The sequence below is a fragment of the Podarcis raffonei genome, chromosome 16 (genome assembly GCF_027172205.1).
Source record: "Podarcis raffonei isolate rPodRaf1 chromosome 16, rPodRaf1.pri, whole genome shotgun sequence".
Lineage (NCBI taxonomy): Eukaryota > Metazoa > Chordata > Lepidosauria > Squamata > Lacertidae > Podarcis > Podarcis raffonei.
In genome coordinates, this window is record NC_070617.1 from 37,726,725 (window position 1) to 38,013,702 (window position 286,978).

Consider the following 286,978-nt stretch of genomic DNA (forward strand, 5'->3'; position numbering starts at 1 on the left):
GCAAAATGTCTTGGACCAGGCTTATTATTCATTTATTTATTTCATAAAATTTATATACTGCTTGACTTCAAAAAAATAACAAAAAACCACACCCTTCTAAACAGTTTACAAAAAGAATAAAACAATCAGGAAAAAAAGTTTAAAGGAGCTATTTAAAAGAATTGGAAACTAATTAAAATCAACAATAAGCTCAAAACATACCAGTATGTCAACATGTCTGGTTAGGCTTATCTAAGCAAAAAGGTGAGGGTGAAGGTTTTTGCCCGGTGTCAATAAACAGGGAGTTCCAATGTTTCTGCCACACTAAAAATTGTCCTGGCTGAAGGAGAGTGCTGGGCAACTACAGATGAGCAAATCTGCCCCTTTTGGCTTCTCTCTGTTTCTCATCTTTCAAGTTCAGTTCATAATTCCACATCCGTTTTGAATTTGATGCACACAAAAAAGGTCCTCATGAAAATCCACCACCAGGAACCTATGCTTGTCTCAGTTTCTCCTTATATATGCATTCCTGCAAAGCCATTTCCCCCTAGCGTAATGCATTTGTGTGTGTTTTCACTCACACATGCATTTTATGCACATGTTGTCCCAGTAAATGCAATTTAATAAATGTAATAATGTGCTGTATTAATAAAAACAACAGCAATAATTTTTGCACACAAGCATTGCAAAATTCACAGAAGGGCTGGATTTCAGTTTGCATATTGTTTTGTTGAGAGCAAATTGGGTAGATCTACCTTCCTGTGCGGGACGCGGGTGGTGCTGTGGGTTAAACCACAGAGCCTAGGACTTGCCAATCAGAAGGTCGGCGGTTCGAATCCCCGTGACGGGGTGAGCTCCTGTTGTTCGGTCCCTGCTCCTGCCAACCTAGCAGTTCAAAAGCATGTCAAAGTGCAAGTAGATAAATAGGTACCGCTCTGGTGGGAAGGTAAACGGCGTTTCCGTGCGCTGCTCTGGTTCACCAGAAGTGGATTAGTCATGCTGGCCACATGACCGGGAAGCTGTACGCCGGCACCCTTGGCCAATAAAGCAAGATGAGCGCCACAACCCCAGAGTTGTCCACGACTGGACCTAATGGTCAGGGGTCCCTTTACCTTTACTTTACCTTCCTGTGCACGCCACTTTGATGACTTTATGATGTGAAACATTTGTAAAACAAACAACTAGGGTGATAATATTAATACTAGCATACATACTCCCCTCTTGAGTCCATTGATGAACTTCTGCTCCATCCTCAGGGTCCCCATCCCAGAGCCCAGTCTGGAAATCACTGATGTCGAACACACAGGGAAGGGCAAACCCTATGCTGCCTAACTCTGCTCTTTGTTTATTTCCTCCTTTGCCCCCCTGAACAGGAATCCATGCCTTGGCCTTTGTCCTCTGCTGGGCCCTGGCACTCGCAGCTCCCCATGGAAAGCAGAAACGGTGGGACAAAGATTGTTGTGGGGGGTTGGGACACCAGGCAAAAGAACTTTTCGATGCCTATGTAAGTATGCCGAATGGATTTTTATTATTAATTAAATGTCTATACTGCCCTTCATCCGAGGATCACAGGGCAGTTTGCAATATCAAATGCTAGGAGCGTTTAGCTCAGGAGAAAGGAGCCTCAGGCCCTCCAGGGATCTCCATCAGGCCCTTGGGACTCTCCCTAGGCCACGTGGCCTTCCCAGGCCCCACTCTGACTCCCCAACAAGCTCTCCCTCCAGCCCCCAGTGTGGCCACGCATTTCTACTCCTACAACACGTGCAGCAGCAACGCCATACCCCCCCATGTTTCTCTGATGAAAATAGGGACATCCTAAGGAAAAGCGAGTGGCGCTGTGGTCTAAACCACTGAGCCTCTTGGGCTTGCTGATCAGAAGCTTTGCGGTTCGAATCCCCGCAACGGGCAAGTAGATAAATAGGTACCCCTCCGTGCTTTCGAACTGCTAGGTGGGCAGGGGCAGGGACTGAACAACGGGAGTTCACCCTGTTGCAGGGATTCGAACCGCCAACCTTCTGATTGGCAAGCCCTAGGCTCTGTGGTTTAGACCACTACACCACCCGCGTCCCACTTTGGCCCAAAAAGGTTTCCCAGCCCTGGCAGGAGACGTCATTGTTAACAAGGCGCTGTCTTTGTTTCAACTTCCACAGAAGAATGATTCCAGGCCAATTGCGCTTCACCCCAACATCCGTCTCAACTTCACAGGATTGCCCAACTGCACTTTCTCAGAACCGCCAAAGACCGAGGAAGGCTGTGCCGCCATAACGGCGTTCCTTGGACTGCTGGAGCAGTTTAACAGAAGCCACGATCCCATCCTGAAGATCGCTGGCTGGGGGATTCCGACAATGATCACACAGCTAGCTGAATGCCGCCATTGTTTTGAGCTGCAAAACGGCAGATGCCCCAATGAAAATATTTCTTACACCAAAAATGCCTCTTTTACTAATCGGAAAATGATATATTACTATGCTTTCCAAGAGTACCAGAGTTGCATGCTAAATTTCACTAGTAAAATACAGTTTGTTTGAGAGAAAGATTTTGTAGAGGGGCGGCTGCACAATGATGAGATCAGCTGGTCACATTTTTGTATACAGAAGACATTTCCCCTGGAGAAACTAAGCCTCCTATGAGTTAAGTGTCCCTGAGCTCAGTGGGGCTGACCTCTGAGTAAGGATTTAATTGCAAGGGAATCAAAACGTCATTTCAAAACACGAATAAAATGGGAAGGAGACAATTCCTTACTGTGGAAAGTCGATTCCTGCCAATAAATGTGGCTTTTTAATTTGATTTATCAACCCAAGAAATTCAACTGCAGTATGTCTAAATGTTTTTAATGCATATATTTATTCTATTTTTTAAAAAAATCTATTTATTTTTATATTGACATTTGTGTGTGTGTAATTTATAAAGAGTAATTATACTAAAGAGAGGTTTATACAATAATATATATTTTATTGATCTCAGGACAAAACTGAGGGGGGTGCTTTTAAATATTTAAATATATATTTAAAGTATTTGGAAGATCATCTGTTATATGTATTTCTGTATTTATTTATGTATTTGTAAGCCACCTTTTAAGATTCACAACAAAATAAAATCATGCTATTTAAAGTTAAATTGTATGTTTAACATTTTATAGGTTAGCATTCAGAGGTTTCTGCACTGCCTGTTATGCACATGCACACTTTCCAAATGCACCGGGAACTCACCTGGGACCTTAAAGCACCTGTTCAGCACCTAAGAGTTCCTACCCTCCAACATTTCTCCAATGAAAGTAGGGACATTCCCATTCTATAATGATAATTTTACTATTTATACCCCACATATCTTACCGGGTGTCCCCAGCCACTCTAGGCATTTCCCAACATATATAAAAACATAATACTGTGGTACCTCGGGTTAAGTACTTAATTCGTTCCGGAGGTCTGTTCTTAACCTGAAACTGTTCTTAACCTGAAACACCACTTTAGCTAGTGGGGCCTTCTGCTGCCGTTGCACCACCTGAGCACGATTTCTGTTCTCATCCTGAAGCAAAGTTCTTAACCCGAGGTACTATTTCTGGGTTAGCGGAGTCTGTAACCTGAAGCATCTGTAACCCGAGGTACCACTGTAAAACATTTAACATTTGTGGGGGCCCTTTCCTATACAGGGCTGCCTTCAGACAGCTTGGGGGTGGGCTAATTCCATACCCTCCAACATTTCTCTAATGAAAATAGGGACATCCCAAGGGACATGGGTGGCGCTGTGAGTTAAACCACAGAGCCTAGGGCTTGCTGATTAGAAAGTCAGCAGTTCCAATCCCTGTGACGGGGTGAGCTCCCGTTGTTCGGTCCCAGCTCCTGCCCACCTAGAAGTTCGAAAGCAAAAAGTACAAGTAGATAAATAGGTACCGCTCCAGCAGGAAGGTAAACGGCATTTCCGTGCGCTGCTCTGGTTCGCCAGAAGCGGCTTAGCCATGCTGGCCACATGACCCGGAAGCTGTACGCCGGCTCCCTCGGCCAATAAAGAGAGATGAGCGCTGCAACCCCAGAGTCGGCCACGACTGGACCTAATGGTCAGGGATCCCTTTAAGGAAAAGTGGGAGATTCTGGGATCAACTCAGAATCTGGGACAGCTTCTCTAAATCAGGGACTTCCCTGGAAAATAGGGACACTTGGAGGGTGTCTGAGAGTTTGGAGGGTTCTCATTGCACAGAGAAGCTGGGGAGTCCCTGGCCTCTTTCTGTCTGGGCCTCGGGGTCCCCCCAGCCACCCTCCTCCCAGGCCCTGCTCTACAACCCCCTGTGAGTGTTTCTGCCTGTCTGAAAGGTGTCCCCGAAACTTGATGATGCCTCTTGCTTCCCTGGATGGAGAACAGCATCTCTGGGGCTGTGCAGTACAAAGGCAAATATGCATTACTTGCTGCACCTCTGGGCTTGTCCACCCTTCACATGTGGCCCCTGGAAGGGACTGTGGAACTCAGGCTGCAGTCCACACTTCCCTGGGAATAAGTCCCATGGAATTCACAGGGACTTTTCTCAGAGTAAACATTGTGCTGTGGATCTCATTTGCTGCACAGACTTTCTCAGTAACTTCTTCCAAGCATGGAAATGTGCTGGCGCCACTGCATACACCCAGAAAAGAGATGAGGATTATTGAAGTGACACCAGCAATGCAGGATACATGCAGGTGGACCCTGCAGCATGTTTACTTGGAAGTAAGCTCCAGCATGTTCAATCAGTGCACCCATGAGGTTGCCATTTTGCAGCATCTGAATGAAATGGATGTAGCTATGGATTCTAACAGTAACATTCTTTTAACACCATCAGGAATGTTACATCGTTTTAATATTAAAATGGCAGGTGGGAGACCTTGCCTAAGGAGTTGGGATATGTTTAGCCTGGAAAAGAGGAGACTGAGAGGAGATACGATGGCCATCTTCAAAGGGCTGTCACATGGAAGAGGGAACAAGCTTGTTTTCTCCTCCTCTGGAGGGTAGGACTCGAAACAATGGCTGCAAGTTGCAAAATAGAAGATTCCAATAGGAAGAACTTTCAAATGGTAGGAGCTGTTTGACAGTGAATCAAATGTTTATTTTCTTTAGACCCTGCAAACCTGGCTTTGGATAGTCTCACCATCTGAACTTTTTGTTTCTGATGCATTAAGGTGTTTTTTTATTGGTATTAATATTTTATTGAAAGAATTTCAATTATAAAGAAATAAAAGTGTTATAGGAAAAAATAAGAAAACAAAATGTAGAAAGAAACAAGACAAAAATAGAACGTAACATGCACATTGAGTTTGAGGGGAGTTAACAGGACCCAGAATGACTGCAAAGGTTCCTTAATAGTCACTGGTAAAGTTGCCAGGAACATCTTCTGTTCGGAAAATTACTGGTACATTTACATATAGGTTTCACTAAATCTCTTGCAAAGGTCAAGTTTCATTCTTATTTTACAACTTCTTGAATCTCAGCATAAATCTTGACTTAGGTATCTCCAGAATGGCACTATTTTGTGGGAGTCAAGTGCATAATGGAACTTGTTTTCTGCTTTTGAATCCTGCTTTTTCTGTGTATTGAAGTGTTCTGTTGCCCTAATAGTGTAACAAATCCTCTACCACACACACACACACACACACACACACACAGAACTCCGTGTGGTTTGGATATTGATGGGGGAAATGCAATGAAAAGCGTGGGATGATCTAATAGATTAACAGGAAGTTGTGTAAACACCCTGGAAGCAAATCATTTTTTATTTTTTTTAAAATATTTATTAAATTTTCCAATTTTTTAAACAAACAAACAAAAACAGAACAAACAAAAACATTAAAAAAAGGCATATAGTTCATAAAATGTACTTTTCCATAACAAATTTCTCAGACCTCCCCATACTTCTCCTCTTTGTATTCCAATTAAAATTATTTGTTCAGCAAATCCTTCATTTAAAGCATTACAGCTTATATTATTACCTTATTTTTCAAACCCTTTTTTCCCATCTATATTCATTTATAACCTTACAGCTAGAAACCACTCAGTTTCAATCCAACACCATCAGCATTCCTTAATTTTACAATATTTCTGTAAATAGTCCTTAAATTTTTTCCAATCTTCTTCTGCCGACTCTTCTCCCTGGTCACGGATTCTGCTCGTCATTTCTGCCAGTCCCATACAGTCGATCAGTTTCATCTGCCATTCTTCCAGAGTGGGTAGATCTTGCGTCTTCCAATACTTTGCGATGAGTATTCTTGCTGCTGTTGTAGCGTACATAAAGAAAATTCTATCCTTCTTTGGCACCAATTGGCCGACCATGCCCAAAAGAAAGGCCTCTGGTTTCTTCACGAAGGTATATTTAAATACCTTTTTCAATTCATTATATATCATTTCCCAGAAAGCCTTAATCTTAGGGCACGTCCACCAAAGGTGAAAGAATGTACCTTCATTTTCCTTACATTTCCAACATTTATTATCGGGCAAATGATAGATTTTTGCAAGCTTGACTGGGGTCATGTACCACCTATATATCATTTTCATAATATTTTCTCTTAAGGCATTACATGCCGTAAATTTAATCCCGGTGGTCCATAACTGTTCCCAGTCGACAAACATAATATTATGACCAACGTCTTGTGCCCACTTAATCATTACAGATTTGACAGTCTCATCCTGAGTGTTCCATTTCAGCAGCAAGTTATACATTTTTGACAAAGTTTTAGTTTTGGATTCTAGCAGTTCTGTTTCCAATTTAGATTTTTCCACCTGGAAACCAACTTTCTTGTCCAAATTGTAAACCTCCATTATCTGGTAATAATGAAGCCAATCTCGCACTTTATCTTTCAGTTTCTCAAAACTCTGCATGGAAGCAAATCAAACCAAATGCTCAATCAATAAAGACTGGACTGATGAAAGCCAAATAAAGAAATCATCTAGAAGAGTCTCTAATATTTGATGGTTATAAGAAAAACACTGCTCCTTTTCCCTTATGGGGTACCCAAGAGCTCATATGGAGTCATTTTGTAGGTTCTCTGTCGGGAGGAGAAAATAACAGAGGCCAACCAGAGCAGGCGTAGGCAACCTAAGGCCAGATGTGGCCCAATCACCTTCTCAGTCCGGCCCACGGACGGTCCAAGAATCAGTGTGTTTTTACATGAGTAGAAAGTGTGCTTTTATTTAAAATGCATCTCTGGGTTATTTGTGGGGCATAGGAATTCGTTCATTCTTTATTAAAGCTGTTGCAACAGGGTGTTCCCCAGCACACACAGGAGAGGGAGGGACCCAGAACAAAGGTGTGCAAGCCCTTATATAGACTTTGAAACTGCCCACCCTATGTAGCACAAGACCACTCCCCAGAAACATCATGCATACATCACAGAAGGGGTGTAGCCCAAGACCATCCCCTTTCAATATTTTAATGCTGTATTTTAATGTTGTATTTAAGTTGTAATCATTCAACTTGTTTTTATTATTGCTTGTAAGCCGCCTGAGCCCGACCTTGGCTGGGGAGGGCGGGGTATAAATTAAAAATTATTATTATTATTATTATTACATCAGAGAAGGGGCGGACTACAACAGAAATCTGAGCGCATTGTTTTTTCTCCTGTCTGCTAGGTTACTTGATTGGATTACCTGGGCATCCTGGCCACTCTTTTTTTTCCTGGCTCACCCTATTCATAGCTTTAATGTGTCCTTAAGACATGATCTGTGAAAGAGACAATGGGGAGATCTCACATTTCCTTCGACCTTGCAGAGAAATATTTGAGGTCATTTTGAGAGAGAGAAAATGGTTTCAGGACTTTTCTGTGGGTTTCAGACATTTGGTTTACATATTTGTATGTGTTTGCTTGGTACATTTATGAACATCTATTTTATATATAAATAAGACCTTAAAATTCTTATAACAATGGTAAATTTCAAAGTTACACGCAGAAACCTGCTGGTCCTTAAAGTCCCTCAAAACTCTTGGTATTTTACTTCAGTTAGCACTAGCGTATTTGTAAAGTAAGCCTTTACAACATATCATCACATAATGCGCTGCACAGCATGGCTTTTTTCACTCCCCATTTATCTGGCTAGCAGATCTGCAGTCATTTGCAAGCATCCTACTCACGCACACTCAAAATAAGTGTGACCTGCAGACCTGCAACTCTGAGAAAGCTTGATAGTGTTGATTTGATTATTCCAATTCTTTGTTGCTTACAAAGAAGTTGATGCAGCAAGTTTGTCTTACGGAGGAAAGTGTGGTTGCCCGCAGATTCTTCAAGCATAAACGTGATTTATCACAAAGAGGCACAAAACTACCTTGCAGAAACTTTTTTTAAAAAACAAAACTCCAAGGCAGCAGAAGGGGGGAAATGCATGCAGTACTATAGGACTGCTGGAACTGTTCAGCTTCAAAATGCGGGTGACATCGGCATGGTTAGCTTGGCTTGCTTAAAGCACTCGTCAGGGGGAAAACTGGTACAGTGGTACCTCGGGTTAAGTACTTAATTCATTCCGGAGGTCCATTCTTAACCTGAAACTGTTCTTAACCTGAAGCACCACTTTAGCTAATGGGGCCTCCTGCTGCCGCTGCACCGCCAGAGCACAATTTCTGTTCTCATCCTGAAGCAAAGTTCTTAACCCGAGGTAATATTTCTGGGTTAGCGGAGTCTGTAACGTGAAGCGTATGTAACCCAAGGTACCACTGTATTAGAACTCCTGAACATCCAGTGTAGCTGAATCTTGGGAGGATTCAAGAAACATAAGAGAGTCTTTCACAGAGCAAATAGTTAAACTATGGTACTTGCTCCCACAGAAGGCAGTAATCACTGCCAGCTTGGATGACTTTAAAGTGAGATTAGACAAATTCACAGATGAGGCTATCAATGACTGCTGGCAACGATGGCTTTGTAGTAGGGGTTATATATCTGGAAGCCAGCTGCTAGGAAACACAAGTGAGGAGAGGACTGCTCCACTTAGGTCCTGCTTGCCACCTTCCCAGTGACTTCTGGTTGTCCACTTTGAGAAGAGGAGGCTGGACTAGATGGGCCTAATCCAACAGAATTCTTCTGATATCCTTACGCAGATGAACAACAATTCTTCCAGTTCTTTTGGAAGGCTTAATTGAAAAGGGTGGGGAAAACCCATAAAGTACAACTCTCTTCTTTTAAGAATTTATGTCATGAATAAGTACAGTGGTACCTCTGGTTACATACGCTCCAGGTTACAGACTCCGCTAACTCAGAAATAATACCTTGGGTTAAGAACTTTGCTTCAGGGTGAGAACAGAAATTGTGCTCTGGCAGCACGGCGGCAGCTGGAGGCCCCATTAGCTAAAGTGGTGGTTCAGGTTAAGAACAGTTTCAGGTTAAGAATGGACCTCCGGAATGAATTAAGTACTTAACCCGAGGTACCACTGTACGTAAATGAAGAAAGTGGATCAAATGGTTGCAGCAGATGCATAGTTAGGGTGCATGCCCCAATCCCTAAAATTTGATGGGGGAGCAGTATCTGTTGGGATGTGAATGCTGTGATTGCACCTACAAATATTTGGATCTACAAACAGTTAAGAAACCATTGATCACAAAATGCTTTACCTCCCAATGCTACATCTCTGAAGCCTCACAGCTTGGAGAACTGGGCTGTGGAAGCAACAAGATATTGTGTTTTCATGGTGCTTGAGGTTGAAGAAGATGGATAGTGCATTACCTCCAGAAGTCAAGCGCTCTGCCCCGAGTCCTGGGGTTTTTTAAGACCCCAGAAAAAGATTAGTTTTACACACAAAAAAGCATGAGATGGGTGTTGGGGCTCATCTTATGCAGTGCAGTCCTGTCTTCTCTTTGCAAAAATCTAATCATCAAGCATTTTGTGGAACTTCTGCAAGACTTCTTTGAAGGCTTATCTCAGACTCAGCATCATAAGACGCAACAGCCACAATTTAATATTGCATTTTAATGGCTTGGAGCTCTCATCACATTCTGCAGTTCCCTAATCCTCTGGATGGGGAAGAGCAGAAGTCTAAACCAGATGCATCACCACAGAGACTCTATGCCTCCACTGAAAACTGACACAATACAAGACACGCCATGGAATCCTAAAAAAGAGAGAATATTTATTTTGGTTGTAAAAAAGTGCAATTGCATTGTTGAAAGAGACCAACCCAAGAGGTTGCCACGGAGCACCATTTTCATGCAACAAAAAATCTTTCACAAGGCTGAAAGGAGGGGCAGGTCTGAGATCCTCCCACAGCTCATTAAAAAGGAAAAGAAAGACAACCAATTAATTATAAAAGCTTTTATCGTTTGTAGTTGCAAAACAAGCAATTTTGCCCAGAACAATAATTGAGGAAATATACAATTATCTGTACTACTTGCAACCCCATTTATTAAGCAAAATGCAACTTTATGAGCATCATTCAGATTAAAGCAAGTCCCAAAATATCCACAACCTTCCAAAGTACAATCATATGGAAACTACCTCTCTGCAACGCTGGTACCTTTTCAAAGCCATACAGAATCTTGATTGCTCACCACCTGTCTGGCTGAGGAAAATGATGGTAGAGTTCAGAAGAAAAAGGTTCACCTGAGCAAAGGTAGGCAGTGTTAAGCATCTCTGGAGTGATACCCTTAGGAGACTAGATGCCAAGGAGAAAGGGTTCTTCAGCTCTTAACAGTCAGTCCAAGACACGGGTGGAGAACTTGTGCCCTGCCAAATGATGTCACTGGTCAGGCTGTCAGGGGCTGATGGGAGCTGGAGCTCACAAGTTCTCATCCCTGGTCCAAAAGGAAGTTTTTTCTCTGGTTCAGCTCATGAGGTGTGAAGACAGCTGTGATGAAACTACTAAACCAGCCTTCATGCAGCCTGGTGGCATTTATGCATTTTGGACCAACTACTCCCATCACCTCCAGCCACCATGACCAAAATTCAGTGGCAATGGGAGCTGTAATTCCAACATCTGGAGGGCACCATGTTGGGGAAGATGGTCTTAAAAGGAAAAGGATCCTTGCCATGTTCACATCTGGGTCAACCAAGCCAGCACTATTCATGCCACTGTATGCTAAGAGAAACAGCCAAACCTTGGGACACCCAAGGAGGCTCAGGCAGAACAAAACTGTGTGCATGTGTCTACTGCAGAGCTCTTTTCCACGCAAAGAACTCTCACAAACCCAACTCCATCTTTGCGCTGAAGGCAAGTACCTGAGAGCAGCTTCTGAAAAGTAAAGAGGCTGACCTCTTTATGGTTTGCAGAGTAAAGATGGTCAGTGCTCCTGGAAAAGGTGGATGTTCCGTTCCCAAGCTAAATGCTCTTGCGCAACTCAAGAGCAGAAGGTAAACTGAAAGCATTTCAGCAAATGGAGAGTTTAAAAACCTCTCTTGTTTGCAGAGTGCCACAACCTGAGGAGAGCAAGGGAATGACAATGGATAGCTCCTGAAACAGAGGAACACCTGCTGCTTTCAGAGCTGTTCAGGTGTTGGACAGGCATGAAGTCCCCTGTCCAGGTACCCACAAGAGTTCGTTCTCCTGCATCAGCCTCTTTCTCAGAGTCAGGAAGTGGCAACACTTGCAAATTCTGCTTGCTCAATGTGGTCAACGGAATTTGCAGAGGCCCAGAGACAATAGGACGATTGGCGGGGGGAGGTGGTGTTCCCCTGCATCAACCTTTGTTCACTAGGCCAGTTTCTGGAGTTGGTTGCAGATCTTAGAAGGAGACAGCAGTGGATTTTCAAAGTATGTTTGAAAAAATAGGAGAGTAGGAGAATAGAGGGCCACAAACAGAGACAGTTCAGAGCAACTGCCCACCCCCCACTACAGCTTGAGGTTTAGTGTCTTGGTTTTTTTGGCAAGAATCCTCTTCAAATACTGCTGTGGCTGCCAACATCTGAGAAAAACATTGAAATAACAGAACTGGGTGAAAGGGAGCTCGTAGCTCTTTTCACACAACAACAGGTCAACTAGTGGCCCAGAGTCTAATTCTGGCCCATGCCAGGAAGGTCCTGTCTATTTTATTAACTGCCAGGCCTGTATGAAATAATATGAGATGGTTCAGGAGCCTTCCTCACAATTCGGGGGAGAGAAAAAGGTGCTTGCTAGCTCTGCAACCCCCTCCCTCCAATGCCACCAGAAACCACCCTGCCAAAAAGAAATCACCTTGTCCGCTGCTCTGCAGATGCTGGCAACTGATGCTCTACCCCAACATTAGCTGGAATTCTTGGAAGGTCACAGGACAAAACTGTTGCTACGTTTTTAGGTAGCCTGCAGTCATTCTGATGCAGAGAAAACCCAAATTCATTGAGCAGGTCGGTTTTAAAATACTCCTCAACAGATATTGCATTGTTATGTGCATGGCTGTGGCTTCAGGGACAAGGTCCACTAAACAGGATGCTGAGGGTAACCAGAGAAAGCTGACTCTCCAGAGGCAGCCCACACTGTGGAGAAAGCATGTATGGTACCAGTCCCTGTTACACCCAAGTAGGAGCTGGAGGGCTGAGAGAAGAAACCAGGAGTTGGGAAAGGAGCTGGGATAGCTCAGTCAGTAGAGTATGAAACTCGGGGTCAAGCCCAATGCTGGGCAAAAGATTCCTGAATTGCTGAGGGTTGGACTAGATGACCCTCGTGGTCTCTTCCAATTCTATGATTCTAATCTGGTCCCTCCTCCTGCAAATGTAGCTTACTGAGAGACAGCTATGGAGGACCAGTTCCAGGGAGGAGGAAGGTCCAAGGAGGCCCCTGGTGGACTTTTAGATTTTAAAAATACAGACTTTTAAAAAGCACTTCAGATATTATTATTATTATTATTATTATTATTATTATTATTATTATTATTATTTAAAAGTAGGGTGGAGCAAAATGCAAAGTGCAGAGACAACTGGGACAAAAAGAGTTGGGGAAGAAGAATGATTCACAGTATCAGGCCAGCCTCCTGCATGGAGTTCTTCTGGAACAGATGACCAGACAGACAGAAACCACTATTCTAAATTAAATGCAACAAGCTGAAAAGGGCCTGAAAACAGGAAGCAGAATGGGATCTGTGCCAAATCTGCATTGTACATTCAGCAGCTATAAAATTCACAAATACTTATTAGTAGGGCTGCAATGTTTAATCAATTAATGGGTAATATTAATTGATTAAAAAAAAACATGCTTTTTGACAAGTGAAAAAATTGCAGCAGATTGAAATGCATCTATAGCTTGTTATAAATTATAAAAACTGTAGATGTCAAGCAGAATCTTAAGAGGCATTTCCTTTATATCCCACACCCCAAGCATACGTTCTTTCTAGATGTTGTCTGCATATGTCATCATCTTAGTAGAGGTAGAGGCAGGCTGTGGGACACGTGTCCCCCCGTCCCCCCCCCCCAAAGCACAGCCTGCCTCTCAGGTGTAAATTCCCTCTGCTGGCCTTAAACCTTGGTTAATGTTAACCAGAGCCTGAAGTGACCTCCTGGTTAAGGAATATTACAGCTGAGCAGGGTGGTAGGAACAGAAGTGGCTTTTAAATGGCTAGAACATATCATGTTTCTAGGGACATATTTCCTAGTTAAAAAGACAGTTCACATCTCTCTGGTGGCACTAAGTCATTTGTCTTGGGTTTTCAGGTTGGCCTGGGGCAACCAAGAAGCCACTGAAGGTGACCAGACAGGCAAGTTTTGTTTTGGAAGTCATTAGCTATTAAGATGTGTGGGCAGGCAGGCTACTGAACTTTTTGCTGGTGGGCTAGTAACTTTTGTGAACCCCTTTGCAAGGCTAACACACAGCCTAGAGCTTAAACTAGCTGCACAGGAGTTAAAAGGTTTCTGTTTAAGAACAGAATGAGCAAAGCTTAAAGAAACACTCTCCTGTGAAAAGGGGACGGGCGTGTCAGCATATCTTGGCTTCCCAAAGGCTACAAAGCTAGAGCGGATTTCACATTAACAAAATACATCCTGCATTCTGGGTACAGTTGTGAAAATTTTTAAATTTTCACCTTTGGTTATGAATGTATTTCCCACCCCAGTCACCAGTAAGGATCCAAAGGACTGCTTCTGATGCACCTGAACGTCTGCCAGGGTCCAGTGGGAGACAAGAAACACTATGCCCCTTTCCCCTTCCCAAAGCTATTTCAAAATCTGCAGGGGAAGAAGGGGAGAAGAGCTGGTCTAGTCCAGCATCCTGTTCCCACCGTAGCCAACCAACATACCTTAGCTCTGGTTCAAAGGCAGTTTGCCTTTTGCTACGGCAGCAGGAAGGAACTTTATGCTCTGTTACCTGCCAATACGGGTCATGTGGGTGCATAAGTCTTAGCCAGTGAAGGCTGAAGCCAGAATCCCAAGTAGAAGGGAGACCAAAAGTCCAGTAACAAAATATAAAAGCAAGTTATATTTCACAAAGATGGAAATGCATTTCCCTTTTAACACATGGCCCCCTCCGTCCTCCTCTCTGAGCCATGATGCCTGAGGTCAAGTTGCAGAAAAACATCAGCACTGCATATATTTTCAGTATGTTGCATTGAAGGAGTGCTTCTATTGCTGGGTGCAGAGATCTCACTCTGCATAGTTACCTGAGTTGGCTTTCCCGTTTGACCAAACCCAAGCACAGCATTTAACAATTGTCCCCCTTGGCTCCCCACACCGCCACACATCTTTCTCGGCCAAGTGCCAAGGCCCCCCCATGTGCTGGAAGTTGAATCAACCACAAGGAGGTCTCTCTGGGCCTCGGTAAGGCTTGGGCGTCTGTCGCGGCTTGAGGTCATGCTGTTGCCTTTGGTTAGGTTTCTGTTTTGTTGAGCTTGCGCATTGCCTCGGTAGCTTGTTCTGGCAAGCGAGATGGGTCAGAGAGAATGGAGGTGGTTATGCTCAAGTGGCGAAGAGTGTTCAAAACCACTAAGGATGGGAAGAGAAGCAAAAGAAAGAAACCAAGATTATTTGCCAAAAGAAGTGATGTAAGCTCAAGGGTGCTTTGCAGTAAAATTCCAACAAAGTGCACATACTAAGTGTGATCACAGCTGCAAAGGTGAGATTCTTGCAACGGAACAAGTCTATCATAAAAGTACTGTATTTTTCGCTCTATAAGACACACTTTTTCCCTCCTAAAAAGTAAGGGGAAATGTTGTGTGCGTCTTAGGGAGCGAATGCAGGCTGTGCAGCTATCCCAGAAGCCAGAACAGCAAGAGGGATTGTTGCTTTTGCTGCGCACCGATCCCTCTTGCCGTTCTGGCTTCTGGGATAGCCGCGCAAAGCCTCCTCAGGGCAGCGGGAGGAACGTTCCCCCTACTCTGAAGAGGCTTTGCGTTGCTTTCGCAGAAGCCAGAACAGCAAGAGGGATCGCTGCGCAGCGAAAGCAGCAATCCCTCTTGCTGTTCTGGCTTCTGGGATTCAGAATCTTTTTTTTCTTGTTTTCCTCCTCCAAAACCTAGGTGCGTCCTATGGTCCGGTGCGTCTTATAGGGCGAAAAATACGGTGCCCAGCTTGGGCTGTAATGGACCCTGGTCTATTTTATGCAACACAGAGGGTGTTGTACCTCACTGAACTGTGTATCACTCAAAACTATTATGGACTGGTGGTTCCCCAGTCTGGAAGGTGGGCACACTACCTCTTCTACCGGGGGTTGAGCTCCGCGCAAAGGAGCAGCTGTACAGTCTGGGGTTGTTGCTTGATACCAACTTATCCCTAGAAGAGCAAGTGGCTCAGTCCTCTCTAAGCTGTGCCATCTTCTACCTCACCCCACATCCATTTTCTTTCCAAATACTTTTTTGTACTTCTGCCAACATTGGAGTTCCTCCAAGCCTGATGATACCCTCCCTCTTCCTTAGTCTACATAAGGACCCACAGTCAAAGAATGAGCTTGCTTTTAGCACACGGGATCCTGCTGTTCCATGGGGCTTCCAGTTTGGTTAGTTTCAGTAATGTAGTAGGATCCATTGTTCCCCACCATTCAATGGGTCTCGGAATGTATACATTTTTGAAAGAAATCATGTCCATCTGCTAATCCTTCAAACTCATGTTTTTGCTCTCAAAAGCAATTTCCTTTTGACAACTAATTTGAGAGAAAACTTTGAATTCATAGATATTCAGAATCATTTGACCACTATCTTGCTTTTAATCGCCTCAGATTTTGACCCAAAAAAGCAAAAAAAAAAACCTGGGAAAACATGCGCTCCATTTGTCTGATCTCTTCTATCTCTCCCAACCACCACAGGGCAAAGAAGGAAGTAAAAAATTATCTCTGTTAGGATATCTGAATCTGCAGTGCGTATAAAGAGGTTTGGGTACTGATTCATTGTGTTCGGATTAGTGAACTTTCACATACCAAATGTTCATAAAGCAGGACCTGAGTGCATTCAAGTTGGCTTATTTTTTTAAAAGTGCAAACACAAAAATCTCCCCCTAGTCCGGATGCTGCTAGACTAGGAACTTCCAGCTTCCGTGACCATCGGACGTGCTAATTTGGGCTGATGAAAGCCGTACTCCAAATCAGACTACACCAGACTGGCTGAGTTAACAGCCTTGACTGAGACTCTCCACTGATGTTTCAGCTGCCACTATGATGCTCCAGGAGGGAATCTGTGATAAACACCCCCTTAGAAACTCCCAACTCCTTACTTACTTGGCCTCAGGACAGGCAGGGAGCAGTGCTGGTCTACCCACGCCAGTGCTGTCTGGTTCAACTCTTCTAAGCTGGTTGTAGAGACCATTCCGTTGAATGTTTCAAACAGTGGGTTAATTATGATGCTGAACTGCACAGCAATGTGAGTTAAGGGGAAAGTAAATACACACTCACATTTTTGCAACAGAAAAGCACAACAGGGACTGTTCTAGAATTCATCATGCATCTGGCAGAGGGCAGTTATGGCAGCTAAGTCTTGACAAAGGAAACACATTGCTTAAAATGGGGCACTGTGTGATCTGCTTTAGAAATCCCTAATGCTCATGTGCTTTCAGTACTCTGTCCAGAACCATGAGGACTAGGATAATGCTCTTTTAACAAAAATTAAAATTCTGGGATTCTTTGGAAGCCCCTAAATTTTCCATTAGAGGCCTGCTCCACTTCCTCACTTGCTCTCAAAAGGCCTTCATGCCATGCAGAATTGACTCATCTGAACGCCTTTTTATCTTTCTTATGAATGGTGGCTAATCAAATAAAACTGCTACACTACACATGGAATTCATGGCTATCAGATGTGCTGTCAGCTACTGGTGGCTTTTTAATGGGGTTGAGCAAGGTGATGGGCAGATCAGACAACAGTGAATAAAAGCCACGGGGCAGCTGAATGGAACCTGGATGCTCAGAGGCCTGATAATTCAGAGCACCAGGCACAGGGGACAAGCCAGGGGGTAAGGCTGGCAGGGTCAGTGCCTGAATGAAGTGAAGAGTTCGCTGCCTCCTGCCAAAATGGGATGCTGGGCTGATGGTTCAACCCTGTATGGCACTTCTTGCACAGTCCACTACTTTGTAGTGGGGCACCCCCAATATGGGAAACGCAACACAATGAGGCTTGGCTGATGCTTACAGCAAGAGCTTTTGGATACGATGCAAACACCCTTTTATTCTCCCAGGCCTTTTAGAACCATGCTATTTGTTCACAGAATGGATTGTTTCTACTGGACTTTAAACCCTGTAATTGATACCTTGTGCTGGTTTGGGGGCAGGAAATTGAACTGCTCATTTCAATTTATGTTTTAACGTTTGTACTTTTAGCATTTTTGAACTTGGTACAAACCACCCATAGGACTCTGTTGACTGGGCAATCAACAAATGCTCTAAGCTAGGCATGGCCAAACTTGGCCCTCCAGATGTTTTGGAACTACAACTCCCATCATCCCTGACCACTGGTCCTGTTAGCTAGAGATGATGGGAGTTGTAGTCCCAAAACATCTGGAGGGCCAAGTTTGGCCATGCCTGCTCTAAGCAAATAAATAAGAGATTAAAGGTAAAGGTAAAGGTACCCCTGCCCGTACGGGCCAGTCTTGACAGACTCTAGGGTTGTGCACTCGTCTCACTCTAGAGGTCGGGAGCCGGCGCCGTCCACAGACACCTCCGGGTCACGTGGCCAGTGTGACATCGCTGCTCTGGCGAGCCGGCACCAGCGCAGCACACGGAAACGCCGTTTACCTTCCCGCTATAAAGCGGTACCTATTTATCTACTTGCACTTAAAGTGTGCTTTCGAACTGCTAGGTGGGCAGGCGCTGGGACCGAAAGACGGGAGCTCACCCCGCCGCGGGGATTCGAACCGCCGACCATACGATCGGCAAGTCCTAGGCACTGTGGTTTTACCCACAGTGACACCCGCGTCCCAAATAAGAGATTACCCATCAGTTAACTTTCTAGCCATGTTTGATGCTGATGTCTCTGCAGCTGTGGCTGGACCAATCTAACTGGTAGAAGCAGGAGCTGCTTGGGAAGCCGTAAGTCAAGAAGCAGCAACTGGGGACAGCAATATTAGTTTCAGGTCAGTCCTGTACATAGTTATGTTCAAGGCTCAGACACAAACAAGGTCTTGAAATAGAAAGAAAAGAAAAGAAAAGGTCTTGAAATAGAAAGAAAAGAAAAATGCTCCCTTCCTGCCAGAGCCTTCCTGTCTGATATACATCACAGGAAATGAGAAGTTATAATCTTAAACTGAAGCCTGGAGAACCCCCTCCCATCTCTCCACTATGTCAAAGCATCAAGGCTTCCGATGAGTTGTCTCTCCCACTGACTCAACAAAATCCTCTTGGGCTTTTAAGGGAGTTCAAAACCTAGAGAGCGCAACACATCCTGCTTGCCAAAGTGGTTTCTGGATGACATGTTGCTTTCATTTTCAGGATGGGTGACCCCTTGCCACGAAAGATACCGGCCTACTGCCGTTTCCATTAAAAAGAACCCCAGCAACCTATAAGTCACTTTTGAAAGTAGGAAATGCTGGCAAGGCAGAAGGCAGATTCACATGACCCTTAGGCTTGGGTGGATTTAAGGGACAATCTAGTGGCATGCCTTGCCTGCTAAAGTTAAGCTATAAATCTGCATCCTGAAGCAAGTGGCCTTCATCGCTAACTATGCACAAGACGTTGGTGCCAACAGCTGGCTGCCCTGGAAGCTCAATGGCCCTTGGCTTGATGCAACAAAGCAGTTCTAAGGGCTCTTATGTCATGCTAAGATTCTGCTCTTAATTCTGTAGCAGATCACATGCTTTGCATGCAGAAGGGCCCAGGTCCCAGTGGCTGCAGTTGAAGCCTTTAAAAGACACCCTCAAGGAGCTGCCTGTCTGAGAGTGCTGAGATCAGTGAACTGAGATCAGGGTCTGACCAACAAGGGCAGGCGCTCATTTGCATGCATGGGAAAAGGATACGATCCAGAACTTCCAATTCTGCAGGGTCCTGCTCCTGACGTATTCCTCAAACATGCTCCTCATCTGATCAAACCTGTGCCGTGTGATGGGAACACCCGTAGCAGGGAGCTGCTGCTGACAAGAACTGAAGAATAAAAAGAGAAAACTATGAAACGCTTCCCTCCACTGTTAGGTCTGGGGGCTTCCAGGCTGGTGTTTATTGCGGGGTCTGTGCTGCTCATGCACACAATTGTTTCTGCAGTGCTCACACAACACTGCCAGCCCATATTCCCCCATTCCCTTAATTTAAACTTATTCTTTCCATAAAAAAATCAATAGGCTTAAAAAGTCTGCAGCCAATGACCCATTTGTGGTGGTTAAGTCCCCGCCTGGAAGTACCAATTGAAAGTAAAATATAAAACCAATGATCAGATAGGACTAAATAGCAAGAGATTGCTTTGTTCTGTTTTTCACCTGATCCAAACGAGGCCTTTTCAGGGGTGGCTCCTTCCTTACAGAAAATTTTCCCTTTTCAGCCATCAGAAGACCCTGCTTTTCTTCTCTGGGCTCAGAATGATTCTAACATTTTTACTGCTGTTGAGTATTATATACAGTCATACCTTGGGTTGAGGCAACCCAGAAATAACGGAGCGTGTTGCTTCTGGGTTTCACCGCTCGCGCATGCGCAGATGCTCAAAATGACGTCACGCGCATGCGCAGAAGCGGCGAAAAGCAACGCATGCGAGTGCAGACGTGCCATCGCTACTTACGTTTGCTTCTGGATGCGAACAGGGCTCCAGAACGGATCCTGTTCGCATCCCAAGGTACCACTGTAATCAGATCAGTTTTAACAGTGATTGTGCCTATGCTGGTGGGTTTGAGGTGGCTCTGAGTATTGTGACTGGGACAACCCAGCCAGAAGGGAGGGGTATAAATAAAAATTAGTAGTAGTAGTAGTAGTGTGGTGATCTCTTTCAACAGCTTTATTCATTTGTTTGAAAACACTTTCAGGATCCTTTCTGGGCAAATGCCCATCCAAAGTGGCTTGCAGACAAAAGAAAAGATAAAAATCGGACAAAATTTAGAACCCTTGACATACAATTACAGAACTGGAGAGAACATTAGTTGAGCCAGACAGTTACCCAGCTAACAAACACCACCCCTGCAAGGTCTGTTGAAAAAGATCAGTCTTCAGAGTATTCCGAATGCCTGCAATGTAGGAATTTGGCAGAGTCCCAATGGGAGGGAGCTCCATAGCCATGAGGCCCCCGGAGAAAGACCCCTCCCTCGTGGACACCCCCCTCGCCAACCTGGAGGTGGGCGGAAGAAGAAGAGTTTGGATTTGATATCCCGCCTTTATATCCCTTTAAGGAGTCTCAAAGCGGCTGACATTCTCCTTTCCCTTCCTCCCCCACAACAAACACTCTGTGAGGTGAGTGGGGCTGAGAGACTTCAGAGAAGTGTGACTGGCCCAAGGGCACCCAGCAGCTGCAGGTGGAGGAGCGGAGACGCGAACCCGGTTCCCCAGATTACGAGACTACCGCTCTTAACCACTACACCACCCTGGCTCCCGAGCAGGCACCAGGCTGGGGAAGGCCAATGCAGCTGGAAACAGTTGCTGCGACAGAGAAAAGGCTTTTGGGTTGACCCAGCAGGTGGTATTACTTGAAGACAGAAGAAAGTGCTGCTACCCCTAAGACCCAGCCCATGCTTGTGTACCAGGCAGCATTTACTGGGGTGTGCACTGGGACCAGTTAAGTTTCTGCAGAAACACAGCTGTGGGAATTCACTTCCTGAATCCCTCGTTTAGTATTATTCTGACATCCTTTTGTGCCTATACTGGCGCTGATGGGAATGGTCCCCTGTCTCTGGTAGAAAGGGAAAGAGAGAGCCCCATAGGCTTTCAACCCTCACATGATGGCAGCATTCAGATCCTCAATCTCTTCCCGGAGGCGCTTGGCTTCTTCTTGCATCTGGGATCTCTCCTGTTGAAGCTTTGCGATATATTCCACCGTCTTCTGGAGTGTGAGGGCATGGCTGATCTGCAGCAGATACAAAAAGGCGCCCATTGTGAGTGAGCTCAGCAAACTTGAGAGTCAATGCAGTGAGGAGGGCAGAGTGTCAGTTCAAACCTGCACTCAACCAGGCAGCTGCCTAACCTTGAGTCATTCCGTCAGTTGCCCTCTCGGCCTGGCTTAAACCTCACAGGGTTGTTTTGTGGATAAAGGTGTGGGGAGAGAACTATGTTTACTGTGCCCTAAGGCTGTGTGCCTACAAAAGCTCAAGGAAAAGGAAGGAGGACGAGAAACCACTGGTGTGTGTCCATTTGTGTGTGCGCACACACACACACACACAGCCATTTCTATGCCATGATTCTGTGGGAGTGCAGGAAACTTGAAGCATGTAGAAATGGGAGCAGATTTCAGCATCCTGAGAAGCATGTAAGAAAAGCCTGCTGGATCAGGCCAATAGCCCATCTAGTCTAGCAACCTGTTCGCAGTCGCCAACCAGGTGCCTGAGGGAGACCCTTGAGGTAAAGGTAACCCTGACCGTTAAGTCCAGTCGCAGACGACTCTGGGGTTGTGGCGCTCATCTCGCTTTATTGGCCGAGGGAGCCGGCGTACAGCTTCTGGGTCACGTGGCCAGCATGACTAAGCCACTTTTGGCGAACCAGAGCAGCGCACAGAAATGCCGTTTACCTTCCCGCCGGAGCAGTACCTATTTATCTACTTGCATTTTGACGTGCTTTCGAACTGCAAGGTGGGCAGGAGCAGGGACCAAACAACGGGAGCTCACCCCGTCATGGGGATTCGAACCGCCGACCTTCTGATCAGCAAGCCCTAGGCTCTGTGGTTTAGACCACAGCGCCACCTGCATCCCGGTCTAATCTAGCAACCTGTTCTCAGTCGCCAACCAGATGACTGAGGGAGACCCTCTAGCAGAACAAAAACTCTCCCCCCCACACCCCAGTTTCCAGCAACTGGTACGCCAACTGTGAAGGCAGAGCACAGCCATAATGGCCAGAAGCCATTGAAAGCATTCTCCTCCAAGAATCTGTTGAATCCTCTTTTAAAGCTATCCTTGTTTCAGCAACCATGGTCTCCAGTGGGAGAGAGTTCCACAATTTAACTCTATGCTGCGTGAAGAAGTACTTTTATCAACAGCTTTCATTGGCAATACAAAACAAGCTTCTAGCCCTCACAGATGTAAATATATGATTCAAAGTGTGTAGGCCATGGCTGTTCAAATCACAGAAGATAAAGGAGTGAGCCAGAATAAGACAATCAAGCGGTTAGGGCAGGGCTCCAGTTGCCTGAACAGCTCCTGCTCTTGTGACTAGCCAAATCAAAATAAATTACACTAATTAACTGGAAGAACATATGAAGACAAAAATCACTCCCATCCCAAATGATGCACATTTGCTGAATTTATACAGGTTGCCAGACTGTATAAGTTTATACATAACTTCACGATTTGGTGGAGGCTGCCAGCAGTAGTAGGTGAGAGAGATGGAGGATCCCAGCACACAGCTTACCGATTTAGAGTTTGCTGACACCAAGCTGTTCAGGGTGCTAAAGCCGATCTTGATATTGAACCTTCGCTTCTGTTCTGCTGAAATATGCTTCATCCTGCGACTCTGTACCAAGTAGAAATGTGGCTCTTTTAGTTGCTTCCATAGATGCTGCCTTACTTTCACCATCAACCTCTCCAGTGGAGCTTTGCCACAATACCAGGAAGGGCCCTTTCCCAGTGCCAACGCCAACTTCTTGGCACAACAAGGTTAATAAAAGACCAGAGACCAGCAGCTGTGAACAAGCCAAGGAGCAGCCAGGCCACAGAAAAAGGTTGGTTAGGAAGGTTCAGAGTTCGCTGGACTCAATGACAACCAGGGCGAAGACTCCAAAGTAACCCTGTCACCCTTTTGGCTTAAGGCAGCCTTTGCCAACCTGGTGCCCTCCAGATCTTTTGCACTACAGCACCCCTTAGACTGTGCTGGAAGGCGCTGATGGGAGCTGCAGTTCAAATCAACTAGAGGGCACCAGGTTGGCAAAGGCTGCCTTAAGGTAACTAAGACCAGGGATGTGTAAGAAAAATAAACCTTTCCCTCCACTTCCTCTGCAATCTTCATTGTACAGTGGTACCTCGGGTCACATACACTTCAGGCTACATACGCTTCAGGTTACAGACTCCACTAACCCAGAAACAGTACCTCGGGTTAAGAACTTTGCTTCAGGATGAGAACAGAAATTGTGCTCTGGCGGCGCAGCAGCAGCAGGAGGCCCCATTAGCTAAAGTGGTGCTTCAGGTTAAGAACAGTTTCAGGTTAAGAACAGACCTCCGGAACGAATTAAGTACTTAACCAGAGGTACCACTGTACTTTTATTTCTATACTGTAAGCTCCTTGAGGCAATGACCTGCCCTCATTCTTTGTAAAATAATCCTATTACTATATAAGCAACCAACCTTCAACCTATCCCAGGCTATCACATGCAGAACAGTGGGTTCCATTAATGCTGTGATGGGCGAATAAAGGAACCACAAAAGGCCAAACCACCAACCTTAAAAGCAGTCATCTGAGGATCAGTTGCAGTTTTCCCTGAGCAGCTGTTCTGTGGGGACTGTGGGCTGGCACTGAGGTCCGAAGGGCATGGTGAGGCCTGACATTCTCGGCCTTTGAAAGAGAGGGGGGGAGACAACCCACAATCAGGCCAAGGGAATTCCTGACAAGAGATTAAATGATCAAGCAGCAACCTCTCTAGGGATTTGATTGCTACTCTGAAGAGCATTTTTTTATAAAAAAATAATAATCTATTTTGTTTAAAATATTTTTATACCACCTTTCAAAGCAAAAGCCCTCTCAAGGTGGACAAGGAATAAAACCGTAACACAAAATATACAGATGCAAGTGCAATCAACTAAAGGAGTAGCAGCACTAAAATACCATTTCAATGCAATGGTCTGGTTCAGACATAATGCTGAAGTTAAGTTAATATTAACCATAGTTACAGATGAGGTACCTGGTAGACAAACACTTAAACCCTTGGTTTATTACATCGCAGCCAGCTCTTGAGAGTGGTTTGAATTTGTTGCTGCTCTTTACTCTGTAGCTTTTGTGTTGGTGAAGACTTTTTAACCAGAGTTAAGAAGAAGGACCACATTCTCAAATACGACATTAATTAAGGTTTATAAACCAACTACAAACCTTGGTTAATGAGCAACCTTTAACCTGGGCTGGGTTCACACATTGTGCTAAGCCAGTCTGATAAACCATTGCTCTTGCATTATGTGTGAACCAGGCCAATCTGGGGCTCCTTGGAATGTGGTCATTATTTTTTCCTCAGTGTCAGTAATAATGAACAAGTTTCCAATAACTGTTCTTTCCTCTGCCAGTGCACAGCTCTCCCTCCCCACCTCTCTTCTCCCCAAACCTTAAACTGTCCACAACATCAATGTCTCACATTGAATATAAATGATCTGTAGAAAGGACTTTGTGATCTGAAAACACAGACGATGTACTTTTGAAACTCAAGAAAATCTTTAATAAAAGCAATAAAAAGGCAATGAGTGACTAGGCACATTCTTAGCTGACTCAGAGCAGGGGGAGAGTTCACTAAGCTTACACAGAATGAACATGAGCCTGAGAACATGTCCAAGAATCCTCTGTCATTTTTCAGGAGCCCAAAGTGGATGCACAGGGGATAAACAATGCGGCAGAGTTTCCCTAAGACATAAAGCTTGAATGCCACTTGTTCTACAGCAGCCATGTCACTTTATTTTTATTCACCAGCAGGCAGCCTGTGAGCTACAGCAGTTCCTTTCCTCTACTCCCCATTCTCTGTTGTCCTGAGACCCCAGTCCTGGCAAGTATGCTCCTTTAGAATACTGGGCATGTACACATGCTTGCACGCGCATAGTATCCTACTAGAACTCAAGAGAGAAACCAAAGTTCAACAAAGTACATGCTGTTCACACAGAAAAGTTCCACGTTCTGTCCCTGCAGTCTCCAAGCAAAGGAATGTCTGGGAAAGATTGCTCTCTGTCCCAGATCCTGTGTAAGGCTGCTACCAATCAGAACAGCAGACAATGCCTGGCAAGTTTCATACAGTAATGACTGCTGTGTCTGGGATGGTCCTAGCAGTCAGAATGAACACGTGTGAGAGGGAGATCTGGCCTGCCTAACGATTTATACACTTATCCAGACATTGATATCGCCAAGAGCAGCTTCACAGCACTTCCCCCAGTTTGGTTAGCTGGGCCCTGACACTACCATTCAGGCTCCAGTCAAAACATTTGAGCTTATCTAGATATTTTAAAAGATTTTGCCAATTTAGCCAAAGTTAAGTCTACTTAAAAGTGTTTTCGTGTTATGCTTATTTGTTTTCTTTATCTATTTATCTATTACAGTCATACCTTGGGATAAATACGTTTCAGGATAAGTATTTTCAGGTTGCGCTCCACTGCAGCCCGGAAGTAACGGAGCGCGTTACTTCTGGGTTTCACCGCTCATGCATGTGCAGACGGTCAAAATGACGTCACGCACATGCGCGAAAGTGGCAAAACGCGACCCGCGCACACGCGCAGTGGTGTCTTACATTCTGTTCAGGATGAGAACGGGGCTCTGGAATGGATCCTGTTCGCATCCTGAGGTACCACTGCATTTTAAGGACCTTTTAAATCCATCCTTCATCAGTTGTTCCTGGGGTGGATTACATGTTTTAAAACAATTTAGAAAAAACAGTCAAACCAAAATAAGACTAGACCATAATCTAAATTAAATATAGAATAAAAATTCCATCACACCAATTCCAGCAGCAGATTTAATACATCGCTATGCACTCTACTATGTAATGTAATGGGCAGTATTTATTTCCGAATGTTTTAAATAAATACACAAATCTATATCTCTTTCCACCCATCATTCGTAAGTTGATTTCTGCAATTGCCTTGTGGGATATCAATCACTTCATACTTTTCAGATCAGTGCCTACAGAAGAACCATTTCAACAGATGGACACACCTTGAGGAGCAAAGCTCCCCACCACACACTGCGCTTGGGCCTCTCTCTGTCTGACATGGGGAACTCCTGAGTGAAAGAGAGCATTGCGGCAGGAAGAGTCCAGTGCTGAAAACAGAGGCTGCAGAGCAGGCCCTCAAGTTTCCCTGGAGCTGATCAAGCGCCCTCTGAATCTTTGCAGATGCCCATGCCCAAATCCTCTTGATGCACATTTGAATGCAGCAAGGGATGCTTCCGTTCCAGGATTTGCATTTCTTCAACTTACTGGGTGAAGGCGAGGGGACCTGTGAGCAGGTCTTGTGGGAAGGGGCCTGCTCGCCTTTCACCAGCACTTCCTGGATTGCACTGGAAGAAAAAAGATGTGGAACAGCAGCTTGGACTGGCTGGGGGCTTGGAGACTGCTGGCCTGGGCTGCTGAGCAGAATACCGCTGTGGAATTCTGTTGCTCTGGGTGCCTGGGAACAAAATGCAGAGAGAAAAACGCAAGGCATGTCTTGTAGGTTGGCAGCACCAGATGCCCTGCCTTCCCCCATTCCCTGCCCCAAGACAGACATTGTGCTTCTTACTCTGGCCATTCCAGAAGGTGCAATTACAACACTGGGCTGAGACATCCTTGGGGCCCAAACCCCTTCTCTTTTCAATGGCGCTGGAGTTACAATCACAGCTCTGGACTGTCCCTGAAAGGCAGCTGAAAAACACAGCAGAAGGAGGAACCAGGAGAGGAAGAACAAGAGAACCACAACCTAGGGAAGGAGCATCCTTTGATGGAGCCACATTGGGGGTTTCCATCCAGAACTTAAAATGCACCATTTTAAGTATGACATTATTCTTATGTTTTCAACATGTCCACACATAAGCTTATCCCTGGCTAATAGTGAAAAATTGTGGTTGTGGAATTAGAACAGACCTGTTGAAATCAATGAGACTATATTCCACCTACTCTAATAGTCCACCTCCTCCACGAGGAAGTATTGATCTAACCCAATGATTTTCGCCTCCTGTGCTCTGCACTGCCCTTCAGAACATGGAGAGATGGAAGTGCAAATAACTGGATTACAGTCCATGGCATGGCATGGTACACTTGATATATGGGCCAGTTCGTGACACATGTGGTCCAATCCAGTTCAAGTGTATATAGACATAGTGTGAGTAGTAACCCTGATGTGGGTCAGCACTCATCATTTTTTTGGTCACATGTACAACCTTAAGAACTGAGCTCAGGAGCAAATGGTTATTTCCATTTCTAGCAGACTTTGGCTGCGCACGTCGGCCCTTGGCCAGGATTCAGCCCTGGCTCCTAGTGCAGGGCACTGATTGGCTAGATTCTGTGACAATCACAAACTACCACCTCCGTGGTATTTTTTAAAAGAATGACAGATTTTTAAAAAGTTCCAGCTATTTAATGAGGAGAAATGGAACAAGTCTAGAGCATGAGGAAAGAGATATAAAGAAACAGGAAATGAAATGCTGGAGCCAGATAATTATGACACAGTTGATTAAATTAATGTCACACGAATAGGGTGGGTCTTAAAAACACACTCAGTTGTCAAAGGCCAAGGTAAAGACTATCTCATCCCTTATATACCCAATCAATCACTGCATTCTGCAGGTGAAGGCCTCCTGCAGATGTCAGGAATTCCTTCGCCTGGAATATTAGACCAACACCGTCTCGGTTGTCTTTTGGGCGCCTAGTGAAGACTTTCATCTTCCAACAAGCCTATTAAGTTGAAATTTCCCCCAGTCTGCATCTGTACTGGAATTGTTTTAGTATGTTTGTCACTTGCTACCCTGGGCTCCTTTGGGAGAAAGGGTGGGAAATTAATTAACAAACGAATCAATAACAAAGAGGAGCATCTTCAGCACACATCAGAATCCATACAGTATAACCAAGGAGCAGCCACAGGGAGTGCCCTCTTATGGGCTGCTTGCATGAACTTCTGAGGGTGGTAGAACTACCAAGAGGATTTCCCTCTGCTGATCTTAACACCTGAGAAGGTTTTAAAGGAGAGAGTTGGTCTTTCAGGTATTGGGGGCCTATGTGTGTAATTTAGACAAGGAAAGGGGGGTGTATGAAAGGAGAGCTCACCCCACAGCAGGGCGGGAGGGAAGCTCTGGTTCCTGAATCTACCTATTCCTGACTGCAAGATCTGAACACAGGCTTAAGTATTTATTTATGTGAGGCACGGGGACTACAGACTAAGAACATGGGGTAGGTTTGCCATTTTGCCACAATGGTGCTCTATGGAAATCCCAACACAATGCATCTATCCCCGAATGCACCCTTTTGGAAACTAAAGCCATTACTGAAGTATCAAAACCATCACACTTCTCTAGGATATTAGCAGTGACACTCTACATGAAAAACAAAATAGCAAATGAGTGTTTGAACCGATACGTCAGTCTTACTTATCTACTACTTTAAAGTATGCACTTTAACATTGTGAAATCTCTGTTATTCTCAATTATTCAAAACAGTCTTTTAAAATAATACAAATAATGTCAAAATTACAAAAAGAGAAGAACAGCTCCAGCTGATTAGCTGGCACCATCCTGTGGAGAAAGCTGAGATCTTAAAAATTATCTCTTTCTGTTCAGCTCAGGCTTCCAGGCCCATTAAATAATTAAGCTTTGGAATGTATCAGAAGCAGGTCAGTAGCCTCATGTTACAAGAGGGGGAAACGAGTCACAGACTGGGAGAGTTGCTTGCCCAGAGCTCTTGAATAACAAGAAGGCCCAGCGGTGGCACCCAGGAGACCCCCGGAGAGGCTCAGCGGTAAAGCCCCGTCCCATTTTCAATGCCTGCCAGCTGCAGTTATGGACAATGGTAGAAAGGCCTCTGTGGAGCCAGCTGGAGGACACTGCCCTGAGCAAGTTCGACTGATGTGGCCCCTTAGCATACGGCAGCCTGGTGGCACCAGGCACCCGCGCCTATATGGCAAAAGAAGGTTTCATAAAGGCAGCTTCTAAAGTTAGCCATGCCTCATGTTATCAGAGTTACAGCCCCACACTTCTCGCAGACAGCAAGAAATTGACGAAACTTGGGCATTTAAATAAAAATAACAAAATTGGACTAGGAAGTATTTATTTTTAAAAATGACTTGCTTTACTCTTCCTGCATGATTGTGTTTACTCTTTGTTCCTTCTTCATGAACAATTTTACATAGAAGCCAGCAAATTGCATTTTTGTGGGGAGGGGGGTTATGTCCCATCCCAAGTGGCTGGGCTCAGCTACTCAAGGCCTCAAGCAGAGTCTGGTGGCAGCAACGCCAATAGCACTCCTGCCTGCAGCTCAGCAGAAAAGTGGCCTCCCTGCCTCTCAAGGGCCCTCACTACTCTGTCTCTTGGCATTACAGTGGTACCTTGGGTTACAGACGCTTCAGGTTACAGACTCCGCTAACCCAGAAATAATACCTCGGGTTAAGAACTAGTACCTTCAGGATAAGAACAGAAATCGTGTGGTGGCAGCGGGAGGCCCAATTAGCTAAAGTGCTACCACAGGTTAAGAACAGTTTCAGGTTAAGAACGGACCTCCAGAACGAATTAAGTTCTTAACCCAAGGTACCACTGTAGTTGTCCTAGTGTTATTTTTCCCACGCCTGATGCCACACTGTGGATTACCACCCCGTAACGTTGTGGGGAGTTTCATAAACAGTTTGCGATATGGAAGGGAGGGAGATGCCTCTGAAGAGTGGGTTCTTCCTTTCATGGCCTGTTTGTGGGATTCCTGGAGGCAACGGACTGACCTATCTATAGGTGACTTTTTCATCTTTATCAAGATCTGCTATTTAAAAGTCAAACATCCCACTGTCTCCACACAGGCCCTTTTGCACTCACCTAAAGAGTATGCTGAGTATCTGAGGAATATTTTTCAGGATGAAGGTTTGTCCCCAGACTTACAGGGTGTCTGACACACACACACACACACACACACAGACAGGCAAGCACCCAAACACCGTAACCCTTGTTTGCAGACAGATTGGCAGCACTTGTGATGCCTGACTGTACCTGGCCCCAACCCAAGGGGGCATTCCAGAACCACTCACCTGGGGCAATGAAGGCATCTTTCAAGACCAAGGAGACTGTTTCTGGCTTTCGAGCAGGCACTATCTTTTGCAGCTTCTTGGACCTCGTCCCGCCACTGGCCACTGGGAGCGCAAAGGTGGGACGTGGCTGCAGCAGAGGCTGTCTTTGTGCCACGGCAGTCTGGAGGGTCAGGCTGCAAGGCACTCCTCCCCCTGGCTGCTGGGTTGCCAGGAGGCCAGCCTGGCTCTGGCTGAAGGTGGTGGCTGGGACATTGTGCGTCGGAGTGGCTGAGGCTGTGTGAGTGATCACCGAAGATTTGAGCCCAAACTTTGGGACCTCAGAAGCAGCAAACATGGACCCCTGGGAAGCCATGCCGGCATTCAGAGGCAGCGCAGTCTGCTGGGGCAGCACGCCTGGCTGAAGGAGCGGCACCAGAGCCGGGAATGGAGACAGGAACTGTGGCTGGCTGCTCAGAGGGGGTTCAGAATTGAAGTTGGAGGGCTGCAGGAAGGAGTCCGTCCCACTCCTCAGGCCAAGGCACTGGTCGGCACCAACGTCCGTTGCAGAGGGAATGATAGGGGCAGGAATTGGGGTGGTGACGAGCCCTTCGCTGAGGTTCACGGGGGGAAGCGTGTTGGGCAAAGAACCCGAAGAGAGGTCGGATGTCTGAAAAAGAGAGGGAAGAGGCATGTTAAATGTGGCCAGATACCAGATGGGACGTTCTATATTTCTAAACTGGTAAGTATTGGGGGGGAGAAATAGGACCCAGATCGGACTCCGCTGTTGGCATTACCCACCATCACAAGTAATTCTTACTAAAGTTACATGCTCTTCCCTGCTCCATTATTAGCTATTAAGATAAAATCATGTTAGTTATTACAGCCTGCCTGCTGGAGTGAATAGAGCAGAGATAGCCAAACAGTTGCCCATCAGATGTTGTTGGACTACAATTCCCAGCAGCCTTAATCAGAATTACAAAAGGTAAAGGATGATGGGACTTGTAGTCCAGCAACACCTGAAGGGCACCCATTTGCATTACGTCAGTTACCCAGCCTTCGACTGGGGAGATCTGGGTTCAAGTCCCTGCTTTATATGGAAACTTGTTTGGTGACCCTGGGACACTTGATCTCTTGGCCCAGCCTACCTCACAAGATTGCTGTGTAGATAGAATGGGAGGAATGGAAGAAGGGCAGAACAAAACTGTAAGTAACAAGTAACTTGTGGCCTGAAAGAAAAACGCACACACCCCTAACTTGAGTTACAAAAATGTCCCTGCTTCATCATCTGCGCCTACTTTTCATACTCAGAGGTGATCACAGTTAGGACCAAACAGCTAGAGTCACACACACACCAGCTCATGTAGTAAGATCTATAGTTATATGAGTCCAAAATGGGCACCAACTCATTATGAATTAAGAGAAGCCATGCTGCTCAGAGTTACCCTAAGGATATTTTTAAAATTCAGATAAATAAATAAAAGTCATCTGGGAATATTTGTTCAGATAAATATGCCCAGCTGTGGTGCTGACCAGCTGACAGCCCAAAGGCATGGAGAACACACATGAAAATCAAAGACCAGACTACCTTGTCTCTAGGAAGATTTCTTAAGAAACTGCTTCTACTGTGTCAGGCAACTGAGATCTACCTCACACAGTATTATTTACTCACTAGCTGTCGGCAACTATCCAGGGTTTCAGCTGGGGGACATTTCCTGGCCTTGCAGGGAGACTAAACCTTCCTCATGCAAAGCACACACTCTAACTGCCACTGAGCAACAATTCTTCCTCATCCTTACCTGGGAAGAATGGCTGCAGGTGTCTTCCAGGGCAGAGCTGGCAGTAGGAGTGATGGGGGTTGCATTGAAGTAACTAGGACGACTGGAAGAGAAAAGATCTGGGCAAAGATGGTGGGGGGGGGGAGAGGCAAATATTACAATCACTTCTGGATACTCCTATTCATTTTACAGCTGCACTTTGCCAAGCTGGATTTAAATAAACAGAAAACCTTTGTTACGCACCAGGAAATAAAAAAGAAAAAAGCACCTTCCACACTAAAAACCTATTTTTATTTCATTTCTATTTATTTCAATACATAGTTGTCCTACTTTTAATGCAAGCTATCCCAAGTAGCTTAACCACTGTTACATATTTTTATTAAGACTTTCACTCTGCCTTTCCAAAGGCTTAGAATGCAACAATAAAACCCAAGTAAAGGTGGTGATGACGACGACGACCACAATAACAACAACAGGGCCATTCTACCCCTTCAACATTCTTCCACATGTGAGACCAATCTAGAGAGAGGTCCATTGCCCAGTGAGGGTACTGCTGCTTTGCCTACAGAAGGGTCAATGTTCATAGCCCCTAAACTCTGAATAGAGGCACTGATGCGAAATGGAATGCACCTCTATTCTCAATACGGTGGTGTTGCTGGTGATGTTAATCACGCCCAAATGTTGACTGTCAGTCTAAAACCAGTGGAACAGTGCATACCTCCTCTTGGAGGAACCACGCCTTATAGGAACGAACTCTGGATACTCCAAAATCCAGATAGCAGAGGGCAATGCAGCAAAACATTAGCATAGCCTAATACTTTCAATATACAGCTTCATAAACGATACCAGGGGAAATCTGTGCTGGCAAACAAGAGTGTGTAACCCCTGCAAAATTCTTACCTTGAAAAAACTCGAAAGTATCCATACAGTTTGGTTGGAGAGGGCTGAGTCCTGGCTGAATCATGTCAGCATTTCCTAAGTGTGCTGGAAAATTTCAAAGAGAAAAAGAGTGAGAAGGTGTACCGGAGAGCTTCTAGACCAGGGTGCTGGCCAGCCACAATCAGCATGGCCAATGGTCAGGGATGATGGGAGTTGTAGTCCTGCAGCATCAGGAAAGCACCCGTTTAGCTAACCCTGTTCTTGATTCTCTGTGGTGGCCTCTAATGCTTTGGAATACAGTTCCCATAAGCACAAGGCAGCATGACCAATAGCCAGGGATAATAGGAATTGTAGTCCACAACATCTGGGCACTGTGCTGAATACACTTAGTATGGATGACTCTGGGAAACTGAGGTTGAGGGTGGTACAGGCATCACCAATACTGCACCAGTGTGCCCAACTGCCCAAAAGCAAGGTGTGCGGGGGTGGGGGGTTGGGGAGCAGGAGATCTGGAGCCCAACAACCAATACCTGGAGTTTGGGCCCCCTGGGATACAGCACCAGAGCCAGGCCAACTTCTCTGTGTTTTCTGTGTGTTTTCTGTCTCCTATTGCTACCCTCCCCATTTAAGTAACAAGAGCAACATTGTGATCTGAAAAGATGGCAGCATGGTACAAAACATGGTTGCTTCCCCTGCGAGGCAGTGATGATCAAACCTCCTATTTTCAGGAAACAATTTCTACACTAATGTCAGATGCTGGTAGTGGTTGCTCGTGAGTAACCAGGCAGGGCTCCGACCTGTCTTTAACAGGTTTTATTTGGTGCAAATTATTTACAGTGCAGAAACACAAAGTTCATGTCCGTCTTAGTCACTTGCAGATTCCAGGAGTGGCCCCTTCCAGTTTCTCCCCCAACTTAAGAACTTGGGACACCCCAAATCTCCGCCTCCCCTCCTTATATTTCTCTCCTCTGCGTAAGCTGGGCGACAGAAATGGCGTCTCTGCCTCCTGCCCAGCCAGGCTAGGTGAGGCGCTTGGGCTCTCAGCAGGACCTTTGAGCCCTCCCCTCGCTTGGCTCCCTCCTTCCCACTGTGCTCCACTGGAGGTGTGGCTTTCCCCACCGCTGGACGAGGAGCTGCTCCTCAGAAGCCTCGGGGGCTCTCTGTACCCCCCCGGCTCCCTCCCCTGTTCCAACGGCAGTCCCCTGACAACTACCTAATATGTCCCCCAAACCCAAGGGGTTTCTGAAGATTCGGCAGGGTGTGTGGAAGACCGCATAAAGTAGAGCAGCTCACACAGGGCATGGGAGGGTTTCCGGACACTTTCTACCACCTCACATCAACTGAGAGCATGTTCAAGAATACCGCCAAGGCTCCCCCTGTGCCTGAGTGTTTTCATAGAATCATAGAATCATAGAGTTGGAAGAGACCACAAGGGCCATCGAGTCCAACCCCCTGCCAAGCAGGAACACCATCAGAGCACTCCTGACATATGGTTGTCAAGCCTCTGCTTAAAGACCTCCAAAGAAGGAGACTCCACCACACTCCTTGGCAGCAAATTCCACTGTCAAACAGCTCTTACTGTCAGGAAGTTCTTCCTAATGTGGGCGGGTTGGAAGTAATGGGTGCGGTTTGCTACGCACAAATAAAACTGCCTTTCTTTCCATGGAACCAGACCACCATCTGGGTGCCTGGAACCACAGTGCCTCCCCCCAGAGACTCTTTCACTGAACCCCTCACCAAGAACTATTCTCTGGATTAGAAACTATTCCTCTAAAGAAAATCTACCTTGACCTCTAGATTCAAGACAAGGTTCTACCAATTTCTCACCTTTTCCCCCTCCCCCCCCCCAACTTAAGGAATGGAAAGAAATGAGTGTTTAATGTCTAAAGTGAGTGGGATTTGACTGGAAGTTCTTCCCCTAACCTCTGACGCCTACATGGGTGGGCCTGTGATCAAGGAAGATAATCTTTAAAAAAAATAATTAAAAGCTTACTGACATAAACTCATAAAGAATGCAATAAAAATGATGGATATGGCAAATAAAAAGAAATGTGAAACTAGAAAAAATAAAAGAGATACAGAAGAGGTGTAATTCTATGTATAGTCAAGAGATACCCCTTTAAATGTTCCAAGGCAAGATGCTGTGGTCGTTTTTAAACTACCCCAATACTGGTGGCTGCCAGGAAGCACATTGGGAAGTAAGACAGCAAGGGACTTCCTTGCCCCCCCCCCCAAAACAGGAAAGAACTTGGAAGCCTATCTTGTGGAATTCCTTCTCCACGGATGATACAGGATAGGGGAAGCTTCTCTTACCTATCTCTCTGGGATTTGGCCAAGAGAGCGGCTGGTGAGATGACAGTGTGGAGAAGAGGGTGTCTGGCAGCTCTGACATAAGCATGTCTGTGCTGAAGAGGCAGTCCAGTTCCATAGGGACTGGTGTTTCCCTGCCGTATGTCTCTTTGTGCCAGAGGAACGTGTCATCATCCTGGTCAGAGGAGGGAGGGAAAAGTTAAAACAGGGCCCAGTTTGGATGTCAGTATGTGCAATTTTAGTGGGGACTGTCATGTTTTGTATTACTGTCTTCGTGGTTTGGATTGTACAACACCTTGAGTTTCTTTGAAAATAAATTTTAAAACAAAAATAATACATTAAAAGAACCAGGAGTGTCTGGAGCTGCACCCAGCTAGCAAGGAGTCCACAAGGCATAAAACTCAGCAATTTCCTTTCTCTCTCAATTGAGAGGGGAGTTACAGAGCACATTCTGCAATGAGCAAATCTTTGGGGATATGGTTTCTTTCAATAAGACCTTGACGCACATCTCTCAGTTAAGTCATGGGCATCCTGGCTGGCTTAGCTGCAGCTGCGAACAAGAAAAACCCAACTCATAGTGGATTTTCAACAGAATAATCAATAGGACCATTAAAGAACTTTGGAATGCAAAATGGTGCTCAACTGTAGCTGTTCAGGGAATTTTACTGGTTACAGCACCCCTCCCCTCCCCTCTGACCTGCAGACTGCCCTGGTTTCACACCTAATTTTTAAGCAAAAATAAGAAAAGGAATACCTTCTTCTTAACAGTGCTGGGATTTCACTTTTTAAATACTTTCAGGCCTAACCAACAACAAACAAAACAAGAGCTAACTCAACACCTACCCGAACCAAGCTGGAGAGGTCTTCATCTTTATGTTTCTGCAACTGAAGAAGAGAAAATATATTTTTCCCCAACAGAATTACAACACACTTCTAGAGTTACCATGAACTGGAGCTCCTATTTGTGTGAGGAATTCTTACTGCCTTGAAGCAAAGTATTTTATTTATCATTCAGAGCTGGTCTGCCCATGAGGTGGGGTGAGGCAGCCACCAAGAGAGGCATAAGCCCAAGAGAAGCTGTGCCACCACAGGCTCTCTGCCCACCCGGCTGCCAGGCAGTGGCACCAATTTCCAGTGAGATCTGGGCCATGAAGAAGAAACCCTATCTAATCCTGAAAGTGACCCTCTAGGATGTTATTCCAAGTCTATTGTGAGTTAGGAGTGTAAAAACAGCTATCCTTGAAGTTTCCTGGGAGAAAGGAGAAGCAAGGGAAGCGAGATAAACAAAGCAATGTCAACAATTCGACAAAGGCCTGGTTGCCGGGGGAACAATGATAGAAATGTGACATTAGAGGCTCAAAAGGCCTGGGCACCTGGGGCACCCCAAGGTACCGTATTTTTCCATCTGTAAGAAGCTCCCATGTATAAGACACTCCTACTATCCGTGTATAAGACGCCCCCTAATTTTTAACTTTATTTTTCAGAGAAAAAACCCAGACTTACACACGGAAAAATACGGTAATTGCGGGGGAGCAGATCATAGTATGGAGCCATACATGTTTACCATCCTATGACCTGCAATCTTTCCTGATGTATGTAGAAGGATGTTTATGTTTTAAGAATATTTAGATGTTTTAGGACTCTTTTTGTGTGCTTTACCTATAATACCCTTGTTCTAATTCTTATTAACTGGCCGTTCGGATAGAACAACCGCACTGAGTTGAGCTCTGCCCTATTGCAATAGCTACAATAAATTCTGGGTTCTTCCTGGTTACTGGACTTGAATTCATTTCCTTGGTTGCATGTTTTATTTAAAAGGCCCCTCATCTGGGTAACGAACAGCATGGTATAGAAGCAAATTCTTACCACAGGTTGGATGACCACCTGTCATGTATGATGCAGTTGGGATTCCTGCATTGCAGGCTAGATGACCCTTGGGGTCCCTTCCAACTCTACAGTTCGATGATACTTGGACTATTCAGGTGAACCAGGACAATATGAGTGACAACAGAATGCACAAATCAGTACAAAATTAACATTTTATTGTTTGGGGCGAGCATATTTCTACTAATACAGTTGAATTACCATCCCTTTTCATTCTTAAGCCTTCATTGGTAAGCTGAAACTTTTCCTTCCTTTCTGGAGGCAATTGAGAACATATTGATGTACTTCCAAATTGAAAACTGGGTGTGAAAAAACATACCCTTTTTTTGAAGTAGGTTCTCCACTTGTGGTACTCTCGGATTACTACTTCTATCCGCCGTTTCCAATACTTCCCTTCTGTTGCAATAGCCTGAGGAAGAAAAATGTTTAAAAAATAAAGTGGTGGCGACGAAGTACAGTGGGCCCATCACTTGTGCTCACTTTACACATGCGATTGCAACCTTACGTGGGCACAGGGGGCAGGGAGGAATCAATAAACAAAGAGTGGGAGAAACCCATTCCCCACTCTTCATTTATTTCTCTCCCACCCACCAGATTTTCCTTGCTTATTGGGCTCTGGGAAGGTTGCAATTCCCAAAGAGGTTTAAGAACCAATCCATTTCCCCAGGGAACAGTGGGAATTGTAGCTCTGAGGGGAATAGGGATCTCAAAATAACTCTTAGCACCCTTAACAAACTACACCACCTGGCCTCTAGCATCTGACACACCATCTGCCTGATGGCGGGACCCACCTGCCCACCCAGAACTGAAAGGAAGCCTACTTTCAAATATGTGCATTTGCTTATGTACTCATTTGTTGTGCTCCTTACCCCACTCTCTACCCCAGTGTCAAAACACAACAGAGAACTATGGAAAGACAGGAAGGGGCAGAAAAGCAAAGGCAATTAAGGTGAAAGGCGCATAAAATCAGATTAGCCCACAGAATGAAGAGATATCCCCTGTACCACAGTCACATTTTTCTCTGCCTGATGTACCTCAGGGCGCCGGTGCTCATCTACCTCCACAGAACCATCCAGGGGAGTCACAAAGTGGCACACAGGGTTCTTCCGCTTCTCCAGATCTGCAACAAGAACCAGAGCATTAGCAGTGCACATCTCCAGGGGGAGCAAGCCAGGTCAGATTTAACTGCCATGCTAAGTAAGCCATAGAGCAGGACTTCCACTGTTAAAGAACCAGGGATGTGCACATGCCAGATTCTGCGCAAGCGTTAAGAAAAAAACAAAAAGCAAAGTGTGGCATGAAGTGTGGCATGAGGAGCAGAATTCAGCTACTGTACATGACAGAAATTCAGTAGGGAACCTTCCAATCTTCTCCATAAAGGGCTGGTTTTTGTATGCACACAGAGGGAGCTCATAAGGAAGGCTGGAGGAGAAACTCGCTTACCTAATTCACATTTCCTCAATCAATGTGTAAACCAAAACACAGCTATCCTTTGAAATCTGCAATTCTCTGAATTTTGCTTTACAGTTTACAATGAAGAAATGCTCACAAAAAAGCATATAATATATAATTTAAATGCTATGTAGATGACGTAAGAGGTTTTTTTTCGCAATTAAGCAGTATATAAATTCTGTTAAATAAATAAAAAAGTATTAGGAAAAAGTATGCATGAAAATTTGTGTATAAATGAAAATAACGTGCAGAAATCAGCATATTGGGCAAATGTGCATAAAAATATTCACACATACCTGGATATGTGCACATAATTATGCACTTGAAGGTTTGTGGGAATTTTTTAAAAAAGTGCAAACTGATTTAGAAATGGCGAAAACTGAACTTAAGATGGAAAAATGAGAACGTGAAATTGACAAGAGTGGGGAAGGGCCATAGCTCTGCGGTAGAACCCCTGCTTTGAATGCAGAAGATTCCAGATTCAATCCCCAAAATGTCCAGGTAGACAATACAGAACTAGATGGACCAAGGGTCTGACTTGGTGTAAGGCAGCTTCCCTAGAAGCAGGCCTCAGGCTTATATGCTTCCTCCCCGAAGCCTCCCCTCGCCACAGGCAGAAGTGAAGGACATCACCAGAGACCCCACATCACTGGGAGAAGTAGTGAACAACTGAATCAGGGAGACATCACGTCTGGGGGTTTTTCAGTTTCAACCATTCCCTTTTATTTTAAAATGAAACCTCACCATTCAATTAAAAATGTTCAAGGTTACTTTCAATAATATTAAAATAAAAAGAACAGAGAGGCTATCCACAGAGAGGAGAGGAACCAAAGGAGGGGCAGCGGGCCTTGTTCTCATCCCGGGCAAATTCCTAGGGAGCAAAGAAGGGGTGAGCAGGCCTTGGCCCCGCATCCCCCTGCCCTCTAAGGCATGGAGGGGGTTAGAGGAGACAGAACCTTTCCGGTGGGGAGCCTAAACCATGGAGCTTTCTCCAAAGGGAGACTTGCCTGCCTCTGGCATTACTGGGGTTCCTAGGAAAGGCTGAGATTCTGCTTTCAACTGGTATCTGACACAACGGAGAAGTTGCTCCCTCTGCCTGATTTGGCTATGGGATGTTTCTTCCTGGTTTTGTGTGACAAGATTGCTTTGTTGAGGCTTTTATATTGCTGCTTAAATTGCCTGCATACGCTGAAAGAGGACAAGGCATGTGATATGTAATAAACAATCAGAAGTCTCAGGCTGGCCACGTACTAATGTGTGGATTTTCCCAAAGCACCCAAACGCATTGAGGATGGGCACAACTTACACTGAATATACCAAGCCCTCCAGATGGCGTTGTTGAGCCGGATTTTATCCCTACACTGAAGCTTCAGGCCTTTGAAATTCTTCCACTTGGGTGAAACCAACTTGCCGCTGCAACAAAGCAGAGAAGGTTCAGATTTAAACAACAATAATATACAATGTATTCTGAAGCAAAACAAAGCAAAGATACAGCACACCAGGCTGACAGCTTTGAAGGCTACCTAGTGTCCTCTGCCTGGGCCTGAGTTTTAATTCTGACCAGGCCTGAAAGCAGAGCTAAAGGGGACAAGTTGTGACTCATGGGGACATTGAAACACCTTACTATAGTCTGTCTTGATGCCAGGGCAAACCCATGTTTCTACTCCAGTCAGCCCTGCTCACATACAACTTTTTTTAATTAGGCAGCAGATATTTAGATATCCTGTTCTGTTGAAGCAAATATGTGCCTTAAAAGAGCCACATCCCTTTTGATCACTGTGCTAGTTTCTGGATTTGGGGTATAGTCAGTGCTATTTTTCTAGAAAAAGAGGTGCCGGAACTCACAATGAACACCTCCCTTGTTCCCCTATAGGTAAGGGTAAAGGTAAAGGACCCCTGGATGGTTAAGTCCAATCAAAGGAGACTATGGGGTTGTGGCGCTCATCTTGCTTTAGACCAAGGGAGCCAGCATTTGTCCACAGACAGCTTTCCGGGTCATGTGGCCAGCAAGACTAAACTGCTTCTGGCGCAACGGAACACCATGACAGAAGCCAGAGCACACGGAAATGCTGTTTCCCTTCCCGCCACAGTGGTACCTATTTATCTACTTGCACTTTTTTGCGTGCTTTCGAACTGCTAGGCTGGCAAGAGCTGGGACAGAGCAACGGGCGTTCACCCCGTCATGGGGATTCAAACAGCCAACCTTATGATCAGCTAGGACAAGAGGCTCAGTGGATTAGACCACAGTGCCACCCACACCAATAATGGCAATGGTGTCCACCTGAGAGGTGTGAGAATTGAGTTCCAGCTAAAAAAAGAAAAGCCCTGGATATAGTACTCTGGAGCAGTGGCTTTAAAAACTGCCTTGTATAAGCTTCCTATGAAGCCTTACAAGGTCAGACTACTGCATTTGTCATTTTAACCTAATAGATGACAGCTCTCCAGGGTCTCAAGCAGGGAGGGATTTCTCCCATCCCATCATTTTTCTTAGCTGGAGATGCCATGAGTTGAACCTGGGACCTTTGCCCACAAAGCATGTGGTTTTCTGCTGAGCTATGGCCCCTCCCTAAGGAATGCTGGAGGGTCCCATGAGAGCCCATCAGGTCTTTCTTTGTAAGGTAATTGCTAGTGAGGACAAGCTTCTCTACGAAAGGAAAGATAGCTCACCCACTACTGTGGAGTACCATATTTTTCGCTCCATAAGGCGCACCGGACCATAAGGCGCATCTAGTTTTTAGGGGGCGGGAATCAAGGGGGAAAATCTTATCATTCCCCCGGCCCAAAGAGCAAAGAAGCCAAGACAGCGAGCGGGATCTTGGCTTCCTCTTTAGCCGCGCGCAACCTCTCCAGCCGGGAGAGGTTGCGCGCGGCTTTGGTAGAAGCCAAGACAGCGAGCGGGATGGATCCCGCTCACCGTCTTGGCTTCGTTTTTAGCCACGGGACTGGGGCGGGGGAAGCCTGAGCTTCCCCCGACCCCAGCACGCAAAACAGGTCCGGGAGCGGCGGCAAGGTTGTAAAGCCTTTGGAGTGCAGCGTGAGTTCCGGCTGCACTCCAAAGCCTTCATGGATAGCCGCCTGAAGCCTTTGGAGTGCTTTCGCTGAAGCCTGGAGAGCGGGGGGTCGGTGAGCACTGACCCCTCTTGCTCTCCAGGCTTCAGGGATAGCCGCCTGAAGTCTTTGGAGCGCAGCGGGACCTCACGCTGCGCTCCAAAGGCTTCAGGCGGCTATCCCTGAAGCCAGGTCTCCAGGCTCTTGTAAAAGGAACCCAAAGCCTTTGCAGCGCAGTGCGAGGTCCCGCTGCGCTCCAAAGACTTCAGGCGGCTATCCCTGAAGCCTGGAGAGCGAGAGGGGTCAGTGCTCACCGACCCCTCGCTCTCCAGGCTTCAGCGAAAGCAACGCGTAGCCTCCGGAATGCGGAGGGAGCGCTCCCTCTGCACTTTGGAGGCTTCACATTGATATCGCTGAAGCCAAGGAGCCTGCATTTGCTCCATAGGATGCACACACATTTCCCCTTAATTTTTGGAGGGGGAAAAGTGTGTCCTATAGAGTGAAAAATATGGTATCTCCTGTAACTGCAAGCCATGGGGTGAGCGTTGGGATGTTCTACGACACACCCAGTTCATAAAGGGTAATGGTAAGACCCAAGAGCCTTAGAAGTTAGAACATGCCCAAGAACCCTTTGCAACATGAAGGGATTCAATGGTTGATGTGCAGAGGTTCCTTCTCAGCTATAATGCTGAAAGCATTTCCTGAGAGACTGCCTAAAAAAGGAAGCCAATGCCCTGAGAAATCAAGCCCATCCAGAATCCTCTACAACTTTAAAAACATCTTTTGCGTTTCAGGATTGGTTGTGTTCGGGAATTTTTCCTGTGTTGAAAGCTGGTGAAGATCAAGACTGAGAAAGTTTTTAAGTGCATTCCTGCAGGATGGCCTCATTACATGAGCCCTGAAGAGGCTATAAGGGAACTATTAACTCTGGCCCAGCACAGATGGGGCATGCTTCAATTTCTCTCTCAATGCTGCCTTTCACAAGCAAATTCTGTGCAAAAAGGTTTTAAAGGTCACTGGCGCTTGCAACAGACAGCAAGCCAAGAAACAAGGAAGAAAAAAAAATAATCACGTGGAAAACAACTTGTACGACAGAGGATAGACTTAAATATTAACCTCTTGACCATCTCGCCACACTTACCAAACACTACTGCAGATAGAGGTGAAAAAACATACTTAGAAAACGAACAGAGGAGCGTCTGTTCCAATCTGAATTTAAAATGAGGAATGTGGTCGCTAGAGCATGGAAGAGACAGAATTAAGTGACGCCAAATGACCTCAAATGATCAGTTCATTCAAAGACAGCAGAGGAAGTCCATGTTTTGCTGAACCGCAGAACAGTTGATGGGGTTCATTGAAGAACAGCTATTTTCAAACTGTTTGTCATCATGAGAGGGACCGAAATGTGCCTAGAAACATCCAGCCATGATTCTTGATGCACCCACCACTCCATGCCCCTTAGAGCAAGGAAACCACATATAGTAGCCATTACATGCACACATATATATGGGCAGTGACATCATTCTGAAGGAGGAAGCGAGGACATGCGGGGATTCACTGATGCTGGCTACAGTGCTGCTAGCACAAGTTACCACCACTAGCCAGAAAGCACAGAAAACTGTCTGGACAAATGAGAGGGCAGGGTGCCAAGAGGCAACACAAACTGTGCCGGGATATCCTGGGTTTCGGAAGCTGATCTAAGCCAGGGGTAGGCAACCAAAGGCCCATGGGCCACAAGCGGCCCATGGGGGTCGTTTAACTAGCTCACGAGCCGCCCCCAAACCAAGCCGCCTGCTCGGCGAGTCCCCACACGCTGTGCTAAACCGGTGCAGTGCAACATGGGGACTCGCTTCCATGGTGCCGGAAATCACATCTGAGCAGATGCAGACGCTGGAAATCGTTTCTGCACAGACGCAGACGCCATAAATCACGGCTGCGCATGCTCATGTGCGTGCACAATCCGGCCCACAGAGGGATCTCCGCTGGAGTGAACCAGCCCAGGCAAGGCAAACCTTGCCAACACCTGATCTAAGCTGATTTAAAGGATGTGTGTGTGTGTGTGTGTTTGTATACTGAAGACAGTGTTCAAAATCAATCTGGAAGAAAATCAATGCAACCCTAATGAGCACTACAATTGATGGTTTCCAAGAGCAGGAGATGGATGGGCTTTTGAACTGAGTTTACAAAAGCTGCATGGGATGTGGGACCAAAATGGGCCCTGCAGCTCTTGCTCCTTTGCCACCCCCCTGGCTGCATGCAACGTGATTTAGAGAAAGCAAAGCAACTGCAGGCATGAGAAGGCCCGCAGAGGCTTGGAAAAGCGACAGCTTTCCTTGCATCTAGTGCAGGGACAAAAGCCCTGATCTCTCACACCTGCTGGCCCAGTGACAGCTGCTTGCTTTTCCCTGGGATTGCCAGAGCTGGCATTATTCCCCAAATAATCCTGTAATGGCACATGGCGACAACTGCGTCTGTGACGGGCTTAAGTCTAGACAGGGTGGACACGGCCACCTGGCTTCCTTTCTGGTCCACTGCTTGGGAGGGGGTGTTTGGCTTTATCTGTTTTTAAGCACTCTGAGCAGAATGGCTGATGACACATAGGACCTTTTTAATCCTTGCCATGCTTTAAAAGAAAATGCCTCGCCCCATCGGGAACACAAAATCACTAAACACGAGGCTCTCCCTCTGGGTTCATTCTCTGATGTTACATTCCATTTGAAAAACCACACACAAGGGAGCAACTACAATTTCTGGGGCAAAACAATGACATAGGAAATCCATAATCAGACTTCTTGCTGCTTTAATGTAAAAACTGTCTTTAACTTAAAAGTTGTGCTCTGTCATTCTGACTAAACGGGTTGGTTAACTGCATTCCTAGAAAATATCCAAAGTGAAGTTCATGCCCCTTAAACTCAAAATCAGGGTGGATAAAAATCAATGATTTTTTTAAAATAAAAGAATATCAAAAAATTGATTTTTTTTATTTAAATCAGATTTTTTTATATGTAAATCGGATTTTTAAAATAAAATGCTTTTGGAGGAAAAATCTTTCTAAAGATAGCTTTCTATTTAAGTTACATTATAGTCCAAAGGCTATTCATCAGGAAATAAGGATTTGTTTTAAGTTTTTCATGTGCGCTAAAACTCAGTCTAAGGTGTTTTTTTAAAAAAACCGTTCAACCACATCAGTTAACAAACATGGATACATATGCTATAATGTTATTGTTTTAGTTAAACAAATCGTTTAAATTGTTATTAAGGAAATGATTGTTTTTCTCCTTCCAATAAAGTAAAGAGGGAAAGCTGTCCAAATATAAACAGTTAACTTATTTAACCTCACAATAGTTTCCTAATTATCTGTCTATGTATTTCTAATAGTATAACCAAATTAGTAATTTTTGATATAACTGTAAAAACTACTCTGAAAATTTATTATTCCAAAACTGAAATCTTCATTATTAAGATTATACCAGCAAGAATGAATCTTTCTGTAAAAAAAAAGGTTTAAATCAAGTCTTACTGACTAGTGATTTAAATCCATTTGACTTAAATCAAATCCACCCTGCTCAAAATAGGTTCCTAGATAAGATTTTAGTGACTTGCTGCTGTACATTTTACAGCCAACCCACTGACAATTGCTTTGTCAAAAGTGGGTAGTAAAAACCTGCGGAAGGAGTTTGACTGCATCGAGATGAATGTATACTGGCTTCCCCTCACAATGATAATGTCAGGTAACTGTTTAGCTTCTTCTGTATTGTGCTATTACCACAGCACCTGACCTATGCAGCTCCTGTACTTGCTTCCCTACTCCTTATTCCAGCCGTTGCCAACCTGATGACCTCCAGCTGGTTTCAACGAAAACACCTGAAAGGCACCAGATTGGCAAAGGCTGCTCCATTCCATTATATAGCAATATATATATATTATATAGCAATATATAGTACAATTTAAAACAAAACACCACGACCACCAAACACACACCATCCTGCTGGACACTGAAAAGCATAGACTTTAATCATCTGCTAAAGCAACTCTTTGTCTCCTGAGATTTCCAGGGCTTTCCAAAAGAGTGAATGCCCAAGGTAGACATAATTCTTCAGCTTCTTTTATTGCCTTAACCCCGATTGCCTAACATACAATGAAACTGTGGCTACAGGGGTTCAGATATTCCTGGTGTCCAACGCTCAGGTTCCTATCAAGCAATGCTGGTGATGACAACTTCTGCATCTTGTGCATCCGAAACAGGCAGGAAAAGGTTTGTGCAACAAGAGTATCTGAGTCTCCCACTCTCACAAGGTAAGACTTCATGGCCTTAGCCAGCAATCCTAAGACACCAATCAACAGATACGGAGGGCCCAAATATAGGATATTTCAAATGCATAGTGTGCAGCTTTGGCCACAGGTTTTTCTCTTGAATACAAAGCATGTGGGTGGGGGGTCCCTAGGAATGCAGAGTGTGGGGAACCCCTCCCTCTCCAGCTGCAATCTTGGTGACACCCCCAGCCCTCCATTAGCCTTGGACACAGAGGTTGAGCTATTTATTTATATTGTGGCTTTTTTCCTTTCAGGCCACAGACATGGTATAAATGACAAGCAAATGTATTTCATCAGATTTACACCCCACACCATCTTCAAAGGAGCCCAAAGTGGCAAACATACCAATACTAATAACAATTAAAACGTCTAGTAAACAACTGAAGACAACCTTGCAAAAATCAGTTTAAAACTCCCAAAAAAAGGCTCCGGTATGTAGTTAGGGTGGGCTAGTTAGATTTTTGTATGTAAATGTTCTTAGGAGTTATTAGCAAGGCTGGATTTAACAAATAATAGTAATCAAATATTGACAAACTTGTTTAAAAACAAAAGTAGCTCTACAGTCTGGATGTGTATAATGCACTCTGCTCTCTCTTGGCTGAAATCCTGGAGGGAGAGATTCAAGTTCTCAGTCCAAGTTAATGGCAGGTCAGATAATAATTAATCCCCAACCCAAGAGGCAGGCAATACTTTAATTAACCTGCATCGCATGAGGTGACTTTTTAAAGCTGCTAATTCCCAAAAGGTCATACTGCCTCCCTTTAATCCTGTATTTCCTAAGAGCAATGTGTTCTTAAAAAAAACCCACAAACCTCTTGTGCCATTTATTTACAACCCCCCAGGGAAGATAAAACAGCACGGGAAAGATATGAAGAACATTTGATTTGAGAAAGCAAGCAAGCAAAGCTGAGTTCATAGTAAGTTCTGAAAGCAGGGAACCATCCATGGGCAAACTGGAGCAAATGCATCCTGGAAGATCAAGGAAGAATCAACCTATGCAGCAGTGGAGGGAAATGTAGCTCTGCCCCCCCCAACCTCAGTCTGTCCTCAGCTATCCCCCCCACCCCACCTGCCCACCTTACTACTTAGCTACCAATCCAGGGGGTGGCACTGTCAGATTCCTCTTCTTCAGTCTCAAAATTGCCCTTGTAGAACTCAGAAGGGAGGAAGATGGAAACAAATCTAGAATTTATTTACGTTACCTCTGGCTCCACCTGCTGTTGGCTTCCTGCTTTACACCTCACCAGCCCCAATGAGCACCAGCCACCACTGCTGCATAGGACAGTTTTCCACTAGTGAGGCTTCCTTGTGCTACTTTGTCTTGCAAGCTGAACTGCTGCTTGGTGGTCACATGTTATGGTATAATTTGACTTTTTGTACTGATGTGTTACCTGCCCTTCACCACAATGTCCCAGGGTGGGTTAACCCTTCCCCCCCACCCCAGCTGAAACTTTACATCAGAGGACTGGAGTGGCTCCTATTAACTAAATCTAGGTGTCAAAGGCCAGGGTAAAGAGCTGTGCCTTCAGCATACAGCAAAAGCTATACAATGAAGGTGTTAGATGCACCTCTGTTGGGGGTGGGGGGGAGCGAATTCCACAGCTTAGGGGCTGCCACAGAGAATGCCCTCTCCCAGGCTGCCACCCTGAGGATGATGGTATAATTCCCCTAAAATTAATCTGGAATCCCTTGCCACATGCAAGAGATTACAACAGGAGTTGTTTATTACTGGGTGCCATTTGTGTCTCATGTGACTTTCTATTTAATTTTATCAGGTAAGCACCTGTGCAGCATCGCAGCTGTACATTAGGAGCAATGGGGGGGGGGAATGCTCTGTGATGCTCCACAAGGTGCAGCAACACAGCTGAGTTCATGAAACAAAAGCAATTCCTGACAGCTACACTGCGGCAAAGGGTCATCTTCACTACTTACCCAACGGCCATGAAACAGAGGGTCAGAAATGAAAATGGCAGGTTACTATTTCCCGCCCAGAAAGCCAGCCCCAGCATTGTTAAAAACAACAACAACACAGGTTTTCAGGTTTAAGAAACCTCCCACCAGTGATAATAGCACAAAGCTAAAGCACACAAGCACTAATACAGAGACAGTGAAATAGCAGAACAACAGTAACAGAACAACTCTGAAAAGGCACAGGACAAAGAGGCCACAGATCGCTGGCTCTTAAAGTGCTACCTGCAGAACCGCAGCAGGGGGAAACTCTTGTGTAGACTGTCTCGATGACAGAATGGAAATTGATGTTTACTGCTAAACCAAACTTCAAGCAGTAAAAGAGCACATGAGCCTTGCAGATGGCTTCCCCTCTTTGCCTTGAAACAGGTGGGGAGAGTGCTGCTACTGCACTTAGGTTCTGGACATCTGAGTGGCCTTTCTGGGAACAGGATGCTGGAATAGAGGGACTACTGGGTTGGCTGCCTCATATAGCAGGCTATTCTTACGTTCTTCATGTTAACTAATGCTTTCCTTCCCTGATCTGGTGCTCTCCAGTTGTGTGCTGGGCCACAACTGCCATGATACCTGAACTGTGGTCAAGCTGGCTGGGACTAATGGAAGTTGGAGTCAAAAAACAACTGGAGGGCGCCAGATTGGGAAGTGCTGCTTAGTGCGTTGCACATGCTGCTTCAGTGGACCACAGACCCTGTGATTTGGCTGCTATCTGCTCATTGCTCCTTCACCCTTGAAAGCAACTATGCTCTGAATGACCGTGTGCATTTCATGTATGAGAATTTTCATACACCATTCCACCTTGAAGCAGACACAGACCAAGTAGCAAAGCAGTGATAATCATAGTGAAAGATTATTTCAGAATGGGGTAGCCTGAATAAGGGAAAGGCAAAGTACCGTTGACAATACTATGCTGAATCAAAAGGCGGGGTTGTACAGTGGAGAAACCTGACTGCCCCAGTTCAGACTGCAGCATGGGGTGGGGGCTAACATTTTGAAATGCTCCTCTTTGCTTATACCATTTCCAAACCTCCCAATTAATAAAAATATATCAGAAAACTAAAGCAAGAACAACAAATGTTACAAAAATACACAGAAGAATTAGTAACACAACTTATTAAAGAATGCTTCCTGGTATCAATTCCTTCTCCTTCTGACACAAAACCTCTCAAGCTTCCTGGCTCTTACCTAGGACACCACCCATTGACCTTGGCTCTCACCCAGAGCCTAAATGAGTTCAAAGGTCACCCACAAGATCTCACAACTGAGGCGTCATGGAACGTGGTGACCTCACGCTAGGTCGCCCACAGCTTTGACCTACTCAGCACTGTCATTTCCAAGCTACAGAAGATTTGGATTGGTGAGTTTCCCAGAGGGTCCAAAGGATGGTAAATAGGGCACCCATCCACTCATAGTCCTCTGCACATCTCTCCTCTTCCAGTTGTCTATTAAAAAACCCATAATAAACAAATGGCCCTTTATGCCTGACCCTACTCCCTGTTCAACAGTACATTATTTTCACATGTTAACACCCTTAACTGCACTATAATTATAGCTGATGGTTTATTTTATAATACCTGCATTATGTGAATAATTTTTATGTTATATATTAAACATTATATATATAGAAAGTGCAGTATATTGGTTTTAAAAAGAAAACTAACAACTCATTTCTTCTTAGTATGCTAGTTTTTATGTGCAGACATGGGGAAGTGTGAAAAAGTGATTATCTCCCACCTGTAAATCTGAAGTGGTACAGTGCATTCAACCATGTTGGCATCTACATTCTGTATGTAGAAAATGCAGCCAACAACCAATTTTATTCTGGCACTGAGTCACTGGTAAATCCTTGCAGGAGATGAGTGGTGTCTTTTTGTTGCGACTTATTCAATTCCTAGTTGGAACTCGGTCATAAAACCGTTAAGTGATGATACCCATATTCTGCTACACTAACCAGACTTTTAAAATAATTAATCTGAATGCACAATAATAAAACTGAGCAACTTAGCACTCCTAAACCTAATTCTCAATACACATTCAGTTACCTAGCCTTTTCAGTTCAACTGAACTAAACAAACCAGTTTTGACAACGGCTCACACTTTCTCCACATTTCTTTTTTGTTAAAGAAAATTAATCTAATCTCTTTTGTGGGAAACTGGACGCGTGAATTCAGCTCTCTTCAAGCCAAAACTAACAATATTTTCTCAAACAAAGGTTCATTCAGAGCATCAGATAAGAACGCTCACTTATTGTGCTTCGGAGCAAAAAGGCAGACATGCAGGACAAAAACATTCCTGTATTGAGCCAATAAGAATTGTTATTTCCCTCCTGTCTGGGCGGCTTCAATGAAGTCCAAACTCACCCACTGACTTGTTTGTATACAGTTTTCAAAATGGCTAGAAAGCAAATCCCCAACTGCCCTTGAAAGCTTCAGGCACAGCCATCGGCTCACATCAAGGAAGGACACATTTAACTCTGGCCTAGTGCCCTATTGCCATGAGGAGGAAAGAGCTAAATTGGAGATCATATTTAAGGGTGTTTCTGCAATCTTATTCCCTTTACCAATAGGAGTGGTTGAGGTCTTGTGAGACTTGCTGAAGCCAATCAGGAGTGTGTACAGGGCCTTTCATCAGTCTGTGGTGATACTCTAGCTGTGACCCTACCTGCACAGAGACAGGCTGGCTTTGGTAATCCAGTCTCTAGTAATGTGCACATCATTGTGGCACCATAAAGACTTACATCCCCCTCCCCCCGCATGTTTTTTGTTATTAGTGAGCTGCCGAGCTTCCTGTGTCAGTTATGGATATTGTCTGCTCTGCTTTTATGATATTATGTATTTATATTGATGTTTTAATGCGTTATAAGTTGCTTGGAGACCTTTGGATAATAAGCATCTAACAAGTAAAATAAGCAGCAGCAGTAGTAATAGGTATTACAGTGGTACCTCTGGATGCGAACGGGATCCGTTCCAGAGCCCTGTTCGCATCCTGAAGTGAATGCAATCCGTGTCCGCATGTCGCCGCTTCCGCGCATGCGCATCACGTCATTTTGAGCGTCTGCGCATACGCGAACGGTGAAACCCGGAAGTAACATGCTCCATTGCTTCCAGGTCGCTGCGGAGCGCAACCCAAAGCTAATTCAACCCGAGGTATGACTGTATTATAATAAGAAGTGACTGAAGAACCTGCAATGGGAGACTGCAACATATACAGTGGTGCCTCGCAAGACGAAAAACTCACAAGACGAAAGAGTTTTTCGTTTTTTGAGTTGCTTCGCAAGACGAATTTCCCTATGGGCTTGCTTCGCAAAACGAAAACGTCTTGCAAGTTTGTTTCCTTTTTCTTAAAATCGTTAATACCCAGGGTGCATTGCTTGAAGAGGTGCAGTTGCGACTTGACTTCGAGGAGCAACTCATAGCACGCGGTGTGGTAGCCTTTTTTGAGGTTTTTGAAGACTTTGGTGATTTTTGAAGCTTTTCCAAAACTTCTTTTGAAACCATGCTTCGCAAGACGAAAAATTCGCAAGACGAAAAAACTCGCAGAACGAATTAATTTCGGCTTGCGAGGTACCACTGTAACTGCAATCATCAATGCTACGACTAACTCAGCACAAGAACAACTATCACTTTGGAGATCAAATTGTTATTTTTTTATTCCTATGGCAGAGGGAGAGGAAGGGGAGCTCTGCCATATGGACACTTTATTTGGCACTGCCATAATTTCTTCCACATATTTGACAAGCTGGTGGGGTGTAAGGATAGGGAACAGAGAGGATGCCCTGGAAGAATTTTATATTTATCTCACTTCCTGCCTCTAAAAATAACCTTTGTAATGCTTGCACCCAGTGCTTTTTTCCCACCATGAAGTTGTTATAGTAAGTGCCACACTTTTTAACAACAACAAAACAGAGGTGCTGGTACTGCGTACCCTTGAATACCCCCAGGAAAAAAGCAATGGCTGTTCTCTTTCCTTTTCTGCACTACCTTGCTAGAGCTTCATGAGTTTGGAAGAGGATGAAGGTTTAAGTGAGGTGAAATAGAAGTCTGTGTGGAGCTGGTTTAACACATAGCACTGGAATGTTACAAGAGATCAGATACAACCGGGAGCAAACTCTTGACCTCCTTTAAGTTATCAAGGGTTCCTTTATTCCTTTTATTACGGCTGGGATGGACACGAACAGAGGGGACAGCGTAGCTCTGCCACTGTTACCATAACAAGTTGCAGTTAACATGCTCAGCTGCACTTGTGCTTGCCCCACCTAAAAGGTTCAGCCAGGGGCAAGAAGACCCCAGCTGGCCACAACAAATGAGCATGGAAGACGGGACAGAGAACTGGATTGGAGTCCAAAATCCCAGTTCAACATGGGCTAAACTGAGATGCACTTATTTGTCAGTTTGTAAAATTGTGACTAAAATACGACCCAAGTCACAGGGGTGGTTGCAAGAGACATTTGACTTTAAAATGCAAAGCCAATCTGGTTTAGCAAGTACAGTGGTACCTCGGAAGTCAAACGGAATCTGTTCTGGAAGTCCGTTCGACTTCTAAAACATTCGGAAACCAAGGCACGGCTTCCGACTGGCTGCAGGAAGCCGTGTTGGACGTTCGGGTTCCAAAGAATATTCACAAACCAGAACACTCACTTCCGGGTTTGCGGAGTTCGGGAACCAAAACATTCGACTCGCGAGGTACGACTGTACAAAGAAATGGAAGATTTCAGAAAATTCAGCTTCTCTCCTGCCGATGGTATTGCAAAGGCTGGGAAGAGTCACCTGCCAAAATTAACTCAGCTATTCAGCTATTGCATTTCCAGGAGCCCTGCTATCCTAAGATGCCAGAACCGTTTAACAATGTGATGCGAGTCATAATTCCGGCTGAAGTTGAAGCATTTCCAAAAATAACTGCCAAGCTGGAAGTGCCACCTTATGGTTCCTTCCAAGTATTAAAAATGACCACCCAAACCAAGTAACAGGTGCTGGCAAATAATCAAATGCTTTGGGATTCTGGGGGATTCCAAATTCTGCAACGCCTTCAAGTCTAAGCAGCAACTCCAGGTTGAGATGATGTTTTGTTTATCAGCAGAGCTGACCAAGATGGTTCTTGTGAAGTACCTCAAAACAACCTTATTCCAATTATTTATTAGCCTGTCTCTTACCCTAGATGAACAGGAGCCTGGGGAAGGTTTACTGACTTCATAGAACAGTGAGCTGTTTACCACATACAACAGGTGGAGAAACCTGAAGCTAGGCTCTTCTGTCACCAAGGATAATGTAGCATTCCCCACACAACATGACAAGCCTATAAATACCCTGAAGACTACAAGGATCTTATTCTAAACAGTCTCCTCAGTGTTCCAGAAAAGAGCATTTTGGAGAACCAGCTCACCTCTCCCACGCTGAACCTGCCCAGAATGCAAACTCTCTCACACAATGCAAAAACAGTCCTTCAGTTACAGCTCAAAAGCTCATCAACAGCACCTGTTTACTGTTGAAAGCATTAAACTGAGCAGAAACCAGGCAAAGCATTAATCACAGAAAAAGTTAGTCTAGAATAATAATAAGTTATAATAAGTTAGTCAGGAAACCCTGTGAAAGCCAAAAGACCTCTTTCATAGTTTAAACAGGATTTGCAACAAGTTAAAATGAGATAAATTTTCAAAATGACCTGTATCGCAGCAGCCAGATTTTAAAAGCATGTCCTTGGAATGTGTTATGTGAATTCTAGAAGGTGCTTAGAAAGCAAAAGCAAACATCTCTCTTTTTAAAATTTATATCACTGGCTGTAGAAAAATCAGAGCACTTGCTTACAGGGTAGCCCTTTTATGGAGGGTAAGGAATGTCTTTTAAAATGCTTTGCATGTTTGGCTTGCCTCATCATATTTGCCACTCCTGTGTTGGCCAACAAGGCCTGAAAAAGCCACGTCAGTTCCTGGTTATTTAAGGGCACGTAGCAGAGGGAGGGGCCATCCTTTTGGCACCTCTTGCTGTCCTGCAGTTTGAAGTTTCCCAATTTATCCTCAGCAGTGGATCTGGGGTGCCATTAAGGGGAGTGAAGTTTCACACTGATGGATCTGGCCTACATGGGACAATCCATCTGTGCGTTCCCAATAAGACTGGATTAAGACCAGGAAATGGCAGCAAAAAGGATTTTAAAATCATCCTAGCATGGAGGTCTTTCAGTCCCCCAAACTTTTCCACGGGAAAGCTTTCGCATCACCATCTTTCTAAGCAGCACAGGAAATTTACTGCACCAGACTCGGCTGATAAGAAAAATTATTCTTTCAGATACATAGATGTCTTCATCTAAGGCAGATTTGCAAAGGTTTTTTTCATGTTGTTTTTTAAATGCTTTCTAGTTCATAGCTCATGAGTTTAGCCACTACACACTTCACCAAATAGCCAGGCATTTGGAAAAATTGAGTCTACCTAGAAACAGATACAGGCTATTTTCTCCCATACCCCTGATTTATGTCAGGAGTGGAAATAAATGTAGGAATGGATTATGTTGAAAATGAACAGCTGCTGCAGGTTTATAAAAGACAATTAGGTCAGCTTGATGGCTTCTCTAGGAATCTAATGGTATGCATATACATACATACACACACACACACATCATAGGTCAAGAACAGCTGCTCCTGATCCTGTCCTTGCAAACTCTGATCATTAAAACAAAATGTATGGTGCAAATGCAATTGAAATACTCACAGTTCTGGTCACCTTACTTCAAAAAGGATACTGTAAAGGTTTAGGAAAGTACAACCAAAATTTTCAAGGGGATGGGGCAAATCTCCTATGCAGAAAGGGCTTATTCAAGGCTTTTTTAGTTCAGAGAAAAGACAAGAGAGAGAAAACTTGACAGAAGTATATACAATTATCCATGATGTGGAGAAAGGGGACAGCAGAAAGTTGTTATTCCTCTCTTGTAACATTATGGAATTTGCTCCCACAAGAGGCAATGATGGCAACCAACTTGGAGGGCCAAATTTATGGTAGACAAGGCTGTCAAGGACTACTAACCATGTTGACTATGTACTACCTCCACTGTCAAAGGCAGTATGCTTCTGAATAACACCTGCTGCAAAATGCAGGGGAGCAGAGTGCTGCTGTGCTCAAGTCAGGTCAGGTCAGTGAGCTTCTCAGAGAATCTGGCTATCCACTGCGAGAACAGGATGCTGGACTAAACTGGCCATTGGCCTGACCCAGCAGGCTTTTCTCATGTTCTTAAAATGAATATTTAACAGTAGAAAGTATAATACATGTTACTGCAGTAATAATCTACCTACAGCATCTTAAGAGTTAACACAAAGCTGGCTGCCGTCTTCTTTTTCCACTCTGAGCAGCTGTACACAGCCAAAGTCAAAGGCATCTCATCTAAACATTTATCCATATTCCGTAGACTGGTGCCAAAGGAGATGAAACGAAGAAAACAATGAAAAAGAGGGGCCAACACACTGGCGAAAACATGAACCATCTCATCCAAAGACACAAACCAGCAAAAAAACAAAACAACAACCCTTCATATAATTATTCTCTTACTGAAGACTATATTCTCTTGCTCATATACAGTGGTACCCCGCTAGACGAATGCCCCGCTAAATGAAAAACGCGCAAGACGAAAGGGCTTTCCGATTTTTTTTCCGCTTCGCAAGACGAATTTTTCTATGGGGTTGTCTCGCAGAACGAAATTTTTTTTGGGGTCTTGCGGGTTTTTTTGCCTTTTCTGAAAGCCACTAAGCTATTTATTATTTTAACTAGAATAATTTTTATTTACATTTAAATTGCTTGGGAGAAAATGTAAGTAAAGTACTAATTGCTGCTCATTTGAAAGAAAGTTTTTGTAAATGTGTGAATGATATTTTAACCATATTAAAAAAAACACAGATTAACAAGTTGTCTCAGGATAATTGTTGATGTTGAAAAATTTACACAGATTATTTTTGAAATGTGATTCCTAGTTTTCGGTGGTTTGTGTTGCATTATATTAAACAGATGACTGGCTATATCCCAAATGAACCAAATGGAATACCAACTGGAATGCTATTGAATTATTTGGAATGATGTCTGGATAGTACAAATGTTGAGACGGTAACTAACTTATTAGTAGTGGCAAAAATGTTAATTCCCAAGTACTGAAAGAAGAAAAGTAGAACCTCTGTTATCAGAATGGTTTATGGAACACAGCTATAGTGTATAAACATATCATATAAATATATGATATTTGGGTTCAGGATTTTCTACAGATAACGATCAATTTGTAAAGAAATTGTCACTATCAATTTTTTAAAAAATGATATCATTTGGTGATGAAGTGCAACCTTGTTTTCATTGATTTAATGAACTTTTTGGTTGATGGGTTAAGCAAACCAATTTTTTAAATAATGTGATGAATTATTTAGAGTTTTTTATTTCTCTTTTTCATTGTGTTCTCTTTTAATAAATGTTATATTGTTTTATGTACTGTATTTCATTACCATTTTATTATTGCAAACCACTGTGGAGCCATACGATGAGTGGTCTCTACATTTCTTAAATACATAAATAAGTGCTACGAAGGTGTTTGGAAACTTGCATAACAGGCAGGTAGATTTGTCAAAGACACGGCTTGGGAAAAGGCTCCCCCATTCATGCCTCTGCTGAGTGGTGAAAACCACATTTGTGGCTGGCATTCATCTAAAGAAGACATACAAATGCTCAGCAGAGACGCCTTGAAATAGCTGCTCTAAATGGAACATCAGGGCTCAGCATGAAAAGTCTCCAACCTGGAGCCATTCTTCAGCCTCTGGGACAGAACGGAGTGATGAGAAGTCAAGTGCTACCTCACTTAGCACATCAGAGCAGTTCGCCTTATCAAGTGGCACTTAATTATCCTACAATGTGGCGAGTGCTGGTGAAAGGAGTGCAGTCAGTTCGCTTGTGCCCACGACTGGCTCCCAGGCAGCCAGCAGAGAGGCGATGGAATCAAGCTGCAAACATTGACACCTCTGACAGGCTTCATAAAAGGAGCTGCCATTCACTTATCTGCTTAACAAAGGCCATGTAAAAGGATTATAAATACAAACTTTCCCTTTGCAGAGACACTTTGGATTTTATAAGCCTTCCAGCTAAGCAGCCAGCTTTTGATGTGGAAGCAGGGGTGCTTTTGAAAATATTTTTGGTCTAGTACAGAGCAAAATTAAAAAATTAACAGATGCAGCTTTCGTTTGTTAGCATAGGCTTGCTGGAATACCAAAGGCAAATCTTGAGCAATATTATGGCTGACAGGCAAACTACATATTACATCAGGGGTGGGGAGCATGTGCCTCTCCAGAAGACCTCCCTGAAATGACCCCTTCCATCTCTACAGTTCTATGACCATGGTGGCAGAGACTGAGGGGAGCTAGAGTCCCAACAGCATCTGGAAGGCCACAGATTCCCCACAACTGCATATAACAGACCCCAACTATTCTATTTCAAATGAAGAGAAATCTTGGAAGGCTGCAATTTTGAGCTAAGGAACAGCAGGTGGGCTGAAAGAACTAGGGGTTTTCCTCCCTGGCCATTTCTCCCCATTCATATATTTCAGGGGTCGGCAAAGTTTTTGTGGCCTGGGGAGGTTCACAGTCCCGCAGACATCACAGCGGGCTGGAGTGTACACGTGCACACGAATGCGCAAATGCTATTTCCGGTGCTCCTTCTGGCACAGAGGAGGCGTGCACAGCTTCCCATTGGCTGCAGGAGCTTCCTGCAACCAATGGGAAGCCGGTCAGCTTCACGGAAGGTGGTCCCTGCTCTGCTCTGCACCAGTTTAGCAAGGCACACGAGAGCTGACCAAGCGGCTGGCGGGGGTCCATGGGCCAGTTAAATAACCCCCATGAGCCGTTTGTGGCTCATGGGCCTTAGGTTGCCAACCACTGATATATATATGAAGACAGCCCTGCTTAGCGAAGTTTTTAATGTTTGATGTTTTATCAGATTTCTACTATTCTGCTCAGAACTGTCCAGAGTGGATGGGGAAACCCAGCCAGACGGGCAGGATTTAAGTATTATTATTGTTGTTGTTGTTGTTATTATTATTATTATTAATAATAATAATAATATTTCCTGCCAAAGAATTTTAGATGAACGTCAACAAGTGTAATTGTGCATCTGAAACCCCCATGTTTTCTCTCAACTGTGGCTTTTTACAGAATGATAAGCTTTGCAAGAAAGAAACTGTAGGAAAAAACTCAAGGAGAGCTTCAGCAACGTGAATTTTGCAAGGGAACAGCAGCAAGTGGGTGGAGGGCAGGTGGAGAAAAGAGAAGACATTTAATATCTATTTACAGGCAACTGTTTGTTTTGGGTTGGTTAAGTCTGAGATGGTAAAGTTTGAGAAGTCCTTGCTTAAAGAATGCAACGCAGACCTCTCAGCCTTTGTTGACCTGCTGCTGGGGACACAGCCCATTTAGTATTGTGAACTTCTTGCCTTAGTTTGTTTTAGCATAGCAGCACAATCCACAAGCACCCTACCAAGAGCAACACTTTTCTGCCATTGGGAGAGAGAGCAGGCAGTTCTGTCAGCACGCAAGCAGGTACTTTCACAAAGGATTCCAACTAAGAACATATGCAGATTTTACATGAAAATGTTAGCTCTCTGATCCTATACCCCACAGGTGTCAAACACAAGGCCCGCGGGCCAAATCCGGCCCGCCAGACCTCCTCATGTGGCCCGTGTAGCCGCCGCCGGCCTTCACCTTTTATTCTCGCTTTTTTTTTTTTTTTTGACACAAGAAAGTTTACATGGTGCGGCTCCCTACTCGCCTCCCCCCCCCCCCCCGTTGCTCTTAAGGACGTGGCTGCTGCTTCAAATGTCCCCGCGTCTCTCAACTTGTGCCTTCGTCGTCGGGGGCCGAAGCGAGGCGGGCAGCTGGCTTCTCTCTCCCGCTCACTGCTCAAAAAGAGCAAGCGGAAGGTCAGGTCTCTCCGCGCCGCGGAGGGGGAGTCTTTCTCCTCGGAGAAACTTTTTTATTCCAGCCTTGGATCTTCTCCGGGGATGCCGGATTCCGGCGTGCAAACTCGCCCTGCGGGAGGCGTCCTCTTCTCCTCCGCACTGGATTTCACCAGCCCAGGGCTTCCCTTCCTCTTCATTTCGCCTCCCTCTCCATCTTTGCACAGCCAGCCTTTCCAGGACCAACGATGCCCGTGATCAAGTTGTTCTTTGGGAATATGGGGTGGCTGGTGTGGGGGGGTGAGTGGGAGAGAGAGAGAGGCACGCACGCACACTCCAAACACCCTTAAAATAAATGTAAAGTGGGGGCGGCGATGATGATGGCCGTGATGGGAGGGGGCTGTGTTCCCTGGCACCCCCTCCGCTCCCCGCCCCCCACCTCCTCCTCCTCCTCTTGCAATTTCGCGGCAAGCCAAGCGAGGAAGGCGATCTGGCGCCCGGCTCTCTATCTCAGCTCCACAAGTTGGACTCCGCGCCCGCGCAGCGGCGCTGGGCGGTTCTCCCTGCCTTCCGGCACATGTCAGTTCCGCTGGCACATTCCTGGGAGGAGATCGGACGCGGCTCCTTGCAGCCCTTCCATCACTCGAAGGCTCGCTCTCCGCCCTGCCAGCAGCTCCGCCTCGATCTCTCCCTCCCGCCTCGGGGAAGGAAAGGAAGAAGCCGGAGATCCAGTTGCAGGCAGCGTGCTCACGCTCTTTCGCCTTTTGCGCTATGCAATGGCACCCCGAGATGGGGAGGCAGGGGAATTAGCCAAGGAAAATGAGAGTGCACAAGGCATGTTGATGCTTTCCTGTCAGAGCTCTCTCTCTTTCTCTCTCTCACACACACACATTTTATTTACAGCCCCATGCCGTGTATGTTTACTCAGAAGCCAGCCTCACTTTCTTCGACAGGAGTTTCAAGTAAATGCACATAGGATTGCAGCAATCGTCTCATTAGGGCTCATTCTTTGTAACAACTTTGTTTCCTAGTTCTGCTGGATCTCTCAGCGGCCTTTGATACAATCGACCATAACATCCTTCTGGACCGTCTACATTATTACAAAAAACAGTAATAATTGAATGCAGTGACAATAATTTATGATAATAAAGAGTGGACACATAGTCCTACAGATACAACCGGCCCTTTGAGGCTGACCAAACTGCTGATGCGGCCCCCGATGAATTTGAGTTTGACACCCCTGCTATACCCACTGAAGTGTCTCTTTAACTACCCATTTTGGCTTTATTTCTGTTAAATAAATCAAGGCATGGTGTAATGTGTTGTTATTCATCTGAGGTTGTATTTACCTAATTTTAAGACCTGCTAAGGAAGAGATGATTGTCATTATGCCCTGATACGTAAAACCACAGAATTCAAGGAGGGTGTACATGTAGCAATAACAGTCAGATTGTGCTTATTCCAATTCTAATAGTAATCGTCTGTGTAGCTACAGAAACAGAAGTGCCTATATTTTCACAATATGCTAGTATTGACTGAGCCCTCCTCCCAGAAGGAAATGCAAAAAAATTGCCTAATAGTTCTGGGAAATAAGTATTGCACAAGCAGGAAAGAAAACACTTGGAGCAGCTCCAGCAATGCAAAATGGAATTCAGCAACAGCAAACCCAGTGGTACCAGACTTTGGGGGCAGAAGTCCAAGACCCTACTTAGGAGAATGAGCAGGTGGGACCCCAAACACAGCAACGCTACCATTTTGGAGTAGGTGAAGTCAGCATTCAAAATTCCCCAGGTGCACTTTGCAACCAAATGAAGATGTCCGGGCCTGACATCTCCACCATCTGGGGGTGCATGCCTGGGGATACTTGGATCTTGACTGTTCTCACACACTAGCAACACATCCTGTAGAACTTTATCCATTTTATTTTATCTGCACAATCAGAATGAATTTCAGGAACCAAAAAGTTGTATTGAAAAATATAACTTTTGAGTCGTCTGGCCAAAAAATGTGAATGAGGCATTCCATTTTGGTGACTGAAACCCTGGTTTAAGGAGCCAATTGCTGGCTAGCTTATATATCTGAGTTTCCAACAGTGGTGAAGTAATACCCACCTACTATCTGAAGAGGGGCATTCCAATAAGGCAATCAAGCCCAGAGTCTAAAATTACCTAACTGCACCATTTTCATTTACTACTGTTTTCATTTCATACTGTAGTCTGAAAACAGATGGGCTCTGGAATGATAGGGAATGACAAGCTCCACTAGAAGCAAACATGTCCATTACAGCGGATATAACAGCTTCAATAAACAATGTTGTGATTCCTGTGTTACGCAACTTTTTCCTTTTCAAGCAGCCACTTCATCCACAGGGAGGATACTGCTCAGAATTTTGATGCTGTGTTCTCATGCCAAGGATTCAATCCCATCAAGCTCAGGAGGACTTGGTTCCATGTAAAAGGTAAGGTAAAGGTAAAGGACCCCTGGACGGTTAAGTCCAGTCAAAGGCGACTATGGGGTTGTGGCGCTCATCTCGCTTTCAGGCCGAGGGAGCCGACATTTGTCTGCATGCGGGGTCATGTGGCCAGCAGGACTAAACCACTTGTGCCGCAACGGGACACCGTGATGAAAGCCAGAGCACACAGAAACACTGTTTACCTTCCCGCCGCAGTGGTACCTACTTATCTACTTGCACTGGCATGCTTTCAAACTGCTAGGTTGGCAGGAGCTGGGACAGAGCAACAGGAGCTCACCACCGTTGTGTGGATTCAAACCGCCAACCTTCCCAAGAGGCTCAGTGGTTTAGACCACAATGCCACCTGCGTCCCCTTGGTTCCATGTAAAGAAGCATAGAAACAGGATGTGTATGAGGTACCTAGAGTCTGCAGGCTGAAATCCTACTTTAGGATTCTCTGGATGATCGGGCTGCAAGGAATTCAGGCATGGAACTGTCAACAGCACTTCATCCTAGGCAGGATGCAAACTGATCATCCAGTGCATGTCTCTGTCCTATACAGGACCTTCTGTACATAAAGCATTTTCAACGAACAGGTGTCCAACCTGTCCATGAAGATCGCTGAATGAGATTATGCATTGTCTCTAGGAGGCTTAGCCCATTGATGAACTGCTCTTACAGAAGAACACAATTTCTGTTTAATAGAAAACAATCTTTCTGAAGCATGCAATCATTTTCTTGTTCACTGTTGCCCCTTCTTGGACCCTAAACCACAGAAACGCAGGTCTTTTCATTTCACATGCACTATAAACAAGTCCATAGTTCCAGCTCTGTAGGAACAGAGATACAAGCCTGACCCACAGCTGGATGAGACAACTAAAGAATCCCAATATAATGCTCTAAGCTCTTTGGTGAGAGATTGGTAGGTACAAATGTACCCAAAGTAAATAAATGCAACAATAAGCCTAATGCTTGCTTGGAACAGACTCCAGCCACTGCAAGGTAGAATGATAAATTTATCATACCCGAAAAATGTAATATGAACAGTGCAGTCAACTTTCTTTCCTTTTAGTCAGATCTGCTGCTTTCTATTATCTTTTTAAAAATATTTACTACAAATAAAATGCTCTGCTAGTCTTTTAGGCTGCTTCCCAAACTACTTCCTGTGAAAAACTGCTCACTTCAGGGGTTAATGCTTTGTCTGTTAATGACAGATTAATCTCCCAGAGGTAAGCTGGCTAATCAGGCAGGAAAAGTGTCAGTCAATTTTTCCAGCATTACCTTCACCTTCACCAGAAGGAGATAACAAACCACATGATGCAATGGTTGGTTTCGCAGAGACCATTGTCTTGCTTTTCTACTGCTGAATCCCCCTTCTGTACATTTTACAGGGCTAAGGTTAGTAAGCTGCTCATTTTACAGGGTAAAAGATGCAGCATACCAAAGCCAGCCTTGTTCCTAAACTGCACACAGGGAAAGGAACAAGAAGAGACTCTTCTTTTAGATCTTACCTACTAGCCTCAAGCTGTAGCAGCTTTACAAATAAGTTCACAAAAATCACCACACACAAAAAAGTCACTAGTTCCATTATTCCACATAGTTCTAAATGCTAGTTATTTATTAACTAGAAGGAAAGGGAAAAGAGACACAATCAGCCTTTGTGATACTTCCCTACCAAACCACTTGAAAGCAATTCTTCTTTGCTCCAAGTGGCCAGCTGCATGCAAGCAAAACTATCCTACACAGCTTTCATACTGAAAACCTCCATAAAGTTGAAGACTTCAGACCAGGACTTCTAAGGCCTGGAAGACCAGATATGTTTGTACCTGATGGGGGGGTAAATGTGTTATTTTCATTCTGTTTATATATTTTATTTAAGTACAGGATTCAGCTTTGAAATCTACTTCCTTGGAAATTATGTAAAAATAAATTTTAAAAGCATAAGCATAACCTTGACACTTCTGTGGGCAGCAACAATTTGGCATGACAAGTTATCAACATTAGTTTCGGAGTCATCGGCCTTTTAGCTCTGAAGCATTTGTTTCCAAATAAAAATGCAAAGGTAGCGGGGGGAGGAGTAAGAGTAAAGTAAATGTGCCTTTTTCTGCACATGTTCAACAAATAAAAAACTGACATGGTAATATTATATTACAACAATGTCAATGGTTAGTATGCAAACCTGTGAAGAGTCTACATATCCTTACCCAGTGAATGTTGATCTAATTAAAGTATTTTACCCATTTTCCAATTCCCTGGAATACGACGATAAAGCTGCAACAGCAAAGGGTCTGTACTAAGAAACTATTGTGGCATATGCTTCCGTGGACAACAGGCCACTTCCATAAGTTGCATGAAGTGTTATCCTGAGTGATGTGATATATATATCTATATATAGATATATAGATATATAGATATAGATAGATATATAGATATAGATAGATATATGTATATATATACACACACACACATATATGCACACAGAGAGAGAGAGAGAGAGAGAGAGAGAGAGAGAGAGAGATGGGGGACAGGGAGGAACTGTAAACAGTATGGTTTGAATTTCATTTTCCTATGACCATGGCTATAAGCAATTAGTCTTTAAGGTGCCTGAATGTTTGTTCCCTCCCTGTCATCCCCCCCCCCAATATTGAGAATTTTCTGGGAAGTTATGCATTTCATTTTTTTACCCACCCTCACAGCACTGAAATCAACAACAATAATCATAAATAATAATGTCACACATCATTTTAACCCAAAATTTATAGGAGCTAGGTTTTGTTGATATCCTGGTCTGGGCAACCTCAACAAACAAGATTCAGAGGGCTTACACTGATTAATCCCAGTGTTAACATCATTCCTAAAATATAACCATCAGCCACACATCTATCTTAAGCAAAGTCTCCTTAACAGATAAGATCGCCTCCAAAGCACGCAAATAGATCAACAAAGTAATTTCTGCTCGCTATATGAACCTGGTACATTACTCTACCTCAGTATAGGCTTCTGTTTGCTGCATATTCTAAAAAGAGCTTACACAAATCACAAGCAATATTTACACACCTGTGCTAGGAACAAGAAGGGAAAACATTCTAACAATATTTTGTGTCACTTGAACATTACTTTGCCTCTAGCACTCTCTTTCCATAACAGGAGGAAAAGAAGTAGTAACACAATTTCTATGCATGCATACTTTGGGTAAAACTGAAGTTAACAGAATCCTTCACAAAATATCTTGCAAGTTTTCATTAACTGAGGGAGAATCACTGTTGCAAAGCATTGTGAGACAGTGCCCGCCTACAGACACCTATCTAATCCGGATCAGTCACAATCCTTGATCCTGTTGTGATACTTTGATCTTTAGGCAGTGAAGGCAAGGAGAACAAAATGTTCCTGCAATACTTTGTGGAGGTAGATAAAATACTTTCTAGGTCTCATTACTGTAGCAGATTGAATTTAGCACACAATGAACAATTTGTGTACTACAGTACTAGCTTAGAACAATGAAACATGTCCCTCCATAACAACAGGACGGTTTCTCTTCTGAAATACTAGCCCACTTAGAAACAAAATTCAGCTGTAGCCCTAATAGTCCACCTGACACACTGTGTTTTGGTATTCTTGAAAGCAAGTTTGCTTTGTAACTCACTGCCTGGAAAGCAGCCCCACAAACTGGTCTTGAACATCAGAGCAGCACTGCTGGATCAGGCCAAAGGTCTACCTAGTCCAGCATCCCTCTCCCCATAGTGGTCAGTAAGATGGCAATGGGAAGCCCCCAAACAAACCATGTGTGCAACAGCACTCTCTTGCTCATGGTCCTCAGCAACTGGTATTCAGAGGCACGCTGCCTCTAATGCAATTATGACTAGTAGCCATTGTAGCCTTATCCTTCCTGAATTTGTCTCGTCTCTTTTTAAAACCATCTCCATATCTTGTGGTTGCAATGTGTGAAGTATTGTTTCTTGTCTGCTCCGAATCTCTTGCAGGAAAAGCAACTTTTATCCACTTCCTTCACACCATGCATACAGACCTTTATAGTGGCTGCACACATTCCTTAGTTCTCTTTCTCCAGAGCCCCAAACATAAACTTTCCTTGCAAGGAAGTTCACCAGTCCCTTCGTAGCCCTTTTCCACACCCTGTTTTGCTAGCTAGATTACTGGTTTATGCGCCCGCTCCAACTTCTGAAACAGACAGTCTAATGGCAGACTTTTAAAAAAGCAAGCAGACACTGTGTTGTAAAGTTATAAAAAGTTTGCTCATAGTAGTATGACAACAGATCTTCTGTGCAGGGAACAGAATGCTGAACAAGACAGGCCTTGGTCTACTCCAACAGGGCAGCTCTAGCATTTGTTACCACATCCAATTAGCTTAGCACAAATTTACATTGCACTGTTGAGCAAATCATGTTCCTGAGGCAAGACGAGGAGAATTACCCAAGAAAAAACAGACTGTAATATAAATTCCCAAAAGTTGTTTCCATTCTCTCATGGAATTCTAGACCTCTATCAACGTAGCTTTTGACACTACAATCTCTCAATTAAAAGAATTAATGCATACAAAGGAAAAAGCATGGCAAAGAGAAAGCACACTCTTTTCTTGCAATGGGCAAAAGAGGAGTGGAAACCAAAACAACATGCTGACTTGGAGGAGCTTGAGATTTTCCACCATAAACTTACTTTTATAGCTCTTTCTGCAAAGAAGATTTGCCGTTAACTACTTTGGCTAATTTGGGGTCACACCCAAGACAATTGTTGATATGTACTTGAAAACTGCTACCATGCAAAAGAAGACAGAATTTCACATTCTTTGCAGCACAAATTCAGTACATTTTTTAAACATCTCCTCCTACACTAAATCAGCCCCCACTTGCCCCTCTCACAAGCCTCCAGAGCAGGCTTCCTCAAACTCGGCCCTCCAGATGTTTCTGGCCTACAACTCCCATGATTCCTAGCTAGCAGGACCAGTGGTCAGGGATGATGGGAATTGTAGCCTCAAAACATCTGGAGGGCCGAGTTTGAGGAAGCCTGCTCCAGAGAAAACAGGCTTCCTCTCCAGTGCAACACATCTTCCCCTCACAGTTCCTGGGTAGTTAGAGCAGGCACAGGTGAACTCAGCCCTCCAGATGTTTTGGGACTACAACTCCCATCATCCCTAGCTAACAGGACCAGCGGTCAGGGATGATGGGAGTTGTAGTCCCAAAACATCTGGAGGGCCGAGTTTGCCTATGCCTGAGTTAGAGCCTTAGACTTGAATCTGAATGTCCCTACTCAAGCACAATTTGAATATGATGTTAGGACAGGCACCATCTCTATAGGTCTCCATCCCTTACTTTTTATGACATGCATTGTTTTTACGTGTCTATATAGGGAGGATTGTTCAGCTAATAAGGGTGAGGGGATTATGGAGCTGGGGACCATGGATTTTTGGAAAGGCCCCCCATTGCCTTCTCCGCTGCTCATCAACAGCCACTGCTAACCTACCTCACAGGGTTGCTATGAGGATAATCCTACCTCATAAGGGCTGAGTATGGGGCAACCATGCTCCAAGTCTTTACAGGAAGGGTGGGATTTAATTTTTAAGTATTTGTATTAACAGTATTAATCAATGGTGCAGAAGAATGGAAGCACAGCTCCATGACTTTTTTCAGAACACGGCAAATAATATCATGTGACAGAGGGCAAGGGCAATTGGCAGGCAAGGGAATGAGGTGATGATGAGGCTTCCAAGTTTTACTACTTTTTGTAACACATTAGCACAGAGGAAGTGAGAGCATGAGAAAAATAATCAAGCAGAGACTGGACTCCAATTCCCATCAGCCCTAGCTAGCAAGAGCAACAGCTGAGGATGGTGGGCGTTGCAGTCCCGGGAGTTCTTTGTGCAGCCAATCACAATGAGCTCCGAAAAAATGCTGAAAATTTACCACTGCATGGCAACTGGTACCCATTTATAACCAATGTTTTGATACATAAGCTCTCTATGAAATAGTGACCACCCTATTAATACAAAAAAGCACACTCAATCATTCAGAACAAAAAAACCCAGTAAAATCGCTTCCCAAGATTAGGACACCCCTGGCCAGTGACATGGTTAACTCTTCTCCACAGGAGTTGCATGCAGGGCGGCAGCACTCTGGACTCTGTGCTGAAGGGGTGGCACCAACCCTACCTGCCTCTTGCACCTTCTGCACACACATCCACTCACAAGCAAGCCCCATTATCTCCAACTTTGGTGGGCCAGTAACCGTTTCTCAGCCTAGCCTACCGCACAGCTGCTCATTCGACCACTTCAACTGGCGGAACTGGCACTACTGTAGGTGCCACTTAATGCTTGTTTAAGGCAGCAGCACCTAAACTTTGGAACTCCCTGCCTAGTGAGATCAAGCAGGCGCTTTGATCTCTGACTGCGCTCTTTGTGGTGTCTGATAAAAACATGGCTACTTAGACAAGCCTATCTGGATGCTTAAAAAGTTGAGGCGACTTTAATCTGTTTTAGGATTTTAATGTTTTCACAGTAGCGTGGTGAGTTTCGCCTCGATTTTACCGTTTTACCTTTCGTAAACCGCTTTGCGAAAGAAAGAAATTTAACCGTGGAGCTGTGCTTAAATCTTAAGAGATAAATAAATAAATAATCACCACCAGGTTGTTGTGAGGATCAAATTGGGGAGGGCAAAGAAGCATGTTGCGCCTTGATAAAAGGTGGCTGGAAACTAGACAACAAACAAACCAAGGCTTGCTCCAACTAGCCAAAATAAGATCAGTAGCAGTAGTTAAATAACAGACGCTCCGAGTGTCCCTATTTTCCCAGATTTACAGAAGGCATCCTGATTTCTGATTTGATCCCGCAATGACCCTCTTTTCCTCAGGACATCCCTATTTTCATAGGGAAAACGTTGGAGGGTCTGGAGTTATGGGACCCCCTGAGCCAAGGCCATAAGTAACTATGCACCCTTCAGAAGTCAGCTTTCTTTCGTTTAATGATTTATTAACATTTTTATACGTGTTGGAAGCTGCCCAGAGTGGCTGGGGCAAACCAGTCGGGTGGGCGGGGCATTTATTATTTATATTTATATTTATATTGTTGCTGCTGTTGTTATTATTATCACCCCTCTTTCCACCCGAGGGTCTGCAATGCGGGCGGCCTTCCCCGGGCGCCCCCTCCTCACCTGTAGGCGAGGCTCATGCACTCGAAGAGCTTGGTGAGCGAGGCGTCGATGCTGAGGCGGCCTCCCCCGCCGCCCTCGCCCGCCGCGCCGCCTCCCCCGCCGGCCCCCGCGGCCGCGCCGAAGCGGTACGTCTGGCAGGTCTGCTCGTTGACGGTGTCGAAGTCGTAGCCCTTCTTGGGCGGGTGCTCGCTGTGCGGAGACGACACCATGAAGTGGCCCGAGTGGATGATCTGCGCCGCGACGCCCGACCGCTTGCCCGGAGCCCGCCGCCGGCCGCCCCCGGGGGGGCCCGCCACTCCGCAGCGCCCGCGAGGGGCCGACACAGCGCCGCCGCCGCCGCCGCCACCCTCGTCCTCGCTGTCCTCCGACGAGGAGAGCCCGGCCGCCTCCGCCCGCCGCGACAGGGGCGCCGCGGCCCCCGCGGAGGGAGAGGCCGCCTCCAGCCCCGGGAAGCGGCCCGCCCGGAGGAACACGCCGGCCGCCATCGCAGAGCAGCTGAAAGAGGGCCGCCGCCGCCGCTGGCTCTGTCTGCCCCGTCAGGCCCGGCGCGGCCGAGTGGAGCTCCTCGGCCGGCCCGCCCCGCCTGGCCCCGCCTGCCTCTCGGCGGCCGCCTCCGCCGCCACCTCGGCCGGGCTGGGAAGGGGCGGAGCGGGGCGCCGGGGAGCCTCGTCGGCTGTGCGCGCCCTGCTGCTTGGCCTCGTTCCTGCCAGGCGGCGAGTCCTCGCCTCACGCAGCAAGGCGGCCGATAGGGCTTTCTTTTCTTTATTCGACTTGTGTATGCCGCCCTTGCTCCGCGGATCTCGGGGCGGCTCACAGCACACAAACACAAGAGGGAAACACCAAATGCGTAGGGACAGGAACAAAGCGGACCCCTCACCTCCCCAAAGCCAGCCAGAAGCACATTTGCAACTCCCCGCAACCAGAAAAGCGACTGTAGATGGAAAGAGGCGGCTGGAAGCCACATTTGCCAGCTGGGGGGGGCAGCTTGAATAAATTATGCTTTTTTGGGGGGTAAACTCCGCCCACATAATCGAGCATATGAAATGGTGCGCACACCCCATTTGAACGGCAATGTCCATCAACTGGGGGGGGGAGAGGCGGCCCCCTCAAATATTATATTGGAATTGGCTCCTATGATTGCCAGCAACCCCACTGAAATAGGAGGACACGCAGCATTACATTTAAAGCATATTCGAAGCAGTGTCTTTACCGCAGAGAATCCTGGGCACTGTAGTTTACCCCTCGTGGGGTCGCAGCTCCCAGCAAGCCTTAAGCAAACTACCATGCCCAGAGCTCTTTGAGGCAGGGAGGGGAGAAGGTGCATGCGGTCTTGCATGCAGAATGTGCTAATTTAGCGCCGTCCATTTTAATGGGTCTGCTCAAAGTATGACTTTGGCCGCATCCGCATCATACATTTGAAGCTCTGTGATTCCACAGTTACAGTTCTCTTTCCCCCACCTGGCCCCCCTTTCCAGGAAACTGGGAATTTTAGCTCTGGGAGGGAGCTAGGGGTGTCCTAATCACTCGCACTTCACTACAGCTCCCAGAATTCTCTGAGGACACTCTACTGTTTAACGTGGAATCATAGCACCTTTAAGGCATGGTGTGAATGTTGCTTTAGTAAGACGCAACTCAGCCAGATTAAAAAAGACCCCAGCTAAATTATAACACAGGAAGGTTGTTGGCCTAGGGCAAAAGATCCTATGGGTGGGGGATAAGCTATCTTGCCTGGCCAAAGAATTCCATCTATTTTATTTCTGCTGTGTGAATAGGTCCTGTTGCCATTATGAATGTGGAAAGTGCTTTTATTTGTAGTATTTAAATTATCGTTATTTTATTGTATTTTTTATTGTGAATCACCCTGAAGCATGCTTTTGTGAAGGGTGGCACATATAAAACTTAAATAAAATATTTAAGTGTCTCACTAGGAGGAGTGGTGTTGGCAAAGCAACCTCTTCCAGTTGTCAAGAAGTTTGTGCCACAACTCATGGGACAGTGTTCCACAGAAGCGGCCTTGTTAAGTCTATTTGCAGCAAAAAGGAAAGGGAAATAGTGGCTTAGAGCACCTCAAAGGGGAATTTATTAAAGCACCAGTTTTAGTCCCCCAAAGCTTTCAACACAAAAGACTTGTCAGCCTGCCAAGGTGCCACAAAACTTTGAGTGATCTGTACCACCAACCTACAGATAGCCTTATAGGCCTGGTCAACACTGAGATCTTAGGTATGTTTACTCAGAAATCCAATTGGGATAAATGCCTTACTATCAAGTGCTTAGACTGCAGGAAACTGCCTTAATGTAGCTAGACCACAGGCCCATCTAGCTCAGTTAACCATCCACAGAATGGCACCAGCTTTTCAGACCAGGTTCCTTCCCAGCCCAACATGCCAAAGACTGAATCTAGGACATTCTGGATGCAAATAACGTTGCTGTATGTTGCTTACTACAGTCCTTTCCTAAGGCACATGAAAGCTATCACACTCAAACTGTTGAATCAACTAATTTCTTATTCAAAAGATTGTTCACACAGCATTTTGTGTTGTGACTTTAAAGTTTATTTTTTTAATGAAACCATTGTACATTGTACAAACCATAGCTACTGATGGAATAAATAAGTGAAAAATGATACTGCTGTACAACACACAAAATCATTAAGATGGAAAAACAATTAGGTAATGAAATAAACCCACAAAATTCTTTACACCTTCTAGCAGGGCTTTAGATATAAAGAACATTCTAAAACATGACAATGTTTCTGTATGAAGCAAGCTACCACAAAAGCCAGTAATTTTTATGCTGCCTCACTGATTGGTTGTTGTTGTTGTTGTTGTTAAGTGCCAGCACTTTTTGGAATGTTAACAACTATTCCCCCACCCATAAGAACTCCAAAATGAACAGTTCTGCTATAAAATGTTTTGACTGTGTAAATTGCCCAGCTAGAAGGCCTCCCTCACCCCATAACCCACAAAGATTAGTCACCTTGCTAGCTTATGTATACAGATGTAGTTTGAGAGTAACTGAGTGTCCAAATGCCCAGTGTGTCGATAAGGAAGCACTTCTTGATATTCACGCTATTTCTATAAAAAATGTCAGATTCAACCCACCAGCCACTGATGCTGCATGACCTCCACTGAAATGAGCACAGATTGCACAGCTGTGTGTGTGTGGTGGACACCATCTATTGCCTGCCTGAGAATTTCCAGTCACTGAGATGGAAGATGTGTTGACTCGCTCTCTCTCCTCACCTCTTCCCCACTGCTATCAATACAGGCTTTTCCATGCAAGCCCATAAAACAAAATCCCTAAAGATGGCAGCAAACGAAGAAGCTGGACCCAGTACCAAATCTCAAAGGTTACAAGATCCCTTCCTTGCTGGTTGAATTTAAACTATAACTTTCAAGCATTAAAAATGTGTTTTAACTGCACATCCAAATGGCCTATCAAAAGGCAGAGTAGTTACAGTGTGCAGGTTTTTAAATTTCTGCATACCAAACAGCATCAAGATCCTCCTCCATCCTGATAAATGGGTGCAGACTGACACTAATGGGTGCAAGGAGTCCAATTCCATTTGCTTTTTCCAACCCCTATTTGTTGGCAGAGGATTCAAATATCTAACGTTGCAAATCAAAGCAGAGCCACTAACCACTGTGGTTATGCTGGTTTTCTTTTTCTTGAGTCATGGAATAGCAAAATGATTGCACGCTTCATCAAAGGCTACTGCCACCCATCTTTCATTTGCAGGTCTCAATTCACAAGTCAAGCACAAGCAAGCCCAACCGAAAGACACTGGGAACTGTGTGGCGGCAGCAGGCCTTAGTGAATGGCTGACACATAACTGAAGAAAGAAAGTACAGTAGGAATTAAGAAGCCAGTTTCATCACAAAGCTTATCAGTGTCAGTAATGCCAATAAACATTTCTACCTAATGAAAAAAATTGAGGTATTTTAGTGCTATTTATATTTTATTAAGTACAGGATTCAGCTCTGAAATTTAAAAAGCCTATCTACTTCCTTGGAAACTGTGTAAAACAAATCAAAAACACACAACCACAAAATTGAAGCTTCTACAGACAGCAACTACTGGGCATGACAACATATCAACAGTGGTTTCCAACCCACTGACATTTTAGCACTGATCAATTAAAAGCTACATAATTACAATTTTTTAAAGTTCAAAAATATATTTGTCTATGTCATAGATCAGCCAATATGTTTTCAAAAAACGAACCCTGGTTAAATATGGTTTTAATGTCCATACCGATTGCCATTTAACCAGTCATAACCCACATTTCTGAAGCAGATACACAATTCAAGGGGTGGGGAAATCAGTTTACCATTTATGTATACTGTGCAAATATAACACCTCTTTCTGATATTAAATGAATTTTGTGATCGAAGCACAAAGAGACTTTGGAGGGAGCACACTGCTTTCATGAACAATTTGCAACCAATTTTAATTTTGATGAGATGTAAAATGTTTATTTCAACATAAAAAAATATATCAGCCTTGAGTGTATAGCCAGTTTCTTTGCAGCTTAACAAATGTTGTGATGGAAGGTCAGAATTGGCACCTCCACCTCTTCTAACTTTTCTCGGAATTCATTGCAAATGCAATACAGTAGTTAAAGCTCAAGCCATTTTCACCGCTGGAGAGATCAGAAATAAAGCTTAGTCAGTGACTTTTATGCAGTGTTTTGATTGGAGGCAGGTTTTTTTTCCTTTAAAAAAAAGGTCACCCAGTACTTCCATTATAAATTAAATGCAACCACATTTACAGCTGCAGGTTGCAGTTTCGTAGTTATCAAGACTCATTGCTTCCTTATGCCACCTCTGTTTTCCATTCACACACATATTTTCCCCAGCCATCAAATGGAGGTTTAAGGGCTCAACACCTCATTAGATGTGCAAAACATAACAAGACGAACCCATCAAGTTCTAGTCACCATTAAGCCCCATTGGGAATGTCTAAAATGTTACAACTAAAGTGGCACTGATTTCAAAAGGAACTAGTCACGACTGTGTGGTTCTACTGGCGATTACAAGTAGCATCGAAGCATCTGATATGGATAGATGGTTCAGCATATTCAATGGCCATGTAGCATGGATAAGATTGACACAGTGCCTCCTGCCAAGTCAAACATGCAAGAAATAAAACTGAACTTTTCAAAAACTGAGAGATATCTGAAGAAGAGATTATGGAAGTAACAAGACTGTATTTATAAGCTACTCTTGAATCAAAAGTAAGCCCCTCAAGTACAGTATTGCCTGGAGTATCAGTAAACTAATTGTAAAAGAACAGTACAATGAAATTCATTTCAATCAGAACTACATCTGTCATAAAACATATGCCTATTTGTACCTGTATTTATAGTTGACCCACTTTTTAAAAAAGACTCTGATAAAGTTATCTAGAGCTAGTACTTAAAATGCATAATTGGCTTCAATACTTTTCCAAACCAGCACCAATTTAAGTAAACAGCAGAGCATGTTCACTTTAGGTATATCTGTTTTAAAAGACTACATTATTCAGCCAAGGGGAAGCATGCCATCAGGAAATTATTCAAAGCTATGTTACTGTGTAACTTGCATGCATTTCTGTGGAGGTTGCCAGAAGAGGGTCTTGGTGGCTCAAGTTGGTGGATTAAAAATAACTCATCCCTGTGGATGCAGAAAAATCAAGTGTCGGCTGGACTCCAACAGTGAAAATGGCTTCCTGATTTCTCTCACAATAGCTCTTATGTTAAAATAGTAAGCACCAGGGTATAAAATAGAAACAAACAAACAAACACAATGAAAAGTTTCCTATATGGCATTGTACAAACCGTAGGCCACTCTGCAGAGGAGAGAACTGTCAAAAACAAGTTTAAAAAATTAGCACTGGTTTTGTTTTTTTGTTTTGGAACACAAGGCACACACAAAAAAAGAAAAAAAGCAGACATCACATCAGAAGGATGAACTTCACATGAGAAGACCTGACCTGTACCATCCTTAAATATCTTATAATGTTAAATAGAGAATGTGATAAAATACAGCAGCAACATAATTGTAATTTTGACATTAGAAACAGTGCGTAGACCCCTCCTGAGTTGTTTACTCCAACCATTTCAGAGACAGTAACTTAAATTCTCAACGTTTTGCTTCACAGAAAAGAAAAGTTTTCAGTGTCTGAAGAGATTATGCCTTTGCTTGGTTTCTTGGATTTTTGCTTGGTAACTTGAAAAGTTTATAGGAGTTCTGTCCTCATCCAAGAGAATATACGTAAATATGGTTGTTCTATATAATTTAGCCCACTGATGTACCTTACATAAAAACTGGCCAGGAAAAATCTAGTGTCTATATTTCATCAATGTTTTGTTGAGAGGGAGCCTCTACTTTCATCTTTTTAGAAGGTGGCACTCCTTCAGAGTCCTTAACAGGAGGAGAAAGAAAAGAAGAATCAGGATCAGTACTGAATAAAAGCATAATAATGTTATTCGGCTCCAGAGGTACAAGAGAACCCCAGGAAGCAAGTGTCACGGCCACAAAGCAACACAAAAGCTGCCACCATAGTTACCCATGTAAGTCCTAGTTCCCAAAATGGCAACACACATTTACCTTATAGCCCCACCCCGTAAGATCACACACAACAAGACATGTGAGAAAACATTCTGACAATAAGAGCTCATTGATCGTGGAACAGTCCCTCCCTTGGGAGGTTGTGGACTCTACATCCTTGAAGGTTTCTAAGCAGAGGTTGGATGGACGTCTGTCATGGATGCTTTAGCCAAGATTCCTGCATTGCAGGGGGCTGGACTAGACATCTCTTGGGTCTCTTCCAGCTCTACAGTTCTATGATCCTTGCAAGACATACTAAGACAAGTATCAGTAAGCACCTGGGAGACATATTTGCAGCTTGTGGACTGTTAAGGCTATATCAATTCCCAGACACATAGGGAAAGATCAGGATAATGTGAGGACTCAGAAGATAATCGAGGCTGGAGTACAACCTTCATACCTTCTGGCTGGGATTTTAGAAGAAAAGGAACATAATTTGTTCACTTCAAACTGGTGACATTACCATCTTTCCAGCCTATTAACACTTTACGTGGAAAGGAACATACAGTCCTAAAAGGATCACCTAGCAATTTACTAGAAGGATGATCACGGTTTACTGCGGAACATACTTCAAATATTTTAACAAGTTCTCCCATATTAATGACAACTTGCTGCTTAGACCAAGTGCAAAGCACAAAAGCTCACTGTCAATGTTCAAGTGGAAAGAAATCAAAGCATTCACAGAACTAGAAAGCATTAACACATAGATGTTAATCCAATGGACAAGACAGGTCCAACTTTCATTTGCACTGTTGACAATACCTCTTTGCTTATCTATGATTTTGAATTACCTGAGAGTTTTTAGATGCATCTGTGGTTATATCATTTTCTGCCAAAGGTTGAGTTTCCACTTTCTCTGAACTATTCATGGAATTCTCCATTGAAGATTGTGAGTTCTGTTCATCAGAAGCATCTGAAAGAGTTAAGAAGGTTGCATTGAATCACCAATGTATATAGTACTTCTCATTAGGGTTCTCACCAAATTACAGATTATAACTAAATTAATTTTAGTTTATTTAATCTGCATAAATTTGCATGCTACCAAACAATAGTTTTGAAGAAAAATGTGCACTTTACTTATTCTTAGAAGATCGATAGATAGATAGATGATAGATGATAGATAGATAGATAGATAGATAGGCGGCATATTCTGGGAAGAAGCATTTCCTTCTGTATAAGAATGAAGATGGAACACCTTTAAGACATTAAAAGTGCAGATAGCAGGCTTTAAGTATTGCTATTAAATTATGTTTTCCAAGATGTGCTGGCCCAACTTTAAAAAGGGTTTTAAAGTCAATTAATCTAACCAAGGTTGTTAATCTGTTTTCCACCCAGCCATAGACTACTTACAGATTTGTTGTCTTAGCTAGAAGGGAGACATAATGATTTTGGATTAGAACGCAAGGACACTTGGGCTTTGGAGCAATCTATGGCCTTTTAAATGGGGGGTCTGTTATGACTATTTTAGTATGATGATGTGTATTATGTTGTCATTATGATGCTGTGTAAATTATGTTCTTAATGTTGTACATAGCTCTGGGATCTTTGGCTAAAAAGCAGTATAAAAATGTATTATTACTATTATCAATGCTTTTTTTCTAGAAAAAGAGGTGCAGCAACTCCCACCTTCTTTGACAGACAACCCTAAGTTGTTGAGCTTCTTTCAGGATGATGCCAAATTTGTTGAGAGCGCACGCTTTTAGAGAAAATACGCATCATGTCTCCTCCCTTAAAGGACTTCTTTCGGAAGAGAAGCAAAGTGCCAAAATCACTCCCGGTCCATCCAAATTCCTGCACACAGAAAATGTGCCACCTGCCCAGGATGATGTACACAGAGAGGGTTTCGACTGGGGGGGAGGAAAAGCCTTGATTCTTCTTCTTCAATGAACATACAAATGAAATCTTGAGCTGGCCACTAGAGGGAGGCCAAGACCACATGGATATGGGGAAGGATCCAGACAATATTTATGGGTCATGGAAAAGCCTTTAGCAGAGCAATGCAATGTGTGGGTGTAACCTCCTCCAGTATTCACAAGGCTGCAATGTAAGAGCTTGATCTGGAAGCACACCTAGCATACCTGATCACACTAAAGGCTAGATTTGCATTAAAGGGGTTTTTAAGTAAACACTGTAGTATCTCATAACATGAAAGGCTTTTGCATTTCATGCAACTTGCTAAAACACACACTCCATAATTGGATCTACGCAGGAATCCAGCCACAGCTTATAACCTTATAAGCAACTGTCATCCTACTATCACATACAGGAGGAATCTAAATTCAGAATCTGAAACATTATGTACAGAAGACATAGCCTAAGTAGATGCAGTTTTGTACAAGTTAAGAAAACCTGCGTGGATTTCTCTGCCAAAACCTGAACAAGGTGTCCTTCCTTATTTTCAGATTAAAAACTTGGTAATTTAGACCTCTCCTCTGAAGAGGAAGAATCAATCTACATCCATATTATCTGACCTATAATAAATGTTGAACTATGAAAGTTAAAAGAGATGTCACAGTTTACTATCTGAATGCGTGCATTTTATAAGGCATGCTTTAAGGTTCAATTTAGCCCCCAATCTGATGATAGGAACCCCGCCTATTGACATGAGGCAGGCGCTTTTACTGTACTCTTATTGGAGCCTGTTAAAAACATTTTTGCTGAGACATGCCTAGTCAGAAATGTAGAATGTTGATTTATGCTTTTCCTTTATTATTTTGTTTTTTATTAATGCTTTAAACCAGGGGTCAGCAAACTTTTTCAGCAGGCGGCCAGTCCACTGTCCCTCAGATCTTGTGGGGGGACGGACTGTATTTTTTGGGGGGGGGGATGAACAAATTCCTATGCCCCACAAATAACCCAGAGATGCATTTTAAATAAAAGGACACATTCTAGTCATAAAAACACCCTGATTTCCAGACTGTCCGCGGGCCGGATTTAGAATACAACTTGGCTGGATCCGGCCCCCAGGCCTTAGGTTGCCTATCCATGCTTTAAACTGTGTTTACAGCCATTTTTTTCTCTTTAGAAACTGCTCTGAGGTTGTTGTTTTTTACAATCAAACATTGTATACATGTTATGAAATATAAATGGAATGGGAATGTTAGCTGAGAGAAAAGACAATATGTTCAGTCCTAGGCACCTTGAGACCCCTATGAAGCATCCAAGCAGAAACAGAAAAGCACTTGGAGAATTGGAATTGGATGAAGGAAGAACGTTCTGAGCTAGAGTGGAAAAGCTTGGTACCATCAGCATAACAGGCACCATGGACTATTGTGTGCTTACATGGGGCTAAGGTATCTAGAGAGACAAGCATACAGGATTAATACAGCATACAGCATACAGGGATCTCAACCAAGAAGGAGAGGACAGATTAGAACAGCAAACAGGTAGGAAGAGAGTAAGTCAATGGAATCAGTGAGTTCTTAGATATAAAGGTAATCATGTAGAAAGTAATCAACTGAATTCAAGACAGCAGAGGAGTCAAGAAAGATGGAGCAAAATATATATTTTTGGAACTGGCACTGCTTTCGGGTTTTGCTACTCGCGCATGTGAGTTGCACTACATCACGCTTCGCGCATGCGCACAAGCACCAAATCACACTGCACACCTGCGCAGATACCACACTTCAGGTTGCGGGCTTTTCATGTTGCGAATGGGCCTCTGGAACGGATCCCGTTCACAACCAGAGGTACCACTGTATTTCCACTGACTTTTGCTTTGCTTTCAAATTATCTATTCTCTGGTTAGTGAAATGTACAAACTCTGAATCATGGTATATAACAAACAATGGTTAGTTAAACAAGCCAGTTTCATAAGATATGTTTTGGAGTTGTTTAGCAGTTAACCGCTGTTTGTTGTAAATCACAATCCCTGTTTTGTACGTTAACACTAAGCCAAGGATTTGTTGAAAGCAGAAAGCATGCCTACACTTGACAGAAGTCCTTCCCTGACTGCATGGAAGGAAAGGGAAGCTTATGAGTTTCCTTTCCTTGGTCTTATGGAGGCTCGTCCACACAGAACTAAAGCATTGTGTGAATGTGGTCAATGAAAGCAAAAAGTAACTAAGCGAAAACGGAGTGTCAGTTTTCAAAGCAGTAGGAAGGAGGGCGTATCTTAAATCATAGTTACAGTCATACCTCCACTTACATATCCCTCCGGTTACGTAAACTTCGGGGTACGTAAGCGGCAAACCTGGAAGTATATTTTTGAGTTTTTGCCACGTGCGCAGAAGCGGTCTTTCCGGTTGTGAAAACCTCAAGATCTGGCCGGATCTCCAGAACGGATCCCATCTACAACCGGAGGTACCACTGTATCTCCTTCTCAAGTGGGAGACACAGTGGGTCTGCTAACAAATGAAGTTTATATGGTGCACATGGAACGCCAACTGTTTACCTACCAGTTATGAGTAGGAAGATTTGTACATGAATTACCTTCTGAACCAGGCTCCTCTTTTGCATCTGCTTGAGTATCGTCAGATTTCGTTCCAGGGCCATCTGCCTGCCCTGTGGAGTTCTGCTCTGGCAGGGGGCTTGAGTTGCTGCTGTTCTCTTGTTTAATTGGTGAAGCATCAGCTATGGAACTCTGGTTGCTGTTATCATCTGTAAATAAGGGACAGGCTTGGTGAAAGTGATGAACATTCCCAAAATTGTATTTACACGTTAGGGGCTGCTGACCTGCCAAGCCCTCCACCCCTTTCCACCTCACCCAACTCCCCCATCCCCTCACTTCTTCAGCCTCTCATGGCTCCTTTTGCCCCCCCCCCATCCCTTCCAACCGCTGCCTCTCACAACTCCCCACACCCCTGTCTATACACTCACTCACTCACTCTTGCTGCTATTCCCAATCCCCTCACAGCTCACTCCATTCCCAACCACCACTCATGGAGGAGAGGGGGTGAAGAGAATAAAGTATTCTGTAGTAACCTCCTTTTTGGCCCCAAGGCTGCTTGCCTGCCAAGGAAGCTCCTCAACAACCATCTTGCTTTGTGGCTGCTTTCTTCCTCCCCAGCTGCAGGTGCAGAGACCAAAATGGCTGTGTCAGGTATACAATGGCAGTAGAGGAGGGCAGTTTCTGGAAACAGCCCCTGTCTGTCCTGACTGTTCCCCTGCAGCTTATCTTGCTTGTATGCCTGCTTGCTGTTCTGTTGTCATATGGCACTTGACATGCCCACCTATTGGCAGCCAGGCAAACTGCAGGAACGACAACTTTTTTTCTTACGAAAATATTATACAGCAAGATAGTGCATGGCTACATTTCTGACACTTCCCAGTATTCCATATCAAATCCATTCAGTGGTACCTCTGGTTACGTACTTAATTCGTTCCAGAGATCCATTCTTAACCTGAAACTGCTCTTAACCTGAAGCACCACTTTAGCTAATGGGGCCTCCCGCTGCTGCCGCGCCGCCACCGCACGATTTCTGTTCTCATCCTGAAGCAAAGTTCTTAACCTGAGGTACTATTTCTGGGTTAGCGGAGTCTGTAACCTGAAGTGTCTGTAACCTGAAGCGTATGTAACCCGAGGTACCACTGTATCTATGTTGGCAACTCAAACTAGACCAATATAAAGGTTAATTACTTGCGAGATCTTTTTGCAGATCCTTTTAATGTCACAGAAAAGCAACCATGGCTGCCTCTGTTGCATCTAGTTTGTACTTCAAGTATCAATAATCTGTTTACTGACCCTTGCCAGCTGTCTAAATATGCAGAGAAAGCTGAAAGAAGCTGCCTACAGTTTGGGATTTATCCATTTTTTAAAAAGTGGAAGCTTAAGTGATGTACAAGGTATTCTAAATCTGTGGTATTGATGGGGACTTCATACTGGCTAATGTTCAGTACAGTCATGCAATACTTATTATCCTTGTCAAAAATATGACTATATAATATGCTGATGTCACGCTACTCACATTATAGCAAAATTCTCCAAGGAATGGTGGAGGGAGAGAGCAAACATAGTGCGAGCTGGTTCACAATTACAACAAAGGAAAGTGAAGTACTCTTTCCACCCACAAGCACATGTCCTACCTGCTCCACTGCCACAGAATCTGGACATAGAATCATACAATTGAAGAGTTGGGAACCAAAGCTCCAGTGCAGGAATCACAGATAAAGAATCCCTGACAGATGGCTATACAGTCTCTGTTTAAAAGCCTCCATTGACTTGAGAGTCCACCACCTTCCAAGTTAGACTTGTTCCACTGGCAATCAGGTCTTACTATCAGAAAGTTCTCCCTAGTCTTTAGAAGTTTAGAATCTACTTTCTTGTAATTTGAATCCATTGGTTCGGATCCTACCCTCTGGAACAGCAAAAAAACAACTCTGTTCTCTCTTCCATGTGACAACACTATAGATATTTGCAGATGTCTATCGTGCCACCTATCAGGCTTTTCTTCTCCAGGCTAAACATACCCAACTCCTTCAACCATTTCTTAGATGAGCTTTCCTTCAATTCCTTCATCCAAGGAATTTATAAAGATGTTGAACAACACCAGGCCAAGAACAGAACTCTGAAGCAACCACTTGTCACTTTTTTCCAGGATGACGACAAACCACTGGCAAACACTCTTTGGGTTCAGTCGGTCAACCAGGTTCTCCACAAGAATATAATGGAGGACTTTGTTGAAAGCCTTATTAAAATCAAGATGCACTACATTCACAGCATTCCCTTGACCCACCAAACTTTTAAATCATGACTTGTTTTTTCTAAGTGCTTATAGACCGACTGTTTGATTATCTGGTTCTAGAACACTTCCTTGTATTGACATCAAGCTGACCAGCTGGTAGTTCCCCAAGTCTTCTTTCTTCCCCTTTTGGAAGATGGGGACAACACTTGCCCACCTCCAGTCTACAAGTTCTCCATGATTTCTCTAAGCTTATAGTCAGAGGCTCTGAGATTACTTCTGCAAGTTCTTTCGGTTTCCTTGGAAGCAGTTCACCAGGTCCTGGAGATCAGATTTCATTTAAAATAGCTAGGTGTTCCCTTTCCCCCTCTCTTCCTGTCCTGGGGTGCAGTTCCCTCTCTGCATCATTTATTTTATTCCATTAACACCAGGTTGGGCACTGACGTTGAGCAGTTCTGCCTTCACCCTGTCACCCAATAGCATTTTCTCCATATCCGTCATGCAGAGGACCCACTCTTGCTTCAAAGATAGCCAAAAAAGTCACCAATTATTATTTATAACCTCTCTTGCAAGCCTGAGCTTGTTTTGAGCTTTAGCCGCCTGACCTTCTCCCTGCAAGTGCTGGCTAGTCCTTATTTCATGATTTGCTCCTTCTTCCCTTTCTTATACATGCAAGGAATGAACTGCATTGACCATTATTGACAAAAGGACAGTCACAAATACTGGGATGCACAGGAAACACGGCTGCTACGAAAGTTAGTAGCTCCTCATTCATGGAGTAAATGCTTCATCTAAAAAGCCACTTGAAGGAGATCACAGTTATGGAGTAAAATCCAGATGCATCTCCTAAATTGCATCAGACAACGGCATGCACCTAAAATGGCTAGTTCAATCAAATCTGCACCAAGGTAAATGCAGGTAATTAGATTTCAGGCAAATTCATCCTTCATTCATGCCGAAAAACATCTAGTCAGCGCTACATGGCTGTGTATGGATGCACTTAGCCAGAGAGATTTAGACCCACTCCAGATGCCTGAACTTGCTTATAGCAAAGAGGACCAATTCCACTCCACCCTGATTAAGTGCAGCTCTCCTAGGGAAAGGATTCACAACTGAATATGGGGAGATCCATACCTCAGTGGCGGAATGCATGATTTATTTGTAATCCTAATCATGACCAGCTAGAAAAATATGGTAGCAGGTGGTGGAAATGACCCAAGGGTCTGAGATCTTAAAGAGTAGTTACTAGTTATGAGAGACATTGCTGGGTGAGATGAACCAATGATTTGACTCGGCATAAGGACAGCTTCACGTTATGCTCAAATAAAATACAGGGCAACTTAATATAGGTAAGAAAGAGGCTTTGGTCACAGCTACCGACTGAAAAACTCCTCCACGGAGTTTCAACGGTTCCCCACACTCTTGATGAAAGATGCTGGCTAATAAAAGCTATCGCCTTACCTACTTTGCCTCTCACCAAGACATTCAGAATTGGAAAATTACAGATTCCACTGATGGTAGCCATGGTAACATTTAATGACTCACTTTAAGTGTTAATCTGTCAAGTACATGCTTCTGGAGAGAAAACCTTAATTCTCCAGACTCTCTTTTGTCAGGTTTGAAGGCTTTCCAGGGACACATATTACAGCAGGAAAGCACCCACATGTGACCTAGAATCTCTTCTGACATCAGATGAGAATCTGAAGCAGTATTATTCACAAGGTAACAAAACTGAACCAGAGTGAAACAAGTGCATCAAGTGAGATGAAATGCTGTGTTTCCAAAAACGACATTCCATGTTCTTCAGAACATTGTTACGGTGTGCTTATTTAACTGTTTTTCATGCAAAAAAGGAAGAGTAAATGGATATAGAGTACAGAGAGACAGATTTAAGGGGAAGCATTCTCAACCATGGTCTAGCAACTGGAGAGGTGACCTAGGAAGGCTACACAATCTCTTCAAAAGAAGGCTGAGCAGGCTATTCCTAAAAATGCTTTGAGTCAATATGCCAGAGGGTAGTATCCAAAATAATCTAGAGGGACCGTAAATTCCACTGAGCTTTTATTGCCAGTCAAATATTGCAGTTTCTTCCAGTGCTACCCCTTCCTGAGAGAGGGAGTGGTTTTGCCTGTCTTGGAAGAACTCATAGTGCCTCAGAGGCCCAGCATGATGGAAGAACCAGCCCTTGCTCTCTGCTGGACAGAAGAAAGGCAAATGAATCTCCCAAGTCTCACAAAAGAGCAAGACAAGATTCTCCCAAGCTCACAGCAAGATCAGTGAGACATCCCCATCCTTCTTTTAAGCTAGGAAAAATCTCTCAGGCCTCACACCGACTTTGGAAGTGCTTGAATCGAGGCACTGCCTTGCTGCTTTCAGATCTTATCCAATGTTTTATGCTTTAAAGAAAATTGGGTATGAAACATGTGAATTCAGGAATGTGGGAGATCAAAATTACCGTATTTTTCGCTCTATAAGATGCACTTTTCCCCCTGCAAAAATTAAGGGGAAATGTGTGTGCGTCTTATGGAGTGAATGCAGGCTCCATGGCTTCAGCGATAGCAACGCGAAGCCTCCGAAGCGCAGTGGGAGCACTCCCGCTGCGCTCCGGAGGCTTCATGTTGCTTTTGCTGAAGCCTGGAGAGCGAGAGGGGTCGGTGCGCTCTGATCCCTCTTGCTCTCCTGGCTTTGCTTCGCTGGAGAAGCACTGCACAGCTTTCCCTCTCTGCGCAGCGCCCCTTCAGCGAAGCGGGAGGAGGAATGGAAGGGGCTCCGCTTCTCCTGCCGCTTCGCTGAAGGGGCGCTGCGCAGAGAGGGAGAGATTTTTTTTTCTTGTTCTCCCCCTCTAAAACAAGGTGCGTCCTATGGTCGGGTGCGTCCTATAGAGCAAAAAATACGGTAATTATCACTCAGCAAATGCTTTATTTAATTTGCTTCAAGCTTCATTTCAACTTATGGAAACAATGCTAAATTTCCTTCCCTTACACCTTACTTATCAAATGATATTTCTCCTTTCTACTGCTGCATTTTCTATGCCAGACGAAAGCCAACCAGCATTACCAAACCTACCAGCACCAATTCAACACAAAGCCAGCCTGAAAAATTCTCTCTCTGAAGCAGCCGCTGCCCAGCAGCCTTTTAGATTATACTGTTTAATCTGCTAAACCAGGCATAGGCAAACTCCGGCCCTCCAGGTGTTTGGGACTACAATTCCCATCATCCCTAGCTAACAGAACCAGTGGTCAGGGATGATGGGAACTGTAGTCCCAAAGATCTGGAGGGACGGGGTTTGCCTATGCTTGTGCTAAACACTTCAAAAAGTGGTCCACAACTGTGTCTGGTGATACTAGTATCAGGAGGGACCCCAGATCTCAGCCATGCCCATGTGGGTTCTATTATATAGCCAAACACTAAACCAATGTTGGTTATCAATCATGTGGAAGTCAAGGGCCATGTCTGGAGGCCCCTCTTCCGCACCACACCTGCAGCTGCTGAAGCTGGTACTGTCTTCCTGCTCTACTCACCATTCATATCCATCATCCCAGGAGAAGAGCTGTTCTCTGGAGTAGTAACCTCAGATCCACACTTTTCATCTTTACCTTTTTTCTTGTTCTTGGTTTTCTGAGAAGGGGGAAAAAATAAGTCATGAAATCGTGTGGCCTCCACTGCAAGGTCCAGTGATCAGGGATTTGGTACTTTTACCCATTCAACCAAGGTTCAATTCCCAGTTACTAAATATGATTTGTTTTATGAACTGAAACTTTAGTTTAAGCATCTCTTGTATAATAGTGCAAACCAAGCATCCCTCAGTGCCACTGATTTTAATCAATTAATGACATACTGTGGTACCTCTGGTTACAAACGCTTCAGGCTACAAGCTCTGCTAACCCAGAAGTAGCTGCTCCTGGTTGCAAACTCCGCACCAGGATGCAAATGGAAATCGCGCGCCAGAGGCATGTGCGCAGCGGGAGGCCCCGTTAGTGAAAGCACGCCTCAGGATAAGAACGATTTCAGCTTAAGAACGGACCTCCAGAACAAATTAAGTTCGTAACCAGAGGAACCACTGTACTGATATCAAAGAAACAGGATCCAAGATGGTGTTGCCCAGTGGTTTTCAACCAGAGTGCCTTGAATGATGGTCAGGGGTGCCGCAGGCAATACTGGCCTGTCCCTCTTTTCTTCCCTCCCTCCTCTGATGCCCTCTCACATCTCTGCCTCCCAAAGGCTTGTGTGGCTGTTTGTTGTAGCAGCCATGGCTACAAGTTCCCCAGGCAAATGGTGCCTCTGGGGCTGGTTCCCAGGTCGCTGTGGGGCAGTTTGAGGAGGCACCTCTATTTGGGGTGGGGCAGATCAGAGACCAGGGACGGCAGCATTAGCTGCCCGGAGGACTCCCAAGGAGACGGAAGGGGAGAGGAGGGAACTGGACTAGATGTCCCTCAGAGTCCTTTTCAGCTCTACAATTCTATGCAAGTATATGAATTCTCCTTCAGCCGTGACAGCTGTGGGAAAGGTTGTCCAATTACATCCTGTTGAAGATGCTTGTGATTATCAATGCTGATTTTCCAGTCTGATGAGACCAAGGTGTATTAATTTAAATTTATTTAATTTAAACTGAGGAGGAAAAACCTATTGGGGGGGAACCAATGTTTGACTCAAGCTTCTGATCTGTACTTCACACAACTTCCTAAGTTAAAAGTACAATTAACATATTTTATTTACAACTGGGAAAATCCTAACAAGGAAGGTATATATATATATATATATATATACACACACACACACACACACACACACACACACACTCTTTAGAAAATGATACAGAATATATTGCTTAGAACTCTTTGATCATAATTTGAGTTAAACTGCATGTGTCATACCAGTTAAAATACATATGCAGTCATACCTTGGTTGATGAACACCTTGCGACTTGAATGTTTTGGCTCCCGAACGCAGCAAACCCGGAAGTGAGTGTTCCGGTTTGCGAACGTTCTTTGGAACCCAAACGTCTGACGCAACTTCCGATTGGCTGCAGGAGCTTCCTACAGCCAATCAGAAGCTGCGCCTTGTTTTCATGTTTTGGAAGTTGAACAGACTTCCAGAACGGATTCCGTTTGACTTCCGAGGTACGGCTGTAATTATTTCAAATCATGGATTTCTGATCATGTCACTGTATTTGCAAAAAAACCTGGACAATGTCACTTTCCTGCAGACTAATGCCAAAATATTTTGGGTCAAAGGCCATAACTTAGAAGTTACTTTGCATGCAGAAGGTTCTGGATTCAATCCTCCACATCTCCAGGTAGGGCAAAAAGAGAACCTTGCCTGACATCCTGGAGAACAGCTGCCAGGCAGCATGGACAATACTGAGCTAAATGGACTAATGATCTGAGTCCGTATAAGGCAGCTTCCTGTATTCCTAAAACTCCAAATACTCTTCTCCACTGTGAGATGGGAAATAAAACTACACATTTTCACAACTCATAGCAAAAACTGCAGAGCTTGACTAATTAAAACATATATTACTATTTAAATCTCTCTTCTGCTCTTCCTCCAAATAGTTCAGGACAAGGGACATGGTGCTGCTTCTTTTCCCCCCCAAAGGCTGCATCAACAGAAGTCTAGTGACCAGATCAAGGTAGTAATAGTATCACTTAAGTCTGCCTTGGTCAGACCCCACCTGGAGTACAGGTAACTCCCCATTTATGCACTGGTTACATTCCAAGGCCCCACATGTTTAAGTGAAATTGTGTATATTTGAAACATAATTGAAAAAGCCGTCAAAAACCCTGCCCCGCCCCTTTCTCTGATGTATTTGTGTTATTTTCAGGATTGGCACAATGCACACATGCATAGTCACACATATCTTGGACGTGCCTAAAATAGTCTCTGCCTGTACTGTGTCCAGTTCCGGGCACCACAATTTAAGAAGGATATTGACAAGCTGGAATGTATGCAGAGGAGGGCAACCAAGATGATCAAGGATCTGGAAACCAAGCCTTATGAGGAACGGTTGAGGGAACTGGATATGATTAGCCAGGAAAAGAGGAGACTGAGAGGAGATATGATAGCTATCTGATGGGCTGTCACATAGAAGATGGCACAAGCTTGTTTTCTGCTACTCCAGAGAGGAGGACCCAAACCAGTGGATTCAAATTACAAGAAAGGAAATTCTGCCTAATATTAGGAAGAACCTTCTGAATGTAAGAGCTGGTCAACAGTGGAACCGACTACCTCAGAAAGTCAATGGAGGTTTTTAAACAGAGGTTGGATGTCCATCTGTAAGGGATTCTTTAGCTGCAATTCCTGCCTTGGAGGCAGCTGGACTAGATGAGTCTTGGGGTCCTTCCAAATCTACAATTATATGATTCTGTAGTCATCCAATGAACTTTGCAGCGGAGAGGAGCATGAAACTGGCTTAAGAAAGGAATGTAAGACTAGTGAGGTAAGTTCAGAGAAATAAAGGACAGGTTCAATGTGATTCTGAAGCTTACACCTGCCATAGCTTTCTTGCTCTAGGTTTCCATTTCCAAGCCCACAATTTGTTGTAATCCAATCTCTCTATCACTGGATTTTAAAAATAAAACATAAATATACATTTTACATACTTTATGAATGTAATTATATCTATATCTCACAGTCTTTTGAATGCTAGAGTTCAAGCAGCTTGTTCCTTCTATAGGAAAACCACTTTTAATGCACTTAATTCTGGTCAATATGTTTTACAGAAAGTTGTGGATGAAATTCTAGGACGTTATATAAAATATACTCTATTTTAACATGTTTGTATTTAACTCAGATTTAATTTACTCTTTTATAGTTTATTACACAATTTTAAATGAATAATTAAGATATCCGATTTGGGGCAGGGGGAGTATTCTTATATACGCTGGTGCAGACAACAATAAGATCAACGTGAAACCACAAACCTAATCAGATGCTACATGGAGCACCATCCATTCCCTCAAATGCTAACAGCGCTACAGAAGCTAAAAAAAACCAAGTGAGGGATGATAACATCAACCGTGTGAAAAATCCATGTATGAAAAAGGATGCTGCATTTTCAATTAGAAGGTGACGTAATTGGTCTCCTAGGAGAAAGTGACAGATGCACTACTCTCAAAGCACACACAGTGCCTGCGGAGAGAATGAGAAGCCAGATGCTTGAAAGGGGGCAAAGAGAGGGGCAGGGCTCAGAGATGAGAGCATTAGGGTCAGGCAACACTCTAAAAAATTACAAGCAGATGGCCAGATGACAGCCTATCGCTACAGAAGGCATTGACTCCATGTTGGGGGTTTTGCTCTTTCCCGCATTTGTGTATGTCTGTTGAGACAAACAGGTGAAAATGTTGCAGTCACACAAGCACCATAGCTATGCAATCAGTATTGTAGACACAGCCTACAAAATGATTAAAGGATGCAATTTTCAACACTGCAATTGCTAAACGCCTCTGCATAGACAGAATAGCAATAATGAAAAATGGAGGGTATCTTTCAAGGAAACTTTTGACTTTAAAATAAACTTTCCATGATGCTAATGTATCATTAATTGTAAAGTTGCATGTTAGGTACCAGTTCTGGAGATCTCATAGCCAGTTTAAAAAAAATAATACATTAATAAAGTGGTTATAATTACAGCAAACAGTCATTCTGATGCAAGCATTCCAATTAAGCGCTGACACTAGGCAATACAATATTTTGCAAGTTTCATTCCACCAGGAATTCTTTTTAGCTTCTGATATTTTAAAACACATGACTAGACAGAAGCCCAAAAGGAAGGGAAAGATGTGCTCCCATTATTCCTATTTAGACACACGCAAACTCAAGCCTAATCAAGAGGCTATGTGTTTTCTAGCTTTTTTTCACAACTTGGTCAATCTTCTTGTTTTCTTAAGATTATTATGCATTTCCTCCAGTTATATGCAAGGCATATTGAAACCAGTGTTCAAAATTAAGCCGTCGCCAGTAGTTTTTGCAACTCAAGAGTACCACCTGGCGACCAAGCTGAGATTTCCAGTAGCCTGAAATAAATCTCCACTGCAAAAGAACTAGGGCAGCTGTTATCATCCCCTTTTGTATGCTACTTCCCTGAAGCCTTCTGATATGCGCAAGAGACTCCACTGTGGTACTGCTTTCATAAGTAAACAAACTGTAAAGTATCCCACCCACGCCCACCTCTCTTAATTGTGGTGTCCAATTAAGAACTGCTATTAAACATGTGAAATTAACAATGTGTCACTGAACTGTGTATTAGTTCATGTATTTAAAAATAAAAAAATAAAAAGTGCTGCTGCATTTGGAGGGGGGCAGATGGCAACTAGCCGTGCTGTTTTTGCCCCTGTAAGCCAGGTTCCATTCGGCTCCTGGCTTTTATATCTCAGTTTCTAACACTGCTTGAAATACTTACATCATCTACCTTGGGCTCTGTTACTGGTACCCATTTGTAAATCCTGAGGGATGTGTCACCAACTGTCACCCATTTCTTCTCCCTACAAAAAGATAACACATGTTAGTTTCAAAATAGCACATTAAAAAGTGACGTGGAAGTATATATTGTGGAAGGTCTGCAACAACCTATTCAAATTGGTTGTATGTTCTCTAGGGACCTGAGAACATACGATGATGTGTAGAGTTGTCTGCATTTAATACAGGAGACATGCTATCTTTAAAAACCAGCAGATACTTCTGCCATTTTGAGGGTTCTTGTTGGCACAGCCCAACAAGCAAAAGTGACAAAGCGAGCGAGAGAGAGATCTACCCATCCAGAGAGCACATGCACTGCACACAATCTTTTGGTCATTTAGTATGTCACAACAGCAGATAATATCTAATTTGAGGGGAAACGTAACCGAAATCAATTTTAAGTGTTTCTCAAAGTATAAAGGTATACCAACTAACTCCAAATTCCTAGAGACAGGAATACCACATGGCAGCGTATGTACGCCCTCCAATCCCCTCTGCAAAATCCAAGCAGCTGGTGGCAGCTGGAGAGCTTTTCTACAATGGGAGGCTGTCAGGCTTAGAAAGGAAACTTTTGGAAGGATACATGACACATGAAACTCAAATGCTAAACCAGAGCTTGCCAGTTCAGGCAAATGAGCAAGCCCTGCTATGCCTCAAACCAGGTAACCACTTCACGTGAGGCACCCAAACCAAAAACTGCTCACTCTTCACTCAATCAATGCCAAACCACTGTCTTGTGTTATGTCTGAAGCACCCCATTAAATTTCCGTATGATATAGCACACATACACGTACAGTTAACTGGAACTCAACTCCTTGCAAGTCCCAGCAAGTATGAGTAACAAAAGCAGCTACACTGGAAGGGGATAAACAAGATTCCCTGGTGGGCCAGAAGTATTAATCTGTAGAACAGAATGTGAGAGGTTTAATGGAATTTTAAGGACAACAATAGAATGGAAAGAGGTCCAAATTATCTTTTTATCATTTCTGTGATATCACAAAGCTTGTTTTTGTTTTTAAATAAGAGACACTTATGAAAATTAGCAGCAATCCCTCCATAGCTTTATTTCACCTACTAGCTATTCATCATAGAGAAAAGGGTGAAGACAAAGACTATCTAGAAACAGGGGCCATCCACATCATAAAAGTGTATAGTGTCTTACAGCAGCATTTCTTACAATGGTGTTTCTGAAAACATGTATTTTATATATTAACATTCTGATCCAAGAGAGCCATTCTCCATTCCTAAAGCTCAATGATCTGAAATGTTTATCAGAAATCCAATGCACTGACCTACTACTGAAAGAAAGAAAATCACTAAAGTAGAACGCACTCTAAATTTGAGTTCTAAACGTAATTTGTTATTTAACAAAATTTATAGACCGCTTAATAAAAAAAGAGCTCTTCAGCAGTTTACATAAGGCTGCATGTGTAATGTAATTAAGAAATTAAGCCAATGGAAGAAGGAACCTATCGCTGTTCTCTTGAACACAAGACACCTGTGTGTTTCTAGTTATAAAACAACATTTAAATGGAATCTGTTCCACAATGTATTAGAGATGCTGCATTTGAAAACCAAAAGTTCAATATACCTGTTAGCATCTCAAAGCAGCCACAAACAGCATCTTCACTCGATCAACTGTAGAATACAGGAGGAAACCTATGTTAGTATTTTTTAAAAAAAAATATCTAGAGTGAAAGTTATCCCTGATATTTGAGAGTCTTCATTTAATTATGTTGATTTGACGAAACTCTATTTGGCCCAAGAGACACATTCCCTTGTGGGCGACAATCTGGGGGTCACCTGCCAGTGCAAGGGGGAGCTATTTTACCCATTGGCTAGTCTACACACTCACACATCCCTCTCTATCTTCCTTCCAGGTAAGCAGAGGACATTATCAGAGCTCCAGGACACATTTCAGCCAGGCAAAAACACTCCAGAAGGAGATGAAGAAGGGGCAGTGAACAGTGTGGCTAGGAAGAGTGACACGGGCCTGGAGGGTCACATTTGGCCCCCAGGGTAGAGGTCCCCCACCACTAATGTAGGTGATCAAGAGCACTGAACTCAGGCCTACATATGTTGAAAAAAAACAAGATTTAACAAGCTGCCTGAGATGTGCCCAGCAGACTAACGTCTTCTTCTTTGAGTATCCCATGCCTCTCAGTACAAACCTCTTACGAAACTTCCTTAAGATTCAAAAGCAGTTTCCCATTGCTTTATTAAGAAATACAAGTCCAAAGTCCCCTTGAGCATGCAGTGTTAGCTGCACGGTTCTTTGGGTTTGGGCCAAGGGACAGAAAGCTTGAAGAAGCAGGGAATGTGGGAATAGAGATACTGGTAAGGATATGGAATAGAAACACTATGTCCCAGTACAGTCATACCTCAGAAGTCAAACAGAATCCGTTCCGGAAGTCTGTTCGACTTCTGAAACATTCGACTTCCAAAGCGTGGCTTCTGATTGGCTGCAGGAAGCCGCGGAAGCCCCTTTGGACGTTCAGCTTCCAAAAGAACATTCGAAAACTGGAAAACTCACTTCCGGTTTTCGATCATTCCGGAGCTAAAACGCTTGAACTCCCAAGGTGTTTGGGAGCCGAGGTACGACTGAACAGTATGTCCTATTCAGCCACTATGACAGCTTACAAATTTTAGCAAAAAGATAATTAGTTCCTCCAATTTAGCAATGCTGCTTCACAGGCCTGTCCTTCAAAAAGCAGTATCTAATTGGAAGCATTCTATTTTAATTACATAGTTCCCCATTCTACAAACATTTTTGATATACCAAAATCTGCATGGGGTAGCATGCATGGAATAGGGCTTGCTCAGCGCAATATGGATTATAATTTGTATGAATGATACTTAGGGATGTATGTGCCTTCTGTAATCTTGAATAATAAAGAAAAAACAGGGAAAATCAGCAGTTTCTTCCAGCAGGATTAGAATTCTACTTCACATAGGCTGCTATCTGATCTGTTTTACTATTTCCCATGACTACTTAAGATGGGTATTTCTTCTTTTTACCTACCATCACCATCAGTATTTTAAAATTAACACTTTCTAATATTTTTTCCTCCCTCTAAGCATTTCACTTGGCAGTAGTACCTCTGTTTCTTAGTTTATCTCAACCTTTCTCTATTGTGTTGTGAATGGCCTATAAGGGGGCACAATGACATTTGTTTTCTTCCAGGGAAGCTGGATGAGGCCAGCTAGGGTCAGGGACTGCTATACTTGTGGATAAAGATTTTGGGGGGTGCACTAGGATTAGGTATGCAGCAGTGCAAACAGATTGGGTTGCATCTCTTTTGCACAGAAGCTGACCCCCATAGATCTGGTTAACTGCACCACACCATTTCAGCAGACTAGCCCAATGATTTTTCACAACTTGGTCAAATTAAGCTTCTTTAAAATCGGGGCATGTTTTAATCTCAAGTTCAGTTATGCATAAAAAGTGACATACTTTTCTAGTTTAACACATTAACTTAATATGGACCTAAGCAAAAGGTAGATTAATATAAAAATCCTTCTACAAACTGGTTATGGACACAAGCCAGAGTAAATTAGATATGCCTAAGCATCACTCACATCAATATGATTAAGCACATTGTTAAACACAACTATTTCTACTAGTAATAGGATCACCTGGTTTCTCTGGCCTGCGCCATGCATACAGATATCAAATAAAAAGGTGCACATAACACATACACATGAGAAATACTCAACAGACTTTGGCACTCAAATAAATCATTTTCATCATAGGTTGCCTTCAAGGCCCTATTTAACCTCATGCCTAAGATACGACTTTAGAGTTTTCAAAGCTATAGCGTATCCATCTGATAAATAGAAGGGTGCATCGCCGACACAGATGCACACCTTGAATAAGCAGAAATCCAGAAATCCATGTGCCTCAGAAGGAAAAAAATATTTCTCTAATCATCAAGCCACAGACAATCAACACCATCAAACCACATGAATACTGAACAATAAACCTTTCTGTCTCAAGCAGATGTTTGACTGGAGGCTGAAGAAATCGGTGTCAGTAGCCAGGCTGATTGAGAAGGACTTGTCTGTTCTCAACAGTTTAGGACTGAATGAATGCAGAGAGCGATCCAAACACCTGAACCATCAAAGGTAGCCAATGACTGCTAAAACTACTGGGTTCCCCAAGTTTGCCAGCATTCATTAATCACACTTGGTAATAGCAATGGAATAACTTTTTGTAGAACATTTTGCCTGCAACAACCTTCCAGTGAGAGATATATGTATATGCCTGGTCTGTTTTGTTATTTACTGTACCCAGCGTATTATAATAATAATAATAATAATAATAATAATAATAATAATAATAATTATACCCCGCCCATCTGGCTGAGTTTCCCCTGCCACTCTGGGCAGCTCCCAACCGAGTGTTAAAAATAATACAGCATTAAATATTAAAAACTTCCCTAAACAGGACTGCCTTCAGGTGTCTTTTAAAAATAGGATAGCTGCTTATTTCCTTGACATCTGATGGGAGGGCGTTCCACAGGGCGGGGGCCACTACTGAGAAGGCCCAATGTATGTTGGGACCCAGTGCCATACCACACAAAGTGTCCTCAGCAATAGCAAGCTTGAAGTCTTCAATACAGTGCAGCACACAGAAGTCATGTAAAGACATTAAATTTCATGCCAACAATCTTTCATCTCAGAATACAGAAATATCCACCAACCCTTCACTGCACATTAGTAAAGGTTTGTACATTTCTTCTTGTTCTTGTTCCCCAATGGAAAAAAATAGGGGGGCCCTACATTGTTCATCTGAAGAACAAGATCTACATAAACTTGTGACATGAACAATCCTTTTAAGGATCTGACTAGGTTTCCCACAGCGACTGGAAGGCTGCTATGTCAGGATTGAAGTCTGCAAAATTTCTATGGCTTTCCCCATCACTCTGCTCTTGGAGGAATGAGCCAGTGTGATCACCTGTGCACAGTTGCTATGACAACAGAAGATGCTGGCAAAAAAGTTTCACTTGACTTATTTGTTAAACAAGAAGCAAGGCTCCAATTTTCTCTTCTCCACACTTTTGGCAAAGAACGACAAAAGGAAACAAGACGCACACTTGCCTTGAAAAAACAAATGGAGCATCAAGCACCCAGCTACAATGATGCTGACAATGAGCATCACCATCTCTCCCTGCATTATGTTAGGCTCCTAAAAGTGCGTGCCAGCGATGTGCATTTTCTTAAGCGCACAACAAAAGCATTATTCCTAGAACTTTGTACTATCATTAAGACTACAAGGCTGGCACTGTTTCGGCTTTTCAACACAATGGCTTGGATTTCTATTTTGAATTCCTCTTCTCAGTCTGCATCAGAAAAGACACTTTTTAGCTATTTGCCCATTGCAATTTGAACTGGACTGCTCACAAACATCACAGCTTTTAAAACTGCAATCATCCACTCTGGGAAGAAAAGAAGGATACTAACCAATTTTTCTGTATTCTGCTTGTTTATAATATATACCTAAAGAAGAACTATTTTATCCAACACAAAACCCCTGAATCCAATGATTTCTGCTTTTTATGAGCTGTGCATTGGTGTAACAAAAACTCAATCACATTGTTTTACAAAATAAGCCTGTCTTGAATTACATTCATACTATGTGATCTGATCCAAAAATACCAAACTGCACACTGATTGCCTATTGTGCTTCAATAACCATTTCGCTGTATTGTTTAGCTGTGCCACAATGATTTTCACAATAAAAACTACACAAAAACCCCACAAAAGAATAAAATGCTAAAACGTTGTAAAGATTTAACAAAAGAGGGCAATTCTACCAAGGTTACAACCTTTAATTATATAATTTCAAACAAATTCAAGTAGCAATTACACCCTCCCTGTATAGCTCCACTCAGATTTTAGAATTAAACAATACAAGCTGGAACCAATGTGATTTGTAGCACAAAACTAAAAATCTTTAAAATACGTTCACTTGGTTGACCCATTCCCATTAAAATATCGGAACACATACGCATTCTAAACTTTACCTAGGATTTCAAGATTTCCTCTGAAATATGTGAAAAGCATTTAAATCAACCATTCACACCTCAAGTTGCATGAGGATTTTGAAAGAAAGATGGGAATCCAAGTCACATCTGATGTCTGCCTATTCACCATAATATACTCTCCCTTCTGAATTAATAATAAAATAAAAAAAGGAAATACCCACAGATCACAATTCACAAAGCATGTTGTTCTCTTTCTCACCAACCAAACAAAAGCGCAAGGGAGCCAAGCAGAAGCAGTACTACACTTCAGGGGGTATCAGAAAGAAGGTGCACAAGGATAAAAGGAGCTAAAACAGCAAATGATCATTGGAGTGTGCAGAAGAGGGATCTGCCCACCAAGAGGATAGTGGGAAGGTGCTGCCATGCACATTCTAATAAATATGTTGTGTGAATAGCCACAGAAAGCAGTAGCACGTACACTGAACAAAGTGATGGTAAAGAGTGTCTGTAAAATTCATGGTAGGGAGAAGAGTACACGAGATACTTGCAAAGGCTACAGCACAGTCATAGGCCCCAGATTCAGTCTCTATCCAGTTTAAAGGATCTCAACTGCAAGGGGGAAAACTCTGCCGAAGACACTGAAGAGCCGGTCCTGGGCTAGATATATAAAAAATTGAATGACTGGTCTAAGAATGTTTCAAATCTAGGTCAAGGGGCAGTTGGGAGGGGAAGAGGTCATATTGGGTTCAAAGAGGAAAGAAGAGCTTGGAGAGTCCTCCTCTGCCTGCTGCCAGATTCAGCCGAACAGGATGTGGAATGGTGAATATCGATCTATCTCACACAAGAGGGAGCACGCACAGCAAGTGGGTGTGGGAAGCAGCACTTGGGAAAATATACAGTGAGGACAAGAAGAAAGTTGACAGGAAGAAGATGCTTGCATGGAGGTCAACCAAGGAATCCATCCCAAGGCATTTGCCAAATGAGTTTATGGCTAAAGGGGCAGTGAAGAGAAGAGAGACAGGTGGAAGGAAATACATAAGACCAAGGGAGAGGTTTAAGAAGATCTAACAGTGAAAAATGGGGGGGGGGGGCTAGACATGGGTAAAGAAAACCTTAAAATAATTACAATGGAGGAAAATAGGAAGAAATTAGGAAGGGGAAAGACCCAGGTATCTGTAAAAGAAACGGCACCAAAATTGCGGGTGGCGCTGTGGGTAAAAGCCACAGCGCCTAGGGCTTGCCGATCGAAAGGTTGGCGGTTCGAATCCCCGCGGCGGGGTGCGCTCCCGTCGTTCGGTCCCAGCGCCTGCCAACCTAGCAGTTCGAAAGCACCCCCGGGTGCAAGTAGATAAATAGGGACCGCTTTCTTGTGGGAAGGTAAACGGCGTTTCCGTGTGCGGCTCTGCCTCGCCAGGGTAGCTTCGTCACGCTGGCCACGTGACCCGGAAGTGTCTGCGGACAGCGCTGGCTCCCGGCCTCTAGAGTGAGATGAGCGCACAACCCTAGAGTCTGTCAAGACTGGCCCGTATGGGCAGGGGTACCTTTACCTATGATACAGAGGGACAGGGATAGCTCAGTCCATAGAGAATGAGACTCTTAAACACAGGGTTGTGGGTTCAAGAACCCCACATTGGGCAAAAGATTCCTGCATTGCAGGGGGTTGGACTAGATGACCCTCACGGTCTACTTTGCCATTCTATGATTCTATGAAGTTAACCAAGGAGTTGAGGGTGGGGTTGCTGAGCAAAAACTATCCAAGGGTAAGGGGTGGGACAAAAACCCAAGCGACTGGGGGGGGTGAGAGAAGGACAAAGAAATATATGCATAAGAAACTGAAGTCAGAAAAAGAACCCAAAAAAGAAAAAGGAGGTGCCTGGGGGACTTCTAGCTGACCACAAGGGGAAGACCCCAACAAAGGGGAGGGGGTCCAAGAAGTAAATCTGCAAGGCTACCTTGGAGGGAGTCTCACTAACCAACTCTTGGGGATCTATAGAAAGAAGACAACCAATAAGGGACACAGCACCAAGGGGGGGGAAGGGGGAAAGCCAAGGGAAAAGGAGATGGGAGGAAAGCCCTGAGGATGTGGGGTCGCTGCTGCGGTGTCTGCTCAACTTATGTGCAAGAGGGGAGAAGCCTCCCAAGAGGGCGCAGGTGGGAGGAGCCCCCAAGCTGCCTTGGGGGGAATAGATGGGGTGGGAGGAAGGCGACTCAGGAGGGAAAGCACTAAGGGGTCTGTACTAGGAAATGGGTGGGGGGGGGAGTCTGGGGGTTTAGCAATGAGCGGGCGGAGGGGCGAAAAGGAGAAAGCCCTGAAGGGGATCTGGTGGAAACTGAGGGAGGGGAGAGATAGAAGACATGTTGGAGGGGGGGTAAGACATATTGGGGGGGGAAAGATGAGTAGGCCCCATGTGTGGGTGTGGGTGTTTTCACAATGGGCCTCCCACCCACCTACTCGGAGGCAAGGAGAAATGTTGGCCTGTCTGGGAAGGGAGGGAGGGAGGGGGGCGCCGACACCCCCGCGCCGCCCCTCTTCCTTTATCCCCTTTCTCCTTCCCTCACTCCACACGCCCCCCCCTTAAAAAAATAAATCTCGAGACAAAAACAAAGCCTCCTCCTTCTCCTCCCTGCGGCTCAGCCTCGCTCACCATTTGCGCACTTTCTCGATGGCCGCCATCACCCGCTTGATATCATCCTTGGCGCGGCTGCGGGTCTCGGCCCGCACCGACCGGCCCGACATGCTGCCGCCGCCGCCGCCGCGAGGGAGAGCCCGGACTCCGGCTGGCTGGCTGGCTGGCGCGCTCCCTCCCTCCCGCGCTCGCTGGCTCCCTCTCGCACTGTTGGGCCCGCACCGGCAGAGGCTGGGAGCGGGAGGAGGAGGAGGAGGCGGAGGCGGAGGCAGCTCCGTCCTCGCTCGGCTCGCTCCGCGGCAGCGCCCCCGCACGCACGCACGACGGAGGCGCCTTCGCTGGCTCCGCCCCGGAGGGAGGGAGGAGGAGGAGGAGGCGAGCCGAGCGGGGAACTGCGCAGGCGCCAGCTCGGCGGACGCGCGCCCGCGCGCCCTTAGCTCCACCCCCAAGGCGAGGGGGCGGGGACGCGGCTGGGGCGGGGGGAGGGGCGTTCCCGCGCTTTTGTCCTCTGAGGGAAGCGGCGCTGCGCCGCAGCTCCGTGTGAGGCGAGCGCTCTTGCCCGGGCGCGGCGATGCCTGCGCTGTCCTCCGAAAGACTGGGGCACGCAGAGGCAAACTCGGCCCTCCAGATGTTTTGGGACTGCAACTCCCATCATCCCTGACCACTGGTCCTGTTAGCTAGGGATGATGGGAGTTGTAGTCCTGCACTTGGGGGTTTCCTCCCGCCGCCCACCCCCCTTGTCTCCCACCTGGCTACTTCCAGGTGGATGAGTTTACCTCAGCATTTATTTATTTCCTTCATAAAATTTATACACATCTATTGTAAAACAAGATCAAACCTCTCCATTCAAGAAGATCAAACCTCTCCATTCTGAAGGAAATCAGCCCTGAGTGCTCACTGGAAGGAGAGATCGTAAAGCTGAGGCTCCAATACTTTGGCCACCCCATGAGAAGAGAAGACTCCCTGGAAAAGATCCTGATGTTGGGAAAGATGGAGGGCACAAGGAGAAGGGGACGATAGAGGACGAGATGGTGGGACAGTGTTCTCGAAGCTACAAACATGAGTTTGACCAAACTGCGGGAGGCAATGGAAGACAGGAGTGCCTGGCTTGCTCTGGTCCATGGGGTCACGAAGAGTCGGACACAACTAAACAACTAAACAACAACAATTGTAAAACAAACACAAACACAGACGGTCTCAAAGCGGGTTCACAACAAGGGGCTGCTTCATGTGGTGCCTGTTTTGCTTTTAAATGCACCTGGCATTGTCCCTGTATCCTACTGAATTTTTTATTTTTCACTCAGTTTCTTGTTACATACATCCTTGCCTTAAGATTTTTGTACGGAAGGTAACTGATGAATGAACTAAAATAATACCTAGATCTGGGAGATTTGTGCTGTATAGAAACTGCTTGTCAAGTCACTTTAATAAGTATGCAGATTAACTGTGTCCTTTGAGGCAGTGGTGTAGCATGGTTTGCCAGGGCCAGGCAAGTATTTTGCACCCGCTAACCCAGGCTCATTCATGGTTCCTTGTCATCCTGGGGAAAAGTGACCAGTGGGATGCTGCAGGGTTCTGTCCTGGGCCTGTTGTTGTTCTACATCTTTCTAAATGACTTGAATGAAGGAACTGAGGATGTGCTCATCAATTTTGCAGATAATGCCAAGCTTGGGGGTGCGTAGCTAATGCCTCAGACAGAATCAGAATTCAAAATGACCTTAACAGATTGGAGAACTGGACCCAAACTAACAAAATGAATTTCATGAGGGACAAATGTAGGGTTCTGCACTAAGGCAGGAAGAACCAGATGCACAAATATAGGGCGAAAGACACCTGGCTTACTAGCAGTGCATGTGAAAGGGACCAAGGGGTCTTGGTGGACCACAATCTTAACATGAGTCAAGAGAGTGATGCAGCTAGGTGTCCCCTTACCACCTCTTTTCCTATCATGGACTGCAGATCCCTCCTTACCATCATTTATTCTGTTATCACCAGAAAAAATCCTTCATCTTCCATGACCCTGGCTCTGATAATTTTTATTTCAAAACAAAATACAATTTCTAAAGGGATGCAAAAAAATAATAATTTTTTAATGCAGCTACAGCAATGTGTTTTCTTTTTAAGGCTTAAGAACAATCAGAGGCCATTAAGATTTAATGATCAGGGTGCTGCTCCCAGATTCAGGTTCATTTGTGGTCTTTGTTGTTTCAGTCTCTGTCAGTCTCGGCTCAGGAATTGGTAAGTCAAGAATGTCTGTTATGAAGTGCGTAGCTGTGATTTCCTCTGGAATTTCTTCCTCAATAAAGGCATCTGCACCTGAAAGGCGAGAGGCATTGAAATGGACGTTAGGATTCAGGACAACGGAGATAATGATGTTGCATCTGCACCGGGCTCTCCCTCAACAACTTACACTAGGCTGCATACACATCATTCATTCTGCTGATGTTTTCACAGTAAGTGAACCCCAGGGGCGTACAAAGTGGAGGGGGGCGGAAGGGGGTGACCAGATGGCCCCTGCCTCCCCCCAGCTGTAGAGCGGCCATACAGACTGTGCATGTGCAATGACCGTACGGGATGCCGCGCAAGCGCACACCATACAGGATGCCGCACATGCACAGTCTGTACGGGATACCGCGTGAGCAGCACCCCATACGGTCACCACACATGCACAGTCCGTACAGGCTTATAGCTGTCAACTTTCAGATTTGAAAATAAGGGATCAGCAGCCTCAAAAATAAGGGATCAGCAGCCTCACCTGTCTACAGGGGACAGTCTACAGGATATCTAACAATCCGGGATAGCAGTGGGAAGCAGTGGGAAACGGCACTGGAATAAGGGAATTTCCCGCAAAAAAAAGGGAAGGTTGACAGCTATGTACAGCTGCCGCTTGCACGTATGTCCGTACGGGCTGCTGCACATGTGCACTCCATACGGTTGCCGTGCAAGCGGCAGCCCATATGGACGCTGTGCAAGCCGCAGCCCGTACGGACTGTGCATGTGCGGCAGCCCATACAGCGCAAGTGGCAGTCCATAACAAGTGTGGCATCCCGTACAAACTGCACATGTGCGGCATTCCGTACGGAGTGCGCACATGCGCACTCCGTACAGGCTGCCCTGCCCCAGGAGCCAGAGAGGGTTCCTCCGCCACTGTTGTCGCCAAGTACCTGTAGCGTCATAGGTGCCAACCTCCGAACGGCCCCCCTCAGGATTTGCGCCCAGCAAAGTGGTGAGGCACTCTGCTAGCTCCTCTTCTGTGAAATGCTCTCCTGGATCAAATAAGGTAAAAACACAACCAGTTAGCTTTGTGACAAATCCGTTTTGGGGCCAATGCTGCCCTCCTCTGGGTTGAGGCCCACCTCTCTGTTGTAGCAGCAGCAGCAGTTCATCCCTACTAATGGCCACCTCGCTGTTCTCATTCTCATAGCCCAGCACTTGGAAGGCATTTTCTATTTCTTTTAGTGAGAGCCCAAAGGCAGGCCGGTGATTCACATACAGCTTGATAAAGTCGCCTAAATTGATGTCGGTCACTTGCATGCCCGTCTCCAGATATTCACTGAATTTGACTTCATTTAGCATGTCTTCAATCTAAAGGAATAAAAATGTGCCTTTGTAAACAGAGATGCTGACGCCACTGGAATGCTTTGACATTCTGCGCCAAGGCAACAATAAAAGACATTTCATGGCCACTGAAAAAGGAACACTTTGCCGCCTAGAGAGGTCACATTTCCCAGCCCTCCAACCCATGCTCAGAAGGATTGGGAATAAATGGTTTGCATGATGTTCCTCTGTCTTACCCATTTGGCTGCCGCTGTTTGCAATGATGTCCAAATATATATTTGTTCCATTTCTATGCCATCTGTGTACCAAAGTCTGCCGGGTGGCTTACAAAATCAATAAAATATATAAATACAATACAGTTCAGTTTAAGCAAACTGGTTTGCTGTTACATCTGAATTAACAGACCATTGTTTCTAATGTTGCTCCACTCTTGTGGGCCACTGTTTGGAGCAGCATCTGATAATTGTCCAGAAAAGCAGAAAAACCACACAAAGCATTGTTTGCACAAATGGCCTTTTTCAGACATAAAACTAAACCATGGTTTAATATTATATGAACAAGCAAATGCTGCGTGGAACCTCTGTTTTAATTCTGCTTCCAGTTAATTGTGGAAAAACAATACTTCAGCAATGTTAAAGAGCTCAAGGGGATGCAAGCTTGGAATTCATGTACTGTACATGCATTAACAGGCCTGAACCCTAGAGAATGATGCACCTTCCGCAACTAGAGATTTAACTTTTAGAAACTTGGGTACTGGAGTAGAAGCTGAAGAATTGCCTCTCTCTAGTAACCCGCTATATGCCCGCCCAACTGCTTTAATCTGCAGAACTGGCACTGTTACAGATGTTCTGAATATGAATCCATATTCTAGTGAGGCAGCACAAACCCCCTGCATATTGACATCAGGCAGGCACTGTCACTAGACTAGTACCTTCTAAAAACCATTTTGTTTAGAGAAGCTTCCCCAGATATGTGGAAAGTTGCTGTGCATTTTAATCTGCTGTTAGTTGTTATTACTGGTAATGTCATTGCTTTACTCTTTTTTAAAAAAACAATTTGATGTTTTTCACAACCAAGTGGCATATACGTTTTATGAAACCAAATAAATAAATAAATACACACACCCCTCAATAAAAACCTCCTGAAAAGGAAAAACAGAGACGGTGATTTACCAGCCACAGATACCAGATAATCAGACCTGGTCCTGATAACACAGATTCTGTTAGGAGTGAAAACAGATTTATGACTGAGAAGGAAGAAGAGAGGTGACGCCACTTGCAAGGCTATTATAATAATTACTGCTCCCGCCATAAAATTAGAAATATCAGTTTCTCTCCACGACCCTCATCATCCCCAAGAGGCATTTTTCCAAGGATATGACATGCATAGGGGGAAAGGAGTCGCAAAGGATTAGTGAGGTGGGGAGAAGAGCTGGTTCTCTTTTCACACCCTCTGGCTGTTTCATAAAAGTGGGGCAGCTCCAGCGCTGTTCTTATTGTGCCTGCGCATTTCTGCTCAGCGGAGGGAAGTAGGCCATGAACCCTCCCCGCTACGCTACAATGCGCAGGGAACTGGGCTACATGTTTGGTCACCCTTGAAGAGCTTTTCCTGTCCTTCTGCCACCAAGAGGCACCTTCTCTTCAAAGCACACACAGAGCCTGCAAAAGGAAGATGCTGCTTGGGCTGAACTGTCTTCACAGTCCTGTGCAATCCTGAAACACAAGGACACTTTTTGCTCAGTGGGGCTTCCACAAAGTTCACCTTGTTTTGCTACTATTTCTGCTCTGTCCTTGTCTCTCCCACCCTCAGGACTACCTGCCCGCAATGCCCTTTGGTGGTTTCCGCCATCCCTAAGTGACAGAAGAGATACAGCTGCAATCATTGACGCACACTTTCATTGCTTCTGAGCAACTGCCTATAGGATTGCTCTGAAAAAATAGGCATGCACAAGAAAACCTACAAGGGAGCTTTGGGGTCTCCCTGGAAACCCCTTCTCTTCAATGCAGTGCCATCTGGCTCAGTACATAAGCTGCTGCTTTATGCAGAATCAGACTGTTGGTCCATCTAGCTCAGTACTGTATACACTGACTGGCAGTGGCTCTCCAGGTTTGTCTCTCTCAGCCCTACCTTGAGATGGCAGGTATCTGCACCAATTTCACGTCAAAAATATATCCAACCACTCAGTCCTTTTTTTTTTTAAGGAAAAAAGTTGTTGGTACTCACCATGAAGTGTTGCAGTAAGTGCCACACTTTTAACATTGGAGGGTGGGGGAGGTACCAGTACTGTATACCCTTGAGTAGTCCCAGGAAAAAAAGCACTGCAATCACCACTGCTTGCAGTATCTGAACAGTACCTTCAGTGGCATATAGCTGGAATGGTGGAATTTACAGCAGGAAACCAGCACAGGGCCCTTATATGGATCATTTCCCCAGTCTTCAGCTCTCAACATTTCTGCAGACTACTGTCAGTATATGTATGCACACGTTGAGAAATTTAGTGCAAATTTCTGATCATACACATATTTTAATAGAATATTTTTAATGCTTTACGATTTTTTGCACACCATTTCCCCATATATAATACAGCCCCCTAAATAGGGGTGCCAAAACTTAGGCCCCACACGGTGGGTGCCTAGCACACCCCGCAACATCAGGACACAGTGACACCGAGTTGCGGCCAACATTGGGGGGAGGGGCGTGGGGCAGGGAGAGAACCAAAACGGATGGATTCTTCCATTCCGTTCCTACTCACAGGTTTGTGCAACTCTCCCCTGTAGTAATACTGACCTGTTCCTCAGATGGGTAGAAGCCCATGGCGCGCATGACAAAAGGGATTTGCTCCAAAGGGATGTGTGTGGACACCTTTCTGGGTTCCATGGTGTCGATACCTTGATGACGCAGCTGAGCATAATAAAAATAGTCTTCCAGCTCCTGGAGGAGGGGGAAATGTAATACACAGCCCATGAGGAGAAGGTGAGGGAGCAGAGTCTGTTCAGCCTGGAGAGCACATGGTTAAGAGAGGTAACTGGGTAGCCACCTTCAAATATTCGTTTACTGCCACATACATAATGGAACACATTTCTTTCCTCTTGCTCCAGAGGGTAAGAATGGAACCAATCAGCTCAGATTGGGATTAGACTAAACATTTTGAAGGATTTCCTGGCTACATGAGTTGTTCGACACACTGTCATAGAAGATGGCCAACTTTCTTTTTCAGAAGCTTTTAAGCGCAAGGTTTGATGGCCCCCAATTAGGGATTGTGTAGTAATGGGTTTCCTGCATCAGCAGTGGCCTGTGGGTGTCAACTAGATGATCTTTGAGATCTTTTCCAGCTTTGGGATTTTATGAGAAAGGCACACTGAGTTTTGTGGCATGGAAAACACAAAAGGTGATGATTTAGATAGCTAGATAAATGATATCATTAATAACCATTTCCTGTAAACTTGAACCCTCACATTCGGTTCATGTTTCATCTTTTAAAAAAACATGTAGTTGGGGGAAGTGATCAAGTATAAATGGTAAAATGCAATGACCCCATGTGCAAAGCAACCAACTGGACATGCAATAATGGCTGGATCTTGAAACAGTGCTGGCTCCAGGGTTCTGGGGTCCTTCAATGGGGCACTTGGATCTGGGGGAGGTGAAACATGGGGCTGCCTTGGAAAAGCATTTGGAAACTTCAACTGGAGCAGAACGTGGCTTGCTAGTGGGACCCAGCAGCAAGGAACATATTACTCCAGCATTCACTGGAAGCACTATTTGAAATACTGCCCCCAGTATCTGAAACGGTCAGCCTCTGAATATCAGTTGCTGGAGAACATGAGAAGGAAGAGTGCCATTGTGCTTCTGCTTTGCTTTTGGGCTTCCCATAATGAGCATCTGGTTGGCTCCTTTAAGAACAGGATGTGCCTTGGGTCTTATCCAGGAGCGAGGCTCCTCTGATATCTTTTGAACTTTAAAACCTGAAACAATATGGGGGTGAGGTATCTAAAGGAGCACTTTCTTTCAATGAAGCTTCCCATTGATTAGGAACTTCGTCAAAAGCCTATCTCTGTGTGTCCCAGTCTTCCGAGCTTAGGAAGGTGGCTGCCGGAGAGTTTTCTCTACAGTGGTGCACAAGCTGCTGGAAGCTCTTCCCAGATAAGTTTGCTTGGTAAGAAGAAGAGTTTGGATTTGATATCCCGCTTTATCACTACCCCAAGGAGTCTCAAAGTGGCTAACATTCTTCTTTCCCTTTCTCCCCCACAACAAACACTCTGTGAGGTGAGTGGGGCTGAGAGACTTCAGAGAAGTGTGACTGGCCCAAGGTCACCCAGCAGCTGCATGTGGAGGAGCGGAGACGCGAACCCGGTTCACCAGATTACGAGTCTATCGCTCTTAACCACTACACCACACTGGCTCTATGGTACCACTTCCGTTAGTGTTAAGGGGTCAGGTGAAGTTTATTTTCTGCTTTAATTATAGTCACAGTCCTTTTCCTTATTTTTGACTGCTGCTTGCATCTGCTGACTCACCAGGGCTGGCCCTCTCCAGGGTGAAGCAGCAAGCGCATGGATGGGGTCAGGAAGCCGGAGGAAGGGGTTGGAACACTGGGATAAGATTCAGCCACCAGTCCAGTCAGCTTCTCTGCATGGAATGAGCTGCTTCAGGCAGCAATGCATCTTGGGCTGATGCTGGACTCTTTTTATCCATGCGGTTCTACTGCTGCTTTTTGGTGATTTATCAACTTATTTCATTTATCAACTTATTGTAAGCTGCCTTGAGGGTGTGGACACAGAAAGGCAGAGGAGCAAAGCTATAAATAAGGAAAGCATGCAAGTCTTACATTACCTTGAAAAACTCGCCCTCTCTGCCACCTTCCAGAAGGTTGTAGAATGGGATCAAATCTTCACCCCCCAGAAAAGAAGCTGCTTCCAGAGCACTAGGAGGAGAGCAACAAAGACACGTCTGGAGGAGAGGGGTGAGACAGGAGCCCCACACATCCCCATTGCCCCTGCCACCTACTGCACTGAAAAACAGGTCCTTAAAATTAAGATTATCCTGTGCAATTCCAAAAAAGCCTAAAGGGTGCAATCCTGTACCTGAGTTTTGCTGTATGAGGAGGAGCTTTGAGATATACCGGTACCATAAGCATGACGGACATGCCAGCAGAATACATCAAATATACAGGTGGAACCCCTGAAAGCGATGGGGAGGAGCACCACCACGCTGAATCTTCTACCCCTTCAAGCCACACCCTGTTGGGGGTGGAATTCTGCACCACCCCCAGAAATGGGCCCAATTTCTACCCCTTTTACTTTGTTGCCAGGCATTCAAAAGCTGAGTGGGACCATGCTGTTTTCTACCAGCTGGGGGAGCTTGAACCTCCATCTTCTCATTTCTGACCACATGACCAATGCAGTGATTGTTGCCTCTCCCAGCCCTCCCCTTGGCTGCTTGGCAAAAGTCTTGCCACCCCTAGGTGGGTCTTGAACCCTTGTTCCAGGAGAGCTGGGCCATGTGGGAGCTGTGTGGGTCCTCTCGCCTTCCTGGTACTTGATTTAGGGGGGCAGCTGCACACCCCCTGGGTGTACAATGTCACACACATGTACGTGAAATCGCATAAAGTGGAGAACATCATCCAAACCTCTGGAAATCCACAAAAATCTGCCAAACTCCACCATAATCGCTCCCTCCAAACCTCATTTCACAAACTCCAACTTTCCACGTCTCAGAGGTTGGTGCAAAGCTGCAAGAGGATTATAGTTACAAAGGCTCCTGGGATTGCTAGCACTTTTCCCATGGTTTTTGCAGTTTCCCTCCTCTTTCTGGACCGTTTTTGCCCTTTTTGCACCTTTTCGCAATTAAAATCAATTTATTTATTAATTTCCCAGCACCACACATAGAAGGAGGTTGCACGCAAGTTGAACGCATGTATGTGGGGAGACATCTGTACACACATATATATGATCTATTAAAAACATACTGACAATCACAACAAAAACAGAAGCTTCTGATTGCTTGCTACAGGTGGTATTTCCAAGGAGGCTGGGGGCATATGATAGTTTTGTGCTGATTTTGTATTTTCCAGCTGCGTGCTTCCCCCCTCCCCTTCTGGTCTGAGCACGTGAAATAGCAATCTCGCACCATCCATAAGAAACAATAAAATAAATATATAAAAGAGTCCACATGTCTCACTCTAGGCATTACACACACCCACTCCCCTCACACAGAAATAATGAAGCCCCTCAATTCCCGCAGTTCAATTTAATTTAATTTAATCCTTCAGCCTCCAAGCCTATCCCTACAGGAGCCAAGGCAAGAATCCAGTTCACGCTGCCTTCTTTGCATCTGAGCATCTCACTGGAGACACAAAACTAATGAAAAGGTGATAACTGAACTGGGGTGGAGCCTGGGCTGCTTGAAGAGTGCTTCATCCCCCCCCACACACCTGATGAGGAGTTCTGTGTAACTAACATCCTTGCATATCCCAGCATGATTGAATATAGCAGGGACGGAAGAGGTTTTCCAGCCCAAGGGCCACATCCCCTTTTGAACAACCTCCAGTGGGCCAGATGCAGAAGTGGGTGAAGCAGTAAGTGTGGGTTTTACCTTAGTACAGTAGTCTGGTTCCTACACAAACACACGTCCCTCTCTACCCTCCATCCAGACAAGTGAGAGCATGACCAGAGTTCAAGGACGAATATTCTAGTCAGCCTGAACCCACTTGTCCTGGCTCTCACTCTTCGCTTCAGGAAACCCAAAAGCTTTATTCAATAAATCAGCACATGGTCTCAGCATTAGCTCAAGTTAGACAAAAAAATCATTGCAATTACCAAGTGTAAATTGCAGCAAGGCTTACAAATTATTTTTGTATGGTTGTTTGCAAGCCTAGCTGAAGTTCTACACTTTGTAATTGCAATGGTATTTTGCCCTGCTTTATTGTAAATTTATTCTCCTTATCAATATGTTGTTGTTCCAGTCCTGCCCACGCTTAACTAACAGCCATGCTTAACCATGGTTTGGTTAGTGCCCCATCCCAGACATTTGCCAAGCTGGAAAACAAACCATGCTTTGGGGAAGGAAACCTTTGCCCACCTGCGTGAAGGTCTGTGGCTTGTTGAACAAACTATACTTAAAACAAACCACGGCTTGGTGACATGCATGCACATAGTGGTTTCCAATATTTCCTCTTGCTTGAACCTCTAAGAGCAGCATAAATTTTGATCCATGCGCCTGCACCCTGAATGAGGCTGTGCCTTCTGCGATCAAAACGCATGATGCTTCTCTATATAATTAAGTTAAACTTGGACATTAAATATTGCAGACACACAGAAGATGCCAAAGGCAGCAGTAAACCACAAATTAGCTCATAAAGCTCCTTCCTCCATAAACAAACTACAAAGCCGTTCAAAGCTGCCTGGACTCCAGCCAACAATTACAAAGAAGCATCATTTATATTCTAGTGCCTTCGTTTAAATCTTGCTCAGGCTGGACCTCCAACCGATTAAGTCACATAGACAAAGAGTGTGCGTGTATGCACCTGCGTGGATAAAATATTACTAGTACAGCTGGTCCCGCTGCAATTGTATTTTTTCTGCTTGCTCTGATGCTAGTTAGCCAGATGTCCTAAAGCAGGGTGCATTGAGGGAACCCTGTGGCCCTTCAGATGTTGTGGGACCCCTGGCGACTGGCCATGTTGACCGTGGGCCCTACAGCAGTGGCCCCACAGCTGACTGCCAGGAGTGTCCCAGGGAGCATTTTTACCCCACTCCCACCCCAAGTGACAAGCATTTGAACACCACCTACAAAAAACACATCCCAGAATGGCCGGGCATAGCACACACAACCTGCTGAAAATATCCTACAATTCCTGCAGAGCTTTCAGCTACCACCAGGGACGCAGGTGGCGCTGTGGGTTAAACCACAGAGCCTAGGACTTGCTGATCAGAAGGTCGGCGGTTCGAATCCCCACAATGGGGTGAGCTCCCATTGCTCGGTCCCTGCTCCTGCCCACCTAGCAGTTCGAAAGCACGTCAAAGTGCAAGTAGATAAATAGGTACCACTCCAGCGGGAAGGTAAACGGCGTTTCCATGTGCTGCTCTGGTTCACCAGAAGCGGCTTAGTCATGCTGGCCACATGACCCAGAAGCTGTACGCCGGCTCCCTCGGCCAATAAAGTGAGATGAGCGCCGCAACCCCAGAGTCGGCCACGACTGGACCTAATGGTCAGGGGTCCCTTTACCTTTACCTATCTGTAGCTAGGGGTGGATCGTCCTGGGCAGCACTGGGCCCAAGCTGCCGTGTCCCTCCTGGGTGCCCTCCAGCAGGAAGGTGCCTGGGAGGGATGTGGCAACTCAGGCCCCCTGCAGGCCCAGCGGTGCCCCCAAAAGGGGCTTGCTACGCCACTGGGCCCATGTTCCCTAATAACAACTCTCTAAAATCTCAGGTGAATAAACATCCTTCCTAGCCCAGCTACTTGAGATCCATTTAAGTGGCGACTGGACTGGCAAGGGAATCCGACTTCAGTTCTGGCAACGGGAGGGTGTCCCCTGTGCTGAAGGACAGCAGGTTCATGATGTGGGGGCAGGACAGGCCATACACAGCTTTGTCCTCCAGCAGACGGATACAGGAGTAGAGGCTCAGGAAGGAAAGAGCAAGGGGGCTGCCCCCATGGCCTGAGGCAGCCACCTCACTTTGCCTAATGGTAGGGTTATTGTTTTGTTGTTTAGTTTTAATTATTTACCTGTGTTTTTATCTTGTATTTTATTCTGTGAACTGCCCTGAGGAGATCTTATGATGAAGGGCAGTATATACATTTAATAAACAAACAAACAAATAAGTAAATTGGTTGGGGCAGCCCTGCATCCCAGCCAGTTTGGGATAATGCCTTTTACCCACACTCAAGAGCGCTCTCAGGTGGGGGGGGGGCAAGTCAATTTCATCTCAATTTCTCCCAGTTTCTCATTTTTCAAATATAAGTTCAATTCTCCACATTTCCACATCAGTTTGCATTAAAATATTTTTTTAAGTGCTCATCAGCATTTCTTGCGGATTTCTTCTAATAAACACACTTACCGTATTTTTCACCCCATAGGACGCACCGCCCCATAGAACGCACCTAGATTTTTTTTGGGTGGGGGGGGGGAATAAAGAAAAAAAATTCCCCCGACCCCAGCCCCTAGAACAGGCTGCTGCCTGCAAGCCTTGCAAGCCCGGCGGGACCTCCCGCTGGGCGCGCGAGGCTTGCGGACATCTGCCCGAAGCACGGGGCGTATTCCGGAGGGTGCCCCGTGCTCCGCGCTGCAGGCTGCCGCCCGCAAGACTTGCGCGCCCAGGGGAACTCCCGCCGGGCACGCAAGGCTTGCGGATAGCTTCCTGAAGCCTCTCGCTCTCCACGCTTCAGCGAAAGCCTGCATTCGCCCCATAGGACGCACACACATTTCCCCTTCATTTTTGGAGGGGAAAAAGTGTGTCCTATAGGGCGAAAAATACGGTACGCTAAGCACTTCCCTCTAACTGAAATTAATATATGTATTTTAATTAAGACATGTATTTTAATGCACACTTTACCCTTGTGTTTACATTTTTGTGCACATTACTTCGCTGTAGAACTGCACTGCAAAATTTGGAGAAGTGAAAATTTCTAAGGATGGCTGTGTTTCGATAAGTGTGAATTAGTTAAGTCCCCCTTTAAATGCTTCCGTCCTCCCAGCCCCTAAGTGGTTTGCTCTGCAAGTCAACCTTGCTGGCCATCCCAGCATTGATCAGGGGAAGTGAAAACTGAGCTGCGACTTACACTAAATTAATGTCCCACTTCATCACAGTTAAGTCATTACCCCCCGTCGTGAAGAGGTGGCACCCGTCGTAGGAGCACTCCAAGTTGGTGACGCCTGAAGGGTGGCAAATGAAAGCCGAGGACTTGTGCGGGTTCCCGTCTATGGGCAGTATCTGCAGGCCGACCTAGGGAAGAATCCAGAAAACCTGATGTGACTCTCCCCAAAGACTCACCTAGTCCGCCTCCCCACTCCACAGCCTAGAGTGTACACCATGGGGAACCTGCCGCCCACCAGATGATGCCAGACTACAGCTCCCATCACCCTTGGCCACTGGCCGGGCTGATGGGAGTTGGAGTCCAACATTGAGAAATAGCTCAGTTGGTTAGAACATGGTGCTGAGAATGCCAAGGTTGCAAGTTCGATCCCCGTATGGGGCAGCCGCATATTCCTGCAATGTAGGGGGGTGGACTAGATGTTCCTCAGGGTTCCTTCCAACTCTACAATTCTAGAATTCAGTTCTATGTATGGAAGACCAGGGATTCCCCCTTTCTTGGTGTTAAGGCCAAGGAATTTTCCACTGCTGTTCCCACCATAGCAGGTAAGTTGAGCGAGAAGACCTCTTTGGGGAATTTAGAGGCCTGTTAAACCACAGAGCTTATGAATTGCCGATCAGAAAGTCAGCAGTTTGAATCCCCGTGACAGGGTGAGCTCCCGTTGCTCGGTCCCTGCTCCTGCCAACCTAGCAGCTCGAAAGCACCTCAAAGTGCAAGTAGATAAATAGGTACCGCTCCGGTGGGAAGGTAAACGGCATTTCTGTGCACTGCTCTGGTTCACCATAAGCAACTTAGTCATGCTGGCCACATGACCTGGAAGCTGTACGCCGGCTCCCTCGGCCAATAAAGCGAGATGAGTGCCGCAACCCCAGAGTTGGTCACGACTGGACCTAATGGTCAGGGGTCCCTTTACCTTTAAGGGCTGCTGAAGATTGCCACATCCCTTTGGCCATCTGTCAGCACTTCAGGAACTGAGGGAACAGTTGGAGTCGTGCAACAGCCCAACAAAAGCCAGCAGACTTGGGTATTCCCTGCCATACTGGCTTTGAAAAAGGAGCAGACTGGGTTGGGAGAACCTGGGATGTCACAACAATGTGCCTCAAAGCATATGACTTTGACAACAATATAGGGACAAAAATAAGTAGTTTATGATAAAGACAAAAGATCTCGGCAATGTTCCTTGTAGCACTTTTTGTGGTTGTTCTGCACAACTGTGCCTGTGCCTAGGATTGTGTACAATAATGAGCTCAACACCCCACGGCTGTTCCTGACCCATCGCCAATGTTGGTTGCAAGCCTCCCTAATGTTTGAGGAGGGCAGCAGTAGAACTGGGAGCCTGTCCCAGGCCTCAAAGGGACTCAGGATGGGGCTGGTCCAAAGACCTTCACCTGCCTTGTCTTTTGTAATGTAGGCCAAGGACCGTCTCTGAGGATCATGTCCCTCTGCGAGTGGAAGCACCAGAATCTTCTCCAGGGGGGAGCCATAGGCTGGTCCCACAACAGTCTTCCTAAAATAAACAAAGCAACAACAGGAGCTCTTGAGCACCTGACCTTTAACAAATTAACCCAGGGATCACACCTAAGGATAGTGAAGGATAGCAGGCATTCCACCTTCTCCCCGCCCCCACAAAAACATGTATTTGCCATTGCCCCACGTATATTAAAATCCTGTATCATGGTCATCTAATAAATCCTTGCCACCCCTTCACTCCCCACAGACTAGTTTCTCTCGAGTAACTCCTGCGCTACCCAATCTATTAAATATACATTAATATATGCATATCTGGGTATAGAATGCATTGTTTTTGGAGATAGGTCAAATTAACTCATAACTTAATAAATATAAACTACCGCTCCACGTCAGAAGAAAAGGGTAGGCAAAGCCTAGTACTGTATCCAGCTTTTCATTCCTTGCACTAAAGTGCCTCCATAAAAATGTAAACACATGCTCTGAACTTTCCTCCCTAATGATAACAATGGGCTCCTACTTATTAATCAACTGAAACAGTATCTTCCCATAGACCTCCTAATGGAGGAAGGGGTTTCAGCACTGCGAAAGGAACCTGTGGTAAGGGATGATGGGAGCTGGAGCCCGACAACATCTGATAGACCTCAGGTTCTTCAGACTTTGTCTAGGGGATAAGGTACCAGGGTCCACAGGGAAGCTAGTCGTCAGTAAGCTGTGTCACCAGGAAGGAAAGGGTTGTGTTTCAGAAGCAGCTATGAAAGGTCAGATGGACCAGATATAAGATATTGTAGCTCAGGAGATGGAGGAGGTCAAGCTCAAGAAGACTGCAACTGAGCAGGTGGAAGGGCCGACACTGCAGCTGAGGTGGGGCCATTGCCGCACAGAGCTCAATCGGCTTTGTGAAACAGTGCGTTGGTGGGAGTGCAGGTCGCGAGATGGTGCTGGACTCTGGTTGTCTGGAGTTGCACATGGAAAGACACACAAATACTTACAGGAAGCACTTACAGGAAGATAAAAAGGTAAAGGGACCCCTGACCATTAGGTCCTGTTGTGGCCGACTCTGGGGTTGTGGCGCTCATCTCACTGAGGGAGCCGGAGTACAGCTTCCGGGTCATGTGGCCAGCATGACTAAGCCGCTTCTGGCGAACCAGAGCAGTGCATGGAAATGTCGTTTACCTTCCCGCTGGAGTGGTACCTATTTATCTACTTGCACTTTGACGTGCTTCCAAACTGCTAGGTTGGCAGGAGCAGGGACCAAGCAACGGGAGCTCACCCCGTCGCGGGGATTCAAACCACAGACATTCTGATCAGCAAGTCCTAGACTCTGTGGTTTAACTCAGAGTGCCACCCGCGTCCCTCTACAGGGAAATAGGAGTGGGATAATTGCAGGAGACACAGAAGAAATAAACCAGAGATTTACCAGGTTACCTGCACAATCTTGTGGTTACATTATACATTTTCATTTTGTACTGATCGTTGGCAGTGAGGAAAAAATATTCTGTGGTGAGAGGTGGGTACCAGGTGATACACTTGGGGACGGCATGTTGTTCGATGCGGTCCCTTCGGATGACAACCAGCTCATCCTTGACACTCTTCTCCAGGTCATATTCCACCTAGAAACAAGGTAACAGAGACCCAGTGATGGGGGGGGTCCAAACATCTGTGTCCATCACTTGGTTTCCCTGAAGCTGAATGTGTGAAAGTGACTGTACTGGGGGTGTGGAGGAACTGTGTTTGAACTAGGGACGTGAGAGAAATTCGATCCAGTTAATGTTGAAAGGTGAATCTAGCAAATTTACATTTTCTGAAACTGCAACAGAACCCTCCTTCAAAATTTGCACTTTTCTGGATTTCATAATGCAGTTCTCCAGCCAAGTAATGTGTATAGAAATGCACGCGCCAAAGTAAAGCATGCACAGATTAGTGAAACTAATAAACCATGATGCATCCTTAGGAGGGAAATGTCATGGATTTGTTGGACAAAGAGGAATGGTGGGAGAAGCAAGCTGGGGAACCCCCAAGGGAATCTCCAAGGGAGGACGGCTCAGAGCCTGGGGACTGGTGGTGGGGCAACGATCAGTGGTCAGAGGGAGTAGAGGGAGAAGACTGGGAGGAGGAGGTGTCAAAAACTGAGGAGGTACTGTTACTGGGCTTAGTGAGCTGGGAGAGTCTGTGGCAGAGAGAAGTCCAGAATCAGAGGTAGAAGTTGAAGCAGGAGAGGAGGGAGACCTTGAGGCAGAGATGAGTTAGGCTGGTGAAGAGTCACAGTGTCTCCCCTCCTGCTGCAACAAGCTCCCCTCTCACTTTGTCTCCCAGAACAAGAAGAGGCATGAAAAGGACAGAGGTTGGCGACACACAGACACAGTGATGGAATCTACACACATATAAAAAACGTTCTGAAAATGCTTTTTTAAAAAAAAGTATATTGAGTTTTCCATAAGGCTCACCATCGCCATTTGGTCACATTGTATATTGCACCTAAAACACACTTAAAAGGTTTTATTTGCAGCTGTATAGCTGAGTCCAGTCTCCGATTGCTTGGGGGAAAGCCCACGAGAGGAAGGGACTAAGGCAGCTCCAGGGAGGCAGGGACCTTCAGTCTCAGCAATTGCTTCATGGGGGCAAGAGCTACCGGAGATACGCTGCTGTGCTCATTAGGCCTGACAGTCCTGCGCAGATCCTGTTTCTGCTAATAAAGAGTTAACACCCAACTTGCATGGTGTGGTTTATTGCTGGCTTGCTCCTGACAGGAAATGATGCTTTGCAAAAAGGTATGTATTAAGAAAACTGCATACTAAAATGTGTGCATTAGGAGAAATGCTGGTGCATTTGACCAGATGTGTGGTGGAATGAGCCTGGTATTCAACCCTTGCTGAACCTCCACAGGGCTGAAGTTGAAGAGTGGGGGCTAGTCATGGCTGTTGGGCAACCTGACTTGCACCGCTGGCTTGACCTCCCAAGTCCCTGGTTCCCAGCCTCCAATGGCTCTGCTCTGAAACCTCTCCAGGCTGACACATTTCTATGCAACTATGCAGCATGACCAGAAACTGTGTCCTGCTCACAGCACCTACCAAGAGTCGATCTTCGCCAAGAGTTAAGAGCCAAGGCTCATCGCTGTCCAAGTGAACCCCAAAGAGAATGGTGCGAATGGGCTTGTAATGAGAGTGCAAGGCTGCCAGGCGGTCCCAGACTTTCTTCCCCTCAACCATGGTTTGTTTGTAAAGGTTCAATGAAATGTTTTCATCCTGAAAGACAGTTAAAGAAAAACCCCACTTTGTATCAATGAATCATTTCCTTTCGTTTTTCCTTTGCCACAGCAGCACAGCCGTTTAGAGCAAGGGTCAGCCAACTTTTTCAGCAGGGGGCCGGTCCACTGTCTCTCAGACCTTGTAGGGGGCCAGGCTATATTTTAGACAAAAAAATGAATGAATTCCTATGCCCCGCAAATAACCCAGAGATGCATTTTAAATAAAAGGACACATTCTACTCATGTAAAAACACACTGATTCCCGGACTGTCCACGGGCTGGATTTAGAAGGTGATTGGGCCGGATCCGGCCCCCAGGCCTTGGTTTGCCTACCCATGGTTTAGAGCGTTGGATTTTGATAGCTGCCCTATACTGAGTCCCACCACTGCTCCGTGTAGCTCAGTACTGCCTACACAGACTGGCAGCAGCTCTTCAGACAGGGGTCCCTCCCAGCCCTATCTGGAGATGCCATTGGGGCTTGAACCCAGGAACTGTGGCAACAGCAGGCAAGGCTGGTGCTCTGCCCCTGGGCTTCCAGCATGGAGAGATATGGCTTCACAGCCCTTCTTGGCCGTGAAAGCTCATTGCAGTCACTATCTGCCTGTTGCAAGGTTGTTAGGAATATAAAATGGGGGCAAGGGGGCAGGGTGAGAGCCACGGACACTGCTCTGAACTTCTCGGGGAAAGGGCCAAATTGTATTTGCAGTAAAACATTGACTCTATTTTCCCTCAGACTGCTTCTGTGTTGTGGGGAGATACGAGAAATGTTTCTGTAGAAGTAAAGTGCTACATGACTCACACGACAAGGGGAAGGAATACTCACAGCAGTCGCAAGATACTGGGAGTCAGGAGAGAAGCTCATGACGGTGATGGGAGTGCTGGAATATCGGAAAGGCTCTGGACAGTCGTTTTCCAAAGAGATAGAATCCAAAATATAAACACTTCCATCAATGAATCCGGCTGCCAATAATGAACCTAAAAAGTGCATGGGAGAAATAGTTGTTCCGCAAACTTCTCATCCCAGCAAGATTGGATGATCTAAGGCAGCCAACCCCAGCCTGGCTTACTCCAGATGTTTTGGACAACCACCGTCATCAGCTCTGTGCTGGTTAAGATGACGGGAGCTGCAGCACAAAACCTCTGGAGGGAACCAAGTCAGCGATGGCTGGTATAAGGCAACATCTTTTTTTACTGGTGAGAGGATGGCTTCTCACAATTAGGTGAGAAAGAATTAAAATGTTGGTTCCTCATGGCAACATTAGTTTATATTAATAATGCTATATTAGTAAGGACAAGATCTTTCCATAGGGCTATCTTAGACATTATTGCTGTCCAGCAATTTTAATTAAAAACTGCCCACTTGTGACTTCTGAGTCTTATCTGCATTCTATTCAAGAGATAGAGCCATCACCAATGAACCGACTCTTCGTCCCTCCACAGGGAACAGATAACTCAAAGGGCAATTCCTCAGCTATGCTGAACAGGAAGCCTATAGCAGGAGACTCCACAAGGAAGAAGCGTCTGATTAAAGGCACAGTAGCTCCCGAAAGCTCAGTAGTTTGGCACTGCAAGTGCACTTATTTTTATTTCATTTTTATTTTTATTTTATTTATTATTATTATTATTATTATTATTATTGGTCAATACCTGCAAATCAGGTTTGAAAAATTATGGGAGGGCAACACAAAGAATGCTAGAAAGCAGCTAGCTGGAAATAGTGTTTCCTTTAAAATGTGAATTAAAAGGATTGCAATTTTTTTTAAAAAAAACCCTGCTGGTGCGGAAGCAATAAGAACAAACAAAAACCACTGTTAATGACCAGCAATGGGGCCTCTTCCCTGGAATCTTCCTTAGAAAGTCAATCTGATTTTGAGGATCCATAATGACAGAACTAGCATTGCTTAAGCTGTATGCATGCAAAGAATTATTGCAAAAGCATCAATAGACTCAAACTCTCCCTTCCCTTCAAAAGAAACGAACCTTGCACCTCCACCCTGCCAAAAATCTCCCCCCTCCCCAGACTTCCTTTTGCAGGGGCGAAACTAGGCTTTATTTCACCCGGGTTAAAGACCCAGTTTGGCACGCCCACCCCCTGGCATTTCCATGCCCAAACACAGGCTGGGAGCCTCAATGGCACCCCTCTGGAGGCTTCACAGGAGGCAAAAAGCCTGGCTAGCCTGCCCCCACCCCTGTAGCTACAGCTCTGCCTTTTGCAAAAGAAGGAGTATGGATCAATACCACTGGAGTCATAGCAGAGGCTCTGGATACTTTCACCCTTAAAGATTCGGCTAATGAGGTATTTATTGATCTTGTAGTTCCACACTTTCAGGAGCCCGCAGAAACTCCCCTTGGCCATGAGAGGTTTGCTCGGGTGGCAGCTGACAGCATGGACGGCCTCCTTGGGCTCCTCCAGGCACTTGCTGACCTTCGTCCCTTCTGTCTTGACGTGGATCACCAACGCATCCGCCGTGGAAATAATAAAATTCCTGCACCGTGAAAAAGAAACAGAATTTTGATTCATACTCCAGAGCAGGCATAGACAAACTTGGCCCTCCAGATGCTTTCGGCCTACAACTTCCATGATCCCTAGCTAGCAGGACCAGTGGTCAGGGATGATGGGAATTGTAGTCCCAAAACATCTGGAGGGCCGAGTTTGCCTATGCCTGCTCCAGAGTAACATGCTGAGACAGTGAATATGGTATTTACTGGATGCCTACCAGTGATCTCAGATTTTCCATACGGTTTGTTATATAACTTACCTCTTTGTGACCGATATATACACAGAAAATGAATGCGAAGCTGCACAGACGGCCTTAAGTGGTGGCAGCTTTTGGGACAACATCACCTTGAGAAGAAAATAGCCCTGCAGGGTGGGACCAAACCCTATTCTCTTCAGTTCTCACCTGACAACAAAGGGAAGCCCTGCTAAAGTGCAAGAAGTGGGGAATTTGGTGGTGTCCTCAGGACACATCGGTTTCTTGGAGAAGGATATGGATCGGATGCGTCCCAGTTTAAACTGGCTGTACCAGTGAAGAAGTTGAAGGTCTCCATCATAGAATTTCACATGGCCTTTGACATCACAGGTCACAAAATTCCTGAAAGGAAAATCAATTTGTTGTAGAGATATGGCATCACATTGGCCACAAAGAATAATATTAAAACCTAAAATAGGTAATATACTATTGCTCTGGATTTGCCTCTTAAAAGAAAAACTTAGCTACAGGGCTGGACCAAAGACATTTTGCTTCCTGGGACAAAGGACAAGGTGAGGGGAATGCCTCAGGTGGCAGGATCTACAGGTTAGCAGATTCTGATGTAGATCTTTACCGCCCCCCCCCCTTGTTACTGATGTAGATCTTCATTCATCCCCTCTTCCCTGGCAGGGAGGGGGGCACCATTTTGTGGTTCGCCTCAGGTGCTACAATGCCTTGGCACCCATTCTCTGTATCCAAGTCAGCAAGACTGCAGCTGAATGTCCAAGACAAGCAGTGGGGAGCATCTCTGCCATACCTGAGCGCAGCACACCAGCTCAGAGGGGGTAGAACAGGGCGCAAGACATACACAGCTCTGCTCCGCACCTGTTGCCTGCAGTGGACACTTCAATCTGTCCTGCTGGACAAACATAATGTGAATGGCTTCTACCGGCAGCTAAGGGCCATGAAATAGGGAGCACAGGACATTATTATTATCAGGACCAATGTCCGTCATCAGAAAGAGCTCTACCTCAACCAAGTATTGAAAGTAGATAGGAAAAGCCATAGCTCAGTGGTAGAGCACCTGTATTCAGATGGTCCCAAGTTCAATCCCCAATGGCGATGTCCCCTGCCCAAAACCCTAGAGAGCTGCTGCCAGTCTGTGTAGACGATATTGGGCTAGATGGACTAATAATCTGGCTCAGCATAAAGCAGTTTTCTATATTCTAACTATTATACTCATGTATATTGTTCAGACGGTGCCTGTCTTTTATCCTTTGAGGGCCACCCCTGTCATTAGGAAGAGTGAGGCAGAAGCTGGGGGTGGCGAACGCTGCCAAAATCTGAGAAAATGTGTTGCCTGGCCAGCAGCTTAATGTCACCACTTGGGGGAGAGGGAACCATCTTGCAGCCATTGTTGAGGCCAAATTCAACAGTTTTGGTAGGTGGGATGGAGTGAGGGCTGCCATCTCTTCCTTCAGGCCTTGTTCTGAATGAGGCAGGTGAGCAGGTGTGCTTTGGAAATCTCATTCCAAATATTTATTTCCAAGGGAGAGGGAAATTTGCTGGCAATCAGTTAGCAGAACCACAGAGAAGGAGGAGTATTTGGCAAAACAATTCCTTGCTCTTGCACTAAACTATGTTTCTCGGGATTCTTTGGCTCTCTGAGGTTCAGATCCAGGGAGCCCATGTCACAGATGCTGAAGCTCTGGCCCTTGTGACAGAGCAGGTCCCGTGATAAATAATACATTGCCTGGATTGCCAGGGCAGCTGCTTGGCCTGCAACCACATCTAGTGCTCCCTTGGTCTTTTCATAGAGCTGCTGCACTGTGTGCTATTTGTGAGACAGGGTGGCAGGTCTCTTGTGAAGCCCTTGATACAACCAACCCTTTCATGGGATGCAATCCCTTGCTTGCTTTTGCACTTTTCTCTGTTCCTGAATGCAGCAGTGCCCTCTGCTGGGTAAAACTGGGGAACTTCTCCTAACACTCACCAGGTGTCCCATAAACAACAGCCAAACTAAATACAGTACAGTAACACCGCAGTGGAAGGAGGGGCGAATCGGATCAGAAGAGTGGCAGGCTGCATTTGGGCTGGGGTTGCTAGGTCAGCAAGCATCCCAGACCCTAAGATTTCAGGGCCCAAACCTGAGACCCCCTAATGATGTCATGGGGCCCCAGTGATATCATAGAAGAAGAGGAGGAGTTTGGATTTGATATCCCGCTTTATCACTACCCAAAGGAGTCTCAAAGCGGCTAACATTCTCCTTTCCCTTCCTCCCCCACAACAAACACTCTGTGAGGTGAGTGGGGCTGAGAGACTTCAGAGAAGTGTGACTAGCCCAAGGTCACCCAGCAGCCGCATGTGGAGGAGCAGGGAATCGAAGCCGGTTCACCAGATTACGAGACTACTGCTCTTAACCACTACACCACACTGGCTCTTCATAGGGAGTGGGCCCTGGAAAGTCTGTGCAATATGTGTAGAGATGGGGGTTAATGTGACAGGGGAAGAACAAGGGAAGGAAGGCAGACCCCGTGCCCTGAGAGTTAATCCAATAATTTGCAGCTGGCTACTGCTGGGCTGATGCCTGCAAGATGCACATGTTGTCTTCCTATTTAATAAATTACATTACATTACATTACATTAAGGGTCCTTTCACACACACACACACACACCCCGGAGATTCAAGCCCTCCTCCTACCACCTGGAGGACACCAGGCAAGCCCCAAGACTTCAGGTCAGCCCTGGAAAGTCTGGTAACCCTAACTGGGGCTACTGGTGACAGGTTCTCCCCCCCATAGGGGTAAAGGTAAAGGTAAAGGTACCCCTGCCCGTACGGGCCAGTCTTGCCAGACTCTGGGGTTGTGCGCCCATCTCACTCAAGAGGCCGGGGGCCAGCGCTGTCCGGAGACACTTCCGGGTCACGTGGCCAGCGTGACATCGCTGCTCTGGCGAGCCAGAGCCGCACACGGAAACGCCGTTTACCTTCCCGCCAGTAAGCGGTCCCTATTTATCTACTTGCACCTGGGGGTGCTTTCGAACTGCTAGGTTGGCAGGCGCTGGGACCGAGCAACGGGAGCGCACCCCTCCGCGGGGATTCGAACCGCCGACCTTTCGATCGGCAAGCCCTAGGCGCTGAGGCTTTTACCCACAGCGCCACCTGTAGGGGTAGGATGGGCCTGTTAAGATGGCCTTCTCCCAGAGACATATGGAATCTAAGGATTTGCTGGATACTTTTGTGGATTCTCCACTTGGCCTGGCTGGTCTTCCATGGAGGCGCTCAGGGCTAGGTACCTGAAGATCCAGCATGGTCCCTTGATGCCCAGGCGACAAGGCAGATGTGATACGTAAACCTGAGAGATAAGCTGCTCACTTGTCTGTGATGGCCAGCACTGTGATCCCATCCCGCTGCAAGTGCACCAGCTTGATGGCTTTCATGTTGTAGGGTTTGACACACACGGCAGAAGACTTGGAGGGAGGGCAAACGGCATCCCAGACCACCAGCTTCCCTTCCATAGTCCCAGTAATGGCTTGTGTAGAGCTGAAGTGGAAAATGGTCTGGCTGAAGATCCCCACGACCTTGTTGAATGACTGGAGAAGGGAGAAAGGGAAAGATGCCCTTCGCCACCAAGCAAAACACAAAGCAGCCAGCAACAGAAGAGCTTTCAAATGCATACAAATGGCAGAGAACAGAGATAGAAGAATGCGAGCTCTCTCTCTCCAGTTCTCTTTCCCCCCCAATTTTAAGGTCAGTTTGCACCCCATTTCTGCATCAGTTGGCAAATCTTTATTTTAAAAATTCTATAGCTGCGTTTTCCTGCACAATCCTTACAATGGACACATTTTTGCAAGCCAACACAACACATTTTGCACATCGCTTTCAATAACATACACGTTCTTGTGTCCTGTGTCCCATAATATGTGAGGTTTTTGCTTGCCAAACTGCATCACCTAATTCAGACACAAGCACATTGTTTCAGTGTGCATACTGTTTCATGGAGTGTGAATTAAGTCGACTTGAATTAGAAGCAAATTCCTCACCTGTCCCTACCAGAGAATAAGAGAGGGCAGGGTGGGTGGGTGTGTTTTTGGTGGTTCACACCCCCACCCCCAGCGCTGCACAAACAGGGAGCACAGCTCCTCTGCCCCATCCATATAACTAAGAGAAACAAAGGAGATTGGGGAGAGGTGGAAGAGAGAAAGAGAGGGAGGAAGGAAGACTTGGGCATAGGCACATGGCACAATTTGCCCAAAACATTGCATATGCTAATTTTTATGTGAAAATACAGATTTAAGCCTCTGAGCCAACCTAATGTATTACTTGTGCATTCCTTTGTTCTGTTTATCTGAAAACAGTTCCTACCTCCAATATCCTCTAAAATTGTTTCCCCTTCCCCCTCCCCAAGGCACTTTCACATACATTTGTGGGGAAATGCCCTGTGTGATTTATAAATGTTAATTGTATTTGTTGTGCTGACTGAAGGTTTTATTTAACTAAACTGGAATATACTTTTATTCATTAGAAAAGGAAATGGGCTGAGGGCTGTTGAAGAAGAGAACACACTTTTGCTCTCCTTCAGCAGTTATCAAACACACATGCTTAATTTTATTGTATTTACTATACTCAGTGGAGTCAACCATTACTTTAGGTTGTTCATATTTATGAGTTTGCAAGATGAGAAGGGCTGTTTAGGGCAGCCCTGTTTAGGGAAGCTTTTAATGTTTAACAGACTATTGTATTTTAATATTTTGTTGGAAGCTGCCCAGAGTGGCTGAGGAAACCCAGCCAGATGGGCAGGGTATAAATAATAAATTGTTGTTGTTGTTATTGAGATGTTGTGTGGCTGAAGGCTTGTTGGCCCCTGCACTTAGCAGCATGCTCAAGAGCCCTATAAGCAAAGTTTTATTTGTTTGTTTTGTTTTGTTTTTAAAAGGCAGGAGGATAGTGGGCAGGAGCTCCGAGGACCAGGGCAAAGACCCCAGGCCGCCCCCTTATGACACTCCTGAAAGAAAGAAGGAAAGAGGGAAACATTAGAAAGGAAGAGAGGAAGAAGGAGAGACTGTCATATGCTAGTGTAAGGTAGTGGTTTGAGTGTTGGACTAGGATCTGGGTCGACCAGGGTTCGAATTCCCACTCAGCCATGAAGTTCACTGGGTGGCGTTGTGCCGGTCACTGCCTCTCAGCCTAACCCACCTCACAGGGTTGTTGTGGGGCCTGAAGGTGAACCATGTAGGCCACCTCAAGCCAAGACATTTTGGCACTTGAGGTGAGCCACAAAAGGAACCCCCCTCCCGCCAGGGAACAAGGGGCGAGTGAAGCTCTCCTTTGGGAACAAGGGTAGGAGGAGACCAGAAATGCCTCCTATTTGCCAAGAGGCTGCTGAGAAAGTGGCAGATCCGCCCTTCAAAGCATATGGTGCAGCCATCGCTGCCACTGTGTTGGCTGCAGCGGGTGACACGTTCCTTTGAGGCCAGATCAGCTGCCCATGTGACTCCTGCCACCTGAGGCAGCCGCCTCGCCTCGCCTCGCCTCATGGATGAGCTGGACTTGCCTTGATCTCTTTGGAGAAAAAGGTGGGATAGAAATGCAGTTAATAAATAATAAATAACTATTGACTCAAGGTTATGAAAATGGAGGGAGGGGAGAGAACTTTCTGGCAGTAAAAGCTATTTGGCGGTGGAAGGGACACCCTTGGAAGGTGGTAGACTCTCCTTCCTTGGAGGTTTCGAAGCAGAGGTTGGGTGAGCATCTGTCATGGATTTTTTAGTTGAGATTCCTGCATTGCAGGGGGTTGAGCTGGATGATCCTCAGGTTCCTTCCAACTCTACAATTCTATGCTTCTATGTTCCTTATTAATCTCCGGGTTCCCAGCAGCACAAAGCCCTTTGTTCCCACTGCAGAAAATGTGTTGAGCTGCTGGTTCAGAACGTTATGTACAGTATTGAAGTTCTCTCCCTGGCCACCAGGGGTATTGTGTATATAGTTTTCACTCAGGTCCATGTCAGTTACTTTAGGCGGGAAAGCCTGGGTTGTTGTTGTTGTTACAATGTGACAGCCGACTGCCTATAAAAACAGGCTGGCTGAGTTGTTCAGTTCAGTTCCAGCTTACCGTATTTTTCGCACTATAGGACGCACCAGACCATAGGACGCACCTAGATTTGTGGGGGGAAATAAAGGGGAAAAAATTATTCCCCCCCCCGCCAGGCGCGGGGCTGGGGCTGGGGAAGCCCGAGCTTCCCCCTCCCCCAGAACGGGACCCAGAGCCATGCCGAAGCTGCGCGCAGCTTTGGCATCGCTCTGGGAGCATGCGGGGCTGGGGGAGGAGGAAGCCCTCCGCCAGCCTCCAAACCAAGTCGGGAGCAGCGGGATGGCGCGCTGCGCCTCTCCCGCTGTCTCCCGCGTTTGCGGGGCTGGCGACGGGGAGGAGCAGGCTTCTCCCCGTCGCCAGCCTTCTAGCCAAGTCGGGGGACAGCGGGAAGCGCGCACTGCGCCTCTCCCGCTGTCTCCCGAGTTTGCGGGGCTGGCAACGGGGAGGAGCAGGCTTCTCCCCCCCGCCAGCCTTCTAGCCAAGTCGGGAGATAGCGGGAAGGGCGCACTGCGCCTCTCCCGCTGTCTCCCGAGTTTGCGGGGCTGGCGACGGGGAGGAGCAGGCTTCTCCCCCCCCCCCGCCAGCCTTCTAGCCAAGTCGGGAGACAGCGGGAAGGGCGCACTGCGCCTCTCCCGCTGTCTCCCGAGTTTGCGGGGCTGGCGACAGGGAGGAGCAGGCTTCTCCCCCCCGCCAGCCTTCTAGCCAAGTCGGGAGACAGCGGGAAGGGCGCACTGTGCCTCTCCCGCTGTCTCCCGAGTTTGCGGGGCTGGCAACGGGGAGGAGCAGGCTTCTCCCCCCCCGCCAGCCTTCTAGCCAAGTCGGGGGACAGCAGGAAGGGCGCGCTGCGCCTCTACCACTGTCTCCCAAGTTTGCGGGGCTGGCGATGGGGAAGAGCAGGCTTCTCCCCGTCGCCAGCCTTCTAGCCAAGTCGGGGGACAGCGGGAAGGGCGCGCTGCGCCTCTCCCGCTATCTCCCGAGTTTGCGGGGCTGGCGACGGGGAGGAGCAGACTTCTCCCCCCCGCCAGCCTTCTAGCCAAGTCGGGGGACAGCGGGATGGCGCGCTGCACCTCTCCCGCTGTCTCCCAAGTTTGCGGGGCTGGCGACGGGGAGGAGCAGGCTTCTCCCCCCCGCCAGCCTTCTAGCCAAGTCGGGAGACAGCGGGAAGGGCGCACTGCGCCTCTCCCGCTGTCCCCCGAGTTTGCGGGGCTGGCGACGGGGAGGAGCAGGCTTCTCCCCCCGCCAGCCTTCTAACCAAGTCGGGGGACAGCGGGATGGCGGCGTTCCGCCTCCCCGCTGTCCCCCGAGCTTGTGGGGCTGGCGGTGGGGCTCTCCTGAAGCCTGGAGAGCGAGAGGGGTCGGTGCGCACCGACCCCTCTCGCTCTCCAGGCTTCAGCGAAAGCCTGCATTCGCACCATAGGACGCACACACATTTCCCCTTCATTTTTGGAGGGGGGAAAGTGCGTCCTATAGTGCGAAAAATACGGTACTTATAAAGAACTACTTGGAGAAATCTCTGTGTCGTCTGCTATGTCCACCCACTATTTCTCAGCCTCTGCAGGCTGTTCAAGACGGCCTGAGTTTTGATCGCGTCCAGGCAGCGCTGTGGGACGTGCTAAAGGAGAAGCTTAAAAATCACTAAGCTCCAAAGCCGTCCAAAATTGCTGTCCACCATCCGTTCTACCACTGGGACCAGGCAGAGGGTGAGAACTTCAATACATAACACAGAATATACTCTGGAACACAACTTCAGAGTATTTTTGCCCTCCTCCGCTCTCCGCAAACCCAGCCAAGCCCCTCATAATCTGTTTGCTGCTGCTTGGCTGGGCAGGCTGATGGGCAGAGTGTGCAGCACGCCAGTCTCAAGATCTGTGGAACATCCTCCCATCAGATGTCAAGGGAATAAACAACAATCCGACTTTTAGAAGACATCTGAAGGCATCCCTTAGGGGACTTTTTAATGTTTGAAGTTTTATTCTGTTTTTAATGCTCTGTTGAAACCCGCCCAGAGTGGCTGGGGAAACGCAGCCAAATGGGTGGGGTAGAAATAAATTATTATTATTATTATTATTATTATTATTATTATTATTATTATTTCATTCAGCAATTACACATTCAAAACAGAATGAGTCAAATGACATGAACACAAGCAGCAGGGCTGGATGGGACGACATACCCTCCAGTTCAAAGGTTTGCTTTCAGTTTAATTGCGCCATCAAGGTACTAAGAGGCAAGTCTTTAAACTGATTACAACACTGGCCTTGGACTGGAGATAACCAGGGTCAGCCAATTGTGTGAATTGGCCTCTGGGTGTCTAGCCATGGTGAGTTTGCACACAGATCGTCTGGTCACCTGTTTTTGCTGAAGGACTTTGGATTTGCTTGCTGCAGAACCATAACACAAAACATAAGAGCCAACTCCTAGGGGCTGCGGTCCCTTTGCCTCCCCATAAAATATTTGAGCCCCACCCCCCGTTGATGGCAGTGCTGAGAAGGAGGAGCAACAACAGATGCCGCTGCGTGCTTGCCCACTGGCTCTCTGCCTGGCAAGCAAGCAGGGGGCACCATGCTAAAGAAGAAGACCACAACAGGCCGCAGGTGGCAACAACAGTGGTGGCAAGATAGAGGAAGAGCAGGAGGGCGCCTTGCCCAAAGGCCCTCCAAAGGGGTCAGTTCTGTACATTTCTAAGGTGTTCAATGCAATACTCACTTTATCTGTCAGGGGCGGAGCATGGTAGTTCAAGATGTCGGCATTCTAAGGAGACATGGAGGAAAAAACAGAATCAAATCTCAGACACCACCAAGGCCTTTCTCCCACTCCTCCGCTTCACTGTGAGCAGCCCATTTCCAGTAAGCTTATTATTCTAAGAACCTTCTAACATCATTTTATTCTTCCCTCCCCATCACCTTTCCTTTCGTGCCATGTCTTTATATAAGAAGGGCAGAGCCTGTGTCTTGTTGTTGTTGATCTACAAGCCTTCTGGGAACCTTTCCAGCTGATGAACGAAGGGTAAATGCATTGGATGTGTTAATGAATGAACCTGGGACCTTCTGCGTGCAAACCAAAAGCTGAGTTATGGCCCCTCCCCAACATTTTCAGAAGTGCCGGCACTACCCAGGCCAAAGGCAGCCTTGAACCTTGGCTGGGATTTCCAGGAGGCTGAATTCTGACCATTTCTGTGTTGGAGCTGTGCAGTCATAAAACAGAGAACACCTACACCCCCCGTGGACTTATTACTAGCTAAAACAACATACCAAAGTACAGCAGACATTTTTATTCCAACTTACCCATATGTAGAAGATGACTTGAATTTTACTGTTGCTGACCAGCTCATTATGGTATCGGGAATTAAAGGCAATGTAATCCTGGAAAATGAAAAAGCTCAGAGGTGACAGCAGTAGCAGAATGACACTTTAGCTCAGGGGTCAGCAAACTTTTTCAGCAGGAGGCCGGTCCACTGTCCCTCAAACCTTGTGGGGGACCGGACTATATTTTTTGGGGGGAATGAACAAATTCCTATGCCCCACAAACAACCCAGAGATGCATTTTAAATAAAAGGACACATTCTACTCATAAAAACACACTGATTCCCAGACTGTCCGCAGGCCGGATTTAGAAGGCGACTGGGCTGGATCCGGCCCCCGGGCCTTAGTTTGCCTACCCATGCTTTAGCTCACGGCACTTACCGGTATAATTTCTTCTCATTTGGAAGCCTACATAGTTTGACCCCTAGGTCAGCCTTCCTCAAATGGATGCCTCCCTCCAGATGTTTCAGACCCCAACTCAGACCGTGTGGTCAATGGGCAGGGATGATGGGAGTTGTAGTCCAGAACATCCGGAGAGCTCCAGGTTGGGAAAGGCTGCTTTAATGAAATCTGATGCCTAAGTATTAACTAAGAGTCAGTTCACACACTTTTTTTCTGCTACACTGATGAATTGTTGTTGTCTCTACAGGTAAGGATTCACAGAATCAATATAGTGTGTGCACGCACAAAAATGTCCCCATCTATCTCACCAGTCATACATACGAAGTGCTTTAAAAAAAGAACGAGAAAAGCCTGTGTGATGCGGTGAATGGAGAATTTGGAATGGCGAGACTTGGGCTCAAATCCCCAGGTACTCATGCAGCGGCCAGGGGCATGTCACAGCCTGGCCTATCTCACAGGCTGACAAGAAGGTAAAGAGGGCGGGGGATCCAATGTACCTTGCCTGCAGCTCTGTGGGAGGAAGGCTGAATACAAAGTAAGTAAGCAAGGAGGATGAAGGAGTCGTCATTCTAAGAGATCCTAAGAACAGCTTCACCACCACAAACAGGATACCACGGCAGAATTGTTCAGTTGCTCTTAGATGAAATGCTTTTACTTTGTTTTTGGTTTTAAATTGTGGATGTGGGCTCCCTGGAGGGGAAGGGGTGGGATATAAATCCAATCCACCCACCCACCCATCAATAAAACAAACCAAGCTCATGTCTCACCTGGAAGCCAAACTGCGGCTGGATTTCTACGCTGCAGACAGGCTTTGTCTCAGGTGAGGTCCACCTCCAAATGCAAACTTTCTGATGTGATGAAGAAAGCATTTTAAGGCAAGAAAATAACATACTCTCCTAAGACCTAACAGACCTCCCACATCCCCCATGGCATACTACTCTGGATGAAACCTAACTGGGCATCGTGTCAGCACGATTATGGACAGGAGTGAGGTTACACTTTGTCTCAAAGACATGCATTGACTGCCCATTTTTTGGTCTCTGAGGCCCTTAATAGCTTGGGACCAGTTTGTTTGAAGGATTGCCTCACCCCAAAGGGTGCATACTTGTTCTAATACCACCCCTAGTGCTTTTTTTCCCAGATAAAAGGTGCCAGAACACACTCCCTTAGAAGACCCACCCCAGAGCCCCACTGGAGGAGGAAGAGGGGTGCGGGGGGAGCACACCGCCCCTGGCAGTGTGATCCCGGTGGGGTGCCATTGCAGCTGCCCACCCCTGCAGCTGGTGCGCCACGCCCCCAGGACGCACGCCAGCCCCACCCCCGCCTGTTCTCCGCCTCCCCCCCCCCCCCCGGTGCCGAAGCATGAAACTCTGCCACTGCAGAGCCCATAGAGTCCATGTTCTGGGAAATCCAGACTGCTTATAGCCCATTAAACAAAACTGTTCACGCCCTCCCCTCCCATCATCAAGAGTGCCCCCCTCACTTCTCTCCTTCACGAATTCAAGGCTCCCTAGTTAGAGGATTCAGCGCAGGAAATGCTTCCTTTACCTGCACTTCCCCAGCCCCGATGGTAGCCAGAAACTTGGAATCATGCGAAATTGCGATGGCGCAGACTCCGCCCTCTGGGTGGCTGTCAAATATGGTGTGCACAGGAATCCTGGAGAACACAGCACACACTGAACGCTCTGCAATTGAAGCAGGTTCACTTCTGCCCTGGTGAGACACATGCAGCCGAGACCTTGACTTTATGGCTGCCCAATTACCCATCAAGTTTTAAGGGTCACGACAACAACACTATTGGCAGCTAAGGCCAATGTGGGAGAGGTCTAACGCAGAAATAAATGGTTAGCAAACCTCCTCCACCAGATGCTTACGCAGAGTATCCGTCCCAAACAGTCACCATGCTCTGGGGGCCCCTGTCAGCTGTTGCTATCCACCTTCGGTCTTCACTTACGCAGATGCAGGAAATGCAGTCTGTGTGTCCCTGGAAAGTCAAAGGAAGAGAGCGAGCCATGCAGAGGGAGCTCGTGGGAAATCTCCCTCAAGCCGGTATGCTAAATGTTGGACTGTTGTTTTATTGCGGACATAACCTTGTGGGTAATCTGTCAAGGAATGCATCTCAGTGGGGCCACTGCCAATGGCAGGTGCATACTTAGGGCAGCACACCCAGTTTCCCTACATGGGACACAGGGAGGCCTTCCCAAAGCCTAGTAAGTGTTGTACTTGGGGACGGAGGCGTGAGGGCTCTGACAGGGTCCTGGAGTCCTTACCTCAGCCTAGTTAGTGCTTGCCCAGCTTTGGGAAGGCAGTGTGAGAGGTGCAGGCCATGAATTTTGGCCTCAAACAGAGCTCCATATGACCAAGGTCCTCCCCTGACAATGGCCAGCGGCACCAGAGGGAAACGTGCTCAGGATTAAGTTGTCCACAGTCAAACCCTCCACCCCTCAGTTTTCACTTCAGATTACAGTTCTCTCTGTTAGGCAAGATGTGCCGCCAAGCAGGCAGGTGTTAGGGCAAAGTGGCTGAAACAAGAAGAGCAAACAGGAAAAACCCTTCTGACACGGGACCTTTTTCGCCTGTGGTACAGGGCAAGATGGCGCCCCATCCAGTTTCATGTGCAGAAGCTGACCAGACAGAAGCACTGGCAGCAGGCAAACTTCCTCCGCTGTGCTTGAGGGCAGCATACTAGTGGAAGGAACCTAGTATGGGGCAGCCGGGGAGCGGTGTTGGGGTGATGGAGAGCTCTGTGTGCACCCTGCAATCTGCCCAGCTGCTGCCTGAGGGGTAGCACAAGATGGCTGCCCCAACACCAGTGTGGAACAGCGTCTCAGCTGTCCATTCAGTGAGTTTCTGTGCACAGAACGGGATGGGGTGCCATCTTGTTCTGTGCCTCAGGCAGAAAAATCTCTCAAGCTGGCAGAGGGGGGAAAAAACAGGCCACATGCCACACTCAGCTCTGTCCTCCAGCACCAGGTCACCGCTCCTCCCTCCTGCCATCTGCCTGTGCTGCCTGAAGCCTCCTCCTCATTTGGCCTGATGGGAGGAGGAGAGAACAAATGGGTTCTCCAGCACCGATACAGAACTGACCCCTACCTGGAGGAGATATTGCCTGTTCCTGAGGACATCATGGATCACGGCCGTGTGAGAGGAGACGTATAAGATCACTCGGTAGTCTTCATCAAGCAGGTTGAAGACCGGGAGTTCGCTGTTATAGCCAAAGACCCAAGACAAACTCTGAAAGAGAAAGACAGAGCAGGGAGGCTCTGCTTAGTAAAAAATAATAATAATACACACACACAAACACACCCCAACATCATTTTTTAATGAGGTAAGTAAGCCCAACACCAAACCAAAATATTTATTCGGCTTTACGCCCATCATGAAACACAACACAACAAAACAAATCAAATAAAACAGCGGACTCATACAAACCACAAGTAGTATAACACAGTTCACAACTCACAAGGACAGATATTAGCCGTTCATTTAAAAAATTTAAGATTAAGATTAAAAAATTTCGGCACTACACTAAAATCAATATCTGATGTCATTATAGAAAATTCTTATAACTATCAATAATCAGCTAACATTCCATTCCGTCTCTTGTACGAGAGGACGGCTGTTAGGAATTTAGCAACCTGTTGGGTAATATAAGGATCCACATCTTGAAGAACCCAGGCAAGCTGTAGGTCTACTGGTTTGTCAGCCATAGGCTGGATTATGGAGTTTAGTATACTAGCACGGGCTGAACTGTACAAAGGGCAGATAAACATAACATGATGTAGAGATTCAGATGTTTTCATTTCACAAGCACACATTGAAGGGACTTGGCCCTTAGTAAATCTATGTCTCAGTACGTTTGTTGGAAAGACATTGAACCTAGCTCTAATGAAGGCATATCGGTGAGACGCGGCCATAAGCGAAGTTAAGTAGGACGGAGCACGGTAGATAGGGGTTATGCCTAAATTTAACGGCGAGCAGGCTCCACCACCAGCTACGAAATTTTGGTATAGCTCCACATCATCCAGCCTTTGATTTATACACCTTTTAGCCACATTTAGATCCAGTTTGAGCAATTCAGTGGGCGAGATCTCATAGGACAGCAATTTGGCATGGATTTTTCCTGACCACAAATTTGTGAAGTCATCTCGCCACATGCATTGAATGAGATAGTGGTTCGGGAGTTTATGCCATAGGGATATCCAATAAATCAAAACTCTCCTCCATATAACTAGCTCCACTGAGGGGATCTTCATTTCTAAACGAATAGCCGCATTACTTACGCATGTTGGTAATTTTAGAAGTCGGCGTAAGAATTGGCTTTGAAGTGACTCTAAAGGTGCAACTTCCGGTTAGCGCCAGCGCTTAATGGCGGATTTCTCCCGGAGCTCCGGGAGAGATCTGCTTCGTGGGTTCGGGTCCTGCCAGCTACGGCGGAGCGGGGACCCTTAAAAATCACAGGCGCGTAGCCTGTGAACTGGAGACTCGGCGGGCACCTTTGCGCCCCCCCCCGACGCTGTGAAATAGCCTTTTTAAAGGCTGCGGATCAGCGGAGGGTGTGTGGAGCGGTGCTGAGAGTCGTTTTCACCCAGCCTGCGAAGCGAAGCCGCGTCGCCATTAGCGGAGAGCGCTGATTTCTTCCGGCGAATTTGGACTAAAAAGAACAACTATCCGTGAGTAGGATTGACTTCTAAGATACAATTGGACACTAAAATTAAAGAAATTGGGCACTGAAACGGACAAGCACCAAAAAGGAAGTCTGCTTTCCGTTCTGTAGCAAGATCAAAGCGAAAGGCATTCAAGCCGTAACTGTTTGAAAGGAGAGTTGTGGGAACTAATAAATCCACCACCAAGCAAAGAACTCCCTCCCCGAAGGCAGGAGGGGGAAGAAGATTTTAAAGTGTTTTCCTGCCATTTTAAAAGAAATTGAGCTATTCACCGCTGCTCCCATACCTGGGGATCGGACTGCCGGAGAAAAGGAACCGGCTAAGGACTGCTGTTATAGGAAGGTAAAAAAGTATCTCTAACTGACTTTGGCTACTCTCAACTTGAAACATTTACTTTGTTGCACAGTAAAGTTATCTGCAGGACATTATTGATTTGGATCCTTTAGAAAGAGAAAAGAACAATTGAAAAGGACTAGGAGGACTTTTGTTTATTGTCTGGAGAGTGTGGGATTAACTTGGAGGTAAAGAATTGACTTTACGCCCTCTAGAGGACTTATAAATTGTTTCAGCAACTGTTTAAAATTTGAGAATTTTTGTCTGACAGCTCAAGAGTGTGGGAATGACCTTGAGCAAAAGACTTTGTTATGGCAGATGATAAAGAGAAAAGTCACAAGAAAGAGGATTTACAAGAAACAACCTTGAGATCTGGCAGACAATACAAAGTTGATCTTTCCATGCAAAGAAGGGCTTCTGTATCAGGAGCCCCTGGAACCACAGTTGTCCCAAAGGCAAAAGTGAAAATAATGTCTTCAGAAGAAACCTTTGCTAAGGTATTGGAGAAGATAAATGACTCTTTAGAGGAACTAAAAAAGCAAGGTGCAGAAACTAAAGTACAAGTTGCGGAAACAAATAAGAAAATTGAAGAAATCTCTGGGAAAATTGATTCAAACACAAAAAGTATAACTGACCTTGGGAACAAAGTGAACTCAAATGCAGAAGCAATTGGGAAATTATTGGAAGAATCATCTACAACAAGAAAGATAGCTGAGGAGGCTAAAGAAATTGCAACTGCTGCTGAGGGAAAGTTTCCACCAGTGTTCAAGAAACTAGATGAGTATGAACTGGCACTTTCTATGCAGGATATGCAACGCAAGGAGAGGAACCTAAGGATCAGACTTGTGCCGGAAAAGGAAGAAGACAACCTGGTGGATTACTTGACAAAAGAATTCTCTGACTTTTGGAAGCAGGAGCTGGACAAAGAAGAATTTAAGATAGAAAGTGCATTTAGACTGGGAGCAAGGCAGAGGAAGAACAGACCCAGAGACTGTTTAATAACCCTAAGATCAAAGGAGGAACGGGACAAAATATTGAACCTGCATTACCAAACAACCCTTCGAATTGAAGATTTTCACATTGAGATTTTTAAAGACATCCCCAAAAGTATCTTGGACGCAAGAGGACACTACAAGGACCTGGTGATATTGCTGAAAAGGAACTACATACAATTCAGGTGGGAGTTTCCCCAAGGCTTGTCCTTTAAATACAAGGGGAAGAAAAGAAGAATAAAGACAGTGAGTGATAAAGACAAGTTCTTAGGAGAACACGAAGAAGACCTACAGAAAGAGACGTTTCCAGGGCAAGGGCATCCTTCACTAGATACGAATACGGAACCACCGACAAACGAGGAGCAAAAATTGGGAGCTGTAGGAGGAAAGAGTAAATAACCCCATCATGGCTCTGCAACTTCTAACTTGGAATTGTAACGGTTTGAACATTCCCAGAAAAAGGAAAAATATATTTCATGCTTTAAAGAAAGACCAATTGTAAGGCAAGATTCGCTGAATAATTGTAAGAACTTGGAATACAGAAACGGGAAGCAAGAGGAAGTCGAGGAAGTAAGGTTTAAGAAATTGGGTCATGAAATGGTACTTGTTTTTTGTTTTATTATTGTTTGTTGTTTGTTTATGTATGTCTTGTTTGTGTTAATATAAAAATTGTTTAATAAAAATATTATAAAGAAAGACCAATTGGACTTGATTTGTTTACAAGAGACCCATGTGACAAGAGCACACAGAAAATTATTAATAAATAAAAGACTGGGACAAGAATTTATATCTTCAGACAGAGTAAAAAAGAGAGGAGTAGTGATTTATGCAAAGGAAAAGCTGCAACCGAAACAAATCTTTAAAGACGATCAAGGAAGATATTTGGCAATTGAAATTCAATTTCAAGGAGAAAAGTACCTGATAGTGGGAATCTATGCACCAAATGAAGGGAAAGCTGAATTTTTTAAGATGTTGCATGAGACTTTGATGGACTATATGGACTATAATCTAATTATGATGGGAGACATGAATGGAGTAGTTTCAACAAATATGGATAAAGCACAAAGACAGGTAGTAACAAAAGATGGAAGACTACCAAAGACTTTTTTTGAAATGACTGACAATATGGACTTGATTGACATTTGGAGAACAAAACACCCATTAGAAAGAGAGGGAACCTTCTTTTCTGAGGCCAAAATGACATGGACACGGATTGACCAAATTTGGGTGACTAGCAGTATGGCGCAGAACATAAAGAGAGTGGAAATCTGCCCAAAAACTTTCTCCGACCACAACGCAGTAAAGATGGTGATGAGGCAAACAACAACTGGCTCCTTCAGATGGAGAATGAATGACATCTTACTTAGAGATGAGGAGATTTGCAAGAAGGCCCAAAAAACTTTGAAAGACTATTTTGAAATTAACCTAAGGACTAAAGTAGAAAAAAGAATAGTATGGGACGCAAGTAAAGCCGTGATGAGAGGGTTTCTGATACAACAAAATACATTAAAGAAAACAAAACAAAACGAGAGGAAGGAAAAAATTCTGGAAAAGATAAAAGAAGGGGAAAAGAAACTAAGATTGAAGCCAAAATCACAAGAGATTTTAAGAGAAATCAAATTTTATCAAACACAATATATGGAACTGACGAATCAAGAATTAGAGTGGAAAATTAAGCAAATGAGACAAAAGACTTTGGAATCTGCTGACAAATGTGGCAAGTTATTGGCTTGGCAAATTAAGAAGAGACAAAAACTCAACACGGTAACAAATATAGAAGTGGAAGGAAAGAACATAAGTAACCCAGCGGAAATTAGGAACTGTTTTCAGAACTACTTTAGACAACTTTACACACAAGGGCCGCAGAAGGAAATGGATATACAACAATTCCTCGAGGAAAATGGGCTGAAAAAGGTTTCGCAGGAAAGTAAGACGATTTTGAACCAGGAGATATCAGCACAAGAAATAGAAGATGCCATTCAAGGTATGACGTTGGGCAAATCCCCAGGACCGGATGGACTGACTTCCAAATACTACAAAGTTCTGAAGGAAGGGTTGACACAACCTTTGAAGGAAGTCTGTAACGAGATTATGGAGGGGAAAAGGGCACCCGACACGTGGAGAGAGGCTTATATTACACTTATACCAAAGACAGAGACTGAAAAGACACAACTTAAAAACTACCGACCCATCTCGTTATTGAATGTGGATTACAAAATCTTTGCTGACATTTTAGCAAAGAGACTGAAGAGAGTTTTGATGGAGGAGATTCATGGGGACCAAGCAGGCTTTCTCCCGAAAAGGCATTTGTCGGATAATGTAAGGAATATAATTGACATTTTGGAAAAGTTGGAAGTGAATATAAACACTAAGGCTGTTTTGATATTTGTGGACGCCGAGAAAGCCTTTGACAACATTTCTTGGAGTTTTATGTTGAAGAACCTCCGGGGGATGGGGGTAGGTCAAGGGTTTGAGAATGGTATAGGTGCAATATATTCTGAACAGAAAGCAAAATTAATTGTAAATAATGTAGTTACAGAAGAGTTCAAGATTGAAAAAGGGACACGACAGGGGTGCCCTATTTCCCCATTACTTTTTATATCGGTCCTGGAGGTTTTGCTTAATATGATTAGGAGGGACCAGTTGGTTAAAGGGATTCAGGTCGGAGCTAAACAATACAAATTGAGAGCATTTGCAGATGACCTAGTACTTACATTGCAAGAGCCAGAAGCTAGTACGAAAAGAGTTTTGGAAATAATCCAAGAGTTTGGTCAATTGGCAGGATTTAAATTGAATAAGTTAAAGACAAAGGTATTGGAGAAAAACTTAACACAGGTTGAAAAAGAAAGGTTTCAGAATGAGACAGGGTTGACTGTGGTTAAAAAAGTGAAATATTTGGGTATAAATATGACAGCTAAGAATGTGAATCTATTTAAAGATAATTATGAAAAAACCTGGACAGAAGTGAAAAAAGATTTGGAGATTTGGTCAAACTTAAAGCTTTCCTTGTTAGGTCGAATTGCAGTTATAAAAATGAATGTATTGCCAAGAATGTTGTTTTTGTTCCAAGCATTGCAAATAATGGATAAAATGGACTGTTTCAAGAAGTGGCAAAAAGATATATCTAAATTTGTTTGGCAGGGCAAAAAGCCCAGAATTAAATTCAAGATATTAACGGATTCAAAGGAAAGAGGGGGGTTTGCCCTGCCAGACTTTAAACTGTATTATGAAGCGGCAGCTTTCTGCTGGCTGAAAGAATGGCTGCTTCTTGAAAACACAGACATTTTGGATTTGGAAGGCTTTAATAACATTTTTGGGTGGCATGCATATTTGTGGTATGACAAGGTTAAAGCACACAAAAGTTTCAAAAACCATATTGTCAGAAAAGCATTATTAAATGTCTGGATCAGATACAAAGACTTGCTGGAAAATAAAACTCCAAGGTGGCTATCGCCAATGGAAGCAAAGGCAGTTAAAAAGTTAAACATGGAGTCGAAGTGGCCAAGATACTGGGAAATTTTGGAAAAGGAAGGGGACAAATTGAGATTGCAGAGTTTTGAGAAATTAAAAGGGAAGGTGAGAGATTGGCTGCACTATCATCAAATAAATGAAGTGTTTAAATTGGACAGTAAAATTGGCTTCCAGGTGGAAAAATCAAAATTGGAGACAGAATTGTTAGAACCCAGTACTAAGAATTTGTCAAAAATGTATAATCTTCTGCTGAAATGGAATACACAAGATGAAACGGTTAAATCAGCTATGATTAAATGGGCTCAGGACATTGGTCATAATATTTTGTTTGCTGATTGGGAAAAGTTGTGGACCACCGGGATGAAATTTACGGCATGTAATGCCTTAAGAGAGAATATTATGAAAATGATCTATAGGTGGTACATAACCCCAGTCAAGCTTGCAAAGATTTACCATTTGCCTGACAATAAATGTTGGAAATGTAAGGAAAAGGAAGGTACATTCTTTCACCTCTGGTGGACGTGCCCGAAGATTAAGGCATTCTGGGAAATGATCTATAATGAACTGAAAAAGGTATTTAAATATACTTTCCCCAAGAAACCAGAGGCCTTTCTCTTGGGTATTGTCGGCCAGGGGGTGTTAAAGACAGACATAACTTTCTTTATGTACGCTACAACAGCAGCTAGAATACTCATTGCGAAGTACTGGAAGACGCAAGATTTACCCACACTGGAAGAATGGCAGATGAAGGTGATAGACTACATGGGCTTGGCAGAAATGACGAGCAGAATCCGAAACCAGGGAAGAGAAGCAGCGCAAGAAGAATGGAAAAAGTTCAAGGAATATTTAAAGAAATATTATAAAATTAATGAAAGCTAGAATGATGTTGGACTGGAAAGTAAATGGTTACTATTAGCAATGGTTAAGACAAGGAGAATAAGGAAGATTAGTTTAAATTTTAATTAAAATAAGGGAAGATTTGCTGAGTAATTGATAAGAACTTGGAATACAGAAAAGGGAGGCATGAGGAAGTCGGGGAAGAAAGGTATAAGAAACTAAGATACGAAATGGTACATGTTTTTTTTTGTTCTGTTTTTGTTTTTTGTTTGTTGATGTATTTGTTATATGTTTGTGTTGTTATAAAAATCTGTAATAAAAAATCATTATAAAAAAAAAAATGAAGTGACTCTAAAGGTGAGAGGTTTGCAAAGGCAGCCCATAAAGGTGCAGCATAGGCCATTGTGGCCATCACTTTGATGCTATACACTTTCAAGGCCGCAGGGATGAATAAGGCCCCCTCAGAGTAGAAAAAACGGAGGAGGGAGTGTGATAGGGCTTTTGTCTTATTTTGAAGATATTCAACGTGTGCTTTCCACCCTAAATTGTATTGAAAATAAATTCCTAAATATTTAAATTTATGTACTTGTTCGATTTTCATGCCCTCCAGTTTCCATGAATAAAGTTTTCGACTCCTTGAAAATATCAGTACTTTGGACTTGGTGTGGTTGATAGACAGATGATTAGAATGGCAATATGTCGCGAAAATCTTTAGTGCCCTCCTTAAACCCACTCTGGAGTAAGAGAGTAGTACCGCATCATCTGCGTAGAGAAGTAGAGGACAACGGTAATCTGCTATACGAGGGGTGTGGATAAATTTTTGTGAGGCGGCTAATGGGTTCCTCATATCACTGATAAATAAGTTAAAAAGAAGAGGCGCTAAAATACAACCCTGGCGTACACCCTTATTTACTGGCACTGGGTTAGTCAGGTCTCCAGCAGGGGATAATCTCACCCTGGCCACGGACCCGGCATGAAGTTGGGAGATAAGCCACAGGAGCCTTCTATCTATTCCCCAACAGGCAAGTTTATCCCATAGTAATTTCCTCGGAATACTATCAAACGCAGCTTTCAAATCTATGAAAGCTGCGCAAAGTTGGCCCCGTCGAGGTGTCGAGTATTTCCGGGCTAAGTGATAAAGAATGATTGCCTGGTCTGTTGTGGATCGATTTAATCTAAATCCAGCTTGCTCATGTCCAATCAGGTCAGCCTCAACTGACCACTTCATCAACCTTGCCAGCAAGAAACGGGCATATATTTTCCCAATGGACGATAGCAGACTGATATTCCGATAATTCCCTGGGTCACCGGGAGGGCCTTTTTTGTAGATAGGAATTATAATGGCCTCCTTCCACATTCCTGGTATTAAGCCCGTGGCATTTATTGCATCGAACGTTTTAGCTAAAATCCCTGCCCACCATGCAGAATGAAGCTTTATAGCCTCAACAGGGACCAAATCTGGCCCAGGGGCCTTACCAGTTTTCAGCTCAGCTATCAATTCTAGGATTTCAGCAGGGTCGGTTTTGGGCCAGATGGGAAGGGGATTAGAAGGTCTCCAATGAGTGGCCGGAGCTTCTGCCACTGAGAAATATTTTCTCAGGAACTGCTCCCATGTAGGGGCCGGGATCACCGTTAAGGGATATTTCGTGTTTCTTCCCTTCATTAAGGACCAAAATTTCCGGGAGTTATGAGATTTTGAGGCAGAAATTTTAGTCTGCCAGCGATTTAAATGCCACTCCCGTTTGGCCGATTTCTGGGCCTGTTTGTATGCTTTTTTAGCCAGGGAATAAGATGGAGGTAAGGCCGGAGCGCCGGAAAGTTTATAGTCATTATATATTGTATGTAGATGGAGTCTGGCTAGTTTGCAAGCAGAGTTGAACCAAGGGGCGCCAAATTTAAAATAATCGTTTTTAACTCCATAGGTTGGAGAAGTAAAAAAGCGAGTTAAAACTTCTATCAGGCAAGAAAAAAAATTCATACAGGTAATAGGATCACTCGGGACTATTCCTACGTCCGGCTGATCACCAGAAAACTTTTCTCGGATAAAATCCGTATATCTATGAGCGAGGGCAGGGGACCATCTAGTCCCCTTTGTTTTAGTGGACGACTCCACAATCACCGGGATTGGGTGGGAGCGGTCGAGCAACTGCCAGTCAACACATAACTTGGTTATCAGGGGAAGATGGTCACTAAATTGGGCATTATCAATTTTAAAAGAGGTGACATTCAAAAATAGATCCTGGGAAACCAATACATAGTCGAGAACACTGTTTGATTTTAACCCCAGGTGGGTGAACTCCCCTGGTATGTCTGGAGGACACCTGCCATTTAGTATAATTAAATTAAGGCGTAGAGTCATCTGATAAAGCATCACTCCCGCCTTATTGACTTTTACATCCTTTGATATTCTAGTGGGGGTGTATACTAGATCGTAAGTTTGAGCGCCGGGGTCAACCCACCATTTAGACTTTTTAAGAGCCTCCCAATTTGAGGCTATCCGAGCGTTAAAATCGCCTCCAGTAATGGAGGGGACATTGGGATATTTAAGATAACAAGAAAGTAAAAAATCCTCTAGGGATTCCCATCTAGAAGTAAGATCAGCTGCTAACCCTCCCGGAGGGAAATAGACATTTGTAACCAATAAAGAGAAGTTTCCACCAGAGATCAGTCCGGTAATAGCATAAGGCGGAAATGCATGCACTAGTGAAAGTTTAGCCCGAAGTTTGAGGGAGATACCAATTGTAAGGCCACCTTTAGGGCGGCCACCATTCGTTGACGGGCTAGCAGGCAGACATATAAACTCAAAGCCATTTAACTCAATTTCCTCCTCCACCCAAGTTTCTTGTAATAGTATGATAAGAAAGGAATTAATATATTTTTGGAATTCTGGATCTAATTTTTTACTTTTCCATCCAGCAATGTTCCAACTTAATATTGAAGGCTGGGGTTTCCCCGTTCCTCCAATTGACTGTCATTCGGAAAATTGGCTCAACTTTAAAACGGGAAGAGGGGAGCCACTAAAGAAATCAGTTATCTTCCTCTGATGAAAAACCTCTCGTAAAGGCTGAGTGGGATTTACAAGGTCATCTGGCTGTTGAGCTTGGCCACTCGATCTACTAGGAGTAGGACTTTGAACAGGGGCGGACCCCTTTTCCAAAAGAGATTGGTGGGCCACCCGGGGTGGACCAGCTATCTCGTCAGAAGTTTGGACTCTCTGTAGCCTGCTACTGGTCTTTTGGGCTACTTGATTTATGTGGCCTGTTGGATCTTCAATCAGTTCCGTCACTGGTCTTGCTGCTGAATCCATAATACTCCGCGAAGAGGGATAAGGCTGGGCGAGAGGGCTATTTGGGAAGGTTGGCAAAGGCACCTCTTCTCTTGATTGGTCAGTGCTATAAGAAGGTTCCAGGTCTGGCATCGATGAATGTGTAGAAGGGGATTTTTCCTGTTGTGTGTTGCTTTCTTCAGGTATGTTTTTCAATGGACGGTCAAGTAAATCTATTAAAAGCACAGAGGATTGTTCTGCTTGGAGGGAAGGACTGGTAGTTGCTTCTTGGGGTTGTATCTTATCCTCCATTGCCGACATACATTTAGCATTAGATATTGAGAGATCCATATGATCTGGTTCTTCTGGGGAGTCATGTTCACTGTACGTGAGTATTCTGGTGCTGAGCTTCCTAATAAGTTGGGTTTTAAGCGATTCCAGTCTATTAATAATTTCTTTTTTTTCCACCACTGGTAAATCTGCAAAGGAGGCAATGAGTTCGATCTCTTCTGGTGGTGTCATGCCACTTTCCGGATGGTCATTGTTCTTTGCTAGGGGAGTGGAGGCCACATAACTCTTCTCCTGGGATTGAACGCCCACTCCGGTGTCCACTGGTGGATCGGGTTTAGCAGATTTTGAGCCCTCTTTGGTTATTGCCTCCAACAGTAGGGGTTTAGGCGTAGGGTCTATAAAGGCTCTCGTTGGTGCTATCCCACAGCGAAACAAAAATGCTTTCTTTCGTAATATGATAGTGGGAATTTTTGTGGATTGGAACGCAAGCAGGACTCTCTGGGATTTATGATGATGGACAAGGGGGAGGACTGCACAGAGGTCAATTTGTGTTGCTTCCATATTTAAAAGCACCTTTAGGAGTTCCTTGGCACCACCCAGAGTTCTCCATCTTGGGTCCCCATTTTGTATGGTTAGGCTCACTTTCCTTGGTGTTAAGATCAGGGATTGATGACCTAATTGAGGGTTAAGGTTGTATTTAAATTTGTCAGTACGTTTGTTATATAGGGACAAACTCCTCGTCCCCTTCCTCTCTTCAAGGGACTTAACACCGGCTGGCGCTGGGGAAGTAGTAACTAGCTTTTGTTGGAAGCTGTGCAGCTGGGACGAAAGATCATCTAGTCTTTTGAATATGCAGTGCAGGGTTTTGATTATTAAATGGGACTGTTCAAATGTCATATGATTGGCCGTGCCAAGGACCAGTTCCTCCTTCTGAGGAGAGACTACACTCTTACTGTTGGCCACATCGCTTGTTATTTGTGGAATTATTCGCTCTTCGTCTTTAAGTGCTGACGCGCAATCAATCAGTGGGTTGAAACGGTTCTGAGTTTCTACCATGTAGGAACAATCCAGTAGATTACTCCCTTCTTTAAAGTGACATGGTTCAACCCTTGTTTGCTTCGATCTCGGAAAGGGAACGGGGACCATCTCCTCGGAGTCTCTAAGACGTTTCCCATATCCCATAATTCAGATATCGAGGAGAGGGGGGACAGCACTTCAAAGTCGGCGTCTTCACCTCTACCTTTACAGGCTGGCAATTTAGGTCTACAAGGAGACTACCAGTAAGCAATACAGACCATTCCTTTGAAGACCTACTCCCACCAGGACTAAGACTAATATATAAATCTCCTTCAAAGCTTATCGCAGGGCCCACCGCGGTTCGGTCCCAGATGAAAGGGAAACTCCCAAAGGCCTCACCTCAAACAGGGGAGTTTCTCTTCGTGCAGCTCAAAGATTTTTCTCCGCTCAGCTGCAGTAAAAGTTCACAGCAGGTTTCCTTCAGCTATTAATCTTCCTTATCCTGTTGTTGTTTTAGCATGTTTGTTCGAGGCCCTTCTCCGCTTTGTAAATATATTAGTTAAGAAGCAGCTGCCAAATGTTGTAGATAAAATAATGAGGCTGATAAAAGCTGAATAAAAACTGATAAAACTAATAAAAACTAATAAAAACCGCACAACTGCTGCGGAGCTCAAGTCAATGCTTCCACTAACGACGCCATCTTGACCTTTTTCTCAAGATAGAAAAAGGGACACGACAGGGCCCAACACCACAACTGGTGCAGGTAATGAGTGCCAAGGCAGCATCATGGAGGGGCTGGTCAGAGCAGGACAGCGATGGGGGGGGGTGCTGAAGGAGCTGCCTGTTGGCAACTCTGGGGAGGGGGAGCGGCTGTGCCAGGGAGAGGGGTGGGACAGAGGGAGGGAGTTACAAATGATGAGTCAGATCACATCATACAGCAGCAATATGCTAAGTGTTCCTGTCGTAAAGTGTGCACAGAAGTAAACGCAAAGTGTGGAAAGGCCCCCCCCCCAGCAGCAATCAAAAACATATTGTGACCACAAATGCCATAAATTTAATTTGTTAAATCATAAATCATCCGGGGCAGTGCAAACCAAACCAGAATTAAGCCAGGACAGTTTACCTTCCCACCACAACCATGAATTTTGTGCCCTTCCAGACTGGTACTTTGTTTTTATTTTTTGTTTTTTGGTCTGGGTGTCTTCTGCAACAACATTAACATTGTGGAATAAATGCGCTAGAATAATGTAATGACGACGTAGCTTATGTAATTTACATAATTAATTGTGTAAATTAAGTCATTTCGCTACAGCAGAAAACGATACAAACAGAGTAAGCCCGCAACTTACACAGGGGTTACGTTCCGGGGATCGCACCTAAAGCAAAACCGTGTATAGACAAAACACACTGACTGCGATGGAGGGTGGGATTGCCAAAGATTTTCCCCCCTGCACACTCACCCCCTTTCCGCCTCCTTTTTAATTTTGCCAAGTGCATAAAGCTGAATGTGCACAAGTTACATGTCCTTCCATTGCGAGTGTACTCTGACGTCATTTTTGGCAGTGGAACAGAAACTGGGGGGGGGGGGATGCAGGACAGAATGGAGAAAGATGCCTCCTTACATCCCATCACAGAGTTGCCCTGAGACCATCACAAGCACAAACCATCATCAATGCACAACTTTAAAATGTCTAGATGGGCCCTTGAATGAAACTGATGTTTGACTGGGTGACTCCCAATAACGCTTGTACAGTACAATCAGAATTTTTTTGGCCAATTAATTTTTATCGGTTTTCAGAAATGTTCAGTACAGCCGGATCTTACAATGGGGTCATGTTCTGGGTGCGGTGCATATATGCAAAAATGCAAACCAGCGTGGTGTAGTGGTTAAGAGCGGTGGACTCGTAATCTGGTGAACTGGGTTCGCTTCCCCGCTCCTCCGCATGCAGCTGCTGGGTGACCTTGGGCTAGTCACACTTCTTTGAAGTCTCTCAGCCCCACTCACCTCACAGAGTGTTTGTTGTGGGGGAGGAAGGGAAAGGAGATTGTTAGCCGCTTTGAGACTCCTTCGGGTAGTGATAAAGCAGGATATCAAATCCAAACTCCTTCCTACCTTTCTTTTCCAGAGCTGGCATACCACATGAGCCTTGTCTCCCAAGCAAAACAGAGAGCTTTGACTGGGCAAGGCCCGCTCAGCCTGCCAGCTTGGCAATGCTCTCACGAGATCTCACAAGGCTGCCCGAGTTCCCGCAAGATCTTGTTGTGCAAACATCCCCCCAGTTCCAGAGACGGCACAATGAGACGGCCTGTCCCAGTAAGAAGCAGAGAGCTTAAAAGCTCTTTTTGCACAGTGAAAACCTTGCCTTCATTTAATTTGTGGAATTCAAACTGATCGGCCTTCAATCGCACATGTGTGAAGTCGCACAAGTTTAATGTGTATAAGATGTGATTGTATTTTACTGTAAGAAGACAGAAAGGAGGTGGAGCCTCTCTTTCATTGTTCTACTGACGCCGTTCCCTTTCTGAGCAATACTCACAAGTGGGTGCACCGAGAGTGGCCTGCTGGTCTCCTCTAATGTCATGCCAGGGAGGGCCGAAGAGACAGCGGACTCCTCCTGCCCCTCTGCTGGAGTCAGGCTGCTGGCTGCAGTCGGTGCTTGGGAAGGGCCACTCTCTCCTTGGGCTGTTTTCACCTCCGTTTCCCGGCTGGCCCTTTCATCCTCACTTGAGGGCCCTGTGCCTCCAAGGGCAGCGTTGACTTCGTGGCTCACCTCGGCCTCGGCCTTTGTGGCCGGACTGCCAGGCCCACCACTGCTTGCGGAGCTTGCAGCTTGTCCCGAGGCAAGGGGCTCTCTGAAGCTCACCGCTGCCTCTCTGGGGCTCCCGGCTTCCTCTCTCCTGGCAACACTCTGGGTGCGCATGAGGCCACGTTCTTCCTCTGCACCAGCCACGCTCTCTGCTTCCGGAGCAGGACCTGCACCTTGGTTATCTGCTGCTGCTGCTTTCCTGGCGGGGGACTCCTGAGTCTTCTTGCTGCTGGTCTCGTCTTCTGGGACTCCAGGCTCTTCCTCCTCTGAAGGCTGCTTAGCCGCTATTTCCTAAGAGGCAAAACAAAGTTTTGGGTTGAACACCCTGCTTTGCAGAGGAGAGTTCTTGATTTAAATTGTCAGAGAGGGCTGTTCTCTCTTTGAAACCACCAAGTCCAGAAAAGAGGCAAAAGAAGGGAGAGGCCACAGCTCTTGACACTGACCATCAGAAGTTCCCTGGCTAGATTTCCCCACTATCATGAGATGTTTTATATTCCTAGTATTATCATCATTGCTACTTCAACTACCAGAAGTGGCCCAGGTGCCACATAATGCTCGTTTCACAGTTGTAAGGAATCAATCTTTGGAACGCCATGGCTATTGACCTCAGGCAGATGCCTTCACTGTACTCTTTTCAACAATTTTCTTTAGGGAAGTCTGTTCAGACATGTAGAACACTGACATGTGTTTTTATTTGCTTTTAGATTATCACTGATTTTTAAAAATGTTTTAGCTGTTTTTATTGATAATTTTATTGTTTTATTCCTTTTGAAAACCACTTTGAGGTTTTTTTGCAATCAAGGGGTATAATCATATGACATAAATAGATAATAAATAAATAAATAAATGTTAGCAGAGTACAAATGTTACAATAAACAGGTAAGTATATAATAGGTTCACGAGGGGGGAAACCAATACTATATACATACAAATGCATGAAAATGGCCTAATAATTCATTCTAATTTGTATTTATATTTAAGTTATGGCAATCATTCCTAAATCTGCACTTAAAGGAAAAGGGACCCCTGACCATTAGGTCATCATGAATGACTCTGGGGTTGCGGCACTCATCTCGCTTTATTGGCCGAGGGAGCCAGCGTACAGCTTCCAGGTCCTGTGGCCAGCATGACTAAGCCGCTTCTGGTGAACCAGAGCAGCGCACAGAAACACCGTTTACCTTCCCACTGGAGTGGTACCTATTTATCTACTTGCACTTTGATGTGCTTTCGAACTGCTAGGTTGGCAGGAGCTGGGACCGAGCAACGGGAGCTCACCCCGTCGCGGGGATTTGAACCGCCGACCTTCTGATCAGCAAGGCCTAGGCTCTGTGGTTTACACCACAGCGCCACCTGCGTCCCTAAATCTGCACTTACAGACTTATAAATAGGTACCGGTACTTGCAAGTTCAATGCAAATTGCCATCCACTTTGGCCTCCTTGCCTGCTTATGAATAAGCAACAATATCCCTCTCAGGATAGCACCTTCACAAAGCCAAAGTTTTGAAAAAGAGTGGGGAGAGGGGGGGTCCAGCTGTGAAGACCTTTGCAGGTTATACATTTTCAGTTTGCTTTAAGTGCTTGCAAAAGTTAAATAGCTTATCAATTTCATGTGCAGGAGCCCAAACGGCAAAGCCCTGAATCTCTGCTCCCTGGTGTCCACCCGGCAATACTCCAAATACTTCCAGGCTTATCAATACTTTCATGAGAACTAGAAACATGATCTTTTTATTATTAGGTGAGCTTCCTAGGACGCTGCATGCTGTGTGCCCAACTGCAGAACAAAAAGCCCTGTTTCTTTGGGCCACTGGGGCACCTCTGCTGATTTATGGGACTCACCATAACAAATGCTTTGTGTGAATACTTACACCAGGTAAACTGGTGGCAGCAATGTCGTTGGAAGTTTCCAGTAGGGTCGGAGAGCTGCTGGTTTCTGCTGGGAGAACATCTTGCGAGGCCTGCACTGGTGCCTCTCTGTCAAAAGTGACTTCCATGGGTTCTGCTGAAATTTGGGGCTGTGGACTGGGCTGGCTCTGAAGGCTTGGCTCCGAGTCCATAGCAGCACCCACAACCTCCATCTCTTCTCTTGGTGCCTCAGTCGCTTCATCTGATCCTTTTGTCCCCTGAGAAGGGGGTTCCGTTTCATTGGTGTCTTCCTCCATCTCCAAGAAACTTTACTGGAAACAAGCAGTCTTGTGCCCAGTGTGACTCAGGAACTCTTAAGAAACAAATAAATAAATCAGTGCAGTTTTGAAAAGCACAATCTACCATATTGGTTCTCAGTGGTGCCCATTTGTATCCAAACACAGACAACAACCTGTTCCTTGGTGTCACAAACCTCCATGCAAAGTTTGGCCATCATCTCTTAAGCATAACTGTCAACTTTCAGATTTGAAAATAAGGGATCAGCAGCCTCACCTGTCCCGGCGACAGTCTACGGCAGGGGTCTGCAACCTTTAAGACAAAAAGAGCCACTTGGACCGAAGAAATAAAAAAACTGAGAGCCGCAAAACCATTGCGACATTTAAAACAGTGGGGAGTGTCGGGGCACACAATGCGCCTCCTCCCCTCGCTAGTATCCGCCCCGGAGCCGCGGCAAAGGTGTAAAAGAGCCACATGCGGCTCCGGAGCCGCGGGTTGCTGACCCCTGGTCTACGGGATACCTAACAATCCAGGATAGCAGCGGGATGGCGCTGGAATAAGGGAATTTCCCGCAAAAAAGGGGAAGGTTGACAGCTATGCTCTTAAGAGGTGTCCATAGGAACAGAGAACAGAAAAATGACTTTGTAAAATATACAGTATATATAGTATATATGATTATGAAGCAAACACCCAAGATTGCCCACTAATGAGGAAAAAAATACTCCAGACTGCTCTTACGTCTTTCATTTTCTAGGCAACAATCTTAGCCCCACTTACCAAGGAGAGCAGAGTGCGAAGAGCGCCAGACTAGAACCCACTAGAACCCAGGAGGGTAAAGGTAAAGGACCCCTGGCAGTTAAGTCCAGTCACGGACGACTCTGGGGTTGCGGCGCTCATCTCGCTTTACAGGCCGAGGGAGCCGGCGTTTGTCTGCAGACAGCTTTTCTGGGTCATGTGGCCAGCAGGACTAAGCCGCTTCTGGCGAAACCAGAACAGCGAACGGAAACGCTTTTTACCTTCCCGCCAGAGCGGTACCTATTCATCTACTTGGGCTTTGTGCTTTCGAACTGCTAGGTTGGCAGGAGCAGGGACCGAGCAACGGGAGCTCACCCCATTCAAAGTGCCAACTTTCTGATCGGCAAGCCCAAGAGGCTCAGTGGTTTAGACCACAGTGTCCCCCACCAAGGTTCAAATCCCCCACTTGGGCACCACTTTGCCCACAGAGTGAGGGCCTCGGGCCAGTCCTTGCCTCTCGGCCTATCCTACCTCGCAAGGTTGTTGTGGAGGAGGAGTGGGGGAGAACCACCCCGTGCAGGGGATCCCCTTGACCTCCTTGGGGAGAAAAGGGTGGGGCATGAATATGCAACGCAGAAGAGGCAGCAGAGCGACCTACCTCCTCCGCTGCCCCTTTGCAACAGACCCCCAGGAGCCCCGGGCCTCGTCAGCCGCCGCGTAGCTGCTCCTGCGGGACCTGCAGCTGTTTGGCTTCCTCCCCTCGTTGTCATAGCGACCGGCGGCAGCCCGGGCCCTTTCCTTTCGCCGGCGCGCGGGAGTTGACGGGCGGGGCTTTGCAAATTAAAGACCAATGGCGCTCCGAGAAAAGGAGGAGGGCGGAGCTTAACGCATCCCCTTTCAGAGGCTGCGCGAGCAGAGAAGCCGCCAGGTGCGCTTTGCAGAGCGAGGGAAGCGCCGCTCGCGCCTGGCAGGTGCGCCCTTGGCAGCGCGCAGGTGATCGCCCGCACCTGGAAGGCGGCGGGAAAGGGGTCCTGAGGGGGGGGAGGTAGTGGTCGCTGCTCCGCTTTGTGCGAGGGCGGAAAGTCCGCTCTCTTTTCTGCAGGGGGGGCAACTTGAATAAAATACTGGGGGGAGGAGCCCCAGGTAAGCCCCGCCCACATAATCTAGTGGCAATGCCCACCCACTTTCGGGGGGCGAAGACCCCTCGGGCCCTGGATCCTATGGGGCCGGACTTCGCGCAGCACCTCCTTTTCCTGCTTTTCCTGGCGTCGATGGGCGTCACTATTCCAGATGTGGGCGCAGCTGGACGGGACGCCTCCAGCCTGAGCCTCTTACTGCTACGCTATGCTCGTTTCTTACCTTTAGTTCACAAACATGCATCCGTTGAAGGTTGTTTTTTTATTACCTTCTTTTCTGTCACGAGTCTGATTTCCTTGAGAATTCTTCCCTGTTATACTCTGTTTATTAGCATACACACATCCACACCACGGAGGGCATCTTCTCCACTTTTGTCATTTTTCCACTTTTTGAAATACTTCTGCTTTCTGCCTATACGCAGCTCCCTCAGCCCATGATACGAAAGTTCTATATGGTTATCTAATTTTATTGTCTGCGTGACAAGTTTCGTTTTCTTCTTCAATACTTTTACCTGTTTTTTTCTACCCATTGGCATGTCACTCTGCTTTGAACTAGCCTGGCATCTTGAAGAGAAGCTCAAGGCTTTTCTCCCCTCATGTGCCTTTATTCTCACCCATAATTTTCATTTTGAATAGTTTTATTTCATCACACATATTTTTTCTTTATTACACTTCACAATATTTATATACTGCATGACAAAAGATACTCTACCCTGGTCTTGGGTACTTGAGATTATATAATGTCCCACTTTAGCCGTCATTTTAATTTAATTTTAAATGGTTTTAAAGTTGTATTTCCTATTGTTCTGCCCTGCTGTTGGATCTTCTGAAAGCAGGTAATTAATTAATTAATAAATAATCCTCCTACTGCAGACCCAACCTCCCATTCTCCCTTGACCTAATTTCAGCCATCATTTGGAGGACATGATGGTTCTTCCCTCAGAAACCTGACTGGACTAGCAGTTAATTCTTTCTTCAGTTCTGGTGACAGGATAGTGCCGTCTGCACCTGAGGCAGCCCAGGGCAGCCCATGTGACATTTACGTCTCTGTCCTCCAACAGATAAGGTGGCCATTTTTATTTTTATTTTACAAAATAATGTCTGAAGGGCTGTTCTGAGGAAAGTCAGTCAGTCATTCTCTCTCTCTCTCTCTGTCACACACACACACATACCCAAAATGGAAGTGTGCAGCATTTAAAAAACCTTTAAGGGGGTGGAGTCTGGGAATCCAAAGGGTGTATAATTTAACCTGTTCTGTTTTTATTTTGTTTGGACATTTGTATGAAAATTGGGGAAATCGTGGAAGGGAATTTAGGTCGACTTTAGAAAAAGGTTTAAAGAATAAGCAATGATGTATAAATATGAAGTCTATAAGACAAAATTGGCTTTTTTAAAAGAACTAAATATAAAAAGGTTTAAAAATAGGGATAAGAACTTGTTGAACCAACAATCTGAACTGGAATACAAGAGGGAGAGGTGTGGGGAAGTCAGGGAAATATGTTATAGAAAATAAGGATTGTGAACTTTATGTGTTTTTAAACTTTTTTTGTTTTTTATCTTTTTTGATTTTTTATTGTATTATAGGAAAATCTTAATAAATATCTTTTAAAAAATAAAAAATAAAAAACCTTTAAAAACAATGCAGAACAGTCATTAAAATGACTGGCTATTAAAGGCACCCTCTAGATGCAGAACAGCTTGGTCCCAGTCTGGTTAAAAAAATAAAAATAAAAGCCCAAGAGAGAGAGCAGGACCTTGAAGCTGCCCTTCCTTCAGCAGTGAGCTCCTGGAACGCAGACTGAATAGGCACACAAGCTATCAGGCCACATACTTTCTCACAGAGATGGTTTGTATTTGTCTATATAAATTAGAAGAGTTGGGTTGTGTCCACTGCTAGTTAGAACGTACCGCCTCTACAGAGACTTTTCCAAGTATGCCTTTGTGCACAGGGCTATACTGCTAGTTACTCTAGGAGCAAAGAAAGCTGCTTTATACCAAGGGAGGCCTTTGGTCCATCCAGCTCAGTATTGGCTACAATGGCTGCAGCAGCAGCTCTTGGGGGTTTCAGGCAGGGGTCTCTCCCGGCCCTACCTGGAGATGTCAGGAAGTGCACTTGGGACCTTCCACATGCAAGGCAGGTGCTCTGCCACTGAGCTTATGTCCCTTCCCTGTCTAAGCTGGAACATGCAGCCTATTTTTAAAACTTTATTCAAAATGATCTGATAATACAAAGTACAACATGAATTAACATTCCAGGTCTGACAACAGATATGCTACAGTAAACAAAAAAGAAAATGGAAAGAGTACTGGTGTAAAACTTTTATTGGCAAATTCCCAAACAAACCAACATGTCACAGAATTAAGTCATCCAATTCTGTAAGAAAGCCACAAGCTCCCCTTTCCAACTTTTATTTACAACAGGGGCAAACACCGTAAAAGGACTAACTAATCCTTTAAATCCTTTAAACTCTTTCAAAACAGCATCTGTGTGTCAGATTCAAACCCCTTTTGACAGCCAACACCAAAGCCTCAGCGCTTGTCTTTCCACATCCTGGCTTCTTCGGGTAGATGTTAAGGGGCTCAAACCCAGGTTGAGATGCCATCAAGTACTTTGGAGCTTTCTCACTGAAAAACATCATCTTTGCAGAGGGACTATATTGCAACTTGGGGGAAAGAAAAGAGAAAGATATGAGACCTTCTGCAATTCTAATATTTTGATTATAAGAAATCTCAGAGGATCATACTTCTCAGACATGCACTTTTTATTTGAGGAAGGGTTGTAACTCACAAGAGCATCTGCTTAGCAGTTGGACAAGTAAAATGGTTGGCAAGGCTAGTCAAGAACTGCAGATCCTTGTTAAAAGCCGGGGGGGAGGGGTTATTTCCCCAAAACAAAGGCAGGGAAGGAAAGAAGTGCAACACCCATTCTAGACCCTGGAGTTCAGGACACCAGACCTCTCAGGACTCTCCCTGAGAAGGGAGCTGCCAGCAATGGGACACAAACCCTGGGAAATTCATGCAAGAGGCAGCCACCAGATTGTCCAGAAACAGGCTGCACACAGCACCCTGGGCCAACCTGATGCTCTCCAGACCTTTTGGACTACAACTCCCATCAGCCCCTGCCAGCACAGGTGGGAGTTTTAGTCCCAAACACCTGGAGGGCATCAGGTTGACCAGGGCTACCCTCCTGCTACATGCAGAACCCAGCTTTCTGCATACAATGGCCAAGAATGGTCAGAAGCTCCTTGTGCTTGCAGGATGCAATTTTAGCTTGCCTGGAGGAGACACAGACACAAACAGCTGCTTCATTGGGGGGGGTGTCTCCCTAGTATGGATCTCTAGAGCAGGTGGGGAGGGGAAGCTGTAGCCCTCAGGACACTGCTGGACTCTAGTTCCCAGCCATGTTGGCGGGGGTGATGGCAAATGGGAGCCCAACAGCCCTTCTGGAAGGCAGGAGTATTCTCCCTCACTCAGTTATTTACATCCCACCATTATCTCAAGCTTCAATTCATCAAGGCAGCTTCAGACACTGAAAAACAGCATTATGAAATGCACAGTATTTGTCTGCCCCTTAGCTGCCAAAGGCCCGTCTGAACAGGAAGTCTAAGCCTAACCAAGCAAGAGCCAGGTTAACCTCTCTGGGGACGGAAGGTCCTCTCTCTCATTCACCAGCAACATGTGAAGGCTCTTGGCACCTGGCCAGGATTGTATAGGTAGTCACATGTGTCACAGGGGAGGAGAAGGAGGGCCCTCTCCCAACATGTTCCCCTTAGTGCGGCCAAACATCAATGCGCATGGAAGGGAGAGGCAGAGATTCCAATCATTGCTGGCCACCGAGTTCAGAACTGAGGTTACGAGAGTGATGCAGGACTGGCTACAAAGGTGTCGGTGTCAGTGCTGCCTTTGATTTTTGGATTGCTTACCCCAGAAGCCCTTTTCCACTCCAGCGTTTCGGGGTGAGCCCCAGATGAAGCTTCTCACCATTGCGGATCACGGTCACACTTAGCGGTTGCTGCAGGGGGCAGACAATAAACAAGAGAGTCCTCACTGCACCCAAGACAGTTTTTGTAACTGGCTGAATTATCTTGTAGAATGCCCAAGGGAGTTGTAGGTGCAGGGAGGGAGGGGAGGCCCCCATGTCCTCTGTGCCCCATTGCTGAGCTTATGGCACAGCCAAAAGTGGGGACTTATTAACATCAGGTAGGGGCCCTAGCTGTATCATTTTAGACGCCTGCTAAAAGACCTTGATTAGGGAAGCCTACCTAGACATGTCATTTTATTACTTGTTTTTAAGTTTCTTTCTCTCCTTTTAATGGTATTTTTAATAAATATTTAGCTCTAATTTTGTCTCTTCTGATTAAGCAGCAAGTAAACTTGATTAGATAAAAACATCAAATGATTCTATTTCACACAAATACACACGCAAATCAACAAATCATACAGTCACAGAAGTAAAGGGCAAGGGACTTTATAGGATTTAAAGTTCTGAGTCACTTGATGTTACATTTCACGTTACTGACTGATCACAGAACCTTTACTCAAAGGCTTCGAAATAAGCTACTGCTTTGTCAGCTTAAATGGCATTTAAGTTTTAAAAGGCTTTTTAATAACGTGTTCAGGTGGGGTTAGATTTATAGGCTTTTATTTCAAAATTCAAAAAGAAGAAACATAAAAACACACAGACATACACACAAATTAACCAGCCACAGAAGTAAAGGACAATGGACACCATGCCCCATGCATCCTGGCAGACTTGCTTGGGACACCAATGTCTATGATTAGTCAGACTGTGATGCCTTCCCGGGTGGGAACTGTGTCACTGGTGCCTCCAGGCTGGGCTACAAATTCACAGCAAGTGCTGGTGTTGTTTTCCACCAACAGGTCATCACTGAAGGGTTGACTCCAAAGGGAATAAACCCCTTGATTCAGTGTTCAAAGGAGGAGTAGCATGGAAGCCCCTTTTTAGCTTGGCGGCAGAAAGTAGGTGTGACACAAGTGCTTTAAGGAGGACGGCAGCTATCAGTCTCCTGCCCTACTGCAGCATCAGCGGGTGACTTCAGGCAAGTGTCGCTCTGCACGTGCTCCGCACTGTGGCTTGGTTTACCTTCTACCTGGTCACTGATACTGGCAGGCTCAGTGGGCATTTGTGGGGATGATGAAGAAGAAGAAGAGTTTGGATTTGATATCCTGCCTTTCACTCCCTTTAAGGAGTCTCAAGCGGCTAACATTCTCCTTTCCCTTCCTCCCCCACAACAAACACTCTGTGAGGTGAGTGGGGCCGAGAGACTTCAAAGAAGTGTGACTGCCCGAAGGTCACCCAGCAGCTACATGTGGAGGAGCGGAGACGTGAACCCGGTTCCCCAGATTACGAGACTACCGCTCTTAACCACTACACCACACTGGCTCTCGGGATGAAGGCAAGACCCCATTTCAGACACGGAGGGAGGGGGGAAAGCTGCTCACCCCTTCACTGTGCTGGACCACAGTGGCGATATTCTGCAGCGACTGAAAGTTGTGAGTGTTGACGGAGCCAAACTCGACGATCTCGTCGTCAACTTGCAACCCCTTCAGAGAGAACCAAAGAACACATTATACACCCTGGTTTCCCCTTGGGAAGCCAGTACCCAGTACTTTAGCATTGTTCTAAGTTCGGTAGGGGACTGCTCAAACCTTAGAAATTAAAAAACAGCAGGATTATGATTGTTTGGGATACAAAAGGAGAAATACAAGCTGCAGACATCTGAAATCCTATGCACAGCTCAGCAGGGATTATGGCCGGGGGGGGGGGAGCTGGTAGCAGTGTCATATCCCAAATGAAAATGGCTGAGTAACAGGTGGAGGGGGGCAACATGATAGGTGTAAATAAAATTATAAACGGTGTGGACACTTTTTCTCCTTTCTCATCATGCCAGGACCCAGGATGAAAGATTCATGGCAGACAAAAGGAAGGACTTCTTCACACAGCAGTGAAGAGCTAAATTACAAATAAGATGTGATAAAGTCCACCGGCTTGGATAGTTTCCAAAGCAGATTAGACAAATTCACCGAGGAGGGTAAGGCTATCAACGGCTACTGGCCCAAAGCAGCAGGGTTCTACTTCGCCAAATAACAAACCCACAGAGGTCCGGATGGGTGAGAGAGATGCAATACTTGCCGAGAAGCTCGCTGGAGACCCCTGCGTGACAGCATTCACCCTGGCAAAAGGCTGGGGCAACACCTGACTCTGGCTCCTGGCTTCGGCTCGCGCTTCCGCCTCGTCCTTTTCGCGCTTCTCCTTCTCCCGGGCGTGGAGCTGGTGCAGAGCCTGTTCCACCTGGTGCATCAAGGCTTTGTGATCATTCTGCAAACCTGAAAGCAGAGGGAAGCACCTGTGAGCCCAAGATGTATTTGTACAGAGAGTTATTATAGTTCTTTAAGCAATGCCATCAACACTCATGCGCTTGGGGATGAACAGGCATGAGGGGTGCCTGGCAGGAAATGGAGGGGAGGGAAGGCAATGGAAGAATAGGCAACAATTTCAAGTTGGCATGAAATCTGTACTGAGGCTTCAGTACAATAATGCACAGAATAGGAATGAAAAGGATGAAAGGAGAAATGGGCAGTGTGATCTCAGGGAAATGGCCTACAAACAACAATAATCACAGAATTGTTGAGCTAGAAGGGACTGAAAAGGTCCATATAGTCCAACATCCTGAAATGCAGGAATCACAGCTAAAGACCCTCTGGCAGAAGGCCACCCAACCTTTGCTTCAAAACCACCACTGATGGCTGGCCAACCACTTTCCAAGGGAGTCCATTCCACTGCTGAACAGCTTTTGCCACCAAGAAAGATATTCCTAATGATTACTTAGAATTTCATTTCTTGTAATTTGAATCCATTGGTTTGGTCCCGCCCTTTGCAGCAGCAGAAAACAAGCTTGCACACTCCATATAAATGATGATAATAATGTCTCTAAGCCACCAACAAATCTATAAAACCCTGCTGCTTAGAGATTTTTTTTGGTGTACAGTGATGAATAAACATGATAAAATATTAATCATTTGTTATATATGATAACAAAATAATATTTAACTCAAAAAATGGGAACAAAATTACTTGAACTATACATCTGATCAGAGAACAGCTGGATTCTCCCAAGATAGGAAGCTGCCTTGTACCCAATTTTATCTGGGTCCATCTGGCTCAGTACTGCCTACACCGACTGGCAGCAGCTCTCCAGGGAATCTTTCCTGGTCACAGGCCCACCTGGAAACGCTGCCACAAAGGGAACCTGGGATCTTCAGCATGCAGAGCAGATACTCCCCCCTGGAGCCATGGTCTTTCCTTCAAGGTTAGATAGATGCTCTGCACATTAGATCTTGTCTGCACTTGTACCAGAATTACAGCATTATCCACAGGTTGCTGATCTTAGGCTTCTTTTTATAGAACCCCAGGGCTGGGCAACATATCGTCCAAAACCCATTTGAAGTCCGTACCGTGATATTGGTTTCGTAATTTTTGACCTGGCAATATATCATGAATCATTCTCTCTGTGTGTATGTGCTATGCAAAAATCACAGCGTGGGGGAAACTGTGAATCCAGTCAATGCTCCTCTCGTTTCTGTAGCCCCTGTTAACTCTTGCCAGCTCAGCTCTTCCCTGCCTCATGCAGAGGGCAGCAAAACAGAAGAGCAGGCGCCGGCAAAAATCATGATACAGGAAAAAACATGAACCAACCGAGGCCACTGCATAGCTCCATCCTTATTTCAGACACTGTGATTTATCAGTATATCACAATGTTTAGCTGGTGATATATCACAATGCCGAAAAACAGACATTGTCCAGCCATATAGAACACCCCACCCCATTAAAGTAATATATTCCTTTCAGGTTGGTGGGCAAGCCAATCTAAGCCCCTCTGAACTCCTGTGTTGTGGCTGCAATCCCATGCACAAAATGCTACCTGAGAGTAAGCCCCACTGAAAACAGTGCAGCTGACTACCAAGTAAACATACCCAAGTAAACGTACCCAGGCTGCAAATCAATTAAATTGTGGACTGTTGCTTACAGATGATGTTGTGCCTTGCCGTCCGGACTTGATAGACATCCACATCAGCACGTGGATAGCCTTCAACATCCACAAGTGGTTCGTTCATCCCGACACCTTTTTGCTGCAGCATAAAAAGAAAAAAACACAATTACCCCTTTGAGACCTTTTCCCGAATAGGGCGTATAATGTATTAGCTTAAAATCCTCTTTCCTTTACAGTACAATCCTACACGTGTCTACTCAGAAGTAAGTTCTATTGAGTTCAATGAGACTTCCAGATAGGTATAGCATTGCTATTAACAGAGATCTTAGTTTGCAAGTTTATTATTATTATCAATAATAATATTCATACTGCCTTTTATCCGTAGGCCTCAGGGATTAAAATACAAGATCAAAACACATAATAAAAACAAGAGGTGACCACGGTAGCATTAAGAGACACCAAGCGCTGCAACCGCTGCAATGTCTACAGGTACCCTCGTGGAACCATCGGGTTGGAAGGGACCCCGAGGGTCATCCAGCCCAACCCCCGGCAATGCAGGAGGGAAACACCACGGCGTGCAGAGGGCAGGGCGGCAAATTCACCGGGCAATGAGGGCGAGGCCACGAAGCCGAGACCCCGGGGCGGAGCAGGCAGCCGAGCGAGGCCCCAGCCCGCCCGGCCCGGGAGTTGCTACTCACGTCCTCCAGGACTCCGTAATAGGCTCGGATCTGGGCCTCCAGCTCGTCTTTCTTCCGCAGCAGCAGCTGCACGTCGCTGACCGAGATGCCCTTGGGCTCCGGGGCCTCGTCCTGCGCCGACATCCCGGCGCCGAGGGAGAAGCGCGGCTCCGCCAACGAGGCCCGGCGAGGGGCAGCCACGGGGCGACGGAAGAGCCAAAACAGCCTCGTCACGGCAGGGCTGCGGGCGGGGCCTCTGCAGGAGGAGGCGGGGTTTGCGCGTGACGGCGAGGGGCGGTTCACACGTGACGACCGCAGCGTCTGGGCGGGGAAGGCTCTGTGCACGTGTGAAGGGGGCCCGGGAAGGTGGGTGCGTCCTGCGCAAGGGCTTTCCCGCCTCCTGCACCCCCCCCCATATGCGGAAGTGAGGTTGCTCTATATAGACACGTGTCCTGCGCCGGCGAACCAGGAGATCCCGGGCCTGGGGGGGGGGTATCCTCTGCCCGTCATCAAGGGGTTCTCAAACTTTTCTCTCTGGACCACACTTTCAAAATAAAAATTTGCTCTCGCCACACCAGAATTTTCATTGATAAGAAATACATTGAGAAACAAAAAACTGTTGGCAGTAATTGATCTATATAATATGGAACACGACTACTTTATAATATGATCACGGGACATTCACATGAGTGTAGCCAGGATTTATGGGCTTGCGGGGGGCAGAACCTCAGTTAAGTATTTGTATTTATTTACTTGATTTAATGGGAGGCAGCTGCCTCCCTGCCCCTCTTTGGCTACACCCATAGACACCCAGAAAGTATAAAACAATGCCGTTACATAAGTACATGAATTATCCCCAAAATATAATTATAAACGAGCCTCTTACTTAACTATGTATACAAATTCAAAGAGAGGTGTGAGCTTTGCTTTTGTCAGGTACAGTGCTACCTTGGGTTACATACGCTTCAGGTTACATACGCTTCAGGTTACAGACTCTGCTAACACAGAAATATTACCTCGGGTTAAGAACTTTGCTTCAGGATGAGAACAGAAATTGTGCTCCAGCAGCGCGGCGGCAGCAGGAGGCCCCATTAGCTAAAGTGGTGCTTCAGGTTAAGAACAGTTTCAGGTTAAGAACAGACCTCCAGAACGAATTAAGATCTGCGCTCCCAACGGAAACCGCTGCTTAACGGGAAGCCCAAAAGGAAGAGATGAGCGCCAGAGCCCTTGTCCCTCTTGTCAGCCCCAGCAGGTGCCATTCAGAGGCACCTGCTGCCTTCAGCCAGGTAACATAGCCATTGGGACTGGTAGCCATTGACAGCCTTTTGCTCCAGGAATTTGTATTTTTTAATTTTAATATATTTTTACTGATTTTCAAAGTACAAATACAAATATGAAGAAAGGGGCGGTTGTGTGACTCATCTGTACAGATAGCACAGAGGAAGTTAGCCATGTTGACCAGTAAGAAAAGTTCCCAAATCCACATTAGGGCTACAACACATTTATTACGCTAATCAAAATGTAAAAAAAAAAAGTGCAAGCTTTCAAGTTCTCCAGAGCTCTTCATCATACAAAAATATAAGCAAAGAAAGGGAGGTGCAGACTCCACAGCTTCACCATAAACCAACTCCTCTCCTCACTGCCATTGCTCTGGTTACCATCTGGTTACCGTGGGTAGGCAAACTAAGGCCCAGGGGCTGGATCTGGCCCAAAATGCCTTCTAAATCAGCGTGTTTTTACATGAGTAGAATGTGTCCTTTTATTTAAAATGCATCTCTGGGTTATTTGTGGGGCCTAGGAATTCGTTCATTTTTTCCTTCAAAATATAGTCCGGCCCCCCACAAGGTCTGAGGGACAGTGGACCGGCCCCCTGCAGAAAAAGTTTGCTGACCCCTGATCTATAACAATAAAACAATGGACAGGGTGTTGATACAATGACTGCTGCAATTGACACAAGATAATATCACCAAGGCAACTATTTGTAAACAGATAGAGGACAGATATACCCCTGCTTTAAGTTGTTTGCATGCTCACTGTCTTCACTTGTATATTGTTTACTACAAAGCTGGTAAATAATGGTACTAAGAGCCATTATAAAATTGGTGAATTAATTGAAAGGTAAAAAATTGCTTAGAAATATAAAGAGTAGCTTCCTATTTAAAAGGTCAGTCTATTGACGCTTATATAGTGGTACCTTGGTTTAAGAACAGCTTTGTTTATGAACAACTTGGATTAAGAACGCTGCAAACCCGGAAGTAGGTGTTTTGGTTTGTGAACTTTGCCTTGCATGCAGAACATGTTTCGCTTCCTGTTGAGTGTGTTCCATTTGTAAATTGAGTCCCCTGCTGCTATGGGAAAGCACGTCTTGGTTTAAGAACGCTTTGGTTTAAGAACGGACTTCCGGAACGGATTAAGTTCGAAAACCAAGGTACAACTGTATATTGAAATAAGTGTGTTGAATCCTTAAACAATGAAAAGGCAACAATCATTTCATTTCCTACACTCTTTATTTTACACCACTGTAAATTGTAATAAATAAATAATTGGTGTTTGCTATTTAGATCAATCCGTATAGCTCATTGAGTAGAGCACGAGACCCTTAATCTCAGGGCCGTCCTTTGAGCCCCACGTAGAGCAAAAGATTCCTGCAGGGGCTGGACTTGAAGACCCTCGTGGTCCCGTCTAACTCTTCCATGATTCTGTAATCTAAGGGCATTGCTTTCAAGTGAAATCATTCTCTGCGCACTCAAACACAGTTCAAACACATTCAAAGGTTTTAATAAAAAGTAATCTTTATTAAATAGTTTTCCAGATGAAATACATTGTTTCCGAGAGATTTGCATGGGGAAATCTTTTCGATTCCTCAATAATAAGGGGCAGTGGGGTGAGGGAGGGCTGGGCCACATCCACACCATTTCATGTGCTATGAAGCCGCTTTAAACACTCATGGCTTCTTTCCCCAAAGAATCTGGGAGCTATAGTTTGAAAAGGGTGCAGAGAGTTGTTAGGAGACCCCCTGTTCCCCTCCAAGAGTTCCCAGAGTTCCCTGGCAAAAAGGGAACTCTACCCCTACCCCTACCCCTGACGCTAACCCTTAACCTTTAACTAGAGCTACAGTTCCCAGAGTTCCCTGGCAAAAAGGGAACCCTACCCCTACCCCAACCCTGACGCTAACCCTAACTCTAACCCTAACGCTAACCCTTAACCTTTAACTAGAGCTACTATTCCCAGAGTTCCCTGGCAAGAAGGGAACCCTAACCCTAACACTACCCCAACTCAACCCTACCCCTACCCCTAACCCTGAGCCTAAACCTAAACCTAAGCCTAACCCGCCTAACAACTCTCTGTCCCCTTAACCACCTACAGTTCCCAGAATCCCTGAGGGGAAGCCATTCCTGTTCAAAGTGTCTTCATAGCACTTCCAATGGACTAATGTGGCCTAATGTTTCCTCCCTCATTTTCTTCTCTCTCCCCACTGCCCCATCACTTGCAATGCAGCAAATGTCTGCCTGCAGTCTCCCTTCAAAGCTCCTTCTCTCAGGTCTGGCCACGGCCTTGTCCATTGCTCACTGCCAGTATTTCACGTTCATTTCTCCAATGTAAATAGGGACGTCCTGCGGTTCTCTTCATGACTTTGAAGGCTGGACTTGGGGAAAACCTCACCGGCTCCAGACATCCCTGTAAGGCAAAGGCAAACAGGTTGTTTGACTGCCTCTTAACAAACAAGGCTTCCAAACCACTTTGCATCCATCTCATTATTTGCACATTATTTTGTAGCATTTCAGTTGACCTAATTAGGATAAAGGGATGCGGGTGGCGCTGTGGGTTAAACCACAGAGCCTAGGACTTGCAGATCGGAAGGTCGGCGGTTCGAATCCCTGCAACGGGGTGAGCTCCTGTTGCTCGGTCTCTGCTCCTGCCAACCTAGCAGTTCAAAAGCACATCAAAGTGCAAGTAGATAAATAGGTACTGCTCCGGCGGAAAGGTAAACGGCGTTTCCGTGTGCTGCTCTGGTTCGCCAGAAGCGGCTTAGTCATGCTGGCCACATGACCCGGAAGCTGTACGCCGGCTCCCTCGGCCAGTAAAGCGAGATGAGCGCCGCAACCCCAGAGTCGGTCACGACTGGACCTAATGGTCAGGGGTCCCTTTACCTTTAATAAGGATAAAGTCCCAAGAATGCATTTCAGAACTTATGTTTTTTCTTTCTTACTCCATGGCCTGAGTCACATGTAACTCTAAACTACGGTTTATCATTGCATGCACAAGTTTCAGGGCTGCTCCCTCTCCTCTCTTCCCCCACAAACGTGCACCGTCTTTCTCAATTCTGGTTAATAAATATACCTGAATCCAGATAAGTAGCGGCTGTTGGCTTATTTCAACAACAGCTCATGGTTTATGACGCTGACTTGTTATCCTAAAGTGCAAGCAAAATTACACAAGTAACCAAAAGGACGATCTCCCTGCTCAGATGCTTTAGAGGTGCATATTATCGATGTTCTAAAGTCTTTGTGGAGTGTGTTTTTCACATTGGTCATTGCTCTGGCTTCTCGTGGGACAAAGGGGGGTATAAAATGAAATGAAGCCAGTTGGGGGGTAGTGGTCAGAGTGTTGGTCCAGGACTTCAGCCTGGAAGCTCCTTGGTCAGACAGACAGTCTCTCAACCTAGCCCTACCTCACAGGGTTATTGTGAACATAAAGTGGGGTGAGGGAAGAGCCATGTATGTCTCCTTGAGTTCTTTGGAGGAAATGGGCGGCGTCAGTGGCGGACGGTAGAAATGTAATAATAAATGAAAATAAATAGAAGATTATTTCTATGATTTCACATATACACAGATGAGGTCTGAGCTGGCAGTGACTGATCAGGAATGGCATCATGGAGTCACAGAGGGGAGCTCAGTGAAAGCAGAAGACCTGCCAGGTTTCAGGGGCTGCTGGACAAGCTCATCCCCTCCAACAGTTATCCGGTGAAAATAGGGATGTCCTATTCAAGAATAATAATAACAACCAGTGGTTTTTTAGGGACACTTGGAGGGTCTGCAAGCTGCCTTCTGAGGGGGGAGCATCTTGGCTTCACACACACCCCAGCACTGCTGCATCTGACTGGCTGCCAAGACCTGCTCAAGATATTTTGCTGCCCAAGATGAAGAACGTCATGGTGCGTCCACTGTTATAGGTGCAGAAGCTTACTAGACTGGCATTTACTTCAACGCTGGCAAAGCGACCGCGTCCTCCATCACACCTGAGGGCAGCAAACTCCCTTGGGGAGGGCAGAGAGCATACTCTGGAGCTCACACAGCCTTCGCTGCTCTCTGCCCTTCAGCATCTGCCACCTGAGGCAGCCGCTTCACTCTGCCTTGTGAAGTCTACTTGCTTGAAATGAAAACAAGGGTGACAGCAGCCTTGGCTGCCAGTGCAACGCTTTGCCCCCTAGAGTGCCACACTGCCTCCCTGGCATTCTTTAGTGCCTCCTGGACAGCAGGGACATGGGCACAGACCCCGTAGTCAGGGCCGTCTTTACCCAGGGGTGCAAAGGGTGTGGGGCACCCGGGCGCCAAATTCTGGGGGGTGCCAGGCGCCCACTGCCGAAGCCGCCTAAGATCTTAACTATCTACCTGTTATGAAATAATAAATAATGCTGCTCAAGCTAGAAAAACAAAATACATATATACCTAGGTATTACAGAAATGTATACCTACGGTTTCACTAAAGGACTTTCAACTTTGTGTGCTCATTTACCAAAGCGCACTAGCGATGGCGCTTGTCATTCACAATGGCGCTGTGTATGCAAAATATTATGGTACGTATTGTATTGAGCTGCTATGCGGCACCTGGGTCACCGGCACCTTTGACCCGACTGATGTTTCTCCCAAGTAGGTGCCTAAACAATACTTATCAGTTTATTAAGTGTGGTGGTGTTGTATGCTTTAGTATAAGTGTATTGTAAATAAATAAGCAAATAAAAATGTTTGTTTCTTTTTCGTTTCGTAAACAAGAGATAAAGTGTGGTGTTTGGCATAAGCATAATAAAAGTTAATTTGGGGGCTAAACTAAATTTGGGGGCGCTGGGCGGATCTTTGCACCCCGGCGGCGCATATGCTAAAGACAGCACTGCCCATAGTCCAGCCCCAAACTGCAGCTGCATGAAAACGTTGCATTTTGACCCACACACTGACTTTGGAGTCACTTGGTCCCCTGCCTTTTCTCTTGGGTCACAGATAATGCTTGCGAGAAAGACAGCATATATTTGGGGTTAAAGTGTTTAAAATTTCCATCTGGAGTAGGAGGAGTGAGGGAGGAGCTTGTCCTCCCATGTTTGCTTTATTAAAAGCTTCAGATACTGCCCCTCTCCCCGTTTCTCTCTCTCTTTCTGTCTCTCTCTCTTGGTGACATCGCTTTGCTGCCACAGAGAAGAAAAAATGGTGAGGCTTCATAGCTCTTAATCAAATTAGATATATATATATTGTTGCTGTCACTCTAAGGGTAACAAGAGATGTTTTTGACCCTGTGAAATTTGCAGACACTTCCTAGTTGTTCACATTTGGACTGTCCTGCAAACATCTAAATCAGTGCATGAAAACCAAGCAATTTCTTGGAGTGAGTGAATATGCTGTGAACACCTAATTTGTGCAGACAGTTAGACATGGGTTTATATTTTTATTTTGGTTTCATCCCTCTAGTATTGATGGTGGTGTCTGATGTATTTTTAAAACTCTCATGACTTGCATAGAGCATTAGTTTTGAGGTGGGTTTTTTAAAACTTCTGGAGTAACTTTTTGCAAAATTAATGTCTCTGTTTTATTCTGTTTTGATCCTTAACCACTAGACGACTTACTCGGATAAAGGGCTGAAGGTAAGATCACAATGCAGTCTAATATCCCTGCGCCCACCCCACCCCAAATATGGTCTATGGTGTCAGTGGCATTTTGGATTAATGTCTTAGGGCATAAGCTGGCGAGAAGGACCACGGCAAAAGCCTTTTTGAAATGAATATTCTCTTGTTGCATAGAAGAACTGGGCTGTGCATTTGGCAAATACCCTATAAACCTGAAAGCATCGTACAAAAGTCACATTCTTACATTCTACAAGATGCAATTGTTTTGTATTTTAACTGAATGATTGTAATTCTTAAAGCAGAAGTGTGTGAGTCTCATAGACTCACACATTACTTAAGGGAAACCTGGGTTAGCCACCAACTGTACTCTCATTCCAGGTCAATCCCAGCTGCCTGTCACGGATGCATGTATGATACAGGGCTTTGCAAACAACATGTTCATCCTTTTTGGGTGTTCACGTACTAAATATGCACCAATTTCTTGTCTAATATTTTTTATATTTCATAATATTGCGATAGCTGACAAAAGTGGTGTATTTAAGAAACAAAAGCTCCCCCATCTCAGCTAAAAAACAAAACAAAACAATGAGGGCACAGTTCAGCCAACATTAAGCAATTTTCAGCCTCACTAAAATGAGAGGGTGGTTAATTTTGGCTAGTTGGTGCCTTATGTTCTCAATCGATTAAGAAAAAGTGGTACATTCACTAATTACTGTGTGTGCCTGGTCCATTTGCCCAAGGCTATGATCCTAAGCTACTAGAAAGGAGTTCCATTGAACCCAATAGGACCTGCTTCCAAAATAAACCTCATTGTCCCCCACAGAGGGTAGCTGTGTTAGTTTGTGTCCCAGCAAAAACATTAAAGGATCTTTGCCTCTGCCATCCTAGTTCCGATCCTGCCTCACCTGGCTCTGTTGAGAGGGGTTTGAATGATCCTGCCTGCAGTGGCACAGCATGTGGGGGGGCACAGGGGGGTTGCCAGTGTGGTGTAGTGAGAGCCAGTGCGGTGTAGTGGTTAAGAGCGGTAGTCTCGTAATCTGGGGAACCGGGTTCGCGTCTCCGCTCCTCCACCTGCAGCTGCTGGGTGACCTTGGGCCAGTCACACTTCTCTGAAGTCTCTCAGCCCCACTCACCTCACAGAGTGTTTGTTGTGGGGGAGGAAGGGAAAGGAGAATGTTTGCCGCTTTGAGACTCCTTCGGGTAGTGATAAAGGGGGATATCAAATCCAAACTCTTCTTCTTCTTCTGCTTAAGGGTGCAAAATTTGAACATCTGGGCTCTGTTGAAAATGGCTTCTCTTTGCAAATATGGACAAGGGAACAATTCTTCTTTTCTTCTCTCTACAGCTGTGATCTCCTGGGGGATGCGGGTGCTATTAGGCAGCTGAATCCGCATGCGTACTCCGTCCATTTCACTCTCTCCCACCCCCACCTCTGCACGGCCCTGGGTGCTGGCACCCTTTCATACGCTACTGCCTGCCTGTGTAAGGGATACTGGACTGCTCTGCCTCTGAGTGTGTCACATACCGTAATAACCAGCTACCTTTTCTCCCATTCAGCCTGAAAGAGGCCGGTTCCTTCACTTCCATTCCTTGACGTTTTGGGTTGGTAATGCAAAGCAGGTGAGTGTGCTGATAAAACCAGGAACCTCTGCCAGGGCGGGGGGGCGGGGGGGGTTGACTCTCGAGAAAGGATGAGAGAAGAAACCAGTTTGGCTCGGATTTCGGAGCAGACTTACCTGATTCGCAGTGTCCCAGACAAAATGCTTACTGCAATGCGGCCAAACTTTGAAATGTTCACTTCTCTGAATTTTGTGGTGTATACAAAGTGTGTACATTTGGGGAATGTGTTATAAGAATGCAGGTGTTTAGTGAAAACCATGTACAAATGTGCATTGTATGGGGGTCAAATTGCTTGCAAAAAGGAGAAGGGCCTCATGAAATGTGGCAGGTTTCCATGAGGATTATAAAACCGTATCTCACATGTGAGATATGGCAAGTGGAAAAGTCTGGGAAAATGAGAAAGAGGGGGAAGCCAGACTTGACAGAGTCCTTCCTCTTAATATTGTTGGCTTTGCTGCTGTTGCCCCCTTGTCCCCTTCCCAGCTTGGCCTCTGCGAGAACAGTGTGCTGGACTGTATTGGGCCCCCTTTGGCCAGATCCAGCTGCAAATCTCTTCCTGCATTTGTTTGCAATACGGAGGGCTGTGGAGGGGATGTGCTTCAGGCTGTTGTGCTATTGGATGCTGGAGACGGGGTGGAGACCCATCTGAAAGGCGGGGTGGGAGTGGGGCAGATTTCCTGGGTAAGCTGCATTCAATTAATGGCTTGTGCCTTGCTGGCTATGGGGGATGGGGCATTGCACTCCCAGGAATGTGGAGCTGGAATGGTCTTTGGACTAGCCTGATGCAACCGAGAGAGGGGAGAGGGGAGGCAGATTCTTGGCTTGGTTGGCGGGGTTAGGGAGGTGCTGAGCCAAACACACACCGTGCAGAGAGGGCTCACCCCCACCCTGGCTGAATGCCCACATTTCCCCATTCTGAATTGTGCACTGTAGCCCCCTGTGCTTCCACACCTCCCTGGTTTGTTGCTGCAGCCACATATCTTTCTACAAGGTGCACAGGGCTGCTGCAGCCATTCCTCACCCCTCCATGTGGCTGTTGGCATCCATCTGTCTCGAGAGACAATGGAGTGCAGCTCCTGGGATGAAGTCAAACTGCTGTGCTAGCAGCACCAAAGTGGCTTCCCTGAGGCATAAGCCTGGGCAGTGTGTCTGGAGGTCCTGGGCTGACCAGACAACATTAACCTCGCTGATGTGGTCAAAAGGAAAGGGAAGCAATATGTCTGACACCGGCTTGGCGGCAGGAATTGCCAGAAAGAGTCATACAAGATGTCACCCAACCGCCTTAGGAACTCCACTCCACATTTGTGGAGGGCTTACCCCTGAGCCTTTTCTTCTCACAAAGATATCCAGGCACCAGGCAGCAGAGGTTTAGGGTCAGAGTTTTGCTTCTCCTAGATGGGCTACCTTCCCAGGTTGATGAGCCCCATCAACCTCACCTTTCCTCCTGCAAGTGATGTGTGTCCCCCCTCCGTTTTGTTTCTTAATGATGTCATTTGCAACTGTAATTCAATGGAAGATGCCCCCAGAGTGGTCTATTTAAGCAATACCAAAAGAAGAAGTCATGATCTGTTCTGAGGCTTGCAGTCTGGAATGATGCAGTGCAAAAAGGGGGAAAGGGTGAGGCAGCCCCCTAAGGGCAAGGCTGAGGGGCAGAGTGGGGATTTGAACCTTAGTCCAAACCCAATATTCTGACCATTATGTCACACTGGTTCTTGCCAAGTGTCAGGCCAAGATTTAAAACATCACACCAGTAGGATAAACAGGTAACGCTGTACTCAATGTTGCACTGAGCAGTTCAAGGATTTCTCCTTGTGCAACAGAATGATCTCCCCTCTGTGCCCCCCACCTGATCTGGGAGTTTTCCCTCCCTGCAGAATGGATTTGAGGATGTCGTAAAATGTGCAGGGGTGGGGGGAGGGAGCTACCATTGCAACAATTTAGCTGATTATGGCCCATAGACTTAATATGTGTCTGGTGACTTACTGATAACATGCTTTTTTAAAAAGCCGTTTTCCTTTTTTTCGCCCGTGTGTTTTAAAGGCTGCTTCATTTTATTGCAACAAAATGGGGTTTGAAGAACTGGCCTACAAAGGTCTGGAGACGGGAAGCAGAGAGGTGGTGTCCCATGTGGTCAAACAGGACAAGGTAAGGAGGAGAGAAAACTGCATTGATGTAGGCTTGGGGGGGGTCTAGGGTTGCCATATTGCAAGAAGTGAAAATCCGGAGACAAACAAATTGTTGACCTTTTTTAAAAAAAGAAAATTTCCTGCGGAGGTAGGTGTGAGCAAGCTTGCAAAACCAGTCTCTTTGTCTAGGCAACAGTTGTAGCTGACAACTAGTACCATGATCCACATGCCAAAGGGATAAGCTGAGCTGCAAGGGCTACAACTAAGTGATATTGCCCTCTGGGCAAATGAGTGGGTCTCCCTTTCCCCCACACCTAGCTGCCAGGGGAAGGAAACAATAGACATTGCTGGGCAGAGGGCCGGCTGAAAAGCTGGAGACAGAGACATGCTTGCTCTGCGCTAAATCCAAGCTGTGACTCAAAGGATAAGTAAGATCTCCTGGGGTGTTCATGCTGTGAGCCCCATCATCCTATGCTCAGGTTATATATGTGTGTAGATAAAAGGTAAAGGGACCCCTGACTGTTAGGTCCAGTCATGGACGACTCTGGGGTTGCGGTGTTCATCTCGCTCTCTAGGCCGAGGGAGCCGGCGTTTGTCCACAGACAGCTTCCAGGTCATGTGGCCAGCATGACTAACCAGCATGGCGAACCAGAGCAGCGCACGGAAACGCCGTTTACTTTCCCGCCAGAGCAGTACCTATTTATCTACTTGCACTTTGACGTGCTCTCGAACTGCTGGGTTGGCAGGAGTGCCGACCTTCTGATTGGCAAGCCCTAGGCAAGCCCTAGGCTCTGTGGTTTAACCCACAGCACCACCCGCGTCCCTTGATGTATGTAGATAAACCATCTATAAACCATATATTCTAAAGACCCTCACTCCAAGTAAATTGAACCTGGAACCCTTGGACTCTCTTACCCTTTGGAGAGTTGGGCTGGAGTGTAACAGTATTGTGAATAGGGGAGGGGCAACGAAAGACCAACTCTCTAATCCAGCCTTTTGCCAACCTGGTGCCCTCCAGATGTTATGGAATATTCCTGTTTTTAGCTTCCTGTTTGTTGTCTCAATGATCTTGGATATCAACATTTTAAATGAATGCCAGTGTCAGCATTTCAGCCTTTGACTCATCACTTAACCTTGTCATAAAAAAAAGAATGCTTGTAGTTATTCTGATTATTATTCTGATTACCAACAGATCATATTTATCTTCTCCTCGGCTCTCAACCCTGGAAATCAAGGTAATTCAAGAGTTGGTCCTGTTGTAACTTTTCTTACCAAACGAGTTCCTTTTGAAACCCTGGGAGTTCTGTGTCCAGCTCTGGGAGCCACATTTTGAGACAGGTGTTGGCTCCATGCAGGTCAGGAGTAGGGCAAACAGGATGGGGAGGGTTCTGGACTCTCAGTAAGGAATGCATTAAATTGCTGGCTGTGCTTTAGCCTGGAGGAGAGCAGTTTAAGGGGAGACGTGAAAGGGGTCTTCAAATATCAGAAGGGTTGCTGCATAAAAGGTGGAACAGAGGTCTGCCACAGGGGGAGCTGGCAGACTCCCCTCCGCAGCACTATTTAAGCCGAGGCTGGGCAGCTGTCTGTAAGGGGCTGCTGCAGGACTTGTGTCTTGCATTGCAGATTCTGCTCTGAGCATTGGGGGGTGGGGCTCAATGACCTCCCAGGGTCTCTTTCAATGCAGTTCACTGGTTTATTTTACCGTGCTTCAAGTTAGTTTATATCCCAGTGTTACACAGATCATCTCATTGTTTCCAGCCCAGGTGTGCCATCTAGGGGAGTTGGGTGGCCGAGGGCTCCACCCAAATTTTCAAGGGGTGGGTTGGGCCTCCTCAAAATTCAGTGACCCTGCGCACTGAAAGCTCTCTGATGGTCTCTGCCAGGGGTGTGGCAAGGCAAAGCATCTTCACCCTGGCGTGTCCTTTTGAGAATCGCCCGGGCCCCTTCCCGGAAGACACCAAAACGAGAGGCTGCATAAAAAAGTAGGGTGGGGGGCGGGAGATGGCAGGCTAAGTTGGCATGTCTGGGGGGGTGTATGTGTGATGTCAAGCATGCGCGATGCCCTCCCTCCTGGCAGTGTTGGGCACAAGTTGGTGCCTCTGTTCCAGCCTGTAGTGTTGGCGCATTTTGCTCCATGGAGCCACGGAAGGGGCCTGCATTGTGATTCTTAGCTACAATGGCTTTGTTCTCCCTCCAATGTTGAAGGCAGCACACCTTTGTTGGGAATCCCAAATGGGATGTGCTCACGTCCTGCCTTCAGGCTTCTTGTAGGCATCTTGGTTGGCCCTTGTGAGAACAGGATGCTGGACTAGAGGAGTTATTGGCCTGATCCAGTGGCTAGGCCCTTCTCATATTTCCATGTCCTTCACAACCCATCTGCGGTGCCATAGGTGCCCTCTCGCACCGAAGATTGTGGGTGCCCACAACGAAGGGCTTCGACTTGTGCCCACAACGAAGGGCCACTGACTTTGGAGTGGCTCAGTCCCCCAAATATATTGTTGTGGGTGCTGAAGCACCCACGGCTCCCTAGAGTGAGCTCCAGTGAGTGGTGCTTTAATATCATATGGACTGATCCAGCCAAAGGGATACCCTGTCCAGCCCCCAGCTTCTCTTCATGGCCAACCGGATGCCTCTGGGAAGCCCTCAAGCAGAGCCGTCTTTCCCATAGGGCTTAGTGGTCTGTTGCGCCAGGGCGCCAAACTCTCAGGGGCGCCCCAGCGAGTGGGGGAGCTGCGTGGCTTTGCCGGTGGCCTCCCCTTTCCCTGCATGCCCGCCAGCTGTGCCCCGCCAACCATATGGCTGGAGGGCATGCAGCTTGCCTCCCAGGCCTCCGCGAGGATTGCTCTCCTGCAGCAGCATGGGGGAGAGTTGTGCCCCCTGATGGCTGGCAGTGCGCAGCTTCAGCCCCCCCTCATCTGTGGTAATTTGGGGGTGCTGGGCGGATATTTGCACCCTGGCGCCATATCTGCTAAAGACAGCCCTGCCCTCGAGCAGCCTGGCATGGTGGCTGTGGGCCTCTCCCTCCTTTTTTCTTTCTGCATTCTCTGATGGGCCTTGACGGCTGGATTCAGGGTCACCACATCTGCCACTTCCTCAGCTGGAGTTTTTACCAGGGTTATATGCAGCCCCTTGGCAGGACTTCAAATGTAGGCTTCTCCTTGTCTCAGGGGGGAAATGGAGTCTCCTTTGCTCTTAAAGGACAATGCAGTTAATTCACTAGCACAGGTAATTCGCTGTGCCTAACTAAGGCACAGCTGGCGTTCAGTGTTCTGAGGTACACTGCCTCTGACTATGGAGGTTTCATCTTTTTTGGCCAATAGCAGTTGAGAAACTTCTCCTCCATTAAATTGTCTTGGTGTTTCCTCTTTCTCTCTCCCTCATTATGCAGAAATGGGAGCACACTTAGTGAAGCATGGGGACGGAGTCAAAGATGTTGCCTTTGAAGTGGAGGACTGTGATTTCATCGTGCAGGTGAATCTCTGCTGAGGAGGGTCTCTGTGTTATTTGAGAGGCTTGCTAGCCTTTCGCCTTGCTTCATCTAGTAGGTGCTATTTTTATTTTTCCCACTCAGAAAGCTAGAGAGCGTGGAGCTCTGATTGTTAAAGAACCCTGGATAGAGGAAGATAAATACGGGAAGGTGAAATTTGCAGTCGTTCAGACGGTAAGAAAGTGAGGGCTTTCACCTGTAAACTGCATTTGGACAGACTCAGGAAATGATAATACAAATAGGCAGTTGTTGTTAGACAGTGGAACGGACTGGAAGGTAGAGGTTAAATGGTCATCTGTCAGGGATACATTGCAGGGGGTTGGACTAAACTCTACGGCTGTGATTAATAAATAGGATTTATGTAGCGTGTTTTCTAGGCACTTTGTTTTTTATTTTATCAGAAACCCTTAAAACAAGCCTATCTTATTAGCCTCATGTTTCTGAACTGGAGACTGAGAGAAATTACTAGACTTCTTCAGCTTCAAGAAGAAGTTATGCATTTAGCCAAAGGTAGTGATTAATGTATAGAGTCAGAGGTCCTGTTTGCCATTGAAATATACTCGGAGTCCTGTAGTGACTCCATGCTCTTTATTGCAGCTTGTAAAACAGTGATTGAATTGCCCCCCAAACCTCAGGCCTTTATAGTATTATTTACACAATGAGTCCCGTCTGATTAGCTGATTCTGCTTCCCTCCTGGAGCCTGATTGGTCTTTTCCTGCAGGCCAATCAGCTGTTGCGTTCTAGGATCCTACCTGCCTATTGTTCTAGGATCCAAGCTTAGTACAGTACATAACACCGTATACAGTGGTGCCTCGCAAGACGAAAAGAATCCGTTCCGCGATTCTCTTCGTCTAGCGGTTTTTTCGTCTTGCGAAGCAACCCCATTAGCGGCTAAGAGGATTAGCACTATTAGCGATTTAGCGGCTTAGCGGCTATTAAAGGATTAGCGGCTAAGCTGCTAAAAGGCTATTAGTGGCTTAGCGGCTTTGAAAAGGGGGGGGGAAGCGGGGGGGAAATGGCGAGACTCGCAAGACGTTTTCGTCTTGCGAAGCAAGCCCATAGGGAAATTCGTCTTGCGAAGCGCCTCCGAAACGGAAAACCCTTTCGTCTAGCGGGTTTTCCGTCTTGCGAGGCATTCGTCTTGCGGGGCACCACTGTACATTTAAAACAGTATCATGGCACTTTAATCAGTCATGCCCCCCCATTTACAAAAGCATCCTGGGAAGTGTAGTTTAAGGGTGTTGAATAGCTGTTTTGGAGGTGTCTATTCCCCTCAGAGAACTACAATTCTCAACTCTACAATTAAATAATCGCTCCCTCTTCCCCTGGATTTCTGGGAGTTGTAGGCCTGTGAGGGGAATCAGAGTCTCCTAATACAGTGGTACCTCAGGTTACATACGCTTCAGGTTACATACGCTTCAGGTTACAGACTCCGCTCACCCAGAAATAGTACCTCGGGTTAAGAACTTTGCTTCAGGATGAGAACAGAAATTGTGCTCTGGCGGTGCAGCGGCAGCAGGAGGCCCCATTAGCTAAAGTGGTGCTTCAGGTTAAGAACAGTTTCAGGTTAAGTACGGACCTCCGGAACGAATTAAGTACTTAACCCGAGGTACCACTGTACGTAACTCTTCCCCTGCATGCGAAGACAGGCTCTGGTGAAAGGAGCAGACAAGGCCAAGAGTCAACAGTCAAGAAAGCGGTTTCTGCACATGCTGTAGAGGGAAGCGAGGGGAAGGGGGGAGCAAGGAAGCAGCTGCCCCCCCAATCAAGTAAATAAATAAAAACACCTAACTAAAAGTAGAAATTGTGGAAAGATTTTGACAGGTTTTCCTGAGCACTTGGGGTCAAAAGAAAGTTATTTAAAACAACTGTTGCTGAGATTTGGCAAAAATCAAGAAAACAAGTTTTGGGGGCGGGGAGCCAGTGGGATCCCTCAGCTCACTAGAGTGATATTAAAGTGTTTCACTTTCCTCTTCCTCCTCCTCCATCTAGTATGGAGACACCACACACACCCTGATAGAAAAGAGGGGCTACAAGGGCCTTTTCCTGCCTGGGTTTGAGCCACCCATCTTCAGGGACCCTCTCTTGAAAAGACTGTAAGTACCAGCCCTTACTGCTCTGGTTAAACTCTAGCGTGAAAGATCTGAGTCTCATTTTAGACTGGGTGCCATTCCACACACTTAGATTTGCCACTGGGATTGTTCAACCAGCAAGGAGCTAATCCTGGCCATTTCTGAGTGTCATTCCCACATTACACTTTTAGATAAAAATAATCTTTTCTCTCTCTTCCCCGCCCCCCTCCCCCTGCACACAGATTAGTACAGTGACCCCACTGGAAGTTGTTATCCTTCTAGGTACACACTTCAGACAAGCTTAAGCATACACCTGAATCAAAACAAAAAACATGCTCAAAGAACCTTTGGTGACTTTCATCAGAGGGAGTTTGATGTCTGATTATTATTATTTTTTACCCACAACCAAACACAAACAGTGAGACCCCCAGGCGGCTGATACATTGGGTATACATAATCAATAATAACATATTCAAATCAACCATATGTACAATTTTATATACGTTAACACTCCTCCATCCACAAGGTTTCTTTACATTTTTATTGCCCCAAATTGTTCAAACCTACCCGAATAATTCAATAGCTTCTCAAACCAATCCTCCTCTTTCTCACTGACCTTAAACCCTTTCATGCTGTGTATCTTCACAGTTACTGTAGATATTCTAAAATTATAATATTATTCAGTTTTTTTCCTCCATTGGTTCACCCCAGCTCTTCTGCATTTTTCCAATTATTCGCTATAACCTGTCTGGCTGCAGTTACCATCAATTTTACCCATTTACATTCCTCTTTTGTTTTTAACTCAGTGCTACTTGGGCTAATAAGAACCATTAATTTAGATATTTCCACCTTCCTACCCACAATTCCTGATATTTCTATACCAATCTGTTTCCAAAATTCATTAACTAACGGACAATCCCACCACATATCACTGTATGTTCCCATTACTCCACATTTCCTGTCTGATTTTATTTATTTATTTATTTATTTATTGCATTCACATCCCACTTTTTCTCTCTCTAAGCAGTTCAAGGTGGCATCCCTTGTTCTCTCTGCTGCTCATTTAATCCTCACAACCACCTTGTGAGGTAGGCTAGGCTGAGGGGTATGACTGGCCCAAGGCCACCCAGGGAACTTCACGACCAAGTTGCTGGACTCCCAGGTTCTATGCTGACACTCTAGCAGGACACCACACTGGCTTATGGGGAACCCTTTGTGTAAAGGGAGATTAACCCCTGAAAGGCGGACAAGAGCTTAATTTGCAAATGGGTTGCTGAGATACTTCAAATGAGCCTTTGGCAACAAGCTTCTCTTGCCTATACGTTTTTCTCTGGAAAGAGTTAATGGGGGTGGGAGGATCTGAGGCCAACTTATCTGCATGAGAAGTACTCATCCCACAAAAAACACCGTGGAGGTAAAAACCCCTGATCTCATCTGCCTTTTTCTTTCTCAGGCCACCTGTGAAACTGAACTTCATTGACCACATAGTGGGGAACCAGCCTGATCAGGAGATGAACTCTGTGGCAGAATGGTAAAGATTGCTTTTGGAAATCAACTTAAGGGAAGAATTGCTTTCCTTCTAGAACATGAAACTTCCTCGATGACAACACAGGACATTTAGAGCAGCCATGGGGACCCCGGATGTTGTGGGCCTGATCGATCTAAATCCCTGATGCAGAGGAACTGATTTTAGGACATTTATTATGGGTGGCCTTTACAACATGATACGTATGTACGCAAACACGCATCCAGGGGGCGGGGTCCCCAACTGAGTCTTCTTCGATCCAGGTGACAGAAAGCCTCATTTTAGGCCCTGCTCATAGACCATCCTCTCCAGGGGCTTTGCATACCACCAGCTCAGCATGTGGGGGATGGGGAGGAAGGAAGGGGGGGCTGACCCTCTCCTTGGCTCTGCTCAAGGGAACGTGGCCCAGAGGATGCGGGTAGCTGGGCCTCGACTGTGGCTTTATCAGCGGGGATATCAAAGGGCAATAGCTATGATGGCTAACATTGATCTCCAGCTCCATCTACTCTACTCTATACCTCTGAATGCCAGCTGCTGGAGATAAGCAGCTGTTGGCTTCCTGTCTTGCATGAGGATTTCCCAGAATAATCTGGTTAACTGCTGGTGGGACCATTAGGTTGGACAGCTGTGCTGCCTGGGGCTTGATGGGAGTTGCAGTCCAAAACATCTGGAGGTTTGGAGAAGAGTGGAGTAGATGGACTTTTGATGTGATCTCGCTTCGCTGCCTGGAGATCCACACACACACCCCGCTCCCCCTCCCATTAGCTGATTTTTAAATGGAATTTCCAAGACAAATGCAACTATAAACACCCACAGAGCAGATCACCTCTCCCTTCCTTCTTTGAGCTTCCAAGCAAGCAGCTTCCATTCCAGCCATGGTTCCATAGACCCAGAGCTGCAACTCTGGAAGGAAGATCAACAGCTTCTGTAGACCATTGGCCAGTCTCCCTCTGTGCAGTGGTCAGCCATGGCTCTCCAGGGGATTAGATGGGAGTCTTCCCCAGCCATATCTGACGATACTAGGGATTGAGCCTGGGGTCTTTGTAAGCAAAGTGTGTGTGGTGCCTCCTCTAAAAACAAAGGAGGTCTCTAGTCCTCAGTGTTCTGAATAAAGGATTGAATTAGGTAGAAACTGCTTTCGACAGAGTTAGACCACTGGTCCATGCACCTGGCTTGGTATTGTGCAACCCTGACTGGCAGTGACTCTCTGCCTGGACATATCAGGGGTTGAAGGTGGGTGCAGGAGCAGGTGCTCTGGGCTCTTCACAAAAGAAAGAGATGGATGTCAGAGCAGGAAGCTGCTCAGATAGCTCTTGCTAGCTTGCTGCATCTCCTTGTCACAACTTTTTAATTCTTCAGTCATTAATTCTTCAAAAGAATGTTTGTGAATGCATCTAGACTCCACCCAGGATGTTCTCTTAAGAATATAATTGTGGCTAAAGCCCTTGGCCTACTTATTCTGACATGTGGCGCTTCTTGCACATCCGCAGGTACCAGAGAAACCTCCTCTTTCACCGTTTCTGGTCTGTGGACGACAAGCAGCTGCACACAGAGTACAGTGCCCTCCGGTCTATTGTGGTGGCCAATTATGAAGAGACCATTAAAATGCCCATCAATGAGCCTGCAACGGGGAAGAGGAAGTCTCAGATCCAGGTGAAAGCAGAGACTCTCTGGGTCCTTTGTGTCAGGGCTGAGTGGCCAGAGTTGAGCCTCGAGCCAGGGCAGAGGAACAGGCAGAGACACACCAGGACTGTGGAAAGTCCCCGGCCAAACAGGAAGCCTTTCACCATCCTCCAGTGGCCAACCTGGGGAGATGGTTCCATCTCGGAGCCTCAGGATGCTTGGTGCCTGGGAAGGGATTGCCACCTGCAATTCCAATTGCGTGCTACCAGATGCAGCTGCCCCCTAGAGAAGAAGGTGCCAGTTTCTAAGTCCAGTGGCTTGTAGCATAAAGTTCTTTTAGGGGGTGCCGACTGCTTTGGGGGCTCTGGGCACTTGGCATGCTGGGGAAACTCTGGGGTGCAACACACACACACACAGAGAGAGAGAGAGAGAGAGAGAGAGAGAGAGAGAGATGCATATTCTATTGGCTGCAATGGAATGCCTCAAGCCTCATTTAATTGGGGGAGGGGGACCCTTTGACACACACCCCAGGAAGGTCTCTATGGGCACATGGTGTGCCATGCTGGTGACCGCCTGAGTTATTTGGCCTCTTCAGTACAAGCCCTGCCCATCCCAATGCATTTGCCTATTGAATTCTTCCTCTATGGAGGTTGAGACTGTGTAGTGGTGTAGATTTCCTTTAAGCAAGGAGCGTTGACTTTGTGGACTGCTTCTCCCCTGGTGCAAGGTGGAAACATTTCTCGATAATCGGGTCTTTGGCTGATTGACATTCTATAGCCAGCGTGGTGTAGTGGTTAAGAGCAGTGGACTCATAATCTGGTGAACCGAGTTCGCTTCCCCGCTCCTCCACATGCAGCTGCTGGGTGCCCTTGGGCCAGTCACACTTCTCAGAAGCCTCTCAGCCCCACTCACCTCACAGAGTGTTTATTGTGGGGAAGGAAGGGAAAGGATATTGTTAGCCGCTTTGAGACTCCTTAGGGTAGTGGTAAAGCGGGATATCAAATCCAAACTCTTCTTCTCTTATTCTTCTATAGCCTTTTAAATGTGTTTATGGGAGGGGGTTATTGGTTTGATTTTGTTTTAATAGGTATTTTGTGTTCTCATCTTGTATTTTTATGCTGTAAACTGCCCTGTGATTTTCAGATGAGGGCTGTGTGTATGTGTGTTTGATTTGATTTTTTAAAAATCCACAATACGGTAAAAAATTCCTGTACTGTGAAAATACAAAAGAATCTGACTAGAGCAGCTGTCATTAGTGATGGCCACGTAGAGATTCATCAAAACAGCAGTAAGAGCACATGTTCCCACCCCACCACTCTGGGTAAACCCTGTTTCTATTCCTCCCATGTTTGGGTGCAGTGAGACAAGCGCTAATCACACTTCTGCTCAGAAATAAGACCCACTGAGCTCCATGGAACATACTCCCAAGTAAGTGTGTCAAGGATTACAGCCTAGGATTACAAGACGGTAAGGCAGGAGATGAAGGCTGTTAAAGACTACTACCCACAATGACATATTTTTCTCTCCTCCCCTCAAGCTCAAGGTGGTCTACATAGTTCTCCCTCTTCTCACTTAATCCCCACAACAGTCTTGCTAGGTTGAGGTTGCAAAGTGAGCTTCATAGCTGAGTTGGGATTTGAACTCTGGTCTCCCAGGTCCTGAAGGACGTGGGTGGCGCTGTGGGTAAAACCTCAGCGCCTAGGACTTGCCGATCGCATGATCGGCGGTTCGAATCCCCGTGGCGGGGTGAGCTCCCGTCTTTCGGTCCCAGCTCCTGCCCACCTAGCAGTTCGAAAGCACCCTTAAGTGCAAGTAGATAAATAGGTACCGCTTTATAGCAGGAAGGTAAACGGCGTTTCCGTGTGCTGCGCTGGTGCTGGCTCGCCAGAGCAGCTTCGTCACGCTGGCCACGTGACCCGGAAGTGTCTCCGGACAGCGCTGGCTCCCGGCCTCTTAAGTGAGATGAGCGCACAGCCCTAGAGTCGGACACGACTGGCCCGTACGGGCAGGGGTACCTCCCAGGTCCTGGTCTTGGCCTGGTGTTTTTGTGATGTTGTTGCTGGCGGTTCACCACTCACATGGTGCCTTCCTGTGCTTACTGTGTGCTTTTCCGCTCTGCAGGAATACGTGGACTATTACGGGGGCCCTGGAGTCCAACACATCGCTCTGAATACCTCGGATATTATTGCTTCAGTAAGACAGTGTATTCCCTGATCAGTCTACCAATAAGTGGCCACCTTTGGGAATGTGGCCTTTGTCATTGCTGTGTACATTTTTGGGTTGCAGGTCACAAACCTGAAAGAACGTGGCACGGAATTCCTGGTGGTGCCCCCCACCTACTACCAAAAACTTAGGGAGAAATTGAAATCAGCCAAGATCAAGGTGAAGGAGAACATGGATAAACTGGAGGTGAGTTGGCTACCAGGGCTACCCTACATCTTGCACTTTGGCTTAGTGGCCAGAAGGTTGGTCTAGACTAGGACTTCATCATATAGTGCATCATTAAAACTATGGAACTTGCTGCCACAGGAGGCAGTGATGGCCATCAACTTGGGTGGCTTTAAAAGAGGATGGGACAAATTCAGTGGCTACTCGTCCTGGGGGCTGAACAGGAGGCTGAACTAGATGGCCCATTGGCCTGATGAAACAGGGTTTTCTTATGTTCTTACCAACTGGCGAGGCATGAAGTCAAATCCCTACTCACCTGTGAAGCTTGGTGGGTGACCTTGAAATAACCACTAGCTCCAAGTTTTGGTGGGAGCAAAACAGAAAGGTCAAGAACCAGATACTCCCCTTGGAGGATCTTGGATAGAAATACAATACAAATGCAAGCAATTACTTTAGCAGCTGCACAACTTGATGAGTTTTACATTGGGAAGGGGGTTGTGGCAGTTCCAATGTAATGTGCAAGACCACCAACCTTTAAGGTGGGGCTGGCTATCCTGTGACACCCCCCCCAAGGCCCTTGGACTCCAAGCTCTCACCAGCCCCAGCCAGCATGGCCCAACGCCGGAGAGAGATGTGAGGTGGAGTCCAGCAACATCTGGAGGGCCACAGGTTAACCCCATCCCAGCTTTGAGGGCATCACTTCCTGGTGGCAATAGCGACGGCAAAGAGGACATTCTTCACCGCCTCTATTGCATCTGCAGAAAACAGCAGCAAGAGACTCTTTCAAGTGGTTCACAATCTAGCAGAACCACCTCCACCATCAGGGCCTGGTGGGGATCCCAAGATCTCCTGCAATTAATTTGCAAAGTTTTTTGCAGATAAAGTCGCTCGGATTCGGAAAGAGGTAGACTCCTCCGTGGGAGCAGGGCCGGGGTGGGAGAGTGCTAGAGTCCTGTCCAGTCAAGTTGCATGGGATCAGTTCCTATTTGTTACCTTCGAGGATGTGGACAGGCTGCTTGGATGAGTGAAACTAACCACCTTTCTCCTTGATCCTTGCCCATCCTGGTCCTGAATGGGGTAACTGTGCCCCTGAAGGACCAGGTGTGCAGCCTGGGAGTCATTTTGGACTCACAGCTGTCCATGGAGACGCAGGTCAATTCTGTATCCAGGGCAGCTGTCTACCAGCTCCACCTGGTACGCAGGCTGAGACCCTACCTGCCCACAGGCTGTTTTGCCAGAGTGGTGCATGCTCTAGTTATCTCCCACTTGGACTACTGCAATGCGCTCTATGTGGGGCTACCTTTGAAGGTGACCCGGAAACTGCAACTAATCCAGAATGCGGCAGCTAGACTGGTGACTGGGAGTGGCTGCCAAGACCACATAACACTGGTCTTGAAAGACTTACATTGGCTCCCAGTGCATTTCTGAGCACAATTCAAAATGTTGGTGCTGACCTTTAAAGCCCTAAACAGTGTTGGCCCTGTATACCTGAAGGAGCAGCTCCACCCCCATCATTCAGCCCGGACACTGAGGTCCAGTGCCAAGGGCCTTCTGGTGGTTCCCTCACTGTGAGAAGTGAGGTTACAGGGAACCAGGCAGAGGGTCTTCTTGGTGGTGGCACCTGCACTGTGGAACGCCCTCCAATCAGATATCAAGGAAATAAACAACTTTCTGACTTTCAGAAAACATCTGAAGGCAGCCCTGTTTAGGGAAGTTTTTAATGTCTAATGTTTTACAATTTTTTATGTGCTGTAAGTTGCCCAGAGTGGCTGGGAAAACCCAGCCAGATGGGCGGAGTATAAATAATAAAAATTATTATTGTTGTTGTTGTTGTTGTTGTTGTTGTTGTTGTTGTTGTTGTTGTTGTTATACACCTCACCCATTCCCTGGGCAACTTCTATCATTGCCCTTTCATTTGCTTCTGCTGTAAAGGAACTCAAAATCCTAGTTGACTTTGACGAGAAGGGATACCTGCTTCAGATCTTCACAAAGCCTGTTCAGGACAGACCGACTGTCTTCCTCGAGGTCATCCAGCGCCACAATCACCAGGTTTGTTGGGCAGCCGGGGCTCACTCCAGGCTCAGTGGAAACAAATCAACTCTCACAGATTGGTGTGAAGATGGCTTCTGTTCTACCCTGCTCAGTTGCTGTTGTTTTAAAAAACCTTGCATGATAAAAGTTGGGAAATGACCACCTTTTTAAGGCACAAAAGGGACTCAACTTGGATAATCCAGATGCTGAATTGCAACCACTAGGATGAGCTGTTGGCCAGATTTTACTATGCTGCAGCTAATTGTCAGAGGGTAATGCGGCTTGCAGGCCAGATGATCTGAGCAACCAGTAGGGCAGGCATAGGCAAACTTTGCCCTCCAGATGTTTTGAGACTAGTTTCCATCATCCCTGACCACTGGTCCTGTTAGCTAGGGATGATGGGCGCTGTAGTCCCAAAATATCTGGAGGGCTGAGTTTGCCTATGTCTGCCGTAGGGGCTTGGCTGACTCTGTGAATAATTATTGTCTCCTCTGTCTGATCAGTTCATTGCTACTAACCTCACCACCTGCCCCTTGAAAACAGACTAGCTGCCTCACTTTGGCTAGGTACCTGCCTCTGGCCTTCCCGATTTCTGAGTTTACTGCTCTGGAATTTGGCATTAGTCTACTCTGAACTAGGGACTTAACTCTGCGCCTTCCAAGTTCTGCAGGTCTGACCCTGACAACCCTTATTCAAAAGACAGATGGAATAATAACAACAATGTTGCTGGTGTGGCTATTAAATCTGAGCAGGTGGGAATGCATCATCATCACCATCATGCTTCTGTGTTTATATGAGGCACATTGTGACTGATCATTGGCTTCTCTGCCATATCAACCATTCCATCTGAGGTGGAGTGGAGATCCCACCTGCCGCAGAAGAGAGCTCCAGCTGGGGTATCGGGAAGAAAGTGCTTGCACTATTTACACATTTCTCTCTCTCCTGTGGCTTTAGGGATTCGGTGCTGGAAACTTCAAATCTTTGTTTGAAGCTATTGAACTGGACCAAGATGCCCGGGGAAATCTCACTGTCCTGACACCCACCGGAGAATCAGACTTTGTGTAATGCTCAGGAGGAAACAGTATGGATATATACTGAAAGTGGGATGCACTATGCAAGAAAGGATTGGAATAATTCCTCCCAGTTCAGGCTTTCCTGAAGGCGGTTCTAAAGTCTTCCTTTTTCCGTCCATTGGCTTTTTTTTTATAAAAAAGATTAATACCATGGGAGCCTTCCTCCATGTCCACTTTGGAGAGATCCCTCAGGTTGGCTGAAATAAACAAATGAACATGAATTTGTCTGTTCCTGATCCCAGCATTTGGCATGGCACGTGAAAAAGGACTGTAACAGCTACACAGTTTTGGGGCTATGTAAAAACTACAACTTTTGAGTCATGGAATCAGAGAGTCGCAAGAGACCTCAAAATGAATCAAGTCCAAACCCCTGGTGATGCAGGAACCCTTCTTTGTGCCATTTTTGTTGATAGGTGGCTACCTACATGCCACCGAGTGCAGCAGTCTGCTTCCAGCAGCAGCAGCAGCAGCAGCACCCAGCTACAAGATCCAGATGCTCACAAGCCAGTGATAAGTAGCCTTTCCCATTATGGTTTTTGCCCTTGTCCAATGAGGCTCTTGTTATTTGCCATGTCTGTAGAGCAGGGATGGGGAACCTAGTACCCTCCAGCTATTGCTGGACCTCAAACCCCCACCAGCCCCAGCCAGTAGGGCAAATGGTATGGGGTGATGAGCACTGTAGCCTGCCCTACAACAGATGGAGGACTGCAGGTTCCACACCTCCTCTGTAGATGAACTTGGCTTCCCTGAGATTTGCATAACTTTTGCTCAAAGCCCTTTAAACTTAGTGGGTATCTTCACATCATTTATTAAAATATTGTTAACCCAGCCTCTGTCCAAAGGTTTCAGGACCAGGTGTACCAATAAGTAAACAAAGCCAGCTACAAGTCAGGATCAGATAATAAAGCAATAAATAATCTTAAAACACAAGCAGTCATTGTACGACATTATGTTAGATGAATCAACACAATGGCAAGTACCGTATTTTTCGCTCTATAAGACGCACCCGACCATAAGACGCACCTAGTTTTTAGAGGAGGAAAACAAGAAACAAGAAAACAATGCAAAGCCTCATGAGCGAAGAGGCAGGAGCGCCCCCGCTGCACTTAAGAGGCTTCGCATGGCTATCCCTGAAGCCAGAAGAGCAAGAGGCATCGGTGCGCACCGATCCCTCTTGCTCTTCTGGCTTCTGGGATAGCCACCGCAGCCACTTCAGGGCAGTGGGATGAAGGCTCCCCGCTGCCCTGAAGAGGCTGCGCGCGGCTAAGCCAGAAGCTAGAACAATGAGAGAATGAGAGAGAGAGAGAGAGAGAGCGCAGTGCACAGCGATCCCTCTCGCTGCTCTGGCTTCTGGGATAGCTGCACAGCCTGCATTCACTCCATAAGACACACACACATTTCCCCTTACTTTTTAGGAGGAAAAATGTGCGTCTTATAGAGCGAAAAATACGGTATGTCCTGGCAAATAAACATGGTACAGTGGAACCTTGACTTACATACGCCTCGTCTCGTGGACGTTCCAAGTTGTGTCCGCGGCAAACCCAGAAGTAAACACCAGGTTTGCCGTGATTCACACATGCACAGAAGCCGCCGCCGCATGCGCATAAGCTCACTACTGCCAAATGTGCACGCACACAAGATGCCACTTCTAGTGTCCCGTTTCGACCAGCGGACGGACCTCCGAAATGGATTATGTCCGTAAGTAGAGGTTCCACTGTTTTATGAGAGAGGAAGATGAATTTCTCTATTTACAGCTCCCACAGTGCTTGAGGAATTACGTTTTTTTCATACTTCAGTACAAAGTGACCCAAACTGTACTTCTTGGACTAACACAAGGATGGGAATTTAGTTATCCACAGTCTTTTGTGCTTGCCAAAGAGTTATTGGCTCAAAAAAACATTATCAAATGTACGTTTCAAGTAAAAAAATGCATTTCAAAATGCAAACACAACCCTGCCTCTTCTAGGGGGCTGGGTGCTTCTCTTCCCCAGAAGAGACACAACTAGTTTCAGAAGAGCCAGCAGCACACACCCAATGCACTGGCCTCCAATACTATGCTTCCTATTTGAACCAAGCCGCACAGATCTCTGCAAAGCTTGATGGGCTTCATTGCATATTTTATTTCAGTGCACTTCCCCCACCCGGTCCCTTATCTAGGACAGGAGTAGCAAACTGTGACCCCTCAGATATTGCTCATCCCTGACCATTGGCCATGCTGACTGGGGGCTATTGGGAGTCCAACAGCAGTTGGGAGAACCACAGACTCCTGTCCCTGTCTTGGTGCATTGCTTAAGGTTAGAGAGGTTAGCTGCGGTGCTCACCTGCCCACCACACCTGCACAACCCCATCACACCTATCCTGTGCTGTCCTACCTCTTGTATATACTCCACAGTTGTACCCTGCAAGGATAAAAGCTTTTAAAAAGCAAGTTCCTAGTCCTTATGGGGGGCAGTGAAAATACGCTTGTTTAGGATGTAAGCCATTAAACATATTTTCCTTTCTATATATTAAGGGCAATGGTTATGTTAGGTCTGTAAATGTTCTCTGCATAAAGATTAGGACATCTTTCAGGCCGGTAGCAACTCATTATCCAGCTGCCATCAATTCAGTGGTCTGAATAGCACAATCTATGTACAAGACAGAAGTAGCAGCCAAGACCAAAATGGGGAGAAACCCAAAGCAGCTTGGTAAGGACTGAACAAACCCAGTGGCCCCCAGAACGTTAGGGTGGAAAGCAATGGGGAGTCTTGTCTGAAGCTGGGTGCTCTGGAAGAATGCGTGGCTAGCTGGCTGGCATCCTGAAACTCCACACCATATTTTGTTGCAGGCAACAATAAGAGAATGTATTGTATCTGGTGAAAAGGTCCACCTGTTTTCCTCATAGCCAGACGCTTCCAGAAGTTCGCAAGCGGAGCATGAGGGCAATGGTCCCTCTCCTGTGCTTGGCTGACCCAGGATATTCTGAATGACACAACAGAGATAGCACCTTGCTGCAGCCCCAATCTCTGCACTTCAGCAGTTGCTGGCGGTCAATGTCCTTCAGGGCAGCAAGCAGGCTGAGAGGGCAGAGGTTAAGCCACAGGGCATACATGGCTCTACTTTCCAGTATCTTGCCACTGCTCTCTGTCATCCCAGCTTGCACCACTGTAGCTGGCTGCATCAGAACAATTTATTACTTATATGCCACCCATCTAACTGGGTTGCCCCAGCTACTCTGAGTGGCTCCCAACAAAAAATAGTAAAAACACAACACAGCCTTGCTTCTGTCTCCCATTTCCCATGGCTAATGTAATGAAAGTATCTCAGAAGCCCATGCAACCTTCGCATCATTTCCAGAAGCTCTGCCATATGTGAATCTTCTCTTTGAGAAAGATGCATGTTCACACATGACATCTTCGTGGATATTTAGGTATTTTCAAATATGAGTTTTCTCTTTCTATGTGCTTCCAGACAGTCCTCAATAACAATTCCTGGAGCCTAATAAACCAAACACACAGCTCTTCTGTAAGAAAAGTCAGTATATTTATGGTTTGCTTTATAAAAGTTACTATAATACAATGGTACATAGTATTCAATTCACAAAAAAATTATGAACAAATATTTACAGCATGACATGCCCACAACAAAAAAAAACCACACGTTCTTCTAAACAAGGTATACTGAAGACGGAGCACAGAACAGTCCCAAACTTATACAGCTGTTCAAAACAAAATGGAACAAAAGGCTTAAAAAAATCCCAAATCTCAAAAGCAGAGATTTAATTTTGTCTTTTTTTGTTTTGTTTTAAGGAACATAAAAAATAGATGCCATTTATTGCAAACCATTTTCCTTGCCCCTTTTAAAGGAGCTCTTTATTTTTCACACTGCGAATTAAAAACCGGTATTTTTACAGAATTCAGGTACAAGGACTAAGGTTTTCCCCTCCACAGTGTTTCATTTTAAGAACTAACTCCCAAATTCATAGTATCCTTTGTTCCCCACCACTGCTTTGTCCCAGAAGCTCCAGTGAGGTGAGAGCTTCATGAGAACAGACAAAGCTTCGGATGAGCAGGACTTTGCTGGCTGGCGAAGACCCTGTTCATGTGGAGCAACAGAGAAGCACTGGAGCACCTTGGAGCTCCAGACTGTGGCTAATGCAATTTTCTTTGTAACCGCTACAAATACTACGTTGGTAATTGAGAAGGAACGTTATAAAATAAAATTGCCAGGGGAGGGTCAAAGTTATAGATTTGCTTAAATACATTTTAGGTTGTCATTAATAGACTATACACATTTTCTTGTCTGAAATAAATAGATTTTGCACATTAAGGTATCAGAAAGGCAAATTTTAAAAAGCCTTAACTTGGCAGGGTTTTTCTTTTAAATCTTCAGCTTCTTAATGCTTCTAGTTTGATCTACGTATTTGACAAAAAAAAAAAAGATATTTTGTACAGAATTTACATTATACATAGCTTGACACAAGCTGTAAATGGCGCCAGCTCTCCTCCCCCACCCCAATCTCCCACTCTCTTATTGAGGTCTTGGGCTGACAATCTTTTAAAAAAGAACTCCAAACACAATAGTCACTTTTAACAAATTATTTACATGCTTCTGAAGTACAAAGAAAACAGCCAAAAACATACAAAACAAAAATCAACATGTTTCTACAAGAAACAGTGTTTGAAGAGAAGAGTTTGAACGGCTTCTATGCACAGATGATGTGTCCATTTTAAATGTCAAAATTTCATCTCCCCCACCCTTTAAAAAACTTTTTATACAGAAATGCACTGAAATGATCCCTGAAAATAGGTCACAAACGACAAAACTGAAACAGCTCTCCATCAGAGTTTACAAATTATTTTCTCCCCCATTGTATTAATAAGCTGCTTTGACAATATAAATATCTGTCAGAGTGAGACATCACTGGCTCCTTCCAAGATTTAATCTGAAACTGGAAACTAGAGTCAGGGAAAATGATTGTATGAAACCAAGCAGGCTGGGATTGAAAGCACAGGAAAGTTCCTTTCTATTTGCTAGATAATACCAGTGTGAAAACTCAATGAAAGTCAAGTTGAATCCCCCACCCACCTTGCCAGGCCCTCCATTTGGAGTGGATGAGTCAAGGCTTGTGGGTGGGCCGACGAGACTTTGGCACTGCTCTTGGGTGGCTGGGGTTAGAGTGGAGACTTGTAGGATCAGGATTGTATCTCTAGACTTAGACTGGAGCCGTTATTCCTTCCAGAGATCTGCCTCTCTTGTTTTAAGGAACATAAAAATCCTCCCCTCGTTTGGAGCAGGGACAGAGAAGCTGATCACCTTTGCCCCAAAATTATTCCCCTTCAATGCAGAGCCTTTCAAGGAACAAGAGAATAACCGGATCTGGAGCAGTCATAATTTAAAAATTTCGACCACGCTTGTGTATATACACACTTGTGTATATGAAAGAAAACACTTTTGAAAGTGTGTGTGTGTGTAGTCACAACTTCTATGCCAGGAAGTTGCTTCAAGTTCCAAGCTAAGGCTATCCAGCAGAACCACGCTGATACGAGTAGCTTTAGTATTGCTGTACTTCCTTAAGAAAACAATTCGTTTAACACACACAAAAATATGCAGGGTTAATAAATACAGAGAGGCCGCATGAGGCAACTTTCCTGCACATGCCCTCGCCTACATTTCCAGCTGGTGTTTCTGCAGGAGATGCTGGATTATACTCCTGGCATGAGAGAGAGTATGGGAAAGGGTGGGAGCCTGTAGATAAGGCAGCTTGCTTACTATGTTCTGTGTTACATGAAATGGATGTGGCTTTCTCAAAAGGTTGGAAGCATTAAAAAGCCACACCAAAGACATGCCAAGGAGAACCTGTAAGAAAGCAGGGGGACTGGCAAAAGAACCAAGGTCACTGCCAACCTTCTGCCCTCCAGTTTTGGACCACAATGGGAGCTGTAGTCCAAAATAACAGAAGAGCCCCAGGTTGGGTGGGGAAGGCTGGGATAATCTAATCAACTGCACACATGGTCCTCCGTACTCAATGGCCAGAGTTTGTTCAAGCTCCTCGACCCACAAGGCCAGCAGAGCCGCTTTGCCCAGAAAGACACACCAGGCTTGCTTCTTCCTTTTGGCTTCTGAACCTCAAAAGGCGGAAAGCCGCCGACTTTTAGATGTTACATCCAGTAGGATATAACTAGAAGAGGCTTGCAAGCAAAATTCCACTGCCTTACTATGGAAGCCATCAAGACCACACACAAAATGCCAGAGTAACTAGGTGTGGGTGCTGTGGAAAGAAGCAAAAGGCCTGACAGAGAGTATCTGTGCATCTTCTGGTTCCTATTTTTTCTCTGGGAAATTAATTCTTGGTACAGCCAAGTTTAAAGTCCAGTAAATTTAATCCAGGAGCAAAAGACTGAGGAGTACTGAAGATGAGCATATATTTCAATATTTGCCCGACTCAACACTCTTAACAGTTTTGAGACTAATTCTTTTTTCTTTTTTTTTAAGGCACACCCCACACACTTTTCTTGCTGCAATGTTTGCTTGGGTTTTAATCAAAAAGAAGAACCCCCACTAATCTCTCCAGTGCAAAGAAGCACTACATAATTATAGGACGGGCATTTGAGAATGAGGATGCAGTCAGACCAAGAAATCTGCTTGCTACTGAAAATAAGCTTTGACCACAAAAAAGTGCTGCTTTCTCAGGCCATAAAACAGTTGCTCTCCACACACACACAAAAACACACACACAAACATCCACACCCCGTGGGGACCCTCCCTGCCTTACTCAACCAAACTGAGCTAAATGAGGACTAGGTTCCACTCGGCTGAGGCAGGCAGGACCTGGTTCTTTCGTCAGAAGTCTCTTCAGTACTTGGGAAGGAAGAAACCTAAAAGATTGTCATTTAAGGACAAGAGCATTCTGCCAAAGGGGATGGGATGATGAGGGTGAAAAACCAAGGAGATAAAAGCAGCCGCTGACTTGGGGAGGACAGATCTTGTCCCAGCTCACCCCCCACTTGGCATCTGCACAGCCTCTATGTATTTGGAGGGGAGGGAGATGTTTGCCCCGGTTTCCTGTGCAAGCCTCAAGTGTGTGGAGGACGTATGGAAACAGGGCTTGGTGGAGCACACTCAGAGGGCTGCCAAACCAACAGTTTCTACAGCATAGCAAGTGCTACAATAGAGAGGGAAATTTGGGGGGGGGGGAGGAGGGATCCAGCTCTGCTTTTAAAAAGAAAAGGGAAGTGGGTTCGTTATTGGGTTCCTAAAGCTATAGTTCCCCCTCCCTCCCCCACAAGGACCAGCAGTGTGCAGAAATCCCAGGGGGCACCAAGGTGACCACATCGACCACAACTCTGATCCACAGAAGGGAGGAGGTTTGTCCTTTTGTGCATCGCAGACCCAGACAGAATTCCCCGCCTGCTTGAGAAAGCCTCCGCTTGACGTCGGTGTCCCAGCGCTCACTGCAGGCGATCCCAGCCAGCTTCCATTCAACTCATGGCCTCCTGTGTCTCTGCTTCACATTTTTTGAATGTCTTTCTCCTGACCCTCCACAAGACAAAACTAATGAGAAAAAGGTAGCAGCATTTTATGGAGAGAGGAACGTGTTTAAAGGATAATAAGGGTACCTTGCTCTACCCATGAGAGCTACACCATAAAGGAGCGAGCAGAGCAGGAGGCGGGGAGAAGAGAGAGTGTTTTGATTTATGGTGCCACTGAGTAAGGGGAACTATCACGAGGGGCGGAGAAAGGTGGGGTTGTGAATCTGAAGATGAAAAGCACCTGCAGCTTGAAGAGTCCTAGTGTGCGTGTCTTCAATTTGCACTTCTCCTGACAGAAGGATAGAAAGTGCCATATAGGTTCCCCTGTCTCTTCCTCATTTTCCTTCTTCCACCTCATCTCTCATTTTTCTAACTTTTTTTTTTTTTTGGCAAAAGTGCAACCACCCTCGGCTACCACAGTTTGGACACAGCCACCACGCGGCAAAAACCTTGGGCTTTAATTCAGGGTCCCTCTGCAGTTCTCGGAGCCACACAAACAGGGGATCTTTACATCCTCAATGGGGAATTTGTAGTCGTATGTAATTTCCTCATTCACATTGATGTACTGCTTCGAGTAGATGACAATCTTCTTCTGAGATTCCACTGTGATGACTTTAGCGTAGCAGTTGGGCTAAAACAAAAGAGGCAGTTAATTAAAAGCTTTGGCTTAAAGATGTTGATTCACTTGTTTAGATTTCGGACCCATCACTGTCTTAGTATGTGTGTGCATGTGTGTGTTCTGTGTTTCTGGGAAGGGAGGCTGAAGAAACAAAACAAAAAATTCTTTCTAGCCACCTTTTAATATACTTGAGAAGCACATATCACTGGTTTAAGTTGCTGGTTTTAACCTTTAAAGCCGTACACGGCCTAGGACACACGTACTATGGGACCGCTTCTCCCAGTATGCCCCACGGAGGACCTTAAGGTCCACAAATGACAACACTTTGGAGGTCCCAAGTCACAAGGTGGTTAGATTGGTCTCAACTAGGGCCAGGGCCTTTCCAGTACTGGCCCTGACTTGGTGGGACGCTCTGTCACAAGAGACTAGGGCTTTGCGGGACTTGACACCTTTCCGCAGGGCCTGCAAGACAGAGCTGTTCCGCCTGGCCTTTGGTTTGAATTCAGTCTGACCCTTATGTTTTCCCTCCCCTTACGATTTTGATCCATGGGCTACTTTTAAAATGAGGCTGCATTTTAAATTGCATTTTAACCAGTATTTTAAATTGTCCCCCCCATTATGTTTTTATTGTAATTTTACTGGTGTTAGCCGCCCTGAGCCCAGCTCTGGCCGGGGAGGACGGGGTATTAATAATAATAATAATAATAATAATAATAATTGATAAACAGGTATGAGGAGCAGGGGAGGGAAATCAAAACTGAAGAGGCAACCATCAGTCACCTCCTTGCATAAGACAGCATGGGTCTGAGGATTGTGGGAAACAGAGAGGCCACTGGAGTGGGAAGGTCCACTCACCCACCCACCCACATGGACTCTCCACCCCTACAAGTTTGTTGCCCCACTGTGATGACAGTTGGAGCCACCAGGGGACACAAAAATGAATTGGGGTGGGGGTGGGGGTGGGGAGGTGACAGGGGCTTGGAAAGGGGAGATGCTGCCATGACCCAGGTGACACCAGGGAGAAGCGCCCCATTTTGAATGGATCTCTCAGGGCCATCCACTTGCCCCTGCCTGCAGTTGAGATAAAGCCAGGACACTGGGTGAGCCTGTGGCAAAGCGGTGGGTGTCTTCCATCCCTCTGCACATGGGGATGAGGCCTTGCCACAAGAAGATTGTGGGCTTGGCAGAAGCAACTGCAGTGAGGAAAAAACCAGGACCAGGGCAGCCCTCAGCAGCTGGTAATGGAGAGCAGAGGAAGAGGTGGTGTTGGGGGTGGCAGCGTTGCGTCCTGGAAGCTTTGCTTTGATGACACCCCCCGCCTGCCCCCGCGAACAACAGCCCTAGTCTGGATAGCAGCAGCTGCTGATGCTGCAGTGAGATCAGTGACAATGGTAGCTCCTACTGCCTGGGCAGCAATGAAGGAAGCCCAGATGCAACCCTGTTGCCACACCACAGCCGGACCAGGTAGGGCTGGCAAGGGGAGCAAGCAGAGTGCAAAAGCACGTGTGTGTGTGTGTGTGTGTGTGTGTGTGTGTGTGCGCGCGCGTTTACCTACACACCCTTTCACATTTAATACAGGAATAAAGTCTGATGCCACCAAGTGAGTGATGGAGCTTGTAAGGCCAAGTAACACTTACATTACAACTGTGGTTAATAAACCTGGCGAAGTTTCCACACTTTGTTGCATCTATAATCGTGTCGTGGTCAACCCTGAACATGTAACTGCTGCCAATGCCTTCGTCCTCATACCGCTTCTCTCGCATGTCAGCAATTACCTGCAGAACAAGCCAAAGGTCACAAGAGCTACCTTCCAAGAGCAGCCACATTAAGAAAGGGAGAGAAGAGGGACCAAACCAAAGAGGTGACACCTGTCAGAATTTTGCTGCTCACCATTTTATAAAGACCCTCCATGGCTGAAAGTAGAAAGATTTCAAAAGGTAAACACAGAGAGCAGCATTTTCACAGGGATACTGGTATAAGAGACAGCAATACAGCCGACTCACAAGTTGTGTGCATTTGACTAGCATGGTTGCAGTTCTATGTGCTTGGGAGCTGGCCAGAACTCAACCACACAAATTAAACACAGCAAGGCAGACAGCATAAAAGCTCTTTCTGTGCCAATCCTATGCAATACCTTCCCAGAGCCCAGGGAGCAGGACTGAAGCAGCCGCTTTGGACTGCAAAATCTTGTAAGGTGGCACCTCACCCACCCAGCTCAGTGTTGACAGCAGCAGCTTCTGATTAGAACTCGCAGAACTCTCACAACTTCTCACAGAGCTTGTGAGATCTCACGTGAAATCTTGCAAGAGTTCTGCATCATCTGGTGAGATTTCAGGTGAGGGGCAGCACCTTCCTGTTTCACCTCAGGTGTCAAAATGGGGTGGGCCACTCATGCTGGTAAGCAAGGCAGAAAGCTTAAAAGATCTCCACTTTGCAGGGGGGGGGGTCAAGGCCCACTTGGAAAAGTAAGAATGGCTGAAGGGGGCAGTTCTGGGATTGTCATTGCTGCTGTACAGAACAACACATGTATCAGACCTTCAATCTGTAAATAAAGCATTTTAAACTTACTGAACGTCGTGTGGTCTGTTTATTGCCAGAGGGGCAAAAAGAAACAGAGTGCTGTAAGAGGACTAAATGGGATAGAAGGGGGACAGTATTGCCCACCTGCAGGCTGACATGGGGCAACACATTCTGCCCCCTCGCTCTGCTGCATGGCCACATGGGACTCACGCCACTCCTTACAAGCTGCTCTATGGGTTGGAACTCCGACGCGTGGCTCCTCTCCTCTTACCTGCCGGATATTCTGCCCCACATACTCAATCACCATCTCGTCAGCAGCAATGGGCTCCATTGCAAAGAGTCCCCAGTCGTGAATGTGACTCTTGCAGAATTTTAGCTTTTTCTTCCGGAACTGTGCGATGGGGAAGAGAGAGAAGAAAAAGGGTGCCTGTAAGCCATTTGTTCGAAAACCGGCACAGTGCTGGAGGAGACTGAGCACAGCGGGGCTTACAACCCAGCAACATGCCATTCAGAAGATCCATTTCTAAATAAGCCGAAACCACGTTTTAGAGGCTGCTTAGCTTGGGCCATGGCGGCCAGTGCCCCTTCCTGCCACACTTCCCATTTTAATGCTACTTTATCAGAGTAACAGAAAACAGAGAGACATGTAGAATATAAAATAATGGCAGTCCGTAAAAACTAATGTGGAGTTACTTGAAGAGAAGAGGCAATCCTGTTTGATATGATTTGTTCTTCACAGGCCATCTCCAGGGTGTGAGGAACTGCATTAAAGCCAACATGGTAATTTGGAACAAAACTACAGTCATGAGTTTTCCAAAGTCATTTAGATTATTTAATTGCCATTTTATTCCCTGCTTGTGTAAATAATAAAACTGTTGGTTCAAACATTTTTGTCCTTTCAAGATTTGCAGCCAAGATGATCAAGGGTCTGAAAACCAGGCCTTATGAGAAATGGTTGAAGGAGCTGAGTACGTTTAACTTGGAAAAGAGGAAACTGAGAGGAGATAGGATAGCCATCTTCAACTATCTCAAGGGCTATCATATGGAGGAGCGAGCAAGCTTGTTTTCTTCAGCTCTGGAGGGAAGGAGTAAAACCAATGGCTTCAAGGGACAAGAAGATTCTGACTAAACAGCAGGAAGAACTTTCTGACAGTATGAGCTGTTTGACAGTGGAAAGGACTCGCTTGGTAGACTCTCCTTCCTTGGAGGTTTCGAAGCAGAGGTTGGATGGCCATCTGTCATGGATGCTTTAGCTGGAATTCTTGCATTGCAAATGACCATTGGGATCCCTTCCAACTCTGCAATTCCACAGTTCTATTATTTTGGGTGAGCTTTTCATTTAGGGCCCCTGTCACACTTCAGTATACAAATAAGTTGAATTGGAACTCCTTTAAAGGTAAAGGGACCCCTGACCATTGGGTCCAGTCGTGACCGACTCTGGGGTTGTGGCACTCATCTCGCTTTATTGGCTGAGGGAGCCGGCGTCCAGCTTCTGGGTCATGTGGCCAGCAGGACTAAGCCGTTTCTGGCGAACCAGAGCAGTGCACGGAAACGCCGTTTATCTTCCCGTCGGAGCGGTGCCTATTTATCTACTTGCACTTTGATGTGCTTTCGAACTGCTGGGTTGGCAGGAGCAGGGACCGAGCAACGGGAGCTCACCCCGTCGCGGGGATTCGAACCGCCAACCTTCTGATCAGCAAGTCCTAGGCTCTGTGGTTTAACCCACAGCGCCACCTGCGTCCCTGGAACTCCTTTAAATCTCTCCAAATTTTGGCAACCATCATTCTACTTGCCACAAATGTATCCCCAATTAAGTTTTATTATGCAATTCCAAGTAAATGTAATGGTGCCAACTGAGGGATTTTAACCATTCATTCTCCAGCTACTTTTCTCAATTCCTGGAATTTCTTGAAATGTCACATCCCAGAATTCCTGCTACCCTTCAGGTCTTCTCTTAAAGGGACTTGCAGATTCCTTCTGCAAAGCTTGCCCCAAGACCACAGCAACATGATTTTAACCCTTTCCTGCCATTCATCAATCAAATACTTTGTCACTTGGAAGGCAGACAAGTTCACTGACCAGTAGGGGTTATAGTAAATGGAGGCTTCCAAGAGGGAAGCTGCACAACTTACCTTGAGCTGGTTGAATTTGAGCAAGTCACTGTCGCAACTGCCGGGTAAGGAGGACAGAAGCCTGCGTTGCTCGGACCTCCTCTCGGAGCCAGCCCGGGTGGAAACGTGCACCTGGGCAGGGATGCTCATTCCCTGAGGACCAAAAACAGGACAGCATAGCAGTTAGCAAGCAGGTGAGTGGAACTGGTCCCAGGCAGGTTTAGCCTCAAGGCGGGGTGATCTCAGTGACACAGCATCTGCACGCTGAGAAATATTTTTGCTCAAGATCCCAGAGAGCTGCTCAAAGATGGCTGACTGGCCCATAGCCAAGGGGCAGTGCAGCCCGTGCTTATCTTGCAGAGGGCGCCAGGCTCAATCCCTGGAGCCTGAAGGAAGAGGGAAGGTGGCGAGGAAGACCAGGGCTGGATGCCCATAGCCAGTCAGAGGAGCCAGTAGTGGGAGAGGTGGAACAATGGCCTGACGCAGCATAAGCCAGCCACACACACACCAACCTGGTGCCCTCCAGATGTTTTGGGCTATAACTCCCATCATCCCAAGCCAACACAGCCGTGTAGTGGTCCAAAACAACTGCAGGATGCCCAACTGGCAAAAAGTGGTGTAACGTAAATTCATATATTATTGTTTTTTGCTGACTTGATCATAAAGCAGTTACTTACTAGGCAAAAGGTTCCTGCATTGCAGGCAGTTGGACCAGATGACCCTCATGGTCCATTCCAACTCTACAATTGTATGATGCTATTCTATATAGAGAACATCCTATTCTTCTAAGTGAGCTAATAAAATATATTAATCCTATTAAAAATTAACCCCCAAACTGAATGCTCCCCACCCACCCACAAGTTTGTCCTGCTGCCTTTCCTAGCTCTTTTTCTGCTCCACTCTTCTGGCAAGGGAGAACGCACCCCAGCTGACTTGCCTGCCACATTGTCCCATTTATACCCCCTAACATCTCATATCCCTGCCTGCCACCTTCTCCGGACAGTTACAATTATGTCAGCAACTCAAGGGTGCAATTCAATTGTCATGTCTTTTCTGCCCACAAACTGTAAGAAGGTTCAAGTGGACTTCAGAGAGGAAGGAGGGAGGTGCCTGCAGAACTCCCAGCCAGACACACAGAATGGGACAGCAAGGAGAAAGAAGAGGGGGCCCGTCCTTTACCTGCGTGTCGGCAGGAGGCTCCTCTGCAAATGCACGGCTGTTATTGAGGTATTTCAGTTTGTCCTTCTTGTCGATCTTGTAGTAGCCTTCGCTGCGGGCACAGCCTGTGACGTGCTCCCGCATCCCATCGTCCCGTTTCTTCTTCTTTGGAGTAGAAAAGCTGGTTGGTGGACTCCACATTAAGGAAAAACGCAGGAAAGATGTGGGCTGCAAAGCCCTGCAATTATGCCGGCAAAGCTTGCTGGGCCCTTGGCCCTAAACCAGAGATGGGCAACATTTTCTAGCCCAAGGGCCTCCTTGCCACCTGGGCCATTTTCTGGGGCTGAATACCAGTGGTGGGCAGGGCCAGAGGGGAAAGTAGGTGGAGAAATAGGTGTGGCTTTTACCTTTGCGGAGTCTGCTATATTCTGGCCATAAGTCAGGAGTCTCTCTCTCTCTCTCTCTCTCTCTCTCTCTCTCTCTCTCTCTCTCACACACACACACACACACACACACACACACACACACCATCTAGGTAAGCATTAAAAACTTTCATGATGAAAATATGTAACAAACAAGCGAGTTAAAAATCAGAAAAGGTAAAATGATTGCCTACCTAGGGGTGTCTTCAATACCTGGTGGAATGCCAGTCCCAATGGGGCCTCTTGTTCTTCAGCAGAGAGGGCATTCCACAACACTGGAGCCACCAGAGGAAGAGCCCACCTTTGTGCTACCGCAAGCCAAGCATCATCCAGCCATGTCAAAGCTAGCTGGGTATCATTTGCTGATCTTAATGCTCTTACCTAGCAGTGGAGGGGAAGGTGCTTTTTCAGGCATTAGCTAGAGGAATCTCTCCAATATGTATTTGGTAAGGGAGTGGAATTTCCCATTTTCTCTGTTAGGCAGATCACTATGTAACAACTGCCAGACACAAAGCATGTCAAAAGTACCATAATCTTCCACTGAACCATTGGCAGAGGAGCATGCAAGCCTGTTAAGTTTGCAAACTCATCAAGCAGAACTGAATTGTGTCTGACAAAGAGTTCTGTGAAATGCTAGGGTTGCGTATCATTTTTACTAAACAAAATGATGCCAATAGATGGTACTAAGCAAACAGTTTTAACTTAGTGTTCTGCCTTTATTTTTTCATTATTATATTTGGGGGGGGGGGTGTTGAATTTGTTGGTGTTTTAATTATGTTTGGATTTTATAGTTTATTTTAAACTTGTAAACAGCTTGGAAGCCATTTTGGAATGTTAGTGGTATATAGATATAATTAATAATAACTTGAAGAACTCAGAGAAGCTATGAACTACGCCGAGCAGGGCACACAAGATGAACAGGTCATAGTGGAGAGTTTTGACCAAACGTGATCCACCTGGAGGAGGAACCGGCAAGCCACTCCAGTATCCTTGCCAAGAAAACTCCATGGACAAAGACAACAGGCATATAAAAGTTATGACGCTGGAAGATGAGCCCCTCAGGTCGGAAGGCGTCCAACATGCTACTGGGGAAGAGCGGAGGGCAAGTACAAGTAGATCCAGAGCTGATGAAGCGGCTGGGCCAAAGCCGAAAGGACGCACAGTTGCGGATATGCCTGGAAGCGAAAGGAAAGTCCAATGCTGTAAAGAAAAATATTGCATAGGAACCTGGAATGTAAGAACCATGAACCTAGGTAAGTTGGAGGTGGTCAAAAATGAGATGGCAAGAATAAATATTGACATCCTGGGCATCAGTGAACTAAAATGGACGGGAATGGGCGAATTCAGTTCGGATGACCATCACATCTACTACTGTGGGCAAGAAACCCGTAAAAGAAATGGAGTGGCCCTCATAGTCAACAAAAGAGTGGCGAAAGCTGTACAGGGATGCAATCTCAAAAATGATAGAATGATCTCGATACGAATCCAAGGCAGACCTTTTAACATCACAGTAATCCAAGTTTATGCACCAACCACTGGTGCTGAAGAAACTGAAATAGACCAATTCTATGAAGACTTACAAGACCTTATAGAAGTGACACCAAAGAAGGATGCTCTTCTCATTATAGGGGATTGGAATGCTAAAGTAGGGAATCAAGAGATAAAAGGAACAACTGGCAAGTTTGGCCTTGGAGATCAAAACGAAGCAGGGCAAAGGCTAATAGAGTTCTGTCAAGAGAACAAGCTGGTCATCACAAACACGCTTTTCCAACAACACAAGAGACGACTCTACACATGGACATCACCAGGTGGGCAGTATCGAAATCAGATTGATTATATTCTCTGCAGCCAAAGATGGAGAAGCTCTATACAGTCAGCAAAAACAAGACCTGGAGCTGACTGTGGCTCAGATCATCAGCTTCTTATAGCAAAATTCAAGCTTAAACTGAAGAAAGTAGGAAAAACCACTGGGCCGGTAAGATGCAATCTAAGTCAAATCCCTTATGAATACACAGTGGAAGTGAGGAACAGGTTTAAGGATTTAGATTTGCTGGACAGAGTGCCTGAAGAACTATGGATGGAGGCTCGTAACATTGTACAGGAGGCAGCAACGAAAACCATCCCAATGAAAAGGAAATGCAAGAAAGCAAAGTGGCTGTCCAACGAGGCCTTACAAATAGCGGAGGAGAGAAGGCAAGCAAAATGCGAGGGAGATAGTGAAAGATACAGGAAATTGAATGCAGATTTCCAAAGAATAGCAAGGAGAGACAAGAAGGCCTTCTTAAACGAGCAGTGCAAACAAATAGAGGAAAACAACAGAATGGGAAGAACCAGAGATCTGTTCAAGAAAATTGGAGATATGAAAGGAACATTTCGTACAAAGATTACCATAATAAAGGACAAAAGTGGTAAGGACCTAACAGAAGCAGAAGACATCAAGAAGAGGTGGCAAGAATACACAGAGGAATTATACCAGAAAGATATGGATGTCTCGTACACCCCAGGTAGTGTGGTTGCTGACCTTGAGCCAGACATCCTGGAAAGTGAAGTCAAATGGGCCTTAGAAAGCACTGCAAATAACAAGGCCAGTGGAAGTGATGGTATTCCAGCTGAACTATTTAAAATTTTAAAAGATGATGCTGTTAAGGTGCTACACTCAATATGCCAGCAAATTTGGAAAACTCAGCAGTGGCCAGAAGATTGGAGAAGATCAGTCTACATCCCAATCCCAAAGAAGGGCAGTGCCAAAGAATGCTCCAACTACCGCACAATTGCACTCATTTCACACGCTAGCAAGGTTATGCTTAAAATTCTACAAGGAAGGCTCAAACAGTATGTGGATCGAGAACTCCCAGAAGTGCAAGCTGGATTTAGAAGAGGCAGAGGAACCAGAGACCAAATTGCAAACATGCGCTGGATTATGGAGAAAGCTAGAGAGTTCCAGAAAGACATCTACTTCTGCTTCATTGACTATGCAAAAGCCTTTGACTGTGTCGACCACAGCAAACTATGGCAAGTTCTTAAAGAAATGGGAGTGCCTGATCACCTCATCTGTCTCCTGAGAAATCTCTATGTGGGACAAGAAGCTACAGTTAGAACTGGATATGGAACAACTGATTGGTTCAAAATTGGGAAAGGCGTACGACAAGGCTGTATTTTGTCTCCCTGCTTATTTAACTTATATGCAGAATTCATCATGCGAAAGGCTGGGCTGGATGAATCCCAAGCTGGAATTAAGATTGCCGGAAGAAATATCAACAACCTCAGATATGCAGATGACACAACCTTGATGGCAGAAAGTGAGGAGGAATTAAAGAACCTTTTAATGAGGGTGAAAGAGGAGAGTGCAAAATATGGTCTGAAGCTCAACATCAAAAAAACGAAGATCATGGCCACTGGTCCCATCACCTCCTGGCAAATAGAAGGGGAAGAAATGGAGGCAGTGAGAGATTTTACTTTCTTGGGCTCCATGATCACTGCAGATGGTGACAGCAGCCACGAAATTAAAAGACGCCTGCTTCTTGGGAGAAGGGCAGTGACAGGCCTAGACAGCATCTTGAGAAGTAGAGACGTCACCTTGCCAACAAAGGTCCGTATAGTTAAAGCCATGGTTTTCCCAGTAGTGATGTATGGAAGTGAGAGCTGGACCATAAAGAAGGCTGATCGCCGAAGAATTGATGCTTTTGAATTATGGTGCTGGAGAAGACTCTTGAGAGTCCCATGGACTGCAAGAAGATCAAATGCATCCATTCTTAATGAAATCAGCCCTGAGTGCTCACTGGAAGGACAGATCGTGAAGCTGAGGCTCCAGTACTTTGGCCACCTCATGAGAAGAGAAGACTCCCTGGAGAAGACACTGATGCTGGGAAAGATGGAGGGCACAAGGAGAAGGGGGCGACAGAGGATGAGATGGTTGGATAGTGTTTTCGAGGTTACCAGCATGAGTTTGACCAAACTGCGGGAGGTAGTGGAGGACAGAGGTGCCTGGCGTGCTCTGGTCCATGGGGTCACGAAGAGTCGGACACGACTAAACGACTAAACAACAACAACAACAATAATAATAATACCACCAGAATGGCTACAATGTTTAAAAATTAGTAGTGCTTTCAAAATAAAAGATGCTGCACTTGCATATTACTAATCTTCACCTGTATTTTGAATTAGTTATGTTATTCATCACTGTTTCAGTTGCTACCACAATGCTTAGCAAAAATGATTTATATGTCATTGTCATCAGCACCATTCCATTTCTAAGACTGTAGACTAGGAAAAGGTCTGAATGTCTGGTCCAGTTCCAGTGCTCCCATGGAGGCCAGCACTTTAAATAGGGGTTTTAAATCTTTGCCACAGCAGGCGTCTCTAAAAACTCTTGCTTTAGTATGAAACAGTCAACTCAATTGGCAGAATTGTTAAGTAGAGCAAGAGGTTTTGCTGCGATGTGAAACAGGAGTTCAGCACACTCCATGGGACAAGGGAAGACTAACCTCAACAGGATGATGTCAACAAATGGGATATATTAGGAAGTTTGGGGGCTTAATGTCAGAACTGCTTTTTGAGCCCCCCAGCCTGTTGCAAAGAAGAACCTTGAAATTCTGCAGACATGTGTAGTAAGAACAAAAGCAGGTTTTCATGCGCTTCTAGAAGCTACAAGTCATATAAAAACTAGCCCAATATTTTAGGGCCAAAAATACATTTGTATCTGATGACTGCAAATAATCATTACAGCAATGCCCAACTCTTTTTATGTAAAAGGCCCTTTATAAGAATGTAAGAAGAGCCTGCTGGATTAAGCCAACCAATTGCCCATCAAGTCCAGCATCCTGCCCACACAGTGGGGAACCAAATTTCTGTAGCAAACCTGCAAGCAGGACCTCCTGTGGTTTCCTGCTATTGTTTTTGACTGTAGTTATGGCACTGTCAGTTACGTTCAGGAGTCTAGCCATACACCTTTAGAAACAGGGCTTTGCCCAGCCAAGGGGGTTCAGGAACTGCTGAGAAGCCTGCTCATGAGTTACTGTTTCTGCTCCTATAGAGGAATAACTGGGTTCTTTTTTGGCCAGGATGGTGGCCCAGTCATTGCTGAAGAGACATATTTGCTGAATGACATTAATAAATAGGAAATATTAAAAAGTTGTCAAGTTTGCTGTTTTAGCAACTAAACTTAGAAAGGATTTTGTGGACAACAGTGCATTAGACTAAGTTCTGTTTCTTATTCCACTTTTTAAACAGTTTCTGGAACTGACCTGTTAGTACCATATGCAGTGTATATATTTTCATATTTTTTCTGCAGTATTGTTAAGGCTTATTGCTTACAACAAAATTACCAACCAAGTACGGCAATGCCCAATAAAACCAGCTCCTCAAAAACAATACGTCCCCAAGGAAGCCCAATCTGGTAATCCAGGAAAAAAAAGAAAAGGGAAAAAAGGATATGAGGATGGTATACCCAAAGGGTATCATTGAGCCAGTCCATGCCATTGTCTTGCTGCAACAAGTGATCGTATGTAACACACAGGAAATGGATATCCTCTTCGTCAATGCCCCCATTCCAAATGTCATATAAAATGGTCATCTCCTCAAACTCAGAGCGGGGCCTGAAGTGATACTGATGAGGGGAATACTCAGGGGAAGGAATTGTTGGAACGTCCTCCGGCCTCTTTTTCTGTCGCCTCCACTGTCTTTTGGATTTCAAGTAGGCCTCTTCTTCTTTCAAGTCCTCGTTCCACTGGTTCTCCAGCTCCTTAAAGGGAAGCTTCTCAGCTAGAACATCTGGGGGGAGCTTGTCATGGAAGCCTTCATTCCGGAAATCCAGGGTCACTGCTTCCGGATCTTTCAGGGCATAGAAAGCCTCTGGGTGGCTACTCAACAAATCTTTGCTCACAGCACTTTCAGTCAAGACAACTGGGATGGGAAGAAGAGGAGGCTCAATGGGCTTGCCAGAATAGGCATCCAACATAGGGCCCAAAGGAGAGGATCGTTTCGGCCGCCCTGGTTTCCTTTTGATGGGCAAGACAGAGGAGGGAGGCTGAGGCAGGAGAGGAGGGGAAGCCACAGAGACTTCTGGGTAGGGCAAAAGGGGCCGTGCCTCTGTGGTGTACTCCTCTAGAGGCATCTTTGAGTCCACAGAAAAGCTGGGGAGAGCAGCAAGAGGTACTGGCTGGCTAGGGGGCAAGTCGAGACGTGCAAGGAAAGCTGGGACAGGTGGACTGGCAAAGGGAATGGGGGAGGGAACACTGTTCATGCCAGCCAGTAAGGAAGCACCAAGAGGTTCTTTAAAGACTTTCTCATCAGGTTCGTCTTCAGAGGGTTTCCTGCCTGACGAAAGGCAAGGAAGGGTAGCACCAGCCTCTGGGAAAGTCGGGGTGAAAGTGAAATCCCTCCCAGGCGTCCGAGGAATGCCGCCACTGTTGATCCCGGGGGACTGGGATGGGTAGGAAAAGGGGCTTCCTGGGACCTGAGGGGAACTTAAGGTCAAGCTGCTTCCTGTGAGAGGAGCGTCATTGCCAGGGGTGGCTGGGACAGTGTCCGTGCTCTGGGACTTGGAGAAAGTGTGAGAGCACTTGGCTGCAATGTCCCGTCCAGGAGTCCGAGGGAGCTCTTCTTCCAGGGCTGGTTTGGTCATGCTTAACTGATCCGGGAACTGCTCTGGAAGGAGGAATGGCTCCTCTTTACCAGATGTGACTGAGGGGAGGGGAAGCGAAGAGGGTGGCACCGCACTGAGCGGAAGCCCAGGAGACTCCAAGTGAGCCTGCCGCTCTCCTCCGGGAGTCCAAGGGAGACGGTCCTCTTCCTTGGCTGAGCGGGACTGTCGGCTTTTTGCTGGGGCTTCAGAAATGTTGTTGTCCGGCTTGGTGAAAAAGGAGGTACTGCTGGCCAAAATGTCTCCAAAAAGCCCCACCGGCGTTGGTGGACAGAGGTTTTCTTCATCCTGACTCTCTGGCTGTGGGCTGACCAGCGCCTCAGGCTCCAGCTCGACATCGGGTTCAGACTCCTCCTCTGGAAAGAAAAACACAGAGGAGCAAATGACACACCTTAAGGAAACACACCGTGGTTACAAAACTGCCTGAAGACTGGAAGGGACGCAAAGGGCATTTACCCCAAACATCTGGGGCTGGGAATATAAACAGGATCTATACAGGCGGCAGACTGAAGGATGTTCACGGAGCATCAAGGTAAGAACCCACTTGCAAACCCCTGCAAAGCTCCACTAAGTCTTCAAGGATGCAGCTAACACATTTTCAAATTCCTGTCTAAAATCACAATGGCTAGAACTGTGCCATTAAAAAAGCAAATTTCACGCCAGATACCCACTGGTATCTACTTGGGCAGTCAGCACAAAGTGCACACAATCCTAATTTTCAGCAGTTTTTCTACATCATCTTTGCCACCACATAGTGACAAACCCAGTGGACAGAGAAGCCAGGCTGAACGAGGAAGTGAGTTGGGGGAGAAGTTAGCAGTTCTATTTAGCTGATCGGAGGGCTTGTGAACAGGGGTGTTTGAGAGGGCGCTTTGAGTATGAAACCTGGAGTGCTTTCTCATAGAGCACGTAGAACCATGTGGTGGGGTAGGAGAGCTGAAAATAATGCCAATATATTTCACATCTGACAACCAATGCACCCCTTGGGTTTCAGATAATACATGGGTCTTAAAAGCCCAGGACACAAATTTTTACGGCTCTCTAACAGCTATGGTTGCTTGACGCTTAGTTTGGTCAGATTAGAGTAATACACTTCCAGAGTTAATGCTAAATACATTACTTCTGGTAAATGAGCCACCGTATGATCGGACTTGTGTGTCCTTTCCCCTCTCCTACCCATGTGCTTATTCCCTTCCTCTTTCACAACAAATTGTGAGTTACCATGACATTTGAACTAGCAAACCATTGTTTATGTGCAAACCACATAACAGGAAACCATGGTTCTACAGAAGAAACCAGGCTGAAACTCATTTTCATAAATGCCAAGCCACATTGCTACATCTGAACTGAGTTCATGTTTAAAAAGAAGCTGGAACAACTATTATGAATTAATTGCCACGTCACTGGAACAACACAGCGCTATCAATTACTTTGTTTGGTCTTAGAATTAGAGCTGGGTGAGATATTGATAAATTGTCTGAAACTGGTATGGTGTTCAGATCACAATACTGCTTCCAACAATTTGAGCTGGCAATACATTGCACCAGCTCAAATCGCCTGCAGACAGCAAAGGTGCAGACAGACAGGCAGAGCACCTTATCGGACTCCGTCTGCCTGCCTGTGCGTGCCTTTGAGGAAGCCCCTGCACTGCCCCTCCAGCTCACATGAATCAGAACAGCATCAGGGCTCACTCAGCTGAGGGGCGGGAGGCTTCCTGCTCCCCCCAGCTCATGCAAACCAGAGCAGTATCAGGGTTTGGTAGGGCTGGGCAATGTATCTCAGCTGCTTCTACCTTCTGTAAGGTGGGTAGGAAGAAGTAGCCGAGATACATTCCAGAGTCAGACATCATGAGATATCAGCATGTCACAGTATTTAGTTGCTGATATATCACGATGCTGAAAACCAGATATTGCCCAGCCCTGCTTAAAACTAAATGTGGAGGTTGAAAAGCAGCCACTTGTATTCAGATCAGGAACTTGAACAAGAAATCCTAAGAGTAGGGCTAAGAGAGGCCTTTAAATCAAGATGCTGTTGAACTAGACAGAATTTGAAACCAGCACAAGACACATTAAGGCTGCTTCTGATGTGATCCTGTTCAGCCTTAAATCCCACAAGCCACTCCCACATCAGCATGTGTGCCCAAACTTTATTTCAGAATTAGCTACACGTTCAGCTGCTCTGTGATTCAAAGGTCTTTGTGGAGCCAGGGGCATTTTTTCATGACAGGTTCTGCACTCATGCAAGGCCTACCTCCAAATATTTTATCAGCTTTCCCCTCCAAAGGTAGGGACTCCTACTCCAGGAGGAAAGGCAGGAGCAGAGACAGGCTTTCAGAGCCCTTACTCACCAGATACTGGGAGGAGAGAGTTTGCAAAATGGTCAAAATTCTCCCTCACCTGGCACGCACACTGGTGACAACTGTAGCTTCTCCTCCTGGGCTCTCTCAATCACCACCAGCACTTCAGCCACAGACTGCTGGAGGAGTTCCCCACTTTCCTCCTCTGCATGCTTGACTTCTTCCTTCTGCTCCTCTCCTTCTGGCATCAAAGGCTCCGGAAGAACTAGAGGAGTCCCTTCAATGTAATCGTCCACTGGAAACAATTCCAGGATGGTCTCCTTCTGATCATCGTCTTCAGCCTCTTGAGTGAGAGAGTCGGGGGCCAGCTGGGTAGGCAGGGCTTCTGTTTCTTGCTGCAGAGACACTCTTTCTTCATCTTCCACCTGCTCCTCATAGTCCTCTTCCTCTTCCCCTTCCCCTTCCCCTTCCTCTTCCTCCTCTTCCTCCTCCTCGTCTTCATCAGAATCAGAGCTCGTCCCAAATTCTGAGGATTCCTCACTTTCATCAGATGACTCAATCTCTGCTCCAGAGGAGGCAGGACTTCCTACATCTTCTGCTGGAACACAAAAAACACATTTTGGTCAGGACAGGCAAGAGAAATTAATTAGAAGCATAAGATTTCCATTTGCTTGTTTTTTCTCTCCCTCCCTGTCACATATCCATGCTAGAGAGCTCCCTAAGTCTTTAGAAAACCATCTGTTCTGGTAGCCATTGAAATGGCCCAAAGCAATGTGCTGTGTGTAAACACTTTTTATCCTGAATGTACCATAGTTTACCTGGACAGTAGAAGGTTCAAGGGCTTTTTTTATTGTAGAAGTAAAAGAGAAGCTGTCTTCTCACCATACAGAATTTTACCTGCCCTTAGTAATTTTTTATCTCATATTAACAGCCCTAACTTCTTGTACATCTCTTTGTAAGACAACGCTAACCTCCCCACTTTTAATTTCAGTTGCTTTAAGTGAGTATTTCATGCTCTGCATTTCATTCTTTCTTTTAGGTGGGACGCCTAGAAGTGCATATGGCATTCTAAACTTGAGTGCCTGTTAAATTATACTATTATAGACAATACTTGCTGCTTTATCTTCAATCCCTTTCAGGATAGCTCATGAAACTGAGCTTGCCTCACACACTGCTGGAGGTCCTGCTGAGCTTTTGTTCTAATGAGCACCAGTTAAATATTACCTGGAGATTTGGACAATGCCTCATCTAGTCAGCTAGTCAAAACATCAAGATCTTATTTACTTAGAGCTAGCAAGACATCATACCTTCTTCAGAATCTTGTTCCTCTTCCTTTCCACTTGTTTCTGCTTCAACCTCTTCTTCATCATCGTCTTCGTCGTCATCATCTTCATCTTCTTCCTCCCCTTCCTCTTCATTGAGGTCTTCCTCCTGTTCCTTGAGAGAGAAGACATTTTAAAAGTGCAACAAACACTCATTTTCTTGCAGGTGGGGGAGCATGTTGACCAAGGGCTTATATTATTACATAAGAAAGAGGTCCAGTGCCATTGTGGCACATCTGGTATAATGTCTAGATAAAAAGATAGGCTGGTGGACTCAGGACATGCAATATGACACATCTTTATAGAATGGAAGACACATTTAAAGTTTTTTTAAGGGGGGAAATAAGCTACAGAAATATTTCAAAACTCAGAAAAGCAACACATATGAACATATCTAATCAATTGTAGCTACACAAAGGGATATCCCAAACAGGGCTGGATTAACCATTAAGTGAAATAAGTACATGCTTAGGGCATCAAGGGAAGGGGGCACCTCAGACATTTTCCACTGCCAGATTTTTAACATTAAAGGTCACAAACTGCTCTGCTGAGCATCAGTTTTCTCAACTGAAGTGTATTAAAAATCCCAATGGAACAACTATGCAACAAGACAGGCTGGATGCCTTATCTTGACTAAGTATAGAAGCAGATGTGTTACATAAGATTAGTTTTTAGGATCTGATCAAAGACTTTGACATTAGTAAAAGCAGGAGAAAATGATTCAAATATAAAGTGAAAGTATACAAAAATAAACATTCTTTTCCATCTTAATGCAGGTTTTGTTTCATTCTTAAAAATAAAAAAATATTTTACCGTTTATTATTTTTTATGTTTTGAATTAGATATGTATGGGGGCACCAGAAACTTTTAAGTGCTTAGGGCCTCCAAAGGTCTTGACTCAGCCCTGATTCCAAGCAATATCTAGAATGTAAGGAAGAAAGAAAACTTTGTGGCTAGGGGGGAACAGCCTGCCACAAAACTCATCTTTCCCTTTGACTTAGCAACTTAGCCCCAGTGGGGCTACCTTTGAAAGTGACCTGGAAACTACAACTAATCCAGAATGCGGCAGCTAGACTGGTGACTGGGAGCAGCCGCAGAGACCACATAAAAGACCTACATTGGCTCCCAGTACATTTCTGAGCACAATTCAAAGTGTTGGTGCTGACCTTTAAAGCCCTAAACGGCCTCGGTCCAGTATATCTGAAGGAGCGTCTCCACCCCCATCGTTCTGCCCGGACACTGAGATCCAGCTCCGAGGGCCTTCTGGTGGTTCCCTCGCTGAGAGAAGCCAAGTTACAGGGAACCAGGCAGAGGGCCTTCTCGGTAGTGGCGCCCACCCTGTGGAACACCCTCCCACCAGATGTCAAAGAGAAGAACTACCACCAGACTTTTAGAAGACATCTGAAGGCAGCCCTGTTTAGGGAAGCTTTTAATGTTTGATGCATTACTGTATTTTAATATTCTTTTGGAAGCTGCCCTGAGTGGCTGGAGAAGCCCAGCTAGATGGGCGGGGTATAAATAATAAATTATTATTATTATTATATTATTATTATTATTACTACTACTACTACTACTACTACAAGAGGGAGGTGCTGGCTTTCACTTACACAGCCAAGAGAAAAAAGCCCAGGTTGGTTGTGGGACCTACCTTGTCAGAAACGGATTTCATCACCCCTTCCCCTTCCTCTTCCTCCTGCTCGGCCTCCTTTTCAGAAGACGATTCTTCCTCCTTGCCTGAATCCTCCTCTTCTCCTTCACTGTCTAGTTCCAGCGGCCTTCCGGGTCTCCTCCTGAGGCCGACCACTTCACCATCTTTCTTGGAGAGGTCTGAGGCTGCATCCGGCAGGTCTCGATCTCGTTCTGATTCTGGGAGTGTGAAAATGCATGAAAAAGTTGAAGCAGCAGCCAGCCATGACATTCCCAAAGTGACAAAAATGGATTCCTGCCTTAGAAAACTGAAAGTAGGTGGGTTTTTAAAAAGTGTTTTCTTTCGCTTGCTCATTTGTTAAATAAATAGATTTTAAGAAGAAAGAAAATGCAGCTAAGGAAATGTGCTTGATACTTGTGTCACCTTGAAAATATGTTACGTGTTAGGAGAAACTACATACTTGGCGTTATTCTATCACCCATGTATATAACACACCAGAGAATTATGATGGGCCCTGGGTTTAGGTGGGAAAGGAGCAGCTGAATGCCACATTGTACCCCACATCCGAGTTCTCTCTCTAGAAGAAAGAAGGCAACCATGGAAGGAGGCTTTGCTATCACTGCAGCAGTGTCCTCAAGTCTAGCATTTTGGCTTTTCTTAGGAGTCTTAGGGTCTTGGTTAAATCTCGTGAAGGTTAGTTATAGGAGGATAAAGGGACTCACTCCAAAGGCTTCACAGAAAAGGTGGTTTTTGAGGGATGGATCTGAAGGAAGAGAATGCCTGTGGCGGATGGAAACATTTGGTTCTTCTGTGCACATGGGATCTGCATCTCTGGACATGCACCCTATGCAAGGATTTATTTTTCAAGACACCATTTCTGACACATTAATAAATAGGGGAAGAAATCTCCATCCCTCAGTAGCTGAATGTTTGGGAACCTCAGAGCTTTTAATCCAATACATTCAATATGATGAAATGTTTTCAGTGCATTAGTGGCACGATCCAGTCCATGCTAAAAATTAACCACTGATTACATTTAGGGACAAGTAAGCCTGCGCTTATTGCTGCCACCAAGGTCCATGGGACTGCAAAGCTTAACTTGGCTGGTTGCACCCTATGAGTTTAGCAAAGAGGTTGAGAGTGTGCCTTGCTTGTTAGCTGCAATCTGGCTTCCTTAAATCTTTCAAGAAGATGGTATGCAATCTAGGAAGAGTTAAGTACACCAAAACTTTATCCCGGTCAATAGGGCTTAAATGCACAGCAAAGGAAGGAACTCCCAGTTTCTCTTCCTAGTTAGGTTACTGAACTCCAGTCAGGCTATGTCCTTCCAAAGCTGGCAAGAAATTGGTGCTTGAATACTGAACAACTGTGAGTGCTCAGAAAAAAAACAAGAAAACAAAAACAAAAAACTGTGGGTGCTCAGGAAAAAAAACAAGAAAACAAAAACAAAAAACTGTGGGTGCTCAGATTAATGAAGTGCACTATGTCAAGATGACTACTACTTAATTAATTATATTAGTCATATAATTATTATAGTAGTCATATAATTAATTATATGATAGTCATATAATTAATTATATGACTAATTAATTTTATTATTATTATTATTATTATTATTATTATTATTATTATTAGCCTTCTCCAAGGAGCTCTGGGAGGGCAAAGCATTTAATGACAATTAACAAGAACTGTGGGGTGTGTGTCTTTCATTTCATACTGAAATAGCATTAAACCAGTTATAACACTGAACAGCTTGTTCTTTCCATGATACAAAAATATTTTTACCGTGATTTTAGACATTACTTAATGGAACAGTGCCCATCTTAACTGCAACACTGAACACGGAGTCTTATCTGTGTTAAAGATTGGTCCCAAATATGACATTAAATTGCAAAAATTAGGACAAAGAGAATTTGGAACTCTTAGTTTTGCATAGAGTGTCCAGATTGAGAGACAAATCACCAGCGTGAAGATTAGAGGATTCAGCAGTGTGAAACCCTTACTGTGTTTTGGAGGAAAATATGGCTTCACAAACCTTCATCTTCATCATCTACTGAAGTAGAGGGACGGATTCTCTTCTGGTCTCCAGCTGAGGCAGCTTCAGGTGGCTCCTTTCTCTTCACCTGCAGAAAGGAAAGAATTAACCAATTTTGGGAGATGTACTTGTTTTAGATTTACAAGTGCTCCCACTTCATAGCATACAAGAACCTTACTCCCCAAAAATGACTACATGGGAGTGCCTACGTTTGCTTTCCTTTTTATTTTTGTGAAAACATTTTGACTTCAGTTTGTAATTTAAAGGGCAACAGAACAATTAGACCAGTGGGAAAATCAAGAGGCACTGCCATTGAACCCAGTTCAATCATCTAAATACACAGAAGGGCAAACATGTGAATTAGGAAAGCTGGAATAAGACGGAAACCTTACAGTCTTATCACCTCTTTTATTAAATCTGTTAAAGGATTTCTGATGTATGATAAAATAAAGGTGATGTTCTTCCTTACAGATCTCCAACCACTTTCCATGTTTGCATACTTTCTCTAAACAACACTCTCCCCCCTAACTTTTCCCCATCCTTCAAGTCTTCCAGTGTGCTCTCTCAAACTCACATGGGGATAGAGGCAACTGTTAATCCTTCTGCACCACCATAAATCAGCCAGTAATAGCATTGGTGGTGGTGTGAAGAGCCAATACTGGGTTATTAATCATTTCTGTAAGGTTACAGAGCTAAAAGTACAGGCAGTTTATTGGGCAAGAAGTGTGCAACAGCTGAGACATTAAAACTGTGACTCAATTTTAACATTATTTACAGTACTATAGGAAAGCAGGGTTCATATTATGACTAACTAGATATTGAAGACTGCTCTTACCTTGAAAGATGGCAACCGGATGGCCCCGCGTAACCCAATGCCCAAGCCAATCCCCTCGTAACCCAGACCTTCTCCTTTGTTCCAGTTCTCCAGAAGACAAGATGTGATACGGTCCTTTGGTTTTGGCTTCTCCTCATCTTTATGTTCTCCAGATTTTACTGGAGTAAGTGATGCCTATGCAAGACAAGGAGGATTGAAAAAGAGGACACTAATACACTGGTGCAGACTCTAAAAATTGGGTGCTTGAACAAAGCAGCAGCATCTACTCATACGAAAGCTCTAATTTCCCTGAACAAGTACAGACTTAAGGTGCTCAAATCCATCAATAGCACTTATGGAACATCTCTGCTTGACTTCCATTGGAAAAGTTCAGCCTGAACAAATTCTAGGGAGGAGGCAAACGTCAAAAACATCAGAAGGATGTGCCTACTTTCCCTACTGCAGAGTGTCCATCGATTAAACTGCAAACTCTCCACCTTGCCTGGCAGAAAACAACCTTAATTTGGCATGATCCTTTTGTGGAGCAAAAACCATGTAGGTTTTCGCATGTAGGCTGTAGCCTAATATCCACTATGGTTTTTAGGAATTTGCGACGGTCAGACAGTGCTAAGTACACTTTTGCCATTTGTAAAGACATGGACATACTCTAAGCCAGGCACAGGCAAACTCGGCCCTCCAGATGTTTTGGGACTACAGTTCCCATCATCCCTAGCTAACAGGACCAGTGGGAATTGTAGTCTCAAAACATCTGGAGGGCCGAGATTGCCTATGCCTGCTCTAAGCCATGTCTGAAGTCACACAGCAATCACACACAAACATACACAGAGAGCTGCCTCAAATGGAGTCATGCATCTAGCTCCATACTGCCTACTCCAAACACAGCTGACTCTCTAGTCTAGGGTTTCAGATAAAAGACTTTCACCCCCCCTACACTAGAGATCCCTTTAAAACAACAACAATAACCTTGAGTTATAAGGAATCAGACCTGTGCTCTTATACATGCATGCATGCACTAAGCTTTATTATGACAGGTGTATGCCTTGCCATACACCTGTCATGTTACTTGTTTTATGTATGTCCAAGCCTGAACTGGGGGAAACACAGAAAGATGCAAAGAGGCAGGTGGAGCAAACCGTCTGTCATTGCAAAGCCATTGGAAAAGAGGGGTGAGATTTGATGGTTACCTTTGCCAGACGCTCTTTCTTGTCCCACCAGTCATCAAATGCCCTGAAGGCCACCACCTCCACCATCTTCCGGTTTAAATCCCTCTTCATTATTGCTTTAAGTTCCTTCACAATCACCAAGAGGACACCATCCACAGTGGCCTTATGCGGATCTTCCTTCTTGGGCTGGTAACCCGGAGGAGGAACCGAGGGGTCAAACTTGGGCAAAGGGGGCCACTGCTGTCCGCGGTTGATAGCTGCTCCCATGGAAAAGTGTCGGTAAGGAGGAAGGTTGACAAACTGCATCCGGTTCCCCATGAACGGGGGGTACTGGTAAGTGTTCTGCCCTTGCATCAAGCGGCTCAGCATTTGGGTTTGCATTTGAAAAGACATTGACATGCCTCCCCATTGGTTGCCCAAGACACTGATCATATCTACTTGCATGAGGGGAAACATCCCAGGATGGAACGGAGGAAGTGGAGGCAAGATATGAGGGGGTGGAACCCCAGGAGGCGCTGGGAGGGGGGGAGGCGGGACAGTGACTGCGGGGTGAGTTGGGGGAGGCGGAGGAGGGAGAGGCGGAGGAGGGGGCATTGGGAAGACCGGCTGGGGTGGGGGTGGGGGAGGCAGGGGAGGAAAACCATGGGGAGGCATAGGAATTGAGGGAGCCATCACAGATGAGTTGCCAACAGAAGTATTCACCACAATGTTTTTGGCACATTCTGTGCTTGGAGATTGGTTCATTTCATCATCGGAGATCTCCATGTCTTCCCCTGAAGACTGATGACACTGTGAGGAAAAGAGAAACATATTCTGCTTAGTCTAGGTTTACATTCCCATTAGCAAGACAAGTAAATAAAAATCGGGGAGGGGGAGTAACTTTGTCTCTTCAAGTCATGTGCATCCAAGACAACTTAGTATTTTCTTGGGAGACATTCAGTTCAACAAAACATATAAAATCACATCCTATGAGGTGCTCAAACTGTCAGGGCTATTTGTATAGTAAAACCTGAAGAACTTTACCACAAGGCCATCTTAATACTATTTGGACCTTTTCCCCTAACTATGAGCACCCCCAGTTCAAAATGTAGCACTAAAAGCAATCCAGAAATCTAATCTGGTTTTCATCAAGTATCCGCTGATCAATTTACTACCACCAGAGGGCAGTTGCTTCCAAAAAGCAAAGTTTACAGAAAGAAATGTGCTCTTTACCAGCCTGTGGCTAAATGAAAAAGAACATGGATTTAAATCAGCAAAGGATAGCATATAATCACAAGAAACTCTCCTGTAACCCTTACCTATTCTTGATTCTGCTTAGGAACAACTCAGGAGTCGTAGGAAAGTGAGAGAATATAAAACTGAATATGGAAAGAAGCCACACACAGCTGTCAATGGAAGTTTCATCTTGGATGGAGAAGTCCCAATATTTTGCCCAAGGCTACCTAACAAGTTCAGGTTAAGAGATGCTCTCACTCAACTTCAGTTTGTCCCCTGCAAAAATGGAGAAACCACCCTTTGCTGTTTCTTGCAGCAGGAGTCTATCACAGTCATGGCCAGACTTGGCCCTTCAGATGTTTTGTGACTACAACTCCCATCCTTCCTAGCTAACAGGACCAGTGGTCAGGGATGATGGGAATTGTAGCCCCAAAAGATCTGGAGAGCCAAGTTTGGCCATGCCTGGTCTATCGTGTCAGAGCAAAGTGCAATGAAGTTGGCATATCAGCTTGAAGATTAAAATGATAAAATAGCAGTAAGAGAGGAGAAAAGGCACATTTGCAAAAAAAGGTGGGTTGCACGTGTTTGTTGCTCAGTTCAACAAACCCTTTAGTGAACATGCTGCAAACACTACTAGAATGGGCCTGTCCCTGGAGCATGCACATGGCGCACAGAGCCCCACTGCCTCTCTTGCTTTTCATGGCAATGATAGTAGTGCCACCCCCTCCTTCTTGGCTTACTTTCTGCCATCAATTTAGCAGCAACAGTCTCTCTCACACATTTCAACCGGTGAGTTCCTCTGCTTCCACCCTGCCTGCCTTGCTCTAGCAAGAGAGGAGGTTGGGTGAACAGAAAACGGCAGGGCCACCAGTCATGGCTCTCAGTGCCAGGAGAGAGTGGGATGGTAGGACCCAAACGAACAGCTTCAAGTTACAGGAAAGGAGATCCCAAATCAACATCAGGAAGAACTTTGATAGGAAGAGCTCATCGACAGGACCAGGCTCCCTCGGGAGGTGGTGGACTCTACTTCCTGGGAGTTTTTAAGCAGAGGTTTGATGGCTACCTGTCATAGATGCTTCAACCGAGATTCCTGAATTCCAGCAGGTTGGGCTAAATGACTGTCAGCATCCCTTCCAACTCTACAACTCTATGATTCTGTGAATATAGGGCCTGGAGCAATCATCCCTATTTGCCCCCTCCAGGGATGGCCCTGGGTGGGAAGAAAGGCTCTGTCCATCTCTGCTGGAAAGTGGAACTTGAGGATAACTTGAATATAGGAAAAGAAAAAGCCTGGATAACATGCTCTGATACACAGAGTGTGGGTCAATAAACAAGCAAAAGGCACACCTTCCTGACTTACTTACTTATGCTATACTCTAGATTGGTTCATCTTTGCCTCTCTCCCTCCCTCACAAAAAGTTGTGTCTTTTTTTGGCAAGATCATAATGTACCAGGTGAAGCCCAGTGCAAAACTGCTGGCCTCGGTCTATGAGAATGCAACCCTTCCCATACAACACGTGGCAGCCAAAGTCCATCCCAGCTCTGTGGGCAGCTCAGAGTACCTTGGGGCATGGGAAGTGCACAGAAAATATTTTAACCAATATTTAAATATATGGGCATATTTGCCATTTGTATTCTGAAATAGGAAATAGGAATCACAGATGGGTTGAAGGCAAGTTGGGTGAATTAAAAGCTACCACCAAAACCTTATGAACTTTATGCAGAGGCAACATTGCAAAAGCCCCGTGTGCCTCCAACAGCTTCATGGCTGGCAACTGACCTGCATGCATAGAGGGGACAAATTTTGCAATCCAAAATTTATTTTAAGCAATACATCAGAAATATGATGGGGAAATGGGAGAGGAAACAGGAGTGGGGAAATATACCCAAAATCAAAAGAAAGCCAGCTGGAAGGAGAAGGCTGTCAATTAAGCAGAGTTCAATTAAAATAAAATTCAGAAGGATAAAAAGCTTGTTCAAGACAAGAGAAATCATGGAGTGTAAGAAAGAACAAATGCAGAAAGAAGGGTGTAGCTAGGGAGGAAGAAAAACATGGTCTAGGCAGAGAGCAAATGTAGAAGTAAAATGTTATAGCTTAGCTTTTAAAAATTGTTTTAACTGAAGATTAAACTTTCAGTTCATCAAGTCCTTTTAATGGATGTTACATTCAATGTGAGACACTAATGTTAATGAGAGCATGGGGTTAGGGGGAGAAGAGAGGTGGGGAAGAGAGAAGGGGGGATAGTAAATTTTTCATTATTTTACATAGTGTACGTGCCTAGTTTTGCCCCTGCAGAAAGGCCCCTGTAGTAGAGCATAACAGAGTGTTGGACTAGGACCTGGGAGACCAGGGTTCAAATCCCCACTCAGCCATAACTCACTGGGTGGCCTCTGGCCAGTCCCTGCCTCTCATCCTAACTTACCCCACAGAATTGTTGTGGGGACTAAATGGGGGGGGGGGGGAGAACCATGTGCACCACATTGAGCTCCTTGGGGAAAAGGTGGGCTATAAATGCAATCCATCAATCCTGGCCCACAGCCATCCAGTGAGCTTCAGTACAAGGTGGGAGGCCAGAATGCAGGCCTCCCTCAAAGTCCAACAAGTCTCTCTGCAGCTTCCCCAAGCCGATGCCTTCCAGTTACACCACAGCTCCCACCAGCCCTGCCCACTGGGCCATGCTGCCCGAGCCTCATGAGAGTTGTAGTCCCAAACATGTGGAGGGTGCCAGGTTGGGGAAGCCGGCATTACATTATCCAGATATCAAATATATTTTGGCATAGTACCAATTGGTGAATTCTGGTGCTGGAGGAGACTCTTGAGAGTCCCATGGACTGCAAGAAGATCAAACCTCTCCATTCTGAAGGAAATCAGCCCTGAGTGCTCACTGGAAGGACAGATCGTGAAGCTGAGGCTCCAATACTTTGGCCACCTCATGAGAAGAGAAGACTCCCTGGAAAAGACCTGATGCTGGGAAAGATTGAGGGCATAAGGAGAAGGGGACGGCAGAGGACAAGATGGTTGGACAGTGTTAAAGAAGCTACCAGCATGCGTGAGGCAGAGGAAGACAGGAGTGCCTGGCGTGCTCTGGTCCATGGGGTCACGAAGAGTCGGACACAACTAAATGACTAAACAACAACAACCACCAATTGGAACCATGCAGCAAGAAAACAAAGAAGACCAGCAGCAACTTCCAGAGCAGATGTTGCATCAAATATCTGCTGTTTATTCTCCAGGAAGCAGCCAGACAGTGTGTCCTCTCCATCTAGGGTTGTTTTCACCAGTGCTCTGAAGCACACCGGCCCTCTTGAGCCAAAGCACATGGTTTGCAACTGCCACCTGCCATCTACCTACAGGGCTGGGCTGCTGCTGCTGCACCCCAATCCAAATGCTTGTTAAAATACAATACTACACCTTGCTGGAAGGAAAGAAAACTGAACAACAAAAGGCCTCGTTTACAGTGCTTTATTAAACTCTCACAAGAGGAAATTTAAACTGAGCTTTCCAGGCACAGAGGGGTGGAGGGAGATATTCCCCTGAAAACTGCAACACACTCCCAAGACTACTGGCTTGTAAAGAAATGCCACCGTGCTGGTGTTTGTGCCGCACAATGTGGCAGGCTCAGGTGCAGCTTCCTAATTAGTTATCGCCTCTTACCAAGAGAAATTGGTAAAAGGGGCAAGTGAGAAAATGGGGCCGGTGGGGCGGGGAGCAGGGAGAGAATCAGTTGATCACAGCGGGGAACTTGCAGAGAGAGCAAAGCCACTCACCTCTCTCAAAAGAGGGAATTTCCAAGGGATGCAAAATGCCCCTTGTTCGTAAACAACAACTTTGTTTTGCACCAGAGGCTCAAGCAAGAGACAGACTTTTAAGACTCTGGTTTGTGGTCCATGCCCTTCTTACACCTGTTGTTCTGGAGAGGAGATATCCACACTCCTGGGGATGACAAAGCCCTTCTTGAGGGATAAAGAAGAGGGAGGTGCTCTAATTTTGGCCATGGGCCATCCTCCTTTGCTCTAACGTAACAGAATTAACTGGCACCTTGACAATGCTACGTGGATACCCAGGGACTGCACATAAAGACCAGAGAGCACGAATGGGGCATTCAGAGCAGCTAGCCAAAGGAAATGCAAAAGCACCAGAATTGCCTTGCTGGGGCAGACCTTGTTTAACAAAGATGGCTCTGTCACATTCCTGCCCCCCCCCCCACAGGGAAGGAAGGCAACCCCCCCCCCCAGCTGCTTGTCTCTCAGCAACTGGTCTTCAGAGGTACTCAGCACCTCTGTTGGTTTGCTCTTCCTCAAATCCGTTTTTGATTTTTAAAAACTTTCTAGGGGTTGCAACATTTCTTTTTAAGAAACTGAGACAAAGCATACACAGACCCTCCCATTGATTCTGAAAGGGATCCAACAGGCTCCAAGTCAAAAGGGCAGAATTTTAAAATGAGCCGTCTCATTTGCAGAACAACTTCCACCAGACATAGGCTTGCCATTCATCAGGAAAATTCCCATCACGTTCTGGTTTTCAGGTGTAAAAATGGGGGCGGGGCGGGGAATGTGGCAAAATGTCATGGAAAACCTGGGTGTATGGCAACGAACAATTCTGGTGGTTTCCTTGAAAAAGCTCAGCAACTTTGTGGGTGTCAGGAAAAGCAGACAGCATTTCATTAAGTTCTGGAAAAGGATAGCAAGAAGACCAGCAATGAAGGCTTGCACATTTGCAAGATGATTTGCGACTCAGATTGTGAATTCTGCAACACCACAATAACAAGACACTTAGGATGAAACCCCTTCAGACGAAGAAGTATCTCAAATTCTCAACCATAATAGCCTCTCAGCATTGCTGCTCTATCGAGCCATGAGAGGTGGGCAATAACTGCACTTCTCTGCAAAAAACTGCCATGCCATTAGCATAGGATGGGGCAAGGCAATATTTAGCATTTGGTCTCCTGCCACCCCATGTTTTCCTAATTTGGAACCGGGTGACTGGAACAGAGGAAGCCTGCAACTTTAATACCATATCCCTGTTCAGATGCTGGAGGAGTGGAGCCTTGGTAATATTTGCCCCCGCTAAAAAAATCCCCACCTCAATGATAATAATAATAACTATTCCTTCATTGTTGCTACATTTTAAGCCATGGGTACTCAAGTGAAAAGAACACTCCGCTTCACATACTCTGGTTTCTCTGCAGATCGTATAAAAGAACACTCCGCTTAGCCATAACACCAGTTTCCTCTTACTAGGTTTGCAAAAAATCCAAACAGACTTTAGGTTTGGAACCTATTCTGTGTTACAAGGCGCAGACTCAGAATGATGTCCTAATAAAAACAAGTATGCTCCTAAACATGTACAGAGGGTGGTTCTCTCACTACCACATTGTAGCCCATCATGCACCAGATATAAGGATGTCAAGGTCAGAGGATGCAGTTTCCAGTGAGGTGTGAGTCACGGTGGTGTCAGACCTTCTCTTGTTAGAAACTGAGCCCCCACACCCAGCAAAATAAGATTCCTTGACACATCTACATGGAAGCAAGTTTTATTGATTTCAATGGAACTTGTACTCCAGGGGTGACCTTGAGATCACATTCAAAAGCTCTGCTATCTGGATTCATAATAATCTGGGCTGAAAGTAGATGAATAGGATGGTCAATGTGTTTGTGACAAATTACATTTCTCAACATATGCTTAATATTATTTATAAAATGAATACATACATCCAAAACAACTAATTTAACCAAATGAACAAAAAAAAAACCACAGCAAGAACAATTCCAGGGATCACTACCCTCAAACTTGCTTAGAATAAAATTTCTTAGAAAAGGCAGAAATGATATGTAGCCAACACTGCTGCTTTCTAAGAAGGTACAGTAAGAAGACTTTGTGTAATATGCAAACTTTGAAAGCCTCAAAGTCTAATCTGGCACCTGAGAGCGAAAGAGGTACTCTTGCCTACAACCACAATTGGTTTTCTACACTTTCTACAGTTAATATGATAGAAGAGAGCCATCCTCCTATCAGCTTCATTGCTGAGCAAGTTCTTCCCACTTTCCAATCCTGTAGAAGCATGAACAAGCACTGCATGATCAAACCTACAGGCAGACTGTTTTCAGATAGCTGTAGACTACAATCCCATACACAGTTAAGATGAGAGCAAGTTCCACTGCATTCAATTGGTCTTACTTCTGAGTAGACATGCCTAGGATTTTGCTCCTGATTCTAAGTCCCAGGTGGAGATCTATCATTTAATAGCCAAAAGCTGCATAATGTCTCACATGGATTTTTATCAGAGTGGCATGCAATTTGTCAAATTTAGGAAAGTGCATAAGAAATTAGATGAAAGAGGAAAGGCATTTGGCTATGAAAATCTCTCAATCTCACATGGCCTCTTACAATGGGTGAACAGGTCTAATCTGTCCAATGGGAGATCCACTGAGGATGAAGCTGAACATGACTCTAAATTGTAGCAGAGCAGTGAAGGATCAGCGTGTTGCAATTACTATTGCGGCAGATGTAGCCTTGGAAGGCCAGGGTTCAAATCTATCTTCACACATTAATTGGACATCCTTGGCCAAGTCAATGGGACAGAGGCACACCTCACACGAGAGACCCATTTCAGGGCTCAGAGTGGCCCCCAGCTGGACAGAAAGCCTGTGGATTAGGTCTTGACCATTCTGGCTGACCTTGCAGTTATTTGGGCTGTCTTTATATTACCACATTGATGAATTACTTGCTGCCTGAGAGTAATCCACCAGGGACTGTGGGCAAGCAGTGTCCAGGGTGAGATCCAGAAGTGGGTACAGCCAGAGCCTGCAGGGCAATGGTCCATTTATTGCAAAATAGCAGCTGGATCATTTAATTTTATGACAATACCTCCTTACTGAATCCTAAGGTGTTATAGGCTGCTACATTTTAAGCCAGGGAGAGGAATATTTGACCCTGCCCTTGATGTTGCTGGACTACAGCCACTGGCCATGCTGCATGGGGCTGAAGGAGGATCACAGATTGTTCTAAGCAATAGTCAGAGGGAACATAGAACTAATAAAGATAACTGTACGGTCTGGGTGCATTCGTATGGGAAGCGCTTGTCCTTAATGTATTGGAGCCTGAAGCTGCATAAAGCTCAAACTTGGAGCAAAGCCTGGAAACCCAATGGTAACCAATCCAGTCTAGCCAGCATTAGTGTTATAGGCTCAAGCTGTCTTGCCCAAGTGAGCAAACAGGCTACTGAATTCTGCACCAGTTGCAGTTTCTGAACAGTCTCAACCTAGAGGTTACCAGAGCATAGACAACAGAAGCTAGACAATCCCCCTTCAGATAGAACCACAGCTGGACCACCAGCCAAAACTGATGAAAGGCACTCTGAGCCACAGAGGCCTCCAGGGACTGTCATGAATCCAAACGTACCCCAAATGTGCACATATGTTACCTCATGAGAAGTGCAACCCCATCCAGAACAGGGAAGCATCCACTAATAGTGCCTCAGGTCTTATCTGGATTAAGCTTCAGTTTATTGGCATACTGATGACTCCAAATCTACAGATGATCCCGACCAGTTTTATGCTGATGTTAAACACTGCGGAGTATAAAAGTGAAACCCTACAACGATGTCTCCACAAGGCTGAACAACTTCCCTCCACCAACTTTCATGGTCACTCCAGAAGGACACCCTGGTATCAAAAGGAGTCAAGAGATCAAGGAGAACAGGGTCACACTCCCCATCTCTCTCCTAATCACCAAATTCTTGTATGTTCTTGCCTTGCTCCCTCCTGCTAATAGAATGGACGTAAGACAACCCACTGCCTGAAGCCAATCCTGTAAAATTTTCACTGGGGGAGGCGTGGGCAAGAATCCCACTGTGGAAATTAAGTTTGTATGAGAAGGGCACTTCAAAAAGCACACATGAAGCTTTAATAGATAAAGATAGTCTATGCAGAAAGAGGAATCTATTACCAAAGAACTGAAACAACCGATTTCAGAGCAGAATTGCAGCAGCTGTTAAACAGCATGTAATGACACAACACTAAACAACAGGAGGCAAAGAGAGAATATCACATGCATTTGGAACTGCAAAGGGATAACAGGGAGGCAGAACACAGAGGGAGCTTCATCCAATATAGCTACACCAATTCCTTCCAATAATAGATGCAACTTAATGGGGAGCACTTCCAAGTACATCAAAATGTGTGAAGCAAGTTCACTGGCTATGTGGCAGACTTTTCCCATAGACTGTGGCAACGTCCATCCACACAAATATATGGCAATAATAATTTTAAGCAAAGTGAGAGATATAAGTGTATGAAAGAATGCATAAGAACCTGCAAATTGAATTAGTATAATGTTTGAAAGGAAGAGCAGGAATAAAAATGGTGATATGGAATTCAGCCTTATTTGTAAACTGCTACAGAACCAGGAATTGTATTGAACCAGTAAGGCAGGAGGGCACCTGTACTGAATATGTGCAACAGTTAAGATGCTGACAGAGAAAAAGTGGACCTTGCAACAAAATGTTGCAGTGCCATATGTCCCTGCGCCACTAAGCCAGCCAAGCCCTCCAACACGATACACCATTCCATTCTCCCTGTTTTCTTGCCACAACAAATTGTTCTGAGGCCACCGAGCAGGCTCAGCCCTAACTTTTAGGGTCTGTCCCCCGCAAAAGAAATATGTTGTATTTCTGCACACCTTGTGATCCCCCATATTTGCAGATTCCTCATTCTTGTGTGTGACTAGTGCTATTTTGGCTACATAAGAAACGGCACCCACGGCCTGAATATAAATAGAGGGCATTACTGCACACAACAAAGGTCTGCTATTCCTTATATCAATTGTTATAATACCAATCATTTTGCATTACTTTTATTTATCTGAACTTTGTTTTTCCAAAACTATTTTATTTCATACAATTATATATTCCCTGATTGTTTTAAAAAAATCATTGTTTTAAAAAAGAATAAAACAATAAAAACTGCACAAACAGTTAAAAACAGCTATCTGAAACATTCAAATAATAATTAAAATCCATTATAAGCAACTCCAATAAAAAGTACATTGGCTGCGTAGACAAGAGGCGGGGCGATGGAGCTAGCAAGCAGCATCCATGGGTGGGAAAACTCTGGCAGTTCACAGCTAAAGAAACCAACAGGAGCTCAAACGGCTTTGACATTGACTGATGTACTGAACTCTCACCACACTGCCTGCCACTTGGTTTAGACCAAAAGGGCTCCCACACTTTGGGGCATTTGTCTCTGGTCTACTGAACCAGGGAGACAGGACCACACCAGTCCAGCATAAGGGCTGGTCACCCATATCCTATCATATTAATTTCCTAATTCCTTGCAAAAATAACCATCACTGCCAAAATTCAAAGCAAGGTACAGTAATATTCCAGGAGAGTTTCTGAAGTACAGATCTCATGCAGTTCACAGAGCAACTAGTACCAAGCACTACCATGTAAAAACAGATAAACAAGGAAGGAGTCACCTCTGATGGAATCATGACTTTTTTTTAAGGGTCATACCCACTTTTATGATCTGTTCAACAGATCATGCCACATACTTTAGCCAGCTTCCTTCCTGGAGACAAGAAGAACTGGGCAATTCTTTGGGCAAACCAAACTGTGTTGGAGCAGGTCATCCAGGACAGCACATGGGGAAACCTGAGGATATTGAGCCCCTGCCATAAGGGAGCCTAGAATAACCTCCTATGTAATGGTTACCATTTTAAACAGAATCAGTAAGCTGTAATAGTGCAGAATAGATCATTTATTGTCCAGCCTAGCATTTTAGGGTTATTTAGTTAATCATTCCTTTCAGAATGGTTATTTCTCCTAATGTGCATATTCAAGATGGCTTAACACAGCTTAGTTCTATCTCAATATGTGACCACATAGCTCTACATAAAAAGGACAGTTACAATGGACTCCACAAGTGGCAATTTTAACACATTTGCCATTGTGACTGGATTTACTAACACAGAATAAAACATGCTCCCACTTTCATGTATTCCCACTTTTCCTTCCTTTGTTGTTGTGACCCCCTCCTTTGGCAATCCTCACAGAACTCTAGCCCAATGGTTGCCATTAATTTGATTTGAACTGATGTTATAATGAAATGATTTTAGAATGTTGTATTATTTTACTGTTGTTAGCTGCTCTGAGCCCGGTTTCGGCTGGGGAGGGCGGGATATAAATAAAATATTATTATCCTACATACTGAATCTCTGTGCTTCCTTAAACACAGATGCTCCCTCTCTTAACCTTAGTTACTACAGCACACATTTGACCAAAAGACACTTGTGGCCTGATCCAGTGTATGTTTATTCAGAGGCAAGTCTCAATGAGTTTGATTGAACTTTCTGCCAGGTAAGTATGTACTGGACTGGAGCCTCCGGTGATGCTATTTCAGGGATCAATAATAGGAATTTTGAGATGCATACAAAGAAAGGATCATAAAGAAAGTCCACTACATTGTCTACTTCCAGAGCTGAATGTAGAGCCTCTTTGCCTTCTTGGGAGCCAGGTTAGAATCCAACTCTTAAAAAAATAAACCAGGTGGTCAGTTGTAGAAAAGCCCCTTGACCTTCGAGCACATCAGTCTGCTTAACTGCTGTAACATTCAGGGCCAACCCAGGGCATTTTGACACCTGAAGCGAACCACAATATGGTACCCCGCTCCCCACCAGGGAAGAAGGGGTGAGTGAAAATCTACTTCAAGAAGAAGGGGGGAAATAAACATCTGCATTGGGATATGCCGCCCCTGTGGATTCTGCTGCCTGAGGCTATCACCTCACCTTGCCTCATGTGTGGGTCGGCCCTGGAAACAATACATAGCTTATGGAAAGTGTGTGTGTGTGTGATTGGTGTGGAATAGGCCATTGGCCCTAGTTACGGTAAGTATATATTCTGATCACCTATTGGCAGCAAATCTCATTGAGTGGCCAAAGAATGACACCCTCTCTGCCTGTCAGACAGAGCAACCTTAGCCTCTTATTGCAAGGATAAAAAAAAATTAGTAATAGAAGGCACTGAGAAGAAAACCTGGTGACTTTGATTTATCTTCCCACCCTTCGCTCCAGGGAGGTCTTGGAGGCAGCACACAGGAAGGTGCCTTACACCAAATCACACAACTGGTCCATTTTGCTTAATATTGCCCAAACCATCAGGCAAGGGGCATTCCCAGTCCGATCTGCAGATACCAGGGATTGAACCTGGGACCTGCTGCATGCACAGCAAATGCCTGGCCATTGGGCTGCAGCCCCTCCCCATTCAGAATATGGCTATGAATGCCAGTTGTTGGGGGAACATGAGCCGAAGAGTTCCTGTCTGGCTGGCCACTGTGAACTGGGATGCAGGACTAGAAGGGCCCAATCCGGCTGCAGGATGCTTCTTGTGGCAATGTTCCTGTTCAAACCAAAGCTCTGAAAAGGCATGGGATGGGTTATACATAGGAAAGAGAATTACAGTACCCCACCCTGGGGTTGCTATGCAATGAAGGGTGGGGATATAACTTCAACAAGACAATAAAAATTGCACCCCAATGCTGTTACTTCACTTTATAATATCTTAGACGTCACAGCCAACACACTCACAGCTACAGAAACTGCTATCCACAGAAAAACTGCAATATACATTTCCTCTTTTATGTGAATTATGAAGAAGACAATGCAAATTGTGGAATCTCCTTTTAAAAAACAGGAGAAAGAAATCTCCTTTTGGATGGAAAGGTAGAGACTGAGAGTGCCTACCCTCTTTCCTGCCCAGACATCCTCTATCCCTGCTTCCCTCCTCTTGCGGAGGAATTCTCTGAAAGCCTGGCTATGAACAACAGCCTCACAATAGGCTGAAACATGAGCCTCTGCTTTCCCAGCCTCTTCATAGGCTAAAGCCTGGCACTCCTCTCTATCTCATTTGCAAGCTGGAAAAGCAACAGCTCACATTTCTACAGGGGTAATACATCATTATTTCAGATTCAGACCCACCAGAAAGGGGAGGGGAGATGACAACAACAAAAAGCAAACTATTAAGCTGGAATCTGCAATCACTTAAAAAGGGAGAGCTCACTGTTTTTATTTCACTTTTTATATGATTTTGCATTCTTGTGTTACACAGACAGCATCATTTTCAAGACAACCCTCATTACAAACTGGCAAATTTTGAACTAAACAAAGTTCAGGTAAACACTATCAGCGTTCTTTTAACTCATGTGTTAACTCATGCATTCTATGTGCCTATTTTATAGTTTTGTGTGTCATCTTTTAATTTTTATCTGTTGCAATTGTTCTCAGTTTTATACACATTTTTAAATGAATTTTTAAAAAGACCAATTGCTCATATTTAATTATGGAGCAGGAAAGGTCATAAGCCCCTGTAGAATGACTGAGCAACTCAAGGAGAAGGCACAAACAGCAACATGTTTGAAAAGATACTGCAGTGAGGAAGAGTGCATTTCATGAGATCCGTCTCTGAAGCAGATGCACAACTGAATCTTATGCAAGACAGATTGGAAGGAAACTACTTTAATATCTCACAAGGTTAGCAGATAACAGACAATATTACAACTCGAGGGAGCCTAAAAACATTTACAACTTGACAGACCAAATGCTTGTTGAAATAAGGTGGTGGCTTCCAAGTGACAATAGCACAACCTGGCTAAAAATTGTTTCCCATGGGAAGTTTAACAGCAGCAGGTCCCTTCTTGTCCCAGCAGTCAACCCAGCTGATGTGGAGAGGGAATTTTCAACACAAGGCCTCGGCTCATGCACCACACCTTTTCTGGCATACTCCTAACCAATTCCAATACAAAGGAATCACATCCATGTAGGGTTAATTCTCCCATGTTACAAATTAAGCACATCTTGTTTTATAAGTTAAACACTTTATAGCACATGGGTGTTCACCACAAATGCACACAGGCAACTCCTGGCCACCGTGCACTTCAGCAGGACATGCATAAGTCTGCCCAGCCCCTGCGCAGCACGGAAAACGACACACGCATGCCCATCGTGCACAAGTGGGTCAGAGCCTGTACACATACTACACACAATTCTTGGGCTGAGAATTGGAGGTTGCACCTGTTTAAAATCAGCAATGCAATTCTCAAATGCAAAGCTCTTCACACCGCTTACACATATGTAAAGCTTATCTGAACCACTTACCTCTTCCATTTTTTCTGGAGTTGGACTATCGTTATCAGGCAACATTTCTTTAGGTTCAGAGGACTCCGTTTTGGAAGTCCTACTCAGCTGGTCGAGGGGAGTCAGGCTAGCATCAGGCATTCCTTTCGAATTCTGAGAGAGAGAAGTTATTCCAAGAATTGGCTCCTCGTCGTCAGAATCCGGCAATGGTGTTGGACTAATGTCCTCCAAGCCTGTGCTGGGAGGACGCGAGGAAGGGGTTTGTGCTCTGTAGTTGGGCTGAGAGTTGGAACCAAATGTTGCAATTGGAGAAAGCTGGGAGGAGGAGGAGGAGATGGGGCTACCTTCCATTCTAATCTCATTGTCCGAGTCATGCTCATTGAGAAAATATAGCTTTGTTCTCTGCTCTTTTAAGAGCATCTCAATTCTTGAGTCCAAACTGTTGTGCTGAATTTCAGATTCTGTGGTTGGGGTGCCTGGGGTCTCGCTCCTTTCCGGAGTCTGTGTGAAGGGTACCACAGGTGGTTCATTGAGACTGTTGGGCTCAGGTGGGGCTGGGGGCTCCTCAGGTTTGTCCTTCACAGGAACAAAGTCAACAGTGGCAGCGGCACTACTTTCAACTGCCACCTCCGTTGGTGTTGGTGGCGGCCGACGGTACTCAGCATCCCTAGAAGTTTGGGGAAACTGCGGCTCTTCAGGCTGGGGAAACGTTGTGGGTGCCTGGTAGGGGGAGAAAGCGGACTTGAAAGTCGAAGAACCTGTGTGGCTCAAAGGAGGAGTGTGGGAAAATTGCACAGCCTCTTGAGAGTGGGATTTGAATGCACTGAACTGATGTTCTGACCCTCGGAAAACACCAGCTGAATTATGAACGTAATGGTGGCCTGGGCGTCTGTTATAAGCATCTGTAAATTTTGATTCATGTCTTCTGGGTTTATACCCAGAGTCCTGACTAAAGTGGTACGCAGGTGTTGTCTGACGACTAGAGTACGCAGAATCTTGGGAAAATGGAGTCCCCAGGCGTGGGGTAAGAGGGGTTCCTTGGGACTGAGGAGTGAATTGGCTGTAAGAGTTTGGGGTATCTTGCCGACAACTGGAAAAGGCGGTATCATGGGAAAATGGGGTACCACTGTTTGGGGTAGCTGATGATCCCACAGAAGAAGCACTGTTGTCTTTTAATTGTTTCAGAGTTTCAGCCAACTGCAAAAAAGGAAAACAGAAAAATATGCATACATTTCTGAAGTGCCATTGGAAACATTAAGACTTGAGCAGGGGGCCTAGCTATGCACACATCCAAGGAACACTTAAGGAGCCACTTGACAAGCATACATATAAACACTGCTGCTGCAAGATGATCAAGAGTGGCAGGCATCAGTACTAGCCCTACACTGGACAAAGGTTCCTGAAACCATCCTTTCATCTAATCTACCAGTTGTTGTTTTCTAACCTCTAGTGCATGTGGGGTGGGGTGGGGTTAATGAAATGTACCAACTATAAGAGAATTTAGCTGAGTTGTAAAAAAACCAAAAACAAACCCAGAATCTTTGAACAAAAACATACTGGGGCAGCTGGAATTTTTCCAGCTATTGATTTTTTAAGAACCACATGCACAACCAACTGATCACTGTCAATTAATAGTTACTTTGAAGTCCTCTTCAATTATTGTAAATAGACCATTTCCAAGTTCTGAAGTTCACAGAAAAATAAAATGAAAGGTTCGAGAACTATGACGACAGTAAACCTAATACATATTCGACCAGGCAGTATCTGTAAAAAATAAATGACTCTATCCCCATCTTTCATGAACGGCCATGGAATTGATCTTGAAGCTAACATGGCAACAGTAAATCCATAGCCAATAAGATCAAACACTAAAAAGGAATCAGGACATCAAGTAACCGTGGGACTCAGCAGAAAGGACTTGACATTGTTAGCCCACTGTTATTCTCAAATGAAGAAACAAATGCCTATGATTAGACCATCTGCTTAAGTGGTTGTTGCAAGCGGTTGATGGCGAGAACTCCCTGCAATCCCTGTGTAAATAAACCCAGTGTGTGGTGGCTGAAGCAGATAAATCTGAGGGGGAGTAAAGAGAAATGAACACTAGCGACTGATAAGGGAAGAACACAAAGTGAGGGAGTGCGGCATGGCTGAAGGATCAGCAGCCCACAATATAAACAGCGATAGGCTGGCACATGGCTGGCTGATCGGCATCACAGGGCACCTGCCAAGGCGCACAGCGTAGCCTCCAGCTGCCTTCCCCTTCCTGCTGGGTAGACAGGGCTCAAAGAATGCAAGCAGGCAGTGGTGCCAGGGTCAAGAAGGGTGTCCCAACCCCTAGAAGCCCATTCAGAAAACCTTCCAAGTCATAATTTGTAGAATCAGGAATGAGCACTGTGCCCAACACACTCCTCCTGTACCCTCACAGGTAGGGCTTAATTTTGGTACCACTTGATTTAATAATGCCAGGATTTGTCATTATGTCCAAACCAAAAACAACCAGTATTAAAGCACTGTTAACAATCCTGTAGTTTGGAGGGCTCACTCAAGTTTGTGGGTTTGGATGTAATGGTGAACAATGGACAAAGTAATGAATTATGATCCCTACACGAGAGAAAGGGGGAAAGGAATATTGATCAGAGGATTGTCTGAATGCAGCCTTTAATTTGTGACATTACTCAGAACTGTAGAAGAAATGCCATTCCCATGTCAAGAAACAAACAAACGTGAACATTCCCTAAGTTCACTTGATGGATTTCAATGAAAGGCAGAACCTTGCTCAACAGAGGGAGCTCAGTGCCACAAGCTGGAGATCTATTATGGTGCAATCATGACAGCTTTCTTATTCAAACATCCAAAAGAAATGTTAAGGGAAACAAAAGTCATAATGAAAATGAAGAAACCAAAAGCAAGCAGATTTCTTTTATTTTACATTTGTCTAATGAAAATAAAGGTTATGAAATTTAAGTATTCAGAATAAACAGACTGAGCAAATGACAGAAAATGTCAGCAGAGAAGCACTTACAATTTTGGGCAAAATACACTTTACTGAACTAGGAAGTAGGTTCCTAAATAAAAGTAGCTAGAAATGAATGGATATTTCAAGGTACTCGTCATATGCCTCAACAGAAAATGTTTAAACACTTATAAAGGGCACAGTGCTACAAACGTTTACGAGGGAGCACATCCCACAAAACTTACTTGAATTTACACCTGCATTAGCTTGCTTGACTGCACTGAATGGGGATTTCCGGTACCGCAAAATAGTCTACGCAAGCAGGCCAGACAAGCAGCCACATGGATTAAATTCAAACTCAGCCACTTTTGCACCTAGAACTCCCCATGTCACAAAATCATATTCTGTTTGTTCCATTAGTAGAGATTTTTTTGGAACATGGCAGAAATTACTCAACAAGAAGTTTTAGCATTTCATGCATTCTGTCTTTGTTGGCATTCTGTGCCAAAAACTGAATCCGCAGCATAAAATTTCAATTATTAACTACTACTTAAATATCATTGAGAAATCTTTGTTTTTTCTTTTTTGATTTTTTAATGTATTAAAGTGGAAAATTTCAATAAATATCTTTTTTTAAAAATCATTGAGAAATCTCCCCTCCTCCACACAAACAACTTGATCTTAAGGGAGCAAAATAGGACATTGGGAAGGAAGCAGCCTTTACAGCTGGTTCCTACACACCTATTTCAAGTCTTATGGGTTCAAATGCCTAACAACAGAAAGAAGCCAGAACAGGATCTATAGTTTTATTATTTCTTTCTTAAATTTTATATAGCACCTTTCTGCCAATGCACCTAAGGTGGTTTACAATTTTAAACTACTAAAACACAGGCCTTGATCTTGTCTCTGCGTGCCTCCCACCCTCGCTGCTTCCTTCCCACAGGGGAAGGTTGTGGACTCTCCTTCCTTGGAGGATTTTAAGCAGAAGTTGGATGGACATGATTCCTGCATTGCAGGGGTTTGGACTAGATGATCCTTGGGGTCCCTTCCGACTCTACAGTTCTATGAAGGTTAAATGTAAAGCTTACAAATTTGATAATCAAAATTATTATTACTTGGGTCATTGTTAATATCTTATTTTTCATTTCCTGTTACATTAACTCATCTGACTCTAAATATTTTAATAAAACATGAAGTCCTAATAAGGACAAACAGGAAACAATCCAGCCTGCCGATCTCCATACATAGCACCTACACACAACTGTCATGTCCAGAATCAGGCTCCAGCTTGGAACAGTTCCATGGATCTAGTAAAAGGTCTAGCGGTATCGGGAACTTCACAAGGACTTGCCCTCCATTCAAGAGTCCCCTGAAAAGGAAGGCTGGAGATGACAGATGTCTGGACAGGAATGTCAAGAATGCATTTCTTGAGGAGACAGACAACAGCAGGCAAACTACCATTTGTTGTAAATGAATATCATCTCAGAATTCCCCAACAGACGCAGTGTGTGCCATTAAATCACAAGTAAGTGAAAAGGTACCTGCGCAGTTTCATTCACGGTGGGCGATACGTCCGGCTCATTCTCCACAGGTAGAGTCTGAGGGGTGTAGAGTCCATTCACAAGAAGTTGATAGAAATGCATGCGCTTTTCACCTGGACAAACAGCAACAACTTTATTAAAAAGAACACACCACAATTCCATCTAGAATCCACATGTTACCAAGTCTCTCTGCAAACCAAGCCTGAACAGGCGCCAGTTCTGACTCTCTTGAAATATTCAGTATCAGCTTGTTAGGCCAAGTGAAGCAAAAAATGCCTCTTTGTGGTACATAAAAGCACAAGAGTGCTTCATTGATTGAGTTTTATCTTGGAGCAGACTTGGAATAACATCCTTTTCTCGTTCTATCCTCACAACAACCCTTCCAGGTAGAGTGAATAGCCCAAGGTGATCCAGTGAATTTCATGGCTGAGCGTGAATTTGAACCTGGGTCTCCCCAGTCCTAGCCTTAAGTCTCTAATCACTACACCACTCCAGCTCCCTACTTCCAAAGGCAGATGACCCAATTCCAGATCGCCTGCTTCAAGAGTGGGAGGGGTAACAGAACACAAAGTAGTAAAGGAAAAAGGTTAGACAAGACAAAGTTGCCCCCTCTTTGATTGCCATGTTGGTGCATTTTATCAAGGAGAGCAGCTTCAGGTCAGGACTGCTCCTTCACAGAACTGGCCTCCCTCTCCTCAACATGTTCTCAAGGGAGGAAAAATAGTTTAACAGCTGTAGGGATAAAACTTTAGTTGTTGTTTAGTCGTTTAGTCGTGTCCGACTCTTCGTGACCCCCTGAACCAGAGCACGCCAGGCACTCCTGTCTTCCACTGCCTCCCGCAGTTTGGTCAGATGGGATAAAACTATTTTATAGCAAAAATGTGTCTGCATTCAATGGTAAAATGTGATAAATCTTCAAACTCCACAAGCCCAGCTCACTAGAAATTGGACATCAAATCAGTTTTTCTGTAAAAGGCACATTGTATGTGATCAGTAAAAATGTTATATTTGTCTTTTTTTAAAAAGGCACCTGCTTCCCCCGACAGTGCCAACTAAGTACATACATATGTATTTTGATGAGCTTATTGATGGTTTTGCTGTTCATCTGTAAATTCAGTTGTTTATTTTACGTTGTCCTCTTCCCTTGTAGCAGTGTTGACAAAAGATATATCTTTATTTATTTATTAAAATGAAGTCTGCAATCCTATGCACACTAACTTGGGAACAAGCCCTGCTGAAATCAGCATGACTTACTTCTGCATAAAGAACACGAATAAAGTCAGTCTGCACAGCTAAACAGCTAGCCTTGTTGTGCAGCCAGCAAACTATTGCCAGAATTTTAGGGTCCAAGACACTAGCAGCTCAAACCCAGGGTCTGCTGTGCAAAGAGAAAAGAGAGCATGAACCAGTTCCTTCTTCAAAGTTATGGTGTTATACAGACAATAACTCAACCCAGTACAACTGGAACAATGCCATACAAGTAGCAGAGCCGTGCTGGGGATGAGGGTATACACGCCATAACTAAGCACAGTTCTATTCATGTCAGCAAGAAATAAAACTGTCAATATTGAAGTGCATTTATTCAAATTTATGATGTAGCCACACTTGGGAGTATTGTGGACAGTTCTCTTTGCCACTTCTCAAAAATAATACTTGTAGAGCTGGGAAAAGGTGCAGGAAAGGGCAGCAACAATTATTTATTACTTATTTATTTCACAATACTTATATAACACTTGACTGTAATAAAACTTCAAAGCGGCTTACAATAATGATCAAGAGGACAGAGCACCTTCGCTATGTGGAAAGATTACAAGAGTTGAGGCTTCTTAGTTTAGAAAAAAGGTGTGTAAAAGTAGGACACGATAAGGTTTATAAGAGAGTTAAGTTTTTGTCCCTCTCTCATACTTCTAGAACCCAATGGAATCATCTAATGAAGCTGAATGGTGGGAGAGTCATGGCAGACAATAAGAAGTACTTCTTCCCAAAATGCATAACTGAACTGTGGAATTCACTTCCATATAATGTGGTGATGTCCATCAACTTAAGACAGCTTTAAAAATGGATCAGACAAATTGATGGAGAATAAGGCTGTCCACGTCTTACCTCCAGGGTCAGAATCTGAATACCTCTGAATCCCAGCCACTCAGGAACAACAGTGCAAGAAGGCTACCGCCACCATGCTCTGCCTGGGAGCCTCAAAGGCACCTGGCTGGACACAGCAGCACGAGGGGGCCTCAGATGTGAGTTAACAGGGCGGTTTGTATGTATCCACTGGTGCGTTGTTGCAGTAATAAAACAGGAGCATCCAGTGTCCTAGGTTGCAAGCGCTGAACAAGCTAGTAGTAAAGCAGCCCCTGCAGGCACCCAGTGGTTTGCAGTGTAAGAACCTGTTAGTAACCTCTGTTTTAGATTTTAGGTATTGTTTTGTTGTATTCTTTTAGCCTTTACTGCAAATCACCCAGAGAACTTCGTTTATTGGTTGGTACAGACGTGCAGTAAATAAACTTATTTATATTGCATGTAAGTGCTCCATGGGATTCACATACACTATCTTAGTTATCCTTTGGCCAGCATTCTTATCCCCATCTTGCAGCTACAAAAGACTGAGGCTTGGGGAGAGGGTGGGGGAGGTGTCTGCATGATTGAATTAATTTAAGTGGAGATTTCTTTGTTTGTTGCTTGGTCCCTCCGCCTACACTAGCTCCTAACACAGTTAAATTATTTGATCCTGTGTTTTAGTTGTAATTGGTAATTACTACCCCAATTACAAAAACTAAGGTATAACACAAGAGAGTCCTTATCTCACACAAAAAGCAGCAACAGCAGCAGCAGCAGCAGCAGCAGCAGCAAAGCTCTTAGACCAAGGTCTAAATTTCACCTCACATGACTCACTTAAAGCTACAGAGCTTTATTCTAAGGCCTGTGAACAGAATTTATGTTCTCTAGGATTTAGTCTTCTGAGTTCATCAAATCACAGTTATAATAGTCGTTTAGATGCCATGTACTCCCTTTGACATCAGGTTTTCTTTTTTAAAAAGGAACTTTATAAAAGAGTTGGCTAGAGTGGGCCAAACAGCTGTTCATCTATACCTCTGCTTTTTTATATCTAGCATTACATGTAAACAATGATAGTTTGGTAACTAGTTAAGTCACAAATAGTGGAAATGTCAGAAATCGAGAAGGATGTGATCATAAGGATTTCAAAGGCTAGCCCTGGAAGCTTACAGAAAACTTGTTAAAAATACATTTAAAAATCAACACAGGTTTTAACACAGCTGCAACTCAAACTATAAAGCAGTTATGTTAAATTTTCCTGATTCTCAACTTGGCTGTAAGCCTGACTGAGTTCAGACAAATATATTTCCAATAAAATTTAGGATTATACCACTTTACAGATAGTTAAGCTGTGGTTCTCATGTCCTGATGTGGTAGTAACTCAGATTAAATGTTGATAAAAGACTGGATGATAACTGACCTGTTCTAACAATTTTCTCTTATCATTTTATTAATAACTTTATCTAACATGCATAGATGAATCCTCATTTCACAACATGAGAAACCATGCAGAGGAACATTTAACTGCAGCTGGAGATTCAGCAGTGCACTAACTAAAAAAACAAGACGTAGTCAAATGTGTTTTGGAGTTCAGAACACTTGCAGTTTTAAAATTTTAGCATAAGCACTTTTAAAGATATGGGACTAGAAGCTGTCCCATTGTGCATAACATGTTAATTATTCATACTTTCCAAAATGTTCCTTCAAAGGGTTAAAATAGTTTTAGGGTTTTTTTTTATAATTAGGCTGCAAAACTGAAAAGTGTCTTATGGCAGAGGTGGGGGACAAATTAGCACTTATATGCTAAAAGTAACATGCTGGTCATATATGCTTCACTGCTTTAGCAAAAAAGAAAAATACAGCAAAAAAAGACCCCAAAAAATTAAATGTTGAAGCAAACCTAACCATGGCTTCTTAGAAGTCAGTTGTGCTGAATTCAGTGGAGCTTACTCCCAGGTAACTGGGGTTAGGACTGCAGCCTCAGTATGGTTTGAGGAACTTATAAATAAAAGCTGAGTTCATAGCTACACTGCTTCTGTCTGAAGGTATTAGCACTACAGACCAGTTACTTTCAATATCTGGAGTGTTACTGTCCCTTTAAGAGTCAATGGAAGAAAAAAACAACACTTTTACAGAGCCTCTTGTACATATGTAAATGCCCACAATGGGATGATTAAATCAAAGCAAGAACATTGCTGGAATCTAATTTAGAGTATTATTTTAGGATAAATTTCAGGCATTTTCTAAAATGATTTTTAGCCTCATTTTTCTATATCTATAGGTGTGGGTGGGTGTGTTATCAGCTAAGTGCAAAAGGTGCTTTTGGCAAAGGGGCAAAGGGGGACCATTTGGCAAGCCAAGTGTCAGCATGAGTGACTGAGTGAAATGGAGAGGATGGCAGCATTTTGTAAATTACAGGACTGTCTCCTAGCAACAGACAACACATTCAGCTCCACGTGACTAGCAAAGGCCCAGAGAAAAGCAGAGAGATTGAGGGGGAAATGCAGTGACAGTCATTTAATAGCTTCCACCACCACCCTTAAATTAATTACTAGCCCTCCCCATCCAATCTGCAAATGCATCTCACTACGGGACAAGAGAGAGGCGGGGAAGAGCAGCAAACAGAAGGAAGATGATGCTCAGAACCAGCTCCCCACCTTTCGTATCCAGCTCCACGTGGATGATGTTGCCCATGACCGATGTGTTGTGTAGATGCTGCACTGCATCCCGGGCTCCTTTGACTGTGGCAAAGATCACTTTGGCAATTCCCAGGTGTTTCTTGTTTTTAGGGTTGTAGAGGATCTCCACTTCTTCCACTTCACCGTATTTTTTGCACATGTCAGCCAGGAAGTTTTCACGGATGTTGTCATTCAACTTTGCAAAAGTGACTTGTTTGGGAGGAACCGGCCCCACGTAAAACTCATCGATCTGTAGGTTTGTTTTTGCACACAGTGTAGTAGGAAATTAAAAACCAGAGAGAGCAAAGTTAAGGACTGTAAGCAATCACATCACCTGGAGAAGAGGGTTAAGAAGCAACTACTGAACTTTCAAGGTATTTCCTTTCCACTGCAATTTACAGACAAATACTAATCTTTAGCCTCAGCAATAACTTTTAAAAATTTGTTTTAAATAACTCCACTGAGTTATTAATAAAACACACTTTTGACAGGCAGAAAGCTCAATCGTACTTTGCAACTTTATGTTACCGGATTATAACACCGGTGAACTAATTACTCAACAATATTAATAAAGATGCAATTAGATTAATATCAAGGACACCACAGTTCTCAATGCATGTACCTTAAATTTAGGGACAGAGAGTTCCAGCTCTTTCGTTTTGGTCCATATTCGCCCTATCCTTGGATCTCTGACACAATCCACTGGGGCAAGACCAGGGTTCTGAGGAGGAGAGGGGAGTAAATTGAATGAAGCTTGAAAAAAGGCATGACCCACGGATGCAACAAAAACCCCATGAAATTTGGAAGTTTACTCCACAGCCTTTAAAACTGAGGAGAATGTTCTCCAGGCAGGGCAGACACACACATGTCAAATAGCAATTCTGCAGGGAATCACAGGAAAAGAAAGATGCAGGTTTTATCTTCTGATTCTGACAGACTACATTGTCAGGGGGTGTAACTTTAATATGTTTCCTGAACATTTTGTAGCAATCTTCATTTTTCAGGTCATTAAGAATTCCTCCTTCCCACCCACCCTTTAGAAGGGCGGCGAGGTACTAGAATAAAACAAACCAGGGTTGGGGGAAGAGAATATCACAATACATTTCATTTGTAAAAAATAACGACCGCTTACAGGAATGCTAAAATGCTGCCCATCGTAACGATAGAGTTTGTGCTGTCCTTTTTTCAGAGCTGGGTCAATAATCAACTTGTAACTTTTCCAATGGTGGTTTTTTTTCTCGGCAGAGGTGCTTGCTTGGGAGCTGCTCTCCATTCCGTTGATCCAACCTGAGGAGAAAGCAAGCGGGGGCAACCAACGAAGTTAAAAAAAAAAAAGACATATATGAAAGATTCCCGTTTCAGAACTGCTTCCTTCCCCCCCTCGCAATACCGTCAAGCTGGGTGGGGGGAAGGGAAGGGAAAAGACCGCACATCCAGACGCCGAGCCGGGGTGTCCCCCCGTGTCCCCCCTCCCGGGTGCAGGCAGCGAGACCAGAAAGAGAGCGAGGGAGAAAGGAGGAGGAGGAGGAGGAGGAGAAGAGAGAGAAAATACCCATCTCACTTGAACTCTGCCTTTTGCCATGGTCTTCGGGGTGCTTGGCTTTTTCTCCTGCCTTGATCTCTTTGAAAGACATCGCTGTTCGGTGCCCGACCGTCTCCTGGCCGCGAAAGGCGAGCTCCTCTGCTCACATTGGGCTGGCTACATTACATGGGTTTTGAAAGCCTCCTGCCTCCTCGCTCGCTCGCTCTTTCTTTTTTTTTTTTGCGAGCCAACACATATTGTGTGTGTGCTTTCTGCTTGCTTCTCAGGCATCCCACAATTCACCGCTATGGAGCTCGGCTAATGGCTAACCGCCCTCAACCGAATGCACATTCACAGCAGCTGCATCGCGCTGCAAAGCCCCCAGCCCGGCCGCCCGGCCGCGCCTCCCCGCCCCAAATAAAGGGCCATGCATTTTTCCCAGCAGGATGCGGCCCCGCCGTGGCTTTTCCTCCCAGTTAGCGGCGGGGCCAAATCCCCTTGGAATCTGCTGGCTACATTTACCTAAGCGCCAAACTGTTCCTAAACAAGATGGACATAGGTGGGACAAGCCCCCCCACACGCCTTTCCCCCCCTCTTTTCTTTTTGGACGTGGATGGGGAGGGAAATAAAAGAAGCCCCCTCCCCACAAGACACCCGGCGCTCCAAAAGACTCAAGCTTTTTTTTTCCCCTCCCCCTTCTTTTCTTTTCTTTCTTTCTTTTTCCCTTTTTTCTTTTGCAAGTTACATCCCAGGGAGCTAACCGGGGCAGCGAGCTTGGCAGGGATACTTTTGCAAGAAGCCGCGGCAATGTTTCCACCTCCGATGAATGGGGAGAAGTGGGGGGGCGCCCCCGTTTTGTTACAATTTGTCAATTTCGGAGGAGGGAGGAAGGAGAGTAGCAGCTTTGCTTATTAAAGGTCCTGCGCAGCCAATCAGGTCGGACCTTCCATTTTGTTTCAGCTAGAGGCTCCCTTGGATCTCCCCCCCCCCCCACTTTCCTTTCCCTTCCCTTCTCCCTCTTTCGCCTTCCTTTCCTCCCGGGGTCGCCTTGTTGGGGCTTCGTGTTGTTTTAGCTCGACTTGTGCTTTTGGTTTGTAATTTGGCCGTGCTTAGGTAATTGGCTGGTTAAAGGCACCAGGCGGGCGCAGCCAATCAGCGCGCAGCTTCCATTGGGCTTGAGTTATTAGACGCTGATCTAAAAACATCCTTCAGCAGACAGCTAAGGAGAGGCCAACAGATCAGGCAGCCATTTTTCTGCAATGGAATTAAATGGCCAACTGGGTTTTCCTTTGTTCCAAAAGGGGATACTTGATTTGAATGAATCCACAACCATCCATTTCAGGACTTCTCAGTGTCTGTGTTAATGTCTGACAACATTTAGAGGACTAAAAGGAAGAAGGAAGATTTTATAAAAAGATCTGGATTTTTCCCTTTGATTTGGAACCCATCTTTGTCTTGTATATAACTAGGTCATGGCACGCCCTTATGTCAGCAGTAACAATTTTGAGTTACCAAAAAAGTAAATACATATGTATTTTTGGTGTTTGTTTTTGAAAGCTTTTCTTTGCCTGAGCAAATACATCTCTAGATGTAGCTTCCTGTATTAAACACTAAATACCTGGCCATCTTTTAAGTTAAATCCTTTCGTGCTAACAAGGTAATGTTTTAAATATAGATGTAGGAAACGTGAATTCTTGCAAAAAAAATCATTAGGAAAAGTTTTTTTCCTTTTACATTGTAAGTACCCAATCCATTCTGTCCTTCTTACTAAGTGTAGTTTTTCATGTTAAATGTTACTGGAGTTCTCCTTTAATTTATTTTTCCAGCCTTCATCTGCATGTCATTTTTTGTCTTGTTTATCTAAACCAATTGCTTCTGAGATACTTTTTAAGAATAAAAAATATTTAGCTAGAGATGCTTAAAATGTTTACATACAGTAACTATTAACCAGGTGTATTCACACTAACATGTAGCGATTTATGTTTGAGATCATTTTAAAAATGTGAGTGGGAGAGGGGGAAGGAAAGACATGCAGCGTCCTTATGTGCAGAGTAAATCTGTCAGAGGAATTTACCGATTGAAGTCCGGAGTCTTTTTAAAAAGTTAACTATATGTTATTAGTCGAAATAAGTAAATGTATTAACTTATTTTTAATCAAAAGCCATACAAAAATCTGAACGAGATCGAATAACTTGCAAGGTTATAAAATAGAAGTGATGATACAGAACTTAACGTATACAGTATTTAGAAATTTATTTATCCCCCCTCCCCCCAAAAAAATCCCAACCCCCAACTCCCACAACTTCACCTTCAGAACTGCATTCAACTATGGTGTGCGGGTAAGTAAAGCCTTTTGCCCTTGCAGTGAAACAGAGCAGGCCTATGCAGCAAATGTTTTCGTCCAAGGCGGATATCCGAGTTACTTTCGGAGGGGGGGAAAGGTAGCTAACGTTCTTGTTTGAAAGTACATATTCAGAATCTATTTTTTATATCTATTTCCAAAAGCTACTTCCTTTCTTTAGCCTCCTGTAACAAAGTGCTTTGCTTGGCTGCATCCTTGTTGATTTCAAGAGCTTCTCTCTGCAGATCCTTAATGGCATTACAGATATGCTAAACTGTTCCCCTAAAGTCAATCTGCAGGCAGAGGTGGGATTTTTTTTTAAGGCAAACCAACAAATAAACGCAAGTGATAGAGAACTAGTTTGAAGTCTTTCTCCCTCTAGTTACTGCAGGCTTTTTGTTTTCCTTTTCATTTTACAACAGAGGCGTTTCGGGGACAACAGCAATTTGAGCAGTAAAGGGAGACCCTGGTTTGCTAATATGTACTGTAAACGAGTTTTCTTTTATCTTGAGAGGCTCCTGGTTTGAAAAAATCCAAAATGGAGGTTTCCTTTTCCCTGCACAAGAAGAGTCGCTTGGCAGCCTTGTACTGTTTTTGTTGGGAAAGCTTGTGACGCGCTTGCTATTTCACAGCAGTAGATTTTTCCAGAGCTGCAGCTACAACAAAACTTCCAGCTGGCTTTGAGAGAGAGATTTAATTTGCAGAAATAGCCACTGCCTCTTGCACCCAAGTCACCCCCTGGCTTTGGTGCCGTGAAAAGAGGCTCGTTTTCAAGGCTGCCTTCGCAGTTCCTGCTCCATATTGAGGGCGAGCAAGCCGGCTTTCGTAATGGCGCCTGTCTTCTCTGTGCTGCGGCTGTTGCTTTTGGGGCAGCACCAACGCTTGATTTCGCCAAGGCTGTTTTTATCGGGCAATGCAGGACAGAGCCCTTTCTCTCTCCTCTCTCCCGCCCCCCTCTTTTTAAAAACGTGTGTGAGGTTTGTAAAAAGTAAAGCAGGAGTGAGAGGGTCGGTTTTCTTCTGTCTGCTCCCCCCCCCTTGTTAATACTGGTGGGGGTGGGGAAGAGAGAGAGAGAGAGAGAGGACGGTTGCCATTTCGTGCAAGTGCTTTTGCAGCAACGAGAAGAAACGTAGGAGCGAGCGCAGGCTGCGTGTAAGAGGAGATCCTGGCGCGGCTCCAGCTCCTGCCTGCTGCTCTGCTCGGCACTCCCGGGGTGGGGGAGGGAGGAAGGGAGGGGGAAGACGGCGGGGGGGGGGGGAGGGGAGGCCAGGGGCAGGCGAGCAGCCCGGCTCTTAAAGACACAGGGCGCTCCTGTGCTTTAGCAGAAGACAAAGGCGGCCTTGGTCCTTTGTGTCTAGAAACCTGAAAACGGGCTTTCCCCTCCTCTTTTGCATGCGAATAATGAAGACTATGGTGGGCAGGCAGCTGCTGCACAACCCAAGCAGCTCGATAAAGGCTCTAAATCAGTTGGTAAATGCAAAGAGCGGCTTTCTGCAGTGCAGTGAGACTGTTTTCTCAGGCATGGCGTTGCTGGCTGGATTAGTGGCTGGAGAAGCCGTCCTGGGACTGATCTCTTGAACAGGTCTCTAACTCCTTACCACGTGTCTCAAAACAGGTCTCCCGGCATTGCTAATCTTTTTTCTTTTCCTCGCCCCCCCCCATGAACCCTAGAAAGGGTGAGCTCGACGATGATCGAGGAGGAGGAGCTGACAAGGGAATGCGTGGTCTGTTGTCAGACAAGAGTGGGTTTTCTGATGGCATCTCTGCTTGTTTACAGTAGGTAGGGTTTGCCAGGCATATTTCCGTTTAAATGGCTTTGCTTTGCTTAAAGGATTTTCCTTAACACTGCAGCACCACCACCCCCTCCAAACAGAGTGGGTTTGGGTGTTGCTTTTTTCAGACAGCCAGTTTTGGAGGCTCTCCTTGAAGAAATGAGCCGACAGCCCTGACAGGAGATACTGAGGACGACGTTAGGTTGCTAGTAGTTTCCTTGCTGCATTGTTACTCGAAATTTTAAGAAAACAATCTGGCAAAGCCTTGAGTTCCTTTCTGGGAAACTTCAGTGCAGCATTATTAAAAAGGCTAACCAAAAAATGACAGCTCTTTTTTAAAGATGTATTATCTTGGATGCCTTGATTTAAGGGGTGGATGTCTTCTACTTTTAGTGGAAATATATAAAGGTGAAATCCCAATTTGTGACATTCCTCTTCCCCACCATAGCAATAACCCATAATAGGTGGTTAAAATATTTGGCTTATTATAAGAGTCTCCTGTCTGCTGGCTTATTGTAAAATATTCAGCAGCAGGAGGCGGGTGTTGTCTTTTCAGTCTCTGTGGAGAGTGAAGACATTCCATTCCACCACCATGTACCAAGATTTGCTCCAGCAGTAAAACCTGTTTTTCAGGAACAAATTGGAGGAGTGGACTGCCTGTTAAACACTGAACAATGTCATGCTTCTGGTCTTTGTGGGAGGAAAGAGCATAAAGAGATTGCCTAAGTGAAGTGCCTTGCCATTTGCTGGCAGACTAGGGGAACAATCCTAAGTATCCCTCCTATGAAGTCAATGCTACTGATTTGTGATATTACTTCAGAGTAAACCCTCTTGCATATGTGTTCTTTGTTCTTTTAAGGTGATGTTGGGAAATGGCTTTTTGTGTGTGTTCTGAACTAAATACGTCAACTCTGTTGAATTGCAAGCTACTTGATTACAAATAAGTACTGGAATACAGACTTGGTGAATGTGTGTACTTCCTAAGACATCTTAAACTCCCTACTTACATTTTCCTCTCAGTAGGTGACTTAGTGAAAAATGTCCATATATATACCTTGTTAAATAGCTGATGTGGCAACAGGAGTAAGGTTAAGTCTGCCAATTGTGGGCGTCCGTATCCCTGAGATTCCTGCTGCAATTGTGTTCTACAACTGAAGTGGTTGGCTTCTTAAATGCCTCTCAAATGAGTACAAAGGAGGCACAAGCGGTTGCTAGAGAGATCAGGCTTGCTTTCGACATCCTTCCCAAAGCCAAATCCTGTGTGCACATCCTGCCTCCTTTCTCCATTACCATTACAGTCAATATAATGTAGGTCACCATGCATATCTTCCTCGTGTTTGTGGCCAGGAGAATCTTTTTCCTTTACTTGCTGGATTTGCATCCCTTTTGAAGGATACGGAAACATTATCTACTGTACTTTTGAAATTTTGTATCACTTAATGTACATGCTCGGTAATCCTTATTACAGCCCTATGCAGTCAGGCTAGTATTATACCCATATTGCAGATGTTGGGGCCTGGGTTGAGAGATAGTGGGTTCTATACAGCCACGGTGACTTCAAGACTGAGCTTAGATATGAACTGTAGATTTCCTAGCTTGCAGTGAACCACTGTGCTACGCAGACTTGTGCTACAGGGTTGTATCCTGTGTTGCTCAAACGTAGACCCATTGAAGTTAATGGACATGACTTAGGTCCATTAATTTCAGTAAGTCTACTATGTGTAGGACTATCATTGGCTGCAACTTATTGTGTTTGGACTTCCCTATAGATTTGCTTCAAATGGGAACCACTGAGCTGCTAAAAATCTTTTGTCATAGCTTCAGGTGGAAGAAGCTATATAATTTGTTTTGTCTCTTGGTATATTCTCACTGTGGCAAATGATCCTCAGCTTATGAAAATGGACTTTTGGGGTTAGCTCCATATAGTTAGCCCGATAGTTTGTTTCTTGGCATATTTTAAAGAAACAATGCATAACTGAATGGAATGCTTGAATTGCTTTGAATATCTTGCAGCTTTTGGCGGGAATCTTCAGGAGGAAACTTGCTGATTTGACAGAATGTTAAAAAGCATTAGTGCTCCTCTTGTCCCTGGATTACAGTAATTTAACCCTTTAATGTGGCTGGCTATTTGCCTGTAGCAGATAGTTCAAAATATCAAGTGTGTTTCACTTCATTCAGATTTTAAATTCAGCTTTCTGTTATGCAAAAATTGCAAACAAAAGCCACTCACTCTTCCTCACTGCTTTAAATTAAACATTTTGTGGGTCAGTCTATGTGTGTAGAACATCTAGCACTCTCCAACTAACTTAAGATAACTAACTTCTTCCCCATTCTTGCCTTCTCTTCCTGGGTTGAAAACATGCAGTGGTTTTCTTTTTATGAACTGTAATCATGCTTTCCTGAAATCATGCTTGCTCTGTAAAACAAAATACTTTAAGCTGCAGGTAAAACCTCCTGAGCTTATCAAATTCAGTCTGGACCTTGACTAATTGCAATTTTGAATTGATGGTTGGTATAGAAATGTGTTAAAATAATACTTGAATGCTGTGGGTTAACAATAGTTTGGGGAGTCCTCACTCCTACATTTGTTAATCTGAAGACTTAAAAGAGACATTGTTTTCTTAAATCTTTACATTTTCTGAGTCATTAAAATGTTACAAGATGGGTCTAGATTAAAGTTTCAAGAATTATTTGCTCTTGAGATCATAAATTTCTGAAGGTAAAGGAGATCACAATTTTTCCTCTTAGGGTATTTTTCTGTGAGCATACCCATCACCACACTGCTAATTTTTCAGTGAGAAGGACTGAGATACATTCCTTGTATTTGTTCTATATGTGAAAAGGGCCTTTTCTAAATTATTTTTAAATAATGACTACCATTGTGTAAAATGCTGGGTTTTGTTTTTGCCCTTGTAATAACATGCAATGAGACTGTAAGGCTGCAATAAATTCATGTGGGTTTTGATTGCCTGTATTCAGCTCGCGAAATATTGTTTAGTGCTTTGTGCCCATACTCAATGGCTTAATGGTCAGTTTTTCAGAAGACCAAGTGATTTGCAAATGAGCTTCTTGTGAGGAAAGGGAAAGCTGTCAGTTCAGCTGGGATGGTTTTCTTATATGGGAGGTGGCTGAGAATTGGGAAAAGGACCCAGGATACAAGATAGTTACAGAAACCTGGAGCTCATAAGGACAGGATTATTGTAATGTTTTCCTCATAAGGCTGCACTTGAATATGATTTGGAAATTTCAAATGATCCAAAATGCAGCAACCATAACTGCATGATAGTGCTCTCTTCATATTGCATTTTGGACCAGTTGAAGTTTCCAAATCACTAAAGTACCGTAGTTCCATCTTGAGTTACTAGAGTGGAATACAGTGTCCAAATAATTTCAGCTGGCAAACCAGTCATAGTCAAAAATAGGCACCCCTAGCCTCTCAGGCTAACTAAGCCTCTAGAGTCAGTGTTGGGTTAAGGAACATCCCCAATATAGGAATCTGCTCCTTCTTGGGAGTGCAACTCCGTCCAAAACAGGCTGTCTCCCCACAACCCAGACTTCAGAACTTGCAAACTCCTATCCTGGCCCAATTTGAGGTACTCAGTTGGTGTCTAAAGCTCTAAAATATTTGAGCCCCAAATATCTGAAAGACTGTCTCCATTCCTACTGATGTTCTTTGGTGTTAAGATCTGCGGAGTGGGCTCTCCTGGTAGTTCTAGCACCTCCAGAAGAGGGCTTTCTCTGTGGTAGCCCCTAACTTGTGGAACTCTCCACAGTGGTAGTTGCACAGTTTTTAGTTTTGTGGGACTCACCTCTTTTGTTCAATTTATACAGTTCTGTTCCATTTGGAATGGTTTTACGCTTTATCATTGTAATGGTTTAGCTGTTTTTATCGTTGTTCATTTCTATTATTGTAATCCACCCTGGGATCTTATTGTGAAGGGCAGGTAAGAAATCTTCCTTCTCCTTATGGGAGAAGGCTTTCCATCACATAATTGGGGCCCAAATCATTGTGTGTCGATGTCAACAACTTAAATTGGACTCGACAGTCAATTGGCAACCATTGCAGAAGACTGGCTGGTATGATGTGTGTCTGACCAGAAACATCCACTGGCAGTCTCATTGCTGTGTTCTGCACTAGTTGCAGCTTCTGAACAGTCCTTAAGGGCAGCCCTGTAGCATAGGTAGGCAAACTAAGGCCCGGGGGCCAGATCTGGCCCAGTCACCTTCTAAATCCGGCCCACGGACGGTCTGGGAATTTTTGTGTTTTTACATGAGTAGAATGTGTCCTTTTATTTAAAATGCATCTCTGGGTAATTTATGGGGCATAGGAATTTGTTCATTCCCCCCCAAAAAATATAGTCCGGCCCCCCACAAGGTCTGAGGGACAGTGGACCGACCGCCTGCTGAAAAAGTTTGCTGACCCCATGTGTATTGCAATAGTTCAGCTTGGAAGTCATCAAAGCATGGATCACTGTGGCCAAGCTATCTCTGTACAGGAAGGGCAAGAGCTGGAAGTAGGTAGTCCTAGCCACCTGGGCCTCAAGTGCCATAAATGGATCAAGGAGTACTCCTAAGCGACACAACCTATCCAGAACAGGCTGTTTCCATATTTCCTGGATTTGAGAACCTGCAACACATGGTATCTCTATCTGCAGTCCATTACCAGCTCCACCCAGTGGTTAAGCATGTGAACAGTTCCTAATTCTGATGGGATGAAAATATAGTGCCGGGTGTCATCAATATGCTGTGGCTGGAATCTTTTACAGCTTAAAGTCAAAGGGGTTTGAGTGCTTTTCCTTGGTATGTAGGGCTTTTCCTCTTCAACCAAGGGAATTAGATGACACCTTTCTCCAGATCCACTGATGACATCCTCCAACAGCTTCATTTAAATGTTAACAAGCTTGAAAGACAAAATTGACCTCTGAGGGACCTCACAGGCTTAACGTCCAAGGCACTAAAGAATAGTCTCTTGTGGCTATGCTCTCTTGGGAGAAGAATACTGCAGCACAGCGCTCCTGATTCCCAAAGCTGTTCCAGGAGGATACCATGGTCAACAGTATCAAAAGCTGCTGAGAGGTTAAGGAGAACTAACAAGCTTGTGCTCCCTCTGTCCCTTTCACTTATAGGTCACTGACCAAGGCAATTTCAGTGCCATATCCTGCAGTGAAGCTGGATTGAAATATGTCTGGATTGTTTGTTTCCTTTGAACATATTTACAGTTGGGCTGCCACCAGCCTCTTCAGCATCTTGCCCCAAAAGGCCATTGCCGCTACGGGCACTAGTTGTTCAATAATTCTGGGTTCAGGGTGGTCCTCTTCGAGTGGGGAATACACCACTACTTTTTTTTCTTTCTTTTTTTGCAAATGCTTTTTATTAACTTATTACAACACATACACACAACACTTAGAAAACAAACTACAAAAGAAAACACCACATAAATGATAAACATATATCCATAAATCCACAAGTTTCTGCACACGGACTTGTGTTATCCAATCTTTAGTTCTTATTCTATTCTAATACACTTCCTTCCTCCTCAACGTGGGTCTGATTTAAATTTGATAAACTGTTTCTTTCTCATTTCATCTTTTCTACCCTTTTCAATATATTGTATTTGTAAACCATATTTTGTTTTGCAAAAATTATTCGAAGCAAGTCCAGGTTTTAATTTGAGGGCACTGTTTTTTTAAATAATCTCTGTACTTTCCCCACTTTTGAAATTTTTGTTTAGACTGTCTCCTAATTGCATCTGTCATTTTTGCCAATTCAAGGTAACAAATAATCTCTCTTGCCACTCTTTTTTGTTGGTGCCAATTCACAGGAAAGGGGATAAAACTCCCCCCAATTACTGTCCTATTAGTTTACTGGATGTTCCCTCCAAACTCTTATGCTAAACATCTGCTTATCAGCTATTGACCTTCCTGCTTCACTGCCCGTAGTTCACTGGAATACAAGGAAGCCCTATGGGCTCTGCAGTTGGCAAGGACACTCAGCAATTTTATTGATGAATCTGACCAAAGCAATACCAGTGTTAATATGAGTGCCATGTCAACCAGAAAATCCCCATGAGTATTCAACTATCCTTCAGATTCTGTAAGTTTGGGGGTGTCATTCACCCAGCATCACAGTGGGGAGAGGGGAGTGGACAAGTGCTGCAACAAGTACTTGAAGGGACAAAGCTATGTGAATACTGGATCCCTGTTTGTCTACCTAAGACTCAATAATGATTCCAGGTTGGCCTACTTATCCACAAGCAAATAATGGATAGTTGCTGGCTTATACTGTACAGACCTGGCATATGGTAACACCAACACCAGACTAGGATGGTTGGCATGCATCTAGCTGCATAGCAGATCCTAAAGAGGAATAGCTAATAATAATAATTAATAATAATAATACCCCACCCATCTGACTGGGTTGCACCAGCCACACTGGGCAGCCTTAATGCAGTGGTACCTCGGGTTACATACGCTTCAGGTTACATACTCCGCTAACCCAGAAATAGTGCTTCAGGTTAAGAACTTTGCTTCAGGATGAGAACAGAAATCGTGCTCTGGCGGTGCGGCGGCACAAGGAGGCTCCATTAGCTAAAGTGGTGCTTCAGGTTAAGAACAGTTTCACGTTAAGTACAGACCTCCTGAACGAATTAAGTACTTAACCCGAGGTACCACTGTATATTCTATTCCTTCCTGGGACCATACACAACTGCCTATACAATCACCATACATACCTCCAATAAAGTGTTACAGTGTAAGCAACACTAAATATGTCAGTAAATGCAAACAAGATTGATTGGAAGCCAGTGATCATGATGCTAGGCCTTCCTAGGCTTCCTTCATGCATCTGGTTAGCCACTGTGAGGAGGAGGTAGATCTTATTCTGGTACGGAAGACCACCTGTTCTTGTGAGTTGCAAATAGGGCTGAGATTACACTGTGAGGAGGGCCTTACAAGGGAACTCTTACTAGTATGGCTTTTATCACTGTAGCACAGTAGCTTGACAACAAAATCTTGGGGGTGGGAGGAGCTTAATTTTACATCATTCTGCTCAAAAATTATGTAAATGTTTAGGTTTTGACTCTTTGTCTGCTTTCAATCATCTTTTTAGTTTGCACTACATTTTCTGAAATAAGTGGAGAATACAGTCACCATTTGGACCACCCTACCCTTGGATAATTACTTGCTTCTTTGTGAGCAAGTCCTCCCTTCCCTTTTAAAATCAGTGTTAGGATACTTCTTTGCATAAATACCAGTGTATTTGTAGGTTGGAAAAACCTGTGTAAGACTGAAAATACTGAGTGGTAAAATCGCACACACTTGCTTCAGAATGCCTGCTTTAGAAGAATTTCATCTTGTGACATGTAAGCAATAAATGAGGAAGTAGTGTGATCCAGATTGCTTAATGTAACACAGGAAACTTGGGGCCCTGCTCTTACATGTTTTATGATAGGGGCCACAGCTCATTTCCTGTGTGCTCTATTAGCACTACCCTGAAACAAATGTATCTCATGTTGTTTAGTTATCATTGGAGGTAGCATAATAATACCTGTATGTATTAATACTATGATTTTAGGGCCTGACTGAATATCTTAATTGTTAGGACCATTTCTTCTACTATTGGAATCATTGGAAGCTGATTCTAATAGTGACCCAACTTTGTGTATCCAATAGAAAAGATGTGAGAAATTCAGCTGAAGGAACAAGCTGGTATGGAAGAAGAAAAATCATACTACTTGTACTATTGGTATGATTTGTGCAACATTTGAATTTTCCTAATATGGGTTAATGATTGAATGGTGTTACTTTAACGGAATGGAAGCGTGACACGATACAGGCAGCCCCCATTTACACGCATTCAGTATGTGTGCAACTGTGTATTAGGGCTGAGTATTAGGGCTCAATATATTGTCCAAAACTGGTTTGAAGTCCATATGATATCCATTTCATAATTTTTCACCTGGCAGTATATTGCAAATCATGATGTGTGTGTGTGTGATACAAAAAATCACAATGTGGGAAAAACTTTGAAGCCAGCCAATGCGTCTCTTGATTCCTGCAGCCCCTGTTAACTCTTGCCAGCTCAGCTCTCCCCTGCCTCATGAAGGGGGCAGAGAATCACAAGAGCAGGCACCTGCAAAAATCATGATGCATAAAAAACAGTGAAGCCAGCCAATGCCTCTACATAACTCCATCCTTATTTCAGGCATTGTGATATATATTGTGATGTTCAGCTGGTGATATATTGCAGTGTTGAAGACCAGATATCACCCAGCCCTACCATGCATCACACCAAACTTAGAAGTGATCCAGAAATGTCATAAAGACAGATGTTTGCAGGCATTTTCAATTGCTTTCAATTATGTGTGATTTCATTGACACGTGTGGTGCATTGGAACACAACCTCCATGTACGCCGGGTGCTGCCTATCCTGACTCTGAATGAAAATAGTTGTAGCAACATAACCAAATGGGATTTCTACAGCTTCTTGTATTCTTCTCCCATTTTTCTAATAAAAATATTTTACTCTTGAATTGCCTCACAGACTTTGTTAAAGTTGACTCTATGGTTAGTCTCAAGTGGTATTAACTTTGGTGCCTTTCCACTAACCCTATGGAGATGGTGAAAAGGACTAGACTTTCAGCAGTGGACTCACGACTGCCCTAAAGCTGCAAAGTTAGAAGAACAAAATGGAACAAAATCACATAAAAACTAGTCTCTCGTGAACTATTATTTAGAATAGACCTGATGGCTGTGTCAGTTATCTCCTTCATACATGTACAGTATAATAAACCTCCAATATATTTTGGTTACATGTAACACAACAGTGGAGCAATGCAAGTTGAATAACTAGAGTTTAGCTTTGGAGTTTTTGTTTTGTTTTTTTTACAAATCAGAAGGCCTTATGTACTTACGCTGCCTGTAAGTCGACTTGTGCCAAAATGTCCTGTTTCGAGAGTACTGTAAGAGTAAAGGAGGGATGAGGGTTATAAATATATTGTTATTGAAGGCTAGGTTTCTATTAGTTCTCATGATTGCATGTGTAATATCATAATTCATAAATTTATTCTAGATTGACACTAAGGGAAGTCCCTCCCCCTCTATTTTGAATGAGAACTGGATTATACTGATTTGTTTTATTTATTATGAAGAGCAAATAAAACATTTAAACTTTTATTTTGCTGGTTTTGAAGACAAGTATTTTCCCCTGAAACTAACTACTACATACTACATAGATAGTACCTGTAGGATTCTAGCCCCTATGCAAAACTCAAAATTGGAGCACTTTAGGTTTTGTAACTAAAAGCCTATCTATAAAAATAGATTTGGGGGCTCTAAATTCCAATTCTAAGAACTTGTTGTTTCAAAAATCCAACATTATAGCTTCATGCTTTAGGAGTTGAAAAAACAATGACCAAATATTTTAAGGCAGATATTAGGAATCTTGCATTTCTTTATTTCATACCTAAGTACAAAAAATATTTCTGAAGGTTGCATTTGTGCAGGCTGATGTCTCTGTGATGCCACTGAGTTCACACTTAAGTGTACATATGACTGTAACCTCCTGAGTATTTTAAAACATCAGTCCTTTAAAAATGCTTCTCAAAAATAAGGGTAAGTGAACATCATGAATTTGGTCTCCATATTACCAATATTGAATAAAAAGTGCAGCAGATTCACCAGCTGAAGTTTGCAAATTTCCTTATATATAAATAAAATGAGGTCAGCTGCTATAATGGTGGTGGGCTGTATTTGCTGAGGACCCAACATGAGTAAATGGCCCATTGCCCTGCTAGCACCACAACACTTTGCATGTAACATGTGATATGGATCAAAGTGTTTAACTAGGACTGGGAGACCTGAGTTCAGACCCAGTCACACACTGCCTAAGCTTCCATACAGGGTTATGAGGATCAAAGGTGTGGTAGGCTCTGTCTTACACTTTTTCTCCCAGGGTCTTAAAAGTGTAACACAGAGCCCACCACCTCTTTTATCCTCATAACCTGGTGCGGAAGCTTAGACTGAGAGTGACTTGGCGAAGATCACGTACTGAGCTTCACAGATGCATTGATATTTGAACTCGGGTCTCCCAGTCCTAGCTGAACACTTTCATTCATTTCTACATGCTGTCTGCAAAGTGAATGGTGGTTCTGGTAGGAAAACGGGCCCTTTACTTATCTTGGGTCCTCAGCAAATTGCAGCCCACCACCACTATAGCAGTTGACCCTCTTTAGTTTATAAGAAATGAATGATACATGATAGTAATACTGTACTGGAAAAAAACTGCTTATGCCTGTACTAAATATTTCTCTATAAAAACTCCAATTGGTGAGGCAAAAAAAGAGAGAAGTGTTCCTCATTTTACTTTCTATCTCTTTGCTGTTACTGGAATCCAAACGGCATACTTATGTGTGCCAAATAGATGTTTGACAAATACTATAAGCTAGTTTTGGAACCCCCTGCCCCACAGCAAAAAAATCAACTGATTTGCATGCTGCTTGTGGAGCAGTTCTTCAAGAAAAACACATCTAAAGCCCCATTGGAAAAGTACATAGTACTTTGGATTCTGGCCCTTTGCTCTTTCTGGACAGTTAACATGCTCCTTTGCCCAGGTACTACCTTTCTTTTTGTATTGATTTACCTGTCAAAATAGACTACAGCTACCTGTATATGAGTTTGGGTGTTTTTGTTCAGATCTAGAAGGCCATCTAGTGGCACAATCAAGCAGAGAGAAGTATAAATTATATACTAGAAAACCATGCAAGTCTAAACTTTTAAAATGAGAGATAAAATGTCAGGGTTTTAAAGAATGGCAGATTGCATGTAGAAGCGGAACATGCAAACCCCTAATGTTTTATCTGTTAAGGAGAGAAGTGCTGCGTTATTTCATATTAGGCAGGATTTTATTAGTAATAGGCCAGGCTTTTTTTCCAGCCAAAACTCACTGGAACTCAGTTTCAGCACCTCTCCGGTGGGCACCATTACCATTGTAAGAGAACAAGGGAGGTGTTCACGGTGAGTTCTGGCAACTTTTTTTCTAGAAAAATAGCACTGGAGTAATTAACAAATCTTTTTGAATGTGTGTGTAGGTATACGACCTGATATGCATACAGTTGCAATTGAAATTATTCAACCTCATTGCAAATTTGGTTTATTATCAAAATTTACAGACTTTCAGCTGTTTGCAATGAGCAAATCAAAAGCAATTGAAATAGCTCAACACAATGGACACTTCAAATGGTTTCCCCAAATTAAGCTGAAATTGCAACTTTACACTGATTTATCCAGTCTCACTATTATTCAATCCCTTCATGACAAGCATCTTTATTACTTAGTAGAGTAGCCTTTTGCTGCTGCAAACAAGATGCATAGCAGACAGCAGCTTCCGGCAGCGCTCATGAGGTATCTGAGCCCATTCCTCATGAGCATTGGCCTCCAGTTCAGTAATATTCTTGGGTTTGCATGCTGCAGCTGTCTTCCTCAAATCTCACCAGATGTTTACCATGGGGTTCAAGTCAGGTGACTGTAATGGCCACTGTAGAACCTTCCAGGACTTCTTCTGCAACCAAGCCTTGGTGGAATTTGAGGTATGCTTGGGATCATTGTCCTGTTGGAAGGTCCACTGATGCCCAAGCTTCAACTTTCTCACAGACAGCATGATGTTTCCTCCTAGGATTTCCTGAAACTTCAATGAATCTATCCTGCCTTCCACACACTGCAAGTTTTCAGTGCCAGAGGATGCAAAGTAGCCCTAGAGCATCACCAAGTCACCACCATGCTTCATTGTAGGCAATGTTCTTTTCAACAAATGCTTCATTCTTCCTCGACATAGGGCTGATCCATGGGGCCGAAAAGTTCCAATTATGTTTCATCACTTCACAGAACAGAGCTTCAAAACTACTGTGGCTTATTTATATGATTTTGAGCATATTGGAACCAACTTTTCTTGTGCTTTTGGGTCAGCAGTGGTGAACGTCTTGGAGTTCTGGCATGGAAACCTCCTGCATTTAGTATGCGCCTTACTGTGCTCACTGAAACTTCAGTGCCTGCTGCAACCAACTCTTGCTACAGCTCTTTTGCAGCCACTCGAGGATTTTTCCCAGCCTGCCTTCTCAGAAATCTGGTTGCTGCCCGCAGATAGCTTCCCTTTTTTGCCCCATTCAGGTAGTGTAACCATTGTTCCTTTAACTTTAAACTTGTGAACTATGCTTCCAACGGTGTCTATAGCAGGGGTCGGCAAGGTTTACCTCGCCTGGGCCGGTTCACTCCAGTGGAGATCCCTCTCTGGGCTGGATTGCGCATGCGCATGAGTGTGCACGCCCATGATTTCTGGTGTCTGTGCAGACGCAATTTCCGGCTTCTGCTCAGACACGATTTTCGGCACCGTGAAAGCAAGTCCCTGTGGTGCGCCGGTTTAGTGCAGCGCACAGGGACTTGCTGAGTGGGCAGCTTGGTTTGGGGGCAGCTCATGGGCCGGTTAAATGACCCCCGTGGGCCGCTTGTGGCCCATGGGCCTTAGGTTGCCTACCCCTGGTGTATATGAACATGGAGTGCCTTCATCCTGCTTCTTGTTTGTGAAGGGTGATGATCTCTTCTCTTACCTTCTTGGACCGTTGTCTTTACTTAGCCATATTTCTAGCAGGCAGCCAAATTTGACACTTTGCAAACCCCTAGCCAGCTTGGGTATTTCATGTGTTACAGCTCACGCACACCTGGTGCAACTAATTAAGCCCTTGATTAGTTGCATCAGGTGTGCTTGAGACAACTGTTATATTTATGCTGTTGTGAAGGATTCTATTCAGGGGGTTGAATAATAGTGGGAGTGGAGAAGCCACTATAAGTTGCATTTTCAGCTGAATTTGGGGAAACCACTTGAAGCATCCGTTGTGTTGAGCTATTTCAATTGCTTTTGTTTGATTTGCTCATTGCAAACAGCTGAAAGTCCGTAAATTTTGATAACAAACCAGATTTGCAATTGGGGTTGAAAAATGTCACTTGCAACTGTATAAGCAACACATAAGACTCTAGATTGTGGCCAGAATACCTTGCTGCTTGCATTTACCACCTTTGTTGTTAAATTGTTGTGATTCAAAGAACACATATGCGCTTATTCACAATGTATCTTCATCAGATTGTGACTGCAGCATCAAGTTAATAACATGATTAATTCAGCACTTTCAGCACCAGTGATCAAAATGTCAATCTGCTGTCCCCATAAAATGCATTATCTTATCAGTGGAGTCTGTTCATACATAGAGCTGCCAGTGATGCAAAGTAAATCAAGTACAATACACATATATGAAGCCAGGCAGGGCTGGGTGAAGGGACCCCTCTGCCCCATCCAGACTGCCTCCAGCACAGCAAACTGGGTGGCTAAAGTGAGTCTTTGCAGCTCAGAATTCACTTAATTCATCTGTTTAAGAAGACTTAATTGATAGATGCCATCCCAGAAGATCCCTTCCCTGGTGTGAGAATTGAAGGGAGGGCATGTTTCTATGGTGCCATCCTATCAACCAAGCTTTCTTTAGAGAAGTGATTAAATGCTTTCTCAGCAGTTGACTTTCAACAGTTTTCATAAATAGTTATATGAAAAACATAGACTTTTTAAGTTCCTCAATTCACCTGGGGTGCTTTTTTAATAAATTAAGCAGTTTTAAAATCTGCAATTGGAGGTTGCAGCTCCAATTCTGCCTAGTGAGTGATCCTCTAACGCAAAACCTTATTTTTATATTATTAAAATATTTATATCCTAGCTTTCTGCATCAATAGGAACATCAAAGAAAGTTAACAATAAAGTCAACCTTTAAATACTAAAATGCAAGCAATAACAAAAATTTCAAGAAAGCAAGGGAATGTACACAATTAAATGTGTTCCAATTAGGTCTAAAGCCTGCTGGAACAGGTGAGTTTTTAATGCCTTCATACTGGGTACTAGCCTTCTTGAGTAGGAAAAAACATGCATTCTGATCAACTGCATCCTGGAACTTACCAATTATTAGGTGGTTTAATAAAATTAAATTGCCTCAAACACTGCAGATACTATACAGTGGTACCTCGCAAGACGAAATTAATTTGTTCAGCGAGTTTTTTCTTCTTGCGAGTTTTTTGTCTTGCGAAGCATGGTTTCCCATAGGAATGCATTGAAAATCAATTAATGCGTTCCTATGGAGACCGCCTTCAGAAGAGGTCCGGGGACAGAGGGGAAGGCGCGCTGCGCTTCCCCGCTGTCCCCGGAGATTTCCCTATGGGCTTTCGTCTTGCGAAGCAAGCCCATAGGGAAATTCGTCTGGCGAAGCACCTCGAAAAATGGAAACCTCTTTCTTCTTGCGAGTTTTCCGTCTTGCGAGGCATTCGTCTTGCGAGGTACCACTGTACTGAGAAATGAGACAACATACATCTGGGTTTTCAGTAGCGCTAGTTTGGATCACTACTATTTATGATCCCAACTACCCACCACATAGCTGAATAAGTTCCTAAGTGACCCCCTGTGGAAGTTTGAGTAACTACAGAATGGTTGGTGCTTTGTCAAAGTTATGTTACCTTCTGCTGCTGAAGAAATAAAAAATATATTGACACATTGGTATTTTAATGGTGTGAACAAAAAGTGGCCAACACACATGGAGAATGTAAATGTGTACAATTATTTTTACACTCTGTTGGGTGGTGCAGCTTCATAAGAAGTGTGATTCCTATTACCCCCATTCCCACCTGCCTATTATTTCAAGAGTACAAGTCTGGACAGCTTCCAAAGGTAGCTGCCAACCAATGTTTCTGAAATCTGCAATTTGTGTTTTCAGAACTAGGGTCTATTTTTTCTGTAGCCATTACATAATATTTCAGTGTTAACAACTTCCCCCTATTTATATTATTATCTTGAACAGTTAGAGATTCAGAATATTTGGATTTGTGAGGAAGTCTTCCAAAGGGGTAAAGTTAATTTTACAGAGAAACACATATGGGGATACTAAGTCCCTTGTATATCACCTCCCCAACTATGAACCTGTTTTCAAAGCAGAGCAAGCCTGGTGAGTGGTTCTCACAAATAAGCACAAAGAGAGACCCATCCTGTTTTAATCCCAGATCCACTCTCTTGCCACACTAAACAATGAATTTACTTGAGTTCATACATTTATAGCCCACCTTTCTGTGGAGCTGAAGGTGGCACACATGGGGTTTTCAAGTGGTCTTTCATGCAGATCAGATCAAGCAAGGTGGAGTCACCAGTTACCTTAGTTTAGATAAACATCTAACAGTCACAGATAGACCTCAATGGAATTTATCTTAATCCTTATTGAAAGCTAACTGTGCTAGTTGTCATCATTACATACTGTGGTCAAACAGTTCTACAAATTAAAATGATTTATAGATGGTACTTTACACCAAGTAAACTAGCAAAGATGTATAGTCAGAATCAGATACGTGTTGGAAATGTAAAGAAACAAAAGGTTTCTTTATCATATCTCGTATGCAGTGGACTTATAGAACAGCTAAGGGATTTGGGGAGATGATAAGTTAATGAGATAAAAAAATATATTTAAAAGGACTCCCCCCCCAACCCCCCCCCCAGCTTTTCTCCTAGGGATAACTGGATCAGATGTACCAAAGACTCAAAGGAATTTATTTCTGCATGCGACTACTGCAGTGAGGTTGCTATATGCCCCCAAACGGTGGGAGGATGCAGTACCTATAAAAGAGGGGTGGCAGTTGAAATTTATGGAATATGCTGAATTAGTAAACTTAACTAGTAAAATTAAGATGAGACAGCCTTCAAGGAGGATTGGGTAATGTTTGTAGGTTATTAAAAATATTAATGTAAAGATGTTAAAACTCTAGTAGGTTTGGTGTAAACTCAACAGTTATTGTTATTCTGAGAATAAATTGGAGGGGGGAAAGTTATAGCTTGATTACAATATGCAGCAGCAATAGATAATTTTGAGGAAACCATGGAAGGGAAGTCGATTACTAAGGAAACGTATATTGGAAAATGTTTGACTACAGTAATTGTATTTTATTTTTGGAAAATTTTAAAAAAAATCCACAAGTTAGTTACTCTGAGCATGTTAAAAGTGCTGCCGCTAGCTAAAAACAAATTCCACACATTTAACGGGCTTCCAGGTATGTGGGCATACATTTTAAAGTGAAATGCCGCTTACCGCTCACCTCCATCTCTCCAAAGTCGCATTTACACTGTAAGCTCCTCGGGAGCGGAGACTTTTGCCTTGCTGGCGTTTTTTCCTGTGCGCATTTGGGGCCGCAATGTCACACCAACAACAATAAAACTTTTTCCATGTGTGTGTGTGTTGGGGTTGCTGCCAATGTGTTTTTTAGCGGTTGAGGCAAGAGCTGCGCTGAGGGAGAGGCCGCCCGGCAGAAGCGCCGAGGGCGCCTGACCGCATCCTTCGCCTCTTCCTCTGTCGTCTTAAGCGGCAGGAAGGACGGCGGAGCCGGCTTCTGTCATTGCCGGGCTGAGGGAGGGAGCGAGGGACGGACGGAGGGGCTCCGCCGGGCTGCCTTTCCCTCAGAGAGGCGCCCCTTCCCTCCCGCGCTTCCAAGGGGTGCGGCGTGAGAAGCCGCCCCATGGCCGAAGGTAACGGCTCCGTGCCAGGCGGGGACTCGGAGGAAGGCGAGCGCCCGCCTGCGGAGGGTGGGAGGAAGAAGAAGAAGAAAGAGGTGAAGGTGGTGGTGGTGGGCGACGGGGGCTGCGGGAAAACATCCCTGCTCCTGGTCTTCGCGGAAGGCGCCTTCCCTGAGGTAAGTAGGAACCTCGCTCAGCCAATCGCAGCCCGCTCGCCCTTCCCGCCTTTTCTCCCTCTCGGGTTCCAGAACTTTCCGCCAGAACCCCCCTCCCCCCCGCGAGAGAACCTTTTGGACCAGGCAGGTCTCGCCCACGGGGCCAATAGCAGGAAAAGTGAGAGGTGGAGCCTACCATTAGGGTCTGGCGAGGGGGGAGGGCTACCTTACCCAGGGGCCCAAAGGCCAGGGTGGATGGGCTGCAAGTTCACCGTTGGGCGGGCGGGCAAGGGAGACAGGGCATGTATTAGAAAAAGTTTTTTAAAAAACCCAAAATCCAGCTTTTGTCATTTAGCAAAGTGAAAAAGCTGCCCTGAGAAGTGGGTGACGAAGAGCAGAATGTATGACAAAATGTTCTAAGAAAAAGGAAGCCTTAAATTCCACACACATCTCTTCTCTCCCCCCCCCCCACTTCACCAACCAAAAATCTTGAGTTTAATAAAAAAGTAAACACGTATATCCAATATTTATATTGCAATCAATACATTTCACCCTCAAAGAAGGTTACAAAAAAAAAATAAAAAACCCAGGCCACCAAAAGAGGGGGTAGAGTGGAGAGAATAAAAGAGATTAGGAGACTGATTAAAAATTGAGAATATCCACAATTTGCCAGCCCAAACACCTGTGGAAAAAGAGGAAGTGGGCCCCTTCCCCACAAAAGCTGTGTAGCACTAAGATGTACCCGTCGACCTAAAATCTCACATCCTAGACACCTGCCCAAAGTCAGTCTTCTATGGAAATCATTCTTCAGGGTTAGCAACAAATACAGTGGTACTTCGGGTTACAGACGCTTCAGGTTACAGACTCCGCTAACCCAGAAATAGTACATCAGGTTAAGAACTTTGCTTCAGGATGAGAACAGAAATTACACGGCAGAGGCGCAGCGGCAGCAGGAGGCCCCATTAGCTAAAGTGGTGCTTCAGGTTAAGAACAGTTTCAGGTTAAGAACGGACCTCCGGAACAAATTAAGTACTTAACCTGAGGTACCACTGTAAACTCCCTCTTCACTAGACCCTCCATCCCAACACAATTCAGGTAGATTGGAACAAGCATAGAAGTAGATCCCTCATGCCCACAGGATTAGAGTTCTTTATGTCCTTTCCAGTGCCAGCCCACTATACTTGTCAGCTTGGCTTGCTTATGGCATCTGGTTAGATCCTGATGCCATTATAGATTGTGGCACAACGACACAGAGCTCCATAGTCTGCAAAGTGTTTTCTAGTCATCTCTTAAGTATTTCAGAGGTGTTTAGGAGATCCTGATATTTTCTAACGTAAGCAAGACTTCTTGAAGGCCTGGATCTCCATGGATCTGGTGAAGCCTGTTTTTTTTTTAATAGTTTATTAAATTTGTATACAGCCCATCGTCCATAGACGGCAGGTCACGGCATATTTTCAGCTGTTGGCAGAGAAGTCTGCACAGCAGGAATGCGAGCGAGTACATCTTTACGTCCTTTTCACTCACAAGCGTCAGTGGCCGTTGTGGAGTTTCATGGGAAGGTCTCTGCTATTAAGGAAAAATTAAGTTGCACAATTCAACAGACATCCATTCTGAACCATGTAGTTGTCATTGCACTCCACCTTGTTCATGGCTACAGATACATCAGCACCAACCGTTGTGGGTTTGTCAGCCTCATTATACTCTTGAGATTGAGCCACTAGAAATAATGACCTTTCTTGTTCTGGTCCCCCAAATAAGGACGTGGTGGATTCTTTTTATCCTTTTTTAGCTTGAGTCTGAAAGATGGCGGCCAGTGTTTTGTCATGGTCTACTGCATAAAGTGCCATGGATGTCATTCATTTGCGACGACGACACTTTTTACATCTCTGAGACGTGTCACCTTTCTTTGAACAATCACAACAGCACTTACAATTGCAAATGGCAAATACCGAAAAGAATCTCCCATGTGCTAGTAAAATGCTCTATTTTTAAAAAAACACTTCCTGCACTGAGTTTCTTTAGCTGGGCAATTCCTTCTAATATTACAAACATTTCCACATCCTGTGTATTCACTCTGAAAGAGTGGGCCTTTTACATGTGCAGCAACTGCTTCTAATGTTTCCTGGAGTAGATGTTACTTCCACCAGATCACTTCCCCAAGTTGTATTTTCTCCCTGTCCTGGGTTTTGATCAACTGGTTGCCTTCCCATCTTTATGGCTTTGTGGCTGTGTTACCTACCTTCATCTTACACTCTGCTTCAATCTCTGAGGTGCTCTTAATCTTTTTTTGTAAATATATTTTTTATCTCATTTTATAACGTATATAAAACTGAAAGAATGTTCATAACATTCATTTTAAAAAACTAAAAGCCCCAAATGTAACCTTTCCATCACCCATATTTGTTGGGTTGGCTTTTGAAGGCTTGTTTCAGATGGGGAAATCCCTTAAACAGAGCAGTTAAATAGCATGTGTTAGGGCAGTTAGTCTAGTATATCAGGCTTTGCCAACCTGTTGTTCTGCAGCTGCTTTGGACTACAAGTGCTATCCGCCCCATGAAAAACAACTAGAGAGTACCAGGCTGGCAAAGGCTATTGCATAGGATGGCAGCCAGAATTGCAGCTTTCAGTATAAGTTGGGGGTTTTCTGCTAGAGTTGGTCACAAGAAGCTCTTCAACTCATATCTAAACCACATAGTGGCAGGATGTGCAGATGACGTCCTTCCTGTCATAGCTTTAGCTGTTAGCACATTTGAAGGTTAGAGTTGCGTACAGGCGTTACAGTAATTTTCAGATGTCACAAAACCCTTCCCAGCACTGCTTCCCCACCCCAAGGACATACTGTGCCAGTTTGCAAGCTACATAAATAATGGTTTTTGCAATAAATGTCACTATTGCACAATTTGGTGGGTTGAAGGAGGTTGTGATAGTAATAGAATAGTAATTTCAAGTTCAAAATTCACTCCATTAGCAAATACCCAGAAGGTCTTGCTATGTGTCTTTCACAAAATGCAATGAAGGCTGCAACCCAATAGAAAAACTTCTCAGGCCTATTGAACCCAATGAAATTTAGTCACAAGTAAATCTGCTTAGCAACCTTTTCCAACCCAATCCCCTCCAGATATTTTGGCAAATGTCAATGTCTTAAAAAGACCCGATGGGAACAATAGGTGAATGAGGATAAAGATCCTGGAGACCATAAAGTGTGTGAAGGAGGTTATGCTGAATTCCCAGCTTATTTATTTATTTATTATTTGTATACCCCCCTTTCCTTCCAAAGGAACCCAGGGCAGCAAAGAATAAGCGATAGGACAAAAATATTAAAAACAATTCCAGTGCAGAGGCAGACTGAGAAAGATCTCAACTCAAAAGTCTTATTGAAACAGGAAATTCTTCAGTTGGTGCCGAAACAACTGAGACTGTGTATGTCTGGTGTTCAATGGGAGGGAATTCCAAAGGGCAGGTGCCACAACACTAAAGGCTCAATTCTGCATTGTGTGGAACTGACCTCTTGATAAGGCGGTATCTGCAGAACAGTGATCAATAAGGTATATAAAGGCTGAGATTAAAGAGGCAGAACCAGTGTACCATGCTATGGCCTGCAGCCAAGGCTTATGCCAAATAAAGGAAGAGGAACACCATGCGGGGTGCAAACTCACTTAGCCCCTGTGCATGTGTGGCTCTATTTTAGTCCATAGGAAGCAGCCACCTTCGCCTCCCCTTTGAGGGCGTGCTCCTCTGCCCAACTTCTTGTTCTCCCTGCAGGCCAACCAGAGAAAGCTGCTGTTTATCTTGGCAGGAGGGGTACTTTGGTCTAGAAATCTGCTCCATGGACATGTGATTCCTAAACCTAAACACCCAAGTTATATCCTCAAGAGTGATGCTGAGGATCTGTTGAGAAAAAACAGACACGTGCAGCATATTGTTTTCAGAAACTCAGTTACTATGGTTTAAAAATCTGGATGAGATTTTTTTTCTCACAGGCCCATATAAGTTTAGCACAAACAGTTGGGCCTGGTGAGTATTTAAGGTCCCCAACCCTAATCTGCGGGTTGCCATCTGATTGGATTTTATTCTGATCCTGATCTGATTTTAAGATGTACAGTATTTTAATTGATTGCCTGATTTTATGTTAATGTGTTATACATTTGATGTTAACTGCTCTGAGTCCAGTTTTGGCCAGGGAGGGCAGGGTATAAATACAAATTATTAATATTATTATTAGTTACTTTTGCAAAAAAAGAAGGAAAATATGAACTTTAAAGTACCTTCCTCATTAAGCTAAGCAGGGACAGGTTTGTGCGGAACATCACAATACAGTATTTACCAACAGCACTGTGCTTCCCTTTCATTGACAGCAATACGCTCCTTCAGTATTTGAGAAATACACCACCAGCATCACTCTGGGCAAAAAAGAAGTGATCCTGCACTTATACGACACTGCAGGTAATCTCACCCCCACAAAAAAAAGCATGTATCAGCAACGTCAATATTTCCTGCTGTGGCTGAAAAGAGATCAAGAGAGGGCTGGTGGGAGATGATGAATGGCTGGGGAAACCAACAGGGTTCTCACAGTCACGGTGGCACCACTGAGGATTTCCTTGGTGCAAAGCCTCTGGTGCAAAGCCCACGTTCCAGTGGTCATCCTATGTCAAAATCATGAAGCTCCACACCTTAATGATTGTGTGGTGCTGGCATGCACTGGATCTGCAATTTTTACTGTGCAGTGTACAAACTTGAATGTTAGGGTTCTGGCAAGACCCTGTGTAATATAATGCAAGTCCATGAGCTCTGTTTAAATTCTTCTGGATCCAGCTTTTACCCAGACCCCACAGAAAGCGAGAATGAATGAGTGGTGCATATGTGTGCTAATAATCTAGGACTGTCACAAACAACTCTGTGCACCAAGATCTCTGGCCTATGTGTCTAGCTTTATCTCTCCTCACCATCATCTTTGCACCTCTTGCTGCTGTGAGACCAATGACCTAAAGTGGTGGAGTGGGAGTTGCTGCTGCACACAGAGTCTGCTTCTACTCAACTTATACCCTGATCTACTGGGCCGATTACCTGGGTGGAGCTTGGTGCAGCCTGGGATGCCCATGCATAGCCTCTAAAAACAAGCAGACAGTCACACAGACCCCATCAAGGTAAAACCCCATGAGCTCTCAGCCTCTCACTGCTAACATTGGCATTTTGTACAGCTCTGCTCTGAGTGCTCAAAGAGTTTTTCTTTTTCTCAATAAACCTTTCAACAGCCCTGCCAAGTATTTTCATACTTGCAAATGAGAGAACTGAGGCAGAGAAGCAGTGGCTTCCCAAAGGCCACCCAATGCGCTCCACAAAAGGAACTTCTGCTGCAGACTGCATGCATAGAAAGGCGGACAGAAGCATTTTTAGTAACACCTAACAAATGACACCCTTAGGGCAGCTTTCGCAGTGTTTGCCAATAGCTGGAAGGAGGATGGTCCTGACTAATCTCCTTTCTCCCAAAATGTGAGCCTTCTCCCACTTGGTGTCCACTGGCTGTGGCGGATTGGGCTTGTAGACCAAAACAGCTGGAGGACACCAGGTTGGGAAAGGCTGTGCTATGCTCTTTACCTCCTACTATAACAGTGTGATAATTCAGAGTTGTGCAATTTTCACAGATTACATGTTTCTATCGTCTGACCTTTGCTTTCCTGCTGACTAAGCTAATATAGCATGGCATGCCAGACGTAACTTGGGGCTTAATCAAGGTGGAAATAAAAGCTCTGTGCTATGTGCATATCTGAAAATCAAGGAAGGCAAAGTATTAGTCACAGGAGTGGGGGAGAGCAAGCAAGAAAGTGCTTTGCTTTGCTTGATTTATGTTGCTGGAATTCCCCTTACCCACCTCAATTATTATGCAAAAGTCTGGAATGGGGAAGACAAGAAAAGAGGAGAGGCAGGAGGGACCCATTTATGCTTTCTGTAGAATTGGCTTGTCTCTTGGTTGACTCTGCAGGGCAATTTGTGGGTCTTGTGGAGAAAGCTACTCACCTGCTCACCTTCGGAGGGTGAGAACTACCTTCAGGCAACCAGGCAAAGGGAACTTCAGAAAAGCTGGTTCTAAGCAGAGGCTGTGGAACATATGGCCTTTCAGGGGATGCTGTACTCCAGCTTCCACCATTTCTTATCATTGGGGATGATGGGACTTGTAGTCTTATCTCATCTGGAAGCTGAAGCTTCCCCACCCCTCATCTTAAATCCCCAAAGGACTAACACAAGTGTACATGGGCACCGATGCAATTTTGCCTGTATTTTGTGCATACTGTTGTTCCGCGGAAAGACTCAGCAGTGGACGCACCCCCGGCCTGTGGAATTGCAACTTTCAGAGCTTCATAGGAACACAAAGGAAATAACATACCTGGTGAATGTTTTTCCCCTCCCCTCCTTTAATTGCTTTAAGATTTCACTGTCTGGAAATCTTAGGATAGCCTCAACTGATCCAACACAACACACACAGCTTCAATTTCTACAGTAATTTGCCACTGTCAGTGGTTGGCCAACAGAAGTTGTCTTCTGTGTTTGACATCACAGTGATATCACATGTTAAATCATTTAGGGCAGAATTACATGAGGCAGTTACCTCCTAGTTTCCCCTACAATCTAGGGCATGGGTCAGCAACCTTTCCCAGCCGTGGGCCGCTCCACTTTCCCTCAGACCATGTGGTGGGCCGGACTATATTTTGAGGAAAAAATGAACGAATTCCTATGCCCCACAGATAACCCAGAGATGCATTTTAAATAAAAGGACACATTCTACTCATGTAAAAAACATGCTGATTCCCAGACCGTCCACGGGCTGGATTGAGAAGGCAACTGGGCCACATCCGGCCCCTGGGCCTTAGGTTGCCTACGCCTGATCTAAGGACTCTTTGGGCAGCATTTTTAGGCTACCATAAGGGGGAGCTTAGTAAAGAATACAATTTATTTGTATTTTGACTCCATTCAAGAGAGAAGAGTTTCCTTTTACTCATTCAAGTTTTGTGAAGGCTACATCCACCTTAGTCATTGATACCCCTAGGGAACCCAGGGAACTGTAGTTTTCTGAAGATTACATTATCTTACAGCTCTGTAACACTCCACCCATTCCCTACAAACAATATTCCCAGGTTATACTTGAGTCAGTTAATCTGGTTTAGGAACACAAGAGAAGCCCTGCTGGGTCAGGCCAATGGCCGATCCAGTCCAGCATCCTGGCCAATCTGATGCCTCTGCGAAGCCCGCAAGTGGGACGCGAGAACAACAGGGTTCTCCAACCACCTCCAGTACTAGAGGTAGTACGCAGCCACTGTGACTAGCAGATATTGATTGCCTTACCTGCCATGCATTTGTACCACCCAATTGCTCATTTTCAGGTTTATCTATTTTATTTAAACAGTTTTTTATACAGCTTAACTGCAATAGTCTCCAAATGGTTCGCAAAGGTACAATACAAAAACAAAAATTGGTTAAAACTATATAATCAAACCACAATTAAAATGCCTGCAGGAAGAAAATAAAATAAAAATAGGTGGTGCCAGTTGAGTAGGTGAAGATCAGTGGCAAAAGCCACAGGGAGGATTAATTATAGATGCCGCTTCCTGCTTTATGGTATTTCTTACTATCCCTTAGAGAAAGTTAAAAAAAGAGCTATTTACTTCCCCTCTCTTTCAGGGCAGGAGGATTATGATCGCCTACGACCACTTTCATACCAGAGTACCAATGTGGTTTTAATATGCTATGATGTCATGAACCCTACTAGCTTTGATAATGTATTAATTAAGGTAAGAGACCTTTGTTGTAGATGGTTCTGCAGTTAGTTATTTGGCTACTTGCTTTTTAAAAAAAAAAAATTACAGTGGTGCCCCGCAAGACGAATGCCTCGCAAGACGAAAAACTCGCTAAACGAAAGGGTTTTCCGTTTTTTGAGTCGTTCCGCAAGACGAATTTCCCTATGGGCTTGCTTCGCAAGACGAAACGTCTTGCGAGTTCTTGCGAGTTTGTTTCCTTTTTCTTAAAGCCGCTAAGCCGTTAATAGCCGCTAAGCCGCTAATAGCCGCTAAGCCACTAATAGCCGTGCTTCGCAAGACAAAAAAACCGCAAGACGAAGAGACTCGCGGAACGGATTAATTTCGTCTTGCGAGGCACCACTGTATTAAAGATTTCTTAGTTTACAAAAGTATGTGCAATGTCTCTTTTTTCCAGTTGCGGTTTCTACAGATCAGTTTCATTTGTTGAGAGACATTAGTGTTACATTAGGAAGACGAGGGGGAAAGAGGGGGAGGGGACAATGGTGAGTGGGGTGGGGTCGGGTGGCAGTGCTTCTATTCTTATACTTAGTGTATGTGTGGGGGTTTGCATCAGCGTCATTTGTGTGGGTTCTTTTACTATTTGCTTGTTATATTTCCTTGGTGGCGAGAGAGGTTGGGAGTGGCCTAGGGTGGCTGTAGTGAATTTGTTTGTATGTGAGATTGGGGTGGATTTAGAGCCCCAACTTTATGAGAGAGCGCATTTCACTGTCGAACAGCTCTTATCATCAGAAGGTTCATGCTGATGTTCAGTCAGAATCTCCTTTCTTGTAACTTGAAGCCATTGGTTTGGGCAGATGGGGCTCCTCAACCTGGGAAGGTAGCCCATCTAGAAGCAAAACTCTGATCCTCTGCTGCCTTGTGGGACAGCTTCAGGAGAAGAAAAGGCTAAGGAGTAAACCCTACACAAATCTGGAGTCCCTAAGGTGGTTGGATGGCATCTTGTATGACTCTTTCCTGCAGCCAAGCTGGTGTCAAATATATTGCTCTACTTTCCTTTGGACCACATCAGTGAGGCCAAGAGGAAGGTCTTGACATCTGGGCAGCCCAGGACCTCCAGACACACTGCCCAGGCTTGCAACCTGGAGAGGTCACTTCAGGGCTGCTAGTGCAGTGGTTTGACTTCACCCCCAGACACACACTCCATTGTCTCTCTCTCTCTTTTTTTTTTTAGGGAGTAATTTTTATTTTGTTGTTCCTGATTTTGCAATCTGTAGGGATGCTTTAATGGAATTATATATTTTTTTTAAATGATATTTATTAAGATTTTTCCATTATAATACATAAAAAAAAAACAACGAAACAAAAAAAATTAAAAACACATAGAATTCAGAGTCCTTATTTTCAATGACATATTTCCCTGACTTCCCCATACCTCCCCCTCTTGTATTCCAATTCAGATTGTTGGTTCAACAAGTTCTTGTCCCCAATTTTTAACCTTTTTATATTTAATTCATTTTAGAAAAACCAATTTTAACTTATAAACATCAATATTTAAACAACAGTTCAACAAGTTCTTGTCCCTAATTTCACACTCCATTGTCTCTTGAGACGGATGAATGCGAACAAAAAATCTGCTGTCTTATTTTACTATTATTTTGATGGCTTTTTTACCAGGTTGTGTATTTGTTCCTTACAAATTCTCCTTGAACATATGCCTTCTCTCTGTGTCTGATGGCTCAGCATTAGAAATGTTTCCATCTCTATTTACAGTTTTGTTTGTCACATCTAGCTGTTTAAACACCTTGATCTCTCTCTGCCAGTGGTCCCATGAGGTGAACCATTTCTGCCGTGGAATCCCCATAGTACTTGTGGGCTGCAAAACAGACCTTCGGAAGGACAAAGAACATCTACGGAAACTCCGCTCAGCTCAGCAGGAGCCAATCACTTATACTCAGGTAAATACAGCTCTGTAAACTAGATTCCAAACCTGTTGGCTATATATATGTGTGTGTGTGAGAGAGAGTGTGTTATCTCCTTGGTGTTTACAGCAGTAGAAAACGTAACATTTGCAGCCGGCAAGCACCAAACAAAAACAGTTCTACAACTAGGCAAATATGCAACAAGCAGACACACAAGCTCCCTGTTTGTTATTAACATAAAAACTCAGTTAAAATAATGCATATTTCTTATTCTGGTTGCTTACCTTCGGCCTGACTCCTTCCTGAAATCCTTTTGTTACTATTACCTTTCAGGGTGAAGAAGCTTGTCGCCGGATGAACGCAGACATTTACCTCGAGTGCTCTGCCAAGTTTCGTGAAAATGTTGAGGATGTTTTTAGAGAAACGGCTAACATTGCACTGAATGCTATCAAAAAGGCAAAGCGTCAGACAAAATCGAGGCCATGTGCCATATTATGATGTTATCTGGTATTTTCAGACAACAGAACACAAAAGACTGTTCCTTCAGTATTTTAAACCCTTCCCCCCTCACCTTTTAAATTGACTGCTCCTGTCTCTTTACTTGGAAATTAATGAGAAAATCAACTTGTTTTCATGCTGTAAGTTCTCCTTCTTGTTACACCTTCTTTTCTGAAGGTTGAGCTTTTAGCTAACTGTGGAATGAGTTCTTCTGTATATAGATTCTGGAAGAAATTTCCAGGGTGTTTCAAATGTACTTGTTGATGAGCAATTAAGGTAAGGTATGTAGGTCCAACTTCTTGCCATTTTTAAATACACAAGTTCTTGCTTGCTTTAAAAAAAAGCAACCAAACAAAAACAAACTAGAAATAATGGGTTGTAGCCATAAAAGTTCTACTCTGCACAGACCTACTGAAACTAATGGACCCAAGTTAGTCATGTGAATTAACTTCAATAGAGCTACTCTGAGCAGGACTAACATTGGCTACAACTCAGTCTCTGCTCTGATAAAACAGCTGTAACATTTGCAGAAGAAAACAGTTCATTTTCTACCCTTTTTGTGGTGGCAACATTAAAGGCACTGTGGTTTTTTCAGCGGCCACAACCTTACCTTGTGGCATATTGGAAACCCTTCAGAAGAAGCTGTAGCAAGATTCCAGCTATCAAAGAACCTATGTCGCTAAGTAACAGATTACTCAGGTCCAATGAATGCACTAGGACAGGTATGGGGATCCCGTGGCTCATCCCATAGGATACTCTTGCAATCCACCTTCTGTAAACCATAAATACCGATTTTTGAAATTGCTTTTGTTTATTTCACTTTTTACTATCTACCTCAAAATTTGCCCTTCTAAATATACAGCGCTGCCTTAAGTTGAAAGCCAATTCAGATTCTTCACTCTCCCTTGGTTTCCTTCTTTTTCAAAAACTTTTAACTGGAATATGAAATGGGGTTTTATACAATGTACCAACAAACAGTTGTATTAATCTGAAAGGCTGGTGGTGGTAGGGAGAAGAAATGAGTAAAGCTGTAACAGGTGCGTTAGTTGATATCCTGGATGAGATTATTGTGCCAGAGGGCAAAAGTCGGCCTCAGTTTATACCGTGTACAGGGAAGAGTTCGTTAAAAGATTTCAGTCAGCAGAATTCAGCTAATTATGTCTAGCAGGCATGAAAGAACAGGGAGTATTTGGGCTTCTTGCAATGGACAACGTTGCTTTTGGAGCAAAGAGCTATCAGAAGCTTCTCAGCAAAAGGCATAGGGAAATATTTTCCTGAACCAGCCTGTTGGTTGAAGGGGTTTCCAGGATTTCGTCTCTGATGCTGCTTTCACTTGTCATTTCCAGAATGCCAACCCCTAAGTGAAATACTTTTGTCACTGCATCCTATTTTGTTTTCATGGTACCCTCAAACACTCCTGTGGCCATGGCAGATCTCCCACTCCACGCGTGAACATCATTAATACAGAGCTCCTTGAAAACCGAAAGAATTGGAAGGGGCAGGAACATCGGAAGCTGCCTTCAACCAAGGCAGGCCCTGGAGCCACCTGAGCTCAGTACTGTTGACACTGACTGGCAGCAGCTCTCCAGGTTCCAGGCAAGGTTTTTCCCATCCCTATCTGGAAATACCAGGGGTTGACCTAGCAGAGTAGATGGGTCTATATGTGGAGCAGGTAAACTGACTGCTTGCCATGAGCTTCTGAAATTAGGCCAAGTTCCCTACATGTGCGGACCGCTCAAGCCCCTAAATATTTCCTATCAGACCGTTCTGTCAATATTCTCCCCTCTCCAACTACTATACACCAGACACAGGCTCCTTAACCCACCCACCTGGAAAAAGAGCGGCTCTTTGGTAGAGTTGATTCCCTTGGGATGTGGAGGGGGCACCGTCTTGTGGGCCTCCAGAAGTTGTGGACTCCAGCTCCCCTAAGCCCCAGCCAGCATGATCAGTGGTCAGGTCTGATGGAAGCAGCAATAGGCAGAGAGGGTCATAGTTTTGCCACTCCTGCCTTCGAACAGCCACTCCCATAATGGCAGCCATGAAACAGCCATATGGGGGAGAGTAGATTGGGTGCAAGGGCCTCTGTAAACCCACGGAGAGAGTTAACAAACCTGGTCAGTGCCTCTGCCTATGTGGGACTGAACCAAGCCAATATTGCTGGCTCACAGTTCAAAAGATGTCTCCCATTAAAAACTGGCTGTCAACAACAACAGCAACACTGAAAAAAAGAATCATGAGAAAACGTCCTGGAGGAGGAAGCCTTCAGCTCTGCTACTGACCTGTTTCCTCTCCCCCACCTCCATCTACCTGCCTATTGTTTAACCAGTGGCTTCTCATCCCGTCCACCGAGGGTACACTTTGCCCCTACCAACCTATCCACAAGCCCCTAAACGCACGCCAGCAGCTCCTTTGGACTCTCCCCCTTGCGACTTGCTTTCTTAATCAGACGACCTTCCAAGCTGTCTGTTCTCAATGGTTTGGGCACTTTTGCAAAATGACCAAGGAGCCACGCTGTCAGCGTTCACCTCGCAACCCTTTCGCAACACCCAGAGCCAGCGTTTAAAATGCATTTTAAACTAAGGATGTATACAGAGCCAGCCCTTGCTGCTCAATGATAAGACGGTGCCCCCTTCCCCATCCCACATATAGAAGCCGAACAGACTCCAGCATTGGCCACCTGAGGCAGCTGCCTCACTCTGCCTCATGGCAGAGCCGGCACTGCATGTATATAGTTTGATGACGTATCACAAACTGAGACAGGGGAAAGAATTGAGGCAGCTCCTCTTTATTTGCCACCTTTTCTTCCTCCCCCTTTCTCAAGAGATCTGAATGCTGAAAATGAAACATTCATTCAACCTTCATGCCAATAATGCTCATGACAAATTAGGGTGTCATCCACTGGATTTCAATCAGGTTTTCTTCCTGTGTCTAGTCTAGCTGGAATAGGTTACAGTGAAGAGTACCCCACACACACACACTGCCCCCAAACAGATGTGCCCACTGAAAACATTTTCAGTTGGTTGCAAGTGAAGAATGGGTGGGGGATCTAGCAACAGACTGGCTCCCCCTGCCCTCCAGCCTTCACCAACCTGATGCCCTCTAGCTGTTGTTGGACTACAACTCCCATCAACCACAGCCAGACTGACCAAAGGTCAGGGATAGTGGGAAGTGTGGTCCAAAACATTGGGGGGGGGGGTAACAGGCTGCCTTATCAGCTTCCAAGATGGGCTCTGAAAAAAAGCAGTACTCAGCACTTGGCCCCATGAGAGACAACCTTCATGATCCAATACCAGGAACTTTAAAGAGAGTATTTAATCAAAGTTTGCTTTATTCCCGAATAGTTCATCTCTTTTTTGTTCTCTCCTGAGAATCCATCTTCTTCCTAGAATGGATCAACCTCATGGCTATATCCCAGCAAAGGCCAGAGGGGCTTTGGATTAAATTAAATATAAATAGTCCGGTTACCAGCTGGAGAGCGCAAGCACTCGCAAGTCTGATGAGGAAGACTTCACAGTATAACGCAGGTGGAATTTCCTCCATGGTTCCCTTATTGCAGGGCCACTGGTGAAGCAGGAGGACTGTCTGGAACATGAGTCTAATCACAGCAGAGGAAAAAATGAAACCAGACCTCAAGTTCTAGCATCCGGCATGCACGACTTTCTGTCTTCACAATTTCTTCATTTTGTTCTTCTGAAATTTAGCGTGCACAACTTTCAGGGTCGTGAGGAAGTTTCCAAGGAAGAGCACCAGAAATGTGAGTGCAAGCACAAAAACCTAGATGGGACCAAGAAAAGAAGGGAAAAAATCAAACTCAAACCTATGCACTTGGCAGACGTTATATGAGGACATTCTTTAACTAGAGACAAAAACAGCCCACTGGAAAACCTTTAAGGCTGTCTCAATAAGGATATGGTGAAATAGGCCAGGGGTAGCCAACCTGGTGCCTTCCAGAGGTTATGGACTAAAACTCCCATCATCCCTGACGACTGGGCCATGCTGGCTGGGTATGATGGGAGTTGTAGTCCAAAATACCCGGAGGGCACCAGGTTGGCTACCCCTTAAATAGCTTAACCCTATTAAGAATTAGCTGCCAGCTAAAGCATTTAAGTGTATTGAGAACCAGCCATTGTTTGTTCATTACTAGAATGGCACATACAGCTTCCTTTCTCTACTGTAAGATCACTTGTATGAGTACATAAGAACTTAAGAAGAACCTGCTGGATCAGGCCAACGGCCCATCTAGTCCAGTATCCTGTTCTCTCAGTGGTCAGCCAGATTCCTGTTGGAATCCCTCACATGCAAGACCCCAGAGTACCCCCCTTCCACCATGGCTTCCAGCAGCTAGTATTCAGAATAGGCACTTCCTGCCTCCACCTGCGAAGGCAGAACAGAGCCATGGTGGCTGTTGGCTTTGCACCTTTCACAGTAACACAAGATAAGGTAAAGGTAAAGGGACCCCTGACCATTAGGTCCAGTCGTGGCTGACTCTGGGGTTGCAGTGCTCATCTCGCTTTCTTGGCCGAGGGAGCCGGCGTACAGCTTCCGGGTCATGTGGCCAGCATGACTAACCAGCATGGCGAACCAGAGCAGCGCATGGAAACACTGTTTACCTTCCCGCCGGAACAGTACCTATTTATCTACTTGCACTTTGACATGCTTTCGAACTGCTAGGTTGGCAGGAGCAGGGATGGAGCAACGGGAGCTCACCCCGTCATGGCACCCACAGTGCCACCCGCGTCTAACACAAGATATCCATGGGTAATAAAACGTGGATAGCTACTTTCTCATCTTCTCCATCTGCTACCTTTTCCCAGCTGATATAAGGGGATTCAGTCAATGCCCCCCTCCCCGTTTGCCGAGATTTTGATTGGTACTTGAGGGGAAAAACCACTTACTTGCCATTCTTTACATTTCTTATGTCTTGACAGTTCAAAAAGTGTGATAGCATTGTAGAGCTGCCAAAACTTAAGGAAAGGGAGGGGAAAGAAGAAAGGGAGACTTGAGAAAGAATCTGCTAACTTTGCAGAAAGCTAAGCAGTTATTCTTAGTGAAGATCCAGAAGCACTAATTTTAGACCTCGTAGATGCCTAAATTGGCATCTGCGAGCACTAGAGGACACCGAAGCAAACAAAGGGCCTGAGGGTCATGTTCACGTTAGTTTCCTCTTACACTGGTCAGAATGAAGAACCACGGAGAGCTCTGAGGCAGAGCAACAGCTTTGCTTAGACAAGGTTCTGGACTCAGTCTGTGGCAGCTCCACTTAGAACAGCCTTCGCCAAACGGGGGCCCTCCAGAGGTTTCTGGCTGGGGCTGGTGGGAGGTGGTTGAAGTGCAAAATGTCTGGAGGTTGGCAAAGGCTGAGGAAGAAGGATCAGCTGATGGGAAAGGCTTTTTGTGCACAAGACTTGGTGTGACTGTCAATCAGAGTAGACGGATGTCTGATTGGATAGGCCCAGTGCAAGGGGGAGGTACTTGCAGTGGAGGACAGTCAAAGACTACTTCGCGTGGGGTTCTGTTCCCGGGCCCCATACGTGTTGGCAGAGTGCATATAAGCGCACCCCGCCGCCCCTGTTACATCATTTTAGTGACATGTTTTTGGGTCGCTGCCTGTACTTATGTTTTATGTTATTTTTATTTTATAAAATTGATATACTGCTTGATTCTAAAAAACTTAACCCATTACAAAAATAATTTTAAAAATGAAATTATCAATAAAAACTATTTTAAACATTAGAAACTAAATAAAATCAATGATGAGCTAAAAGCCAGATAAAAACACCTGTCAGCACACCATATATCTGGGTAGGCTTACCTAAATGAAAAGTGTATATAAGGTTGATTTGAATATGTTATTATTGAATATTGTATACCCAATGTATCAGCCGCCTGGGGGGGGTTTTCACTGTTTGTGTTTTGGTGGTTGGTAAAAAATAATATTTCCCCCCCCCCAAAAAAAAACCTAAATGAAAATGAGTGCAGTGAAAGTGCTTGCCTGGTGTACTGTAAATAAGCAGGGAGTTCCAAACTGTGGCTGTTGTTACACTAAATATCTATTTTTTAAAAAACAAATGCAGAACAGGTATTGCATAAGCAGTTGTAGCGGAGCCATTTCAGCAGATCGAAGTGGTCAAGTGGGCATCTGGGGAATGCAGCTTCACAGAATGAATGAAGCTGAACAGACAACCTTGCCTACACGCGTTACAATGAACAGCAAACTACCACTCTCTTTGGTTTCTCCTTATCTTCTGACAATGCACCGGTGAACAAAGCTCTGGTGTCCAACTTACATGCCCAAAGAACAAGAAGGGGAGCAGAAAGGTCAGCCCTCGCCACATCCAAGACTGAAATCCCTCTGGGAAGAAGGAAAAAGCACAGTCAAGTTACGCAGCGGAGACGTTATACACCAATGTCTCTCGCATAAAGTACCTACGAATATTGGTGTTTAAATAAGCTGTCACCGTCCTGATGTTTTCCAGGTGTTTGGACTACAACATGGCTGTGATGCTGCCGGGGGCCGAGTTGTAATCTGGGGGGGTTGGTGAAGGCCAATTTTAATATAAAGTTTCTTAAGTATTTTGAAGAGGTAGCCTGACCTAAGGAAGCTGAAATTGCTGCTTCCGTTCATGAAAATGAAAGGCTAGCATCACTCTGGAACTGCAAGCACATAGTACAGATTTTTCAGAAGACAGATTATTTAAGGGGGAATCTTGTATCTTCCTCTTAGATCTTTTCAGCAGAGAGAGACATAAATCCACTTTGAAAACATTATTTCCAAGTTAAAAGCCTTTTTGCTTATTTCCTCAATGAAAGTAATCCAAAATCACTATCCAGGCATAAAGGACAACATTGGGCTCATCCTCATGTCAAGCCATTCAAAAAGGCATCCTCTGTGTTCCATCAGCAATTGCAGTTAATTTCTCCGGGGCTGGCAGGTGGGGGAACAGGCTAACAGGTGCCAGCAGGTGCTAGCAACACACTGCAACTTCAAATAAACTGATGTGATGAACAAGAGACATGACTCACCCACTGTGAGATCTAAGTGGTTTCTTTCCCCTAATGCACGGAGTCTGTAAAGGCAGCCACTTTGATAGTAGTATTGTAGAAACTGGACGCAACCTGGAAGAAATAAAAGGAGTTGCTTTACTTGGCAGGGTTGCAGGTACCTGTGAAGTGTGGCATGCTCAGGAACACAGGGAGCTGCCTTATACCATCTCGCATCCTTGTTCCATCCAGCTCCATACTGTCTTCTTTGACTGGCAGCAGCTCCCCAGGGTTTCAGACAGTGGTCTCTCCCAGATCTAGCTGGAGATGCCAGGAACTGAACCGGGGACTGTCTGCATGCAGAGCAGATGCTCTACCCGTGAGCTATGGCCCGTCCCCTTTTAAATGCTCTCCTCCTGCATGTTCCAAATTTGCCACTCTACAATTTGTACACCCCCTAAGAAAACCACATTGCTCCAGCAAATCCTTTGTTCAGCACCAATAAAGCACAGCCCCCTTCCTCCTCTAGGCAGGGCAGGGAGAAGCCAGGAGGAGGGAGGGAGGAGCACCTTCTTTACTTTGCATTTAATTTGAGCTTGTCCTAAAGCAGGGGCCAGCAAACTTTTTCAGGCGGCTGCTCCACTGTTCCTCAGACCTTGGGGGCGGGCGGACTATAAGCCATTCCCCCAACTCTCCCCTCCCTTCTCCACAGCACAGGACGAGCCCTGGTGGCTGCTTACCTGTGTCTTGCGAGCAGCAGGGGCTGGCGGTGGCAGAGGGACGATGAGCGGCATGTGAAATTGCTCCGGAGAGGGGCTGCCTAAAATGGCAGCTACTCAAGCACTGCTGCTGCTGGCACCAACAAAGCCCAACCCACTTCCTCCTCTAGGCAGGGCAGGGAGAAGCCAGGAGGAGGGAGGGAGGGAGGGAGGGAGGGAGGGAGGGAGGGAGGGAGGGAGGAGGCGCCGCTGCTGCCGCCGTGTGAAGGAGAGGGAAAGAACGCACACACTGGTGATCCACGCAGTGATTCCTGGACCGTCCGCAGGCCGGATCCAGAAGGCAATTGGGCCTGATCCGGCCCGCGGGCCTTAGTTTGCCCTTGTCCTAAAGGCTCTATCCGAGCCATACGCTGGCTTACAAAGCCAATAAAATCCCTGAAATGTAACTTCTCTTTCCTGGGACACTGTCAGTGCTTACTGGTGGGAACTTGCCTAAGGCGGCCAGTTTGTGACCCGTCCCGGTTACAGTAAAATGCGCACTGCTCTCCCCGCACTGAAATCTGCAGCATTCAAAGCATTACTCCAGATAGGACGGAGACAAGAAAACGCTGTGTTTTAATACAGATACTGAAAGCATACTTACTCTGAAAAATTGAAAATGCTAAAAACTGATTGCGGAACATTTGGTACATGAGACCATCTGGCCTGTGTGAGTAGGGAGGGGGAGGAAGACAAAAGAAAACAGAAGTGATGTTTTCAACACACACACACAGAGTGCCCTTCTGTACCCCAATATAGGAAATTAAACAAACGCATCCAAGCCAGCCTAATGTAGGGTGGAATTTCCTTCATTCATTTCCACAAAGGCAGAAGGTATCCTATAGCACAGTTTACCCTGGACTGGACTGAAGCAGGCTGCAGGTGTCAGAGGTCACCTGCAGCCCATGTCTTGGGGGGGGGGAGGGACAGAATACATGGAAAGTTAGAAGAGGGCTAACCCACCCCAGCATCCTGGCTCATTAACTTACTCATTACAGAGTTACTTCACATGGGAGGATCAGACATGATCCCTCCCTGCAACCTGTGAAGTGCAGTGGTCCAGGAAAGGCTGAACTGCATGACATTCGGAAGTCTAAACGCACGTTTTTAATACAGGGACTCATTTATCCTACAAGCCTATTCTATATTGTGCATCTAACTATATTCAAACTATAGCACTTTGCTGATTTCAAACATTTAAGCTATGAAGAAATGGAGAAACTTACCACGTTAACATCACACCAGATAGAAACGTAGAAACGTAATGATGAGATACCCACCAGCCCTTAATCCTGAGAAGAAAAAGAACACCTTTAATGTGTGCACTTTCACACATTAAACCTAGGCAAACCCAGAAGGGAGTGGCTGGCAGATCACAGCTTCCCATTGATGCCTGTATGGGACACAGGCTAGCAAACCAATGTGTTGCATATGAACCTATAAGCCCTCCTGAGGCGTACTAGCTTAGCATCAACTTCACTCACAATGGGGATATGTGGGAATGAGAGCTAGCGCCACATCCCCGTCCCCATTCTGACCGCCTTCCAGGAACTGGAGACTCTCCTGCAGCCATAGAAGTTCCCTGCAGAATGTGGGACCCGGGAAAAGCAAGGTTCTAAATCACGCAGGAAGGCCCTATGGGCACAGAAGTCTCCCTGTGTCAGACATTCGCCCTCCAACTTGCGGAGGAAAATGGAAACAGAAGCCAGAGGGTTTTGCACAGCCTAGCCAGGGCGCTTGATCTCAGTCCCCTCCGCTTGCATGTTAAGTTTTAGCATGAAGCTGGAATGCCTGAAGAGGGCCAAAGTCGGGGGCAATGCAAGACATTTTGTGGACGCCTAAATCTAATGCATAATGTATACAAAATATCTGTTCCCTGACATTTTTCATGCTGTTTGGTATGGTTTTATTACCGTATTTTTCGCACGATAGGACGCACCGGTCCATAGGACGCACCTAGATTTGGGGGGGAAATAAAGGGGAAAAAATTTATTCCCCCCCCCCAGGCGCGGGGCTGGGGCGGGGGAAGCCCGAGCTTCCCCCTCCCCCAGAACGGGACCCAGAGCCATGCCGAAGCTGCGCGCAGCTTTCGCATCGCTCTGGGAGCTTGCGGGGCTGGGGGAGGAGGAAGCCCTCCGCCAGCCTCCAAACCATGTCGGGAGACAGCGGGATGGCGCGCTGCGCCTCTCCCGCTGTCTCCCGAGTTTGCGGGGCTGGCGACGGGGAGGAGCAGGCTTCTCCCCCCCGCCAGCCTTCTAGCCAAGTCGGGGGACGGCAGGAAGGGCGCGCTGCGCCTCTCCCGCTGTCCCCCGAGTTTGCGGGGCTGGCGACAGGGAGGAGCAGGCTTCTCCCCCCCGCCAGCCTTCTAGCCAAGTCGGGGGACGGCAGGAAGGGCGCGCTGTGCCTCTCCCGCTGTCCCCCGTGTTTGCGGGGCTGGCGACGGGGAGGAGCAGGCTTCTCCCCGTCGCCAGCCTTCTAGCCAAGTCGGGGGACAGCAGGAAGGGCGCGCTGCGCCTCTCCCGCTGTCCCCCGAGCTTGTGGGGCTGGCAGTGGGGCTCTCCAGGCTTCAGCGAAAGCCTGCATTCGCACCATAGGACGCACACACATTTCCCCTTCATTTTTGGAGGGGGAAAAGTGCGTCCTATAGTGCGAAAAATACGGTAATTACACAGTTTGGAGTCTATATGCAATTAACTCCTCCTCTCTGTTCTTTCCTTTTTCTGATGTACTTTATCTCGGAAAATAAACACAGGAAGCTTGTAACTAGTGGACATAATTAAGAGCACACAAATGTAATTAAGCTATCGATTCAGACTTTCTATCCTACCATTTTGTACTGATAAACGGGGCTCCGTTAACTGCTCGGCTGAGGGCAGCAGCAGCCGTGCACCCCTCATCGAAGCAATTTCACAGAGGCCCCCCCCCCCCGGCACATCTGCGCTGGTGGCAGGTGGGGGCTCCATAAAACTGCTTGGCTGAGGCGAGGGCAGTGGCGTACTCCTCAACTGGGCAGTTTAAAGAAGCAGAGGGAGGAACAAGCTGTATCAGCGCCTGTTCTTCTTCTGCCGGTATGAGCGGCAGGCAGAGATGGTGGTTTCACCCAGCAGGATATCACTGGTGAAGCTGCCGCCATTCCTGAGCGCCTTTGCCTCCAGCAACGGCTGAAGCTTGTTTCTCCTTTGGCGCGCTGGGCGCTTGTAGCAGAGGGGCTCAGGAGGCGGCAGTTTCACCTGCGATATACCCCTGAGTGACGCTGTCATCGCCGTCTGCCCTAGGCAATTTATGGATCTATCCCCTCGGCCTACCTTGAGCCATTGCTGATGAGGATGCTCTCCCTTATTGTCAGTGTGCAGTAATACCAAACTAAGAGGAAGTTGAACACTTCATCCGTCACCCTGCAAGAATAATAAAAAATGGTTTCCAACTTCATTGATCAAGTACACACACTTCAAAACTCATTAACTAAGGCGAAAGTAAAGAGTAATTTTAGGTAACTAATACTGTGGTTCTAATCTTGTAAATAATCAGCTGCTTTCTAAGCTTATGTGGAGGGATGTGGGAGGCGCAGTGGGTTAAACCACAGAGCCTAGGGCTTGCTGAACAGAAGGTCGGCGGTTCAAATCCCTGCAATGGGGTGAACTCCCGTTGCTCGGTCCCTGCTCCTGCCAACCTAGCAGTTTGAAAGCACGTCAAAGTGCAAGTAGATAAATAGGTACTGCTCCGGCGGGACGGTAAACAGCGTTTCTGTGCGCTGCTGTGATTCGCCAGAAACGGATTAGTCATGCTGGCCACATGACCCGGAAGCTATACACCGGCTCCCTCGGCCAGTAAAGCGAGATGAGCAGCGCAACCCCAGAGTCGTCCATGACTGGACTTAACGGTAAGGGGTCCCTTTACCTTTAAGGTTATGTGGAGAGATACCAACAAAGGTGCACTCTCGTCAACTCCAATTTTCATACTTGGAAAACCTCAGTCTACAAGAAGCCCAGACAAAGGCATTGTGGTTAATTTGAAAAGCTTTATATAGCTACTGTTTTTGTCATGGCTCCTGCACTATATATTTAAAGCAGTATCATACCACTTTAAGCAGTTATGGTTTCCGTCCAAGAATCCTGGGAACCGTAGTTTGCTAAGGGTGCTGAGAGTTGATAGGAGACCCCTGTTCTCCTCACAGAGCTACAATTCCCAGTGTTCCTCAGGAAGAGAGCTGGTCTGTTAAACCAATCTAAGCAGCTCTGCAAGGGGAATGGGGTCTCCTAACAAGTCTCAGCAACCTAAACAAACTAACTCCCAGGATTCCCAGACAACGCCATGCCTGTTTAAAGTGTAGGGTGCTGCTTTGAATTTACAGAGCAGAAGGGGCCCAATTTCACAAACGAGGGGAATCCCCACTGTAAACAATACCCAAGCAAAGAGACGTCACAGTGCTGTTTTCCAGTATGGCTGAACCAAATCCGCTCTCTAAAATTGTCCCGCTGTGTTAAGGGTATTCCCAGGAGCGTGAGGCACACTTTTGGCACCCCCCCCCCACCAAGGTTTGAAGGAAGAGGGCAAAGCAGAGCCACGTAGTTTAAGGGACTCCACTTAGGAACTCACTGACACAAAGCTCCTACGAAGGCAGACAAGTTTGTAAATGCAGCGCTAATTCCATCCGAGGGAAAGGCCTTTGGGCCAGAGGAGATGCACATGATCCAATTTGCAGAGGCGCCTCAGGACTAGTTCAGCGAAAGGATTCCATTAGATCTCGATAAATCCAATCAACTGGAAAAGCCATGCTGGTGGCGGTGAGCCTTGAAGTCAGCGGAAAGCATCACAACAATGGCCAAGTTTGCACGACGAGACAGGCAACTACGAACTTTTGACAACCTCACCGTGAGGCAATGAATTTCAAATTGCTTTCTGGGAATATAGGGACCCTCAACATTTTGCCAGGATTTCTGGTAGAACGGGTGGGCAAAGCAGCCTTGCAGGAAAAGGCATTTTGACACCACCAATCTTGTAGTTAAAGGAGGAAGATGCTTGGTGACACATCCATTTACCCACTTGGCAGCTAATTTTAAAGAACTATTTTAGCCCGCTCATTCCCCCTGAAGACTGGAAATAGAGGGAGAGTGACATTAAAACAGCACCTCCTGTGCACAAGAGGGAGAGATTTGTAGACTCAGGGGAACCCCAAGGTAAGAACAACTACAGAAACACTTTAGAAGAAGAGGAAAAACAATTCTAAGGTAGAAACCACGAAGACAACCCAATGAGAGCCAAGCATGGTCAGCAGTCACAACACGCTGAATGACAAGGGGAGGGGGAAAACAGTGGGAAACCAGACAGGATGGGAAAGGGAGAGTCCTGGAGGACACAGCAGGCTGACTGGGCATTCCTAGGCATGTCTGCTCAGAACTTAAGTCCCAGCGAGTTCTATGGGGCTCATACTCAGGTTAAAAGGGTGCAGAACTGTAACCTTGCAAGCTCTCCACAGAAGTACTCCACACTGTGATGTTCTGTTGCAGGTCTCAGCACAACGTTTCCCTGGTATCTATCTACGCTTGCTGGAAAACAGTTCTCTAAGCTCCCAGGCAAACACCTTTCTCTGATCCTTTTAACTGGAGAGGCTGTCAGGGATTGAACCTGTGACCTTCCACAGGCTCTACCACGGAGCTATGGCCGTCCCCCTTACGAGCAGCGGGCAGCTCCTAGATTTCACAAGCCCCACCAGTGTCACATATGAACCCAGTGTGCACCTAGAACATTTGCAAAGTATTATAGGGGAAGTGTTTCTCCAGCGACAGAGAACTTTTGTGTAAGTAGTCAGGGAGAAAATCTGCCCCAAGACTGGATTAACTTGCGAAAGCAGAAGTCAACAAATGATGCTTTTTGTTCACATATAAGTGGAGTCCAGATTTGCTTGCAAGCAGAGCCACTTCAAATCCACTCCATGGTAAAAACGGATAATGTTGCTCAGCAAACAAAGATGAAGTCTTACCGGTAATGAAGAACGAATCGGCAAGCTACTGCTCCAAGGAATAAGATTATTGTCAAGTACAGTTTGAATTTTTCATACTCGTCTTTGTAGGCAAACCTGGAACAAAAGGATTAAATCAGGGAATAATAATAGTAATAATTTTATTATTTATACCCCACCTGTCTGGCCTGCTTGCCCCAGCCATTCTGGGCGGCTTCCAACACATATAAAAACATAGTAAAACATCAAGCACTAAAAACTTCCTAATGCAGGACTGCCTGCAGATTTCTTCTGAAAGTTGTACAGCTACTTATCTCCTTGACATCTGAAGGCATTCCACAGGGCGGGCGGGTGCCACTGTCGAGAAGGCCCTCTGCCTGGTTCCCTGTAACTTCACTTCTCACAGTGAGGAAAATGCCAGAAGGCCCTCAGAACTGGACCTCAGTGTCCAGGTTGAATAATGGGGGTGGAGACACTCCTTCATGTATACTGGGCCAAGGCCATTGATCTGATTCACACATAATGCTAAACCGTGGATTATGAAGTGATGTTTTCTTAAAGCACGGCTTAACGTTATATTCAAACTCTACCCAGCAATTTAACTGTGGTTGCTAACAAGCCACAATTTAGTGCTACAGTTTGTTGTTGGCTTACAAATCTTGGTTTGCTTTAAATTGGGCTGAGCACTGCATGAGAACTCTTCTCCCCTTCTTAACCATGACACCAGATTCTCACCAGTTTACAAACGCAGGAGGCCAACAGCAGCTGAGGGGAAACCATGGTTTGTCTGATCAACTATGGGACAACTTATGGCTTCGCCAAACTAGGGCTTAAACAAACCAAACCAGGGCTTGAATCTTTGGCGGGGGGCACCATTTTCTGTCACTAGGCAGGGGCTAGATTCAATGTGTGCTGAATTTTGGCTGCAAAGGAAGAATCGAGAGCATGCTGCTGGTTCTTCCTTTGAAGCTACAACTTGAAACTTTCCACAAGCAACATCACACAACATCAGATACAGGAAAGATGGGGGTGGCTTGCCCCAAATGGATGACTGGTCTAGTCAAGCCTGTAGGCCAGAGCTCCCCGACCAGGAGGAGCAAAGCAGTTGTGAGCTCCTATCTGGGAGCCCAAACGCATTTACAGGGTCTTGTTGAGCCATAGGGCAACATTCTTTGTTATGCACTTGTGATGCTCCTGATGGCATTGGGCCAGTTATGCGTTCAATACTCTCTGCACCTGCAAAGGCTTTGAGGCAGATTTACTGCTTCATTTCCACCCAGCGCATGTCCTGTAGTTTCCTGTTGAAATCCTGTAACTTTTTACACCACAAATGTTCTGAGGATTTTGTTGTTGTTGCACTATAGCTCAAGAGCCCCCCAGCCCAGCAAGACAGCAATAATGCAGGAGCATTGGGGAAAGACTGCAGAATGGTAAGTGGATGGCCCAGTATAAACGCACCACTCAAACACTGTCACTGCGTGGTGTGACACGTGGCAGAATAAAGCGGCAAAACAAAACAGAAACCCAGTCTGGAGGAGCCCATAATTTGTCTCACCGTGTCACGCAAAGCAGCTCAGAGAGTCATAGAAGACAAACAACTTACTTGGCCTGATTGCTTAGAAGAGTGACATTCACGTTCCCCAGCACGAGATTTAAGTACAAACTGCAAGGAAAAGGGCAAAACACATCAGGCCATCACAGGGGTAACTCTTTTTTCATTTGTTGGTTGTCGTTTCAGCCCCAGATCACCGATTTCAGCTGCATTCATAGCAAGGCATGAGCTGAATGAAAGACTCCACCGGAATCTTATCGCCAGGTGTTCAGATGACAGCTTCCTCTGCTTTTGCCACAATGTGCAGAGGTCACAAATCCCTCTTCGTGCGACCTTCTCAAACTGTAGTCAGCACAAGCTCAGCAGCAATCCTATACACTTACCTGGATGTAAGCCCCACTGAACTCAATGGGGCTTACTTCCAAGTAGACGTTTATAAATGTCACTGTCCATCGGTTAGCCTAACAGACTTAACTTTGCAATCCTGATTCAAAATTCTGTCACTTCTGGGGGTCCTTTGTGTAAATAACAGGTAAGCAGCTCTTGACCTCAATTAAGTCTGTCTTACTGCTGCTTCTGCTGGGGCTGATGTGCTGGCCTTATGATTTCATTACCGTTGAATTTTGTTTTATCTTTCTTAGAGGTGGCTAACCTGCAGCCATTCAGATGTGGCCGGATTACAATTCATGTTGCACAGGTATCATGTTACGCAGTGGCATTCGTTTTGCATGCTGTGAGTGGCCCTGTGGCCCTTTTGGCAAAAGGCAGTATATAAATTTAATAACTAAAACAGACAAATCTCTGCAGTCCTGGCCCAGATTTAAATTTCTCGTCTGCTCAGGGCGGGGGGAATAAAAGGCTCCCCCTCCTCTCTGTCACTGGACCTTTCTCCTCCTCTGCTAATAATAGATTCCCAGGATTGTTCTCCAGAGGTATCACCTCACCAAG

General features: G+C 45.2%; 8 protein-coding genes and 2 long non-coding RNA genes across 19 annotated transcripts in view; 4 read left to right on the plus strand and 6 right to left on the minus strand.

Moving 5' to 3' along the window:
- The first annotated feature begins 1,230 nt into the window (after positions 1-1,230).
- LOC128404203 (uncharacterized) lies at positions 1,231-3,096 on the plus strand. The gene is made up of 2 exons (XR_008328076.1): positions 1,231-1,483; positions 2,130-3,096. It is a non-coding gene; the product is annotated as an uncharacterized LOC128404203 (long non-coding RNA).
- An 11,169-nt stretch (positions 3,097-14,265) lies between these two features.
- MLXIP (MLX interacting protein) lies at positions 14,266-68,925 on the minus strand. Of its 2 annotated transcripts, XM_053369866.1 has the most exons (17): positions 68,394-68,925; positions 39,865-39,971; positions 38,141-38,226; positions 37,426-37,515; positions 36,066-36,107; positions 35,226-35,397; positions 32,934-33,017; positions 32,055-32,152; positions 30,280-30,925; positions 26,803-26,924; positions 26,502-26,691; positions 23,781-23,893; positions 22,757-22,858; positions 21,136-21,263; positions 19,243-19,366; positions 16,520-16,649; positions 14,266-14,796 (listed from the first exon to the last, which is right to left on the minus strand). In XM_053369866.1, the coding sequence occupies exons 1-17, from the start codon at positions 68,876-68,878 to the stop codon at positions 14,681-14,683; spliced, it is 2,835 nt and encodes a 944-aa protein (XP_053225841.1). In that variant the 5' UTR covers positions 68,879-68,925; the 3' UTR covers positions 14,266-14,680. The 2 variants fall into 2 exon arrangements, with proteins under 2 accessions (XP_053225841.1, XP_053225842.1); XM_053369867.1 differs by lacking the exons at positions 26,502-26,691; positions 26,803-26,924 and having other exon boundaries at positions 68,394-68,924.
- A 5,345-nt stretch (positions 68,926-74,270) lies between these two features.
- On the minus strand, positions 74,271-98,944 carry BCL7A (BAF chromatin remodeling complex subunit BCL7A). The gene is made up of 6 exons (XM_053369868.1): positions 98,693-98,944; positions 90,005-90,086; positions 85,125-85,221; positions 79,415-79,582; positions 75,775-75,896; positions 74,271-74,797 (listed from the first exon to the last, which is right to left on the minus strand). The coding sequence occupies exons 1-6, from the start codon at positions 98,782-98,784 to the stop codon at positions 74,723-74,725; spliced, it is 636 nt and encodes a 211-aa protein (XP_053225843.1). The 5' UTR covers positions 98,785-98,944; the 3' UTR covers positions 74,271-74,722.
- A 1,799-nt stretch (positions 98,945-100,743) lies between these two features.
- Positions 100,744-150,602, minus strand: CFAP251 (cilia and flagella associated protein 251). Its single transcript, XM_053368802.1, has 22 exons — positions 150,455-150,602; positions 148,788-149,137; positions 146,653-147,213; positions 132,336-132,476; positions 131,117-131,226; positions 130,791-130,899; positions 130,010-130,090; positions 128,823-128,900; positions 128,245-128,289; positions 122,823-123,040; positions 119,660-119,851; positions 118,995-119,242; positions 117,580-117,731; positions 116,581-116,754; positions 114,938-115,122; positions 113,435-113,549; positions 112,010-112,173; positions 107,063-107,153; positions 105,020-105,163; positions 102,031-102,259; positions 101,839-101,940; positions 100,744-100,990 (listed from the first exon to the last, which is right to left on the minus strand). Exons 2-22 carry the CDS (start codon positions 149,079-149,081, stop codon positions 100,821-100,823), a joined length of 3,603 nt encoding a protein of 1,200 aa, XP_053224777.1. The 5' UTR covers positions 149,082-149,137; positions 150,455-150,602; the 3' UTR covers positions 100,744-100,820.
- A 2,634-nt stretch (positions 150,603-153,236) lies between these two features.
- PSMD9 (proteasome 26S subunit, non-ATPase 9) lies at positions 153,237-159,803 on the minus strand. The gene is made up of 6 exons (XM_053368994.1): positions 159,643-159,803; positions 158,981-159,083; positions 157,087-157,280; positions 156,396-156,497; positions 154,856-154,944; positions 153,237-153,595 (listed from the first exon to the last, which is right to left on the minus strand). The coding sequence occupies exons 1-6, from the start codon at positions 159,763-159,765 to the stop codon at positions 153,568-153,570; spliced, it is 639 nt and encodes a 212-aa protein (XP_053224969.1). The 5' UTR covers positions 159,766-159,803; the 3' UTR covers positions 153,237-153,567.
- A 6,133-nt stretch (positions 159,804-165,936) lies between these two features.
- HPD (4-hydroxyphenylpyruvate dioxygenase) lies at positions 165,937-184,527 on the plus strand. The gene is made up of 14 exons (XM_053370208.1): positions 165,937-166,040; positions 166,445-166,471; positions 168,011-168,073; positions 170,114-170,218; positions 171,392-171,434; positions 173,588-173,670; positions 173,771-173,860; positions 175,680-175,783; positions 177,213-177,290; positions 178,775-178,937; positions 181,029-181,100; positions 181,194-181,316; positions 183,228-183,344; positions 184,281-184,527. The coding sequence occupies exons 1-14, from the start codon at positions 166,038-166,040 to the stop codon at positions 184,389-184,391; spliced, it is 1,182 nt and encodes a 393-aa protein (XP_053226183.1). The 5' UTR covers positions 165,937-166,037; the 3' UTR covers positions 184,392-184,527.
- Positions 184,528-187,899: 3,372 nt separating this feature from the next.
- Positions 187,900-260,162, minus strand: SETD1B (SET domain containing 1B, histone lysine methyltransferase). 8 transcript variants are annotated; one of them, XM_053370200.1, is made up of 19 exons: positions 260,043-260,162; positions 252,797-252,842; positions 239,383-239,537; positions 238,873-238,971; positions 238,230-238,500; positions 233,518-233,630; positions 229,045-230,220; positions 214,701-215,468; positions 213,517-213,690; positions 212,682-212,769; positions 210,647-210,864; positions 208,984-209,113; positions 207,777-208,274; positions 204,174-205,736; positions 198,340-198,506; positions 197,182-197,313; positions 195,321-195,440; positions 194,167-194,304; positions 187,900-192,541 (listed from the first exon to the last, which is right to left on the minus strand). In XM_053370200.1, exons 1-19 carry the CDS (start codon positions 260,046-260,048, stop codon positions 192,368-192,370), a joined length of 6,036 nt encoding a protein of 2,011 aa, XP_053226175.1. In that variant the 5' UTR covers positions 260,049-260,162; the 3' UTR covers positions 187,900-192,367. The 8 variants fall into 8 exon arrangements, with proteins under 8 accessions (XP_053226175.1, XP_053226177.1, XP_053226171.1 ...); XM_053370202.1 differs by having other exon boundaries at positions 260,036-260,162; XM_053370196.1 differs by lacking the exon at positions 260,043-260,162 and having other exon boundaries at positions 208,984-209,107; positions 252,797-252,967.
- On the plus strand, positions 241,519-271,584 carry RHOF (ras homolog family member F, filopodia associated). 2 transcript variants are annotated; one of them, XM_053370219.1, is made up of 5 exons: positions 241,519-242,111; positions 264,968-265,055; positions 268,287-268,396; positions 270,184-270,318; positions 270,616-271,584. In XM_053370219.1, the coding sequence occupies exons 1-5, from the start codon at positions 241,989-241,991 to the stop codon at positions 270,778-270,780; spliced, it is 621 nt and encodes a 206-aa protein (XP_053226194.1). In that variant the 5' UTR covers positions 241,519-241,988; the 3' UTR covers positions 270,781-271,584. The 2 variants fall into 2 exon arrangements, with proteins under 2 accessions (XP_053226194.1, XP_053226193.1); XM_053370218.1 differs by lacking the exon at positions 241,519-242,111 and adding an exon at positions 260,242-260,633.
- Positions 268,460-268,772, plus strand: LOC128404497 (uncharacterized). Its single transcript, XR_008328112.1, has 2 exons — positions 268,460-268,642; positions 268,677-268,772. It is a non-coding gene; the product is annotated as an uncharacterized LOC128404497 (long non-coding RNA).
- Positions 271,585-274,090: 2,506 nt separating the features above from the next.
- The window catches only part of TMEM120B (transmembrane protein 120B), a 28,654-nt gene continuing 15,766 nt past the window's right edge, over positions 274,091-286,978 (minus strand). The window contains exons 4-12 of the mRNA XM_053370211.1: positions 286,082-286,141; positions 284,500-284,595; positions 281,825-281,914; positions 279,746-279,811; positions 279,124-279,185; positions 277,804-277,896; positions 277,068-277,132; positions 275,676-275,744; positions 274,091-274,554 (exon numbers count right to left, since the gene is read on the minus strand). Coding sequence (XP_053226186.1) covers positions 274,447-274,554; positions 275,676-275,744; positions 277,068-277,132; positions 277,804-277,896; positions 279,124-279,185; positions 279,746-279,811; positions 281,825-281,914; positions 284,500-284,595; positions 286,082-286,141 — 709 coding nt within the window. The 3' untranslated portion in view covers positions 274,091-274,446. The remainder of the gene's footprint in view (positions 274,555-275,675; positions 275,745-277,067; positions 277,133-277,803; positions 277,897-279,123; positions 279,186-279,745; positions 279,812-281,824; positions 281,915-284,499; positions 284,596-286,081; positions 286,142-286,978) is intronic.

Coding starts and splice junctions, on each gene's coding strand:
- MLXIP (XM_053369866.1), bottom strand. CDS start 68,878: ATGGCGGCCGGCGTGTTCCTCCGGGCGGGCCGCTTCCCGGGGCTGGAG. Junction 33,018..35,225: donor GCCAAATCCCAGAGAGATAG/GTAAGAGAAGCT, acceptor GAAATTTTCCAG/CACACTTAGGAAATGCTGAC. Junction 30,926..32,054: donor CCTGCAGCCATTCTTCCCAG/GTAAGGATGAGG, acceptor TCTCTTTTTCAG/ACATCCGACCTCTCTTCGGG.
- BCL7A (XM_053369868.1), bottom strand. CDS start 98,784: ATGTCGGGCCGGTCGGTGCGGGCCGAGACCCGCAGCCGCGCCAAGGAT. Junction 90,087..98,692: donor ATCGAGAAAGTGCGCAAATG/GTGAGCGAGGCT, acceptor ATCTTTTTGTAG/GGAGAAGAAATGGGTGACAG. Junction 79,583..85,124: donor TGGGATGATGGATATGAATG/GTGAGTAGAGCA, acceptor CCTTATTTACAG/ATGATAACAGCAACCAGAGT.
- CFAP251 (XM_053368802.1), bottom strand. CDS start 149,081: ATGGAGGAAGACACCAATGAAACGGAACCCCCTTCTCAGGGGACAAAA. Junction 116,755..117,579: donor CCCAGTATCTTGCGACTGCT/GTGAGTATTCCT, acceptor ACTGTCTTTCAG/GATGAAAACATTTCATTGAA. Junction 102,260..105,019: donor TCTACCCATCTGAGGAACAG/GTCAGTATTACT, acceptor TTATTCCTTTAG/ATTGAAGACATGCTAAATGA.
- PSMD9 (XM_053368994.1), bottom strand. CDS start 159,765: ATGTCGGCGCAGGACGAGGCCCCGGAGCCCAAGGGCATCTCGGTCAGC. Junction 159,084..159,642: donor ATTACGGAGTCCTGGAGGAC/GTGAGTAGCAAC, acceptor TTTATGCTGCAG/CAAAAAGGTGTCGGGATGAA. Junction 154,945..156,395: donor TGGTCCAGCACAGTGAAGGG/GTGAGCAGCTTT, acceptor TGCCCCCTGCAG/CAACCGCTAAGTGTGACCGT.
- HPD (XM_053370208.1), top strand. Junction 166,472..168,010: donor ACTCGGATAAAGGGCTGAAG/GTAAGATCACAA, acceptor TCTCCCATTCAG/CCTGAAAGAGGCCGGTTCCT. Junction 175,784..177,212: donor GACCCTCTCTTGAAAAGACT/GTAAGTACCAGC, acceptor TTTCTTTCTCAG/GCCACCTGTGAAACTGAACT.
- SETD1B (XM_053370194.1), bottom strand. CDS start 252,941: ATGAATTATGATATTACACATGCAATCATGAGAACTAATAGAAACCTA. Junction 230,221..233,517: donor CCGTGAATGAAACTGCGCAG/GTACCTTTTCAC, acceptor CCTTTTTTGCAG/TTGGCTGAAACTCTGAAACA. Junction 195,441..197,181: donor TCAAATTCAACCAGCTCAAG/GTAAGTTGTGCA, acceptor CCCATCGCACAG/TTCCGGAAGAAAAAGCTAAA.
- RHOF (XM_053370218.1), top strand. CDS start 260,460: ATGGCCGAAGGTAACGGCTCCGTGCCAGGCGGGGACTCGGAGGAAGGC. Junction 265,056..268,286: donor GCACTTATACGACACTGCAG/GTAATCTCACCC, acceptor CCTCTCTTTCAG/GGCAGGAGGATTATGATCGC. Junction 268,397..270,183: donor TTGATAATGTATTAATTAAG/GTAAGAGACCTT, acceptor TCTCTCTGCCAG/TGGTCCCATGAGGTGAACCA.